This window comes from Schistocerca gregaria, chromosome 6 (genome assembly GCF_023897955.1).
Source record: "Schistocerca gregaria isolate iqSchGreg1 chromosome 6, iqSchGreg1.2, whole genome shotgun sequence".
NCBI lineage: Eukaryota > Metazoa > Arthropoda > Insecta > Orthoptera > Acrididae > Schistocerca > Schistocerca gregaria.
The window spans coordinates 524,050,457-524,338,814 of record NC_064925.1 but is presented as its reverse complement, the minus strand read 5'-3'; the positions used below and the strand labels follow the sequence as shown (position 1 = coordinate 524,338,814).

Here is a 288,358-nt window from a genome sequence, read left to right as displayed (position 1 = left end):
TTTTATTATACCGAAGCAAATATATGTACTGTTTTGCATGCGGCCACAAACTGATCACAAAGAGCTTCCCAAAACAAAGATATTATTGGTCAATAGTCACCACATACTTATACATTTTGCAGTACAATTTATATTCACAATTATCTGATCCAAGGCAGTAGCAGTAGTTTTTGTGATTCTTGTTGGGATTGTTATAGTCTGTTTTAAGTTGAAAGTATCTGTGAGGTTGAGCATAGTTCTTTTCTTTTGCTGGTTCCAAGAAAATCAATGTTGAAGTCCCCACAAAGCACTATTGATTTTTTTGTCTAGATAAAGCCTGTTTAGTACATATTGGAGCTTATTTAGAAATCAGTCAAAATTTCCATTTGGGAAGCGATAAATACATGCTACAACTGTAGTTGCCTCACTGTCTTAAATGAGTGCCAGCTCCAAGTCTCTTTCTGCACTGAGATGTTGAAACTTATTGATTGATTTATATCTTAAGCCATGCTTGATGAAAATTGTGGTACCTCCATTTTTATAGCTGTTTCTACAGAAATAATTTGCTAGTGTGTATCCTGGTATAGCAAAAGAGCCAATTTGGTCAGTATTTAGCCACTGTTCTGTAATGCCCAGAACATTAATAAAGTTAAGTTCTGTACTTAGTAAGATCTCTACATTTAAAACTTTTTTGTTATTGACTGAATATTTTGATGGCAAACAGAAATATGTTTGTTGCTGTAATTGATTTGATTACCAGTACCAGGATTTACATTTACATTTGAGATTTCTATGGATATTTTTATTGTATCACTGACATTCTTGCTTGGTAAGGATCTGTCCATAAAAAACCATCAGTGTGGGAGCCTGCAGTCTTCTTCTGCATTGATGGAGTCTGCTTTTTTTCTTCCAGTGTGCTGTTCTCCACTTCTGCATAACAGGGAGATTATTGCAGTTTTGGCAAACAGAGAAGGTATGATGATGTATCTGTTTTCTCTGATGCTGTATGTCTTATCTCCGATTTCTTGACAACACATGTGTTTATTTTTTCCACAACAAGCTGCTTCCCTATCACATTTAAGTGTAGTCCATGTCTAGTGAGGAATCTACGCCCTATACCACTCTCATCAATGGCTTCTACATTTTCATATTGTGTGCTTATTTTTGAGAGTAACACGTTTTTAGCACTTCTCCCTCTTTTTACACACAAGTGGTGGTAGGTTGTATGGGTATGGAATAGTCATTAACAGGACATTTGTATGAGTCAAGTATCCTAAACATTTGTTTAATTCATCAGTAGTTTTTGGAGTTTCATTTTTAAATACGTCACTTGCTTCTCCAAACAAGACGATAAAATTATTATGAGTAAATTTGCCAACTTCAGGCAGGTGGACAAGATTTCCTGTTCCAGACATGGGAGCACCAGGCTTAACAATTGCTGTTGTTTTTTCAGATATTCTGTCACTGATTCGATGGTGACCAAAACAATGAGGTTGGCATCACACTATCAAAAAATGATGACACTGGTAATATAACTAATCTTGATTTCACTTTTATGAAGCTCGATGAGACAATTTCTCAGTTCTCACTGGGAAACGTTTTTTCAAATAGTGAACCTAAAGAGCACAGCAGAGAAAATTCCTTTGATTACTTGCTCATGACATCTTGAATGCAAGAACAGGAAAAAGTTCGTAAAAGCAATGTAAGTACGAGCGAGACACACAATTTGAAATAACGCATGTAACAAATAACACAACAGTTTACAAAACAACAGGAGTTTCAGGAAAGTATAACACAAGAACTCAAGGGTATAGGACAACAGTTTACACAGCAAAATCAGGCACTTAATGATTTCAAGAATAATATTAGTCAACAGTTCAGTGAGGTGAGCAAAACTATACGCACCGAATTATCTGACAAATTGTCTGGGAAACTGAAAGGGCTATGTAAACAACTAAGACAAGAAATAAATACTGACATATCTTGCAATATAAATACATCAACAGAAAGAGTATCATCCAGAGATGATGAACAGGAACAACTTGCAGATGAGTTACAGAACCTTGTTATTGTTGTTGTTGTTGTGGTCTTCAGTCCTGAGACTGGTTTGATGCAGCTCTCCACGCTACTCTATCCTGTGCAAGCTTCTTCATCTCCCAGTACCTTCTGAATCTGCTTAGTGTATTCATCTCTTGGTCTCTCTCTACAACTTTTACCCTCCACGCTGCCCTCCAATACTAAATTGGTGATCCCTTGATGTCTCAGAACATGTCCTACCAACCGATCCCTTCTTCTAGTCAAGTTGTGCCACAAGCTCCTCTTCTCCCCAATTCTATTCATTACCTCCTCATTAATTATGTGATCTGCCCATCTAATCTCCAGCATTCTTCTGTAGCACCACATTTTGAAAGCTTCTATTCTCTTCTTGTCTAAACTATTTATCGTCCATGTTTCACTTCCATACATGGCTACACTCCATACAAATACTTTCATAAACGACTTCCTGCCACTTAAATCTATACTCAATGTTAACAAAGTTCTCTTCTTCAGAAACACTTTCCTTGCCATTGCCAGTCTACATTTTATATCCTCTACTTCGACCATCATCAGTTATTTTACCCCCTAAATAGCAAAACTCTTTTATTATTTTAAGTGTCTCATTTCCTAATCTAATTCCCTCAGCATCACCCGACTTAACTCGACTACATTCCATTATCCTCGTTTTGCTTTTGTTGATGTTCATCTTATATCCTCCTTTCAAGACATGATCCATTCCGTTCAACTGCTCTTGCAAGACCTTTGCTGTCTCTGACGGAATTACAATGTCAGAGGCGAACCTCAAGGTTTTTATTTCTTCTCCGTGGATTTTAATACCTACTCCGAACTTTTCTTTTGTTTACTTTATTGCTTGCTCAATATACAGATTGAATTACATCGGGGACAGGCTACAACCCTGTCTCACTCCCTTCCCAACCACTGCTTCCCTTTCATGTCCCTCGACTCTTATAACTGCCATCTGGTTTTTGTACAAATTGTAAATAACCTTTCACTACCTGTATTTTACCCCTACCACCTTCAGAATTAGAAAGAGAGTATTCCAGGCAAAATTTTCAAAAGCTTTCTCTGAGTCAACAAATGCTAGAAATGTAGGTTTGCCTTTCCTTAGTCTTTCTTCTAAGAGAAGTCGTAGGTTCAGTATTGCCTCACTTGTTCCAATATTTCTGCGGATCCAAACTGATCTTCCCCGAGGTCGGTTTCTATCAGTTTTTCCATTCGTCTGTAAAGAATTCACATTAGTGTTTTGCAGCTGACTTATTAAACTGATAGTTCAGTAATTTCACATCTGTCAACATCTGCTTTCTTTGGGTTTGGAATTATTATATTCTTCTTGAAGTCTGAGGGTATTTCGCCTGTCTCATACATCTTGCTCACCAGATGGTAGAGTTTTGTCAGGACTGGCTCTCCCAAGGCTGTCAGTAGTTCTAATGGAATGTTGTCTACTCCGGGGGCCTTGTTTCGACTCAGGTCTTTCAGTGCTCTGTCAAATTCTTCACGCAGTATCATATCTCCCACTTCATCTACATCCTCTTCTATTTCCATAATATTGTCCTCAAGTACATCACCCTTGTATAGACCCTCTATATACTCCTTCCACCTTTCTGTTATCCCATCTTTGCTTAGAACTGGGTTTCCATCACAGCTCTAGATATTCATGCAAGTGGTTCTCCTTTCTCCAAAGGTCTCTTTAATTTTCATGTAGGCAATATGTCCTCTAGCCATCCCTGCTTAGTCATTTTGCACTTCCTGTCAATATCCTTTTTGAGACGTCTGTATTCCTGTTTGCCTGCTTCATTTACTGTATTTTTATATTTTCTCCTTTCATCAATTAAATTCAACATTTCTTCTGTTACCCAAGGATTTCTACTAGCCCTTGTCTTTTTACCTATTTGATCCTCTGCTGCCTTCACTATTTCAACCCTCAAAGCTACCCATTCTTCTTCTACTGTATTCCTCCCCCCCCCCCCCCCCTCCTTGTCAATTGTTCCCTTATGCTCTCCCTGAAACTCTGTACAACCTCCACTTCTTTCAGTTTATCCAGGTCCCATCTCCTTAAATTCCCACCTTTTTGCAGTTTCCTCAGTTTTTATCTACAGTTCATAACCAATAGGTTGTGGTCAGAGTCCACATCTGCTCCTGGAAATGTCTTACAATTTAAAACCTGGTTCCTAAATCTCTGTCTTACCATTATATAGTCTATTTGATACCTTTTAGTATCTCCAGGGTGTGTCGATGTATACAACCTTCTTTCATGATAATTGAACCAAGTGTTTGCTATGATTAAGTTGCTCTGCACAAAATTCTACCAGGCAGCTTCCTCTTTCATTTCTCTCCCCCAATCCATATTCACCTATGCTTCCTTCTCTCCTTTTTCCTACTATCGAATTCCAGTCACCCGTGACTATTAAATTTTCATCTCCCTTCACTACCTGAATAATTTCTTTTATCTCATCATACATTTCATCAATTTCTTTGTCATCTGCAGAACTAGTTGGCATATAAACTTGCACTACTGTAGTAGGCATGGGCTTCATGTCTATCTTGGCCACAATAATGTGTTCACTATGCTGTTTGTAGTAGCTTACCCGTACTCCTATTTTTTTTATTCGTTATTATACCTACTCCTTCATTACCCCTATTTGATTTTGTATTTATAACCCTGTATTCACTTGACCAAAAGTCTTGTTCCTCCTGCCACGAACTTCACTAATTCACTAACCTATCCATTTCCCTTTTTAAATTTTCTAACCTACGTGCCCAATTAAGGGATCTGACATTCCACACTCCGATCCATAGAACACCAGTTTTCTTTCTCCTGATAACGACGTCCTCTTGAGTAGTCCCCGCCCAGAGATCTGAATGGGGGACTATTTTACCTCCGGAATATTTTACCCAAGAGGATGCCATCATCATTTAATCATACAGTAAAGCTGCATGTCCTCGGGAAAAATTACGGCTGTAGTTTCCCCTTGCTTTCAGCCATTCACAGTACCAGAACAGCAGCAAGGCCATTTTGGTTAGTGTTACAAGAGGACGCTATCATCATTTAATAATATGGTAAAGCTGCATACCCTCGGGAAAAATTACGGCTGTAGTTTCTCCTTGCTTTCAGCCATTCACAGTACCAGAACAGCAGCAAGGCCATTTTGGTTAGTGTTACAAGGCCAGATCAGTCAGTCATCCAGACTGTTGCCCCTCCAACTACTGAAAAGACTGCTGCCCCTCTTCAGGAACCACACGTATGTCTGGCCTCTCAACAGATACCATTGTGTTGTGGTTGTACCTTTGTACGGCTATCTGTATCATTGAGGCACGCAAGCCTCCCCACGAACAGCAAGGTCCATGGTTCATGGGAACCTTTGTGAAGCATATTCTCAAATTCGGGAGATTCAATCCCAAGTGGATGTTTCAATAAAAAATGTGATGAATGCAGTCAATGAGCTGCAAGGTGTGTGCAAAAACTTACCTACATAAGTACTAAAGTTAAATCTAAGAGTGGACCAGTTAAGTGTAGAGTCAACATGTTCCAAAACAAAAAATAACCAGAGAGGTAAGATATGTGCATATGTGAAGGAAATAACTGAAAAAGCTGAAGCCGGTATGTTGGATAAGAGCAGCACCGTTGCTGAAAAGGTAGTGTCAGAGTGCAAAAATTATGTAGATACAGCAGAAGAAGTTCTAAAAGAGAAAGAAAGTCAATTTCTATCTAAAATATATTCAGATTTAAAGGAAGCAGATGAAAGGTTATGAGGCAGTATTGCTAAAACTAATAACATTCCAAGACAGCATTTGACAGGAAACAAACCCATAGAAACTTTCTCCGGATAACGACAATATGTGGCAAGCTCGTTGAAGGAAAATAGCGAAGGTTACAGAATGCAGCAAGTGTTGCTGCAGCTGTACCTGTTGAGCAAGTGCAGTTGCTGTGTGCTATGCCTCAAGTGAACATAAATATGCCTGTTATTGACAGTGCAGCATGTTAGTCAATATTACTGGCAGATAAGGGATTACTTAGGCATCGAAAATTTCCGGGATTTACCCCTGAAGGGGAAAGAACAAACCCTGTAGTTTTTATGAGAGCATTTCGAAATGTTTTACCTTGTACCTGAACAGAAGCCCAGAAAATTAGATTTGTTGTTGGATACACACAGGACGATGTTCTGCTATGGGATACAGACAGGGTGGAACATTATCACTACTATGAACAGTTTGAGAGAGCCTTTCTAAATAAATATCGGTCTGAGGCCATACGAGGCTCAGATGTAAAATATTCAACCCAGCTCCATTCAGGAGTAAACATGGAAGCTTAAGAGACTATTTTGAAAAATATTTGAATAAAACCATACACTAGAAGAACCCGGTATCTCAAGTAGATGTGCTGAAAATTTTAAAGATCATCTTCCTGCCCACGTTAGGGAAAAACTCATTATCATTCCAGAACACGACACTGAATACTTTCTATCTGTACAAATACGCCTGTTATTGACAGCGCAGCATGTTAGTCAACATTACTGGCAGATGAGGGATTACTTAGGCATCGACAATTTCCAGGATTTACCTCTGAAGGAGAAAGAACAAACCCTGTAGTTTTTGTGAGAGCATTTCGAAATGTTTTACCTTGTACCTGAACAGAAGCCCAAAAACTTAGATTTGTTGTTGTATACACACAGGATGATGTTCTGCTATGGGCTACAGACATGGTGGAACATTATCACTACTATGAACAGTTTGAGAGAGCCTTTCTAAATAAATATCGGTCTAAGGCCATACAAGAGAGGCTCAGACGTAAAATATTCAACCCAGCTCCATTCAGGAGTAAACATGGAAGCTTAAGAGACTATTTTGAAAAATGTTTGAATAAAACCATACACTAGAAGAACCAGGTATCTCAAGTAGATGTGCTGAAAATTTTAAAGATCATCTTCCTGCCCACATTAGGGAAAAACTCATTACCATTCCAGAACACGACACTGAATACTTTCTATCTGTACTGGACACAATAGATTTGATATACGAATAGAGACCAGTACAACCCAAGCCTTTTAATATGCAGACAGTGCCACAGAGATTTACGGATCAACAAGTGAACAACGGATTCGTAGTACAACACAGTGGCAAGCTTACCCCATACAGACCTATGGCTATGGTAACAGTAATCACAACGGCAATGGCAAAAGTCGTAAATTCAAGGGCGGATATAAAGAAATGGGAAAAAATTTAACTAAAACAACTACAATGGCAAGTAGAGTATAGCCAGCCTGTGCAATATGTACAGACACAAGCTACCGGCAGTAATCAGCTGATTGCTTGGCAAACACAAAACAATACCAGACATTTGAGTAATCCGCAGACAGTGGAATTCGGCCAGCAAGGTAATGCACATACGCTGAATAACATGCAAAGGCAAAGACAATTTCAGTCGAGAGCCTCACAGGATACTAATTGACAGAATCAATCACCAACAGTCCATATAATAGAGGTTACGTTTAACCCAGAGGCCGATGCCTCCGTGACACAGAGAAATGAACTGGTAACAGTAGGCCCCCGTTCTGTGATCTGGAAGGGGAGTGGGGGCATCAGCTTGACTGACACTTGCTTCATCAGATACAATCCAGGTAGTGATATGAAAGTAATGAGGGTACACCGGAAAACTTGACAGAGGGAAAAATACAGGCTACTATTAAAGCCAAAATATTTGATCTTGATGTACCCATTGTGCCTGACACAGGTGCTACGACTAATTTGATTCTTTCAAGAACTGAAAAAACATGGGGGTATACCCACATTGCCAGTGCAAAATTGCAACGTACAAACTGTGACTGGTCAGAAATCAAAAGGAGTCAAAATACAAGCCTGAATTCCCATCCAATTAGGACAGTTTTCTGTAGGACGCAATTGTTTGATAGTAGAGAGATTAATAGTTGATTGTTTAATTGGTATAGATGCACTTAGGACAAACTACATAAAAATTGATATAGGAAAGGGCCAATGTCATTTCACTCTAGATAACAAATTATTTGCAATAGACCTAATCAGGGAAAGCATTGATAGACATAAAACTGAAGCTCCTCACGACTTTGAGGTTCCATTGGTAAATCCCATAGTTGTGTTTGTCAGCACATACAGTAACGAACAGTTAGCAGCAGAAGAGGCACACATCGACACAATAAACACAAAGGTAAGTGAACCAAAGTGCTTGTCTCAAGAACAGCAACATCTAGGGAACTGATATTTGTATATATACATGTATTTGAAAAAAAGACCAGGTATCATTAAGGATTTTGTGTACAAAAATGGAAGTATATCCTCACGAGACCTCTTGTTCTAATCCATCCCTATACCACGGACAAAGAGGGAAGCAGTAAGAGGAGAAGAAAAAAAAAATGGATGCTAGAATGGGGCATAATACAACCATTATTTTCCCCTTATTGTATTCCTATTTAGGCCATGAGTAAGCCAGTTGGCAAGGTGTGCTTGGTCCTCAACGCATGTAATGGTCCTCATATTGGCAAATAAAGCTAAATGAATAAAGTCGGAAGTATACTGTCTTCGTATGTGGGGGCAGGAACTTCGGATTTCAAGTATTACCACTTGGATTGAACGTGACTAAGGTAACAGTATACATGGACAACCTTTTAGTCGCCACACTCACTTGGGCAGAATGCTTAAGATTAATTGTAAAAGTGTTCAGCCACTTTTCTGAACATGGAGTAACAGCAAATCTCAAGAAATCTCTTTTCGGACAAGAAAAGGTAAAATTTTCAGGACACATAATCTCTGGATCTGTTCTGTTCCTCAAAATAGGAGGCAATTAACGTCATACTATACCTAGTCTCATTCTTCAGAAAATTCATCCCTGACCAACTTATGAACAGTGATGCTTTACTCAATCTTCTCTGGAAAAAACCGGCCTTGGTTATGGGAAAAGCAATGTCAAACTGATTTTGAGAACATCAAGCAAGCCTTATTAAATGCTAATATTTTAGCTCAACCAGACATGAAGGATTTTTGTTTACACACCAACGTATCTTCTCAAAGTCTGTGCGCATGCCTTTTTTCAAATGGCAGAAGAAGAGGGGAAAAATCATCCTTAAAGTAATTAGCTTCACCAGCCACACCTTATCTGAAGCGAACAGTCATATTCAGTTATGGAGTTGGTGAGTTTGGCTGTAATTTGGTCCTTTAAAAAGTTTGAACACTTCCTTTGGAGTAAACACAAGGAAGTATTCGATTTTGAAATAGTCTACATAAAAGGAAACCAGGACATAATGCTGATGCTCTTTCTCAATTACCACAATGCAGAGAGGAATTTAACAATCTTTTAGAGTAGGAAGACGAAATAAGAGCTATGTTGATGCAAGACACTCTGACCATTCTATGCCCACATGTATAAACACATGGAGAAATTACAGCAGGAGGACACACACTGCAGTAAGGTAAGAGCAAAACGTGTGCAAAATGGTCATGAAAAGTTAAAAAGGTTTTTCATTATTCACAAAGGTGTTCTGTTCCGTAGGAACCATCCCAAACAAGAACAATGGTGCATGTGTTTGACGGAAGAATATGTGGATTTTATCTTATACACAATACTTGGGGCCATTATGGCACTGAAAATAACACTGACAAAATAGGTAGATATTTTTATTTCCCCAACCTTAGATGAAGAGTACCACAGGTGGTAAGAAAGTGTATTATCTGCCAGAAAGCAAAACATTCTAACATCTCCTGACAGATTGAACTACATCTCATTGTGCTAAAAAAACCTCTAGAACAGGTATCGTTGGATGTGACTGGACCCTATCCCAGAGGTAAGTGGGGAGTAAAGTATATAGCAAGTCTGAATGATATTTTCACCAATATGTAAAAGTGTATGCTGTACGGAACATTACAGCCAGTTCAATTATAAGTCAAATCAAAGAGGATTATTGTGCAAGAGTAGGAAAACCAGAAGTCATGTTAACAGATAATGCCTCATATTTTATTGTATGTAAATGAAAAGAGTTTGTAGATTCCAACCAAATCAAACACATTTCATTATCCAAATTTCTTTCCGAAGCATCCCCCATAGAAAGGGTGTTCAAGGAATTAAACAGGTTTGTGAGGACCTATACACCTTGTAAACACACCATGTTCATTGAATATGTCACTCCCTTCTTACAAGTTGTTAACAACCTTCCCCATACATCAACTGGATTTACACCAAATGAGCTGATGTTCAATTGCAAACAAGTAGACATGTGCGGGGAAATCTTTACCCAAGATACCGATACAGGAATTGTCACTGGAGGATAAAATGTGACAAGCGGTCATCAACCTTGAAACCTGGGCTAAATTTAGGAAAGGAATTTATGGCAGAAAGCTGAAACGTACAACACAATTTTATATAGGACAAAAGATGTTACTTAGAACACATCCCAAATCCACAAAATCTGTAAAACTGAACCATAAGTGGCAACTACTATACACCAGACCATACATAATTACTAAAATCCTCTACCCATGAGCATACAGGTTGTTACACACAAATACAGGGAAAGACAAGAGCCTTGGAAAATTTTTGTTTGTGTTTTTTCTTATATATGAAATGTCTAAACGATAAGATGAGTGGTTGTAATAAGGAAGAATTTAACTTTTATGTGTCTAGAGATGATGATACTCTGAATATAATGCTTTGCCTTGCACATAGCCCAGTTGTAACCAAATAAACGAACTTGTGAAATGCCTGGTAGTGTGTAATCCAATACACAACTCACCGCAACGCATGTGGTATCAGAGCAACACAGTGCATGTACATTGAGGAGCAAACTAGTCCACAAATTGGACACCAGACACACACAGATGGATGTGTTGGAGCACCCAAAACAAACAAACCTGATGAGCTACAGCCCACACTAGCATTTGTAAACCATACTGAATAGAAAGAGATATAGAAAATTCAGAGTGAGTCTGTAGTACAACTACGACATCTACATAATACACACACACAAAGATAAGTTAAGGGATTATATACAAAGGTAAGAGACACTAACTACAAGATATTTTCTTAAGCTGTGCTGCTATATACATAGTATCTATAGATGCACAATACTTACAAATTTAAGTATTAAAGTGCACATGCTAATTATACTTGATGGATGAGAAAAGTCTTGGTGCAGGTGAACAAGTGAGTACAGTGTAAGTGGCACTCCGAATAACAGGTCGCACCATGCCTTTAATACATGTATCTTTAAGATTTATAAGGTAAGTCGAGATGCACACATGACATTAAATAAGTGTTGTGAAAGCACGGCTGCACGCTGAAGTGACTGAATATGTGGTTCAATATATGAAGAAAGTATTAATAGCAATCGAGCCACTATACATATACATATGAAGATTTAATTTTAAATTAATATTAAGTTTCTTCTTCCTGGGAACGATGCACTGACATGCCCTACAGTGAAGAAAGATAAATGTTTGTAGAGAGTTACGTACCTTGTAAACATAAGAAATACAGTTGCAAGTTTATGATATGTATGAATGTGACAGTGTAAAAGTCTGTGAGGAAGAAAACAGTTGCAGTGTGTCACGGATCACAATGTTGAACTAAGGGTAAGAACTACCAAATAATCAAGGAGTTGAAACCTAATTAATGTGAGCGTCGACTACCCATGAAAGCATTAAACATCTGAATTACATTGAATTTCTTTTTATTATTATTATTATTTTACGTATGTAAACATCATTTTACGCTCATTATACATAACTTATCATATTGATGATACAACTCTGTATGCCTTAACATATGAAATGGTTAATACAATGAACATAAGTAAATATTGAGGTGCACTTTTAAACATCAGATTTGAGATGTGTTTATAAACAAAAACTTATTTTGTTCTCGGAATCACAGTTAAGTGTATTAACCAAGATGTAACTGAGTACATAAATGCCTTTCCGTGGAATTTTCTTAACCCTCTAGTATGTAGGTACTTCGTGAAGAAAGCTAGAGAGGCGAAGCCATGCTTAGTTATCTGAGTGGTGCGTAGTATCTGTTGTAGTGACTATTGTTTACTTTGATTTTTTTTTTTTTTAGTTGGTGTAAATATGCTCTGACAAGAAATTGTAAATTGAAATGAAATGTATGAAAATTTATGCTGTAAATGAAAACAGAATCTATAAGCGCATGAATCTTATATGAAGCATATATAACCAAATGAGAGTAAAATGTGTACTCATATATTTGAAATCAAATAATGTAATGAAAATGAAAAAAAATGACAAGCAATGACACAATATGTAAAAAGGGGAGAGGATATGTTACAGGCTAGAATGTATGTGAGCAACAATAATGGCATGTCAGCAAGTGAATAGGATAAGCGTACGTTGTAATTGATTTTTATGTTATGTGTACAGTATGCGGAAAGGGCACGACAGGAAGTTCATATAATGCAACTATATGAAAGACGCTCAAAAACAGAGCACAAAGACATGAAACCTGGCTGCAAAGTGTTAAGTGTATGTGTGTTAAAACAATACATGGATGAGCACGTGGTAAACTAAAAATGGCAATACCTTGTGTAACATGAATTTTCTGTGCTCGACAATGTTGTAAAAGCAGCACAGAACTTACCTTGTCAACGGATGCCAGATGAACTGCTCCTCTCCTCACTGAACAAGTGAGAGCGAAGACGTAAATTCTTTGGTCCACTGATATGGAAACCCGTTGTCACCGCATCAAAGATTTCACAAAGGATCACACTGCTGAACACAAGCCTCATCTGTGCAGTGAAAGCTACTGTAAAAGTATAACATGGACACACTGGCCTCATACTCAACATGGGAGCACCAACTGTGACGATAATGGATGTTGGGCTGTGTGTGTGTGTATGTTGTAAGCTAAACACTGTGCAGATGCTGACTGACAACAATGGGACTATGTGATTACAGCAAGCACTCTGTTAGGAAAGAAAACTTATAGATGTATGTGTTAAAAGAAGCTGACATGTCCTTATAAATTGTAAATCATTCAGGATAGCACCAATGGCCAAAAATAAAGGCTATGTCCATACCTACCAGGATTATCAAACCAAAAAAGGGAAATAAGCTCAACCACTGTGCACCTCCATATGGCGTCAGTGCAGAGTGGGGGGCAATTGTATTGAATCACGTTATTTTTTCATTCTTGTCTTTTCTTAAATATAAGGTATATGTAAACTAAATGAGTTATAGACACCGCTAAAGGTAAATTAACAAGTGGTTTTGTAGCAAGGATAATGTTTTGATACATCATCAAATATCCGTATCAAACAAAGTAAGAAATATGCGCTTCAATTTATTAATTTATGTACCTTCACCCCTTTGTTTTGAGAGGTGGGTAGCATATGGATGTATGCTTGGATCTGTTGTACCAGCATTGTTAAAAATACATGTTTCAGCCATTCACTAAAAGTGTGATAAAAAAGTATTGGAAAGCAATATTTATTCGGCTGGGTAAGAGCTCAACTCCTATCTGTTCATCATTTCACTTGCTGCCGAGGTCCTGCATCAAGAGGTTTCGTGCAGACAACTAAACACAAGGGAATTAATGTGAATCAGTACATATTGCAAACAATGTTTATTGATCTTGATTGTACTTCTTTATTTATTTAGTGTATGGATAGTACAAACATAACATGAAATTAAAGTACACATACATATGTACATATTGACACACAAGAAACTTAAGTCTGTCTTTACAACTGAATATCCAGTCCTTAAATCCAGTGCACTACATCTGGAGTTACTAGCAGGAAGTCCTCTTTGGCGCGGTGGTAGGCTCGAATCCTGCATTCACTGGCAATGTGGTGAACAGTCTGGTATGGAGCCCCGCAGTCACATCCTGGATCAGGCAGCTTCTTCCACTTAAAGAGGTTCAAGGTCTGTTGATACTGGTATCAATTAAAGTTCACCCAGGATTGTGCACAGATTCATTAACTACCTTCAAATTTCTATCAACTATTCTTTCCAATCAATTTTTACAATTATTCATAAATTTCTGTTTCCTCATACCTATTCACTTTCCGTAACTGAAAGGGCAATAATGTGGATGAGTGAATTATATGGCTTTGTAACATTAGGTAACATGGCCTTACGATGGTAGGATTATGAATGGCTGAATATAAAATGTTGTATTTCCCCCAGGACATGGAGCTATACTGTATGGCCTGATGACTTCCTCTTGAGTAAAATATTCTGGAGGTAGAACAGTCCCACATTTGTATCTCCAAGTGGCACCAAACAAGGAGGATGGTAACATCAGAAAAAACAAAGCTGGTGTTCTAAATGTCTGTGCATGAAATGATAGACTCATTAATATAGTAGTAAGTTAAAGACTTTGAGAGGAGAAACTAATATTTCCGAGTTAGCTGTAATAGGATTTAATGAAGTGTGATGGCAGAAAGTACAGAATTTTTGGTCAGGTGAGTTAAGGTGGTTATCAACACAAAACTGAATAGGGGTAATGCAGGAGTAGGAGTAATAATGAAAAAGAAAATAGGAATGCAGGTGAGCTACTATGAAAGGGAACATGAAATTGCTGTATTTACCACACATTCAGCAGCCTCAGAGAGGATCACAGTCCAGCAGCAGCAGCTTATTGATTGTACAAAGTTTTTTGCAACATTTAGTGGCATTCTTACTTACTTCCCAGTAGAAGTTAACACTAGCTGATTATTCCGCTGTTTTTAGTAGTGATATTTATTTTTGTTGCAAGAGTTTGTTCATTTCTCAATTGTTTGTGTTCAATGAGTTCAATTTCGTGGATTAGGTTCCATTGCCTGTGGCTCAGACAATAATTAATTAAAGATGGATAGGGACTGCACCTGTTGTGTATGAACGCTGTGGGGGAATTGGCCACTTCCCGTAAACAGTTGGAAGCTGTGTTAGCAATGGTCGACAGGCTTCAGGCTGCTGCCCTGGTTGTAGTGCCATTGAAACATCAGACACAAATGCTGTGCCACCTCTGGAGCCTATAGATTTGCCTGGCATCCCTGATGCCATTGTGTCTTTGATCCTTATCTGATTGGTGCATGGTGGACTGTGGCAGATTTGCAAATCTCCGGGCAGAAGGCAACAGTGGTAACTAGCCACATGGCTGTCTCCTCACATCTTCAAACCAGGTTTGAGGCGTTGCCTGCTGCTGATAGTACATCTGAGGCGACACTGGATGCCACACCTGTTTGCACTGTGACTGGTCTTCCTGAGAAGTCCAGATAAGTGCAGAATATGGGATTGCTTGTCATTGGGAGCTCTAATGTTAGGTGTGTGATGGAACCCCTCAGGAAAATAGCAGGTAATATTGGAAAGAAAGCCAGTGTCCACTCTGTTTGAGAGGTGGAGGAGGCTTTGCTGGCAATGACTGGGTGCACCAAGCTGCAAATCGTTGCTCATATAGGCACAAATGATCCCTGCAGCCTGGGTTCAGGGGCCATCATTGGTTCCTACAGATAGCTGGTTGATTTGGTGAAGACAGGTAGCCTCGCCTGCAGGGTGGAAGCAAAGCTATCGTTTTGCAACATCATTCACAGAACCGATCATGGTCCTCTTAGATGATTCTGTGATAGTATCGGATGCATATTTCTTGACCTCCACTACTTGGCAAAGAATTCTATGGTTCCCCTTAATAGGTCAGGTGTGCCCCACACACATTGAGTACTAATGTAGAAGAGTTCGTGTGGTGTGCACATGTGGATTTTTTAGGATACAGAAATCCCTCCACAAGCCAAATAAGAGAAAGAAAATGTTAATGTAGTATTACTTAACTGCAGGAGTGTCAACAGAGAGGTCCCAGAACTAATCTCTCTTATAAACAGTACAAAAGCCAACATATTATTAGGGACAGAAAGTTGGCTGAAATCAGAAATAAATAGCAAGAAAATTCTAAGTTCCAAGTGGAATTAAATAGCAAAGATAGGAAGAATACTGGTGGTGGAGGGAAGTTTATAGTCAAAAAAATATGATATTGTCTAGTGAGATCAGTACGGATTCTGAAAATGAAATAGTGTGGGTGAAGAGAAGTGTTAAAGGTGAATCAAACACGGTCATCAGATGCTTCTATAGACCCCTTGCCTTAGCAGCAGTAGTGCCACAACAGTTTAAGGGAATATTTTACGCATATTTCCTGATCATCTTATAGGTTTAGATGGAGATTTTAACTAACCAGCTATAGACTAGGAGACTCAAGTGATCAGGGCAGACAGTAGGCACAAAGAATCATATGAAACTGTTCTAACTGCCTTGTCCAAAAATTATCTTGAGCAGTTAATCAGAAAACTAACTCATGAAGATAACATCTTAGACCTGCCAAATGAAACTTTTTGACTCAATAATCATAGAACAAGGAATCTGTGATCACAAGGACATTACAGCATAACTAAATATGGCTGTAAATAGCAATACAAAGAAAGGCAGGAAGATCTTACTGCTTAGCAACAGCAACAAGATTTCAGATTACCTGAGTGGTCAGCACAAAAATTTCATATTCAGCACTAAAACTGTTGAGTATAAGTGGACAAAGTTCAAGAGCATTGCTCAATATGCTTTAGGCAGCTATGTGCCAAGCAAAGCTGTGAGGGATGTTTGAAAACTGCTACAAAAGAAAAGACAGCTTCACTACAAATGTAAACAGACACGCCAAAGTTAAACAAAGGCAAAATTAGTGCAAGGGAGCCATGTGTAAAGCATTCAACAAACACAAAACTATATGTGTTCTTACTTGATAGATAATCAAAAGAAATTTTGGTCTTATGTTAATCAGTAAATGGATCAAAGACATCCAGACACTCTGCGACCATAATGGCACTGAAATGGATGACAGCACAAAAAAGGCCAAAATACCAAATGTCTTTTTCCCCAAAGCATTTCACCAAGGAAGAATGCACGTAGTGCGTGCCTCTTTTAAATCATAACACACATGACAGAATGGCTAATATTAAAAGAAGTGACCATGGGTCAGATAAGCATCTGAAATTGCTCAGAGGGAATGCCACTGGACCTAATGGTATACCAATATGACTCAACATAGAGTATGTGAAAGAACTTGCACTCTTCTAGTAGCACTGTACCATAGGTCTTTGGAGGAGCAATCTACATCCATACTCCTCAAGCCACCTGGCGGTGTGTGGCGGAGGGCACTGTTGCCTAATGAACAAAATGTGAGTGTCCAGAATATCAGATTATCTGTGTGACTGGACTGAAGAGTTTCTAGCAAAGAGAACACAGCATGTCATTCTGAACAGAGAGGAGCCTTCAGATATGAAAGTAATTTCATGTGCGCCCCATGGGAGTGTTATAGGAACATTAATTTTCATGATCTAGTTGGCAACTATGAAATAAACTTAAAAAATACTGTAATGTTGCTCAAAATTATTCATTGGTTTTTGTGAATTTTTTTTATTGTTTCTTGTCATGAGACGTTTTGGGATTGCCTCATCATGTGATGACCATGGAGTACACAAGTACAACACAACTTTGCCATACCAGTCATGTATCATCAGTTAAAGCTTAAGCTTCATCAATTACAAACTTAATGCCACCAAGAAACCTAACATGAATAAGGCAAAGACTTATCTCTGTTAAGTTTCTTGATGATATTAAGTTTTTAACTGATGAAGCTTAAGCTTCAATTGACAATACATTACTGGTATGCCAAATTCATGTACAAAGATACTCTATGCTCAGAGTTGATGGAAAATTGCAAAACACATCAAGGAAAAACAAAAAAAAACAAAGAAATTCACAATAAACAATGACTATTTCTGAAGAAGAAAAATTTGTTGACAACGAGTATAGATTTAAATGTCAGGAAGTTGTTTCTGAAAGTATTTGTATGGAGTGTAGCCATGTATGGAAGTGAAATGTGGACGATAAATAGTTTAGACAAGAAGAGAATAGAAGCTTTCAAAATGTGGTGCTACAGAAGAATGCTGAAGATTAGATGGGTAGAGCACATAACTAATGAGGAGGTAATGAATAGAATTTGGGAGAAGAGGAGCTTGTGGCACAACTTGACTAGAAGAAGGGATCAGTTGGTAGGACATGTTATGAGACATCGAGGGATCACAAATTTAGTATTGGAGGGCAGCGTGGAGGGTAAAAATTGAAGAGGGAGACCAAGAGATGAATACACTAAGCAGATTCAGACGGATGTAGGCTGCAGTAGGTACTGGGAGATGAAGAAGCTTGCACACGATAAAGTAACATGGAGAGCTGCATCAAACCAGTCTCAATACTGAAGACAACAACAACAACATTTTTGAAAAACTGATAAAATTTTTAAAACCTGTTTCACAATTACTGTGATAATGGTTGCATTACTCTTTAAGGATTTTCAGTCCAGTTTTTATTTCTAGTTCAGAAGTTCAATAAGGGTTTTCACTGATGTTGCTGCAGTATACAGAGAAGTTGCAACAGTGGAAATTGTATAAAAATGTAGAAAGACTTTGCAGATGAGTGATGCTTGGTGCAAGAGTGGCAGTTGACTCTCAACATAAGCAAATGTAATGTACTGCGAATATATAGACAGAAAGACCCTTTACTGTGTGATTACAAAATCACAGAACAGTCCCTGGAAGCAATTACCTCCATAAAATATCCAGGAGTATTTGTGTTGAGCAATTTGAAATGGAACACATACATAAAATTAATTGCGACTAAGGCAGACACCAGACTGTGATTCATTGGAAGAATCCTTACGAAATGTAGTCCACCAGTAAAGGAACTGGATTACAAAACATTCATTTCACCAATACTTGAATATTGCCCATCATTTTGGGATCCATACCACACCGGACTGACAGAGGAAACAGAGAAGACACCAAGGAGACTGGCATGTTTCACTGCAGGATCATTCAGCAGGTACAAAAGCATCGCAAAGATAATCAAGCAACTCCAGTGACAGACACTGGCATTCTGCATCACGGTATGGTTTATTGTTAAATAGTGCACATTCCTAAAAGAGTCAACAGATATACTGCTTCCTCTATGTATATTTTGTGAAGAGACCATGAAGATAAAATCAGAGAGATCTGAAACACCCCCCCCCCCCTTTTTCCCTGGAGGCTTACTGGCCAGCAGATGTTCCACAAGGCTTCCCACAAACCATTTATGACGGACAGGAAGTGGGAAGTAACAGTGGAACACAAAGTACTCTCTGCCACACACCATTTAAAGTGGCTTGTGGAGTGTAGATGTATACATATGTATTAACTGTATGCAAGATAGACACATTGCCAAGACTCACCACAGTATGTCAAGTGTTTATATCCACTAGCTCTATAGGTGAAGAAAATCCAAATGTATGAAAAGGAAGAGAGAGAAAAATAGTAGAACTTGGACCGTGGGAAGGGATGAAAGATCAACTTGGTGGGCTTAATTTTGCATGAGAACAGACTAATCATTGTAAACACTTTGTCTAAGAATCATGAAAGAATGTAACATGAAAGTGACCTGCATACACCACATGGTTACAGGCAGATTATACAATGGTAAAACGGGCTTAGGAAGGAAAATTGGGTTTAATGTCCGGCTAAAGTTTAGGTCATTACAGATGGAGCACACAAGCTCAGATTTGTTCAAGGATAGGGAAGGAAATTGACCATGCCCATGCAAAACATTTCCAGGGGCAGGTGAGGACTTTGACCATAGTGTATTGCAAAAAAAAAAAACTGAATAAAGTGCAGCAAGGGAAGAAGTTGAAATTGGACCTGTAAAAGTTGAAAGAACTAGAAATTGTCCAGAGTTTCAAAGAGAGCATTAGGCAACTACATTATTGACCAAAACAGAAGGAAGGAATATAACAGAAGACTAGATAGTAAAGGCAGCAAAGTATCAACCAGGCGAAAAGTCAAGGCTCAGTAGAAATCCTCACATAATATAGGAGATACTTAAATTAATTAATGAAACAAGAAAAAACAAAAAGGGCAGAAGAGGAGTAAGCCAAAACGGAGTACATACTTCTAAATAATGAGATCAACAGAAAATCTAAATGGCTACTGGAGAAATGCACAGCTGTTGGAGGGCATGTGACTATGGGAAATAATCAGTGCCACATACAGGAAAACATTGGGTCACAATCAGAAAAACACAGGAACATAGGAGAAAAGATAGCAGCTGTACGATAATCAAGAGAAGTTGAAATTCTTCCAATCCATATGTGGCATACAGCAAACCAGTGCTTAACAGTCTTGGTTGCAATTTTAGTTTTTTATTTTTCAGTGATGTGTTTTGCCTTATTTAGGCATCTTTAGGTTATCTATATAGAATTTCTATGTAGATAGCCTGAAGATGCCTAAACAAGGTGAAACATGTCATTGAAAAAAAAATATAAAATTGCAAACAAGACTGTTTTAAACCAATACTCAAGAGAAGTTGAGAGAAGATGGTCACTGCTTTCATAGGACGCATGCCCTATACAAGAAAAAAGCACTATACCATAGTGATCCTCCCCCCATGAACCATGGACCTTGCCGTTGGTGGGGAGGCTTGCGTGCCTCAGCGATACAGATGGCCGTACCGTAGGTGCAACCACAACGGAGGGGTATCTGTTGAGAGGCCAGACAAACGTGTGGTTCCTGAAGAGGGGCAGCAGCCTTTTCAGTAGTTGCAGGGGCAACAGTCTGGATGATTGACTGATCTGGCCTTGCAACACTAACCAAAACGGCCTTGCTGTGCTGGTACTGCGAACGGCTGAAAGCAAGGGGAAACTACAGCCGTAATTTTTCCCGAGGACATGCAGCTTTACTGTATGATTAAATGATGATGGCATCCTCTTGGGTAAAATATTCCGGAGGCAAAATAGTCCACCATTCGGATCTCCGGGCGGGGACTACTCAGGAGGATGTCGTTACCAGGAGAAAGAAAAATGGCGTTCTACGGATCGGAGCATGGAATGTCAGATCCCTTAATCGGGCAGGTAGGTTAGAAAATTTAAAAAGGGAAATGGATAGGTTAAAGTTAGATATAGTGGGAATTAGTGAAGTTCGGTGGCAGGAGGAACAAGACTTCTGGTCAGGTGACTACAGGGTTATAAACACAAAATCAAATAGGGGTAATGCAGGAGTAGGTTTAATAATGAATAGGAAAATAGGAATGTGGGTAAGCTACTACAAACAGCATAGTGAACGCATTATTGTGGCCAAGATAGATACGAAGCCCACACCTACTACAGTAGTACAAGTTTATATGCCAACTAGCTCTGCAGATGATGAAGAAATTGAAGAAATGTACGATGAAATAAAAGAAATTATTCAGATAGTGAAGGGAGACGAAAATTTAATAGTAATGGGTGACTGGAATTTGAGTGTAGGAAAAGGGAGAGAAGGAAAAATAGTAGGTGAATATGGATTGGGGCTAAGAAATGAAAGAGGAAGCCGCCTAGTAGAATTTTGCACAGAGCACAACTTAATCATAGCTAACACTTGGTTTAAGAATCATGAAAGAAGGTTGTATACGTGGAAGAACCCTGGAGATACTAAAAGGTATCAGATAGATTATATAATGGTAAGACAGAGATTTAGGAACCAGGTTTTAAGTTGTAAGACATTTCCAGGGGCAGATGTGGACTCTGACCACAATCTATTGGTTATGACTTGTAGATTAAAACTGAAGAAACTGCAAAAATGTGGGAAATTAAGGAGATGGGACCTGGATAAACTGAAAGAACCAGAGGTTGTACAGAGTTTCAGAGAGAGCATAAGGGAACAATTGACAGGAATAGGGGAAAGAAATACAGTAGAAGAAGAATGGGTAGCTCTGAGGGATGTAGTAGTGAAGGCAGCAGAGGATAAAGTAGGTACAAAGACGAGGGCTGCTAGAAATCCTTGGGTAACAGAAGAAATATTGAATTTAATTGATGAAAGGAGAAAATATAAAAATGTAGTAAATGAAGCAGGCAAAAAGGAATACAAACGTCTCAAAAATGAGATCGACAGGAAGTGCAAAATGGCTAAACAGGGATGGCTAGAGGGCAAATGTAAGGATGTAGAAGCTTATCTCACTAGGGGTAAGATAGATACTGCCTACAGGAAAATTAAAGAGACCTTTGGAGAGAAGAGAACCACGTGTACGAATATCAAGAGCTCAGATGGCAGCCCAGTTCTAAGCAAAGAAGGGAAGGCAGAAAGGTGGAAGGAGTATATAGAAGGTTTATATAAGGGCGATGTACTTGAGGACAATATTATGGAAATAGAAGAGGATGTAGATGAAGACGAAATGGGAGATACGATACTGCGTGTAGAGTTTGACAGAGCACTGAAAGACCTGAGTCGAAACAAGGCCCCCGGAGTAGACAACATTCCATTAGAACTACTGACGGCCTTGGGAGAGCCAGTCATGACAAAACTCTACCAGCTGGTGAGCAAGATGTATGAGACAGGCGAAATACCCTCAGACTTCAAGAAGAATATAATAATTCCAATCCCAAAGAAAGCAGGTGCTGACAGATGTGAAAATTACCGAACTATCAGTTTAATAAGCTACGGCTGCAAAATACTAACGCGAATTCTTTACAGACGAATGGAAAAACTGGTAGATGCAGACCTCGGGGAGGATCAGTTTGGATTCCGTCGAAATGTTGGAACACGTGAGGCAATACTGACCTTACGACTTATCTTAGAAGAAAGATTAAGAAAAGGCAAACCTACGTTTCTAGCATTTGTAGACTTAGAGAAAGCTTTTGACACTGTTGACTGGAATACTCTTTTTCAAATTCTAAAGGTGGCAGGGGTAAAATACAGGGAGCGAAAGGCTATTTATAATTTGTACAGAAACCAGATGGCAGTAATAAGAGTCGAGGGGCATGAAAAGGAAGCAGTGGTTGGGAAAGGAGTGAGACAGGGTTGTAGCCTCTCCCCGATGTTATTCAATCTGTATATTGAGCAAGCAGTAAAGGAAACAAAACAAAAATTTGGAGTAGGTATTAAAATTCATGGAGACGAAGTAAAAACTTTGAGGTTCGCCGATGACATTGTAATTCTGTCAGAGACGGCAAAGGACTTGGAAGAGCAGTTGAACGGAATGGACAGTGTCTTGAAAGGAGGATATAAGATGAACATTAACAAAAGCAAAACGAGGATAATGGAATGTAGTCAAATTAAATCGGGTGATGCTGAGGGAATTAGATTAGGAAATGAGACACTTAAATTAGTAAAGGAGTTTTGCTATTTAGGAAGTAAAATAACTGATGATGGTCGAAGTAGAGAGGATATAAAATGTAGACTGGCAATGGCAAGGAAAGCATTTCTGAAGAAGAGAAATTTGTTAACATCGAATATAGATTTATGTATCAGGAAGTCGTTTCTGAAAGTATTTGTTTGGAGTGTAGCCATGTATGGAAGTGAAACATGGACGATAACTAGTTTGGACAAGAAGAGAATAGAAGCTTTCGAAATGTGGTGCTACAGAAGAATACTGAAGATAAGGTGGATAGATCACGTAACTAATGAGGAGGTATTGAATAGGATTGGGGAGAAGAGAAGTTTGTGGCACAACTTGACTAGAAGAAGGGATCGGTTGGTAGGACATGTTCTGAGACATCAAGGGATCACAAATTTAGCATTGGAGGGCAGCGTGGAGGGTAAAAATCGTAGAGGGAGACCGAGAGATGAGTACACTAAGCAGATTCAGAAGGATGTAGGTTGCAGTAGGTACTGGGAGATGAAGCAGCTTGCACAGGATAGAGTAGCATGGAGAGCTGCATCAAACCAGTCTCAGGACTGAAGACAACAACAACAACAACAACAACAACCATAGTGATCGAAACCAAATGTCTGTACACAAGTGAATGCCCCAGAATGATGAGAAAAGCTGGACCTAGAGAAGGTCAGAAGTTTGATCGCAAAATTCTTCACGAAATAAAGGGTTCTAGAATAACAAATGGACAATACAGACTTGGAGGAAGAAAAGAGCTGTAGAGCAATAATGAATGGCTGATTGAGTCAATAAGGAAATGACGACTGAAGTTATGTGGACTTCTATTCAGAATGGGTGTAACCCGAAAAAACAAGGTTTTTAATGTACTGGACAACAGACCTAAAGTCTCTGATAAATAGTTCAACAAATTAAGGAGGGACTTAAAGAGTACTGAAGTGAATCAGGAGGTCAGCAGGACATCTCTAACCAACTGAAGTACAGATCATTGATCGACAACTTTAAGGGCTTTCACGACGTGCAAAAGCAAAACAGCAGTCAGATGGAAGACAGAACATAGGTGGCAAGAGAGAGAATGCAACATTTTTGGTCGCAAAAAAGGGTTGCAGAAATGTCACTTCTTGATATGGTCTCTAATCACTCTAAACAAGAGCAAGAGAGATAAACAAGAGGGTTTTTTACTTCATCTTTTTAATGTCAATGAACCATTCTGTACAATGGTATTGGACAAGTTTACGTGAAATCTGAAAAATTACAAGTTTGAGTAATACATAGCTAATGCATAGGCCTGTAAAATGACTGATTTCTTCAAAAATAGTCTCTAAAATACAAGCATCTTTTTAAAAAAGCTGATGTGCATACATAACAACAAAAGAATTGCTTTCTGAAAATTTTTTACACATTTGAACAGTTACAATTGAAACTTTACATTAATTTTTTGCTTCAAGGTATTCTTTAACTCTGTATGGAAAAGTTTTAATAAAGTAACATTTTAGTTTATTTTTGAAAACAGACATGTTTTCTGTTATCTTTGTGTAGTTTGGCACACAGTTGTATGAAAGGCATCCTGCTTTTACAGGATCTTTGTCAGTTAAAGTTAGCTGATTTCCTTCAATATGATAATCATTTTTATTTCTTGTGTAATAGTTGTGGATATCTCTGTTTAACAATGCAGCAGGGTTACTCTTAACATAAATAATTGTTTTGTATATGTATAGTGATGCTACTATTAATATTAGTTCCCTGAAATTATTTCTAAACGAATCTCTAGGAGATAATTTTGTTATGCATCTTACAGCCTTCTTTTGTATGTGTACATTTGCAGAATTTCCAAACACCAGGATGCCATATGAAATTTGTGAGTGAATTGCCCACAGAACACTGTTGGCAGCATTTGTGTATTTATTGGCTTTGACATTTTTCTTATTAGAAATATATGTGAACTCACCTTACGACAAATATTATTTATGTGCTTCTCCCTTACCAAGTATCTATCCACTGTCACCCCCAGGGATTTATAAGTTGTTTGGTAATTTCCTGGCTCTTCTTTGCTTTCTTCTTTGAAAATAGGGATCACTTTACTCTTTTTTAGTATGTCGGGAATACTCCTTTTTCCCTGGCTACGTTTATGAGAAAAGTAACAGGTTTTACCACTAGTGCAGTAGATATACCATTTAGTCTCACAGATTTTTGTTTTGTTCTTAATTGGTGTATTATTTTTACTAATTCATGTTCATTTGTTGGAAGAAGGATCAAACTTTTTATCACATGAAGAGTACTTTGTATGCATTTTGTGCCTGGAGAGTTTTGCTTTATTAATTTGTGTACTACCTCAACATAATGTTGATTTAAAATATTTCTGACTTTTTTAGGGTACCCGATTTCCTTCCCATCTTTCTTTATAGTTATGTTCCCATTGTTTCTCATGTCTACATTTTTCCTCTTCAGATGGCCATCCAATAACAAGAAAAAAAGGAAAACTGAAAGGTGAAAAGATTTTATAGAAGGGCTATACAATAGAAGTGAGGAATTATGATACTGTGAGAAGAATTTGACAAAGCACTGGAAGATGTAAGTCAAAACAACGCATCTGGAGTAGAGAATAGAATTACTGAAACCTCAGAGAGAACATTCTGTAATAAAACTATTCCACCCAGTGAGCAAAATGTATTATGCAGGAAGTATCCTCATACTACAAAAAGTGTAATAATTTCAGTTCCAAAGAAAGCAGGTGTTAAAATGTGTGAATAATACATCAGTTCAATTTATCATGGTTGCAAAATACTGGCACAAATTATTGAGAGAAGAGTGGAATAACAGGTAGAAGCTGACTTTGTGGAAGATTAGTTTACAGTCTAGAGAAATGTAGAGACATGGGAGCAGTACTTACACAACAATTTATCTTAGAAGATAGATCGAAGGAAAGCAGACCTATGTTCACAGTAGTTCAAAAGAGAGGGAGAAGGGTTTTAGCCAATATCCTATGTTATTCAATCTGTACATTGAGCAAGCAGTAAAGTAAATCAAAGAGAAATTTGGAAAGGGAACTAAAAGTTCAGGGAAAGAAACAAAAACTTTTAAGGTTCAGAAATGACATTGTAGTTCTGAAACAGGCAGCAGAGGGCTAGGAAGAACAGCTGAATGCAGTAGAAAATATCTTGAGAACTGGTTGTAAGATGAATATCATCAAAAGTAAAACAAGGGTAATGAAGTGTAGATAAATTAAATCAAGAGGATGTTGAATGAGTCAAATTAAGAAAATAACCACTAAAAGGATGTGAAGGGGATATAAATTTTGGACTGGTAATAACAAGTAGTGTGTTTCTGGAAACGAGAAATAATTTAACATCTAATATAAATTTCATGGTGTGGGTTCCTGTAGTCATGTCCTAGTTCATGAACCATGGGCAACGTATGAGTGGCCAAGTAAGTGGTCCCGACAGTCGGGATACCAGTTACTTTGGCATCTGGGACAGATTCTAAGTCATGCTTACCTTTGTGCTCATATGGCAAAGACTACCAAATCCACCGGTTAGTTCCACAACCGTTAGGGGTAAAACTCAATGGGACTCGGGGCAAGTAAGGCTAGCAACCTGCTTCCTTGGCACTTTAAATATGATGCTGGCAACAATCAGAGCAAAATGCCTCGGACCTTTGGAAGTGACGGAGTCCCACCTCTAACTGACAAACCAGGTACTCCTAAGATACGACTTAGCAAACAAATGGTAATGAGATGGGGAGCTATTAATATCAATGGGGGCTACTCTGGGAAGAAGGTAGAGCTGGCAGAGGCTGCAAGTAAGATGGGGCTGGAGGTTTTAGCTGTTAGTGACATTCGGGTAAGGGGTGAGAAAGAAGAGGAAGTGGGAGAATACAAGGTCTACCTGACAGGAGTCAAAGCAGGAATAGCACAATGGGTTGTAGGGCTTTACATCAGGAGAGAAATGGAACCTAGCGTAGTTGCAATAGCGTATGTAAACAAACGACTGATGTGGATAGATTTGACAGTGTCTAGCAAGAAAATTAGGATTGTGCCAGTATATTCGCATTGTGTACGAACAGATCAAGATAAGATGGATAGTTTTTATGAGGCACTCAGTGTTAGAGTAAAGGACAAGGGCAGTGTTCTGCTCATGGGTGGTTTTAATGCCAGGATTGGAAATCGAACAGAAGGGTATGAAAAGATTATGGGTAAATTTGGAGAGGATATGGAGGCCAACAGGAACGGGAGACAACTCTTGGATTTCTGTGCCAGTAGGGGCTTAGTAATCACAAACTCATTTTTTAAACATCATTCACCGGTATACTTGGGAAGGCAGGGGAACCAGATCTGTCATTGACTATATAACAACGTATCAGGAATTCAGGAAGGCTGTGAGGGTCACACCTGTATTCAGGGGATTCCTTGATGACACTGATCATTATTTAATCTGCAGTGAAATTGGGATTGTGAGGCCGAAAGTGCAGGAGGTGAGGTCCATATGTAGGAGGATAAGAGCGGAGAAACTTCAGGATAAGGAAATCAGGCACAAATACATAACAGCGATCTCAGGAAGGTACCAGTTAGTTGAATGTAGTCAATTGCAGTCATTGGAAAAGGAATGGAAAAGGTACAGGGACACAGTACTAGAAGTGGCTAATGAATGTCTTGGAACAGTAGTGTGTAAAAGTAGGATGAAGCAAACAGCTTTGTGGAAAATGGCTACATACTAGAACTCAGGTAGACAGAGAAAGTTATCTTGAAGAAAGAAACAAAGCCAAACAGATAATTGCAGCATGGTTCAAGCTGCTGGAAAACCATTCTGGAGTGTAATTAGCAGTCTTCGAAAGGGAGGCGAGAAGGAAATGACAAGTATTTTGGACAGGTCAGAAAAACTGCTGGTGAACCCTGTGGATGCCTTGGGCAGATGGAGGGAATATTTTGAAGAGTTGCTCAATGTAGGTGAAAATACAATCAGTAACGTTTCAGATTTCGAGGTAGACTGGGATAGGAATGATGATGGAAATAGAATCACATTTGAGGAAGTGGAGAAAATGGTCAATAGATTGCAGTGCAATAAAACAGCTAGGGTGGATAAAAATAAGTCGAAACTCATCAAATACAGTGGAATGTCAGGTCTTAAATGGTTACACAGGATAACTGAAGTGGCTTGGGAGTCGGGACAGGTTCCATCAGACTGGACAAAAGCAGTATCACACCAATCTTTAAACATGGAAACAGACAATATTGTAACAACTACAGAGGTATCTCTTTAATCAGCGTTATGGGTAAAATCTTCTCAGGCATTGTTGAAAGGAAGGTGCAAGTATTAGTTGAGGACCAACTGGATGAAAATCAGTGTGGGTTTAGGCTTCTTAGAGGTTGTCAGGACCAGATCTTTAGCTTGTGGCAAATAATGGAGAAGTATTATGAGTGGAACAGGGAATTGTACCTATGCTTTATAGATCTAGAAAAGGCATATGACCGGGTTCCTAGGAGGAAGTTATTGTCTGTTCTACGAGATTATGGAATAGGAGGCAAACTTTTGCAAGCAATTTAAGCTCTTTACATGGATAGTCAGGCAGCAGTTAGAGTTGATGGTAAATTGAGTTCATGGTCCAGAGTAGTTTCAGGGGTAAGACAAGGCTGCAACCTGTCTCCACTGTTGTTCATATTATTTATGGATCATATGTTGAAAACAATAGACTGGCTGGGTGAGATTAAGATATGTAAACACAAAATAAGCAGTCTTGCATATGCAGATGACTTAGTTGTGATGGCAGATTCAATTGAAAGTTTGCAAAGTAATATTTCAGAGCTAGATCAGAAATGTAAGGACTATGGTATGAAGATTAGGATCTCCAAAACGAAAGTAATGTCAGTGGGTAAGAAATATAAACGGATTGAGTGCCAAATAGGAGGAACAAAGTTAGAACAGGTGGATGGTTTCAAAGTACTTAGGACGCATATTCTCACAGGATGGCAACATAGTGAAAGAACTGGAAGCGAGGTGTAGCAAAGCTAATGCAGTGAGCGCTCAGCTACGATCTATTCTCTTCTGCAAGAAGGAAGTCAGTACCAAGACTAAGCTATCTGTGCACCGTTCAATCTTTTGACCATCTTTGTTGTATGGGAGCGAAAGCTGGGTGGATTCAGGTTACCTTATCAACAAGGTTGAGGTTACAGATATGAAAGTAGCTAGGATGATTGCAGGTACTAGTAGATGGGAACAATGGCAGGAGGGTGACCACAATGAGGAAATCAAAGAAAAACTGGGAATGAGCTCTATAGATGTAGCAGTCAGGGCAAACAGGCTTATATGGTGGGGTCATGTTACACGCATGGGAGAAGCAAGGTTACCCAAGAGACTCATGGGCTCAGCAGTAGAGGGTAGGAGGAGTCGGGGCAGACAAAGGAGAAGGTACCTGGATTTGGTTAAGAATGATTTTGAAGTAATAGGTTTAACATCAGAAGAGACACCAATCTTAGCACTGAATAGGGGATCATGGAGGAATTTTATAAGGGGGCTATGCTCCAGACTGAATGCTGAAAGGCATAATCAGTCTTAAATGATGATGATATAAATTTAAAGGTCAGGGTGCTTCTTTGCCTGGAGTGCAGCCTTTATGCAAGCAAAATGTCAGCAATATGTAGTACAGACAAGATGAGAGCTTCTGAAATGTGGTTTACTGAAATTCCGAAGAACAGATGAGTACATTGAATGACTAATGAAGAGATACTGAACAGAAATGGGGAGAAAAGTGCAGCACAGATTCACTAAAAGAAGACACTGTTTGATAGAGCATATTCTGTGGCATCTAAGGATATTCGGCCTGGTTATGGAGGGCAAAGAGAGAGAGAGAGAGAGAGAGAGAGAGAGAGAGAGAGAGAGAGAGAGAGAGAGAGAGAGAATTTATGGGGAGGGAATGGTAGACCAAGACTTGACTACAGTACACAGGTTCAAGTGACTGTACCATATTTGCACGAATATAGGCTGCAATTTTTTCCTCAAATTCTGGCTAAAAACTAATGGTGTGGGCCATAATTAAGAGTTTTCCTTCGAATTATAAATCATCAATTTCAAAGGGATATGTGCACATATCTTGTGGGTCAAAATTAATACCATTACAAGTTAATGCAGATGCATTTTTAAATCATCAAAGCATTGAGAAAAAAATAGCATATCACTTTATTTGAAGGCTTTTTACATGTTTTCCATATCTTTCATTGCATTCTAAGATGATGTACATTTACAGTGAATAATGCAGTGTTTGAGGTTGACAGGAAAGAACTAACAATCAAATTTGCAAACACTTTATTTTTAAAAAATGTATTCTTGGCATGCACTAATTTTTAAATGGGGGAAAAACAGACACCCACACACAATTCTTGTGGTGGCAAAACCAGATAAAAGTACAAGACAATAAAAGAAAATAATTACCAAAATCTAATCTACCAATTACAAAGATACAATGTGCTACTGAATGCTATGGCAAGTGTCTACTATGCTAGAGCCGGTGTTAAGTATTGGTCAGAGCTGTCCTAGCAGTCGGTCTGACTTTCTGGACTTGCTTATAACACTGTTTCGGTGGAGTGCTACATGTAGTCACATGAGTTCCAATTGGTGGAACACTGTCATGTCTTCTCGTGAAGTAGTTCCTTGTTTATTCGGAAAGCATGTTAGTTAGTTAGTGGTTGCTTGTTCCATTGATCAATCGCATGGTGCCAGTAGCAGTTATGATGTAGAACATGTCATGTGCAGAAGAAATGCACATATAAAAACAAAGATTCCATGACTTACCAAACAGGAAAGCGCTGATAGATAGACACAATAAAAAAAACACGAACACACACACAAGATTTCAAGCTTTCGTAACCAACGATTACTTCGTCACAAAAGAGGGAAGGAGAGGGAAAGACTAAAGGATGTGGGTTTTAAGGGAGAGGGTAAGGAGTCATTCCAATCTCGGAAGCGGAAAGAGTTACCTTAGGGGGAAAAAAGGACAGGTATACACTCGCACACACACATTTATACATCCACACATATAGAGGCACAAGCAGACATTTTTTGGATATGTGTGTGTGTGTGCGCGCGAGTGTATACCTGTCCTTTTTTTCCCCCTATGGTAAGTCTTTTCGCTCTCGAGACTGGAATTACTCCTTATCCTCTCCCTTAAAACCCACATCCTTTAGTCTTTCCCTCTTTCCTGACGAAGTAACCGTTGGTTGCGAAAGCTTGAAATTTTGTGTGTGTTTGTGTGTTTTTTTATTGTGTCTATCTACCAGCGCTTTCCCGTTTGGTAAGTCATGGAATCTTTGTTTTTAATATAGTTTTCCCATGTGGAATGTTTCTTGTGACTTACCAAATGGAAGTGCTGGCAGGTCGATAGACACACAAGCATAAACACAAAATTCAAGCTTTCGCAACCAACGGTTGCTTCTTCAGAAAAGAGGGAAGGAGAGGGAAAGACGAAAGGATGTGGGTTTTAAGGGAGAGGATAAGGAGTCATTCCAATCCCGGGAGCGGAAAGACTTACCTTAAGGGGAAAAAAGGGCAGGTATACACTCGCACACACACACACATTCCATCCGCACATACACAGACACAAGCAGACATTTGTAAAGGCAAAGAGTTTGGGCAGAGATGTCAGTCGAGGCGGAAGTACAGAGGCAAAGATGTTGTTGAAAGACAGGTGAGGTATGAGTGGTGGCAACTTGAAATTAGCGGAGGTTGAGGCCTGGTGGATAACGAGAAGAGACTATATACTGAAGGACAAGTTCCCATCTCCGGAGTTCTGACAGGTTGGTGTTAGTGGGAAGTATCCAGATAACCCAGACGGTGTAACACTGTGCCAAGATGTGCTGGCCGTGCACCAAGGCATGTTTAGCCTTAGGGTGATCCTTATTACCAACAAACACTGTCTGCCTGTGTCCATTCATGCGAATGGACAGTTTGTTGCTGGTCATTCCCACATAGAAAGCTTTGATCTTTTTGAGCACTGCTTGAATCTGCTGTAGAGTTTCCACTAAGGCCTGAAGAAGAAGTTCCTCTGAGGAGGCCATTTCATTCAAAAATGAAAGTTTTATCCTTGTCACTAATAACTGTAGTGTCCTGCGGTCGGCAGGAGAGAACTAACAAGTTTGAACACACTTAATTAAAATTCAAAAAATGCCTTCTTGGCATGCACTAATCTTTAAAAGCAAGAGCAACAAAAAACACAATTCTTGTGGTGGCAAAACCAGATAAAGAGTACAAGACAATGAAAGAAAATAGTAACCGAAATCTACTCTACCAATTACAAACATACAATATCCTACTGAATGCTATGCCGTTGACTTCATTGCACGAGAGGGTGGTCCGAATATGGGCCATGGAGACTCTGAATGGCGCTCAAAGAATCAGAGCAAAAGAATCAGAGCAGATGGCATGGGGAGAATGATGACTGTGGCGGATATACTGAACAGCCTGATACAGAGCAAAAAGCTCAGCTGTTAAGCTTGAACACTGGTCAAGGAGCTTGCATTGTAAGATATCATCCTCAACAACAAAGGCACATCCGACACCAGCAGTAGTCTTGGAGCCATGTGTGTACATAAAGACGTTATTAGGGAGCCTTTAATGGAAGTTCGACAAACCTCAAGTGGTACATCGAATCCGTGGTCCTCTCCTTTGGGAGCGAGTGGAAGGTGAACACGAACCTGAGCCTAGAGCCAAGGTGGCATTGGGCTCTCACCCACTCAAAAAGTCGTAGGGAGGGTAAAATCAAGTTGCTGAAGCAGTCGACGAAAGCGAACTCCAGGAGGTAACAGGGCAGAGACATACAGCCCGTATTGGCGGTCGAGAGAGTCATCAAAGAAGGAGAAATATGACAGGTGGTCGGGTATTGACATCAGTCGGCAGGCGTACCGACAAAGTAACATATCACACCGGTAGTTTAGTGGTAATTCAGCAGCTTCAGCATACAGACTTTTAACGTGGCTGGTGTAGAATGCTCCAGTCACCAGACGTAACCCCCGATGGTAGATAGAGTTTAGACGGCCTAAGATGAAAGGCCGGGCAGAAGAGAAGACAAAGCTCCCATAATCCAGCTTTGATCGGATAATGGACCAATATATGCAAAGCAGGACCATTCGATCTGCTCCCCATGACGTACCGCCAAGAACACGGAGGACATTTAGGGAATGGGTACAATGAACAGCCAAGTAAGACACATGTGGAGACCAGCAAAGTTTCCTGTCAAATGTAAGACCTAAAAATTTTGTTGTCTCCATGAACGGGGGAGCAATGTGACCAAGATGTAAGGATGGAGGAAGAAACTGTTTGTAGCGCCAGAAGTTCATACAGACCATTTTCTGACCAGAGAAACAAAAACCGTTAGCGACTCTTCAGGAATATAGATGGTCTAGACAACACTGAAGACAGCGCTCCAGGAGACGTGTTCTCTGATCGCCACTATAGATCATAAAGCCGTCCACGAAAAGGGAGCCTGAAACGTCAGCTGGAAGGCAATCCATTATTGGATTGATAGCTATGGCAAAAAGGGCCATGCTCAAAACGGAGTCCTGGGGCACCCCATTCTCCTGGCGAAAGACATCTGACAAAACAGAACCCACATGTACCCCGAACATTCGATCCATTAAAAATGCATTAATAAAAAGAGGGAGGCGACCGTGAAGGCCCCAAGTGTGCATGGTGCGGAGAATGCCTGCCCTCCAACAGGTGTCATAAGCCTTCTCCAAATCGAAGAACACAGCCAACGTCTGGCGCTTACGCAAAAAGTTGTTCATAATGAAGGTTGACAAGGTAACTAGGTGGTCAACAGCAGAGTGGTGCCTATGAGGCGTCGAGATTCAAGGACCAAAACCAAACGAGAATTTACCATGCACTCCATCACCTTACAGATGAAGCTGGTAAGGGAGGTGGGGCGATAACTGGAAGAAAGGTGTTTGTCCATTCCTGGTTTGGGTATGGGAACAACAATTGCTTCACGCCAGCATGTGGGAACATGACCTTCAGTCCAGATGTGATTATAGGCGTGAAGAAGAAAGCCATTACCTGCAGGAGAAAGGTTCTTCAGCATCTGAATATGGATACCATCGGGCCCTGGAGCAGAGGATCGGGACAGGGCGAGTGCACTTGTGAGTTCCCGCACGGTGAAGGTTGCATTGCAACTTTCACCATTCAAAGACTGGAAAGAAGGTGGCCGTACCTCCTCTGCTCATTTTCAGGGGAGGAAGGAAGGAAGGGTGGTAATGGGCAGAGCTCAAGACCTCTGCGAAGAAGCAGCCGTAGGCATTTGAGACATCCTCAGGATCCACAAGGACTTCATTCGCTACAGTCAGGCCATAAATCGGGGAGTGGACCTTGGTGCCAGATAGCTGGTGCAGGCCACCCCAGACAACTGACGAAGGAGTAAAACTGTGGAATAAACTGGCAAAAGCCACCCAGCAAGCCTTTTTGCACGACGACATTGTGCATGGAGTCATTTGTAACTGATACAGTTCGCCGTCGGGTGGCATTGGAAGGTGTGTCAAGCACGTCACCGAGCACGAATAGCATCGCTGCATGCTGTAGTCCACCAGGGGACTGGGTCTCAATGTGGAGAAGAGGAAGTACAAGGGATGGAATATTCAGCAGCAGTGAGAATAATATCCGTGAGGTATGCGACCTGACTATCGCAGCTGGAGAAGTTTTGATCATGGAAGGTCGCCAGGGAGGTGAAAAGCTCCCAGTCGGCTTTGGAGATGTTCCAGCTAGTGGAACATGGAGAAGGGGTGTGATGCAGGAGATGGATTACGCAGGGGAAATGGTCGCTCGAGTATGTGTCAGACAGAGCATACCACTCGAACCAACGTGCAAGTTGGATAGTGGATATGGAGAGGCCCAAGTGGGAATAGGTATGCGTTGTGTCCGAAAGGAAGGAAGGTGCACCGGTATTTAAGCAGACCAGATTGAGGTGGTTGAAAAGGTCTGCCAAGAGGGAGCCTCTCGGGCAGGATGCGGGAGAGCCCCAAAGGGGATGGTGGCATTAAAGTCTCCAATCAACAAAAATAGTGTAGGAAGCTGAGCAATCAGTTTCATCATGTTTGCCCTACTAAAGGCAGACGATGATGGAGTGTAAAAAGTACAAATGGAAAATGTGAAAGTGGGGAGAGTAATTCGGATGTCAACTGCCTGCAGATCTGTGTGCAATGTGATTGGGTCATAGTAGACATCATCCCAAACCAGCAACATGACCCCTCCATAAGCCGGAATACATGCCACAGGGGATAGGTCAAAATGCACAAACGTATAGTGTGCCAGGTCAGTACGATTGCATGGGCATAACTTCGTTTCTTGGAGACCTATGTCAAGTGGGCAGTGTGCATTCAAAGGAGCAATTTTAGTTCCTCTCGGTTGGACCGAATGCTGCGAATATTCCATTAAAGAAATTCCATTAGGAAAATAAAATGGAAAAGAAGAAACAAGAAAGGGTCGCCTTGATGGCCGCTGAGGGCCTGGCTTCGAGGGCGCACTGCTGCTGCAATTGATAGGTGGTGAGTCATGGTCCATCAACTCGACAGTTGCATCTGCCACCTTCCTGAGCTGGTCAGGAGGGTCAGCTTCCTCCACCAGTGAAAGGCCAGACGATCGGCTACCAGCGGTGCGGCCTGGCGAAACTGAAGATGGCTGGAGACGGCAACCACTGGGTGGCGCAGGAGAAGAAACGCACCTCGGCGGAGATGGAGAACTCTTTTTTCTAGGAGCCTTCTTTGAAGAATTATGTTTTGTCAAAAGAACAGTTGATGGCTGTGAAGTTTGTGTATGCAAGAAATCTTCGCGTGTCAGTTCGTTTTTGAAGGTCCGAGCATTTGATTTAGAGGTCCTCATCTTAGCAGTAGCATATGATGATGTTTGAGCCGTAGGGTTGGTGGGAGGAAGAAGAGACGTTGATCAGGCGATCTTAGCACTGGCCGATCTGCTGATCAAATCGCTAAATGTTAGATCGCATGTCTGTGTAGCTACCTCCCTGGTAGGCCGAGGAGAGGCGAGAACGGTACTTATTTACCTGCCGGAAGCACAGTGGGCTTTCTACTAGTGAATAACTTGTGAGCAGAGGTCAACACCTTCTCTTTCACTCGAATTTCCTATATACTTTACTCAACTTTGTAGATGGCGCAGTCACGAAAGGAGGCAGCATGGTCGCCCATACAGTTGGTGCAATGATGGGACGGAGGTGGACAGTCACTCTCAAGGGCGTCCCTGCCACAGGTAATGCATTTAGCCACACTTGAACAAGACTTCCGTGTATGGTTAAACCGCTGACATTGGTAACACCTTGTACGGCTGGGTACGTAAGGCCAAACAGAAATGATCACATAACCCACTAATTCGTGACGGCAATTGCACATTGTTGAATGTCAGGAATATGGTCCGGGTCGGTATGAGGTCCTTGTCAACCCCTTTTCACGACCCGATGGACGGCTGTCACTTCCTGATCAGAGAGAAAAGACAGGATCTCCTCATCAGTTAGTTCATCGAGTGACCTGGTATACACCACGCCACATGACTAATTCAAGGTGCAGTGGGCCTCCACCCATACAGGAAAAGTGTGTAAGAGAGTGGCTCGAAGTAATTTTTGGGCCTGGAAGGCGCTCTCTGTCTCCAACAGCAAGGTACCGTTGCGCAAACGTGTACAAGATTTCACTGGTCCTGCAATTGCATCTACCCTTCTGGATGACGAAAGGGTTGACTGCTGAGAAATCGTGACTGTCAGATCTTGTGACAAACAGAAACTTCAGTGCTGGTGGTAGAATTTTTAGAACAGGAGTTTCATCTAGCTTTCTTTTTTGGGCAGAAGACAGGGAAGAAGAAGAAGAAGAAGAAGAAGAAGAGAAATCCATTGCAGATGAATCCCCCATGATTGCCAGCATCTCTGATGGTGTGCTCCTTCCTTGTGGGGGCCCTCTCAGAGGGCACGCATCCTTAGGTGATTGTTCACACCTCCCGAGAAACGGACGGAGGGACCAATTGGCATGTTCAGAAGGTAACAGCTCAGGCAATCACCCCTCCCTGGGCCTGGCCTTTACTAGGGGGTACGCGTGTGCCTTACTTGTCTACACAGGGCGGGGAATTACGCGTTACCCGGCCACCGGCTATGCATGCGAACGCGTGGGTCAGCCTTCAGACACACACAGGGAGGAATGAAGAGAGGAAAGAGAGAGAGGGATAGAAGAAAGAATCTCAAATGCCGAAGCGGAGAATAAGACGGAACAGAAGACAGGGAGAATAGGGCAGGGAGAATGAGGCAGAGATAGAAGTAAGGGCATGAAAGCAAGGAGAATAGTGAACGTAGGGAAAGACCAATAGAGGAAGAAAGCATGAGGATGGAGAGAAACAAAGGAAATAGGATCCTGGAGTTTTCAAACATCTGTCTCCGGACGAAGGCTCAATGCATTACTCCCAAGAAGAGGGAGTGTGAAGGGAGGTAAGGGAGGGGGAGGGAGAAGGATTGGGGATGAGGAGGGGTTAGGAAGGGGGGTAGGGCAGCCCGGAAAGGATGGAGAACTGCACTAGCTCGGGGCCCTGTGGTCGCCACGCACGTATCCACAAAACAGTTGTGGATCCCCTGGGGGGGGATCCACAAGCACGACACAAGGATAATGGTGCCAGCAATGTGGGAAGGAGTCAGCACTGCCTCTCTTCACCTCTCCTTTCCCCTTGGCAGTTATAACTTGGCATTAAATTCTGAGTTTTCTGAGAGTTGCAGCTCGTGACTTCACACCAAGCAGTACATGGCACTGCCAGCAAATGTCACACTCAGCTAGTCATTTTTATCCTGACTTTTGAAAATAACTGCCATGTATCTGAGTTATTATCGCATTTGTTACACACTTTTGTATTGTTTGCACTTAGACTAGACAGCAGCTTGTATAGGTTTTATGACAATGAGTGTGTATGTAAGCTTTTATCTGACAAGGGTACCTTATGGACTTGGTCTGTTTGATTGTCTACACACACTTTTGTGGAGCTGGATAAGTCTGTGCCCTGGAATCACTTTCCCTAATGTAGCGCAACACAATTACAAAAAAAAAAAGGTAGAGTTGGATAAGTAGCCTCTAAAAATGAGAAGACTTCTGAGCGCTATTAAGTATTAAACTAATTGTACAAATTAAGCAGATGCCTGTAGCTGAATGAGTAGTGTGTGACTCTGGTAACTGAATAATCTCAAGGTTCAACACTCCCATATAGCAAACTTTTTTTTGCTCTTATTTAAATTTTATATTTTTGGTCAAGTGGGAATGATAGTAAATAAATACTTAATAATAATTATCTAGTGAAAATAACATCATTTTACTTTCAATTATGGATGACATGAAACAAATTAAAATTTGAAACAAGAGTATCAGGAAAAAATAGACTGCTACTCACCCTAAGGATGATCCATTGAGTTGCAGACAGGTACAACGAAAAGATTATTACACATTTGATACAGGCATGTGAAATGACTTATATACATCAATAATAATCCAGAACGAATTTTCACTCAACAGAGTAATTGAATGAAACTTCCTCCCATTTTAAAAACAGATTAATCTGCTAGGAAGTTTCATCAATAAAAATGGTGCATTTTGTATGCTCATTTCTTCAGAAAATGAAGAAATTAGTAGACATTACCAGTAAATAGAGGAGATGTAGATACGGAGGAAGAAATGCATTTGCAGCTGACCAGCAGATCTTTCTGTAAATACAATCCAGCCTTTTCAATTTTACTTACTAGAATCTAGTAGATGACTACTGTTCCCCCAACCCCCACGTTTGTATTGGTTACTCCGGCACTGTTTACTGTATATAAGCACTTACATGAAGATAATTTGCTGAACAAATTGGACTGAAAACACTTTAGGCTACAAAGTCTGTAGTCTCATGACAGAGTACACACGCAGATTTACTGTCAAAATTCAGACATTAATATTTATTGTGGGGTTTTATCTAACGTAATGCATGTTTCATGTTTAATTTCTTGCACTTGACACAAGAAGGTAATCATAAAACACACAAATTTGTAGTCTATGTTCTTGTTAGCTCAGTGATTTGCCTCCTGAACAAGTTTCAAAGCTGAAATATGTAGATGCATAAATAACATTTACACTTAGGTGACAAAAGTCATGGTGAAGCGACATGCACATATACAGATGGCGGTGGTATCGTGTACAGAAGGTATAAAAAAGCAGTGCATTGGTGGAGATGTAATTTGTACTGAGGTGAATCATGTGAAAAGGTATCCAACGTGATTATGACCACACAACAGGAATTAACAGACTTTGAATGTAGAATGATAGGTGGAGCCACGAATGTATTTGTTAGCACTGTGTACAGGGTGTATAAGTGGACAAGGAAAAAAAATTCTCGGATTTTCCAGTTAAAAATACACATTCTCCCGGGTGACACTATATTTTTCGTTATCAATCCTTTGAATGGTTATGGTTTTATATACGGGCGCACAATTTCCCGGCACTTTAGAAAACGAAACTCAGGGAAAAAAGACATGTTTTTGAAATACTTTGATGTGCAGCAACATGTACGCTGCATATTTTCATATTACGAAAGTATACATTGGAATTCCACCAAACACCGCACGTTACTTTCCGAATCATTGAAATCTAGATTTTGATGCGCTTTTGTAAGCCGTTCATAGCTCTTGTCACGTGATCTCGCCAGCCGATGACAGCGGCTATTCAGAGTATAGGACACATGATGAACACACAAAGAGGGAACGTTAATAGTTTAAATTGATATACATAGTGTTGCTGCAAGAAAAGAAAAGCTTTCACATATAATACTGGCCTCAAGCTGCAAGAGAAGCTAAGCTTTCGCATATACTGTTGATCTTTTTTGCGCGTAACAGTGGAATAATAAAAATCAAAAACGGACGATAATGTAAAGTGTATCTTGAAAATCATGTAAACAGCTGTCTGATGATGAACTTGCCAGTTCAAAACCGGTAACAGCGCTATTTACCTAAATAAATAGCAGTATTAATAGTGGCTGATTGCTGATTTCTTCTCTGTAAGAATTAACCTACATTAATTGTATACAGCCACAGTCTCACCATGTCAGTTTTAGACAAAATAGCATTTTTTGTGTGTTACATTTTAAGATATATCACACAAATGTGCAGGTAAAATTTTTAATTATGACATAAATGTCTGTTCTTCAGAGTTTGAAATTCTTCTAAATAGCTCGTCATCAAAGAGTTGATTTTTAAACGAGAGTCAAAAGCTCTGTGGTTTAATAAATTCATGGTACATTCTTGCACATAGTTCAACTTTGGTAAAAGGATATTTACTTTGAAAGAAACGCTTTTCAAACCACTATTCGCAATATTTTCCCGCGACCTGTTAGAAATAGGTTCGTCTCAGCAGTTGCCAGAGAGTGCAGGTAACAGGCGACACCGCGCGTGGGTAGCTATCATGACGTAGGAAAGGTGGAAAGGTATCTCAATACTGACAAGAGATAAGCAAGAAATCACACATTTCTTCAAACCTTAGCTCCTAGCATTATTTCTGTCTAATCTTGCTACAGCTTTACACGGTGTGCTTTCCTTTCTGCCAAAGAATCTATCAATTCATCAAAGTTCGTCAAACGATTTGCTACATGAAAAATTGAAATGTCGTTATCTAATACTGAAAAAGCTGTTAATACAAATAATATCCAAGACTGGTGTGGTTTCTCGGTCTGATTACGTCTATTTTGTCACTGTCTGTTAGATAAAACAAAATAGGCCTTTCTAATGTGGCAGCAATTTTGTAACACACCAAATAAACAAGACTGTTTTGGCACAAATGGCCATTTTTATAACACGACAGAATATAATTCATGAAGTACCAATATCAAATGCCTATTATGCCTACTACAAGCAAAAAGTTTTATGTTAGGAAATAGTTTCACATTTCATTCATACACACCAGCTTCTCAAGCATGAGATCGGAAAGTAGTAACGGTATTACGAAATTTTTATATAAATCGTCTTATTGTTCCATACTTTGTGTGATGTACCCATTTCTTTTCCTTCCTCGTTCTAACAAACAATCTTGTCATCAGCAATTCTGTAGCGATTGGTGCCACTGTCAAAATTTGTTCGCCGATCAACTTCACTAACCCTGCCAGAATCACAGGTTTAGTTATCCCGCGATTATTTTCCAGTTAGGCGTTATTACGTGTTCGAACAACATTTTCCGCATTACTTCCAGAATAGAACTTATCGGCTGCTAGCCGGGGACTGTACTACTGGTCCTTACTAGTGTAGCGATCTGGCCAAAAATTTCCTGTCAAAATTTCATTTTCTTGGATACACCGAGAATATAATATGTAATCTTTCTCACCTGTTATTCCTGTCAGTCATTTATTTCCATTCCGGTAGTCTGAATCTATGGATTTTGCTAGTAATTATAACTATGCTGATCATTCACAAACCCAATCAACCACATAATCAGACAGCAATTGGCATTCATCCGCTCGGCTTTACTCCCTCAGCTCGTATAGTCCTGTCCTTTTTTGTCTGCGAAAGTTTATTCCTAGATACGACGAGGATTCTTCTGACAGAGACATCACGTACAGAATGCATGCATTCAAAAGTCAACTTATGATTCATTCAGAAATCAACTTATAATGTATTCAAAAATGTTCAAAAACCAACAGGGAAGCGTTTCAAAATCATATGAATAATCGATAGACAAACGTGCGCTGGATGCTAGGCGCTTTGTGAAACAAGTTGTTTTCCTCAAGAATATGAATTTGGCACCCCCTTTTCCCGGCAGCATCTAGCTGCTTGCTGCGGCTGCTTGCACAGCCAACAGGCACATTCCTGTAGCCAGAAGCGGGAAAATCCGCTAGTCAAATGTAAGTCAACTGCGCATGCGCATGAGCCCGCTCGTAACTCTCAAACGAATCCAATGTAAACAGTTGTGACTTCACACTCATTGGAGACAATTTGTTGTTATGAAGCACTGCATAGTCTTCCTAAAGCCTTTGACACATTTTCAATTGGCAGACGCTTGCATGAGCACTGTGTGTCGTCGTCGTATATGGCGCATTTCCTATGCAATATAAGTTATTTTCGTTTTTCTCTCTCGTTTATGTTTTATTGTTGAAGTATTATTCTGCAGTATCGGGATGCAGTAATATCCTTTGTTATAGATTTGGTTCTTACCAGTCAATATTACAAAAATTTAACTGTAAACTAAAACAATGAAAACTTCTCGGATTTTTAAAAATATATCGGGTTTTTCCCGGTTTTCTCCCGGATGAAAAAATTCCCGGGTTCTTCCCAGATCTCCCGGTTGTCCCGGGTCGTATACACCCCGGTGTAGCAAAATTTGGCATCAATGGCCTATGCAGCAGAAGACTGACGCAATTGCCTTCGCTAACAGCATGATATCACCTGCAACACCTCTCTTGGGCTCGTGGCCATATCAGTTGGACATTAGATTGGCCTTGTCAGTTGAGTCCCAATTTCAGTTGGTAAGAGCTGATAGTAGGGTTGATTGTGGTATAGACGCAGTAAAGCCATGAACCCTGTTCCTCAACAAGACACTATGCAAGGTGGTGGTGGCTCTACAATGGTGTGGGCTTCATCTTCCCAAACAACGATAGAATTTTTACGTATGAAAATGCACCATGTCACTGTGCCACAATTGATCATGATTGGTTTGAAGAACATTCTAGACAATTTGAGTGAATGATTTGGCCACCCATACTGCCCGATATGAATATCATTGAACAGTTATGGTACATAATCAAGAGACCAGTTCATGCACGAAATCCTGCACTGGCAATACCTTCACAATTATGGAAAACTATAGAGGCAGGATGTCTCAATATTTCTGCAGGGGACTTCCAATAACTTGCTATGTTCATGCCATGTCCAGTTGCTGCACTACATCCAGCAAAAGGAGGTCTGACATGGTACTGGGAGATATCCCATCACTTTTGTCACCTCAGTGTACATTCACTGTACTGAACTCCACATACTATTAGTGTAACTAGTGCTAAGGAGACGTATTATTGGTTCAGTAAGCATACAACAATTGAGAACATGTTTATTAGTGTATTTTCCATGATTTCATGTTACAAGGGAAACTCCCCATTGCACATTTAGTGGCAAGAGGGCCCCATGGAAAAATGAACACAGATCAAGCATGAAAACAGTGAGAATGTATACTGAATTGTGTAGGAAAACCAAAATACAAACAGTGAATGGTCCACAGACAAGATCTGAAATATAGAGCAGCTTGAAACAGCAATGATGATGTGGACAAGTGGATGAGCTAAGTTCAAATCTCTCTCACGTCAGTTATTTATTACCTTTTCTCCAATGTTCACTGTACCAAATGTGTGTGTGTGTTACGGTGTAATGTCCATTTGCAACAGCAAGGTATCAGGAAGGTACTTATAATGACAGCTGGCTCTGCACATCTACTCTATTAGTAGTGGCTTTCGAATAGGAACCACAAAAGTTTGGTGACAAGGCGACAAGTCAACTGAATCCTCCACCAGAAAATGCGTCTGATGTGTCATACGTGGAATTAGTGATAGTACGTGTGTCATACGATAGGAATCTCTTACTGACGCATCTAATTCGTACACCTGGTGAGTGAGTGGGATATCCCTCCTTGCCTGATTTACATGTTCATATGAATGTGAATCACTCCCAAAAAAACGATGAAAATATAATAGTTTGTCACATAAGCTCCAACAAATTAACACAACAGTTTCACAATCACACAGTCTCTCTGTGCTCTGTCACAAATACATTTTTAATGTTCTTGAAGTTGAAGTTGCATTCCATTTTGGAGGTTTTGAACCTTGAGTTCTTTTTTGTAACATAGTTCACACCTGTTTATTTGTTGTTTTCATTTCTGCCAGAAGTCTATGTTGTATCTCATCTGCACTCACTATTCATCACATTTATTTGTAACGGTAACGATTCTTAACACATGACTCTTACTTGCCAAGACTACAAAAAGAGAACAAACATTTCAATGAGTGGATGGACATTTCATAATATTGTGAATAAATAAATAATACGAATATAATAGAGGGAAACATTCCAAGTGGGAAAAATATACCTAAAAACAAAGATGATGTGACTTACCAAACAAAAGTGCTGGCACGTCGATAGACACACAAACATACACACAAAATTCTAGCTTTCGCAACCAACGGTTGTTTCTTCAGGAAAAAGGGAAGGAGAGGGAAAGACGAGAGGATGTGGGTTTTCAGGGAGAGGGTAAGGAGTCATTCCAATCCTGGGAGCGTAAAGACTTACCTTAAGGGAAAAAAAGGACAGGTATACACTCGCACACACACACATATCCATCTGCACATACACAGACACAAGCAGACATTTGTAAAGGCAAAGACTTTGGGCAGAGATGTCAGTCGAGGCGGAAGAACACAGGCAAAGATGTTGAAAAAAGACAGGTGAGGTATTAGTGGTGGCAACTTGAAATTAGCAGAGGTTGAGGCCTGGTGGATAACGAGAAGAGAGGATATATTGAAGGGCAAGTTCCCATCTCTGGAGTTCGGATAGGTTGGTGTTGGTGGGAAGTATCCAGATAACTCGGACGGTGTAACACTGTGCCAAGATGTGCTGGCCATGCACCAAGGTATTTTTAGCCACAGGGTGATCCTCATTACCAACAAACACTGTCTGCCTGTGTCCATTCATGCGAATGGACAATTTGTTGCTGGTCATTCCCACATAGAAAGCGTCACAGTGTAGGCAGGTTAGTTGGTAAATCACGTGGGTGCTTTCACACGTGGCTCTGCCTTTGATCGTGTACACCTTCCGGGTTACAGGATTGTAGTAGGTGGTGGTGGGAGGGTGCATGGGACAGGTTTTACACCGGGGGCGGTTACAAGGGTAGGAGCCAGAGGGTAGGGAAGGTGGTTTGGGGATTTCATAGGGATGAACTAAGAGGTTACGAAGGTTAGGTGGACGGCGAAAAGACACACTCGGTGGAGTGGGGAGGATTTCATGAAGGATGGATCTCATTTCAGGGCAGGATTTTTGGAAGTCGTACCCCTGCTGGAGAGCCACATTCAGAGTCTGATCCAGTCCCAGAAAGTATCCTGTCACAAGAGGGGCACTTTTGTGGTTCTTCTGTGGGAGGTTCTGGGTTTGAGGGGATGAGGAAGTGGCTCTGGTTATTTGCTTCTGTACCAGGTCGGAAGGGTAGTTGCGGGATGCGAAAGCTGTTTTCAGGTTGTTGGTATAATGGTTCAACGATTTCGGACTGGAGCAGATTTGTTTGCCACGAAGACCTAGGCTGTAGGGAAGGGACCATTTGATATGGAATGGGTGGCAGCTATCATAATGGAGGTACTGTTGCTTATTGGTGGGTTTGATGTGGACGGATGTGTGAAGCTGGCCATTGGACAGATGGAGGTCAACGTCAAGGAAAGCGGCATGGGTTTTGGAGTAGGACCAGGTGAATCTGAGGGAACCAAAGGAGTTGAGGTTGGAGAGGAAATTCTGGAGTTCTTCTTCACTGTGAATCCAGATCATGAAGATGTCATCAATAAATCTGTACCAAACTTTGGGTTGGCAGGCCTGGGTAACCAAGAAGGCTTCCTCTAAGCGACCCCAAAATAGGTTGGTGTACGAGGGGGCCATCCTGGTACCCATGGCTGTTCCCTTTAATTGTTGGTATGTCCGGCCTTCAAAAGTGAAGAAGTTGTGGGTCAGGATGAAGCTGGCTAAGGTGATGAGGAAAGACGTTTTAGGTAGGGTGGCAGGTGATCGGCATGAAAGGAAGTGCTCCATTGCAGCGAGGCCCTGGACGTGTGGAATATTTGTGTATAAGGAAGTGGCATCAATGGTAACAAGGATGGTTTCTGGGGTCCTTGTTACCATTGATGCCACTTCCTTATACACATATATTCCGCACGTCCAGTGTAGCAATGCAGTACGTCGACACAGACGACAATAAATGAAGAAATAAAGCAGGGAAGCGCTGTCACAATTGGCTCATCTTACCACTAAATCTGAGGGGGGGGGGGGGGGGGGGGGGGAGTGCAATGGGGAGTTTCCCTTGTCTATGGCAGAGATAACAGCACAGTTTGCACACAGCTTCCATCTGCTTCTCTTGTAGTTAGGCAGAAACATGGCTGTGGTGCAGTAGCAGTACTACGTACCAGTGGTGTGATGTCATGAGCCATAACCCCAGAAATCTCAGGATTTAACAATGAGTCAGTAACAATGTGAGGCCAAGTCATGCCCTCCTGCCATTCTCAACATCCATGTCAACTTACCTTGGCAAAACTGTATACAGAGGGCTATAGATTTTATTCTGATGGTGTTGTTGTGGTCTTCAGTCCTGAGACTGGTTTGATGCAGCTCTCCATGCTACTCTGTCCTGTGCAAGCTTCTTCATCTCCCAGTACGAACTTGCAGCCTACATCCGTCTGAATCTGCTTGGTGTATTCTTCATCTCTTGGTCTCCCTCTACGATTTTTACCCTCCATGCTGCCCTCCAATACTAAATTTGTGATCCCTTGGTGCCTCAGAATATGTCCTACCAACTGATTCCTTCTTCTAGTCAAGTTGTGCCACAAACTCCTCTTCTCCCCAATCCCACTCAGTACCTCCTCATTAGTTATGTGATCCGCTCATCTAATCTTCAGCATTCTTCTGTAGCACCACATTTCGGAAGCTTCTATTCTCTTCCTGACCAAACTATTTATTGTCCATGTTACACTTCCATAAATGGCTGCACTCCATACAAATCCTTTCAGAAACGACTTCCTGACACTTAAATCTATACTCAATGTTAACGAATGTCTCTTCCTCAGAAACGCTTTCCTTGCCATTGCCAGTCTACATTTTATATCCTCTCTACTTCGACCATCATCAGCTAATTTGCTCCCCAAATAGCAAAATTCCGTTACTACTTTAAGTGTCTCATTTCCTAATCAATTCCCTCGGCATCACCTGACTTAATTCGACTACATTCCATTATCGTCGTTTTGCTTTTGTTGATGTTCATGTTATATCCTCTTTTCAAGACACTGTCCATTCCGTTCAACTGCTCTTCCAAGTCCTTTGCTGTCTCTGATAGAATTACAATGTCATCGGCGAACCTCAAAGTTTTTATTTCTTTTCCATGGATTTTAATACCTACTCCGAATTTTTCTTTTTTTTCCTTTACTGCTTGCTCAATATACAGATTGAATAACATCGGGGAGAGACTACAACCCTGTCTCACTCCCTTTCCAACCACTGCTTCCCTTTCATGCCCCTCGACTCTTATAACTGCCATCTGGTTTCTGTACAAATTGTAAATAGCCTTTCGCTCCCTGTATTTTAACCTTGCCTGCCACCTTCAGAGTTTGAAAGAGAGTATTCCAGTCAACATTGTCAAAAGCTTTCTCTAAGTCTACAAATGCTAGAAACGTAGGTTTGCCTTCTAATGGTATATATAAAATATAAGATGTGTGTTGTTGTAATACTGAATACTAGCATTTGCAGACAAAGAACAGTTTTCGCTAGACCCATGGTGATCGAAATTTTATAATAGTGCGTGGCCAGCACTAGTATACATTGTTTGCAAATACAGTAGCTGTTCTCGAAAAAAGATAAGAAACTTGAAACTTCCTGGCAGATTAAAACTGTGTGCCTGACCGAGACTAACTCGGGACCTTTGCCTTTCGCGGGCAAGTGCTCTACCATCTGAGCTACTGAAGCACGACTCACGCCCGGTACTCACAGCTTTACTTCTGTCAGTATCTCGTCTCCTACCTTCCAAACTTTACAGAAGCTCTTCTGCGAACCTTGCAGAACTAGCACTCCTGAAAAAAAGAATATAGCGGAGACATGGCTTAGCCACAGCCTGGCTGTGCCTAGTTCTGCAAGGTTCGCAGAAGAGCTTCTGTAAAGTTTGGAAGGTAGGAGACGAGATACTGACAGAAGTAAAGCTGTGAGTACCGGGCGTGAGTCGTGCTTCGGTAGCTCAGATGGTAGAGCACTTGCCCGCGAAAGGCAAAGGTCCCGAGTTCGAGTCTCGGTCGGGCACACAGTTTTAATCTGCCAGGAAGTTTCATATCAGCGCACACTCCGCTGCAGAGTGAAAATCTCTTTCTGGATAAGAAACTTTGTTCCACAAAACTGTATCAGCTTGTTTGTACCCACCGGTACTCAAATCAAGCATAGTCACTTCACACCATCTCAGCATCTGATTCTTCACCCTAGATGGACAATCCAGAATGCTGCTCGCAGTCAGTATCACAAAGAAGGTTGTATTCAGCTCCATCTAGATTGTTGATAAATTCCATTTTTTTTCTTTTCATGATCAGTTCTTCTAACCTTGACTGTCAAGCAGCAAAATTCCAATGGCATGCTTCTAACAAAGATGCATGTTGCAAATGGCCTACTGGCATCAAAGTTGCTTTGTTCATGTTGTAATTTTGTATAGAATTGCCTTACAGGAGCTCTGACTGGATGATTGATACACTTATCCAAAGAATGTAACACACTTGTCATTGCACCAGGGATAATTACTAGGTCACTGTTTCTTTCTGTTGGTTTTTGTTTCACTCAATCACTATTGAAAATTATGCAACAGAAGCACTGATTTTTGGCAAAGAAGATCTCCTGGTTGCTTATTCCACACTGCTGAAATCCAGTCTAGGACCAGTTCCTCTTTCATCCACATACTGTCATGAGCTCTTACAATAATACCAGCTGAGAAGCTTTCTCCCTTGGGGGAGGGGTTAGAAATGACATATGGTGGCAATTTTTATCCATCAGACATAACATTCAGCATCATTGTGCACCCTTCCTTTTCAACATTTCGTGTACATATTTGTACACTATGTTCCCCAACATTACTTACTGAAGTGTAGTTCAGCATATCAAAACAGGCCAGCGTTTGGTCTGCATTCCCTATATGGGAAATCAAATAAAAATTTTGCATCACCACTGGATCGCATAATACTGAAAAGATATGACAGTTTTGTAGGCTTGAGACAATTTTTGCACAATTGTAGTTCTGCAACCAACAGATAGATTATTTTGTTGCACAAATCACTGAACCAACCCATGCAAAACATTAAGTTCCATGGGAAAAATGTGTCTTTTATGTGCTAATTTGCGGCCTTCAATCTGCTTTGAACTACAAAATCAAGTAAATCTCTTTCCAGATCTGGATATCTGCAATTTTGCCCTCAAAATGAACATCGACTTTTTGATCTAAAAGGCATGTCCAGAAAGTAAGTACCGTTTCATTCTACCACCACTGCAAAGAATGATAAGCCAGCTGAAATTCATTGTCAAATGTAATGACTGATAGAATGGTGAAAAAGTGGGTGAGACAGTTCAATGCTGGACAAATCAGTGTTCATGATGAAGCACAGAGTGGTTGGCCTTCTGCTGGCAAAGAGTGAATGAAAAAATTCATGAAAAGACAGTTCACAATAAAAATTCTTTCCATAACTTTCAAAAACTGTTTTGCATAAGGCAAATTATTGAGTTCCAAAAATTCTTACCAATGTCAACAAAATGAAGCAACTTCATATTTCTTATTTATACAGGAATGATGGAGATTGTGAGGGTACAACATTTTCCAGATTTTTGTAGCTAAAGTTTGGAAATAAATAATTTCATTGAGTGGAAGTGAAATCTCATACCACTTTTGAATATAAATGAACAACTTTCATTGGTAGAATTACATGCATTTTTGTTCTCGGGAATAATTTTTCAGAATATAAAGTTTTAATTATTATGTAAAAATATTAATAGGGGACAAATCCTGTTTTGTTTATTTTATTATTTGCATAAGGTATTCTGTCTGGTTGTATTTAAAGGCACAATAAAAGCCTCAAAAGACTGGAATTGCCAAGTCCTGTTTTTAGTAAAAATTAAGTTATTCTACAGATAAGAAGAATATTTAACTAATCAGCGATTTACAGACTACTCTGAGTTGAAGATCACAATGAGGTGACAGAATATAAATGAACCTTCACATGTGTCAGCCTTGGTGTGAAACAAACTGGAAGATGATTAAGTAATATCAGTACATCAACTCAAAAACTGGGTAGCAAGAATCAGTACAGCCAAACGCACAAAAAGTGAAATTCAACAAATTGGAACAATATAACTGATTTTTCCATATATTGGAATTTTGGTTCATGATTGAATATATAACATCACAATTGGAATCCAGTTGCTAAGCAACTCCACATACACAGAATTACAACTACATCGACAACATCTACCAATATAGGGACAATTGGAGCTCCAACGACAAATGGTCCTACAAGTTGTTCACTGCATGGAAGGTTGGAAACAGCCATCTGGTTGCAGTAGTGAGACAGCACACTAATAACAACTGTAGCAGATGATGCCAAACAGCAACCACCTTTGCAGCCATCCACGAGTCACAAAACACTGTAACTCCGTAGGTTCTGACTTTTTTTTCATTCTTCTTTTCAATGTGTAGTGGTGAGATTGCATGAAAGTAGAGATTAAAACAAAGTACTAGTACAGTAATTTGTTTGTGATAAATTCTGTGAATACAGCTGCTTACTGTCAGGTCACTGTGACATTCAAACAGTCTACTACTACATATAATAAATAAAAAATCAGACCATTACAGCGAATTTATCTACACCCATTCCACGAGTAAGACATCTAATGTTGCACCAAATAAACTGATGTAGGCATGTGTATTCAAATACAGAGACATGTAAACAGTCAGAATATGGCCCTGCAGTCGGCAACGCCTATGTAAGACAAAAAGTGTCTGGCGCAGTTGTTAGATTGGTTACTGCTGCTACAATGGCAGGTGAGTTTGAACGTGGAGTTATAGCTGGTGCATGAGTGATGGGACACAGCAACTCCAAGATAGTGATGAAGTGGGGATTTTCCCAACGACCATTTTACGAGTATACCACCAATATCAGGAATCCAGTAAAACATCAAATCTCCGACATCGCTCCAGCCGGAAAAATACCCTGCAAGTACGGGTCCAATGATGACTGAAGAGAATTGCTCATTGTGACAGAAGTACAACCCTTCTGCAAATTGCTGCAGATTTCAATGCTGAATCAGTTTGTGAACCATTCATTGAAACCTCATTGATATGGGCTTTCAGAGCCAAAGGGCGACTTCTGTACCCTTGGTGACTGCACGACACAAAGCTTTATGCCTCATCTGGGCCTGTCAACACCAACATTGGACTGTTGATGACTGGAAATATGGTCGCACGAGTCTCGCTTCAAATTGTATTGAGTGGATGGACATGTACAGATATGGAGACAACCTCATGAATACATGGACCCTTCATGTCAGCAGGGGACTATTCAAGTTAGTAGAGGTTCTGTGACGGTATGGGGCATGTGCAGCTGCAATGATATTGGACTCCTGATACTCTGACAGGTGACATGTATGTAAGCATCCTGTCTGATCACCTGCATCCATTCATGTCCATTGTGCATTCTGACAGACTTGGGCAATTGCAGCAGGACAATGTGATGCCTCACACATCCAAAACTGCTACAGAGTGGCTCCAGGATCCCTCTTCTAAGTTTAAACACTTCCGCTGGTCCCATAGCTCACCAAACATGAACATTATTGAGCATGTCTGCGATCCCTTGCAACGCTGTTCAGAAGAGATCTCCACACCCTAGTACTGTTACAGATTTATGGACAGCCCTGCAGGATTTTGTGGCATTTGCCTGCTTCAATTCTTAGTTGATTGTTCTTGGTGCTGATGTACTGCATTGCTACACTGGCTGAAACATGGGGTTTGTAATTTTGACACTGACTATTGTAAATAATGGAGCTGACAGGTGCACAGTTAAAATTTCAGATTTGTTTACTTTCACTGTTCACAACCCTCAAGAACACAATGTTATATATGGCCAGTGCTCTATTGTTTAACTTTCGATAAGCCTCATTAATAGGCTGAAGACGAACATCCACATACTGCTACAATAGTTTACTATTGAACATCTATGAGCAGTAAAAAAACTCGGCCACGGACTGATTGCTTCGGAACAAAAAATCGGGCCATCATATATTCTTACAATAATAGGTGCTGAAACTAGACATTGTTTGAAGTTAAATTTATAGAAATTATAATTAGCACTTAACTCATTCGATTTACTGAATACATCGAAAAATTGGTTATTTTCAATGGTTTCTTCTGCTACAAGGGTTAAGCCAAGTTATTTGTTTAAATAGTGAAATTAACATACATAGATATGCAAACAATACTTCTGACAAAACTGTTAATTACTTTGGAATAATTAAGGGCTGGCTTTGCAAATGTTTATAATTAGTACAGAATTTATATTTGTTTATACTTCAACAATAGAATTTAAATTATGAAACAATTATTGTTTCAAACGAAAGATACTAACTAGGAACAGTAAAAATAAATTAGAAAATCAATTACATACATAAAACTAAGCACAAAACTAGATCTGGTGTTGTTGTTGTTGTTGTTGTTGTTGTTGTGGTCTTCAGTCCAGAGACTGGTTTCATGAGCTCTCCATGTAACTCTATCCTGTGTAAGTTTCTTCATCTCCCAGTACCTACTGCAACCTACATCCTTCTGAATCTGTTTAGTGTACTCATCTCTTAGTCTCCTTCTACGATTTTTATCCTTCGCGCTGCATTCCAATGCTAAATTTGTGACCACTTGATGCCTCAGAATATGTCCTACCAACCGATCCCTTCTCCTAGTCAAGTTGTGCCACAAATTTCTCTTCTCTCCAATTCTATTCAATATGTCCTCATTAGTTATGTGATCTACCCATCTAACCTTCAGCATTCTTCTGTAGCACCACATTTCGGAAGCTTCTATTCTCTTCTGGTCTAAACTATTTATCATCCACATTTCGCTTCCATACATGGCTACACTCCATACAAATACTTTCAGAAACGACTTCCTGACACTTAAATCTATACTCAATGTTAACAAATTTCTCTTCGTCAGAAACACTTTCCTTGCCATTGCCAGTCTACATTTTATACCCTCTCTACTTTGACCATTATCAGTTATTTTGTTCCCCAAATAGCAAAATTCCGTTACTACTTTAAGTGTCTCATTTCCTAATCTACTTCCCTCAGCATTACTTGACTTAATCCGACTACATTCCATTATCCTCGTTTTGCTTTTGTTGACGTTCATCTTATACCCTCCTTTCAAGACACTGTCCATTCCATTCAGCTGCTCTTCCAGGTCCTTTGCTGTCTCTGACAGACTTACAATGTCATCAGGAAACCTCAAAGTTTTAATGTCTTCTCCGTGGATTTTAATTCCTACTCCAAATTTTTCTTTTGTTTGCTATACTCCTTGCTCAATATACAGATTGAATAACATCAGGGTTAGGCTACAACCCTGTCTCACTCCCTTTCCAACCACTGCTTCCCTTTCATTTCCCTCGACTCTTATAACTGCCATCTGGTGTCTGTACAAATTGTAAATAGTCTTTTGCTCCCTGTATTTTACCCATGCCACATTCAGAATTTGAAACAGAGTATTCCAGTCAACATTGTCAAAAGCTTTCTCTAAGTCTACACAAATCTAGAAACGTAGGTTTGCCCTTCCTTAATCTAGCTTCTAAGGTAAGTCGTAGGGGAAGCATTGCCTCACGTGTGCCAAAATTTCTACGGAATCCAAACTGATCTTCCCCGATGTCGGCTTCTACCAGTTTTTCCATTCATTTGTAAAGAATTCATGATAGTATTTTGCAGCCGTAGCTTATGAAACTGATATTTCAGTAATGTTCACATCTGTCAACCCCTGCTTTCTTCGGGATTGGAAATATTATATTCTTTTTGAAGTCTCAGGGCATTTTGCCTGTCTCACAGTCTGAAACATTTTGCTCACCAGATAATAGAGTTTTGTCAGGGCTGGCTCTTCCAAGGCTATCAGTAGTTCTAATGGAATGCTGTCTACTCCCGGGGCCTTGGTTCGGCTTAGGTCTTTCAGTGCTCTGTCAAATTCTTCATGCAGTATTATAACTCCCATTTCATCTTCATCTACATCCTCTTCCATTTCCATAATATTGTCCTTAATAGCATCGCCCTTTTGTAGACCCTCTATATAGTCCTTCCACCTTTCTGCTATCCCTTCTTTGCTTAGAACTGGGTTTCCATCTGAGCTCTTGATATTTATGCAAGCGGTTCTCTTTTCTCCAAAGGTCTTTTTAATTTTCCTGTAGGCAGCATATATCTTACCCCTAGTGATATACGCCTTTACATCCTTACATTTCTCCTCTAGCCATCCCTGCTTAGCTATTTTGCACTTCTTGTCAATCTCATTTTTGACACGTTTGCATTCCTTTTTGCCTGCTTCAGTTACTGCAGTTTTGTATTTTCTCCTTTCATCAATTACATTCAGTATCTTGTCTGTTACCCAAGGATTTATATTAGCCCTGATCTTTTTACCTACTTGATCCTCTACTGCCTTCACTATTTCATGTCTCAAAGCTACCCATTCTTCTTCTACTGCATTTCTTTCCCCCATTCTTGTCAATCGTTCCCTAATGCTCTCTCTGAAACTCTCTACAACCTCTGGTTCTGTCAGTTTATCCAGTCAGTTTCTTCAGTTTTAATCTACAGTTCATAACCAATAGATTTTGGTCAGAGTCCACATCTGCCCCTGGAAATGTCTTACAATATAAAACCTGGTTCCTAAATCTCTGTCTGACCATTATATAATCTATTTGAAACCTGACAGTATCTCTGGGCTTCTTCCATGTATACAACCTTCTTTTCTGATTCTTGAACCAAGTGGTAGCTACGATTAAGTTATGCTCTGTGCAAAATTCTAGCAGGTGCCTTCCTCTTTCATTCCTCACGCCCATTCCATATTCACCTACTACGTTTCCTTCTCTTCCTTTTCCTACTATCGAATTCCAGTCACCCATGGCTATTAAATTTTCGTCTCCCCTCATCTCACCATATACACTCCTGGAAATTGAAATAAGAACACCGTGAATTCATTGTCCCAGGAAGGGGAAACTTTATTGACACATTCCTGGGGTCAGATACATCACATGATCACACTGACAACACCACAGGCACATAGACACAGGCAACAGAGCATGCACAATGTCGGCACTAGTACAGTGTATATCCACCTTTCGCAGCAATGCAGGCTGCTATTCTCCCATGGAGACGATCGTAGAGATGCTGGATGTAGTCCTGTGGAACGGCTTGCCATGGCATTTCCATCTGGCGCCTCAGTTGGATCAGCGTTCGTGCTGGACGTGCAGACCGCGTGAGACGACGCTTCATCCAGTCCGAAACATGCTCAATGGGGGACAGATCCAGAGATCTTGATGGCCAGGGTAGTTGACTTACGCCTTCTAGAGCACGTTGGGTGGCACGGGATATATGCGGACGTGCATTGTCCTGTTGGAACAGCAAATGCCCTTGCCGGTCTAGGAATGGTAGAACGATGGGTTCGATGACGGTTTGGATGTACCGTGCACTATTCAGTGTTAGCTCGACGATCACCAGAGATGTACGGCCAGTGTAGGAGATCGCTCTCCACACCATGATGCCAGGTGTTGGCCCTGTGTGCCTCAGTCGTATGCAGTCCTGATTGTGGCGCTCTCCTCCAAGGCGCCAAACACGCATACGAGCATCATTGGCACCAAGGCAGAAGCGACTCTCATCGCTGAAGACGACACGTTTCCATTCGTCCCTCCATTCACGCATGTCGCGACACCACTGGAGGCGGGCTGCACGATGTTGGGGCGTGAGCGGAAGACGGCCTAACGGTGTGCGTGACCGTAGCCCAGCTTCATGGAGACGGTTGTGAATGGTCCTCGCCGATACCCCAGTAGCAGTTGTGTCCCTAATTTGCCGGGAAGTGGCGGTGCGGTCCCCTGCGGCACTGCGTAGGATCCTACGGTCTTGCCGTGCATCCGTGCGTCGCTGCGGTCCGGTCCCAGGTCGACGGGCACGTGCACCTTCCGCCGACCACTGGCGACAACATCGATGTACTGTGGAGACCTCACGCCCCACATGTTGAGCAATTCGGCGGTACGTCCACCCGGCCTCACGCATGCCCACTATACGCCCTCGCTCAAAGTCCGTCAACTGCACATACGGTTCACGTCCACGCTGTCGCTGCATGCTACCAGTGTTAAAGACTGCGATGGAGCTCCGTACGCCACGGCAAACTGGCTGACACTGACGGCGGCGGTGCACAAATGTTGCGCAGCTACCGCCATTCGACGGCCAACACCGCGGTTCCAGGTGTGTCTGCTGTGCCGTGCATGTGATCATTGCTTGTACAGCCCTCTCGCAGTGTCCAGAGCAAGTATGGTGGGTCTGACACACCGGTGTCAATGTGTTCTTTCTTTTTCCAGGAGTGTATTTCATCAATATCTTCATCTTCTGTGGAGCTAGTCGCCATATAAACTTGTACTACTGTGGTAGGCGTGGGTTTTGTATCTATCTTGGCCACAATAAAGTGTTCACTACGCTGTCTATAGTAGCTTACCTGAATTCCTATTATTTTTTATTCATTATTAAACCTACTACTGCATTACCACTATTTGATTTTGTATTTATAATCCTGTATTCACCTGACCAAAAGTCTTGTTCCTCCTGCCACTGAACTTCACTAATTCCCACTATATCTAACTTTAACCTATCCATCTCCCTTTTTAAATTTTCTAACCTACCTCCCTGATTAAGGGATCTGACATTCCACGCTCCGAACCGTAGAACGTGTAGTGGTTAATAAAAAAGAAAAGGAGAAGAAAAGAAAAGGTGAGATTGAAAATGTGGGAAGAAATGGTGAATAAGAAGGGGTTTTTTTAATCGTTAATGACCGTGAAAAAAGGGAAAGAATGAAATGCAAGTCGGACTTCGTATTACAGAAAATTTATCAGACTTTGTTATCGGACGAGCTATTGTTGGGGTGGTCCTTGTGGCGTTTCTGAGCATAAGTCAAACCAATTTCCGCTACAAATGTTATTTGAAAAAGAGCAGAGAATAATAAAATGTGATTAACAGGGGGAAATGGCATAGGTAAGGCTTCATCCTTTACCATGTTAACATGTCTTCTTTCGTGCAGCGTCCAGGTCTTCAAAAATCTCCTACTTCGTTTCTGCATGAAAAGTAGTAGCTGCTCCGAAATCTTGCAATCATCCAGGAATCACTAATTTATACAAATCAAAATCGTCTTGAGATTAAATGCAATGTATTTTATGTTGCTGCTTCCATCCTCCTGAATTTCATGCAAATTTCCACAATACGTCTGCACATCAATACCTTGTTTTTTGTCTTAATCAGACCGAGAGTAGCTAATAAGTTTTTACGTCTGCATTAAGCTTCCGCTCTAGAGAGACAAAAGATGGATAGAAAACAAAAAGAGTTACATTTTTAGTACTTTCCTTTCCTCATACAGCTGCGACAGTATAATTTATATCTGAGGGAATGAGTGTAGTGTGGCGAAATTCAAAGTCCCGTTATAAATGCCAGTTGTCTTTCTCCTGATAACAACGTCCGCCTGAGTAGTCCCCTCCTGGAGATCCAAAAGGGAGACTATTCTACCTCGGAATATTTTACCAAAGACGACACCATCGTCATTTAACCATACAGTAAAGCTGCATGCCCTCGGGAAGAAGTACACCACTGGAGGCGGGCTGCACGATGTTGGGGCGTGAGCGGAAGACGGCCTAACGGTGTGCGTGACCGTAGCCCAGCTTCATGGAGACGGTTGTGAATGGTCCTCGCCGATACCCCAGTAGCAGTTGTGTCCCTAATTTGCCGGGAAGTGGCGGTGCGGTCCCCTGCGGCACTGCGTAGGATCCTACGGTCTTGCCGTGCATCCGTGCGTCGCTGCGGTCCGGTCCCAGGTCGACGGGCACGTGCACCTTCCGCCGACCACTGGCGACAACATCGATGTACTGTGGAGACCTCACGCCCCACATGTTGAGCAATTCGGCGGTACGTCCACCCGGCCTCACGCATGCCCACTATACGCCCTCGCTCAAAGTCCGTCAACTGCACATACGGTTCACGTCCACGCTGTCGCTGCATGCTACCAGTGTTAAAGACTGCGATGGAGCTCCGTATGCCACGGCAAACTGGCTGACACTGACGGCGGCGGTGCACAAATGTTGCGCAGCTACCGCCATTCGACGGCCAACACCGCGGTTCCAGGTGTGTCCGCTGTGCCGTGCATGTGATCATTGCTTGTACAGCCCTCTCGCAGTGTCCAGAGCAAGTATGGTGGGTCTGACACACCGGTGTCAATGTGTTCTTTCTTTTTCCAGGAGTGTATTTCATCAATATCTTCATCTTCTGTGGAGCTAGTCGCCATATAAACTTGTACTACTGTGGTAGGCGTGGGTTTTGTATCTATCTTGGCCACAATAAAGTGTTCACTACGCTGTCTATAGTAGCTTACCTGAATTCCTATTATTTTTTATTCATTATTAAACCTACTACTGCATTAACACTATTTGATTTTGTATTTATAATCCTGTATTCACCTGACCAAAAGTCTTGTTCCTCCTGCCACTGAACTTCACTAATTCCCACTATATCTAACTTTAACCTATCCATCTCCCTTTTTAAATTTTCTAACCTACCTCCCTGATTAAGGGATCTGACATTCCACGCTCCGAACCGTAGAACGTGTAGTGGTTAATAAAAAAGAAAAGGAGAAGAAAAGAAAAGGTGAGATTGAAAATGTGGGAAGAAATGGTGAATAAGAAGGGGTTTTTTTAATCGTTAATGACCGTGAAAAAAGGGAAAGAATGAAATGCAAGTCGGACTTCGTATTACAGAAAATTTATCAGACTTTGTTATCGGACGAGCTATTGTTGGGGTGGTCCTTGTGGCGTTTCTGAGCATAAGTCAAACCAATTTCCGCTACAAATGTTATTTGAAAAAGAGCAGAGAATAATAAAATGTGATTAACAGGGGGAAATGGCATAGGTAAGGCTTCATCCTTTACCATGTTAACATGTCTTCTTTCGTGCAGCGTCCAGGTCTTCAAAAATCTCCTACTTCGTTTCTGCATGAAAAGTAGTAGCTGCTCCGAAATCTTGCAATCATCCAGGAATCACTAATTTATACAAATCAAAATCGTCTTGAGATTAAATGCAATGTATTTTATGTTGCTGCTTCCATCCTCCTGAATTTCATGCAAATTTCCACAATACGTCTGCACATCAATACCTTGTTTTTTGTCTTAATCAGACCGAGAGTAGCTAATAAGTTTTTACGTCTGCATTAAGCTTCCGCTCTAGAGAGACAAAAGATGGATAGAAAACAAAAAGAGTTACATTTTTAGTACTTTCCTTTCCTCATACAGCTGCGACAGTATAATTTATATCTGAGGGAATGAGTGTAGTGTGGCGAAATTCAAAGTCCCGTTATAAATGCCAGTTGTCTTTCTCCTGATAACAACGTCCGCCTGAGTAGTCCCCTCCTGGAGATCCAAAAGGGAGACTATTCTACCTCGGAATATTTTACCAAAGACGACACCATCGTCATTTAACCATACAGTAAAGCTGCATGCCCTCGGGAAGAAGTACACCACTGGAGGCGGGCTGCACGATGTTGGGGCGTGAGCGGAAGACGGCCTAACGGTGTGCGTGACCGTAGCCCAGCTTCATGGAGACGGTTGTGAATGGTCCTCGCCGATACCCCAGTAGCAGTTGTGTCCCTAATTTGCCGGGAAGTGGCGGTGCGGTCCCCTGCGGCACTGCGTAGGATCCTACGGTCTTGCCGTGCATCCGTGCGTCGCTGCGGTCCGGTCCCAGGTCGACGGGCACGTGCACCTTCCGCCGACCACTGGCGACAACATCGATGTACTGTGGAGACCTCACGCCCCACATGTTGAGCAATTCGGCGGTACGTCCACCCGGCCTCACGCATGCCCACTATACGCCCTCGCTCAAAGTCCGTCAACTGCACATACGGTTCACGTCCACGCTGTCGCTGCATGCTACCAGTGTTAAAGACTGCGATGGAGCTCCGTATGCCACGGCAAACTGGCTGACACTGACGGCGGCGGTGCACAAATGTTGCGCAGCTACCGCCATTCGACGGCCAACACCGCGGTTCCAGGTGTGTCCGCTGTGCCGTGCATGTGATCATTGCTTGTACAGCCCTCTCGCAGTGTCCAGAGCAAGTATGGTGGGTCTGACACACCGGTGTCAATGTGTTCTTTCTTTTTCCAGGAGTGTATTTCATCAATATCTTCATCTTCTGTGGAGCTAGTCGCCATATAAACTTGTACTACTGTGGTAGGCGTGGGTTTTGTATCTATCTTGGCCACAATAAAGTGTTCACTACGCTGTCTATAGTAGCTTACCTGAATTCCTATTATTTTTTATTCATTATTAAACCTACTACTGCATTAACACTATTTGATTTTGTATTTATAATCCTGTATTCACCTGACCAAAAGTCTTGTTCCTCCTGCCACTGAACTTCACTAATTCCCACTATATCTAACTTTAACCTATCCATCTCCCTTTTTAAATTTTCTAACCTACCTCCCTGATTAAGGGATCTGACATTCCACGCTCCGAACCGTAGAACGTGTAGTGGTTAATAAAAAAGAAAAGGAGAAGAAAAGAAAAGGTGAGATTGAAAATGTGGGAAGAAATGGTGAATAAGAAGGGGTTTTTTTAATCGTTAATGACCGTGAAAAAAGGGAAAGAATGAAATGCAAGTCGGACTTCGTATTACAGAAAATTTATCAGACTTTGTTATCGGACGAGCTATTGTTGGGGTGGTCCTTGTGGCGTTTCTGAGCATAAGTCAAACCAATTTCCGCTACAAATGTTATTTGAAAAAGAGCAGAGAATAATAAAATGTGATTAACAGGGGGAAATGGCATAGGTAAGGCTTCATCCTTTACCATGTTAACATGTCTTCTTTCGTGCAGCGTCCAGGTCTTCAAAAATCTCCTACTTCGTTTCTGCATGAAAAGTAGTAGCTGCTCCGAAATCTTGCAATCATCCAGGAATCACTAATTTATACAAATCAAAATCGTCTTGAGATTAAATGCAATGTATTTTATGTTGCTGCTTCCATCCTCCTGAATTTCATGCAAATTTCCACAATACGTCTGCACATCAATACCTTGTTTTTTGTCTTAATCAGACCGAGAGTAGCTAATAAGTTTTTACGTCTGCATTAAGCTTCCGCTCTAGAGAGACAAAAGATGGATAGAAAACAAAAAGAGTTACATTTTTAGTACTTTCCTTTCCTCATACAGCTGCGACAGTATAATTTATATCTGAGGGAATGAGTGTAGTGTGGCGAAATTCAAAGTCCCGTTATAAATGCCAGTTGTCTTTCTCCTGATAACAACGTCCGCCTGAGTAGTCCCCTCCTGGAGATCCAAAAGGGAGACTATTCTACCTCGGAATATTTTACCAAAGACGACACCATCGTCATTTAACCATACAGTAAAGCTGCATGCCCTCGGGAAGAAGTACAGCTGTTCGCAGTACCAGCACAGCAAGGCCATTTTGGTTAATGTTACAAGGCCAGATCAGTCAATCATCCAGACTGCTGCCCCTGCAACTACTGAAAAGGCTGCAGCCCCTCTTCAGGAATCACACGTTTGTCTGGCCTCTCAACAGATACCCCTCCGTTGTGGTTGCACCTACAGTACGGCTATCTGTATCATTGAGGCACACAAGCCTCCCCACCAATGTGGTGTTATATTCTTTAAAACTGAGGGCCAACCATTCTCTTATATGCAAATGCAGATTATATTCACATATGTAAATAGTAATTAGTCCAAAATATAAAAATGAATTTATGGATGCAGATGACAAAAGAAGAGGGGAAGTAAAAATATCCCAGCTTTGTTCATCACATCATTCCTCATTGGATTGACCAGACAGATATTGCAAATAACTAACTTGGCAATTCAATGACACAAGTTATCCGAGAAAGTGGCTTAAAATTCTACACACACACACACACACACACACAAAAATTACAGATGCGAAATCTTATCAAACCTAAAGTACATATGTTTTTTCAAATTTATACTTATACGAACTGGGCACATGGAAATCCCCATATAAAATATTTACATATTGTCTATTGTACATTTGCACAAAATATCCACAAGTTATACTTTTAATAAAAATTAGGCATCTTCATCGTAAGTGATGTCCTTATTTGGTAAACAGAGATTATATTCTAAGATATATATCATCTGATACTAGTCCTGTCTTGCTTCTGATTATAAATCCTCATCATGGGTTGCAAAAAGTTAAATTACACTGCGCATTGCAGTTCATTTGTAGACAGAAAATTTCACTTGCTCAATGTTTAGTAATTTTCACAAGCACTTACATTTTTTCAACAAGCTTTTACAGATTTTATCACCAAATTGTCCACACCTTCAACAGGTCCAAGTCGCAGTTAGTAAGGAAATGCACTACTATCAGTTCCCTTGGAGGTGGTTCTCCTCCACCACAGTGCATGAAAAAATTACTTTTACTTCTAACTTAAGTCTAAGGAAAACATGTTTCGCACTAAAATAGTCTGAAAGGTGGTGACTACAAATAATTTTAAAATCAAGTACACCTTACACTACAAAACATTACTCTAGGTCATAAGTCTGTCAAACTGGTTAAACTTGAAAGGCTTTTGTTTCTTTTCCACTTGCAAAATAGCAAAAAATTCAAGAGGTGCAATAGCATAGATTTACTAATCATAACTATATGAAAAAACTTAACTGCTATTCAAATCAAAATTGCGGGGATGGAAGTTGTACCAAGTCATTGCCCCATTTCTCCTTACCAAATAGTTGCCCTGTCAGAATATTCACATCACCTTAGCACTACACTTACCAGTTAATCAGCGAACTTATTGTCCTTCATTCCAGTATTACCACTTTAAGCTCAAAATTCCTCAGAACACAAATAGAAGTTTTCAGATAACCTATAGATCCAATGATGCAGTATTATATGACTTGTAAATATTGTTCTTTCTGTTAATCTCTCATTTCAGCTGCAGTGTCATGAATTGCCCTAGATAAACAGTACCCAATGTTGCCTAGTTCACAATTGGATCATCAATACTGTCACACCACATTTGTTTGTATACAGTTATCTTTTGCATTACTCAAGCATGTCTGTCAGTTCCATTATTTTACTTACCTTTCTTACCTCATTACCTAGTGGAGGGCGTTCTCAAAAAATATCCCTACTGCAGAGACAGGCTCCCTAACCATTAAGAGCCTAACATTATTCATTATTTTATTATTTCATTATTGCTTCACTATCTAATAAATAAAAACATGTTATGCTTGTCTAATACAAAATTGATTCTACTGAAAATCACTCTGTAGTAACAGATCCTTATGCTATGGCTAAAATAACTCTCATTACTGATCAGACAAAACTATCACTTGCAAAAACAATTATTTCACTGTATTCCATCCAATTGCTTGAGATTGTAGCCTGAAAGGCAATATACATACAAATCTTGCTTATTCTTTCCACACACATTACACCAGGCAACTATGTTTTAAGTTGGAATTCCTTAATGTTAGAAAAAGCTGTACCATGACACACTTTTATATGTAGATTGTTATCTTTCAATATACTGACTGCACTGAACACAAACACTTCTACTATACCATAATTATTATTAAGATCTGGTATCCAAGATGGTTTATATTGCATATTGCCCCTCTGTTGCTGCACCAAATCACACTAATTTCACACATGAGCTGATTACTTCAGATGATTTCAGATAAGCTGCACCTTCTCCTCTACATATGCTTACACCTTTTATTTTCTGTTTACCTTACCTCTTTGTTTGACAGAAATTCTTCAATCATGGTACCAATTTACTTTCTTCCATTTTCTTATGATTACATTACTTATCACTAACACAACATAATAAAATATATACATAGATTTGAGAATCTTTTTCTAACATATCCCTATACTAAAGTATCCTGCTGTTGTACCAAATCATGTGACAGTCAAAGAACGAATGTTTTTGACTCACTTATAAACTACAGATAGGATAGGAGAAGAGTTTGACTGCCTCAGGAGACATGGAAAATGAGGCAAATAGCTGGGGTAAGCATTATCGCCACATAATGAATCCAACATAGAATATTTACACAAGAAATTAGTCCCAAATATTACATCAATGCCAAGATTTTGAAGCACCAAGAAAATGCACTCCAACAGCTGTCGTGCCAATTCAACAGTTAATAGTACCTCTAGTTTCACACTCTTTGATAGTTTACCAGTAGCACCAATAATTTTTATTCCAGAAACATGCATCACTACTATATGCTCTATGTTCTTAATAGATTCAAAAAATGCTTGTGAAATGCCACTCAGATAAGTACCACTGTCCAGTAAACACTTAACATGTATACCTTTTACACTTGCTGTTATTAAAGAGTGCCACACTTCCTTTTTACTTAACATACAATCTTCTTCATACAACAAATTCGCATTATTCGTTTCCCTGGAAAAACTATCATCCTGGCTCCCAAAATGATTATCAGACACAGTCAAATCACAGATAGCAGGGTCCTCTTTCTCAGTACCACTCTCAAACTCTAACTCTTCATTAGGCCCAGCATTATCCTCCTTTATTATTTCTTTACTTAACACATTGCCATCATTATCAATTATAAATTCAAACACCTCATCCTCATCACTCCTGGATTCATAATTTCTATCATCATTACAACTGCTGTCAGAATCAGACCCACTTTCACTTTCTCTGTGCTTTAGATTTTGTACCTCTTCCACCTTTTTCACCATTTCAGTCAATTTTGAATCTACATTTTCATTTACTTTTAACAGTTTTTCCTCTACCACTATTGCACACTTGGTTTCTACCTCAGTTTCTGAATAATTTTTAAAGTGATTGATTTGGTACTAAAGTTTAACCCAGTTTTCAGCACAAAATTTCCTGGCAGCTTTGACTTCATCTTTACACTGTTTGTAAGAAGCCCCCACCCTCGTACTATTGTCATCACAAAGTTTTTCAGTCTCTTCTACACATTTAATACTCAATGTTAATTTCTCATTAGTATTATGTTCTACTTTCTTTACATTATTTTCTAAGCTATTAATGTCTTCTTTAGCTGTAATTCTCTTGGCAAGGCATCTTGTTTATCTTGGGTCAGGTGTGTCGACCTGCATGCTTGCTGACTGGCTGCTCCTGTACTCAATGGTTGCTTCCATAGAACCCACTCACTGATTGGTTGCTGTTATACTGTGGCCATGAAACCCATGTGCTGATTGGCTGTTGCACCATTGCACTGTTTAAGTTCACAGGGAGTCCTAGTTTATTGTGCCCACATACAATAGTCCTCATGTCGGGGCAACAAATGTGACGTTCGCCTGCTTTATTTCTTTATTGATTGTCCTCGGTGTCGACGTACTGTGTTGCTACCCTGGCTGACATATGACACTGTAGCCAACAGATGCACAGTTGCATTTCACATTTGTTTACTTTCACTGTTCACAACCCCCCAATGAAATACAGTTATATATGGCCAGTGCTGTATTGTTTAGCTTTCGATAAGCCTCATTAATAGTTTGCATGTGAACATCCACATACTGTTACAATAGTTTACTACTGAACATCTAAAATTAGTAAAAACCAACCTACCCACACAGTTCTTGAAGAATATCAAGCTACTTATGGAACAGACACTGTCATTGTTTTAACACATGGCCTCATTGTGTTACACGGATGCTTTGTTGCTGATCTAACCAATACCGTTCCTCGTCTGAAACTCTACTGTGGACTGACTATCTCAGCACCAAAACTCAGGCCCTTATATATCCTGACAATAATAGGTGCTGAAAGTACACATTGTTTGAAGTTAAATTTATAGAAATTACAATTAAAACTTAACTCATTCAAAACTGAATACATCGAAAAACTGGTTCTTTTTACCATTTTCTTCTGGTACATAGGTTAAGCCGAACTAATCGTTTAAATCATGAAATTAATATATATAGTAACACAAGCAATACTTTTGACAAAACTGTTAATTACTTTGGAATTAATTAAGGGCTGGCTTTGCTAATATGTTTTGCAATAGGAGCAAATAGATACTTCAAGAATATTATTAGTTGTTCCTCCAAATGTTTATAATTAGACAGAATTTATATTTGTTTATACTTCAACAATAGAATTTAAGTTATGAAACAATTACTGTTTCACCCTATAACAAAAGATACTAACTAGGAATAGTTGAAATAAATTAAAAAATCAATTACATACATAAAACTAAGCACAAAATTAGATCTGGTGTTATATTCTTTAAAACTGAGAGCCAACCTTTCTATTTTATGGAAATGCAGATTATACTCATGCCTGTTAATAGTAAATAGTGCAAAATAAAAAAAATTAAGGTTGCATATGGCATAACAACTGGGGAAGTAAAAATATCCCAGCTTGCTTCGTCACAATTCACGGTGTTGATTCTCTCCAGCACTATTTCAGGCATTAGTCGAGTCCACACCATGTCGTGTTGTGACACTTCTGTGTGCTCACGAGGGTCCTGTACCATATTAGGCAGGTGTACCAGTTTCTTTGGCTCTTCAGTGTAGTTCAGTATAGCTATATTAATATGTGAGATAGGTATAAATTTGCTTTAGTTTGGAAGTAATATGATGGCACACATAGATAACAGCATGACCGTGCAAGAGTTAATGCAGTCAGCTTTACAACAGTTAGCTCACTTGAATACTATAGTTATGGATATAAATGCATTTTCACATAGGTAGAAAACAGATTGATGCAAATTAACAACAGACTCATGAATTTGGGAACATTATTTGATGCATTCATTACCCAACTTAACAGCGAGAGATATGTGTTGGAAACAACATTGAACATGGGTTTCGATCATGTTTCCAAAATAGATAGGCATTTCGAAATAATGGAAACAAAACAAGATGGACCTTAGAGCATGTACGCACTATCAAAGCAGTAAATGACAAATTAGCAAGGAGATTTGAGAAATTAGAAAAGGAAGTGACGAATACGAAACACTGTTATAAACTTACACTAAGTAAAATATTGAAGTTTTGTCTGTAAGTCATGTGACAGGTGATGCTGCACAGTGGGGTATGTTAAGCTAGAAGAATTCACAGCCTACAGTGATATCAAAACAACATTTAAGTCAAGGTACAGGAGTGAGGTAGCCCAAGAAGAAATTGAGATTAGAACTTTTAGCATCGAAACCATAAAATAGTAGTTCACGGAATGGGTAAAGAGATTTTGTGAAATAGCATCTTAGCAAAGCAAAATATCTAGACAATACCATAAGAGAGGAACATTTATTATAAGTCATTATTAGCAGATTATATGGTGTGTAAGGGACAAAGTGTTAGGGAAGGATTGGGAAAAAGTGAAAAACTTATTGGAATATCTAGAACAAGTGCAACAGTGAAAGGCAATCAGAAAAATGGCACACGAGCAGCAATACTAACACTAAAAATCAACAGAGTAATGTTAACAGAGGATGGCGATCCACTAGTGCTAGGAATGGAGGAAAGAGGGTACAAAATGGACATGATTGTAACCATACAGGGAACAGATACACAAATGGGAACAACAACAGATTTAACAGCACAAATATGACAGAGAGGGAAAATTAATACACTTCCAGGCAGATGCTCAGTCCTCTGAAACAGCTGAAAACCAGCCACAAAAAATCTATTCTAGCTTCATTAGGTATGATTACAAGCAGAGTTTCACAGATGTGTTACTACATGAAGAAAATACACAACTATTATAGCTTCATAGGTATGATTATAAGCAGAGTTTCACAGAAATGTTGTTCTTGTTGTTGTGGTCTTCAGTCCTGAGACTGGTTTGATGCAGCTCTCCATGCTACTCTATCCTGTGCAAGCTTCTTCATCTCCCAGTACTTACTGCAACCTACATCGTTCTGAATCTGCTTAGTGTATTCATCTCTTGGTCTCCCTCTACGATTTTTACCCTCCATGCTGCCCTCCAATACTAAATTTGTGATCCCTTGATGCCTCAGAACATGTCCTACCAACTGATCCCTTCTTCTAGTCAAGTTGTGCCACAAGCTCCTCTTCCCCCCAATTCTATTCAATACCCCCTCATTAGTTATGTAATCTAACGAACCAATCTTCAGCATTATTCTGTAGCACCACATTTCGAAAGCTTCTATTCTCTTCTTGTTTAAACTATTTATCGTCCACGTTTCACTTCCATACATGGCTACACTCCATACAAATACTTTCAGAAACGACTTCCTGACATTTAAATCTATACTCGATGTTAACAAATTTTTCTTCTTCAGAAACGCTTTCCTTACCATTGCCAGTCTACATTTTATATCCTCTCTACTTCGACCATCATCAGTTATTTTGATCCCTAAATAGCAAAACTCCTTTACTACTTTAAGTATCTCATTTCCTAATCTAATTCGACTACATTCCATTATCCACAGTTTGCTTTTGTTGATGTTCATCTTATACCCTAATTTCAAGAGATTGTCCATTCCGTTCAACTGTTCTTCTAAGTCCTTTGCTGACCCCGCAGAATTACAATGTCATCGGTGAACCTCAAAGTCTTTATTTCTTCTCCACGGATTTTAATACTTACTCCGAACTTTTCTTTTGTTTCCTTTATTGCTTGCTCAATATACAGATTGAATAACATCGGGAAGAGGCTACAACCCTGTCTCACTCCCTTCCCAACCACTCCTTCCCTTTCATGCCCCTCGACTCTTATAACTGCCATCTGGTTTCTGTACAAATTGTAAATAGCCTTTTGCTCCCTGTATTTTACCCATGCCACTTTCAAAATTTGAAACAGTGTATTGCAGTCGACATTGTCAAAAGCTTTCTCTAAGTCTACAAATGCTAGAAACATAGGTTTGCCTTTGCTTAATCTTTCTTCTAAGATAAAGCGTAAGGTCAGTATAGCCTCACATGTTCCAACATTTCTACGGAATCCAAACTGATCTTCCCCGAGGTTGGCTTCTATCAGTTTTTCCATTCGTCTGTAAAGAATTCATGTTAGTATTTTGCAGCTGTGACTTATTAAACTCATAGATCGGTAATTTTAACATCTGCCAACACCTGTTTATTTTGGGATTGGAATTATTATATTCTCACTAGATGGTGGAGTTTTGTCAGGACTGGCTCTCCCAAGGACGTCAGTAGTTCTAATGGAATGTTGTGTTCTCCCAGGTCCTTGTTTCGACTCAGGTCTTTCAGTGCTCTGTCAAACTCCTCATACAGTATCATATCTCCCATTTCATCTTCATCTACCTCCTCTTCCATTTCCATAATATTGTCCTCAAGTACATCGCCCCCTATATACTCCTTCCACCTCTCTGCTTTCCCTTCTTTGCTTAGAACTGGGTTTCCATCTGAGCTCTTGATATTCATACAAGTGGTTCTCTTTTCTCCAAAGGTCTCTTTAATTTTCCTGTAGGCAGTATCTATCTTACCCCTAGTGAAATAAGCCTCTACATTCTTACATTTGTTCTCTAGCCATCCCTGTTTAGCAGTTTTGCACTTCCTGTCTATCTCGTTTTTGAGATGTTTGTATTCCTTTTTGCCTGCTTCATTTATTGCATTTTTATATTTTCTCCTTTCATCAATTAAATTCAATATTTCTTATGTTACCCAAGGGTTTATACTAGCCCTCGTCTTTTTACCTATTAGATCCTCTGCTGCCTTCACTATTTCATCCCTCAAAGCTACCCATTCTTCTTCTACTGTATTTCTTTCCCCCATTCCTGTCAATTGTTCCCTTATGCTCTCCCTGAAACTCTGTACAACCTCTGGTTCTTTCAGTTTATCCAGGTCCCATCTCCTTAAATTCCCACCTTTTTGCAATTTCTTCAGTTGTAATCTACGGTTCATAACCAATAGATTGTGGTCAGAGTCCACATCTGCCCCTGGAAATGTCTTACAATTTAAAACCTGGTTCCTAAATCTCTGTATTGCAATTATGTAATCTATCTCCAGGCTTCTTCGATGTATACAACCTTCTTTTATGATTCTTGAACCAAGTGTTAGCTATGATTAAGTTATGCTCTGTGCAAAATTCAACCAGGCAGCTTCCTCTTTAATTTTTTAGCTCGAATCCATATTCACCTACTTTGTTTCCTTCTCTCCCTTTTCCTGCTACCAAATTCCAGTCACCCATGACTACTAAATTTTTATCTCCCTTCACTACCTGAATAATTTCTTTCATCTCATCATACATTTCATCAATTTCTTCATCATCTGCAGAGCTTCCAACGGGTTAGCAAACTTCCCATGCGGGGTACAAGATGACTTGGCTGTCATTTATTTTGAGCAAAGCAACACAAGGAGATTAGGACTCGCTTTATAGATAAAAACTTCATTAGAACAGAATGACAGGCACCAATGATACAAGGGAATGAAGCAGACATAATTAATAACATAAATAAATCACAGAATCTACACATTAAAGAAAAGGAAGATACAATTTCTTTATTATGTAGACATATAAAGTATTTTCAACATGCCCAGATGTTATTAAAGACTTCATTTGTAGATTGAAGATTAAACCACATAATCCTTTTTTTGTGAGACCCTACTCCATACCAATACTGATGATGCCACTAGTGCAAAAAAGTGAAAGAATGTTACAATGGAATATTATAGAAATGTCTGACAGCTGTTATAACAATCCATTAGTTGTTGTTACAAAACCAGATGGTACTGTATGTATAGTGTTGGATGCACAAACTGTAAATAGAAAATAGAGCCAGAGAGAGACAGACCCCCTATAGTAGAGAAACTGCAAGTTTGAAAGAGTAAAATACATCATCACTATGGATCTGATGTTAAGTTATTGGCAGATTGCCCTCTACAAAGATTCACAGAAGTATATAGCTTTCCTGTTTGAAGAAAGGTCATATAAACTCCAAGTGCTACCATTTTGCCTAAATGTATCAGTCTCAGTTTTGGATAGAGCATTGGGATACCAGCTTAGAAGTAAAGTATTGTTATATGTTGATGACAAGTTGTAATATAAATACTAACAAAGAGATAGAGAGGCTGGCCAGCACTTACCTCAGCTCAGTACAGCCGATACATACACAAAACAGAAAATTTTTATCCTAGCTTTCGGAACTTTGTTCCTTCATCAGGGAGGAGAGAGGGGAAAAAGGGAGAAGAAGGGAAAGTGGATTCAGTTACTCACAACCCACGTTATGAAGCAACAGGGGAAAGGTAAACAGGGAGGGTAGCAAAGAAGGAGGCATTGGTGTCAGAGGGAAGCAAAAGATATTCTATTGTAAGTACTGTGTCAGCATCAAACCAAAGAGGATGCATACAGAAGTGAAGAGGTATATAGTATAAAGATAAACACAACTATGTAAGATGAAAAGATGCGTGAATGGCTGAAGACGAAAGGGAAAGAGGAGAAGACTGAAGAGTAAATGGGAGTGAGGTTGGTTAACATAGGTTCAGTCCAGGGGGATAGCGGGATGGAAGGATGTGTTGGAGTACAAGTTCCCATCTCTGCAGTACCGAGGGACTAGTGTTGGGATGGGAGAAGCCAAATGGCATGTACGATGTAGTAGGCTCCTAGGTCCCTAGAATTATGCTGGAGGGCATGCTCTGCTACTGGGTATTGGACATCTCCTAGGCGGACAGTTCGTCTGTGCCCATTCATGCACTTAACCAGTTTAGTTGTCGTCATACCAATGTAAAAGGCTGTGCAGTGCAGGCATGTCAGCTGATAAATGACGTGATGTTTCACATGTGGCCATGCCTTGAATTGTGTATGTGTAGGTATGTGTAGGTTCGTGAACTGACACCACTTATTGCCCAAACGTTTCTGAGCCAAAAATATCCTTATAGAATGGGAAGAGTTACCCCAAAATATAATACCAAATGACATAAGCGAATGAAAATAAGCAAGGTAGACTGATTTTTGTGTCGAATGATCACTCGCTTCTGATGCCGTTCGAATACTAAAAATGGCAATATTAAGTCTTTGAACAAGATCCCGAACGTGGGCTTTCCACGACAGCTTACTATCTATCTAAACACCTAGAAATTTGAACTGTTCAGTTTCACTAGTCATATGCCCTTTCTGTGAAATTAAAATGTCAGGTTTTGTTGAATTATGTGTTAGAAACTGTAAAAACTGAGTCTTACTGTGATTTAGTGTTAGTTTATTTTCTACAAGCCACGAACTTACGTTATGTACTGCACTATTTGAAACGGAGCCAACATTGCACATAACATCCTTTACTACAAGCTAGTGTCATCAGCAAACAGAAATATTTTTTTGTTTCCAGTAATACTAGAGGGCATATCATTTATATAAATAAGGAACAGGAGTGGCCCTAACACTGATCCCTGGCCACCTCTCGCACTTGACAGTACCCCACTTAGACCCTACATCACAGCCATTATCAACAGTGTGAATAATGACCTTTTGCTGCCTGTTGTTAAAGTAACCAATTGTGAGCTACTCACTGTATTCCATAATGGTCCAACTTCTGGGGCAACATTTTGTTATCAACACAATCAAATGCCTTAGTTAACTAAAAAAAATATGCCAAGCATTCAAAACCTTTTGTTTAGCCCATCCCGTACCTCAGAGAGAAAAGAAGATCTAGCATTTTCAGTAGTTAAACGACTTGTGTAAAGCCAAATTGTACATTTGATAGCAAATCATGTGATATGAAATGATCAATTATCCTTACATACACAGCCTTTTGAATAACTTTTGCAAACACTGATGGCATAGAAATAGGTCTAAAATTATCTACATTATCCCTTCGGCTTTACTATTCAGGAAACTCACCATTCTTAAAGGAAAAATGACAATTATGGCTAAACACAGGGCTAACATGTACAGCACAGTACTTTAATATTCTGCTAGACACTCCATCATAACCGTGAGAGTCCTTAGTCTTCAGTGATTTAATTATTGACTCAATCTCCCTCTTGTCTGTATCACAGAGGAGTATTTCAGACATCAATCTCGAAAAGGCATTTGCTAAGAAAGTTATATGATTTCCTGATGAAACTAAATTTTTATTATTTCACCAGCAATGCTCAGAAAATGATTGTTACATACTGTACATATATCTGATTTATTAGTAACAGAAATATTTTTACTTCGAAGTGCCTTTATATTGTCGACCTTGTGCTTCTGATCAGACACTTCCTTCACAACTGACCATATGGTTTTAATTTTATCCTGTGAATTAGCTATCCTATTTGTATACCACATACTCTTTACCTTCGTAATAACATTTTTAAGCACCATACTGTTTGTAATGGGCTACTATAGCTTGATTGTGACTACTTCTAAAATTTTATATAATTCTTGCTTTGTTCTACAAGATACCCTTATCCCACCAGTCAGCCACCCAGGCTGCCTATTACTGCTAGTACCTTGTTTAGAACATTCTAATGGAAAGCAACTCTCAAAGAGCATGAGAAATGTGTTAAGGAAAGCATTGTATTTATCATCTATGTTATCAACACTATAATCATCCTGCCACTCATGTTCCTTGACAAGGTTTAAAAAACTCTCTATTACTGTTGGATTAATAGTTTGCAATTAAATATGACATTAGTTTGAGGACAAAAGCCTTTTAGTGTTCAAATTTGTGCATCATGGTCTGAAAGGCCAGTCACACTTTTACTAACAGGATGCCCATCTAGTAATGAAGAATGGATAAAAATACTATGGCTGTGCTACTGTTCCCCTGCACCCTAGATGGAAAAAACACAGTCTGCCTCAGATCATATGAATTTAGGAGCTCTACCAACATCCTTTTTCTTGCACCATCATATACAAAATTAATATTGAAGTCACCACATAGAACTAATTTCTGGTACTTCCTACAAAGTAAATCAAGAATCCTCTCAAGCTTGAGCAGAAATGCTTTGAAGTCACATTTAGGGGACCTGTAAACAACAACAATCAGAAGTTTAGTTTCACTAAATTCAGCTGCACCTGCACAACATTCAAATATCTCTTCAGTGCAGCGTCATGATACATCTATGGATTCAAGTGGAATACTGTTTTTTATGTACATAGCCATTCCACCACCTTGCAAGGAACTCCTTGAGAAACAGCCAGCTAATCTGTATCCTGGTAATGAAAGCCTCGGAATTGTCACATTATTTAAGTGGTGCTCTGATATACCAACAATTTCAGTGTCAACATCTATAAGCAGTATACTAACTTTATCTCTAATACCTCTTATATTTTGATGAAATATGCTAATTCCCTCTCTACTTGGAAACATTACATCCTCAGAAGGTGAGCCCTTAGTTAGAAGGACTTCCTTTAACCAGGTATACCTATCAGCTGACTTTAATCTAAAAAAGGTGTAACTCTAACACCAATTACTACAGGAATTTTTCCATGACTGACCCCACTACCACCACCACCACCACCACCACCCACTACACTGTCTCCTATAAGCTTAGCCAGCCTCCCCTTACCAAACCTGTTAAGGTGCAGGCCATGCCTAGTGAAACCCATGACTGGGTGTTGTGTGATGTCCTTAGGTTAGTTAGGTTTAAGTAGTTCTAAGTTCTAGGGGACTGATGACCATATATAATAAGCCCCATAGTGCTCAGAGCCATTTGAACCTAGTGAAACCCGATGTACTGATAGACCCAACTGGCACTACTGAGATGTGACCCATGCACTCTGCCATTAGTGCCCTCCCCAGTCCCACATTAAAGCGCCTAACAGCCGCATTAAGGTGAGGCCGATAATGATGCTGAAACAGTTGCATGAGATGCACATTAGTACCACCAGTTTGAGTAGCTATCTTTACCAGGACACCGCCTACACCATATTCCCCGTCCCTATCAAGACTGTTCCCTGCTCCACCCACAATCACTACCTGACCCTCTTTCATAAAATTCCTGCATAACTCCCCTATGCCCTCAGTCACTTAAAACAATCCTGCACTAGGCTTCACAATGCTGGTGACCTGGTACTCACTCCCTAACACTTCCTGCAACTGCTGGCCCACACCTCTACCTTGAGAACTACCTAGGAGCAGAACCTTCTTCTTTCTGCTAGACTTTGCAACTAACTTAGGCCTCCTAGTTGCTCAGGACTGCTGCATGTTCCCTACTTCTACAGCTACACAAGGCTCCTCTCCACTCAACTCTGACAGTTGATCAAATCTATTGCATATATGCAAAGTAAAACTGTCTGAATACCTCCTGTTACTAGCTGCCTTCCTGCCAACTGACAGTTCCCATTCCCCACCACTCTTGACTGTCCTCAACCTATCTAGTTCCTCCTTTGCGCATTGTAACTGCAACTGAAGAGCCAGATCTTACGCTCCCACTCCTCTATCAACTTATTTCTACTACAGATTCTGCATGCCCCGGAGAGGATCTCACTAAAATGACCACTGGCTTTCCCACTGCATTCCCCCCAGTGCAAATACTTTGAACAAATCCCACACCGTAATCCACTACTCACAAACCTATGACAGAGCCCACCCTTCTCACTCATGGTAAAATTTTACAGTTACTGAGAAATACTATACGTCTATCTTACCAAAGTTCAGTTAGACCAGTAGAACTATTTATAGAACTAACAATAATGGTCTCGTAATTCTCTGCGTACTAAGAAAGCAACTACTGGTATTAATACTACTACACCACGGCTCTTAACAATACCAACAAAACTTCACAAAATTATTAGCTAAAGCCAAAAACTTTAAATGGCCACTGGAACACTAAACGAAGTTAAAACACTGAACGAAAATTTTACTTTAGTATTTCACTAGAAATAATAAGAAATATCAGCCAAAAACTAAAGTATGGAATTTACTAAACGACTTCAACGCACAGGAAACTCTAAAAAACACAGCGAGCAAACGTTTCCTAAAGTTTATTAAATTATTATTTCACCTCAAACGGCACAAAACACCAATGAAAACTGTATAACAGTGCACAAATAAGTTCGTCAGTACTTAGCTTTACAACCGCTACAGTTGCTGTGCATGCTGCAAAATGTAACACACTACTGTGGTGTGAGGCTTAGACAAATGGCGTAAGCATCTGCTAACAAAACAGAGTCTTCGGTTTGCCTTCCCCACAAAATTTTCTATGTATTTTTTCAAATTTAAGTTGTTCATAATTGTAATTCCTAGGCATTTATTTGAATTTACGGCCTTTAGATTTGACTGATTTATAGTATAACCACAGTTTAATGGATTCCTTTTAGCACTCATCTGGATGACCTCACACATTTCATTATTTAGGGTCAATTGCCAATTTTGCACAATATACATATCTTTTCTAAATCATTTTGCAATTTATATTCATCTTCTGATGATTTTACTAGACAATAAATGACAGCATCATCTGCAAACAACCTAAGATGGCTGCTCAGACTGTCTCCTAAATCACTTATAACAGCAGAGGGCCTATAACACTACCTTGGGGAATGCCAGCAGTCACTTCTGTTTTACTCAATGACTTTCCGTCAGTTTTTAGGAACTGTGACCTGTCTGACAACAAATCACAAATCCAGTCACACATCTGAGATAATATTCCATAAGCTCGCAATTTCACTACAAGCCACTTGTCGACTTGTGCAGTACAATGTCAAAAGCCTCCAGGAAATCTAGAAATATGGAATCAATTTGAAATCCCTTGTCAATAGCACTCAACACTTCGTGTGAGCAAAGAGCCAGTTGTATGTCGCAAGAACAACGTTTTCTAAATCTGTGTTGACTGTGTATTGATAGACCATTTTCTTTGAGGTATTTGGAGTAGGTATTAAAATTCATGGAGACGAAGTAAAAACTTTGAGGTTCGCCGATGACATTGTAATTCTGTCAGAGACGGCAAAGGACTTGGAAGAGCAGTTGAAGGGAATGGACAGTGTCTTGAAAGGAGGATATAAGATGAACATCAACAGAAGCAAAACGAGGATAATGGAATGTAGTCCAATTAAATCGGGTGATGCTGAGGGAATTAGATTAGGAAATGAGACACTTAAAGTAGTAAAGGAGTTTTGCTATTTAGGAAGTAAAATAACTGATGATGGTCGAAGTAGAGAGGATATAAAATGTAGACTGGCAATGGCAAGGAAAGCGTTTCTGAAGAAGTGAAATTTGTTAACATCAAATATAGATTTAAGTGTCAGGAAGTCATTTCTGAAAATATTTGTTTGGAGTGTAGCCATGTATGGAAGTGAAACATGGACGATAACTAGTTTGGACAAGAAGAGAATAGAAGCTTTCGAAATGTGGTGCTACAGAAGAATACTGAAGATAAGGTGGATAGATCACGTAACTAATGAGGAGGTATTGAATAGGATTGGGGAGAAGAGAAGTTTGTGGCACAACTTGATTAGAAGAAGGGATCGGTTGGTAGGACATGTTTTGAGGCATCAAGGGATCACAAATTTAGCATTGGAGGGCAGTGTGGAGGGTAAAAATCGTAGAGGGAGACCGAGAGATGAGTACACTAAGCAGATTCAGAAGGATGTAGGTTGCAGTAGGTACTGGGAGATGAAGAAGCTTGCACAGGATAGAGTAGCATGGAGAGCTGCATCAAACCAGTCTCAGGACTGAAGACCACAACAACAACAACAAATTCACACTGGTTTATTATAAGTGGAAACTACTTAGTACCCAAACACTTGTTCATTTATAAGGGGCATCAGGTATGAGGGTATGAGATTTTCCAAATATTTTGTAGCCAAAGTTTGGAAATAAATAATTTCGCTGAGTGGAAGTGAAATCTCATACTAATTTTGAACATAAATGAACGAGCTTTTTTAGCAGAATTATATGTATTTTTGTCATCCAGAATAATCATCAGAATATGGAATTCTAATCACTTTGTAAGAAGATTTATTAGGGGACAAGTCATGTTTTGTGTATTTTATTATTTGAATGAGGTATTCCACTGGTCTTTGTGCCACTCCAAGAGTGTTAAAGATGTACTTGGACTCTTGACTGGCAAAACAGTCAAAGGCAGCAAAGAGTCTTCTGCCGAAATACCGATGACCAGAAGTTTATATCAACAATGTATATATGTATGTTATCAAAAAACATCTGTTATTCATAATCCAGAAGGTCTACTGCAACAAAATACTTATCATATAATACTGGAGTTACCAAGTCTTGGTTTTTAGTAAAAAATAAGTTATGCCACAGTTAAGAAGAATATTTAATAAGTTTCCAGATTACTCCTGGCTGAAGATCACAACAAGGTACCTTAAAATATAAATGAACCCTCACAAGATAAATTCTTAAACAGAATTAAGACCAGCGATGAAACTTGGGTTTGTCATGTCACTCCAAAATAAGAACAACAGTGGATGGAATGCAAACAGCACTCTCACAATCCCCCAAAAACAAAAAAATTAAAGCAACATTGTTAGCACACAAAATCATGTGCATAGTGTTCTGGGACAGACAGAGCATTCTGCTTGTTGAGTTCCTTTTCAAAGATGAAATCATCAAAGTGGTAAGATACTGTGAAACACTGATAAAACGTCAGTGCACAATTCAAAACAAAAGACATGGAATTCCCAGTCAAGGCATTGTGTTGTTTCAAGTAACACTGTGCCCATTCTGTTGACATCACTCAAAACCCTATTCAGTTGGGAGCAATTTGATCGTCCACCATATACAGCCCTGATCTCACACCTTCTGACTGCCACTTGCTCTTGAACTTTAAGCAAGATTCTGGAGGAAGGCACTTGGACACAATGACAATGCAAAAAACAGTGTTCAGCAGAGAAGACGACATAGAAAAGTTGGTCTCCTACTATGACAAATATCTGAAGAATGGTGGCAACTGCGTAGAAAAATATTTTAAGAAATGCTCTTCTTGTAAAAATAAATTTTGGTTTGGAAACTCTTTCAATGAGTTTTTTCCCCATAAAAACACTTAGTGTCCCAACATGCCCAATATTCAACAGTTTCTCTTCATTTTCACACCACCTATGACCCTTTTTTTCTATCAACATCAAATATGCAATTTCCCCGTTCCCTTGCATAGCTGATAATTTGAAGTTTAAATTTCACTGTGTAACAAGTATGCTCCTTTCCCATTGTCACAAACCAAATGATCAAATTTGGGCACTTATTCTTCAGAAGATACCATGGCATAATATTGTTGCTCTGCATTGCTCAATTGTTATGTATGGTTGCCAACATTATTCAGTGATTTCCTGTTGCAGAGCATACTCTACAATATGACAGTCGAGATCTTGGTGCCTGTTTTACCATAAGTGCCACCTGGATTTTTCATACAGACACCAGATTCTCACAACTTCGCAGGTGAGAACTGGCATTACAACATGTCCTTGGTTCTTGCCACTCATGTGGCCTTAATTTACATTAATTTCTTAGGCCTCAGCATTTCTTCACAGTAACTACCCTTTTTTTCACTCCCTTTTAGTTTTCTATGTCTTTCATTTTCTGACTTTTCTATTGCCCCCTCCCACCTCTATCACATATAATGCACTTAGCTTTTTGCTCTTATTAACTCATGCACAATGTTTTGGCAGTAATCTCTGTCTTGTGTACTATCCTATCTTCCACCATTAAGCTCTCAGGTTTTCAGATCTCATCTGGTGCAGTCGTCAACACTTCCGTCTTCTTTACCTCTTCTGCCAGAAGGAGGAACCACTGGATCCAAAAGCTTGCAATAAATAACTTTATATGTGTTCTCCTGCTGTCGTTTGGTGAGTAGATTTTTTTACCTATACAATTACATTTCACTTTAATTTAGTGTCTGCATCATGTACTGTTTGTCCCAGATAAGTTGACAATTCGCACAGTGGCTGTTGGCAATGGCAGGAGGGGCTTTTTGACTGCCTAGGGGAAAGGAGCGATGAGAGGAAGGCAGCACTGGCTGCTTGCCATAGCCCTGGCACCATTACCTTTAACAATCTGCAGCTTTCGAGACTAGGGGCAGCTTAATGTTGGCAGAGCTCTGAGATAAATGAGTGTCACATATATGTGTCCACGTGATAAGTCAACCTTAGTTATGAAGAATTTGATGAAAGGGGGGAAAAACATGGAACTAAAAGCACTATCTAAGTGCACTTTTTCATAAATTTAGTAGTGCAACATATATTCAAGATTCACTTTTTACTATAATCTCATAACAAAAGTTTAGATTCAGCCTATAACTTGATGGGGCCCATATTCATTCAAATATGGTACGCTGCCAGTTACACAAAGATAAATAGCTCGCACAGAACAGGCTAGCATGGAGAGCTGCATTAAACCAGTCTTTGGAATGAAAACCACAATGCCACCACTTAAGAGTCATGTATTACATACAGTATTATGACGACATGCCAAGAGATTACTCCTCATCTTTGTTAGAAACAGACTAACAATTTAATTATGTGCGTAGGTGGTTAAGTTATTTTACAACTGTAGATTTCTTATTTCATTTTTTAGTCCCAAAATAACTGGATCATCTTCAGTATAGTTTCCTGTACTGAGAAGTGTGTCCATCTCTTCTATTAGTCTTGAAGCATCACGCTGCACATCTTCGTGACAATTTATAAAGGTTGTAGGTGACTTCTGGTGCTGTGGAGTAAAGATGTACATATTACTTTCAAATTACACATAAGATAAGACATAATGGTTACAAATGGGGATGCAAAACATCTATTTTCTGTCTAGCAATGAAATGCAGCATGTGGTGATTTACTTAGATGCTGTTTGCATATATTCCTTGTATCAGTTATATTAATTTAGTCAATTCAGTTAGTTGTATTTGTATATTCTGTGAGTTTCTTAATTATTTAGTTAGGCTAAGTGATAGGTAAGCTTAGGCAAAGTGTAGCTAAGCTCACAACATCATAAGAAAATGTGCATGTCATAGTGAAAACATAAACCTTCTGAGACACATACAAGAAAATGTCATTAAAAAAGTCAATGTTTTATCAGTATCTACACAACCTACACCAACAGTAATAACATGACAATTTCACAACAAATTTCATTATGTTTATCAATAGAATATGTTTCCATAGTGTAAAACCTTTGCTAATTATGGAACATGGAGAAAAAGATCCCAGGAGCTGTGAAAAAAGATACTTTGAGACTGAGATTAAATATTTACCTCCATTACCTGTCAGCCAGTTCTATAATAAATCAAGCTTAAAGCTTTGTGCAGTAGCTATGCTATACAATGCGAAATTTCTGTTGAAATTCATGTACCGATTCTTGAACTATATGTGAAATTGTTTGAGATGTACAACTGGTACTTTCCAAAGCATCTTGTGAAAGAAAATATCTGTCTCTCACTAATAACACACCAAAACTTTTTTTAATTAAGAAAAGGCCTTAATTTATTTGGGGTAGCTGCTCTATATTGTGCTGGAAATCTTACTGACATCCAGCAATCCATCCATTTACGAATAGATAGTGGATGTTAATGCATTTAGACATTCTGGTTGATAGGCATTTCATTTCATTGTTGAAATTAATTTCCTGACTGCGGATTACTTGACATCAGCTGTTATACAGATCTACTACCCCAATGCCGACATATGAAAATTTGTGCCAGACTGGGACTCAAACCTAGATTTCCCACTTTTTGTGAGTGTTCATCTTAACCAGATCAACTATCCATGCACATTCCCCAGACTGATAGAAACTTTCATATCACACTGCCTACATCCTCATATTGTAGTCTACTAAATTCATCATCTAGGTTAGCACATCTATACCTAATACAGCTGATGTCAAGAAATTCACAGAAAGTGAATTACGAGGGTCGTCCACAAAGTAAGTCCTGTTTCTGTTTCTATCCGTGACAGCACTACGATTGCAGTTCCGAGCATGCGCGACAGTTACTCTGACTCAAGGAGAAGACATGTGCGCCATTTTCAGACCACTGCTGCCAATGTGTGCTTTTTAATGCTTCTTATAATGTCACCCATAATTGAAAATGCCGCCGCATGTGAAAGATGGTTAAACAAAGTCTGTTAATTATTGTTCACTGCTGTATTAAGTAGAATGTTGTGTTGCACAGTTTGCAAACATTGAAATAGCAAAGTTAGAGGAGCAATGCATCTGCATTCAGTTTTGCATGAAACTCAAGAAAACTTTTACAGAGACACACCAGATGATGAACGAAGCCTACAGTGATGAGTGCTGAAGCCCTACTCAGTGTCGGATGGTTCACATGGTTTAAAACTGACCAGACAAAAGTTAAAGATGACCCTCATTCAGGATACCCTTCGACATCTACTGACTATGCTCATGACAGGAACATCAACGAAATTTTGCATGCCAATTGAAGACTGACTGTCTGAGATATTGTAGAAGAATGTAACATTTCAGTTGCAGCATGTCATGAAATCCTGACACAGCATCTTGGAATGCATTATATTGCCGCCAAGTTCGTCATGGCTCATGAACCAAGACCAGAAAGACCTTCGCCTCGCAATCTGTGAAAAGCAAATTATATGTTCTTTAAGAGAATCATAATTGGTGATGAGACATGGGTCTATAGTTATAATGTTGAGGCCAAGGTTCAATCTTCACAATGGGTTGGAAAGGTTCTCCACAACTAAAAATGTTCGTCAGGTCAGGTCAAATGTCAAAGTCATGCTGAGTTTTATTTGGCTTTGAAAGATTAGTTCATCACGAATTCATGCCACAGGGACAACTGTTCATCGATGGTACTATTGGGACATCTTGGGACTCCTGCAAGAATATGTGAAAAGGAAACAGCCTGAAATGTGGTGAGACAATTCATGGTTCTTGCATCACAATATCGAACCCGCACATTCAGCCCTTTTGGTGAGCAACTATTACACAAAAAACGAAATCACTGTGGAGCCTCATCCTCCACACTCACCAGACCTGGCCCCTACAGACTTTTCTTTATTTCCAACATTTGGAACCACATTGAAAAGACGAGGATTTGCAATGATAGAAGAGAGAAAAGAAAATCTGCAGACTCTGCTTCATGTGATTCAGCAAGAGGCATTTCAAGACTACTTCCAGAAGTGAAAATTGCACTGGGAGCAGTGTATCAATTGTGGAGAAGAGTATTTCGAAGGAGACCATGCTCAATAACGAAAAAGTAAGCACAGAAAATTTTTTGAACAAAGTTCCGGAATTTTTTCAACATACTTTGTACAATGCAATTCTCATGATAGCCCCTCAAAACTTAGAGGCATATGGTCATTGTAGGTTATAGCTGCTCACATTATGCTGCCCATAGTGTCTCTGTATGTTCCTGCCTGACACCCTTGGATGTTCCTGCCTGACACCCTTCAGTTAATAATTCTCTACCAACATCAAGCTAGATTCTGCTCTAGCTGTGAAACATAAGTACTCCCTTTGTCACAACAGTTCCAGGACAGTTTTTTTTTTTTTGCGATACTGAAAAGGAACAGGTGTTGTTATGTTACCTGGTATGTTTGCCTCCACAAAATTACCTCGGCTATGGTTCGATGTAAACTCACTTGATGGCAGGGCTATGCTTAGCAACACACTGTTTGGGATTTCAGTACATTAGTTACGTTGACACAATGGATGCTGATTGTGAGCACAGACATAACATCAAGTTCTGTTTTAAGCTCAGGAAAACCCCTAGTAAAATGTAGACAATGAAAAAGTGAGAAAAAACAGGCGAGGTACTTTCAAGAAGTCATGTTTTTGAGCGAAACAAAAGATTTCATGAAGGTAGAGATTTAATGAAATGTGATCCCAGAGCAGGTCAAACATCTACAGCACATACAGATGCAAACACAGAGCATATAAAGCAGTTATCGGAAGAAGACCATCATGTAACTTAAATAGAATTGTGATGTGTGTCTTAAGAATATACGCAAAGACTTACAGAAACAGTAACTTAAGGCAAAACTCCTCCCCTACACATTAAAAGACAACAGGAAGAGGAGAGACAAAGAAATTCTGCACAACTACTGGATAGAGTCAGACAGACATTATCCCACATTTCTGGCAAAGATTATTGCTGGAGATGAAAGCTGGTGCTACCAGCATGACCCTCACTCGAAGCATCAATGTACTGAATGGCAGAGCCACGGATCACAAGCCTCGAAAAATGTCTAATGAAAACCTTTGCGAACAAAGACAATGTTGACTGCATTCTTTGATAACAAAGAATTAGTTCACCATGAGTATGATCCTCCAGGTTATACAGTGAACCAAACTCTTTACATCGAAGTCTTGAAACATTTGCGACACGCAATTCTACATCGCCGTGCTGATTTGTGGCATTCTCAGGACTGGTTCTTACTGCACGAAAATGCAAGAACCCATGCTGCTTTATATGTTACCAAGTATCTGGCCAGACATTCTGATATTACCATCCCACATCTGATGTATTAGCCCAACCCTATTGCCTGACAATTTTCTCATGTTTCTGCAAGTGAAAATGCAACTGAAAAGAAAGCTCCATCAAGATATTGCAGATAGCCAACACACTGTGACAAACGAGCTTACAAACATTACAGTAGAAAATTTCCCTGCTTGCTTCCAATACCTCTAGAAATGTTGGAAAATGTGTACAGATGGCCAAGGGGACTACTTTGATAGGAGCTAGCATCATTACTTGGTAAGTGCTATTTCCTTTTTTTTAAAAAAAAAAAAAAAAAAAATGTCTGCCCTGGAACTTTTCTGACAAAGGAAGTATTTGTCATTCATCTCTTCAGCCATGCATATCAGTTCACCAAAGGAGGCACATTCTGTGGTGAAAAGATTCAAGAGGAAGCCTGGGCAGTGGCACCCTTGTATGTAGCCCTGGATCCTGATAGTCCTATTTTGTGCTGCAATTGACATGTGACCCACAGGTATCTGATTTGCTGGTTCACGTGTGCTCTAGTATACTTTTGTCATCCGGAGCCAGGATGGCAAGCAATTATACATTCCCTTGACCACAGCTCCATCATTGATTATTGACTGACCTCTTGCATCCAGTATGCTGATAAATTCGTAGGACAGATCATTTTACATCTAACTAGCTCATGCTGAAGTTAAATTACCCACACGAACTGAGGTTGTCGACACTTCTCTGGTGTGTCTGCAAAGTTTATTAACCCGGTATAATCTCTAAAATAGATCAGCTTTTCAGCAAGTTGCATATAAATGTCATGGGCACAGTGTTTTAATACTCAGTATTAAGGTTCTAGCACAGTTCACAGAATGATATTTGTTCTTGGAAAATATATCAGATACAGGGAACAGAATGTAATGCAAAAGTTCAACATAGACTCTGTTCCAGCAAAAATGATAGTTGTTTAGTTGCATTAAACTTACAGTTACAACTACTGTTTGAATACTCACAACAGGAATGGAAAGTCGTGGTGCAACTGCAATGAAATCTTGATCCTTTTGCAAATCTTGCATTTCCCGATGTAACAGTTGCTCCAAGCTGAAACAAGTGGAATATTACAAGAAACACATATGATTATGACACCAAAACTTGGTAAAGAACTGATGCATTAAGAGACAAAGTAACCAGTAAACTGAAATAATTGCAAGGTAATGGTGTAATTGCCCCCATTCAAGCTAATCAATGGGCAAGTCCTCTTGTTTTGTTGCCTAAGCCTTCTGATTGCATTTGCGTTTGTGTTGACTTCAAGTGTCCTGTCAACCAACTGACAATAGTTGAGACTTATCTGTTAGCTCACTCTGAGGAACTCAGGGACAGGCTTGGTGCAGGATGTTGCTTCTGTAAGATAGATTTGCAGGATGCCTACTTGCAAATTCCATTGGCTGAAGAATCACAGAAAGTGTTTGTTGTAAATATACACTTAGGACTGTTGAAGTATTTGCATTTGCCCTTTGGCAGTGCTTCCACACAAACCATTTTTCATAGTTACTTGGAACAGCTGACTGCAAAAGTACCATTTTGTTCAAACTACCTTGATGATATTGTCGCCTCAGGTTGTACACCACAGGAGCACATTGCCAATTTGCGTACCGTTTTTCAAGTGTTGTCAGAAGCAGGACTCTTGTGTCATCTTGAAAAGTGTGACTATTTTCATCATGTGATAAATAGTCAGGGCATGCACCCCCTCTAATCCCATTTGCTTGCAATCCGTGACCAGCCTGTCCCTCGCAATGTGTCTGAACTGCAGTCAGTATTAGGCAAAATAATATACTGTAAGGGTCTATGGGTTACACGCAGCTGTATGGTATGGACACGCACTTGCCAGCCAGTCTGTCTGGAATGCTGACAATTTCCTTGGTCAGTAGACGCGTGTCCGGCCGCACTGCGATGGAGAGTACGCGACTGGCCGCAGTCCGCAGTGCGGCCTCGGGTGTGAGTATGTCTCTTTTCTTAGCTCACCATGGAGCCTTTCGATACGACCATAATTAGCCGGTGTTAGGATATCAGACAGAGTGATAATGGGTGCACATAGCGTGCGTGTTTTATAATCTGACTTTGTTAATAAAACAGTTTAGACTTACTTCTCATGTTCGCATATTGCTGTAACTCAAGGACCCACCGCTTACAAATCCTGACAAAAAATTCATGTAATCATTATCTGGGGCAACAACACACACAAACTACCACCTTACAGAAGTGGTGTCAGCATGGGGATAATTATGGAAAAATCTAAAGTCCTGAAGAGGTGCAGTACAACGTGAACTTCGAGCAGCAGCAGCGTGAACATCTTCCGAGTATGCGGGGACATCCAACACTGGAATTCAGGTTGGTCTACTCCAATTTGGCTAGAATACGAAAGGCAGTGATGAATTTTTATTTTAAATTTGAGTGACTGATAGGTGTTAAATTAGACAAAATGTTGCAATCCAGTCAGAGTAATGTTGTCGATCTACAAACTCTTATTAATGAACTGCAAGAAGATATTTGGCAGTTAAAAGCAGAAAGAAGTGAGCGTAACATTCTGAGAGACTTGTCAATTGATAGTTCATGCACTACAACTACAATAAAGAATTTTTCATTATTGCCATCAGTACCAGTGTTTAGGGGAAACCCAAAGATGATGTGAAAGTGTTTTCATAAACTTATAGGTGCTGCCCTGTTAGGATCATGGGCAGATTCCGATAAGCTAGTGGTTGCCAAATTAAGAATTCAGCGAGCCGCACAAGATTTCATTTGCGTGGAGCCTACTTGCATGAAAACAGAAAATTACAATGAGTTTAGAACGACTGTTGTTCAGAGATTTAAACGTAAAAATATGATCAGATTTTACAGAGAGCAGCTTAACAGTTTGTGAATGCGACGAGATGAATCTATCAAGCCGTTTGCCGAGATAATTCGAGACATCAATGCTCAAACATATGAGTTAGTTGAAGATGAAAATGCAAATCGCATTCAGTTGTACGAAGCCAACCAGAGAGTCTTGGACACATTCATTCATGGGTTGCACAGAGAGGAAGTAAGCAAAGCTGTTCAGTTGGCGCAATGTAAAACATTTCAGGAAGAAGTAGAATCAGCTGTTGGTTTCATTGAAGCACTAAGACGACCTAATGAGACGCAGAAACAAGAACACAGAGTTTTCAACAAAACAGTAACAATGCTACATATGCAATAAGCTGGGTCACAAGTGTAAGGATTGTAAAGAGAATCGAATATCCTATCATTGTGGGATGCAGGGTCATGTTTCAAGAGATTGTCACAACAACAAGAAAGGTAATGCGAACAACAGACAATCTGCCAGATCTTTAAACGAGTATGGGGATGTATGGGCCACCACTCCATCTGCCCCTTGCCAGAGACAGTGATTCCTGTTAGTTCCAGCGAAAATCAGACCGAACATGACTTTCTGATAGGTGCTGTATATTATGGGAGAAACATCAAACTAGTTATTGACACAGGAGCACAGACCTCATTAATGTGGTGTTGCATAGATAAACAGGATAAACTGAAACTACTGTTAATAAAAGTGCGAAGGTTAGACGGAGGAAGGCTAAATAACTATGGAGAAGTTGACGTAGAATTAATTCTTGGCTAAGGCCAAGATGAAGGTGAAAATAAAGATAAATACACAGCAAGGGTGCAAGTAATTTCAAATAACGAAACGCGTTATGATGGTGTACTTGGATTTGATTTCTTGTTCGCTAACGAGGCGTACTATGGATTGGAGCGTGGAAAGTCAGATCCCTTAATCGGGCAGGGAGGTTAGAAAATTTAAAAAGGGAAATGGATAGGCTAAAGTTAGATATAGTGGGAATTAGTGAAGTTCGGTGGCAGAAGGAACAAGACTTCTGGTCAGGTGAATACAGGGTTATAAATACAAAATCAAATAGGGGTAATGCAGGAGTAGGTTTAATAATGAATAGGAAAATAGGAATGCGGGTAAGCTACTACAAACAGCATAGTGAACGCATTATTGTGGCCAAGATAGATACGAAGCCCACACCTACTACAGTAGTACAAGTTTATATGCCAACTAGCTGTGCAGATGATGAAGAAATTGATGAAATGTATGATCAAATAAAAGAAATTATTCAGATAGTGAAGGGAGACGAAAATTTAATAGTCATGGGTGACTGGAATTCAGTAGTAGGAAAAGGGAGACAAGGAAATGTAGTAGGTAAATATGGATTGGGACTAAGAAATGAAAGAGGAAGCCGCCTTGGCTTGGTTCAAGAATCATAAACGTACGTTGTATACATGGAAGAAGCCTGGAGATACTGACAGGTTTCAGATAGATTACATAATGGTAAGACAGAGATTTAGGAACAAGGTTTTAAATTGTAAGACATTTAAAGGGGCAGATGTGGACTCTGATCACAATCTATTGGTTATGAACTGTAGATTAAAACTGAAGAAACTGCAAAATGGTGGGAATTTAAGGAGATGAGACCTGGATAAACTGAAAGAACCAGAGGTTGTACGGAGTTTCAGGGAGAGCATAAGGGAACAATTGACAGGAATGGGGGAGACAATACAGTAGAAGAAGAATGGATAGCTTTAAGAGATGAAGTAGTGAAGGCAGCACAGGACCTAGTAGGTAAAAAGACGAGGGTGAAAGGAGAAAATATAAAAATACAGTAAATGAAGCAGGCAAAAAGCAATACAAACGTCTCAAAAACAAGATTGACAGGAAGTGCAAAATGGCTAAGAAGGGATGACTAGAGGACAAATGTAAGGATGTAGAGGATTATCTCACTAGGGGTAAGATAGATACTGCCTACAGGAAAATTAAAGAGACCTATGGAGAACGGAGAACCACTTGTATGAATATCAAGAGCTCAGATGGAAACCCAGTTCTAAGCAAAGCAGGGAAAGCAGAAAGGTGGAGGGAGTATATAGAGGGCCTATAAAAGGGCAATGTACTTGAGAACAATATTATGGAAGTGGAAGAGGATGTAGATGAAGATGAAATTGGAGACACGATACTGCGTGAAGAGTTTGACACAGCACTGAAAGACCTGAGTAGAAACAAGTCCCCGGTAGTAGACAACATTCCATTAGAACTACTGACGACTTTGGGAGAGCCAGTCCTGACAAAATTCTACCATCTGGTGAGCAAGATGTATGAGACAGGAAAAGACTTCAGGAAGAATATAATAATTCCGATCCCAAAGAAAGCAGGTGCTGACAGATGTGAAAATTACCTAACAGTCAGTTTAATCAGTCACGGATGCAAAATACTAACGCGTATTCTCTACAGATGAATGGAAAAACTGGTAGAAGCTCAACTCGGGGAAGATCAGTTCGGATTCCGTATAAATGTTGGAATAAGTGAGGCAATACTTCCCCTATGACTTACCTTAGAAGCTAGATTAAGGAAGGGCAAACCTACGTTTCTAGGATTTGTAGACTTAGAGAAAGCTTTTGACAATGTTGACTGGAATACTCTCTTTCAAATTCTGAAGGTGGCAGGGGTAAAATACAGGGAGCGTAAGGCTATTTACAATTTGTACAAAAACCAGATGGCAGTTATAAGAGTCGAGGGGCATGAAAGGGAAGCAGTGGTTGAGAAGGGAGTGAGACAGGGTTGTAGCCTCTCCCCGATGTTATTCAATCTGTATATTGAGCAAGCAATGAAGGAAACAAAAGAAAAATTCAGAGTAGGTATTAAAATCCATGGAGAAGAAATAAAAACTTTGAGGTTTGCCAATGACATTGTAATTTTGTCAGAGACAGCAAAGGACTTGGAAGAGCAGTTGAACGGAATGGACAGTGTCATGAAAGGAGGGTATAAGATGAACATCAACAAAAGCAAAATGACGATAATGGAATGTAGTCGAATTAAGTCGGGTGATGCTGAGGGAATTAGATTAGGAAATGACACACTTAATGTAGTAAAGGAGTTTTGCTATTTGGGGAGCAAAATAACTGATGATGTTCGAATTAGAGAGGACATCAAATGTAGACTGGCAATGGCAAGGAAAGCGTTTCTGACGAAGAGAAATTTGTTAAGATCGAGTATTGATTTAAGTGTCAGGAAGTCGTTTCTGAAAGTATTTGTAAGGAGCGTAGCCATGTATGGAAGTGAAATGTGGACGATAAATAGTTTGGATAACAAGAGAATAGAAGTTTTTGAAATGTGGTGCTACAGAAGAATGCTGAAGATTAGATGGGTAGATCACATAACTAATGAGGAGGTGTTGAAGAGGATTGGGGAGAAGAGAAGTTTGTGGCACAACTTAACTAGAAGAAGTGATCAGGTGGTAGGACATGTTCTGAGGCATCAAGGCATCACCAATTTAGTACTGGAGGGCAGTGTGGAGGGTAAAAATCGTAGAGGGAGACCAAGAGATGAATACACTACACAGATTCAGAAGGTACTGGGAGATGAAGAAGCTTGCACAGGATAGAGTAGCATGGAGAGCTGCATCAAACCAGTCTCAGGACTGAAGACCACAACAACAACAACAACAACGAGGCAGAGACATTTGTCGCAGAACGAAGGATCAGACTAGGCTGTAGCAACTACAACCTAGGAAATCGTTCTTCAGATCATACTCAAAGGAGCAGCAATACTGACGTCATGGAAATTGACCACCCAAATGATGGATCAGTTCAAACCACCTGAGTCAATGTTGAAATTGATCAGCCTCAGCAAATTCCCAAGGGAGCAGGAAAGACAATCTACGTTGAAGTTAAGTCACCTCGATGCAAGGAAGGAACTTTGTTATTAATTGAGATATCCCAGAAAAGTGAGTTATTGGATGCAATGCATTGTTATGTTGCTAGACGTGTAGATGTCACTACAATGGTGAGACAGAATGTCGCAAAAGTCCTGGTTACAATAACAAATAACAGCAATGAGGAAGTTGTCAATCACACAGAAACCTTACCAAATACCATTCAGTCAAAGATTTAGTAGAAGACATGGTTAAAGAACAATTAGAAGCCGGAATTATGAAACCAAGAGATCCTTCAGACCCACCATGTCGTTCGCCTCTTGTAATTGTAAAGAAGAAATCAATTTCTGGAGAACCACAGTTCTGTTTTTGTGTTGATTACCGATCTTTGAATGCTGTGACCACACCCGAAATTTACCCCTCACCAAATTTAGTGGAAACCTTGGATTATTTGGGCAGATGTCGAATTTTTTCAGTATGTGATTTAACAAGTGGTTATCACCAGTTAACAGTGCATCCAGATGCATCAAGCAAAAACTTCATTTGTATCCGCAACAGGAGTATACAAGTATCTACATTTCAACGCCTTCAATTTTACGAGGGCTCATCCCAACACAAGCACTTGTTTACCTTGATGATGTAATAATTTTTGGTGAAAATATGAAGCAGCATGCTGAGAGACTACAAGCTGTTTTTGAGCATATAAGGAGCACAAACCTGTCTTTATCAATAAATGAATGTCATTTTGCACAAAGTAAGAATTTTCCTGAGCCACAGAATTTGAAAGAACGACAATCATTCTTGGGATTGTCAAAATTCTACAGACGATTTATAGCTGGTTATGCGAATATAGCACGTCCAATGACACAGCTACTGAAGAAAGGAGCCACATTTAATTGGTCAACAGAATCCAAAAAGGTAATGGAAGAACTTAAAAACTACTCTAACCACAGCCCCAGTGTTAGGCTATCTTGACCAATCTGGTAAACAACATGTGAGTGCTGATGCAATGAGTCGAAAAGTCAATGTTTGTGTTACAGTAAGTCGAGAAGAAGAGTTAAAGGCAGCTCAAGAAGAAGACCCACAATGCAAATTATGGAAAAATGATCAATGTTTTGTCGAAATAGTTGGATTATTGTGCAAAATCACTAGTATAGGAAACAGCCTAGTTATTACAGAAAGCATGAAAGAGCAAATCATGGGAGAGCAACATGATTCTTTATTATCAGGACATTGCAGTAAAAAAGCAACAAATATTCAAACAGCTCAAATGTTTTGGTGACCGAGCTGACGTTTTTGAGTTTGTTTTGCAATGTGATTCCTGTAACAGATGGAATAATGTAGAAAAAATAGAGCACCATTGCAAGAACTGCCAGAAGAAAGTGAACCATTTGAACGAGTAGGACTAGATGTCGTAGGACAGTTGCCTAAGACTAAAGATGGGAACAAATACATATTGACAATGTTAGATCATTTCTCTAGATACCTTCTCGTGATACCAATACCTGATCAGAGCACTGAGACTACAGCTAAAGATTTTGTAAAAGAATGGATTCTTAAGTCTGGATCACCATTAAGTATAATTAGTGATCAAGGAACAATTTTTAAGAGTGAATTGCTTAAACAGACTTGTAAGCTCATGTAAATAACCCAGTTAAGGATTACACCAGCTCACCCTGAAGGAAATGGAAGAGTTGAGCGAGTCTACAGAACAATTATTAAAATGATTAGCCATTATGTGAGCAGCAAACATGACAATTGGGATGTTTGTTTACCGTACTTGGTAAGTTGTTACAATGCCAAAATGCACATCTCCACAGGCCTCAGTCCATATGAGATTGTCTACGGAAGAAGAATACATTCACCCTTGGACTTTGCATGATCAACTGCTGGAATCAGCAATAGACACGTAAGGGATCTAGCACGCAAGCTAAAGGAAGCACGGAGGGGAGTGAACAGTGGAATCATCAGTCCTTTCTTCAACAATCAAGACAACATGACCACCAAGCAGCAGTGCCACAGTATTGAGTTGGAGAGCTTGTGTATCTGAGCAACGTGATGTTAAAAAAGAGTCAAGTCAAAAAGTCTAAGAAGTTTTGAAAAGAACCATATCCAATCTTGGAGGTGTTATCGCCAGTCACTCTTAAGCTCCAACTGCCCTTTAGTTTGATTGTCATTCTTGTCAATCGTCTAAAGCCATTTCTGGGTAGATTTCCTGTAGTATCACAAGACGACAAGGACTGACAGAGAGGCATACCAGCTGTTCTCAAACTCAGGAAGCGAGAATCGCAAGGTCGCAGTCCAGACTTCGAGGCTGAGGGAGGAGCGACCGAGAAGCAGACCAACTGTTCTCAAACCCAGGAAGCGAGAATCGCAAGGTCGCAGTCCAGATTTCGAGGCCGAGGCATCGCCACGTTCCAAGCAATCCTGTTCCAGACACCCATACAATCTGCATAAACATCTGTAGTGTGTGAGAGTGCAATGCGTGTGTTTATTTCAGCCATGTGCTTATGTGAATGTGTTGTGAAAATTTAGTATGGAAGCTATTGCATGAGTGCACAAATGAAACTAAATCTTTTATTCCACAGGTTACCACAAGAAACTCATTTATTTTATGTTCATTATTAACTCTAGTATATAGAACTAATTAACCATGTTCATTTTTATTCTATTGCTTGCTTTGATAGCTCATTCTACTAATGCTGTAGTAATAGTACCACAGAATACAGATGTTTTGTTTGAACCATGATCAGACATGGTAGTTTCAACAACTAATACAAAACTTGTCCTCAAGTACAATCTGAGTGAACTCCAGCAACAGTTCCATTCTGTAAAGAAGCAAATTAACCTAATTTGTTCTGTTAAGGGTAATGATAAAATTTTGGAAATGGGTACATCTTGGAACAATAACTGGATCACAGCCAAAATGCATAGAGTCTACATTTGCTAATTATGAACAAGAGATTTACTGTTTTTTAAAGCTTTTCCCATACAAAACTTTAATTATGCATAAACATGCCTGGTTTGATTTTGGAGGGAGTATCCTTCGTACTGTATTTGGTACTTTAACTAGTCAAGATCTACTGGAAGTTAAAGGCAAAATATTAGCTCCTGAACAACAATCCAGTACAGATTCAACTAACCTCTCTAATTAAATTATTGTATTAAAGAATATGAAAAGAACCATTACTAACCACACAGTTTTCACTGAACAGATTGTAAAGCAATTTATCTCACATTTCCACGTACTTTGTAATGAAACGAATGCAAATATCTAAGAACTATTCTAGGGATTAAATGCTATGAGTACACACTTAGATTTAAACACTCTTTTGTTAAGGATTACTGATAGTTTACCAAATGCTAGAATTGATGCCCTTAACTTAAGAACGGTCTTAAAAAGTAGTTCAAATGATTGTTTGAGCAGTGTACTACTACATCCAGAACAACTTTTACAGGTCCTAGAATCAATTGAACGAAAGCTAGATGCAACATATACTGTGATTTATCCCGTTAACTCTTACAATTTATAGGCTTACTATAAGTTAACCACCACACACTCCTTAATGATTGAAGATGAATTTACTGTCATTGTTTCTATTCCTATTGCTAGATCAAAGCACAATTTTGAAATGTATAAGATTTATCCTCCCCCCATGAACCATGGACCTTGCCGTTGGTGGGGAGGCTTGCGTGCTTCAGCAATACAGATAGCCATACCGTAGGTTCCACCACAACGGACGGGTATCTATTGAGAGGCCAGACAAACGTGTGGTTCCTGAAGAGGGGCAGCAGCCTTTTCAGTAGTTGCAGGGCCAACAGTCTGGATGATTGACTGATCTGGCCTTGTAACAATAACCAAAACGGCCTTGCTGTGCTGGTACTGCCAACGGCTGAAAGCAAGGGGAAACTACAGCCGTAATTTTTCCTGAGGGCATGCAGCTTTACTGTATGGTTAAATGATGATGGCGTCCTCTTGGGTAAAATATTCCGGAGGTAAAATAGTCCCCCCATTCGGATCTCTGGGCGGGGACTACTCAAGAGGATGTTGTTATCAGGAGAAAGAAAACTGGCGTTCTACGGATAGGAGCGTGGAATGTCAGATCCCTTAATCGGGCAGGTAGGTTAGAAAATTTAAAAATGGAAATGGATAGGTTAAAGTTAGATATAGTGGGAATTAGTGAAGTTCGGTGGCAGGAAGAACAAGACTTCTGGTCAGGCGACTACAGGGTTATAAACACAAAATCAAATAGGGGTAATGCAGGAGTAGATTTAATAATGAATAGGAAAATAGGAATGTGGGTAAGCTACTACAAACAGCATAGTGAACGCATTATTGTGGCCAAGATAGATACGAAGCCCACACCTACTACAGTAGTACAAGTTTATATGCCAACTAGCTCTGCAGATGATGAAGAAATTGATGAAATGTAGATCAAATGAAAGAAATTATTCAGATAGTGAAGGGAGACGAAAATTTAATAGTTATGGGTGACTGGAATTCGGTAGTAGGAAAAGGGACAGAAGGAAACACAGTAGCTGAACATGGACTGGGGCAAAGAAATGAAAGAGGAAGCCGCCTGGTAGAATTTTGCACAGAGCACAACTTAATCATAGCTAACACTTGGTTTAAGAATCATGAAAGAAGGTTGTATACGTGGAAGAACCCTGGAGATACTAAAAGGTATCAGATAGATTATATAATGGTAAGACAGAGATTTAGGAACCAGGTTTTAAGTTGTAAGACATTTCCAGGGGCAGATGTGGACTCTGACCACAATCTATTGGTTATGACCTGTAGATTAAAACTGAAGAAACTGCAAAAAGGTGGGAATTTAAGTATATGGGACATGGATAAACTAAAAGAACCAGAGGACGTACAGAGTTTCGGGGAGAGCATATGGGAGCAATTGACAGGAATGGAGGAAAGTAATACTGTAGAAGAAGAATGGGTAGCTTTGAGGGATGAAGTAGTGAAGGCAGCAGAGGATCAAGTAGGTAAAAAGACAAGCAGGCAAAAAGGAATACAAACGTCTCAAAAATCAGATCGACAGGAAGTGCAAAATGGCTAAGCAGGGATGGCTAGAGGACAAATGTAAGGATGTAGAGGCTTAACTCACTAGGGGTAAGGTAGATACTGCCTACAGGAAAAATTAAAGAGACCTTTGGAGAAAAGAGCACAACTTGTATGAATATCAAGAGCTCAGATGGAAACCCAGTTCTAAGCAAAGAAGGGAAAGCAGAGAGGTGGAAGGAGTATATAGAGGATCAATACAAGGGCGATGTACTTGTGGACAATATTCTGGAAATGGAAGAGAATGTAGATTAAGATGAAATGGGAGATACAATACTGCGTGAAGAGTTTGATAGAGCAGTGAAAGACCTGAGTCGAAACAAGGCCCCAGGAGTAGACAACATTCCATTAGAACTACTGACGACCTTGGGAGAGCCAGTCCTGACAAAACTCTACCATCTGGTGAGAAAGATGTATGGGACAGGCGAAATACCCTCAGACTTCAAGAAGAATGTAATAATTCCAATCCCAAAGAAAGCAGGTGTTGACAGATGTGAAAATTACTGAACAATCAGTTTAATAAGCCACAGCTGAAAAATACTAACGCAAATTCTTTACAGACGAATGGAAAAACTAGTAAAAGCCAATCTTGGGGAAGATCAGTTTGGATTCCGTAGAAATATTGGAACATGTGAGGCAATACTGACCTTAAGACTTATGTTAGAAGGAAGATTAAGGAAAGGCAAACCTACGTTTCTAGCATTTGTAGACTTGGAGAAAGCTTTTGACAATGTTGACTGGAATACTCTCTTTCAAATTCTGAAGGTGGCAGGTGTAAAATAAAGGGAGCGAAAGGCTATTTACAATTTGTACTGAAACCAGATGGCAGTCATAAAGGTCGAAGGCATGGAAGGGAAGCAGTGGTTGGGAAAGGAGTTAGACAGGGTTGTAGCCTCTCCTTGATGTTATTCAATCTGTATATTGAGCAAGAAGTAAAGGGAACAAAAGAAAAATTCGGAGTAGGTATTAAAATCCATGGAGAAGAAATAAAAACTTTGAGGTTTGCCGATGACATTGAAATTTTGTCAGAAACAGCAAAGGACTTGGAAGAGCAGTTGAACGGAATGAACAGTGTCTGAAAGTAGAGTATAAGATGAACATCAATAAAAGCAAACTGAGGATAATGGAATGTAGTCGAAATAAGTCGGGTGATGCTCAGCGAATTAGATTAGGAAATGAGACACTTAACGTAGTAAAGGAGTTTTGCTGTTTGGGGAGCAAAATAACTAATGATGTTCGAAGTAGAGAGGATATAAAATGCAGAATGGCAATGGCAAGGAAAGCGTTTCTGACGAAGAGAAATTTGTTAACATCGAGTCTAGATTTAAGTGTCAGGAAGTTGTTTCTGAAAGTATTTGTATGGAATGTAGCTATGTATGGAAGTGAAACATGGACAATACATAGTTTGGACAAGAAGAGAATAGAAGCTTTCGAAATGTGGTGCTACAGAAGAATGCTGAAGATTAGATGGGTAGATCACATAACTAATGAGGAGGTATTGAACAGAATTGGGTAGAAGAGGAGTTTGTGGCACAACTTGTCAAGAAGAAGGGACCGGTTGGTAGGACATGTTCTGAGGCATCAAGGCATCACAAATTTAGCATTGGAGAGCAATGTGGAGGGTAAAAATCATAGAGGGAGATCAAGATATGAATACACTAAGCAGATTCAGAAGGACGTAGGTTCCAGTAAGTACTTGGAGACGAAGAAGCTTGCACAGGATAGAGTATCATGGAGAGCTGTCTCAGGACTGAACACCACAACAACAACAACAAGTTCTATTTAGTGACAGGACACAAGCTTTTGCAGTCTTTGTTTCATCTGCCAAAGATGGTTCCTACATGTGCTGTTCAAGAATTGCAATGTTGTGCTTTGTTGTATCAGTATGAAATTGTGTACATACCTACAGCAAAGCATGACAATGTAGATGCACTACCTTGGCCCAGGCTCTGATTTTGATGAATCTGCTGCACCTTGTTGCCACATCGATGCGCAGGCCTCTGAATTGCTGGAATCTTTTCCCTTGCACTACAGAGAAACTGCACAGGTCACGGAAGCAGACCCAGATCTCAAGATTTTGTTGCATTACATTTACACATTTGGGCTCATTCATTGAACAGTATCCAGAACTCAGCTGTGTGCTGATATTTTGCTCTTCAGCATAACCTTACAATTCAACAGGGTGTAATTCTAGTTCAAAATGACAGTGGACAGTCACGTGTGCTCACTCCCAAAGTGCTCCCAAAGGATGTGTTGTGATTGCTCCACCAAGGACATTGGGGAATTGTTTGCACTATTAGCGTGATGGCTCTGTACCTGGCAGGGCATGGACGCCCACGCTGAACAGATGACGTCACAGTGCCGCGCATGCGAGGAAAACAAATCCACTCCACCACAGACATTCACAGCTTGGCCTAAGACTCAATCACTATGGCAACGAGTGCACACTGACTTTGCAGGAACATTTTGGAATGCTTGTTGGTTCATAGTGGTAGACTCTTTTAGCAAGTTTCCACTTGCGGCGCCACTGAACTCTACCACTTTCAAGTGTTGTCCTCCTTGTTTCGCATAGAAGGTTTGCCAGAAGTAGTTGTGTTGGACAACAGGCCACAGTTTATGTCGCATGATTTTGAATAGTTTTGTGAACGAAATAGCATTTGTCATCTAACAATTGCTTGTTCCTCCCACAGTCCAATGGAAAAGCAGAACGCTTTGTACGTACTTTTAAGCAAAGATGGCCAAGTTTCACACCACCCACACACGGGAACAAGTCCTGCAACTCTTTCTCACCACTTATCTCTCTCACCCATGAGACGGACCATCACTGGCAGAATTTCTGCATGGCTGCTGCCACTGGACGCTGCTACACTTGCTACACCCATCACAGCATCCGGTGCTGCCAATGGTCCACAGATATTGCTTTGCACCGTGTGATCTTGTTATTTTCAGGGTTTATGGCAACTGAGTGCACAAAGAAAGAGGTGTGATCCAGGAATGCATTGGCTCTTCTACGTATCTGATTGCAAGTCCTGATGGTTTGCAGTGTCCCCCCCCCCCCCCCCCTGATTCTGCTGCTTTTCTTTCCCCCAGATTCATGGCCTCATGGGACTGCACAGCATTTGCACCAGGGCACCCAAGGAGGAGTGGATGGACAATGTGCCCTCACTCCCACTGTCCTCACTTGCAGACCCGATGGACCTGGACCCACCATCGCTGTTGCCGTCATCACCCAACAACACTCCCTCAGGATGATATTAACATCAGGAAAAGCAAAATGCATTCCACAGATCAGAGTGTGGAATGTCACATCCCTTAATCAGGTAGGAAGGCAAGAGAATTTAAAAGGGGAAATGGATAGGCTGAAATTGCCCTGGCAGCAGTTTTCTGGAAAATCTTCCTGTTGTCTCGCAAGCCAGATGGCGAGGTGCAGTTAGGAGTATGCCATCCTCCTCAGTCACAGAGTATGCCATCCTCCTCAGTCACAGCTCCCGGCTCATCTCTAAGTCCATCGTCCTGCCTCCCTCCACGTTGTCATTCAGAGTCTCCCTACACGACAATGGTGCGATATTTCCAGGGGGAGGAATGTGCTGGCGTAAGCTGTTGCAGCACACTGGTTGGCAAAGAAGTTGTGAGATCGATCGTAAGCACTGGATCAAGCATGCCTATCACCAGAGGGGTCAAAGACAGACGCGCAAACAATGCGCTGCTACCGCCCTCTTGACCACAAGTATTTAGATTGCTGCCACGGACCACAGGGCCCACTCACCCAGTCTGAGTCAAACAGTCTCAATAGCCAAATCAGTCTCAGTTAGTAGCTCAGTCACTATTCTAGTCGGTATCTGTCAGTTCAAGTCAACGGCTAAGAGAGTGTAGTGTTTATAGCGGGACTTGTACTTTACCAGCAGTGAGGCCAACGTGGACTATTACGGAAGAGCTTGTACCACAACACCTGGACTAGCTTAAAGATAAGTAGCTTTCTGTTCTGGTACATAAAGAACACTATAAACACATGTGTTGTAGAAAGAGAATACCAGCCACCAAACAACGTCCTCTCCCTCGCTTCCCCTGGTACAAGACTGTACAGTGGCAACGGCGACACAAAAAATAGATTATTTTGTCTTTTGCCTTTTAACTGATACATCAATATTTTCAAGTATTTACACTGTATGATAGATAAATAAAAAGTAATTTAAATCCCATGTGTAAAAATGAGAATGATAGGACAAAAAAATTAGAGCAATTATAAAAGTTAATGCAATGATTGAAATGATGTGGAAAGGATTACAAATATCAAAAACTGCATTTACACCAATTAACTAAATAAAAGTAATGATTAATGTTTTTTTTATAAAAAGTGGAAAAAATAATAATCTCAAAGCACCTGACAGGATTCAAATCCATGATCTTAAGTATGTCAGAAATATATCTTAACCACTACACTGTGCCACTAACCTGGATAACTCTATAATTTTTAAGGCTCTAGAGCATCACGTGAAATCCTTTTTCATCCATTACTCACAAATGAGGGCCCACTTGGGTGAATGGCTGGGGCTCTGACAACCACCACCACCATATAGATTGTTTCAAAAAGTCAGTCCAATCCAGTCATGAAAGTTATGTTGAGTACCCACCTCAACAATGAACTAAAAACTGTATGTAATATTTACATGCAAATGAATCACTACTCTTCAAATACAGGAAGCAGTGTGTAATTGACTGACAAATCGAAAAGAGGAAAAAAATGTGCCAGTGGACTTGTTTATTTTCACACAGTTTTCAAGATGAAGACTTTACCTTTCTGCAAGTGATATTTATATTCTGTGGTGAATCTTTCTGGACAGTGGAGCAGCACCACTGAGGAATTTTAATGTTAAAGTATATGTGGGACTTGGATATTGGTTCTGCTTTCACAGTAGCTGATGAAACTGAGGAAATGTCTATGTTTATTCAGTATTCAGGCAATCGTAACTGCACTAAGCTATGTTTAGTCCACCCAGCTAGCCGCGCGGTCTAATGCACTGCTTCCCAAGCAGGAAGGTGTGCCCCCAGCACGAATCTGCCCAGTTGATTAGTGTCGAAATCCAGTTTGCTAGCCAGCCTGTGGATGGTTTTTAAGGTGGTTTTCCATCTACCTCGGTGAATTCAGGTTGTTTCCCCTTATTCCGTTTCACTAACACTGTGTTGGTGGTTGCTGCGCAAACACCATTTCCACGTGTGCGTACACCATAATTGTTCTACCACGCAAACATTTGGAGTTACACTTGTCTCGTATAAGAAGTTCCCGGGCCAGGGGGTTCCACTGGGGGCCAAACTGCACAATAACCCTCGGTTCACTGTGGGGTGGTAATGGGTTGGGTGGACTGCTGTGGCCTGTTGTGGGGTTGTGAACCACTAAGGGCTATGGTGGGACGAGCCTCTGTGTTGTTTCTAGGTTCCCAGTTTTATACAATACAAGCTATGTTTTAATTTCTCTAACTTTCGATTAGATGATTAAGGCCATCATATATTGTGTGTTTCAAGTTGAACAGCATATAAAATTTTAATTTTAATTAAAATTATGTGTGGCCATAATATTTTGTGTGTTTCAAGCTAAACAATACATAGAATATACATTTAAATTTGCCACGGTAACAACTACATTTATTTATTTGTTTACACCAACTTATTTATTCACTTATTTTTGCAGTATATACCAGATTTTATGTGTGTAATTGGAGCTTTCCAATAAAGACTATTTTAGACAGCCCATGCTGCAAAAGTATAGCAGTTTAAGATCCACCCCTAAGACTGTAGAGCCACGTATTGTCATCAGGGTCATCCACTAGCCTGAACTGCAATAAATTTCTATAATCAATTTCAGAACATTGACATATATTTCTCAAAACACAGGGGTAAGCTTGCAGTTTGTCACGACATGAAGGTTTCAGTGCTAGACAGCAGTTTACAGATTACTTCGCAAGTGAGGGTTTGCTCTTCTGGAAATACAATCTACACTTACACATATACTCTGCAAACCACTGTGAAGGACATGGCTGTCATGCATAGAGTGGTGCTACATTAGTGATTGTTCCAGTTCCAATCATGTATGTAGCACAAGAAGAAGGACTGCTTAATTATCTCTACATTCTTCACTTAATACTGGAACTTGATAAGGAGCCTTTCGCTAGATAACAGGCACCTCTTCACAAGTTTGACAATTTGGGGTTTTCAACATTTCCGTAATGCTCTCCCATGGTTTGCTGGTTGGTTGATTTGGGAGGAGGGGACCAAAAAGTGAGGTCATCGGTCCCACTGGGTTAGGGAAGGGTGGGGAAGCAAGTTGGCCACGTCCTTCCAAAGGAACCATTGTGGCATTTGCCTGAAGCAATTTAGGGAAATCATGGAAAACCAAAATCAGGATGGCCAGACATGGGTTTGAACCGTCGTCCTCCCAAATGTGAATCCAGTGTGCTAACCAATGCACCACCTCATTTGGTATGCTCTTCCATGAGTCAAACATATGGCCATATGTGTTGGCCTTCTTTGTCCAATTTTAATATTATCCTTTAGTCTTATCTGTTATGGGTTGCACAAACTTGAGAATTATTCTATGATGGGATGCACAAGTAATTTTATCAACAGTCTCATTTGTGGACAGACTGCATTTTTACAGAATCCTTCCAATGTCCCAGAATGTGCCACCTACTTTATACATGACAGATCCTGTGTGATTATTTCATTTAATATCCCCCATGGACCAAGGACCTTGCTGAGGTGGGGTGCCACGAGAGCCTCTGCAACACAGATAGTCATATCGCAGGTGCAACCACAATGGAGGAATATCTGTGGAGAGGCCAGACAAACATGTGGTTCCTGAAGTGGAGCAGCAGCCTTTTCAGTAGTTGCAGGGGCAACAGTCTGGACAATTGACTGATCCGGTCTTGTAACATTAGCCAATGTGGCCTTGCTGTGCTGGTTGTGCGATCAGCTGAAAGCAATAGGAAACCAAAGCCATGATTTCTCCTGAGGGCATGCAGCTCTTCCGTACAGTTAGATGATGATGGCATCCTCTTCGGTAAAGTATTTCAGAGATAAAATAGTATCCCACTCAGATCTCCAGATGGGGGCTACTCAGGATGATATTAATATCAGGAAAAGCAAAATGCATTCCACAGATCAGAGTGTGGAATGTCACATCCCTTAATCAGGTAGAAAGGCAAGAGAATTTAAAAGGGGAAATGGATAGGCTGAAGTTAAATGTAGTGGGAATTAGTAAACCACAGTGTCAGAAAGAGCAGGACTTCTGCTCAGGTGAGTACAGGGTCATAAATACAAAATCAAATATTGGTACTATAAGAGTTCCCAAAGTTAACGAATAAGAAAGTAGGAATACAGGTAAGATACTGTGAACAGCAGAGTGAACATATAGACACAAAGCCAAAACTCACCACAGCAGTACAACGTTACTACTCTATGAAAACTAGCTCCATAGATGTGGAGATATTGAAAGACTGATTATGAAATACAAGAAATCATTCAGATAGTTATGGAAGATGAAAATTTAAGGTAATGCACGAGTGGAGTGTGACACTGGGCAAAGGAAGGGAAGGAAATGTAGTAACAGAACATGGACTGAGGGAAAGGAATGAAAGGGGGAGCTTCCTGGTAGCATTTTGCACAGCACATGAATTAACCACTGCTAACACATGGTTTAAGAATCATAAAAGATGGTTCTGTAAATGCAAAAGACCTGTTGTTGTTGTTGTTGTTGTTCTTGTTCTTATTGTGGTCTTCAGTCCTGACACTGGTTTGATGCAGCTCTCCATGATACTCTATCCTGTGCAAGCTTCTTCATCTCCCAGTATCTACTGCAGCCTACATCCTTCTGAATCTGCTTAGTGTATTCATCTCTTGGTCTCCCTCTACGATTTTTACCCTCCATGCTGCCCACCAATACTAAATTGGTGATCCCTTGATGCCTCAGAACATGTCCTACCAACCGATCCCTTCTTCTAGTCAAGTTGTGCCACAAATTTCTCTTCTCTCCAATTCTATTCAATACGTCCTCATTAGTTATGTGATCTACCCATTTAACCTTCAGCATTCTCCTGTAGCACCACATTTCGAAAGCTTCTATTCTCTTCTTGTCTAAGCTATTTATCGTCCTCGTTTCACTTCCACACATGGCTAAACTCCATACAAATACTTTCAGAAACAGCTTCCTGACATTTAAATCTATACTCGGTGTGAACAAATTTTTCTTCTTCAGAAACACTTTCCTTGCCATTGCCAGTCTACATTTTACATCCTCTCTACTTCGACCATCATCAGTTATTTTGCTCCCCAAATAGCAAAACTTCTTTACTACTTTAAGTGTCTCATTTCCTAATCTACTTCCCTCAGCATTACTTGACTTAATCCGACTACATTCCATTATCCTCGTTTTGCTTTTGTTGACGTTCATCTTATACCCTCCTTTCAAGACACTGTCCATTCCGTTCAACTGCTCTTCCAAGTCCTTTGCTGTCTCTGACAGAATTATAATGTCATCAGCAAACCTCAAAGTTTTTATTTCTTCTCCATGGATTTTAATACCTACTCCGAACTTTTCTTTTGTTTCCTTTACTTCTTGCTCAATATACAGATTGAATAACATCGGGGTTAGGCTACAACCCTGTCTCACTCCCTTCTCAACCACTGCTTCCCTTTCATGCCCCTCGACTCTTATAACTGCCATCTGGTTTCTGTACAAATTGTGAATAGCCTTTCGCTCTCTGTATTTTACCCCTGCCACCTACAGAATTTGAAAGAGAGTATTCCAGTCAACATTTTCAAAAGCTTTCTCTAAGTCTAAAAGTGCTAGAAACGTAGCTTGGCTCTCCCAAGGCTGTCAATAGTTCTAATGGAATGTTGTCTACTCCAGGGGCTTTGTTTCGACTCAGGTCTTTCAGTGCTGTGTCAAACTCTTCACGCAGTATCGTGTCTCCAATTTCATGTTCATCTACATCCTCTTCCACTTCCATAATATTGTTCTCAAGTACATTGCCCTTGTGTAGGCCCTCTATATACTCCCTCCACCTTTCTGCTTTCCCTTCTTTGCTTAGAACTGGGTTTCCATCTGAGCTCTTGATATTCATGCAAGTGGTTCTCCTTTTTCCAAAGGTCTCTTTAATTTTCCTGTAGCAGTATCTATCTTACCCCTAGTGAGATAAGCCTCTACATCCTTACGTTTGTCCTCTAGGCAAGAGACCTAGGGATACTGAAAGGTTTCAGACTGAGTAACAGTAGACAGCGATTTCATAACCAGATTTTGAACTGTCACATTTCCAGTGGCAGATATGCACTCTGACCCTAATTTACTGGTTATGAACTGTAAGTTAAAACTTAAGAAACTGCAAACAGGAAGGAAATTAAGGAGATGGGACTTAGATGAAAGAACCCAAGATTGCAGAGAGTTTGAGATAGAGCATTAGGCAATGCTTGACTGAAGCACAGGAATGGAGTACAGTAGAAGACTAATGGGTAACTTTGGCACATGAAATAGCAAAAGCCATGAAGGTTCAAACAGGTAAAAGGAAATGGAAACGTGCGTATGGCATCATTGGCTGGGAGGCCCCATTCGGGGAAGTTCGTCCGCCAAGTGCAAGTCTTATTTCACTCGGCGCCACATTGGGTGACTTGCCACCGGTGAGGAGGATGAAATGATGATGAGGACAGCACAACACCCAGTCCACAAGCGGATAAAATCTCCAACCCGACCGGGAATCGAACCCAGGCCTGCTTGCATGGGAGGCAAGCACGTTACCACACAACTAACTAGGCAGACAGGTAAAAGGAGAAGACCTAGTATAAATCCTTGAATGATACAGGAGATATTTGATTTAAATAGTGAAAGGGAAAAAATATTAAAATGCAGCAAATGAAAAAGGCAAAGGAGAAAACAGTCATCTAAGAAAATGAGATTGACAGAAAGTGCAAGCTGGCTATGCATGAATGGCTAGAGGACAAATAAAGAACTTTAGAAGCATATACAGTTAGGGGAAAGACAGATGCCATCAACATGAAGATTAAACAGACCTTCAGAGGAAAGAGAAGCAACTGTTTGATAAACAAGGGCTCAGATGGAAAGTGAGTACTAAACAACTGTGGTGTCGATAGGTCATATCGACCACGATTAACACCATGTTTGGACTCTGATTGCTCTGTCGAGCCTCCATGTTAGTTGTTAGTTCTGTTCTGTATCTCAAGCTGTGTACACATATATGACTTACTGTGAAATATATCTCAATATATCTCTATGTGGAATTTAAGTGGGATAATTATTGCATTCAACCGATAATTGTATCCTGTTCCCATACAATGAAAGAAAAGCTCCTGAAAAGTGGAATGGATATATGCAAGTGTCTACAAGTGAAATGAACTTGAAGCCAGTATTAAAGAAAGGGAAGAGGAAGATGAGATAGGAGTTATGATACTGCTAGAAGGATCTGACAAAGCACTGATACATCTAAGTCGAAACAAGGCCCCTGGAACAGACAACATTCTCTAAGAGTTATTGAGATCGTTGGGAGAGCCAGACACATGGTGTGCAAGATGTATGAGACAGGCAAAATATATCCAGACTTCAAGAACTATGTAAGCATTATAATTCCAATTCCAAAGAGAGCAGGTGTGAGTATTAACAAATTATCAGTTTAACAACTCATGGCTGAAAATAATGACATGAATTATTTACAGAAGAATACACAAACTGGTAGAAGTCAACTTCAGAGAAGATCACTTTGGGGTCCCGGAGAAATGTAGGAACATGTGAGGCAACACAGACCCAACTACTTATCTTAGGACAGGTTAAAGAAAGACAAATGTACATTTACAGCATTTGTAGACTTAAAGAAAGCTCATTTGTAGACTTAAAGAAAGCTTTTGACAATGTTGACTGGAATACTCTCTTTGAAATTCTAAAGGTATCACAGATAAAAACTGGGTGTAAGAGGCTATTTACAACTTGTACAGGAACTAGATGGCAGTTATAAGAGTCGAGAGGCATGAAAGGAAAGCAGTGGTTGAGACAGGACTTAGGAAGTTTGCACCCATCTGCAACGTTATTCAGCCTGTATATTGAGCAAGCAGTAAAGGAATCGAAAGAAAAATTTGGAGAAGCAATTAAAGCTCAGTGAGGATAAATAAATACTTTGAGGCTTGCTCGTGACATTGCAATTCTGTCAGAGACAGCAAAGGACCTGGAAGAGCAGTTGAATAGAATGAGTAGTACAGATGAGTTTTCCTATTTGGTAGTAAAATTGATGATGCTCAAACTAAAGAGTAAACAAAATGCAGAAAAGTTAAGCCTTGAATTCATTTCTAGAAAGAGGAATTAGTTAACTCTGTACATAAATTTAAATGTAAAGTATTATTATTATTATTATTATTATTATTATTATTATTAGTGGTAGCTTTATTCCTCCGTAGATCTCTTTTTACAAGGATATAGGACATGTCAAAGTATTTACAAATATCTAAAAACAAAGTTGTTAAGCGGGTAAGTGCCAGTAGATAGGCACAATAAATGAAACGCACAAACACACACACACACAGAATTTCGAGCTTTCGCAACTGGCGGCTGCTTCATCAGGAAAGAGGGAAGGAAAAGGAAAGATGAAAGGATGTGGGTTTTAATATATTTTTCCCATGTGGAAGTTTCTTTCTATTTTATGAAAACAAAGTTGATGTGACTTACCAAACAAAAGCTGCTGGCAGGTCAATAGATACATAAACAAACACAAACATACACACAAAATTCAAGCTTTCCTGAAGAAGCAACTGTTGGTTGCAAAAGCTTGAATTTTGTATGTATGTTTGTGTTTCCTTATGTATCTATTGACCTGCCAGCACTTTTGTTTGGCAAGTCACATCAACTATGTTTTCAGATATATTTTTCCCACGTGGAATGTTTCCCTCTATTACATTTACAAATTTAGATCAATTTAAAATAAGCCAATTCATATACACATATATTTACAGACTTCTAGTTTGAGATAATCATTAGATTTACTCCTGTTATACAATACTTTTTTTTACAAATAACTTATTAGATAATGTAATGAAACACTGTTCACCCATATCTCACTATCACTATCAGTCACTGCACATTCTATACAGATTGTTTCATAACACTTCACTCACTATACACACACACACACACACACACACACACACACACACACACACACACACACATTGGTGATCTCTGGGCCATTTTCTGTACTGCACCTTCCCATTTGCTATCCTGAAAAACTGATTTAGCATCATTTTGGGCTCAGAAAGAGGAAGAGGTGTTAGTATTATACTATGCATAGTTTGGTGGTAAGTACTTCTAGAAAGGAAAAAAGAAGGGAAACATAAAGTGAAGGTGTTATGTTGAATGTTGGATATTTTATAATAATAATAATAATTATTATTATTATTTATTTATTTATTTATTTATTTATTTATTTATTTATTTGTATAACACTTTTTTTTCAAGCACCTACTCTGTTTTATCTAAGTAATCCTTCAATGTATAAAATGTATTGCATAACAGGTACTTTTTAGCTGCCTTTTTAAATAAGTGTATTTTTGCAATTTCTTTAATCTCTTTTGGTAATTTATTGTACAGTTTTATTCCTTGGTAAAAAAAATGCTGTTTTGAGTTTTATGTTTATTTTTTCTTGGTAAATGTAAGTCGAGTCTCTCTCTTGTCACATGGTCATGGACAGAGCTGTTTATGCAGTAATTACCAACACTATTTTTGATATGTACAACTGACTGGTAAATGTATTCACACAGAGCAGTTAAAATCCCCAGTGTTTTGAACAGATCTTTACAATGGGCTCGACTAGTATTTTTGGTTATTATTCTTATGGCTCTTTTCTGGAGTTTGAAAATTGTGTTCATATTTTGTGCATTTGTTCACCAAAAAAGAATGCCATAGCTAAGAATTGAGAGTACATATGAATAATATGTAACTAAAAGACACTGCATTTTACACACTGATTTGATAGGATTCTAAGGGAATAACATGCTAATGACATTCTGTTTGCAAACACCTGTGCGTGTTCACACCACTTCAACTAAGAATCACTATTCACTGCTAAAAATTTTGCATTTGTTACATAGTCTATAGAGGTGCCATGTACATTTAATTTAACATTGTCATTTTTCCTCTTCAAACTGAAATTCATGTCATTAGTTTTCTTTATGTTCAATGTCACTTTATTGCTCATTGACCAATCATAAACTTCCTTTTGAGTTTCATTTGCCTTCTCAGCAAGGAGTTCTTTTGTTTCCTCTGTGACTATAACACTGCTGTCATCAGTGAAGAGAATTTTTTCACCATGAGTAACACTACTGGGAAAGTCATTGATGTATATCAGGAACAGTATTGGTCCTAATATGCTACCTTGCAGAACCCCTATATTAATGTATTTTGGTTCTAAAAGTGTTTTACTAAATGTTTAGATCTATTTGAAGTACGTGTTATCTCTGCACTTTGTAGGTTATTAGGTATGATCGAAACCAGTCAGTAGCTACCCCTCTTATTTCTAATGCTTCTAATTTATTTCTTAGAATCTTGTGGTCGACTGTATCAAATGCATTAGAAAGATCCAAAAATATGCCTGTGACACGCTCATCTTTATCAAGAGCATCAAGTGCAACTTTTATGAATTCTACTATGGCTGACTCCGTATTTTTGCCACTTCGAAAATCAAACTGTGATTCACATAAAAGATTGTATTTATTCAGGTAATTCATTAATCTGTCTTTCATAATTGCTTCTACTATTTTTGAGAATGGTGACAGCAGGGAAATGGGCCGGTAATTTTCTATGTCTTCTGCATTACCTTTCTTAAGCAAAGCACAACTCTTGCCTGTTTTAACTGCTCTGGAAATGTCCCTGATGTGAAGGATTCATTTATCATATTTGTTAAGGGGCCTTGTATAATCCCTATGCATTGTTTCAGTACACACATTGGTACTTCATCTAAGTCTACTGACTTTTTACTTTTTAATTTTTGAACAGTGCCATTGACTTTGTTCTCTGTAGTTGGAAATAACATCATTGTATTTAGTGCAACATTATTTACAGGTGTTATATTAGTTTGGGGGAATTTTTGCTCTGTAACTTCTCTGTAATACTTGAAGAATGCTCATCTCATAGTCTGCTAAGTGTTGTGGATCATTTATTACCTTATCCTTCTCCCTTAGCAGTATGTTATTCTTCGTTTGTTTGCCTCTCCCCATTTCCTTTTTTATAACATCCGAGACTGCTTTGCTTTTATTCTCTAAATGAATGTTTTGCAGCAATCAGCACCTTCCTATCAATATTTTTGTATCTACGACAGAAATTTAAGAATTCTGGATCATTGCAAATCTTTTTCATGGAACTGAGGCATTTAAGTGTTTGGGAGGACTTCTTAATAGCTGCTGTTATCCATATGTTTTTGTGAGATGTTGATACAGACATGCATACTTTTGGAAACGCCCTTTCAAAGTTCAATTTAAATAATGTGGAGAATTTAGAGAATTTTGTATTCACGTTGGTTTCCTTATACACTTCATCCCAACTTTGTTTTGCTAGTTCTTTTGAAAAATCTTTTATTCTGATTTCTGATAGATGTCGTTTCTAGGCTTGTAGTTTAGGGAATGATTTGATGCCTGATTTTACTGTTGTTATTTGACAGAGATGGCCAGATAGTCCAAGATCTTTTACAGCTACAACCCCTTTTTTCCTATCCATATTTGTGGCCACATGGTCAATCACTGATGAAGTCATCGTAGTAACCCTTGTTGCCCTATTGACCAATAGGGACAAGCCAAAACTTTGAAGGATGTTTATGAAGGTGCTGCTGGATTCATTTATGATATTAGTCTACATCTACATCTACATCTGCATCCATACTCCGCAAGCCACCTGATGGTGTGTGTTGATGTTAACGTCCCCACACAGAATTATGCTGACCTTTGTACTTGAGACTTCATTTAGAACTTCTGTTAACTTATTGAAAAAAGCGTCCACACTGCCACTGAAAGATCTATACACAGACAAAATGATTAATTTCTTGGTGATATCAAGCCCTGTTACTTCAATAGCTGATTTTTCAGAGTGTTTGTCTTCACTTACTGTACTGATGTCATGTCTTGATTTGAACTGTATTCCTTTTCTGATATAAATGCATGATCCTTCACCTCTTGAAGTAGTTCTGCAGTAAGAGTTTGCCTTTTCATACAATGATAATACTACATGTTGGATTTCTGTGTCTCTACACCAGTGCTCTGTAATACAAACTATTGTGCAGTTCAACATCTTTATTTTTTATTGATTGCAGTTTTGATGGAGGATTGTTAAGTGTGTGAAATGCCCCATGTTACTCTTTCCAATGGTTTGTTTTTCTTTGTGACATCTGGTATATGTGATATTTGAAGTGTTAAAATCTGTCTTGTGAGTGATTGTTTCAGTATTTTTTAAAGCGCTGGAGATACTATTTAGGCACGGGAACCTGTTGTCTGGATTTATCCTAAAAAAGACCTACTTTTCCTAGCTACAACAACAGGTATTTGACCATGTGTGGCTCGGGATCCACCTCCTATATTTTCATGAATCAGCTGTACCAATCTTCCCTTCCCAGTCCTCTTTAGGTGTAGGCCATGCCTAGTGAAACCCCATCTGTTGATATTCCCAACGGGCACCAGAGAAACATTGATTCACCTCACAGGTCCATCAAGGTGAGGTCAATCATGATGCTGGAACAGCTTAACAAAGTGTATGTTGGTGTCATGAGTCAGGGAAGCTATCTTGTCCAGGTCACAACCTATGTCAATTGCCGCATTCCTGTCCAAACTGTTTCCCGCCCCACCCACTATCATTACATGGTCCTCTTTTGTAAAGTCCTTACATAAAGCCTGTAGGTCCTCTATCACATGACTTAGCCCTGCACTTGGCTTGAAGATACTGGTGGCCTGGTACACTGCCCATAAACTTTCCTGTAACTGAAGGCCTACACCTCGCCCATGGCTACTACCTAGCAGCACACTTTCTTCTTCCTAAGACTTTGTACATTTCTAGGCTTCTTGGCCTTGGTTGTAGTGTGCTACACATTTCCTGCTCCTCGTTCTACCTGAGGTTCTTCTCCACTTAACTCTGGCAGTGGTAGATACCTGTTTTTGATGTTGATGACAAAACTGTCAGATCACATTCTCTTTCTTCCTTTCCTCCTCCCAGCTGCCAGTTCCCAACCACCTTCCTCGCCCTATCTCCCTTGATCTTTATCAGTTCCTTCCCTGCTTCCTCCAACTGTGCCTGAAGAGCACAGATTTTCCTTTCATGTTCCCCAATCAAAATGTTCCTACTGCGTACTCTGCAGTTCCAGGAGAGAGCCTCTTCTGTTCTCCCAACATGCTCTCCACTGCAGCCCCCCCCCCCCCCCCCACTCCCCGCAGTGAAAATATTTCCTACAAGATTGGCAACAAATCCCTCTACTCACTACCCTGTAACAGCTCCCACATTTCTCACTTACAGTCAGTTTCGAAAGAATAATTAAGTTTAAAGAATGTTTTAAATTTGTCAAGGATGCAAGATTGGCTGTGTGTAAACAAAAAATGACACAAAAGTCTTATGTGTGATGGTTGTTGTTTTTGTACTGATTTAGAGATACAATGACAGAAGAATGAATTTGTAATTAATTTGCTTTTAGAGAATTTAGTTATCAGGCATGTTTGGTCAGGTTTTTAAATGTTTTTAACTTAGAAAATTTAGGCCTAGATTGCGTCTATCTAACTAGTAAACAATACAAAATGTGTTAGTTAAATACGATTTAGAAATGTTAGCCTTTTTTGAAGGTATTTGTCGGTAGTGAAGTGTGGAGAATAAGCAGTTTAGACACAAAGACAACAGAAGCTTTTAAAATGTGGTGTTACAGAAGAATGCTGAAGATTATATGGATAGGCCGTGTAACTAATTAGGAGGCACTGAACTGTGCACAGAAAAGAAATTTATGGCACAACTTATTTAAAAGATTGGTCAGTTGGTGGGACATATCCTGAGGCATGAAGGAATAGCCAATTTGGCAATGCAGGAAAGTGTGGGGGGTAAACGTTGTAGAGGAAGACCAAGGGATGAATACAGTATGCAAGTTGAAACTGACGCAGACAGTAGTTGTTAAGCAGATATGAAGACATTTTCACATGATAAACTAGCATGGAGAACTGTATCAAACCAGTCATCAGAGTGCAGACCACAACAACAACATCCTTATAAACTGTTACCCGTAGGTATTTGTATCGGTTGGCTGCCTTCAATCACAACTCAACAATACTGCAATCATGTCTGCATTTTGTGAAGAGTATAGTTTTAGATTTCTGAACATTTAAAATTAAGTTGCCAATTTATGAACCACTTGGAAATCTTATCAACCTCTGACTGGATATTTCACATCTTTTTTTCAGATAGTATGTTAAAACAACAGCTGATTCCTCAAACTGGGGTGCTATCAAGCACGGGGTCCCACAGGGTTCGGTCTTAGGTCCTTTACTGTTCTTGATATACATTAATGACTTACCATTCCACATTGATGAAGATGCAAAGTTAGTTCTTTTTGCTGATGATACAAGTATAGTAATAACATCCAAAAACCAAGAACTAAGTGATGTAATTGTAAATGATGTTTTTCACAAAATTATTAAGTGGTTCTCAGCAAACGGACTCTCTTTAAATTTTGATAAAACACAGTATTTACAGTTCCGTACAGTAAATGGCACAACTCCAGTAATAAATATAGAATTTGAACAGAAGTCTGTAGCTAAGGTAGAATTCTCAAAATTTTTAGGTGTGTCCATTGATGAGAGGTTAAACTGGAAGCAACACATTGATGGTCTGCTGAAACGTCTGAGTTCAGCTACGTATGCTATTACGGTTATTGCAAATTTTGGTGATAAGAATCTCAGTAAATTAGCTTACTATGCCTACTTTCATTCACTGCTTTCGTATGGCATCATATTCTGGGGTAATTCATCGTTGAGTAGAAAAGTATTCATTGCACAAAAACGTGTAATGAGAATAATTGCTGGAGCCCACCCACGGTCATCCTGCAGACATCTATTTAAGGATCTAGGGATCCTCACAGTAACTTCACAGTATATATATTCCCTTATGAAATTTGTTGATAATAATCCAACCCAATTCAAAAGTAATAGCAGTGTGCATACCTATAACACCAGGAGAAAGGATGATCTTCACTATGCAGGGTTAAATCTGACTTTGGCACAGAAAGGGGTAAATTATGCTGCCACAAAAGTCTTTGGGCACCTACCAAACAGCATCAAAAGCCTGACAGATAGCCAACTAACATTTAAAAATAAATTAAAAGAATTTCTAGATGACAACTCCTTCTACTCATTGGCTGAATTTTTAGATATAAATTAAGTAAAAAAAAAAAAACCTTAATCATTAGTGTCATGCAATATTTTGTGTAATGTAATTTCTCGTACAGACATCTTTTATTAACCTGACACGTTCCACATCATTACGAAGTGTCGTATTCATGATCTATAGAACAAGTATTAATCTAATCTAATCTAATCTAATCTGTCATTTTAGATAATTGAATCATCTGCAAAATGTCTGAAGTTACCATTAATATTGTCTGGCAAGTCATTTATATACAATGTGAACAATAAGGTCCTACAAACTTCTCTGGGGCACTACTAAAGTTACTTCTATACCTACAACTCTCCAGCGAGACAACATACTGCATCCTCACTACTAAGAAATCCACAATCTAGTCATTAATTTTGTTTGATATCCCACATAATTATCATTTGTATGGCAAAAGGTCAAATGCTTTCTGGAAGTCAAGAAACACTTCATCCATCTGATTCCTTTAATCTATGGCCTTCAGTAGGTTGTCTGATAAGAGATGAGTTTTCATGACCCAAGGTTTCAGAATCAATCTTGGTTGGCATGGAGGAGGCCACTCTGTTTGATATATCTCAGTATGTTTGATCTCACAATATGTTATGATATCCTAAAACAGAATGACAATGAAACAGGATAGTAGTTTGTTTCACAAGGTGTACAGTTTGGAAACCATTAAGTAAAAGTGTGCGGTTATTCAACCTGGTATCTACAGAGCAATTCAGAGAAAGCTCAAGAAATGTTAATTGGGGAGATGTATATAATGAGCCAAATGCTAATGATAAATGCAACATGTTTCTTGATACAGTTATATCCCTTTTTGAAAATTGTTTCCCAAAGAAAATTACTCAATTTAACATTACACATTTTTCGAAGAAACCTTGGATTACAACAGGTATTAAAGTGTCTTCAGAAAGAAAAAGAAAACTGTATGAGACAGCAAGAACTAGCAATGACCCAGAAGTAGTTTTACACTATAAAAATTATTGTAATATACTGAGAAAAGTTGTAAAGAAATCAAGAATTATATGTATGTCAGAGAAGAAATTAACAGCTCTGGCAGTAAAATCAAATCAATATAGAATGTTGTTAGAAGGGAGACAGGAAAAGTAACCACTGGGGTAGGTAGTATTACTATTAATGAGAATGAGACTATCCTAACCAACAGTACACAAGTTACTAATGTATTTAATAACCATTTCTTAACTATATGAGAAACAATTGGTGAGAAAAGTTCAAAAGAAAAAGCCAGGCAGTACATGGAAGAGTCTTCTTTGAAAAAAATTAGTCTGATTAAGTTTCACCTAACAACCTCTTGTGAAATAAATAAAATTATTAAATCTTTGAAAAATAAATGTTTTGTTGGAGTAGATGACATCTCTAATAAGATATTAAAACAATGTGGAGCAATTATAGCTGATGTTCTGAGTCACATATGTAATGCATTACTAACTCAAGGTATTTTCCCAGACAGGTTAAAATGTGCAATTGTCAGGCCTCTCTACAAAAAGGGAGACACCACAGATGTCAATAATTATCAGCCAGTATCCTTGCTTACAGTATTTTCAAAAATCTCCAAGAAAGTAGTGTACTCAAGAGTGGTTAGCCATCTCAACAGTAATGGGATACTTAGTAAATCACAGTGCAGATTTCAAAAATGCTGTTCCACTGATACAGCAATCTACAATTTCACTGTCCACATAATAGGGTATTTAAATAGTAAAACTTCACCAGTAGGAATATTCTGTGACTTGTTCAAAGCATTTGATTGTGTGAATCATGACGTTATGTTACAGAAATTACAATTCTATGGTATCAATGGAATATCATATGACTGGTTTAAGTCATACCTAAAGAACCAGGAGCAAAAAGTTTACTTATATGGGTCAAGTAATTTAAATAAGTTTGCCACTTCATCTAAATGGGGTGAAATTACATTAGGAGTTCCACAGGGTTCAACCATTGGTCCCATTTTGTTCTTGATATACACTCCTGGAAATGGAAAAAAGAACACATTGACACCGGTGTGTCAGACCCACCGTACTTGCTCCGGACACTGCGAGAGGGCTGTACAAGCAATGATCACACACACGGCACAGCGGACGCACCAGGAACCGCGGTGTTGGCCGTCGAATGGCGCTAGCTGCGCAGCATTTGTGCACTGCCGCCGTCAGTGTCAGCCAGTTTGCCGTGGCATACGGAGCTCCATCGCAGTCTTTAACACTGGTAGCATGCCGCGACAGCGTGGACGTGAACCGTATGTGCAGTTGACGGACTTTGAGCGAGGGCGTATAGTGGGCATGCGGAAGGCCGGGTGGACGTACCGCCGAATTGTTCAACACGTGGGGCGTGATGTCTCCACAGTACATCGATGTTGTCGCCAGTGGTCGGCGGAAGGTGCACATGCCCGTCGACCAGGGGACCGGACCGCAGCGACACACGGATGCACGCCAAGACCGTAGGATCCTACGCAGTGCCGTAGGGGACCGCACCGCCACTTCCCAGCAAATTAGGGACACTGTTGCTGCTGGGGTATCGGCGAGGACCATTCGCAACCGTCTCCTTGAAGCTGGGCTACAGTCCCGCACACCGTTAGGCCGTCTTCCACTCACGCCCCAACATTGTGCAGCCTGCCTCCAGTGGTGTCGCGACAGGCGTGAATGGAGGGACGAATGGAGACGTGTCGTCTTCAGCGATGAGAGTCGCTTCTGCCTTGGTGCCAATGATGGTCGTATGCGTGTTTGGCGCCGTGCAGGTGAGCGCCACAATCAGGACTGCATACGACCGAAGCACACAGGGCCAACACCCGGCATCATGGTGTGGGGAGCGATCTCCTACACTGGCCGTACACCTCTGGTGATCGTCGAGGGGACACTGAATAGTGCACGGTACATCCAAACCGTCATCGAACCCATCGTTCTACCATTCCTAGACCGGCAAGGGAACTTGCTGTTCCAACAGGACAATGCACGTCCGCATGTATCCCGTGCCACCCAACGTGCTCTAGAAGGTGTAAGTCAACTACCCTGGCCAGCAAGATCTCCGGATCTGTCCCCCATTGAGCATGTTTGGGACTGGATGAAGCGTCGTCTCACGCGGTCTGCACGTCCAGCACGAACGCTGGTCCAACTGAGGCGCCAGGTGGAAATGGCATGGCAAGCCGTTCCACAGGACTACATCCAGCATCTCTACGATCGTCTCCATGGGAGAATAGCAGCCAGCATTGCTGCGAAAGGTGGATATACACTGTACTAGTGCCGACATTGTGCATGCTCTGTTGCCTGTGTCTATGTGCCTGTGGTTCTGTCAGTGTGATCATGTGATGTATCTGACCCCAGGAATGTGTCAATAAAGTTTCCCCTTCCTGGGACAATGAATTCACGGTGTTCTTATTTCAATAGAGTGACTGTTTACCATGGAGGTTCCCTCCCAATTGAATTGTTCTACTAGGTATATATCTGTCCAGTGCTTGGCCAACTATTCTTTTCAACGTGAGCCAAAGAGTTCCCCTACATGCTCGTGCCCTGTGCTGAAAGTTTTGAGTTCCTCATTGAGATATGGCACTACTGACTTTTTTATATCGTTTACTGAACATATATATATCTTTCTGCTTGTTTAGGTTGTCCTTCTCACTTTGGTGATCATTGTTGCCACAACTGCGCCATGGTTACTGATACCAGTTTTTATGTAGACATCCTCAAAGACGTCAGGTCTATTTGTCGCCATTAGATCCAATATATTTACATCATGAGTGGGGTTCATAACTATCTTGTTGGATGATTAAAGTCTCAACAATGATTACAGTATGATTGGGGAACTTAGACACAGCTGAACTGAGATTTTCCCTAAAGTTTTCGGTTACATCAGGATATGAATCTGTTGGGTGACAGAAGGACTCAATTATCATTTTATGCCCACCCCTGATACTGAGTTTTACCCAAACAATCTCAGATGCACCTTGAGTTTCTGTCTGGGTGGATTTGAGTTTCTTGCTTACTGTGACAAATACATCACCTCCATTTCCCATTTGCCTATCCTTCAGATATACATTTAAATTTCCCCAGAAATCTCACTGCTATCAATTTCAGGTTTCAGCAAGCTTATGTGAGCTTCATTGCTTTTCATGAGTACTTCAAATTCTGACATTTTGTTGCGAGTGCTTTGGCAGATTACATTAGAATTTTAATACTCTCACTTGTGGGAGGCATTTCGTTTCTTACACTGATACTTCTGGGTTTCCTACAGTTATTGTTATCTGGATTGGATGAGGAGTCACCTAATCTAAGAAAAATCCTTGCGTGCACCCCACACACAGTCAGCTACCCAAGTAGCAGCCTCAGATATGTAGTGTATATCTGACCAGCTTAGGAGGACCCTACAATTATCAACTCTATGGCACAAGTCCAGGAAGTTTCAGTCTAGCTTGTCACAGAACCTCCGAAGTCTTTGGTTCAGTCTTTCCACTCGACTCAGAACCAAAGGGCCACAATCATTTCTGGGGATAATGTTGTAAATTGTGAGTTTTGTTGAAACTCCATGCGCAAGGCTGCTCATCTCGACCTTCTCTGCCAGTCACTGGAATGAGCCAAGAATGACCTCGGAGCCCAGACAACAGGCATCATTTGTTCCAATGTGCACACAAATCTGCAGTTGATTGCACCCTGTTTCCTCAAAGGCTACTGGAATAGCTTCTTCAACATGCTGAATGAGGCCCCCAGGCATACACACTTTGTGCACCTGGTGTCCTTTCCTACCCCTTGCTGCCATTTCCCTAAGGGTACCATCATTCACCGTACATTTGAACTGCCAACAATTAATAGACCCCTACCCTTTTACATTTGCCTCCTCCTGACACTGGACAAAACAGGTTTCCCCAAAACAGGTGAAGTGAGTCCCACTGGCTCAGTTTCTGTCAAAGACAGCACCTCAGACTTGTTGGTTTGGGGATCAGTACAACACCCTGAGTCCTTCTTCGTCCCCATCCACTCTTTGCAGGATGCCTAGATCTGCCACTGAAATGCCACTTGCAGTCAAGCAGATGTACAATGACAAATCCAGTACTTTCTGCAAAGGAGACAGGATCCACAAGAAAGGATAGTACTTGAGGTACCTCTGGTACAGCTAACACAATTACACGACACTTGGGAGGTCTTCCAACACACCAGCAGCATCTGCCAACCATTTGACAGTAGCCAGGGTGATTTCCAGCTGCTTATGAACATCAGTCATCTCATGCCATGTTCAAGAACAGCATTCACAATGGGGCTGCAATTTGGCTGGTGCGATGTCTTATAAGGCAGTGAACAAAGAACTTTAAATTAAGCTCACTGGTTATCTTTTATTCTGAAACTTCCTGGCAGATTAAAACTGTGTGCCCGACCGAGACTCAAACTCGGGACCGAGTTCGAGTCTCGGTCGGGCACACAGTTTTAATCTGCCAGGAAGTTTCATATCAGTGCACACTCTGCTGCAGAGTGAAAATCTCATTCTGGAAACATCCCCCAGGCTGTGGCTAAGCCATGTCTCCGCTATATCCTTTCTTTCAGGAGTGCTAGTTCTGCAAGGTTCGCAGGAGAGCTTCTGTAAAGTTTGGAAGGTAGGAGACGAGATACTGGCAGAAGTAAAGCTGTGAGTACCGAGCGTGAGTCGTGCTTCGGTAGCTCAGATGGTAGAGCACTTGCCCGCGAAAGGCAAAGGTCCCGAGTTCGAGTCTCGGTCGGGCACACAGTTTTAATCTGCCAGGAAGTTTCATATCAGCGCACACTCCCTGCAGAGTGAAAATCTCATTCTGGATCTTTTATTCTGTTGAGCTAAAACGTTCTCTATAAGAATTGAAGCAAATATACCAAACAAGATTTCTATTAATGCAACACAAAAACCTGTGGTGAAAACTATCAGTGTCATAAAAATTTTGATATTAATTATAGTTATTTGCAAACTCGAAAACAGAGTTAATTTATGATAAATGCAGATAATACAAAGGGCTACTCCTCTTTAGGGAAAAACTAGATGTAACACAATATGTTAGTTAGAAAATCTGCTACAGTAATTAAATCATAATCTCTGATTTGCTACAAATTGCTTGTAGTTTATGCAAAGGACAATGTTAGCTTGCAAAAATTCTCAAAAACACATATTTACTTGTGTCAATATACAATAAAATTTAGGTGTGATGCATTCTTTGGGAGAACTGTGAACCACAATCGCTGATTTGCTATGAAATAAATTACATATCCAAAACTCTCAGACCGATGACTTACAATAATATAATTTTGTAAAAATCCAAAAAGTCTCAAGATAACCTGCTTTTCACATAACTGTACAATGAAATGAGAGAACAATTATTTTGAATGAGGATATGCCTACTGTTCTCAAAAATTTTAAAAGAGCACAGTTAAGTTTAAGCCTACAGTTAATGATAACAGTATGAGTTTATCACGCACTCAAGACTGTTTGATATTTTACAATACATCACAGTACAAATGGGTACTGATACAATCAATGGACGATATGCAAAAACAATGTGAACAGTAAAATATGCAAATATAGATCCTGTAAATGCAGTCTTACTAAAAAGGAAAATTACTAAGTTAATATTGCATAGATTTTTCACTTAACTGATTCTGTAACACTTCTCCACTGGCATGCCAAAGACAAACACTGCCGCTTGAGTTCATCTCAACCAAAATTACTAAAATCTGCAGCACCAACAAAGCACATCTTCTGCCTGTTGCAGCTAAGAATTGATTTATGAGTGCACCAAGCACATTCACAGTGCTACGGCCTGGACAACTGGCCAACTTACAGATGGAAATACCCACATTTCAGTGGCACCACTGACTTGACACACAATGTTTTACCATTATCATCCACTGATATGAAACAGATGAATGGGGAACTGTGCTAAAATAATGATTATAAAGTGTGTGATCTTACTCTGTTCCGAATGATAAAACAGATACTCTAAAGCAGTGGTAGCTAACCCAGTCCCTACTACCCACTAATGGGCATCCTAGCTTTCATGTTGGTTACTATGGGTTAAAAAAAATTTACATTACTTTGTCATAAAATTTTGAAACAAAGTATTTGGTAAGTAACTGTTATATGCTGTAACCTGATGTAACTCTTCATTATAAATGTTATAAAGTAAAGTTAATTCCCTACTTTATAAACAGTCCTGTCACATTAATGTGACCACCACCTATGTTTGACATCAACATGCAATAATCATTCAAAGACAGCAGATGGCAGAACTAGCAGTGGAAGGTATATAAAGGGTGTCATGTGCGAGGCAGATGCAGAGCATATGGGTGAACAGACTTGCAACTGCTGAGTAGCTGATCACCCAGATGAACAAAGGGGCTACCAACAGTGTCTCCTCCATGTCCGTTTAGAGAATGTTGTTCCATATGAGCCTCTACAGCAGGTGCCTATTTCACGAATCGATGTGACCACTGTTCAGTGGTAATGAAGGCTGGAATTTGCATGCCAATACCACAAATGGGTGTCCACAGAGAAGCAACAGGTGAATTTTTCTGATGAATTACATTTTATGTTCCATTGAAATGAAACATCTGAAAGCAAGCACCCTGCAACAATCACTGGATGGGTCCAGGCCAGAGCAAGGAGTGTTATGGTCTGGAGTATGTTTTTGTGGCATTCAATGTGTGATCGTAATGTCATGCAGCTCACAGTGTGTATGTGTGGTTTGAAGAGCACCAGAATGAGTTTATCATACACCTCTGACCACCAAACACCTCAGATTTAAACCAAATCGAGAATTTGTGGGACCACCTCAATTGGGATCTTCGCACCATGAGTTCTCAACAGAGAAATGTAGTGCAGCTGGCCATGGCACTGGAGTCGGGATGGTTCCACATCCCTGTTGAACCTTAAAGAACCTCACTCTCTCTCTTCCTGCACTGCAAAAGGTTTTTTCTCAGACTTTTGGCAGATAGTCACATTAATGTGACTGGACATTGTATATCACCATTACTGTGGAACCAGTGGGCAGTTAGAAAATTTTTCTACTAACAGACATTATAAAATGGTTGGCAGGCAGCAAAGGTTGACACCCTTGCTACAAACTCTTTTCAAGTTGAAACTTAGACAGAATGATGAAAACTGATTTATTTGTACACAGAAATACCAGAAACATACAATACCACTGAAGATTCATTGAAAACATGTGTTAAATATGGTAACAACTTGTAATATGAAAACCACAATATATGTATTGTTTCTTTGTGATCTACAACTGATCTATGATTGTGTCCAAATGAGTAACACATAAAGTGATAATTTAAATGCAGGAAAAAATGTTAATTCATAGAAAACTGCTTCTTTTAAGTCAACATATTGTGAGCATTCTACAGCTGATGCCACTTCTTGCTTCCCACATTCCACAGTCCCTGATCATGCCAATCTCCTCCTTGTAGTCCTCATGCTTGCGTTGTGTCCCATTCATCTCAACCCTAGCTCTTCTAGGTTGCCCACACTTCCGTCTTTCTGCTGGGGCACAAGGCCACACTTTCTTTGGCTACTGGCTACTGTCCATTCTTTCAAGATGTCCAGTCATTTTAGACATTCCACCTCTATAGAGTCTATTACTGATTTATCAACACTCATAGCCACTCTTATGTTAGTATCTGGCGCATAGTCCAGCTTGGAAATGCCACAACTTTGCCTCTAAAAGTCAATATCTAGTGCAAGCAACTTGTTTCTCTGGAGATTATTTATTACCGATGTTTATGCTCTGTTCATAGTGATGTTTTCAACAACTGAACAATACATCACTTTTAGGTACATAGTTAATATGTCCACTAAAAAGTTTATTCCAGTCGCAACTGATATCACATTAACACGGCTGGTACATTTATATAGTTGTGAAACCTGTACAACTTCAGCAAGAACTGAAGACGCAACTTGTGCCTTCGAGAGGAAGATAACTCAAAAGATCTATGGATCTATCTACAATACCATTAAAGGTAAATGGGAACAAAAAATGAATGAAGACCTATATCAGTAGTTTGAAATCCTACACACTGACCGAATATTAGAGCACAAGAGGCTACAGTGGTTTCATCCATCAAACTGTTAGATCACTCCTATACCAAGTCCTTGAATCTCAACCTGCTGGAAAATGCCCAAGGGGACGGAAGGATTGAGTACTAACAAGTGGAACCAAAGGCAGTGGAAGATGAAGCCAGAGTCCAGCAATGATGGACTACCATCTGTAGTAGGTAATTCCTCTGTTGCAACAGACTGACCTCCTTTTTTTTGTGCTTTTTATGATGTGTTCTTTTATTATTTTTGATAGTGTGCTGCTTTCTTTTTCTTTTTGAAGTGTGGTTATTTCTTTTGTTTTTCATCTGTAGGCCTTAAAGGTGCATTAATGCCATAAATGATAATGATGGTGATGAATGAAAAATACAAAGTGCAATAAAAAGCAAATGATACTGCTTCATTACTAAGGTACTATCTGCCTGTGTAATAGTAAAACTGGATTTTAATCTTGAACTGTATGCTTAGGCTGTGACAACTTTCACTGAAACAGATCATCTCACTGGCTTTAAATGAATGATTTACTACATAAGTATTCTTGAATTCTTCAAGGAAAAAGTACAGCACTAAAACAAATTTCCCTGAAAAACGCCATTCTCTCACAAATATTGACCAAAAAATACACAATTCATTTAAAATCTGAAAAACAATGCAGCGACGGAAGCTTTCTATATAATAGCGAGATAACCACAAAACCCCCAATTGTATATCTGCTGTAGGCTGTTATACCACCAGATAGTTGTTATAACCTTTAATCACAATAATTGCGTGGATTTTCACACTCTCTCTTAGAAACAATAGCTGATCACATGATTACAACTCAGTCTCTCGTATTCGACTGCTGTGCCGTGACATGCGGCCGGTGCCGTTCGTAGCTAGGTGGCGCTCCCGCGCTCATCTGATTTGCGGAGCGCCTCTATCGCCGTTTGTGCGTACTGTCGTGGTGGCACTGTTAAATGTCGTGGCACTATCACAACACTTTTCCCCCCTTGAAAAAAATAAACACTCACTTCCTTGGAGACATGGACAGCGCAGAGACATCCATGGCCTCTTGTGAGGCCCCGAGGAGATCCCGCGCAGAGACACGGGAGTATGGTCGAAAATGTCCAGGACGGAAGCTCGTGCGAGGAACGTGCCTCCTGGATGAGATGATGGGTGAAAACTCCGGAGCAGCATCCATAGGTGTCATTGACCTGGGAGTGTGCTCCAGCGAGATGGGTCCCGGAGAAGGCGGCGTCGCGACTGGGGCCGGTTCCGGAGTACTTGGAAGCGGCAGCGACGGCGGCTGCATCAACACGGACGGTAGATCGGCAGCAGCGACAGGACTGGCGTCTCGAGCTGGTGGAGGCGAAGGATGGGGCGGTGGCACAAGCGTGGCCACCACTCGTGGGCGCATCTGGTCGTAATGGCGAACAACCGTGCCGTCGCCCGTACGGATTTCACAAAGCCGGCGGCCACGAAGAGCCTTGAGCACCCCTGGAATCCATTTAGGGCGAGATCCATACCCTCGTGCCCACACGTCGGCGCCCACCGAGTATTTTCCCGCACTAGGGGACACAGTACAAGGCCTGACAGGGTGAAGCAGGTGCAGTAGAGTGCGCGGTTGGCGGCCATGCAAGAGTTCAGCAGGGCTGCGATCACCCAGAGGCGTGAAGCGATAAGAACTCAGAAATTGCAGCAGGGCGTCATCTGTGGAAAAATCACTAAGGAATTTTTTCATCTAGCATTTGAAAGTGCGGACAAGGCGCTCGACCTCCCCATTCGATTGCGGATGGAAGGGAGGTGCGGTAACATGATGAATCCCTTGTCCAGTACAAAAATCACGGAAGGCCTGCGAAGAGAACTGAGGGCCATTGTCCGTGACGATCGTGGATGGAAGACCTTCTAGCGCAAAGATTTTGGACAAAGCCAGCGTCGTCGCCGCAGTGGTGGGCGACGGACATCTAACAACAAATGGAAACTTCGAGAAGGCGTCAATCAACAGTAGCCAATAAGTACCGAGGAAGGGGCCAGCAAAGTCGGTGCACCCGTTCCCATGGCTGAGCTGGATCAGGCCACGGAGAGGGCATTGTACGAGGTGCCGCCAGTTGTTGAGCACACTGGCCACATGCAGCAACCATATGGGCGATGTCCGAATCAATGCCGGGCCAATAAACGTGCCTGCGGGCCAGGGACTTAGTCCGAGAAATACCCCAATGGCCTCCGTGCAACAGTTTGAGAACATCTTTGCGAAGAGAGGCTGGCACCACGACCCGTGGAGATGCGCCATCCGTGGCCAGAAGAACAACACCATCACGAACAGACAGACGAAGGCGCAAGGCATGGTAGTTGCGAAGGGGATCCGATGCCCGGCCCCCGGTCCTGTCTGGCCAACCTCGTTGAACAAAACCGATCACCCAACGCAGGACCGGGTCCCGCGCAGTAGCTGACGCGACCTGCGAACCTGTAAGTGGAAAGCCCTTGACTGCACGACGTTCTTCCTCATCAATGTGGAAACAGAGGAGTTCATCGCGATCGAAAACAGGGTCGGGGCCCATCGGCAATCGCGACAATGCATCCGCGTTTGCGTGCTGGGCCGTGGGGCGATAGTGAATCTCATAATGAAAACGAGACAAGTATAAGGCCCAACGTTGCAGGCGGTGAGCTGCCTTATCCGGAAGTGACGCCGAGGGGCTGAACAGAGAGACCAGCGGTTTGTGGTCGGTGATGAGGTGAAACTTAGAACCATACAAAAAAACGCTGAACTTTTTTAGAGCATAAATGATAGCGAGCGCCTCCTTTTCGATTTGAGAGTAACGCCGTTGCGCCTCGTTGAGGGTCTTGGAAGCATAGGCAATGGGTCGTTCCGACCCATCCTCATACCGATGGGCGAGAACAGCCCCTAGGCCATACTGTGACGCGTCAGTCGCCAGAACCAAGTGCTGACCCGGACGGAATGTGGCAAGACAAGGCGCCGACTGCAAATGAGCCTTCAGGCGGACAAAAGCCTGCTCACACCCGTCGGACCAACAGAAGGGGACGTTTTTGCGTAACAGCTGATGCAGAGGATAAGCTACCGCTGCTGCGGATGGAATGAATTTGTGATAATAAGCAATCTTGCCTAGAAACGCCTGAAGTTCTTTGACCGTAGACGGCCGGGGTAGAGCGTTAATGGCCGCAACGTGCTCACGGAGAGGGCGTATGCCCTCACGGGACAACTGGAAACCAAGATACTCAATGGAGGGTTGGAAGAACTGTGACTTGTCCAGATTGCACCTCGACCCAGCCGAATGCAAAACCCGAAACAGTGAACGTAAATTACGAAGGTGCTCCGCAGTGGAGGCTCCCGTGACAACAATGTCATCCAGATAGTTTATGCAGCCGGGAACGGAAGCCGTGAGCTGTTCCAAAAACCGCTGAAAAATGGCCGGTGCGCTAGCGACGCCAAATGGTAATCGCTGGTACTGATACAACCCACAAGGAGTGTTGATAACGAGAAATTCCTTGGAAGGAGCGTCCAACGGCAACTGATGGTACGCCTCCGATAAGTCAAGTTTGGAAAAGAACTGGCCCCCAGCGAGCTTGGTAAACAACTCCTCAGGACGAGGAAGAGGATAAGTGTCAATGACGCTCTGAGCATTGACAGTGGCTTTAAAGTCACCACACAATCGCAGACTCCTGTTTGGTTTAGAAACCACCACGATCGGCAATGCCCATTCGCTGGAGGTAACCGGAAGGAGAATCCCTGAAGCTGTTAACTTGTCTAGCTCAGCCTTGACAGGTGCACGCAACGCCACTGGAATAGGGCGTGCCCGGAAAAACTTAGGGCGAGCCGTAGGTTTAAGAGTAATGTGGGCTGCAAAATCCTTGGCACAACCCAGACCAGCAGAGAACACGGACGAAAATTCACAACACAATTCATCAAGCTGTTGATACGGAATGTCCTCAGATATGAGGTGCACATCATCATCAATGGAGAACACAAACAACTGGAAAGCATCATAACCGAACAGGTTTTCAGTGCCCGCATGATCCACCACATAAAACGTGAGGGGCCGAACAACAGACTTGTAGGCAGTGGAAGCATCAAACTGGCCCATGATAGGAATTTTCTGCTGATTATAAGTCCTCAGATTGCGCGTAACTGGAGACAAAGGAGGGGAGCCCAACGCCAAATACGTGCGAGAATTAATGAGAGTTACTGCAGAGCCAGTGTCCACTTGCATGCGGATGTCTTTATTCAGAACACGAACAGTAACAAACAACTTATTTGTTTGAGAAAGCACACAGTGAACATCCATGTCCGACGCCTCGTCCTCGTCGACAGGAACTTTATGGGACTGACACACAGAAGCAATGTGGCCTTTTTTCCTACATGAATTACACGTGGCCCAACGTTTTGGACACGCTGCCCTGTCGTGCTGTACGAAACAACGGGGGCAAGAAGGAAGCGCGGAACGAACCGGCTTCTGTGGTTGCTGGTTTCGCTGCGAGCGTTGCGGCCCAACGCGACGTTGTTTACGCGAGTGAACCGCCGCCACATCTTCGTTCTCCTGTGCAACAGGCAAATTGTCCTTGTCGAGAGTTGACTGTACAGCGCCTACATCACACCACGCGTCTATTTGCGCGCCAGCAGTGTGAGACACTTCAAAGGATTGAGCGATGCTTAGAACTTCCGACAACGACGGGTTTGGCAGTTGTAGGGCACGTTGCCGAACTTCTTTATCAGGAGCAAGCCGTAGAATAGCATCCCTAACCATTGAATCCGCATAAGACTCGTGATGAGTGTCCGTGACAAACTGACATTTCCTACTCAGGCCATGTAGTTCTGCCGCCCAAGCCCGGTAAGATTGATGGGGCTGTTTACGACACCGGTAGAACGCCACGCGGGCGGCAACGACGTGGGTGTTTGTTCGATAATAGGCAGACAATAAGTCACACATTTCTTGGAAGGACAGGGAGGCTGGTTCCCGCAGAGGGGCTAACTGAGATAGCAGCTGATAGACCCGAGGGGAAATCCAAGATAGAAATAACGACTTACACATAGGAGCGTCGACAACGCCGAAAGCCAAGAAGTGTTGCCGCAAACGCTTCTCATAATTCTCCCAGTCTTCAGCGGCCTCGTCGTAAGGAGGGAATGGAGGCGGAGAAGAGGAAGACAGACGATGAGTAAGCGACGTTGACAACGCCTGAATCGCTGCCGTCAGCTGTGTTTGTTGTTCAATGAGCGCTTGCATAAGCTGTCCATGTCTGCCCCGTCACGAACACGCAAATCCACAACGCGGTGAAAATATCCCGACCTCGTCGCCAAAAAGTGTTATAACCTTTAATCACAATAATTGCGTGGATTTTCACACTCTCTCTTAGAAACAATAGCTGATCACATGATTACAACTCAGTCTCTCGTATTCGACTGCTGTGCCGTGACATGCGGCCGGTGCCGTTCGTAGCTAGGTGGCGCTCCCGCGCTCATCTGATTTGCGGAGCGCCTCTATCGCCGTTTGTGCGTACTGTCGTGGCGGCACTGTTAAATGTCGTGGCACTATCACAACAATAGTATAATAGAATTATTTAACATAAATAAATATGCCATTATACAAAAGCCTCCCATCTATCACCATCTAATGTAGAGCCAGTACATATCCCCAAGTCAAGAAAGTTATTAATCATTGTCCAGTGTGGGTTCAGGAGACATTACTCAACACTCGACAACCTAAGTCATAGTTTATTATGTACTCAGGTGTCTTCCCTGTACAGATGAAAAGAACAACATTATGAAATATTTGTGTGCTACGTGGCAGCCCTTCTTTGATTTTCAATAGGGAGGACAACTGGATAAAAAGTTCTCAGTTAACTTGCCACTTTAAATTCAGATAAAATCGCAAGCTTTTGATGACTGCCTCAGTAACCATCATCAGGGGCTAACTATAACTGTTGTGAAACTGGCAAAGATCCGACTTCTATTCCCAGAGATAGGATATATTAGATCATGATAACATTACAGAGAGTGCACATGCAGACATGGCACCCTACGCATCCACAGATAATGTTTTAGCTAACTGTCCAGTGTCACTTGCAGTGCTGCCAGTCATAACAACCGAGCGAGGTGGCGCAGTGGTTAGACACTGGACTCACATTCGGAAGGACAACGGTTCAATCCTGCATCCGGCCATCCTGATTTAGGTTTTCCGTGATTTCCCTAAATCACTCTAGGCAAATGCTGGGATGGTTTCTCTGAAATAGCACGGCCGCCTTCCTTCCCCACCCTTCCCTAATCCGATGATACCGATGACCACGCTGTCTGGTCTCCTTCCCCAAACCAACCAACCAACCAGTCATAACAGACAGCCATCCACTGTGATCTTTCATTAGCAAGTGCACAGTTCCATGTGTTGCTAAGCGTATGGTCAGTGACTCTATTGAAGTTGTTCTCACACACAGTTCAATTTCCACTGCTTCCCTAATCACAAAGTCCCAATTCGTAAACTGACATATGGCCAGGAGAATGGTGTGCTGACCCCATGCCCCTCCATATCCACATCGACATCCAGTGACGACTGTGAGCTGACGATGATATGGCGGCCAGTCGGTACTGTTGAGCCTTCGTGGCCTGTTTGGGTGGAGTTTAGTTTAGTTCCAGTAGTTCAAAGCGTGAACCAGAAATCTTGTATGATCAAATACAATCTCATGTTTATTTATTAGAGTGAGATCAGCCATTGCTGACTTTTCAGAATTTTTGTATTTTAGCTGTCGTTCAACACAGCAATCGACAATAGTCTGTACAGACTATCCAACGCAACTGCTGTCATAGTCAAAAAGAGTACAAGGAGTATTTGTAAAGTAATTTCTGATCAGCCGTGAAATGGAAACCACTGTGGAACTCAAAAATGTTTTATTTGAAACAGTTAGCTACAAGTTCCAGCATCTTATCTACATAGTCACCACTCCAACTTAGACATTAGTTGTAGCATTGTACCAGCTTTCCAATACTCTCATCGTAGAAGGCAGCCACTAGTGCTTTCTGCTACTTCTCTATACTGGTCTACAGTTCATTGTCTGTGCCAAAACGTTCTCTTCATAACCAGTGGTTCATGTGAGTATAGATGAAATTTACAGGGCTGTATTGTGGGTGGTCAAACACTTCCCATAAAAAAATGCTGCAGGAGCATCTTCACTGCCCTGCAGAATGCAGCTTAGAATTGTCTCAGAGAAGGAAACACATGACAGTTCCTTGCCCGCATCTCGTGGTCGTGCGGTAGCGTTCTCACTTCCCTCGCCAGGGTTCCGGGGTTCGATTCCCGGCGGGGTCAGGGATTTTCTCTGCCTCGTGATGGCTGGGTGTTGTGTGATGTCCTTAGGTTAGTTAGGTTTAAGTAGTTCTAAGTTCTAGGGGACTGATGCCCTAAGATGTTAAGTCCCATAGTGCTCAGAGCCATTTGAACATGACAGTTATGTTATGTGCGCTGCATAGCTTCAGGTAATATTTCTCACCTGGCTGTCATACCTGGTGGGAGACACTATTTTTTAGGCATCTTTATGTACTCACCGTGCGTTCAGAACTAAAAGAGCAATGTCATATATTCGATGGGTGTACTAGAGATGCTGACCAACAAACACGTGCAAAGCTTCATCAGATTTTCACAGTGGTTTCCATTTTGCAAACAAACAGAAACTTACTTTCTGAATAGCCCATGCATTATAAATCCCTGGTACTCTGAGGCCAAGATTGACTTTATCAAGTTACAATTGGCTTTCCTACAACTCTGTCATGATGAGGAAGTCATACCAAAGTTCACAGTGGTCAAACACCACATATAAACTACTGCAGTGAACCAGATTTTATAGAAGACAAGCTATGCTACAGTTAAGGAGAGGATATGTCATACAAGATAGGAATTGGATGCAAACACTCATTTGTTATTTAGATGTCCCCAATTTCTGTCAGCAGATCACTCATCATGGACTGGGAATGGCTACCACTAATGTTGTTTAAATTGCAGCCTACTGACACTAAGTGCCTGTTTAGACTGTAACATATTAATAGTGAGTTACACAACTCTTCAAAAGCCAAGCTGTCAGAACACTTCAGTAAAAACAGTCTTTGGTAAATCAAACAATACAGACCTAGTTCATGATAAGAAGTAAAAATTCCATTATTGGTGTTTAAAGGCTATTTAACTAGTCTCCAGTTTTCAAAATTTTTTTCATTCTTAAACTTACATTGGACCAAGCTCGTGTCAATCTCATGTAGGTGCAGGTCCTGATACAGTAAAAATCTGCTTGACAGTATCTTTAGGTTCACAGAGATCCACAACCGTTAGAACAAGCTCATTATTCTGAAAGTGGTAACTTTCAGAGTACACAAAATGAACTACAGAAACTATCTTGTAAAAATGCAATATACTTAACATTTTCTAATGAATATTTGCATTCCCCTAAAATTAAAATAAATTTAAAGGTAATTCAATTGAAGTTGACAGCAAATAAAAATGTCAAAATAGTTTTTCTTGTTGTTGTTGTTGTTGTCTTCAGTCCTGAGACTGGTTTGATGCAGCTCTCCATGCTACTCTATGCTGTGCAAGCTGCTTCATCTCCCAGTACCTACTGCAACCTAAGTTTTTCTTATGAAATATCAAAACTGTAGATTTATGGTGTGTTTAAGGAGGCATTTACCACCAATGGTTTTTGAACACCAAGAACTTCTCCTTGTGTAATAAATTAATTTCATTGAACAGGAGCTGACAGAGACAATATTCACATTAAAAACATGTATTTCAGTACAAATTCTCAGCCTGAAAACAACACATCGGATGGCTCTTACCCCAGGGCTTTAAGTTCCTCCTTATTGTGTTTCATCTGTGATTGGATTTCTTCCCTGTGTTCATGGAGCAGTAAGGCCAGCTCTTCTTTAAAAAACTTTTTTGCACGGAGGGCATCTTGATATTTGGCTTCCATTTCCTTCTGAAATGTGAACAAAACACGATATTTAAAAAAAACTTAATCTTTACCAATTTCTCATTCTGAATGTCATATGAATACAAACTTACAAGTTCTGCTACTATGTTTGAGGTTTCACCACTGGGATTAAATATTAAGATTGTGTCTTTTAATTTATTTAGTTCTTCCTCAAGACTTTGGTTTTTCTGTTTTAATGTGGCCTTTTCTTTCTCCCATTCCTGTCTTGCAAGATCGTGACTGGTTCGCTAAAAATCACACCAATCAGGGCATTGCAAGAATTTTATAAATATTCCTTTTTTTTATTTAAAAGAATTGAAAATAAAGTAGTTACCTCAATTTTCAGTTCATCTTGGGTTTTTCTGTACATTTCCTTTAATTCTTGCAACTGAAAAGAAAATCAGTGTTGGTAACATTAGCGCCAACTTACAAAAAAAAAACAGATTACACAAAAGCAGTTTTTGTCACTGGCCAAGAGAGTAGCACAGTTCCAGTTATTTTTAAAGATCGTTATGTCTAGCACCAAATTTACTTATAAAAGGGATGATGGATTACAGAATGCTGTAAAATAATAACACACGAAAAGTATTCTACGTATACAGATTCTACGTATACAGATCTTCTATCTGGAGATACTGTGCTACATTTTTTTCTGGTCCCAATGAAATGACCATACTAAAATGCTGCAGTTCTCTGTAACCTGTACAGGATAAGACACAGAATGTATAGTACATTATGCCCAACAATGCATACCAGGAAGACATGATGCTAGCCCTTGCATTTCATATGTTGTTTTATGAGATACCCAACATTTCAGTTTGTTTAGAATCTAATAGCTTTGTAGACCAGTCCATGCATGTGATTTCTCTTGCATGTTCCTCATATCAAGCAGTGGCTTAGCCCTATGGTCAGATGAATTGCCATTTGGAAGTCAAAGATTCTTAAGATCATACTAGCAGAAGCGTAGATATCCACAGTACCACCCATGTCAGACAGGCCTGAATGGAGGAGTCAGTCAAAGGATGTCTCACAACGATCTGTCCAATGCTAGACCAAGTCCTATTATCCTCACTGGGGTGTAATTTTGAGCCACGGTGAAGGCAACCATCTAAGCAACAGCCCCTTACAGAAAACAAACAGGTCAGATGGCTTCAAACTGGCAGTACCAACCTCTGACAACCTTAGCTAGGGCACTATGAATTAAGATAGATCACTATTCACTACATAGGTCATCAGGTCCCGCATTCAATTCCCATTTGGGAACGTTTTGAAACAGTTCTTTTAGTGGTACCCACACAAACATCTCCACAGCTGTTTCTAAATGTTTAGAAGAGCACAACAGCAATTGTAGAAGAGGAGAAACAGAATGATCAGCTATTGCAGAGCATGCTTTCCAGCCAGGTAACCAACATATTTCGAGGAGACACAAGTACTAGCGGCCACAAGCGGATATTACGAAAGGCTCTACAGGGAGGTAACTAAAATCGCCAAACACCCTAATAATTTCAAGCGAGAGGAGGAGGGCATGAAATTAAATGCTATATGGATGCTGATGTTGAAGAAGATGTGTACCACCCGTCCACTACTGGGTGATGGCAATGGCGATCGACGGCAGCGGACAGTGGCTAATCGCACTGACGTTTTCAAAACACGTGACGTCACAGGAGCGCGCGAACACAGAATTTAGCGGCAGTCCGTAGCGAGCCAGTGGGTGTGATGGACCTTCCATCGAGCTACATACTCCCTTGAAGATGTCCTCTGCAGACGGGGATGAAATGTTGGGAATTGATGCAGAATTCATCAACCGACCACAGCATAACAGCCCGGATAATTATAATGGACATGACATTTCTGGCCATGAAAGCCTACCTTTTAGTATCATGCTGCCTCTATAGCCATTCATAATTGCAAAAGCATTGCCAGTGCAAGATTCTGTGCATGAACTGACCTCTCAATTATATCCCATAAATGTTCTGAGGGAGTCTTTTCGGGTGATCTGGGTGGCCAAATCATTTACTTGTATTGTCCAGAGTGTTCTTCAAACCAATTGCTCACAATTGTGGCCTGGTGACATGGCACATTGTCATCCATAAAAATTTCACCATTGTATGGGAACAAAAAAAAAATCCATGAATGGCTGCAAATGGTCGCCTTGTAACCAAACATAACCATTTGCAGTCAATGATCAGTTTTTTTGGACCAGAAGACCCAGTGTGTTCCACGTAAATGCACCCCACATCATTATGGAGCCACCACCAGCTTGACAGTGCCTTGTTGGCAACTTGGATCCATGGTCATGGAGTCAATGGCACACTGAAACCCTACATCAGCTTTTATCAACTGAAATCAGGATTCATCTGATCAGGTCACAGTTTTCCCATTGTCTATGGTCCAACTGGTATGGTCACAATCCCAGGGGAGGCACTGCAGACGATGTTGTGCTGTTGGCAAAGACACTTGCATCGGTCATCTGCTACTATAGCCCGTTAATGCCAAATTTTGCTGCACTGGCCTAATAGATATGTTTACTGTATGTCCCACATCGATTTCTGAGGTAATCTCATGTAGTGTTGCTTGTTGTTAGCAAAAACAACTCTAGGCAAATGAAGCTGTCCTTGGTCATTAAGTGAAGGCCATCGACCATTGTGTTGCCTGTGGTGATAGGTAATGACTGAAATTTGGTGTTCTTGGCACACTCTTGATTCTGTGGATCTCAGAATACTGAATTGCCTAATGCTTTCCAAAATGGAATGTCCCATAGTGTGGCCATAATAACATCAGAAATCTTTTCACATGAATTACCTAAGTACAAATGACAGCTCTGCCAAGGCACTACCATTTTTTACCTTGCGTACATGATACTACTGCCACATGTAAATGAGTGTATTCCTACCCAATAACTCTTGTCACCTCAGTGAACCCCCCACCATAGCTGATTACTGTGTTCCAGCTGAAAGAACCTCCTCTCTAGTTGATAAACACTTCAAGTCAATTATTCATACCCCAGCCCCTCATATTAAAATTATGAAGCACATCCTACACTGAATCTCAACTATCCCCATCCAGTTACCACCTAGATCCCTACTTGTAAGTGTTGATATCACCTCCCTAAACACCAACATCCCCTATACCCATGGTCTTGCTGTTATCAAACACTACACCCCCCCCCCCCCCCCCCCCCCCAACATCCTTCCAACTCCAAAACTCACCACCTCATTCCTCAGACTTCTAATAACATCCTAATATGTAACTATCTCTCCTTTGAGGGGAAGATAACAGACAAATCCACAACAGAGCTATGGCCACCTGCATAGCACCCTCCTACACCAATATGCTAATGTTATATCTGGACCAAACCTTCCTTGCCTCCCAAAACCTCTTGTCTACTTCACTGATGATATGATATATACATTATATGAACCCAGGGCCAAGATACCCTACCCTCATCCCTCTCACATCAGTGTCTTATTTCCCATTTGCTTCATCTGGACCTCCTCAGCCCAGTCTGCCACCTTCCTGGACATTGACCTACCCTCTCTGACGGCTCCATCCACACTTCTGTCCATATCAAGTACCCTACCCATCACCAGTACCTGAATTTTTACTACTGTCATCCCTTCCACACGAAAAATCCACTCCCATATAGTGTTTTCCACCCACAGACAGTGTGTCCGCAATGACAAAACTTCCCTTGCCCAGTACGTTGACGGTCTCAGTAAGGCCTTTACTGACAGGCAATATCCTCCATATCTAGTAAGCAAACAGACTTCCTTCATCATATTCTCACACATCCACAATCCTCCCAGCACTAGCTGCAAAAGAGCAACCTCCTCTTCATCCAATATCATCTTGGCCTGGAACAATGGAACCATAGCCTTTTACTTGCTGTGTATATACAGTATAGTAGGAAGAATACATGATTAAATTTGTAGGGGATTAGGGGATGTACAAGGTGCAGAATTTAGTACACGAAGTTGAAACCTCTGGCAGCAACAATGACTCTAACCCAGCCAAAATGAGTTTGGATTCAGATATAGGTAGGCCATTTCATGCTCCTTCAACTCTATGCCAGAATTCATCAACTGCAGTGGCTGCCAAGTAATCACGTGCCAATCTCTTGGTAATCCGTGACCAGGAGTTTTCAATGGGTGACAGAAACAGAAAACAAACTGACAAGGACAACAGTGCAACACCCTCTGTATTGAGGCAGGTTAGGAGAAATATGTGGTCTTGTGTTATTTTGTTGGAAGATAATGTCACAGAGACCTGGAAGACAGTGCACAGTCATTGACCATAACAATCAGAAAAGTAACAGGTGGTGCCCAAAGGTCAGCACCAGAATGGTCACCTTGTGTACCCAGTTGCACCACATCACCACCATCCAAGTGCTGCACCTGTATGACAAATGGAATGTGACAGCATTTGTTTTCCTCAGATACATTAACTGTGATGCAGTATGCAGAACTAAGGTATCTGAAAAGATGAAATGGTGCCAATATTGTTGTTTGATGCACCACTCTTGGCACCTCAGTTCTTGGTGGTCTGTTGAGCGAAGTCACAACAACCACCCATACTACTCTGTCAGCACACTGACCATGTTGATACCTGTGTTGCTGCAAACAAGCCCATTTCTTGACCGAGGTATGTGCCATGTTTGCACAGCTGAGCAGACAAAAATACTTTGGTCCTCTCTAGTGCTAGTTGTGTAGGGCCATGGTCCTGTGACATTTGAATTCTAACACACATGCTGGTAGTCATTTCTCCTTTTTACACAAACAACTGACATCCAAATATCATTTCTGAATGACAAACCCACCGTGTAATCTTTCCTTAAGTACAGAATGTAGATGGTGTCACTCCTACCCGCTACGTGCAGCTGTGCAGAAATGCTGATGAACATTTGCTCCATGCCACCTTCACAATGTTGCAATTTTAATAGCCAGCAGCATAAATAAGAGTATCAATTATACAGAAGGATCTGATTTACACTGTGAGATTTAATATTTACAAGACTGCAAGAACTGTTTGTGACCACAAATTGTGAGGCTGGATTAGATATTTTTGAATAATTCTAATGAAATGAAAAATGGAATTCAAAGCAAGTTTATGATTATTAATTATTATAAAAAATGTAATTAGTACGCAGGTCTGTTTAAGAAAAATACTGAGTCACATTACCACAAGGCACACTGACATACACAACATCCTAACAAGTGAAGAGCAAATAATCCAATCATCATCATCATCATTTAAGACTGATTATGCCTTTCAGCATTCAGTCTGGAGCATAGCCCCCTTATAAAATTCCTCCACGATCCCCTATTCAGTGCTAACATTGGTGCCTCTTCTGATGTTAAACCTATTACTTCAAAATCATTCTTAACCGAATCCAGGTACCTTCTCCTTTGTCTGCCCCGACTCCTCCTACCCTCTACTGCTGAACCCATGAGTCTCTTGGGTAACCTTGCTTCTCCCATGCGTGTAACATGACCCCACCATCTAAGCTTTGTTCGCCCTGACTGCTACATCTATAGAGTTCATTCCCGGTTTTTCCTTGATTTCCTCATTGTGGACACCCTCCTGCCATTGTTCCCATCTACTAGTACCTGCAATCATCCTAGCTACTTTCATATCCGTAACCTCAACCTTGTTGAGAAGGTAACCTGAATAATCCAAATATGAAAAAATGATCTCATATTTGGTAAGCTATAAAGGGAATTTACATAACTCGAATGCACACCTGATACAACAAAATACAAACTGTGATGAAGATAAAATAAAGGAAAGTGCAAGAGAATGGAAATTTCAGAAAGATTACATCCTGTCATCTAGAATATGAGGGGATTTGCATCCAAAAAAGTGGAACTAAAAAGAAGAGCAATACTGAAGGAAGGGACCATATCACTCAGTCAATACAAAAACAAAGAAGAATCTTCAAAGAATGTATGAAATTTATAAGTACATAATGATTTATAGTGGTGTTACACAGAAAGCACACCCAAAAGCAGGAATTGCCACATCCATTCATTAAGGCTGAAACTGAGGATTCAAAATTACCACTTCCTTAAGCGGAGCCATATCTAGGACAGCGAGACTAAGTAGAGTTGCCAGAAAGAAATATTGACTCTTTAACAGAGTGAGTGCTGATATGAAACTTCCTGGAAGATTAAAACAGTGTGTCACACTGAGACTCAAAATAGAGTTACCTGCTCATATAAAAAATTTTCTCCTGAAGAAGGAAATAAAGAAAAAGTTGAAAAGTTTTATCAATAACTATATAACACACTGATGAAATTAATAAAAATAATCGTATGTGATAAGTTTAAAGCAAGAGTAAGTAACACAATAACACAATGAATTATCAGTTCATTTGGGGGATAAGACAGGAATAATAATTCAGACAAAGTAATTTACCTACAAGAACAAATTTCAAAAATTACAAAGTTTTTCTTTAAACATACACATTGTGTGCATAAGCCCCTTGTAAAACAATAATCTGATAAGAATAACAAATATCTTGGGACTGAGAGGGGAACAGTAAGAATAAATATGATATGTAAATAGAAACAAATGAAGCACTACAATGGCCTATGGTACCAACAAAGAGAATAGGAAGACTTGTCTGAAGAAGGAGATGAATTTCAGAGCCAAATTAGAACAAATAAGATTTCACCAGAGAGCCCTGTGTGTTAAAGCACACGCTTCTGGGATGAGGACACACAACTGCCTCAGTTTGAATCTGAACCACAGATGTGGTTGATGAGCCAGTCAGCCTGGATGTTGTTTTTAGTGTGTTTCCTCTCATCCAACTAGGTGACATACACAACCCATATCCAGCCTCAGATACATGCTAGGCAAACATTCAGAAAATTTCCTCATGCTTGCACATGGAATTTACTCTATTTGCAGACAAGTAGGATTCACTGATTCTATTCTGAGTGGGGGGAATAGGAAACTGATCTTAGATTCTTGATCTTGAACCCACAATCAGCAGCAGCAGCAACAATAAAAGAGCTTCAAAAATATGAAAAACCAATTATGTGAAATAAAGGAAAGGCAACCACTCACTTGCTGTTGACTGACATGTGGCGCATAGAAACATGCAACAGAAAACTTTACATTAGCTTTTCAGCTCTTGATTTTCTCTGTTAGAGGTACACATATTCACACACACACACAACCACACAGATACCCAAATGCCCACATATGTGAGCACAGCATGATTGACTACTTATCACTGATAACAGTTGCCTGGGCAGTTGGAGGTGAGGCAGGGATAGGGAAAGGATGCACGAGGCTTTGAGGGGGTAGTGGAATAGAGTGAGGCAAATGAGTCAATATGGCACAACAAGATGAAGGCAGTTCAGGAGTATGGGTGTATAAGTAAGAGGGAGAGAGGGGGGAGGGGAAAAGGGACGAGATGAACAGAGAAGAAGGTGGAGATGAAGAGGGAGGGAGGGAAGTGAGAAAGAAGGGAAAAGAGAAGGTGAGCCAGTGGGAAACAGTCAGGCAGGGATTTAGGCCAGGAGGATTGTGAGAGCTTAGGATATGCTAGAAATTCTCACTTGCTTACAAATAACATACTGGAATGCAGTTGGGTGATGTCGTCGACAACCACCGATACTTTGACAGGAACACACCCTACCATTTTCAAGGCAAAACAGCAGCGGGCAAGCACTGTGCAAATTTAAAACCTCGGTCCTCAGTGAAACTCTGTAAAGGTAACACACAGACACACTGTAAACAATAGTACCATCACAAACTGAAAATGGCCGACATCAGCAGTTACTGATAGCGACAGCAATAATTAATGGGTAAAGTAGCATAAACTCTGTCTCTCTGTTTTTTGACAAATGAGAGAGCATGATTCCACGCAGAAATCAAACAAAAACCACCTTCTCTGTTTATAAGGTTACTTGCTAATTTAATTTCAACAGCTTCCTTAATAACACTACCCCAATAGCTGTAAGTACATGCTAGAGTCTTCATGTTGTTATGTTCCATAGGATAACTGTTGCCAAGACAGTGTTCTGCAATGGCAGATTTGCCCAGCTACTGAAACCGTGTGCTGCTTATGCTTCGTACACAAGTTCTCCATGTTTCTGATAGTCTGACCGACACATGACATGCCACAACAGCAAAGAATATGGTAGACACCCACCTTACGCAAACTAGGATAATTCTTTACACAACCAAAAAGATGGTGGTTGAAAAACACCATTCACTTCATGTTTCTGCAAAATATGACCAATCCTGTTTGAAATGCTCCCCGTGTAAGGCAAAAAGGTCATAGACTTTGGTGCCACCTTGATATAATTGTCACTCACCCAGTGCACAACTGGTCAATAACGCAGCACACATCTACTCTGTCTTTCGTTATAACCATTCTGATGAAAGGTAACTTGAAAGGTAACTTTGTGATGGGCTAACTTGGCTGACAAGCTCTCAGGGCCCAGGACAACATTAGCCCTTTGAGCCAAGGTACAAAATACCCCTTCACGCTAAGCCGGACAGTGACAACTATCAGCCTGCAGATACAAGTCTGTGTGAGTAGGCTTCCTTTAAATGACATGCCTCAATGTACCATTCACTTTCATCCTGACCAGCACCTCGAGAAAGGGAAGACAGCCATCCTTTTCCACCTTCATCGTGAAACAAATATTCAGGTTGATTTAATTCAGATGTTCTAAAAAGCCATTCAAAGTCTCACTGCCATGACGCCAAACAACAAAACTATCTTCTACATATCTGAAAAAACATGCAGGTTTCAAAGCCACCAACTCACTGAGTCCAAGGCATGTTCCTAGAAATCTTCTGTAAACAAATTGGCAATAATATGTGACAATAGGCTTCCCATCGCAACTCTATCTGTCTGTTTGTAGTACTGGTCATTCAATGAAGTAAGTGGATGTCAACACCTGCTAAAACAAGTTCATTAATACCCTCAATCGACTTAATGAATCAGACAGAGAGATACAAGTGAAGAGAGAGACCACATCAAAAGTTACTAGAATATCAGAGTCATTCAAATGAATCCTCTCCAATTGACATAAGAAATCCACTGAGTTCTTAATATGATGCTCACGCCAACTTACTATAGGCCGCAACAGAGTAGCAAGGTGTTCTGCTACACAATACGTCAGAGCACCAATAGTTACTCACAATTGAAGGAAGAGGAACCCCTTGCTTGTGGACCTTAGGGAGGCCATGTAACCTAGGGGGAACAGTACAATAAGAACTGAGATTCTCAATAATCTTCTGCAATAAGGAACTTTTCTTCAGATAGCTGTTAGTTCTTCTCTCAATACTGTTTGTGCGGTCAGCACTGATCCTGTGATAATTGAATCACACAGTCAACACTGCATCTTTTGTCCAAAACAACGTCAGTGCCACTGTCCGTGCGTGCGCCTGTGTGTGTGTGTGTGTGTGTGTGTGTGTGTGTGTGTGTGTGTTTTTATCTTTACAGTTTCTCTGAAAACCGAGGTTTTAGATTTGCTTGCTCAGTGTTTATACTGCTTACTTTCCTTGAAAATGGCATGGTGTGCTCCTGTCAAAATATTGGTAGTTATTGATGACGTCGCCCGGTTGCAGTCCTATAAGTTATTTGAACACTGTATATGCCAGGAGAAATTAAGGTCCTCCTGCGTTCAGAGAAAGTAGTATCCAAATGTCGTGCACAGTGCAGCAGCTGTTGAAATCATTTGTGTAGCTCCAACATTTTGTTGGGGGAGGATCGGCAACCAAAGTTCGATAATTCTTTATTTAAATTTCTGTCAAAGTTGGGTAATTTTACTGGTGACTAGTTTTGAACATATCCATTCATTTTCAAACCAGTTAAAATAGGTAAAGAAGTCATTTGTGTTGTGATGTACAGCAAGTTCCGCAAATGAATGGTTAAGTTTATGATTTGCCACAGTTTGACGGTGGCCATTCATACGAATAGACAGCTGGTTACTTGTCCTGCATACATAGATGGCTGTGAAGTAATTGCAGCATAGCTGACTTATAACATGGCTGCTTTCACACATGGCCTTGCCTTTTATAGGGTAGTAAATGCCTGTGACTGGACTGTGATTGGAGGTGGTGTGTTGCTGTATGGGACAGGTCTTGGACATGGGTTGACTCACATTGGGTATAGGATTGGGAACAGGATTGGAACATCGATGAGCAAGGGCAGGTTGGGTGAGTGGTAGAACACAATTTTTGGTGGTATGGGTAGGATTTTGGGTAGGATATCCCTCATTCCAGGGCACGACAAGAGGTAACCGACGCCCTGGTGAAGGTTGTGTTTATGCTTTTCAAGGCCATGGTGATACTAGGTTATGAGAGGAATGCTGGTCAGTGGGCTGTTCACAGGGTTGAAGGAGGAACTCACACAGGATGTGTATAGGGATGAGCTGGATAGGACATAGTCTGTCAATAAAGGCTCTGGTAAGATATATATATTTCGAGAACTCCTGCTTTCAACTGCAGGTGCGGCAACCACAGGTGGTGAGGCTGTAACGAAGAGACTTTGGGCCATAAAACAGGTAACAGATGACAAAGTGCAGAACTGGTGGTAATTGTTTTGCCTGGCACAACGCGAGGAGCCATATTAGCATCGTCTTAGCAAGGAGGGGGGGGGGGGGGTGGTAGTAATCATACTAGATTGACCTTTCTCAAGATTTTCTTAATGGAAAAACCTTCTTTTCTTTCACTCTTTCTTCTACGTTCATTAACTGTGAACCATCAAGCACACCCTGGGCCAATTTTGTTGTGTTTAATTCTATGCTGCCTTGTTTTCTCCTAACATGTGTTTCAAAATGGAAAAGTTTCTCTGCACATTCACATTTCCATGGGACCACATAATAGAAGCCTTATCAAATTTTAAAATATTTGGACAACTGCTCTGACAGAAAGGAAAAAGAACACAACTACCTAAAGAGGCACAAGAAGAGCTTCTCTCACAAGCTTCAGCCAAACTGAAGAGAGCACTCATAAAAAAGGAAAGAAACATTAAACACAGAAAAACTGGTCCAGTGTATGCTTGATGGTTCACAATTCTTGAAAATAGAAGAAAGTGTGAAAGGAAGGGAAGTGTAAACCATTTAATAAATCTTGAAAAAGGACAATCTAGCATGATTACCTCACTTTTTTTATAATTCCTAAGAAAAAGCTGTCCAAATATATTCTCTTATCTTTTTCCAGTAATAATCTGTAGAATTTCATTAGTTGTAAAAATGTGATATATATTTTGTTTGTGGATGATAATACCAATACTGAATTACCAATATATGAGCATGCATTAATAAACTTGTATGACTGAAAAGAAGGCCATATTCCATCCATGATCACAATAGAAAAATTTATTACGGTCTACACTGGCCTTTTTGGAAGAACATTACCAAAAATAAAAACAATTCATTTGTGCCATATTTGTTTATTGAAGTAATTTGTCACCTTTTAATCAACTTTTAAAGATATTTTATCACCTTTCTCACCTTTTCAAGTGCCACTATGGCTCCTCACCCTGTATCATGCACCCATCTACCCACAGTACCTCTGCTTTGACAGCTGCACATGTTCCATGTCAGAAGCCTCTGCCTTACTGCTCCCAAGGACACTACATCTGTAGTGGAAAGCAGGAGCTATAGAAATATACCGATAACCTTGCAAGAGCCTTTATTGACATACAGTATCCTATCCAGCTCATCCATAAACAGATCTCCCCACCTCTGACACAAGGAACCCTGATAACCAGTCACCAACCAACATACCTCTGATAACCCAGTATCACCCTGACATTGAAAAACTCAACCACATCCTTTGCTAGGGCTTCAATTACCTCTCATCATGCCCTGAGATGAGGGATGTCCCCATCACCCAAAGTTGTATCCCATCACCAAAGTTGTCTTCTGCCACTCAGCCAACCTACAGAATACCCTTACACCCCCCTACTACAATCCTACTCCCAATCCTGCATACCATGTGTCATTACCTTTTGGTCGACCCAGCTGCAAGACCTGTCCCCTATACCAAACCACCATCTCCTTCCAAGGCCAGTATGATTCATTTCCTACTTTAGAAAAGGCAGGGCCAAATGTGAAAACCGTCACGTTATGTATTAGCTATGCTGCAATTACTCTTCCTCCCCCTATGTGGCCATTCTTCCTCTCCCTTTTGCTCTCCTCGCCCTCCCTCTTTTTCTTCTCTCCCCCCCTCTACCCCTCCCTTTCTTCTCCCCCCCCTTTCCTGTCACTCCCCTTTTTTTACCTATCTCCGTCTCTCCCTTTTCTATCCTCCCCTCTTCCCCCCACTTTCCCCTCCTCATTCCACCTTCTTCTCCTTTCCTCCCCTCCCCTCCATTTTCTCCTCTTACTCCCTCTCCCTACCTCTTATATGCTCCACCCTCTGAAATCCTTTCGTCTTGTTGTGCAGACGCTAGCTAAGTCATCTGTGGAAAGACCTTCCTCACACTATCTTATTACCCCCTTATTGCCTTTTGCGTCTTCTCTGCCTCCTCCCCACCTCCATCTGCCCAGGCAACCACTATTGATAATTCTGTGGCTATGGGTGTGTGCTTTTGGATGTATGTGTTGTTGTGTGTATGAATGTGTGAACTTCTACTAGAAAAAGAGAAAGAGCTTGAAAGCTATTATAAATAGTTTTCTGTTGTGTATTTCTATGTGAGACATAAGTCAACTATAGGTTAGTGGTTGTCTTTCCTTTATTAATGTATTTTTCCATCCAGGGATTTCCACTCTTGAAAAACAAATTAAGAAACAGAAAGTAATTGAAGCAGATGACATAAATGCAGAATATATAAATAATAGTTCAGGGTTTATTACAAATGCAAATTGTAGAGTTACAGTTCCTTAGTGGTCCTGCAAGTCTTTTTTGCAACACCTCTGGCAATGTTGTGCTACAGTGAAAAATGGAAAGTTGCACTATGGTTTGCATTCCTCTTAAGCTACACACCAGGCAATAAATGACTTTGATGACCAGTTTTCAAGTAAGAGGGTGGCAAGATTATACCATCTTGTGTCCACACAAGTTGTCATATTTATGAAAGCATTTTTTAAATTGATCTCATTTTAACTAATGAATTTACTTATGAAACAAAATTTATAAAATTATTTTGTAACATATACTATTCCAATTGAATGTAAAGTATATATTTAGATAAATGTTGTGGCTTACTTGAATTTCTTCTTCCTTGGCCCGTGTACACTGTACATAAAGTTCAGCAGCTGAGACTTCTAGTGACTGCGCTAAAGCACTAAATTTCTGTATGTTACTGTTAATAGCTTTTTCAAGTTCTTCCTTTTTAAATTCCCAGTTTGCTGATAAAACACTCAAATAATAATTTTCTTTCCTCTGTAGCTGAAAGTATATTAACTATATGAATATGAATAGTCAATAAGAAACGTAAATTTAAATACAATATATAAAGCTCAAACCTGCTCCCTAAAAATTTCTTTCTGTTTTGCTTTCCATTCTTCCAATTCCTTCACAGCTTTTGAGGTCAACTGGTTATTACACACCAATGGGCTCATACCCTGCTCTATAACATAAAGATTACAAAACTGTACATCGTCAATAGCCGTTGTCAATTTATGAAGTAAGATAATGTTTGTACATCTATTTGGTACATGAAACAGTCAATGCTTTTAATAAATTCCTCCACTCTTTACTTTTTTTAAAGTATGTATGATATATTTAAGACCATTTTCTTAGAGATTAAATAATACAATGTTGCTTTACATATACAAGAAACACGATAATCATTTGATAATACTTGCAGAATATTCCGTCAGTTCTTGGAGAAACATAGACATATTAAAAACGAAATGCACAGTATTGATATTCCATATACTATTAAATAGATGTTACTGTGGAACATTAAAACTATGTATTCAAGTTATTAATAAGAGAACCACATTTCTTTGTTAGTTTACAGCCATGGTTTGGATCTGGATGGGATGTGGTCCAGCAACACTGCAGCAAGACAGCCCAGCACAGTGTGCTTACAAACGGGTTAGGTGACAGCAAAAGACAGGTACAGCACACGAGTTAGGGGAGACTTTTGCACCAATGATACTTTCCAGCTATTTAATACAACTTGGAAATATATGAAAAATACTGAAACTGAGTCTAGTGGTGACTCAAAAAATATGAGGATATAAACTGTGGAGTGTGAGTCCACAAGTACATTGCAGCTTTGCACTTTCTCTATGTCCTCTAATTCACAGCATTTCATTAACTATGATTTAACAAACATTTTAAATTAAACTACTGACAAACCAATGTAGCTACATTCTTCATCTATATGTCAAATTGAAGCTCATGTATATGGCAAACAGAAAAAACCCCTTGCTTTATCGGAAACTCAAATGGTACTAGAGTAACAACAACAGTCATTAATACAATTCAATCAAATGAACCCAAACTCCTGGTAATCTGCAGAAACTCAAAGCATAATGTCACCATGTGCCCCTTATAGCATTAATCTCTCCCTTAATATGTTCAGCAATGTTAGTTATAAATAACTTTTATGTGGCATAATACCATGTGCAGGGAAATTATCCTAGAGAAACCAAACATTTTTAGCATGAGCAATTTGCAAGCTCTTTCGTACAATGCAACATGATTTCACTAGTGCTGTGTTTAATACAGAGTATTCTAGTGATCCAGGTGTGTTATCTCCATCTGTCACTTAATACCAGCTTAATATCCCACTTCCTGCATTGGTCGCCCCATGTCATCCGCAAATGCACACAAATTGGTCTCCAAACACAATTGTGTTTACTGCACAGTGACAATATGGCCATTGTACACCACAACACTAGCAATGTACCTACATCAATGGCCACAGCACATTGGAATGCCATGCAAGATCAGTGTGAATAGTGTGTGAATCCAACCGTGAAAACTGAGTGCGCGAATAATCTGTTTTCATTATCAGTAGCCAATAGTGGAACGCCACGCAAAAAATGGAGGCATATGATGAACCTGTTAACCGACTTAAATCCAACAAATTCCACAGACACCTTCTAGTGCCTTCTCGATTCTAATTATCTCTGCAGCTCTGCAGTGCCATGTTCAGGTCATCCCTGTCTTCCATACTCGACTACATATTAGCCATGCAACAACCAACTATGCATGAACGATCAGCAATCATCTTGCCTCACACACTTCACAGACATAGTGTGACCATTGGTAAACTGACATCTTCAGGTGCTGCTCAGCTCGAAGTACCACTTTTTGATGCCAAGCTTTTGGTTCAGGATCATCAAGTGCATTTTTCAGACAACCGGTATTTTTGATGCCCAACTGAAGTATATGCATCTGATCAGCCACCTGGCAGGCCACTGGGAATCTGTCGACAATATCATCAAATTGCCTCCAGCAGAAAATAGATACAAGACGGCCAAAGTGGTGCTGTTACCCCCAGTTCAACACAATCCACACGGTTAGTCCCAGCAGATTTACAATTTGTTAAAGTTGCAGTTAATTAACTCTTTCAGGCAGTATTTGTTTGCCTTTCAGACAATCCTTGGGCCTCCAGAATCAAGCAATCAAGCTCGATCCTAAGAAAGATGGCCCTACCAGATTTTGCGGTGATAACAGGGTCCTCAATTCTCGAATAGCACATGACAGCTACTCCAATCCCAACATACAAGACTTTGTGCACACCCTCAAAGGTGCTAAAATTAGCATCACAATTGACTGCAAGTGTGCCCACCTGCAAATACCAATGTACCCCAATCACATCCAAAAGACTGCCATTTTAACTCCATTCAGACTGTGAATATCTCTTTATGCCATAAGGGTCTAAAAATGCTGTGCATGATTGGCAGTGGTTCAGTGGCAGTCTCCTATTCCACTTCCCCTTCTGCTCTACATATCTTGATGGCACACTCATGTTCTGCTGATGAGCAGTCATGGCATATAGAACAGGTTCTAGCCACATTGCCTGAGAATCATTAACGAGATGAAATCACAACTTCAGCAGACGGAAGGCACTCTTAATACCCTGGCATCAAACTGACAACTGAATGTGTGCTGCTGGTGTGGGACCTTCCTCACTTAGAAACATTTCACTACATGTGACAATTCCTCAGGATTCTGAACTTTGACCGTCGACACCTCTCACAGACATCCAGGTTGCAGATTCTGCTAACAAATGCACTGAAAGGCAAAGACAAACTCAGGAAAAAGAAAATTATCCTGAGCCCAAGAAATGATTCAAGTGCATGCCATGCCAAAAATTACATGGTTCAAAGAGTTGTGTTGGCATACCCACAACCAGAAGTGCGACTGACACTTACAATGGACACAAGCAACACTACAAATGTAGAAATTCTTCACCAGATTGATAATGGTGTGCCACAACCACTTTGATTTTTCTCCAAGAAACTCTCGGACATGCAATACAAAAAGTTAGCACTCAACTGCAAGCTGCTCACAGTTTACTCCTCTGTGCATTATTTCAATGAAGACGTCAAAGGTTGTCATGTAACAATGTAATATGCTAAGCCCTTGGTCGACACCATTTGCAATCTGTCCATAGATGCTAGCCCCTAAATTTCCATCACTTGGATTTTATTGGCCAATACACAACCAACATCCGACATATGCACAGAGCCGATAATATCATCACCAATTATTTCCCACATATTTCTGAAATCTCCCTGTAATACAACTATGAACAAATGGCAAAAGCTGAAATCTCCCTGTAATACAACTATGAACGAATGGCACAAGAACAAACAAATGATCTCACCATCACACAACTAGTCACTGATGGATATATGAGCCTTCAGACTAAACTATGCAATTTGCCTTCAGTGACCACCACATTACTCTGTGATGTGTCAGGAGGAAAGCATGGCAACTGATACCCCTCAACATCTACATCTACATCTACATCCATACTCCGCAAGCCACCTGACGGTGTGTGGCGGAGGGTACCCTGAGTACCTCTATCGGTTCTCCCTTCTATTCCAGTCTCGTATTGTACGTGGAAAGAAGGATTGTCGGTATGCTTCTGTGTGGGCTCTAATCTCTCTGATTTTATCCTCATGGTCTCTTCGCGAGATATACGTAGGAGGGAGCAATATACTGCTTGACTCTTCGGTGAAGGTATGTTCTCGAAACTTTAACAAAAGCCCGTACCGAGCTACTGAGCGTCTCTCCTGCAGAGTCTTCCACTGGAGTTTATCTATCATCTCCGTAACGCTTTCGCAATTACTAAATGATCCTGTAACGAAGCGCGCTGCTCTCTGTTGGATCTTCTCTATCTATTCTATCAACCCTACCTGGTGCGGATCCCACACTGCTGAGCAGTATTCAAACATTGGGCGAACAAGCGTACTGTAACCTACTTCCTTTGTTGTCGGATTGCATTTCCTTAAGATTCTTCCAATGATCATTCCATTTTAAATCACTCCTAATGAGTACTCCCAGATAATTTATGGAATTAACTACTTCCAGTTGCTGACCTGCTATTTTGTAGCTAAATGATAAGGGACCTATCTTTCTATGTATTCGCATCACATTACACTTGTCTACATTGAGATTCAATTGCCATTCCGTGCACCATGCGTCAATTCGCTGCAGATCCTCCTGCATTTCAGTACAATTTTCCATTGTTGCAACCTCTCGATACACCACAGCATCATCTGCAAAAAGTCTCAGTGAACTTCAGATGTCATCCACCAGGTCATTTATGTAAATTGTGAATAGCAACGGTCCTATGACACTCCCCTGCGGCACACCTGAAATCACTCTTACTTCGGAAGACTTCTCTCCATTGAGAATGACATGCTGCGTTCTGTTATCTAGGAACTCCTCAATCCAATCACACAATTGATCTGATAGTCCGTATGCTCTTACTTTGTTCATTAAACGACTGTGGGGAACTGTGTCAAACGCCTTGCGGAAGTCAAGAAACACGGCATCTACCTGTGAACCCGTGTCTAAGGCCCTCTGAGTCTCGTGGACGAATAGCGAGAGCTGGGTTTCACACGACCGTCTTTTTCGAAACCCATGCTGATTCCTACAGAGTAGATTTCTAGTCTCCAGAAAATACATTATACTCGAACATAATACGTGTTCCAAAATTCTACAACTGATCGACGTTAGAGATATAGGTCTATAGTTCTGCACCTCTGTTTGACGTCCCTTCTTGAAAACGGGGATGACCTGTGCCCTTTTCCAATCCTTTGGAACGCTTCGCTCTTCTAGAGACCTACGGTACATCGCTGCAAGAAGGGGGGCAAGTTCCTTCGCGTACTCTGTGTAAAATCGAACTGGTATTCCATCAGGACCAGCGGCCTTTCCTCTTTTGAGCGATTTTAATTGTTTCTCTATCCCTCTGTCGTCTATTTCGATATCTACCATTTTGTCAACTGTGCGACAATCTAGAGAAGGAACTACAGTGCAGTCATCCTCTGTGAAACAGCTTTGGAAGAAGACATTTAGTAATTCGGCCTTTAGTCTGTCATCCTCTGTTTCAGTACCATTTTGGTCACAGAGTGTCTGGACATTTTGTTTTGATCCACCTACCGCTTTGACATAGGACCAAAATTTCTTAGGATTTTCTGCCAAGTCAGTACATAGAACTTTACTTTCGAATTCATTGAAAGCCTCTCGCATAGCCCTCCTCACACTGCATTTCGCTTCGCGTAATTTTTGTTTGTCTGCAAGGCTTTGGCTATGTTTATGTTTGCTGTGAAGTTCCCTTTGCTTCCGCAGCAGTTTTCTAACTCGGTTGTTGTACCACGGTGGCTCTTTCCCATCTCTTACGATCCTGCTTGGCACATACTCATCTAACGCATATTGTACCATGGTTTTGAACTTTGTCCACTGATCCTCAACACTGTCTGTACTTGAGACAAAACTTTTGTGTTGAGCCACCAAGTACTCTGAAATCTGCTTTTTGTCACTTTTGCTAAACAGAAAAATCTTCCTACCTTTTTTAATATTTCTATTTACGGCTGAAATCATCGATGCAGTAACCGCTTTATGATCGCTGATTCCCTGTTCTGCATTAACTGATTCAAATAGTTCGGGTCTGTTTGTCACCAGAAGGTCTAATATGTTATCGCCACGAGTCGGTTTTCTGTTTAACTGCTCAAGGTAGTTTTCAGATAAAGCACTTAAAAATATTTCACTAGATTCTTTGTCCCTGCCACCCGTTATGAACGTCTGAGTCTCCCAGTCTATATCCGGCAAATTAAAATCTCCACCCAGAACTATAACATGGTGGGGAAATCTACTCGAAATATTTTCCAAATTATTCTTCAGGTGCTGAGCCACAACAGCTGCTGAGCCCGGGGGCCTATAGAGACATCCAATTACCATGTCTGAGCCTGCTTTAACCGTGACCTTCACCCAAATCATTTCACAATTCGAATCTCCGTCAATTTCCTTCGATACTATTGCACTTCTTATCGCTATAAACACGCCTCCCCCTTCACTGTCCAGCCTATCTCTGCGGTATACATTCCAATCCGAGTTTAGCATTTCATTACTGTTTACGTCTGGTTTCAGCCAACTTTCTGTTCCTAGTACTATATGGGCGTTGTGACCGTTTATTAATGAGAGCAGTTCTGGGACCTTTCTATAGACGCTCCTGCAGTTTACTATAAGCACATTAATATTGTTATTCCTTGTTGCATTTTGCCTACTGCCTTGCCGCATCTCAGGAGGCGTCTTGTCGGGCCTAGGGAGGGAATTCTCTAACCTAAAAAAACCCCATGTGCACTCCACACGTACTCCGCTACCCTCGTAGCCGCTTCCGGCGTGTAGTGCACGCCTGACCTATTCAGGGGGACCCTACATTTCTCCACCCGATAGCGGAGGTCGAGAAATTTGCACCCCAGCTCTCCGCAGAATCGTCTGAGCCTCTGGTTTAAGCCTTCCACTCGGCTCCAAACCAGAGGACCGCGATCGGTTCTGGGAACGATACTACAAATAGTGAGCTCTGATTCCACCCCGCGAGTGAGGCTTTCCGCCTTCACCAACTCCGCCAGCCGCCTGTACGAACTGAGGATGACCTCTGAACCCAGACGGCAGGAGTCATTGGTGCCGACATGAGCAACAATTTGCAGTCGGGTGCACCCAGTGCTCTCTATCGCCGCCGGTAGGGCCTCCTCCACATCTCGGATGAGACCCCCCGGCAAGCAGACAGAGTGAACACTGGCCTTCTTCCCCGACCTTTCCGCTATTTCCCTAAGGGGCATGTGATGCAAAGTATTTGACAGACTTCACAACCTCAATCACCCTGATGCCAGGCAATGACACAGCTCATAACAGACCATTTTGTGTGGCCTAATGTAAAATATGACTCACCACCGGGCATGATGCTGTTTACCCTGAAACTTCCTGGGAGATTAAAACTGGGTGCCAGACAGAGACTTGAACTTGGGAGTCTCGGTCCGGCACACTGTTTTAAACTGGCAGGAATTTTCATATATATTCTCATTCTGTTTACTCTGCCAACAAAGCAAAACTGGGCATCACACTTCAACCTAAATTAGGTGACTTTCCCATCTCAATAGCATGTTTCAAAACATCCACACTGACATCACTGGGCCATTGCCTGAGTGCAAAGGATTTTGTTATATTCTCGCTGCCATTGACACTGGGTGGAGGCAGGCCCCTTCATGATATCACAGAAGACACCATCGCATGGGTTTTAGTAGAACTACAGATTGTGCACTTTGGCGTACCTGACCATATTAAGACCAACCAGGACAGACAGATTGAATCAGCCACTTTCAATGCTCATTGCTGCTTCTGTGGAACTGATGATATGTGCACCACTGCCTACCTCCCACAAAGCAGTGGTCTGGTGGAGAGGGAGCATAGAACAATGAAAGTGGTGCTCATGCGCCCCAATGGTTCATGGACTGAGGTACTTCCATGGGTCCTACTAGGCATACAGATTGCGTCTGAAGATGATACTTGCCAAAACAGTATATGCACAATCCCTTGCACTCCCTGCTGATTATACTCTGTCCGCAACCAACATCGAAGAGTTTGCTCTACCTCAATTGGTATGACATTTCAAAAATCACATCCACCACACACGGATCACTCTGCCACCATACTCCACATCAAAGGCATTCATAGAGATCTCGAACAATGCCACCAACTGATGTTCCATGATGACATCATATGTCCCACATTGCACCTTTATTATTCAGAACCCTACAAAGTGCTGAAACTTGGAACCCATACCTTCAACATTTTATTAATGACAAACCAACTCCTGTCTCCCTTAACCACCTCAAAGCAGCATGGATACTGCAAAACAGACCTCCTCCATTGTTGGTGAACTATGGCGATCCCCACCTCTGATATGATAACACCAACATACATAGCTCAACAATTCATCTGCCACGTGAACTACGCGACACTGCTGCATCTCCACATGAGCCAACCTGCCCACACCTCCAATGTCACTTGCCAGATATGGTCCAATGGAGTTACTCATTGTCACAACACTTTAGAGTATTATGTACTTGGATAGTACAACTGGGTTTGCTGAATTGCTGGGGACTCTGCCAAATAGTTCACTATTTTACACAACTTAACTGCACTTGCTACAGTTTTCATCATTCAGCTTGAGGGAGAACAGACATGCTCCTAATATACTCTTGTAAAGTCATCATCATATTTGTATGACCTTTGAATTTAAATCAGACTTGTCACTTAAATTACTATGTTATTCAGTCATCTTTTCCATTTATTTCACCCATTCTATTTAGAGGGTTTTATCAATTATTTATTTATTTACATTATTGCCTAACTATAGTTATGTATGATCGGTGCTTGCTGTAAAATCTTTTGATTAAACTGTGGGTGCTGTTAAGAAGATAAAAAGTGTAGCGCCATTCATTCCACCCATCAGTCCACTCAAACCTTATTGTAGTAAACTGATTTATATGCATCTAACATGAAAACTGAAAATTTCTGTCACAACCAGGGCTCAGCTACTGAACACTACCGATGTCACTCAATGTCTTATCTATGTTTACAATATATGTACATGTTAGTTCTTTGATCATGGGTATAACACCATGGCAAAGAAACAGTGGAAAAAGACTATGGATGACACCTCATCAGGGTATGTTATTATGTCTGTTGTGGTCTTCAGTCTAAAGACAGATGCTAGTCTAACCTGGAAGCCTCTTCAGTTATGCATATTACGGCAACCTAAATCAATTTGAACCTACTTACTGAGACTGGGAAAATGCCACCAGATTTCAAGAAGAAAGTGATAATTCCCATCCTGAGGACTATCCTAGTGGCAGGGGTGAATAATGCAGAACCATGAGATGGATATGTCTTTGTTGCAAAGTTGTCCTGTCTCCTCTTCCACTGCTGACACCATTTACCAATCCATTCCTCCACATCACCATCACTGTGCTCTACACAAATTAACTGCTTCTAGTGCCCGTGTTGCACTCCTATCCCATGCACCCACTGTCTCTCTTTCTCACACTCCTATCTTGTGCACTTCCTGCCTCGCTCCAAGCTGTTAGCACCTTTTCCCCTTCTCCACTGCTCTCTCCCACTTCTCACTTCTCACTCCCTCCCCCCATCCCCCTCCAAATGCACAATCACACTCCAGTCAAGCTGCAGAGCTAAGGTCCCAGCATTGTGTATCCAGCTGGCACAATATAACTGTAGAGGTGTGTGTGTGTGTGTGTGTGTGTGTGTGTGTGTGTGTGTGTTTTAACGGATTTTATATTTGTGTCAGTATAAAACCATAGTTGTTTACAGCTTGTAATACCCCTGGACTGAACCTTCACTAGACACTATCCTCCATCCACTGCCTTATCCCTTCTCTGCTCCCACTCCACACATTCTATTCCCCCCTCCCTCAATTCTCAATGCTGCATCCAGCAGTCCATCATCCTTTCCCTGCACACTCCCACACTATGGCATCTTCTCCCACTCCTACCAACCCAAGACAACATCACTACTCACCTCTGATGAAGGACTTTGTCAGACAGATTAACTACATCCAACAGTTTACTTTTAAATGTTCCTGTCCGCTGCTCAATGTCTCCACTAACATAGTTTATTCACTAGGACTGGGGTCTTAGCACTTTCATTTTGCATATTGAACTCCTTTTGTTTTACCAGTCTGTCAGTAGTATGAGACAAATTTTTATCACTTTAAGCTGATGATTTTCATGGTATTCTGATAAACTGCATATATTCACATGGCATCAGTGATTCACATTTTTAATCTTTTGGTGCCAATGTACACTATTTGTATACAACAAGATAAAGTGGTCATCAACCTGAAGGTTGATCTGAACACCACAATGCTTTAATAGGTATGTTCCTATAGGAGACAGTATGCCATAGCCTTCCTCTGACCTCTGAACTGGCTTAACCAGGCAGTTATAGGGGACCTATACTTTTAACATGGACTTAGAACCATGATGCAAACTCAGCATTTTTCAAATTAATAAACACTGCCAAAGGTGAAAGAAGTGATAAATGACAGATTAAAAATCCTAGGAGTGACCAGGGATCAAACTGGTGACCACTGAATTTGTAGTCTGCAACTTTAACACTGATCAGTTGAGACACCCACAGTTTGTATGTTGCACACTAAAGGATTCAACCAAGTAAAAAAAAAAAAAAATGCAGCTTTCCAAGTTTTTACCTAAGGAAGTATATTTAGCTTTCACATCCATGGGCAACTGAAGACCATAATCCTTGAGTGCCACTGAGACTGTCAAAATGCCAACAATTTCACCCTTGTTCAGTGCTGATATTAATGCAGATGACGTAGAGAGCTTCTGTAAAAAATTATCAACAATGTAGCATTATCATGAAGACAATAGAAACAAAATTAAAAGTTTACAGAATGAGATTTCTGGAACTACCTCTTTGTTTAAGAACAAGAGGGCCACATCTAATTGTGCTTCCGCAAATTTAATATTTTCTCCATTTATCTTATTGTAAATTGATATTGTTGGTGGTTCCGTCAGAAGCTGCTTATCAATCTCCTGAACAGGTGCTTCAAAATGCATTTTGCACCCAAAGCCTTGTAAATGTATATACTTGTTCACTTCATGTACACAGACTTCATCAAGAGCAGTCGTTAAAATTTGTGCCTTTGAATGGTTAAATCTGTAAAAACACACTCACAAATTTTTAACTTCAAGTGACAGCTTTCATCTCTAACTGTGGAATAAATACATAAGATATTTCCTGAATTCAGAGTTTTATCTAGTAGCAATGGCATATTCTGATTTAATCAAACTATATATTTATCAATGTCAATGGAAACTTACATAAAAAAGAAATTTTCCTGTGGTGGATACTTGTAAAAAATGATCTCTTGTAACTCTATTTGCAGGCAGTAGATATGATATGGATCAACATTATCACTTGTTTTGACAGACCAGCAGAAGCTTCCAGGTCCCACAGCTGTGTTCAGAGTGCCTGGAGTTGGTGTAATAAAATCATCATTAATTTCAGCAGACTTTTCCATGAGTGACAAATCCGGTATATTAACACTGGTTGCAACATCCTTGAGTTCAAGAGTTTCAACTGGTAGTTTTTTCAGTGGTGTTCTAGCTAGCTCTGTATCTTCAGTGTTCAGTAACAAAACTTCTCCACCTGTGCCAAGATATTTTAGTTTCACCAAAATATCAACAAATGGTTCATGTGCAACTTCCTGTGGCACTTCTGTGCCTGATGTACATAAAATGCAATGCTTCTTATGTTTTACACACTTGCTGAATGATTCATTATTAAATTCTAGTATTCTGTCAGCAGGAATGAGTGCAGAAAGATCGACATCTGAAGCAGCACATTCTTTTTCCCCTTTCATCAGGCATATTTTCATAACAGGTTTACTTAAAAAATACTTCTGTAATATTTTTAGAGAGCTTCTGATGCGAAAAACGCTTTTCTCTTTCATTGTAACAACTGGTTCAGATATGTTTACTAATGGATTTGTCCGTACTGTTACTCCCAACACATTAAAACTAAAGTGCATTTCTGCTGAATTATGATCTTCTGTATGAGTTATAAGCTGAAACAGATAAATAAAGTAACTTATATATACAAAATGACACAATTATCACCAAGAACAAAATTATATACTTTATCCACATGACAATAAACAAGCATCTGTCGTGTGCAATAGCAACAAGAAATCAATAAAATGTGATTCACTCAGTACCAACTACAATGAATGTGTGCCTGCAATGTAATTGAACAGAATATAAGTGACGCAGTTTTATGTGCAGAATGAATCTTTCAGTTTGTAGTGGAGTTAGGCAAAACTGGCACTCATATAAATCAATACTAAAATTGCACATAAGAGTCAAAATGAAGCATGATATACAATTGTCTGTAATAGATGGCTCACTTTTTTTAGTTATAACCACATAACATGGCTTTTCTAATTTTTGTCTTAGTTACAGTGAAACATTACAATCTACACATTTGCTGTCTTAATAGAAAATTTCGTGTTAAAAGAGTCTCAGCATAATTTGACTCAACAGCACTTTCTGCACTGAATATAGCTGTAACGAGTTTTCTTTATGATAAGTAATCTAGCAATGAGATGTCAGTTGTGGTAAATAATATCGCAAGTAAGTGACAGCAATTATCATCAACCCAAAGTATGAAAACAATCATTGTTGTTTCCAAAGCCATGCAGATTTTAATTTGTTTTATCATGATTTTCTATGCATTAGAAGGTCTTTTCATTCATATACTGCCAGTGGACTATTTTGATAGGAAGAAATAACACTTCTCACAACACCACGTCAGTTGATGGTCCAGTTTTGAGCTCTTCTGTACATCCACATACACTAACCATAAATAGCTAATGAGATTTAGTATCTTTCTGGGAACCTAGCCATGAGGAATGCTGTATCACAACAGTTGCTCTCTTCCACATTTCACCATAGCCACACTCACTGCACAACTGTTTTTTGACAGTGAAATGTGTTCTTATTTTGCAACAAGTGTCAATGAAACTGATTAGCTCTATGTTAAATTGATGAACAGTGAAAGGAATAAAACACATAACTTTTGTGTACTCAATAGGATCCTACTATGAAGTCTACCACCCCTACCTGAATATATTTGGTAAGTACACAAATCTGCAGCAATACTCATATGTGAGATTTTTATTCTCACAGATGACAAGAACATACCCTTAAACTGATCACTCACTTTCATCGAGCTAACTGATTTTAATTAAACTAGTCAAGTAGTATATAGACACACCTCTATGTTGAATGACACGTATGCGCAAACACTTTCATCGAGCTAACTGATTTTAATTGAACTAGTCAAGGAGTATATAGACACACCTCTATGTTGAATGACACGTATACACAAATACTGTATAGCACAACAAATAGTTCTTTAGTAACATGAACAGCCCCTCTTCTTTTGTTTTTAGATAGTCATTGTTCAGTCATGAAGGAAATGACGATTATGGTGATAGATCTGTTTCAGTGCATAGGGTCAAGATCTTCAGTGAAAATAGTGAAACCTGATGAGACTAATGTGGTTAAAAATGACTAAATGCATTGAAAAGTTTTACTGCAAGAAAAAAATTATTACCCTAAAACATCTTACACAACAACCACAAACAGAATCTCTCTGCTTTCCCCTCCCCTCCCACAAACAAACTAAACTTACCATATCTCCATATCTCAGTTCTTTAAACAAACTGAGATAAAACTAGGCTTACTATGTGTCTGGCCTAATACCAGTCAGTCCTTGTTTTTTAGTGTTGCCCAGGATTGTAAAAATGTCTGGTGTTTGGGAATTTTATGACTGGCAAGAATTTTTTTTTTTTTTTTTTTTAATTAGACCTATATATTCAACATCACATTTTTAAACAGTAACAGCAAAGACCATGCCTCTGCCAGTGAAACTTTGAGCAAGCGCTGATGTCAGTGGGGAGGTATAGCTATCAGTTCTGCCATAACTTTCCACTTACTGTTATCATCTGGTAACACAACGGCAGTAATTATGTTGTTTTCGTGTGTGAAGTAACTCATCCACCCTTTTTTTTATCACATTATCTCTGTTTGTTTTTTTGTTTTCTCTGCCTTTGATCGTGTACACCTTCTGGGTTACAGGACTGGAGTAGGTGGTGATGGGAGGGTGCATGGGATAGGCTTTACACCGGGGCAGTTACAAGGGTAGGAGCCAGAGGGTAGGGAAGGTGGTTTTGGGATTTCATAGGGATGAACTAAGAGGTTACGAAGGTTAGGTGGATGGCGGAAAGACACTCTTGGTGGAGTGGGAAGGATTTTATGAAGGATGGATGTCATTTCAGGGCAGGATTTGAGGAAGTCGTATCCCTGCTGGAGAGCCACATTCAGAGTCAGATCCAGTCCCGGGAAGTATTCTGTCACAAGTGGTGCACTTTTGTGGTTCTTCTGTGGGAGGTTCTGGGTTTGAGGGGATGAGGAAGTGGCTCTGGTTATTTGCTTCTGTACCAGGTCAGGAGGGTAGTTGCGGGATGCGAAAGCTGTTTTCAGGTTGTTGGTGTAATGGTTCAAGGATTCTGGACTGGAGCAGATTCGTTTGCCACGAAGACCTAGGCTGTAGGGAAGGGACCGTTTGATGTGGAATAGGTGACACTTGTCATAATGGAGGTACTGCTGCTTATTGGTGGGTTTGATGTGGACGGACGTGTGAAGCTGGCCATTAGACAGATGGAGGTCAACGTCAAGGAAAGTGGCATGGGTTTTGGAGTAGGACCAGGTGAATCTGATGGAACCAAAGGAGTTGAGGTTGGAGAGGAAATTCTGGAGTTGTTCTTCACTGTGAGTCCAGATCATGAAGATGTCATCAATAAATCTGTACCAAACTTTGGGTTGGCAGGCCTGGGTAACCAAGAAGGCTTCCTCTAAGCTTCCTCTAGCTCCTACCCTTGTAACCGCCCCCGGTGTAAAACCTGTCCCATGCACCCTCCCACCAGCACCTACTCCAGTCCTGTAACCCGGAAGGTGTACACGATCAAAGGCAGAGCCATGTGTGAAAGCACCCACGTGATTTACCAACTGACCTGACTACACTGTGAAGCTTTCTATGTGGGAATGACCAGCAATAAACTGTCCATTCGCATGAATGGACACAGGCAGACAGTGTTTGTTGGTAATGAGGATCACCCTGTGGCTAAACATGCCTTGGTGCACGGCCAGCACATCTTGGCACAGTGTTACACCGTCCGAGTTATCTGGATACTTCCCAATAACACCAACCTGTCATAACTCCGGAGATGGGAACTTGCCCTTCAGTATATCCTCTCTTCTTGATATCCGCTAGGCCTCAACCTCCGCTAATTTCAAGATGCCGCCGCTCGTACCTCACCTGTCTTTCAACAACTTCTTTGCCTCTGTACTTCCACCTCGACTGACATCACTGCCCGAACTCTTTGCCTTTACAAATGTCTGCTTGTGTCTCTGTATGTGCGGATGGATATGTGTGTGTGTGCGCGAGTGTGCACCTGTCCTTTTTTCCCCCTAAGGTAAGTCTTTCCGCTCCCGAGATTGGAACGACTCCTTACCATCTCCCTTAAAACCCACATCCTTTGGTCTTTCCCTCTCCTTCCCTCTTTCCTGAAGAAGCAACCATTGGTTGCAAAAGCTAGAATTTTGTGTTTATGTTTGTGTTTGTTTGTTTGTGTATCGACCTGCCAGCACTTTCGTTTGGTAAGTATCATCATCTTTGTTTTTAGATATAGATATATTACATATGTATTCATAATAATACCAGGGTATGAACAAGTTCAAATAATAATACTGGCCATAATCAACTATCAAAAGTTTATTAATGGACAAAAGGTTATTTTTAATGAAACAATTTGATTTTGAAACATAATAAAAATGTATAATTTAATTTACGGTAGGTCACATACGAGAAAGTCTTGTATGCTCTAAAACCAATGCTTTGTTATGAGTGCTCTTAAGATTTTTAAAAATTTTATTGATTCTTGAATAATTTCTACTTGGGAGATGGTTGTAGAGTTTGATTCCCATATGTTTGACACTGTTACTATACAGTTTGGTAGAATGGGGAGCTAGCCTTTACAATTTTTTTGACCTTGTGTCATGAAGGTGACTGTCCAGTCTCCTGTGCAATCTGTTGATGTTTTGTTTAATAAAACAGAGAAGTTCAAACATATATTGGCTGGGCAGAGGCAACATGTTTAATTTTTTAAAGGGCAGTTTACATTTTCTCTTTACTTTTCATACAGGATTATTCTGACTCCTTTTTCATCACCATCATCATCATCATCATCATCATCATATGTGTATACGAATTAGCTTATTGTAAATTGATCTAAGCTTGTAAATACTTTGACATGTCCTATATCCTTGTAAAAAGAGATCTACGGATGAATAAAACTACTACTACTACTACTACTACTACTATTATTCAACCTCGCTGAGTGGAGCATAAAGCATACTGTTTAGCCTGGAAACAATAATGTCAATGTGGCTTTTCCATGTGAATGTATCAGTGGTGTCAATCCCTAAGAATGTTATTTCACTGACAAATACTACATTGCTGCCACTTAGTGTTACTGTTGAACCTGGGGAGTTCTGATGTGAATGGTGTGGAATGTTGGGCATACCGTCCTTTTTGCATTGAGAAGTAGTCTATTTTATGCAAGCCATGAGTCTAGTTGGCTTGTATTTCTATTAACTGCTGACTGAAGAGATTCAATTCATTTTGATATAAGGATATTAGTATTAACATTGAAGAGAAATATCTTGCTAGTGGGTAAGTGGAAGGGAGGTCATTTATATAAAGTAGAAATATCAAAGGATCTAGAACACAACCCTGTGGCACACAATGTTTTATGACTTGTATACATGAGTGCACCCCATTTAGAATTCTGATTACTTGAACTTATTTGTATGAATGTACTGTGCTCGGCCTTTAATATAGTTGCTGAGCCAGCTGTGGATAGTTCCCCTTATCCCACACGAAGGCAAGTTTTGCCACAGTATGTTGTGATTTACCATGTCAGAAGCCTTTTTGAGGTCACCAAAGACACCTGTAGCTGGGAGTTTCTTGTCATCAAGATGTATAGTAGTATCAAGAAATCCCTAGAGTGCATCAGTAGTGCTTTTATTTTCTTGGAAACCATACTGAGCAGAAAAAACACTGTTATTTTTTCTAATAAAAGATTTTAGTCTGGCATCCACTGCATATTCAAATATACGGACAGCTCAAACAGAAGAGAAGTAAAACTTGTAGCCACTGTTGTAAGATATTTCAGCCTGGACAAGGAAATTTAAAAGTTAACCTTTTACATTTTGCCAAAGTGTCATGTGAAACTGCTTAGATTATGACTTAATAACTTTTGCAGTGTGTGAAAAAACACAAACTCGAAGAAAAGTTGCTTTGTTAAACCACTAATAATATTAACAGTCATTTTAGTGATGTGAAAAGAAAGGGGAATGAAAAAGTTTCCAGAAAAGTTCAAAGTGGTTTAAGTAATTTCAAAAATGTGCCTAGCATTGGACCTAAGAAAATATGGTATTATGTCCTGGGTTGAACCCAAAAGAAATATGGTAAGCCTACATAAAACAAAAGACAAAGCTCAAAGATAATGGTATTAAACTGTTACAGCAGATATAGATGACTTGCTGATTATGAAACTAAAAATGGATGAACAAGTCACTCTAGAACATACTAAACCCTCCAATCTAAGAGTTTGGGATAGAGTTTGAAAAATTTTAAAAATATTGAAACACATCCCACACACGGCTTGTCATCAGCTGAAATATACTCCTGCCCTTTCAAAAGAATATGAAATGTACTCTTTTAAAATGTGGCATATTTAAATAAGATCACCAGACATAATAGTAGCCACCTCCTTAAAAGAGCATGCTGGTCACTTTGCAGTGTAGGAATGGTGCAGAACTAGTACCAGGATGCCATGCAAAACTCCACCAGTGACATAGCTCATGGCAGTGGAGCGGTGTGTATGCAGTCATATGGAATCAGTGAAGTAAGATGGGTTGACACGAGGACGTGACAGAATGACACAAAGGAGCTGTCATGTTAGGCCATGTTCATGACCACATTGAGAATGAAATTACCTGATATGATGGCGTATCAATGTAGACAGTCCAACACAAATTTGAAGTAACGGCACTGTACAAACAAGTCATCTTAGTTGTGCCATCACATCAGGCACAAAATATCATTGGGATATGCACATTTCCATCTTCAGTGTTATGTTGTTTATTTTCCACATGCTCTCAAGATGTTTGGATCAAAAAGGACTCAGTTTCCTTTCTGTCTCCTGTAGGTATACTTTTACACATTTGTGTACTGAAGTCACAAATAAAGGTATAATTTAGATAGTTTACTGCATTAATCATACAAACTGGATAACAGAATAGCACAACAATACAATAATCGAATATTAACCCTTTCTCTGCTAAAGATGTGCTCTTTGCATTTCATGCTGAGATAGCTCTTGTTGTGGCTGTACTGTTCACCAAATCCTGGTGCCTGTGTTGAGAGATGGTGTTCCAGTCAATATGAAATACTTCTCATCCTATTTTTCAAAAACTACTACGTGAAAAAAAATGATTTTTGCACATCTTACGATTTGACATCTGCATGTCAATAAATAACTCAATTTATTTCCATTGCATCAAATTAAGTAAAACACCGCATGAAATTTTAAAGAGTTCACAGAGGTACAAACGCACTGACAAAACTTTTCATATGGTCAGTTTTGGCTCATGCAGTGCAGTGAATTAAATGTAGGTAAGCTATCAAAATATCACTTAAAATTTAGAGCAGAATGGTATCTCATTCTGTTCTTGAGTTATTGGGTTTGATAACGGATGGTCAGACACGACGCGCCCAATTCTATCCATGCGGACATGCCGGCTGCTATGAAATACTTATCATCCATTTCAAAGAAAACTGATTTTTCCCATCTTACAGTCTGATATCTCCACTTGATACAGGACTTAATTGCTTTTCATTACATGCTATAGTTACAGTGCTGCATCAAATTAAGTAAAACGTTACACTCGATTTTAAAAATCTTGTAGATGTAAAAATGCATTGTGTATGGTTGATCTACATCTACATATTTACATCTTCATATCTACATCTACATATATACTCTGCCAGCCACTAAGCAGTGTGTGACAGAGGACACAATTCATGCCAAAGTCATATTTTCCCCCCTCTGTTCCACTCGCGGATCGCGCGAGGGAAAAACGACTGTCTGAACGCCTCAGTATGAACTCTAATTTCCCTTATCTTTCAATGGTGATCATTGCACGATTTGAAAGTTGGTGGTAATAATATATGCTCTACATCCTCGGTGAAGATCAGCTTTCGGAATTTAGTGAGCAGCCCCTCCTGTTTAGTGTGCCGTCTACCTGAAAAAGTGTCCCACTTCAAACTTTCTACGACATTTGTAATGCTCTCGTGATGGCTAAATGTACCAGTCACAAATCTTGCCACTCTTCTTTGGACCTTCTCAATCTCTTGAATCAGACCCAACTGGTAAGGGCCCCATACAGACGAAAAATACTCTAAGACTGGACGAATTAATGTACAGTAAGCTATTTCCTTTTTTTGAAGGACTGCATCGCTTCAGGATTCTGCCAATAAACCGCAATCTAGAGTTTGCCTTACCTGTTACTTGTGTAATCTGATCATTCCATTTTAGATCAATTCGAAAAGTCGCACCGCTTCCAAAGACTTGGCATTTATTTTGTACTCGTACATTAATGGGGATTTTCGACTTGTTATATGCAGTAGGTAACACTAACTAATTTCTGCAAATCCTCGCTGATTTGATCACAACTTTCGTGTGATATTACTTTACTGTAGACTACAGCATCATCGGCAAACAGTCTAATGCCACTGTCAATACCATCAACCAGATCGTTCATGTAAAGCAGTGGACCGATTATACTGCCCTCGGACACACCTGAAGTTACTCTTGTTTCTGTTGAAGTCACCCCATTCAGGACGACATACTGCTCCCTGTCTGTTAGAAAACTTTCTATCCAACCGCGTATGTCATCGGATAGACCGTAAGCGTGTACTTTCTGGAGCAATCGACATTGCAGAACTGAGTCGAACGCCTTTCAAAAGTCGAGGAATATGGCATCAACCTGGGAGAGGGTATCTAGAGCCTGTTGTATATCATGCACAAAGAGGGTCAGAAGTGTCTCGCATGATCGCTGTTTCCTAAAATCGTGCTGGTTTTTGCAGATGAGCTTCTCACAAGGGAACCTCCCCATCGCACCCCCCCTCAGATTTAGTTATAAGATGGCACAGTGGATAGTCTTTTATAAACTGAACACAGATCACTCAAGAAAGCAGGAAGAAGTTGTGTTGAACTATGAAAAAAATACGCAAAACATACAAACTGAGTAGTCCATGCACAAGATAGGCAACATCAAGGATAGTGTGAGCTCAGGAGAGCCGTCATCTCATGGTTAGCATCTGCGGAATGAGAGGTCCTTGGTTCAAGTCTTCCCTTGAGTGAAAAGTTTACTTTCTTTATTTTCGCGAAGTTATGGTCTGTCCGTTCGTTCATTGACCTCTCTGTTCACTGTAACAAGTTTAGTGTCTGTGTTTTGCGACCGCACCGCAAAACTGTGCGATTAGGAGACGAAAGGACATGCCTCTCCAGTGGGAACCGAAAACATTTGATCGCAAGGTCATAGCTCAACCAATTCCAGCACAGGAAAACACGTCTGATATATTCTATATGACACTGGTGATGGCATGTGCGTCACATGACAGGAATATGTTGTCAAACCAACTAACTTGTACACTTGGGGAATGGGTAAAAAGATTCTATACCTTGCCCGATTTAGGTTTTCTTATGGATGTGATAATCACTCCCAAAAAAGTAAACTGCAACAAATGAATGCAACAGTTGCACAGTTTTCCCTGTGCTCCGTCAAAACATGTTTTTAACGTTTTCAAATTTTTCTGTGTGTAGACTGTCAAATCCTGCATATGTCCAAGCAAATCTGAACATGTCCTGGAATTTTGGAGAGTGAAGTTGATTATGTGTGAGTGCCTGAACTTTGATAATTGACACACGATCACGTAAACAATAGTGCTCTATGTACCTGTGCAGCTTCGCAAAATCATAGAATCTTTTCACAAAGTATTTCACTTGCCAAAAACCAAACACATCTAAGAGGTGTTCAACCTGGAGGAATGGTAATCACGTCTACTTCCACACTAAAATTGTACAATGCCTGATCCTTCTGTCCTGTATAGCTGTCAAAGAGTAAGGCAAAATCTTTGTCCGTGTAAGGAGCAATCACACGTTCATTAAAGTCTATGACTAGTCGTTTTTCCATTTTTCCTGACCCACTGCAATTCACAATGACATTCAGCCTTTGCACAAGTACCCTATTCACCTGTTGCTGAACTTGCAGTCCAAATACACCATTTTTTTCCGCAAACATAAATAAAATGTAGGTAAAAGAAATCCTGCTTTGTTCAGAGCATATTGTATGATATAACTATGTGAAGTGGCATGCAGCTGGTCTACAATACATTCCGTGTCGCCTTCCCCAACTAACGATAATGTGTGGATCGATTTCATTTCATAGTTAAAACCAGACTGATCTTTGTTGATAATATATGCATCTTCATCTTCATACTGTTGGAATCTGACGTTAGTTTCTGTAATAAACGTCTTGGAACACTCTAAAAGTTCTTCCAGTTTATTCGAGTAGTTCTTACTTATATGTTTTGTAATCTTCCTACTCGTAATTTTTTGAACGTGTCAAGCCAATGAGATGAAGCCTTGAAGTCCAGGCCGATTTGTTTAGCGTAATGCAATCCCCAAATCTGTAAGATTGTATCATGCTCTGAACTTAATTCATTTCTGGCTTTAATAAATTGTCAGTATACATGGTTTTCTAGTTCACTGAACTTCTATCTTCGAATTCCACCTCGTTCCACGACTTCTTTGCAATATTTAATTGTGTGCTTTTCTCCTCCATCCCTTTAAATTTCTTAAATTTATTTGTTACTTCACTCCATAATCTATATTTGCATCTTTAAATTGGTTTGGACAGTAACCTGTATTGGAGCATTTCCTTCATGTAACCCAAAGAAATACCATCAGATTTAAGTCGCAGTATTTCCTCTTCATGTTCTTCGTACAGATCATCAACAATCTCATCATCTGGTACATACAGTCCCGCAGCAATCAGCAAGGTATCATCATCACCACATGTACTGTTTATCAACAAATGTAGGAAATAATCATACAAATGTTCGACAATCATTCGATCCCTTAAGAAACTTTCCGACTCCTTACAGTTTGGAAAATATTCATTGACCTTGTTATTCAAGTCACGAGCTATATTTGCTGGATTCATATTGCCCACGGAATACATCTCACGTATTTAATGCACTCTAGTCCAAAGTAGCGAACAGTCAACTGCCAGCCAGGGAGCCTCGTTAGCAGGAATACTCTCTCTATCCTTGATGTTGCATATCTTGGGCATGGACTATTCAGTTTGTATATTTTGCTTATTTTTTTCATAGTTCCATACAACTTCTTCCCGTTTTCTCGAGCGATCTGTGTTCAGTTTTTCAAGGCCTATTCACTGTGCCAACTAATAACTAAATCTGAGGGGGCTGTGATGGGGAGGTTCCCTTGTCAGAGTCTAGGAAGGACACTATGTCTGAACACAAAATATGTTCCATGATGTCTATAGACCTATATCTCTAATGTCGATCAGTTGTAGAATATTGGAACACGTATTATGTTCGAGTATAATGTCTTTTCTGGAGACTAGAAATCTACTCTGTAGGAATCAGCATGGGTTTCGAAAAAGACGGTCGTGTGAAACCCAGCACGCGCTATTCGTCCACGAGACTCAGAGGGCCTTAGACACGGGTTCACAGATGCCGTGTTTCTTGACTTCCGCAAGGTGTTTGACACAGTTCCCCACAGTCGTTTAATGAACAAAGTAAGAGCATACGGACTATCAGATCAATTGTGTGATTGGATTGAGGAGTTCCTAGATAACAGAACGCAGCATGTTATTCTCAATGGAGAGAAGTCTTCCGAAGTAAGAGTGATTTCAGGTGTGCCGCAGGGGAGTGTCATAGGACTGTTGCTATTCACAATATACATAAATGACCTGGTGGATGACATCGGAAGTTCACTGAGGCTTTTTGCAGATGATGCTGTAGTGTATCGAGAGGTTGCAACAATGGAAAATTGTACTGAAATGCAGGAGGATCTGCAGCAAATGGTGCACGGAATGGCAATTGAATCTCAATGTAGACAAGTGTAATGTGATGCGAATACATAGAAAGATAGGTCCCTTATCATTTAGCTACAAAATAGCAGGTCAGCAACTGGAAGCAGTTAATTCCATAAATTATTTGGGAGTACGCATTAGGAATGATTTAAAATGGAATGATCATAAAAAGTTGATCGTCGGTACAGCAGATGCCAGACTGAGATTCATTGGAAGAATCCTAAGGAAATGCAATCCGACAACAAAGGAAGTAGGTGACAGTACGCTTGTTCGCCCAATGCTTGAATACTGCTCAGCAGTGTGGGATCCACACCAGATAGGGTTGATAGAAGAGATAGATAAGATCCAACGGAGAGCAGTGCGCTTCGTTACAGGATCATTTAGTAATCGCGAAAGTGTTACGGAGATGATAGATAAACTCCAGTGGAAGACTCTGCAGGAGAGACGCTCAGTAGCTCAGTACAGGCTTTTGTTAAAGCTCCGAGAACATACCTTCACCAAAGAGTCAAGCAGTATATTGCTCCCTCCTACGTATATCTCGCGAAGAGACCATGAGGATAAAATCAGAGAGATTAGAGCCCACACAGAAGCATACCGACAATCCTTCTTTCCACGTACAATATGAGACTGGAATAGAAGGGAGAACAGATAGAGGTACTCAGGGTACCCTCCGCCACACACTGTCAGGTAGCTTGCGGAGTATGTATGTAGATGTAGATGTAGAACAAATTGATGTCAGTGAAATTCGCCAGTAATTATGAGCATCCGATTTTCTACCCTTTTCATAGATTGCTATGACCTGGGCCTTCTTCCAGTCCCATGGAACTTTCCGCTGTTCAATGACCTCTGACAGATGATGGATAAGAATGGTGGTAGCATAGTCAACATATAATCTTACGGGGATACCATCTGGGCCAGATGCCTTCCTGGTGGCTAAGGATCTTAACTGCTTTACAATCCCAGATACACTAAACACTATGCCAGCCATCCTTGCATTTGTTCAATAATTGAAAGAGGGAATGGTGCTGCAGTCCTCTACAGTAAACAAGTTCTTGAAAGCTAGGTTTAGAATTTCGGCGTTCTGTTTGTCATCATCAGTTACATCACCCGTACTCTCAGCAAGAGAAGGTATTGAATTATTTGTAGCGTTCATAGATTTTACGTATGACCAAAATTGTTCTATGAATGAATAAATCAATCAATCAATCATAGGATCCGCAGACAAAATGTTGCTTTCAAATTCATTAAAAGAATCTCTCATTGTCCTTCTGACAGCTGCTTTCATTTCACATAATTCCTGTTTGTCAGTGGGGCAGTGACTATGTTTAAAATGACTGTGCAAAATTCTTTGCTTTCTCAGCAACTTCCTAATATGTTTGTTGTACCAAGGTGGATCCATTCCCTCCCCTATATTTTTGCTAGGCACATACGTCTCTAGCACATGGTGGACAATACCTTTAAATTCTGACCAAAGATGCTTTATATCTTTAACATTTGATGACATCCATGCTATGTATATTGTTCTATGGATGAATAAATAAATAAATCATAGGATCTGCAGACAAAATGTTGCTTTCAAATTCATTAAAAGAATCTCTCATTGTCCTTCTGACAGCTGCTTTCATTTCACATAATTTCTGTTTGTCAGCGGGGCAGTGACTATGTGTAAAACGACTGTGCAAAATTCTCTGCTTTCTCAGCAACTTCCTAATATGTTTGTTGTACCAAGGTGGATCCATTCCCTCCCCTATATTTTTGCTAGGCGCATACGTCTCTAGCACATGGTGGACAATACCTTTAAATTCTGACCAAAGATGCTTAATATCTTTCTGTTCCACAGTGAATGCTTGGAGGTGACGATGAAGATATTCATTAATGACACTTTTATTTGCTTTCCCAAACAAGAAAACTCTATGCTGTTGCTTTTTTTTCCCCAGGTACCACTGACATAGAAGCCACAATTACATTAAGGTCACTAATATCTTCTTCTAGATTAACTTCCTCAAAAAGATCAGGTCTGTTTGTCGCCAAGATATCTAATATGTTCCAATCTCGAGTTTGTTTTCTAACCAATTGCTCAAGGTTGTATGTTGAGAGTGTTCCTAGAATAACTTCACACGAATCTTTACTTCTGCCCCCTGTGATAAACGTGTAATTTTCCCCGTCAATGGATGCCAGATTAAAGTCTCCACCTATAACTAACGGATAATTTGGATATTATTTGCTATGTACTCAAGTCTTTCCCTGAAACGTTCTATAACATCTGTTGTGGATACTGGTGGTCTATAAAAACATCCTAATACAATGGTCAGTCCTTGTCTGATTGACAGCTTTATCCAGACTATTTCACAGTCCTACCCAGTATCAATCTCAACTGCATTTAAACAGCTTTTAATTGCAATGAACACACCACCTCCCATAGCATCAGTCCTATCCTTCCTAAACATTGACCAATCCAAGTTCAAAATTTCACTGCTTTTTATGTCTGGTTTCAACCAGCTTTCAGTAACTAATACAATATTGGCATCGTTACTGTTTATTTCGGAGAGTAACTCGGGGATCTTGCTACAGACACTTCGACAATTTACTAACATGAGATTAAGCATATTTAAATCCTTTGGAATGACCTGCTTAGGCGAAGTAACAATTTTTACAGTTGGCACACCCACATCAGTGACATGAACAGGTAAGTTTTCAGGTCAACGGTTTGCTCCCCGTGGGGAGGAACCTAATGTAAAAAACCATGTGCATGCCACAAGTACTGTGCTACCCATGTAGCTGCTTCCTGTGTTGATTTTAGTTCAAACAATGCTGTGAATGAAATGTAGATAAGATATAAAAATTTTATTTCAAAATGAGGAAAGAAGGCTATCTCATTTCTTCTTGAGTTATTGGGTTTTATGTCTGAAGGATGGTCATGGTCTGAAGGATGGTCATGCGCAACATGCCTATTCACATCCTTGCACATCACAAATCCTGTGATCATAACATCCTTCATATCTTGTAAATGATTCAAGATAATGAAACAAGGTTTTTTTCTGCAAATAAAAACATGCTATGGGGAACATGATGTTGTATGATAAAAACTTGGAACTTTTTTTATTCATAGAGATATGGAAGTGACTCATTTGCAGCAGTGAGAGGTTGCCAGCTCAGGATGCACTTAAGATGTCTGTAGTAGTTATGGAAACCCAAGCAGTGTGTGTTTACATGTCCACAACACCTGAGGATGGCTGTAGCAAGATGTGTATACATGTATACATGCCCACAGCAATGAAAGTGTTAAAATGATATGTGTCAAGTTGCAGACAACCACAGTTAAAAGATTCTCACATAAATCTTTTGGCCACAGCCTTCATCAGTAAAATACACACACACACACACACACACACACAAACAAACAAACAAGCACACCTCGACTCCAGCATCCCCGGCCTGAGATGCTGGAGTTGGTGGTCGTGTGTGTGCAAGGTGTGTTTGCTTGCTTGCTTGCTTGCGTGTGTGTGTGTGTGTGTGTGTGTGTGTGTGTGTGTGTGTGTGTGTGTGTGTGTGTGTTGTCTGCAACTTGACGTGTCTTCTATACAGCAAGTAGCAATCTGTCTTTTCCTGCATTGTTGATATTCCTATCTGGGGTTTCCATTGTTTGAAAATGATACATGTGTTGATTTTATTACCCTATGCCTAACCTTTACCAAAATTTTTTACATGTGTGTGTGTAAGATGTTCCTTGCAAGTGAATTTTTACACATAGCACAGTTCACTGAACTTTGTTATTAGTTTGTCCACATAGACAACATCTGCATCTCTTCTTACTCCTCGAATCATTTTCTTCCAGTGTGGATTGTGCATGTGCATACATAATTATTACATCATCATATACTATGCAGCATAGAATTATTTAAAATTTTGATTATCACATACCAACTGACACTTATGAGTCAGCTCTTTGAGATTCTATGCAGCATATGACTGATGCGACTTCTTGCAACAATGAAAAAAATGCAAGCCTAGCTGCTACAAAATGTGCTTGCTGCTTTAATGTTTAGAGAGCAAACTATGAATTTTGGACAAACCCAAGCACTCAAGTTTATCAAGAGGACGTAATTTTTGTAGAAGACACAATATTTGAGGCTTAGTAGCTATCAGAAAAGCACTCTGTTTAGCAATGTCGGTGTGCTACTCGCTTGGAAGTGGAGCTGTAGATGGCTGCAGTGTAAGTCCCAGTCTTTGACTTCTAGATGAAGTGGCATAAATGGTGGTGATGGTCGTGGGATGCTGTTCTAGCTTCATGATTTGCAGCAATACAAGCTGCTGCTGTTGCTCCAGAATTGCCTTTTGAAATTGCAGCTGTTACTTTCATTGTTCTTGTTGTGCCTGCTGTTGCATTAGAAGTTGCAGCTGTTACTCCATAGTTTCATGAGTTCAAGATTCATGATCACTGATACTCTGTTTTCCTCACACATGTGCTAAGTTTGAATCCCTGTCACCAATATTACACCTGCTATGGTGCAACACACTCTTTATTGCACATAAAATATTGGTACACTAAAAAGTAGAAACACTGTAATCACTGGATAGTACACAATTCTAGTCCACACTAGGTCATTGTAAACTGTCAAATACACCAAAAAAATAAACCAGATTGTCCACAGCAAACAAATCTGTCAATAATCTGTAGTATAGCAATAAAAAACATAGTCCAGCTGAAATCCACCATACAACCAAGTCATGAAAGAATGGTGCAAGTGAATTGAAGACTTTAGCACAGTGGAATTTGATGTGCCTTGCAGCCAACTGGGAGCAGGATTTTATCTCTGGCTGGATGTCAGCAACCAGGTCCTTGTGACATCCTGGCACCATGCACTGGATGCTAATAGTGGACATAGCAGGGTACTAACCTGACTATCGAATAAAAGAGAAACAGTAACTATTGCAGACTGTATTAAAATGTAGTTCATGACCTAACTTTCCTCTATGACAACAGAAACGAAGCAACTCATTCCCTAAAAAAAATTCTTCAAATTGAAGTCAAAACTGGCATCCAAGTATCTTATATAAAGATTCAGCACATGGGAAATAGTTTTGCAGTATCTTGATGGACTACTCAATTTGCCAAAATATCCAAGGTAGCTCACTCAAATACCTAGGAGCAATTATCTAACCTTCAGGATTAAATCTTGAACCAAACAGAGAGATAACCTCTGCATTACAAAAATCGAGTGAGGTGGTGCAGTGGTTAGCGCACTGGATTCGCACTCGGGAGGACGACGGTTCAATCCCGCGTCCGGCTATCCTGATTTAGGTTTTCCGTGAGTTCCCTAAAATGCTCCTGGCAAATGCCGGGATGGTTCCTTTGAAAGGTCACGGCTGACTTCCTTCCCTGTCCTTCCCTCATCCAACGAGACCGATGACTTCGCTGTCTGGTCTCTTCCCCCAAACAATCCAATCCAAAAAAATTTGGATTATAAAACACCTACAAAATCATTTGAAACAGATAACAAAAATCGTTATCCGAGAATGCAAAACTAAGACATTACAACACATTAATCATGTCACAAGGAATACAAAAATGGGTAATCTTAATGAATAGAGGCTGATCAAGGCACAGAAAAGCAAGAAAGAAAAATTCCAATGAAAATATGAGGGTCATTTCAAAAACCATGGCAAATATTTTATGTCTCAAAATGGCAACAAATTAAAAAATTCCAAATATGTAAACGGAGGGTTGGCTTGTTTGGGAGAAGAGACCAAACAGTGAGGTCATTGATCTCATCGGATTAGGGAAGGACGGGGGAGGAAGTCAGCCGTGCCGTTTCAAAGGAACCGTCCCAGCACTTGCGTGGAGCAATGATGAAACAAGTTTGATCTTTTCAAATGTGTCTTACTGTCATTTGCAATGGTATACAATAGTACAGGGCAGGAACACGAACCTGTGACATCTCAGAGTCCCTCAAAATAATCTCCCAACAAATCCGTCACACACTGCCAATGCTGTAGAAGATGCTGAATACCCATGGCCTCACCACGAATGAATCATTGCATCTTACATGTCATTACTGTGGCAATGTTGTCATGTTTGAAAGTGTGTTCCACAGAATGGCTCTTTCAGTTTTGGTATGAGGTCATAATCACAAAGTGATAAATCTGGTGAATATGGTAGATTATCTAGCATTGTGTAGCCATTCAGGACATTTCTCCTGGATAGCCTGTCATAGGTTTCATTGCAGGGAAGTGCAGCAGTAGTACAGTGTCCACGTGGAACAAAATGGCACAAAACCACTCCTCTAATGTCACAAGCTATAATGACCATTAACTTCACAGAAGAGCACTGTGATGAAATTTCTGCCTGTGTGGTGAACCTGGATGACACCATTAAGGAACTGGTGTTTCAGTTCTGGCTCATAGGCTCTGGCCCAGAATTCATCCATGGTGATGATTCTTGCAAGCATATTGTCTCTCTCCTCCTCACAATGTGCTAGATGCACATGAGAAGTTTTGTAATGTTTTCACTTTTCTACTTCACATTGTGCATGAGACACCCACTTTATAGCAACTTTATGTATGTGTAGCCCATTCTGTAAATTCCTGTAGATTGTTATCATCTCAGTACCTGTACACAAGCACTGGATGATCTGCGTGAGCACAGCCAAATGCACACTGACAGTCTGCTTGGATTGGTGCATGTCGCCCATTGCACCTCTGCCAAGCTTGACAGCATCTACCCACTGAGCAACCATTCAGTACAGTACAGCAGCATTTCCTGCCACTTTCACAAGCTTCTTGTGTCTTTGTCATGCACTCATTCCATGGTGAACTCCAATCTTTACGTAAGAGCACTGTTCAAGTTGGGTAACATCCCTACTGAATAGCTGCTCAATTCACATTGTGGTCTCTTTTCATGCTTCATTCTCCTGGAAAGAACTACCATCTAGTATCACATTATGTTACTGTGGATTCTTGGGGAGACTCCTGATGCCATGGAATGCACGTAGTTTGTAATGTACTATGGTGTGTTGTTGCAACTGATGGTAAAATATGTTTGAAACGACAAAATTTGTTTCATCTTTCTTCTCATGTTATATCTTTATGCCAATATGTGTGCTCATCTATCTCCCTACATGTAATGTTTACATATGAACTAACTTTCAATCTGCATATTTCAGAAGTTTTTTATTTGTTACTATTTTTGAGACAGCAAATAGTTGCCATGACTTTTGCAATGACCCTCACTTTTGGCTGTGTCTGAATTGGTGAATTCAGATGTAAAGGCAATCTCAGGAATAATATCAGAATTTTGAGAAAATATCTCACACTTTCAGAAAAAGATGATTAAATTCTGAAGTTACATTCTAACAATGAGTAATATCAGGCTGATCAAAGGAATTCTAAGTCTTGCCATCACAATGAAAGGTGAGATTGATGAGCTGCTTGGAACACTGGCGTTACAGGTGACACAGCACATGATACATCTGCATTCAAAACACTTGTTGAGGATCATACATTTTCTGAATGAATTTTATCCCTGCAACCATTCAAGCATGACTCACAGCTTTGCATCTGCCAGTACATTTCTCCTATTTTCAAAAATCCACCTGCGTACCTTGCTGGACTAGCATTCCTGGAAGAAAAAATGTAGCGCAGAAATGGCATCGATAGTTAACTCAGTACAGCACTTGCCCCTGAAAGGGAAAAGTTTGCCTTTTCAAATCCCAGTCCTGGACAGTTTTGATCTGCCAGGAAGTTTCAAATTAACAGACATTCTGCAGCAGAGTGGAAATTCATCCTGGAAACAATGCTCTTCTTTCAAATTCAGATAGGAGAGAGCTACTGGTGGGATTTGAGGGAAACACGAGTCATGCTCGGATAGATCAGTCATTAGAGAACTTGTCCACAAAATGCAAAGGTAGAGGTTCAAGTTCTGATCCATCATGCAGTTTTATCTTCCAGAAAGTTTTAATTATACGTTTGCAGACAAAGCGAAAACTGGAACCAAAAGGACCTGGTCAGAGGAATGGAACACAAACTTCATCAAGGACATGAAAAGGTTGTGGGAGAAGAGGATAGCAAAGTTACATAAATTCAATCATGTTTCTCATTCTGGCAAAATGATGAAAACAAAAATATATGGAACATTCCTTTCTTTAATTCTTACATACTAACAAAACATTTCCATTTTTCAGTTCTCATATGCTATGAATATTTACAAATGGTATTACACAATAAATGTAAACACACAAATCAAGTGCACGAAAATCAAATTTCACAGTTGTTTAACCAATCTCTTTATAGTAAAATATGTTTGCCATACACACTTACTGAGCTCAAATGTCCAGAGTCACCAATAAATACTGTGAACAAAAATATATCTTTTGTTTCTCCTTGAGGACCAATCTGTATAAAACCTTCAGCCTCACACAATTCCGGAAAATATAGTTGGGAATTTTGACAAGTATATTCTGAATTAAACGATGTCTGGCTACCAGACTCTTGTAACAATGATTCACAACTCTGGAAGGAAAATAAGACATTTATGAATAACCAATTTAAAGTATCTAATTAAAAAAACTAAAAAAGCAAACTTCTTAATACAAATATATTGTTTAATTTTCAATTGCTTTATGGTTTCTGGTTTCCTTGGAGTAATAAAACACAATTCTGAAAAAATATGGGCTCAAAATAATAGAAGTCTATTTAAGAGGAGCAAAAGTACAAGACGTCATAAGAGGAATGTTTGCCATTGTAGGTGTGGTCATGAAAATATCACAACAGTGAAAAATTTGGAAATAAAGCACAATTTTTTTAAAAAAAAGTATCTTTAATGTTTCTTGAAAGACACTAAAATAACTTATGGATTTGTAGTTACCAATTTCCAGTCCCCACTTTCTAAATATTATCTTGTCTCAGATGAAGAAAGAAAGAAAATATCTGAAAGAGTGAAGAAATATTGGGCACACAGAAGAGCAAAACACCTTTCATATAAGAATAGACTCTAATAATTATATTACCTAAATATCATATTAAGTTATTGTTGAACCAAACTGTATCCCTATGTAACAACTTGTTTAGAACTTTGTATTTTTGACTAGAGTGGTCCAATGAAGGCCATAAAATAAATAATAATAAAAAAACTAGTAACAAATCACCAACAAAATGGCCACACTTTTTAAATTCATCTATTTAACGTTTACAATCATAAGCACCTGCAAATGGACAGTGGGTGTAAAACACAACGGGGCACTCTTTAATTGATCTAAGAGAGTAACTTGTCTCATCCATACTTCTAATGTTAATCTATGGCCTGGGATGAAATTCCAAAAAAATAATGAATTGTCACAAAATTTCACCCCATCTCTGCCACATAATAAATCAATAATTTCTTGCTTCCTTGACACAATGAAACATGCAGAAGTTCAACTTATACATAAAAGGGGGAGACAAGCTGAGATAGGATATTTCTGCCCAGTGGCAATACTACCAATTTTTAAATAAAATATCTGCACAAACAGCATCTAATCGATTAGAAAAGTGTAACAGAATTCATAAAATTATTCTGAACAATCAATATGGATTTAAGAAATGGTGAAGTACAGTGCACTTCAGTGTAGCAGAATATCGGAAGTTGTCATACTGATGTTCTTACTGTCTTAGTGAATACACATAAGAAGATGTTAATTAAATTAAAGCATTGATGTTTTAATTCAAAGAAAAAGAATCAAACTGTACTAGTAATAAAATTCTAATGATGTAAAGAGAAAGTCTATCAGCTGTTGTCTCCCTTTAAGAAGATAGGGAAAATATTTAGAATTGAATGTTGATTTTATGTCATATTTACTTCTGAAATAAAGAAGCTAATTTATGTTCAGACAAAAAATCATGATCTCATCTGTGATAACTGAATTTTGGTGCAATATTCACCAACATACTGCATATTTGACTGGTCAATATCGGAATAAAAAATTTTCAAGAGAACTAGTTGTAAAGCTCTGTCACTCCTTTCTTTACTAAATTTCTCTTCACGTTTTTGCTGATATCAGACTATCAGGCTCAAGTATGGGAGCTTTACATAAAGATCATGCTTCATTACAAAAATAACTTGACTATGTGTCTAATATGCAAATGTGTCTCTTTTACGTTGCACATCCTGAAGTTATTTAATTAAAGAATGAAAAATGTCGCTCTGAAATAATAACAGTACAATTTAAATCACTTCCTTTTATTGTCTGTTTTGCATGTGACGTACTTCCCTAACAATACTTACACTTACCCAGCCCCATTTAGCAATTATTGTTGTTTCATTTCACACTGAAGTGAGCATTACTATGTTATGTTTTCACATTAATTGAGCAGGTATTCACTGATCACAGAAAGCCTTTTAACCCGTTCACGGGCTGTGGGAGATAAACTTCTCACTAATGCTATTCCTTTACTGCATTCATGGAAATACGTGTTCCCACTTCCGCACGCTCCTGGCCCCTAGTGGTAGTCCGCTGCATTAGCTCTGGTTTCTGTTTGTAGCTAAACATAGCTTTTAGGACGATTGGAAGTATATATCCCACCAAATAATGGTGTTCCCAGGGTTCTTGGGAAGTATGCTTACCACCAAAAGTCATTTCTGAAAGGAGCTCGGGAAATTTATATACCACAATGTCTTTTGTGGTCCTTGGGAAGCATACTTACCACAAACGTCGAGGTACCACAATGCTTCTGGGAATATGTCTTACCACCACTGTATTTGCCTGACATCGTGTGGTAGTACATTGTACCAGGTATATGAAACTGCTACAACAATCAGTTTGTGTGTATCGTGGGATCACTACTGTTGTAGTGCTCATAGCTTTACTGTTTTCACATTGAGGTAAGTAAATTTTAATATTGGTGGCAATATAATTGGAATATCATATTATAACTTATTATTCGCCTCACAATCTTTCTTTGCTTTTCGTAGCAAAAATGTCAAAGAAGCACACCTATACTAAGAAATACACACCATAAAAAGCATTGTAGTTGCTATTTTCACTACCTGGTGATCCTGAGGATTCTGAAATAGAATGTAATGAAGCATCAGAAGATGAATTTGCTTCAGACGTTGATCTGTGTTTGCTTCCACAACCTAATATCAACAACAGTGCAAACAATTCTTGCCCCATGGACGTCAATATTTCTAGTGACAGTACCGTAAGTGCAGAAGAGCCATTGGCAGAAGAGGAATGGTCCGATGACACTGCTGTTTTCGACTTTCTTCGCGTTGATACAAAAGGAGAACCAGTTGTCAACCACCCATTGACAAAACACAGCACAGAGATTTATTTTTATTTATTTATTTATCTCATGTTCCGGTGCTCCATGTTGTGACACTATCACAGGATATGAAATGTGTCAATTTTACAAGCTTTTGGACAGAATTTATGGTAATACATAAAACAAAACAAAAACAGTAAACAGTAACTTAGGTCCCACTACAAAAAAATACATTTTAGATATAGATAGAGATTACACAACAAAAAACAGTAAACAGTTCCTTAGGTCCCACTACAAAAATACATTTTAGAGAGAGATAAAGATTACAAAATAATAAGTGTTACCGAGAAATAAATACTGCAAAATATATGTTTACAATCAAAATATTCAGTATTACAAATACAAATTTGGGCATACATTTGCAATTTACAATACAAGAGATGTTAAACACTGTGGTTCAGGAACTCTTCTAATGTATAAAATCGTCCTTGCAATAGAACCTGCCTTAAGGTTTTTTTAAACAAGAGATCATCATCTACTAAACACTTAAATCTTGAAGGGAGGGCATTAAAAATCTTACAGCCACTGAAATGGACTCCTTTCTGCACCATACTTAGATTTGGCTGTTTGTAGTGGATATCTTGTTTCTTTCTAGTATTGTGACTGTGATATGCACTATTTGGCTTAAAGATGGATTTTTCTTTTCTTATGAAGCACATCAACGAGAATATATACTGCGCAGTAGATGTAAGTATTTCAAGCTTCTTAAAAAAGATTCCTGCATGTGTCTCTAGGATGGACTCCACACATGATCCTTACGGCTCTTTTTTGTACACACAGTACTTTTTTAGCCAGTGGCTGATTTCCCCAAAATATAATTCCAAATGCCATAATTGCATGAAAGTAACCATAATATGCTGACTTCATGGTTTCCATATTTCTATAAGAAGAAGCAATGTGCAATGAGTATGTTGCTGAACGAGAGAGAGACTACTTTCTTTCTTCATTTACCAATGAGATGCTGGAGTATTTGGTTCAGCAGACAAATCTGTATGCAGAACAACACAAACAAAAATGGCAATCTGGTCAGACTGTATGTGAGTCAACAAATAACTGGACAAATTTATCTGTAGAGGAGTTACAGGCCTGGATTGGAATGAATATCTTGATGGGTGTGGTTGTGTTGCCAAGTGTAGTGCACTACTGGAGTTCAGAACCTGCCTTAGGTCAGCCTTACATATTGAAACCTATGACATGCACACGTTTCAAAAAGATATGTGAAACTATTCACATAAATGACAACAGGCTGAATCCTTCAGGAGGGCATCCAAACCACGATAAACTTCACAAGGTCAAACCTCTTATAACCTTTCTGAACAACACAATTCGTAAGCCATACACTGCTAGTAAGGTATTGGCTGTGGATGAAAGCATTATACCTTTCAAGGGACCTTCTTCACTCAAGCTGTACATGCCTCTGAAGCCGGTAAAACGAGGATACAAGGTATGGTGTTTAGCACATTCAAAGACTGGCTATGTCATAAAATTTGATATTTACACAGGAAAATCAGATGACGGATGTACAGAAAATTCCCTGGGAGAGGGTATGGTCATTAGCCTCACCCAAGAGCCGAAACATAGTAACAGTTTAGTAGCATTTGACAACTTCTTCACCACAGTGAATTTAATGCAAATGCTTTTGAACAATGGATTCTACTCTATAGGGACTGTAGGGGCAAACCGGAAAGGGCTTCCTTCATAGAAATATTGCTTAACACTCTGTTCACCGATAGAGCCACTGTAGTTGTGTGTGGTGACTTTAATATTAATCTTATGAGTGAAAGTAGGCTAAAGGCACAGAAGTTGAAGTAACAAATACTGATTTGGGATTATCAGACCACAATGCTCTTTTCCTCAAAATTCATTCAAGGCCACTGAAAGAGAAAAAACACACTTCAAGTATAAAAGAAATTTTTCTACAGAAAACTGTGTAGAATTCATAAATACGCTAACTAATGAGGCTTGGGCAGAAGTACTATCACTAACAAATACAAATGATGCATATAACACATTTTCTTCCATTTTCATGGGATATTTTGAAATGTGTTTTCCAAAAAGCTGTCAAAAATCAGGTCACATGGCAATACAAAGCCAAGTTCTTGGATCACAGCTGGCATCAAAACTTCCTGTGGAACTCTAAAGCGACTAATTTCTAAAATGAAAACATCCACAGACCCACAATTCATAGAATATGTCAGGAATTACAAGAGGGTATATAGAAAAGTAATTGCTAAAGCAAAATTCATGAGTAATGATAGTTTTATAAGACAGTCTGAAAACAAATCAAAAGCCATATGGGGTATTGTGAAGACTGAAACGGGAAAGAGTTGTGAAAACCAGGACATTAGCTTCAAAAATTTTTAAAATGTCATTATTAATAAACAAGATTTGCCATATTATATTAATAATTATTTCATAAATGAAACAACTTCATTAAGCTTAAAATTTACAAATGAAGAAAAACCTGAATATCCAAAAACAACTTGTAGGATGAGGGTACAGCCAACAAATGAGGGTGAAGTGTTGAAAGCGATACAAAGCTTGAAACCCAAAATGTCGGCTGGCATAGATGAGGTGCCCTGTGTCAATCATAACAAGGATAGCAACACAAATCGCAAAGCCCTTTGCACAGTTAGCCAATTTATCATTCAGTGAACGATCTTTTCCAGAAACGTTGAAAATTTCAAAAGTGAAGCCATTATTTAAAAATGGCAACAAGTATAAGGTAAAAAATTATTGCCCAATATCTCTCCTCCCAGGATTTTCAAAAATATTAGAAAAACTGATGAAGCACCGTATCAATAAATATCTAAATGACCATAATTTACTAAACAGAAATCAGCATGGCTTCCAAGCACGTAAAAATATCGAAACAGCACTAACGTGCTACACTGAACAAATAATCAAAAATCTAGAAAAAGATTATAGTGTAGTAGGAGTAAATTTAGACCTCTCCAAAGCTTTTGACACTGTGAACCAGGACATTCTTTTAGAAAAATTTGAAGCGTTGGGTATACATGGGATAGGAAAAAAATGGTTTGAATCATACCTAAAAAACAGAACACAGGTTGTAGGACTGACATCAACTTACTATAACCAACTCCAACCACAAAATAAATTCAGTATCAGAGGCAAAATATGTAGAAATAGGAGTACCACAAGGCACCATCCTAGGGCCGATACTGTTTCTTGTCTATATAAATGATTTTCACACCTCAGATGATGCAGCCAAAGCAATAATATTTGCAGATGATACTAGTGTGATAATAAGTGCACCAAAGCAATTGCTACCAACAACTGCTGATAAAGTACTAAATTACATCAACTCTTGGTTCAATGCAAACAGGATGACATTGAATGTAAATAAAACAAATTATATGCAGTTTGGGGAAAGATGTCAAAATGTAAATCTCAATCTGGTGTGGGGTGACAAAGCCTTATACAGAGTGACATCCACAAAATTGCTGGGGATTCATGTGGATGAAAAATTAAATTTTAATGACCACGTAATAAAACTTACACAGAAACTTAATTCAGCCTGTTTTGCCCTCAGAATTATTGCAAATGTTTGTACCTCAGAGGATGCCACAATGGCATATTTCAGCTATTTTCAATCTCTTGCCACATACGGAACAATATTTTGGGGTTCCACAACAGGGCACCTAAAGCAAATTTTTTTGTTGCAGAAGAGGGCCATCCAAATTATAACTCACAGTCATCTACAGACACACTGCAAACCCATATTCAAAAAGCTTAGAATGCTTACTATACCATCATTATACATATACAAATGTGTATTGTATGTCAGGACCCACATTGCAGATTTTCAGACAAATGCCGACTTTCATAACTACAATACCCATAATAGTGCAGCACTCCATACTCAGCGAACAAAAAGAACAAATACACAAAGGCATGTGAGCCATATCGGTGCAAAACTGTACAACGCACTGCCTGTCAACATCATCAGGTAGTTAGAAGATGATAACAAATTTAAAACAGAATTTAAAAAATTTCTAGTATAACAATGTTTTTATTCTGTAAATTACTACGTACGTCAATAAATTTTTACTGATCATATTTATAAAGGCAAATGGAAAATACTCTATCTGTGCCTAATCATTCGTTAACTAATCGTTCATTACATTTACATACTTAAAGGACAGCTGTTGTGTGATGTAAATATACACTTAAGCAGTGTTGTGTATTTAAGGACATCTACATCTACATCTACATCTACATCCATACTCCACAAGCCACCCTGACGGTGTGTGGCGGAGGGTACCCTGAGTACCTCTATCGGTTCTCCCTTCTATTCCAGTCTCGTATTGTACGTGGAAAGAAGGATTGTCGGTATGCTTCTGTGTGGGCTCTAATCTCTCTGATTTTATCCTCATGGTCTCTTCACGAGATATACGTAGGAGGGAGCAATATACTGCTTGACTCTTCGGTGAAGGTATGTTCTCGAAACTTTAACAAAAGCCCGTACCGAGCTACTGAGCGTCTCTCCTGCAGAGTCTTCCACTGGAGTTTATCTATCATCTCCGTAACGCTTTCGCAATTACTAAATGATCCTGTAGCGAAGCGCACTGCTCTCCGTTGGATCTTCTCTATCTCTTCAATCAACCCTATCTGGTGCGGATCCCACACTGCTGAGCAGTATTCAAGCATTGGGCGAACAAGCATACTGTAACCTACTTCCTTTGTTGTAGGATTGCATTTCCTTAGGATTCTTCCAATGAATCTCAGTCTGGCATCTGCTTTACCGATGACCAACTTTATATGATCATTCCATTTTAAATCACTCCTAATCCGTACTCATAGATAATTTATGGAATTAACTGCTTCCAGTTGCTTACCTGCTATTTTGTAGCTAAATGATAAGGGACCTATCTTTCTATGTATTCGCATCACATTACACTTGTCTACATTGAGATTCAATTGCCATTCCGTGCACCATGCGTCAATTCGCTGCAGATCCTCCTGCATTTCAGTACAATTTTCCATTGTTGCAACCTCTCGATACACCACAGCATCATCCGCAAAAAGCCTCAGTGAACTTCCGATGTCATACACCAGGTCATTTATGTATATTGTGAATAGCAACGGTCCTATGACACTCCCCTGCGGCACACCTGAAATCACTCTTTACTTCGGAAGACTTCTCTCCATTGAGAATGACATGCTGCGTTCTGTTATCTAGGAACTCCTCAATCCAATCACACAATTGATCTGATAGTCCGTATGCTCTTACTTTGTTCATTAAACGACTGTGGGGAACGGTGTCAAACGCCTTGCGGAAGTCAAGAAACATGGCATCTACCTGTGAACCCGTGTCTAAGGCCCTCTGAGTCTCGTGGATGAATAGGGCGAGCTGGGTTTCACACGACCGTCTTTTTCGAAACCCATGCTGATTCCTACAGAGTAGATTTCTAGTCTCCAGAAAATACATTATACTCGAACATAATACGTGTTCCAAAATTCTACAACTGATCGACGTTAGAGATATAGGTCTATAGTTCTGCACATCTGTTCGACGTCCCTTCTTGAAAACGGGGATGACCTGTGCCCTTTTCCAATCCTTTGGAACGCTTCGCTCTTCTAGAGACCTACGGTACACCGCTGCAAGAAGGGGGGCAAGTTCCTTCGCGTACTCTGTGTAAAATCGAACTGGTATCCCATCAGGACCAGCGGCCTTTCCTCTTTTGAGCAATTTTAATTGTTTCTCTATCCCTCTGTCGTCTACTTCGATATCTACCATTTTGTCAACTGTGCGACAATCTAGAGAAGGAAGCACAGTGCAGTCTTCCTCTGTGAAACAGCTTTGGAAGAAGACATTTAGTATTTCGGCCTTTAGTCTGTCATCCTCTGTTTCAGTACCATTTTGATCACAGAGTGTCTGGACATTTTGTTTTGATCCACCTACAGCTTTGACATAGGACCAAAATTTCTTAGGATTTTCTGCCAAGTCAGTACATAGAACTTTACTTTCGAATTCATTGAAAGCCTCTCGCATAGCCCTCCTCACACTGCATTTCGCTTCGCGTAATTTTTGTTTGTCTGCAAGGCTTTGGCTATGTTTATGTTTGCTGTGAAGTTCCCTTTGCTTCCGCAGCAGTTTTCTAACTCGGTTGTTGTACCACGGTGGCTCTTTCCCATCTCTTACGATCTTGCTTGGCACATACTCATCTAACGCATATTGTACCATGGTTTTGAACTTTGTCCACTGATCCTCAACACTATCTGCACTTGAGACAAAACTTTTGTATCGAGCCGTCAGGTACTCTGTAATCTGCTTTTTGTCACTTTTGCTAAACAGAAAAATCTTCCTACCTTTTTTAATATTTCTATTACGGATGAAATCATCGATGCAGTAACCGCTTTATGATCGCTGATTCCCTGTTCTGCATTAACTGATTCAAATAGTTCGGGTCTGTTTGTCACCAGAAGGTCTAATATGTTATCGCCACGAGTCGGTTTTCTGTTTAACTGCTCAAGGTAGTTTTCAGATAAAGCACTTAAAAATATTTCACTGGATTCTTTGTCCCTGCCACCCGTTATGAACGTTTGAGTCTCCCAGTCTATATCCGGCAAATTAAAATCTCCACCCAGAACTATAACATGGTGGGGAAATCTACTCGAAATATTTTCCAAATTATTCTTCAGGTGCTGAGCCACAACAGCTGCTGAGCCCGGGGGCCTATAGAGACAACCAATTACCATGTCTGAGCCTGCTTTAACCGTGACCGTGACCTTCACCCAAATCATTTCACAATTCGACTTGCCGTTTAGAGAGGACAAAACTAAAGCCTTATGAAAAACAGACTATGCACTTAAAATAACAAACAGGGATGTATATAGACTATATTAATTTCATTGTATTATTATTAACTTCATTGTATTATTTTGTTTTGTACTTTTTACGTATATTGTTTGTGTCCCATTTCTTTCAAATGGCTTACATGTACCCTTGACAACATCCATAAAATATTTATTGTCAACAGATGGATAAATAAAATAACTGATGAAAGATAAATGTACCTTGAAAAGAGGAGAATTTCAGTTTCAATACAAACGTTGCATTGCAGCTATCAAATGTATGGACAACAAACCTGTCACTATTTTGAAAACTTCAGACCATCCTAGAGATACCACACTTGTCTCAAGAAAGAATAACGATGGCACAACCAGCACGGTTATGTGTCCCACAGCTGTGGCAACATACAATACCATAATGGGAAGGGTAGATCACTTTGATGAACTTAGAGAACGTTATGCAATAGGTCGACGTTCTCGTAAGTGGTGGCATCCGATTCTCTATTTCCTATTAGATATGGCAGTTGTAAATGCCTTTATATTGTACAAAACTAATAAAGGACAAGAGGGATATGACGACATGCAGTAACCATTCTAACCAAGAAGAACACCGTACCAGATCATGTTCGACTGGCAAAAGTAGGCGATCATATGCCTGTTTTAGAAACAACCTACAGACGGTGCCGAAAGTGTTCAACAATAGCTCGAGACAAGAGAACAAAATATGTATGTTGCTCCTGCAACATACCCCTGTGTATTGAACTATGCTTCTGTCAGTTTCATGGAAAATAAAAAGAAAATGTAACAATCATTTGAACATTTTGTTGAAAAAGAATTATTACTTGTAAATGAATCATTTGAACAGTTTGTTGAAAAAGAATTATTACTTGTAAATTTGTAATGTAAATGTTTTGAAATAAAGTGAAATAAAATGAAATCACCATCTTCTTAAAATTTTTTTACATGTAATGCCAACATGTTACAGCTTATAAAATGGAAATTGTATATCTTCTTCCCACCAAAGAGTAAAGCTCACAAGAGGGAAATCGGTTTACCACCAAAAATGTAAGGCTTAAAAAAGTGCTGTAATGATATATTTACCACCATAATTTTTAGATCTAATCACAAAAATAAAATTATCAAAAAATAAAATATAATAAATTGATCAAAATTCTAATTCAATGAAAAAAAAAAAAAAAAAAAAATTTGGCTTCGCTGAGTCGCCACACAAAATGCGCCCGTTAAAGGGTTAATTTATGTTCTGGTATCAATATGTGTCTCTACGGCAATTATTAATTCTCAAACATAAAACTGTATCAACTTTTCTCCATGACAATTATTGATTTTTCTACATGACACTGTACCAGCCACAAATCTTAACAAATACAGAATGCCTTTCCCTGAAATACTTTTCTTCTACTAACCGACATAACACTTTTCAACTATTAATTCCACTGTCTATCAAATTCTGCACATTACTGATTAGTGGTGACATGTGATCACTCCTCACAGTAGCCCATTGCTGACTCTTCTCCCTCCCAAGTCAGCAATTATTAAGGAGTACAATATCAACACATTATAACATCACAGACAGCAGTACTCCTTACAAGGTGAATGAATTATTTTTCAAGTCACGTCTCTTTCACATACAACAGATCTCCAGGTTTATTAAAAAAAATCTTTCATTACTGTAGTTCAAAACTTTCATGTGGCCTAGACTCTGGTTAAATGAAACTAGAGCATGATTAAACTAAAGTCAACTATGCTAACATAGTTCTTCAGACCAGAAGCATAACACTGCACTTGGTGACATGCTCGCAGGACAGCAGAGAGACTAAAAGAGATAGGTGAATCCACTGAAGAGGGCTCAACTGAGCTGATGGAGAGTGGGTGCACAAGAGTATCGTGTCACTGCTGATAACTTTGGAAAGATATGAGGATGAATGGAGCTGATACTGCTGTTCCAAGGACAAGTGGATCTGGACACTGTTATTCCAAGGACCAGCCAGCTGATGACGTGTGCTGCTGACGACCATGATGCAGATGCCAATAAAAGATCACAGATGGTTTGGCAGCTGTGTGCAGTTTTCTGTGGCAGTCTGCATCATGTTCAAACCCACAGTCTACAATTAATTTATCCAGTGAACTCAATTCTCATTCACAATCAAAGAACTGTGCAGTGTGGTGTGTCAGAGATCGAAATGGCCGAGAAAGACAATCAGACGTCTACAAAAGGGTAACATATTAAAAAGTTTATTTACAATATGTACACTTAAATATTGAAATATATGTAATTTTAATAGGTGTGAGTTGTTCTTGGTGCTGAGTTATATAAAGGAGAGTAATGTTCTTGACAGAGACAAACTAATGCAACCCAGGAGTCTCTAAGTGGTAGTAACACTTCATAGCACTGAACTACATCAACATATTTTCTCACTGTTGTATTTCATACTATGGTTAGTAATAGTATGAAGAGTCACTGAATCTGGGTCAAAACTCTGAGTGTGGCTGTTTAAAAAATCAGAGTCACAGGCAGTGATGTCTTGTGAATTCAGTACCCTCTGGTGGCACATATATGTGGTGCCCCCCACAGGAGACAGCGAGCAATGAAAGAGTGAGTTTGCTGGTGGAAGGTGTACATACACTGTCTCCCTTGTAGCTGCATGCGATCAATGAAGATGATGATACCATTCTATACTGAAAAATGCATCTCCTGCCTATCACCAATCACCGCACCAAAATTGCGTCCATTCATTGCATAGTGGGATTGTCAACAATGACGAGGGGGAGGTTTGTGTCTGTGCTGTGGTGTTGCTGATGGGGTTGGCTGTGGCGTTGTGGCGAATGGTGTCAATCAACCTGCATCCCAACTTTCATATTGCTAGCCACCATGAACATTTCCCAAAAAACAGAAGGTAGGACTGCAGAAAGGCTCGTTATCTGTGACTGCCATCACTACAAACAGCAAAGGGTGCAGCAGTGGCTGCAGCAATGTCTGTGGAGGTATCACTAGCTGCATACACAGGCAGGGATCAATCATGACAGGGCCATCGGAAGACCCATGTACCCTGATTAGGAATCAGCAAAGGTTGCTTCATCGCAGCAGACTGGACTGGAGGCAGGGTGTCTGAAAAATGAAAATCTGCAGCAGGATCACTACAATCACAGAAACAATGTAGGCTCTGGTGCCAATTATGGGTGCCCAATGCACTGTCAATAATGCTATGAGCACAGCTAAATCTCCGAGTGATGACCCCAGACTCTCAGTTGTGAAGCTAGTTATGGACATTACAGAAAACTTTGTCATTCATGCAGAAGTTCATTGGAAGTTAATGACAAAGGTGAAAGAGACACAGCAGAGTGTGGTGGCAATGAACATCTGCAGCCGTGTCTACATGATTAATCTTCAATTCACAATTAAGTGCCTGACAGAGGGTTCATCGAAACATCCTACAAAAGTTATGATGGGGAAGCATTCTGCGCAGGCATAATGCAATAGGTGTAACACTGACTGTTAATACTTGCCATACACTTCCGTACTTCCTGCCTCTTTTTTCTCTTTTGATTGTTTGTCCCATCAGTAACCTCAGTAACCATTTCCCTTTGGTCTCTTGACTCCCTTCCCGCCGGCCGTAATGGCTGAGCGGTTCTAGGCACTACAGTCTGGAACCGCGCGACCGCTACGGTCGCAGGTTCGAATCCTGCCTCAGGCATGGATGTGTGTGATGTCCTCAGGTTAGTTAGGTTTAAGTAGATCTAAGTTCTAGGGGACTATTGACCTCAGCAGTTAGGTCCCATAGTGCTCAGAGCCATTTGAACCATTTGCTCAGAAAAAACAACAAAGCATCATCCCTCGAGTTCAAAGCATGACGTTAGGACATCTGGGCATTCAAAGTGTGAAAGAAATGTTCAACTTCACTGTTCAATTGAGGAGAGAATAGTATCATTAGGATATGTTGAATTCCATTTTGTTCGCAAAATTGTGGAAATTCCAGAGAAGAAAACTGCAGACTATTGTCCGATACCATTGCCTGTGACAACCTTCTAGGCAAAAGACAGAACTGAGTGCTCCGATAGTGACAGTGCAAGCACTAGTTGCCAAATGCACTGAAATGACAAAAGGATGTTTGTTTAATGCACTGACTATAATGAGCCCTCTTATATTCCAGAAAGGATCAGTAAAATCAATATGAATATTAAAAAGAAAAAATAATTCTTGGTGCAGCACTGGCTAGTTATTACGGCAGTCATATCTTCTATCTGTTTATCTAGTCTGAGGTACGAACAATGCTGGCACACTAGCTGCTTCATTCTAATGATTCCCCAATACCCTCTATGCAATAGTTTCAGCATATGTTGTTGCAGAAATGTGAGAATTGGGTCTCATGTTTGTTCATTACAAGAATGCAATAAAATTACCTCATTCTGAAGAGAAAGGCTGTTGCAAAGAGGTTGGTATTTGCTAACTACTGCATCTGAGATTGATTTCTGATAATGAGTCTACCTCATCCAAATGAAGTACTTGAGCAAGCGATGGACCATGTTCAGTAGCCTGTGCAATCTGCCAAGGATCAATAGGAAAAGCTTGCAGTGCTTGTGATTCAGAATGAGGAATCTGAAGACAAGAAATGTCTGATGTGTCAAAATTAGAATCATTTCCCATAGGCAAATGAGACAGAATGTCTAAGTTCGCACTGCTGTGCCATAGGGCAATAAAAAATCTTTCATACTGATAATTGGAAAGATGTAGTGACCAACATGGTAGCCTCTGTGCTGTATGATCAGGAACATCATTTGCCGTACAAAAATCAGCACTCAGCAGCTTATGATAAGTCAAAAGAAAATATTTTCTACCATGTAGATATTGAGGAAATTTTGTGACAGCATAAATTGTGACTAAAGCTTCCTTTTCCAGCTGACTGTAGTTGACTTGAGCCTTGTTCAGTGTCTTAAGACACGAATGCTACAAGGTGTTCCATATTGCCAGCCTATTGAGACAAAACTTCCCCTATTCCATGTAATGAGGCATCATCTACAAACACTTCTAGCTTTACTCGGTGTTGAGACCACACAGTGTTTCAAGTAAATATTTGTTCGTTTAGGCAGATATCATTTGACCCTGCTATTCATAAAATGCACTGGACATACAGAGCACTGATGGAGCAGTTACATTACTTGTTTCATGCTAGTATCCATTTCTATAAATACTTTATTCTTTTCATTTGCTTTTATTTTAGCTCTTTCCGTAACTGAGTGGCACATTTTGATTTTGAAGTCTCCCCAGTATTGAAGGTTTTGCACTGATATGTCTTCTCTGTAGTCTTCAAATTTACACAATTTAAATCGGAACCATCGTGTGTTTTCTTTTGTAGGGTGAACACAGATACTTTCAGTCTTTAGACCTCTGTACTTAAAAATCAGTTATCCTTGATCATTGTATCAAATTTGTCTTTTAAGTATCTCATCAAGCAACTGAGAAAAAGTTCACTTGCATAGGACTGTAGACGCAATTCTTTTTCGTGGCAATTATGACACAACCAGATGTTTTGGCTTGGGCTGGTGTGGGTACAACTGCAAAGGTGTATCTTTTGCATTGTAGACACATTACACCTTTTGCAATTTGGTTTTTGCAATAGCAGTGGTTGAAGTTTACTATTTCTGGCAAAAGCAGAAATATTGGCAAGAGACGTTGTGAACCACACATTGTCATCAGAGTGACATACATCTGAGAGACATATACTACTACTACTACTACTACTACTACGTGAACAGGCCCAGTGGATCGCACGCATCTACAAGTTTCCTCCTCCACTGTATTCTGTCCATTGCTGCTATCCACCGTCCGTTCACATCTATTGAAACTTGGTTTAAATCTTCATGGAGTCCATTCCTCCAACGCTTCTTGGGTCTTCCTGGCGGTCTCTTTCCTGTAGGTGTGAAATCCAGGAGCTTCCGAGGCCATCTGTGATCCTCCATCCGGGCCACATGGCCGGCCCACTGCATTCGTTTGGCTTTGACAGTTCCTGCTATGTTGGGCTGCTGGTATAGTTCCTCATGCTCTTGGTTGTATCTGATCCTCCATTCCCCTGTACCTGCATCCAGAACTGGACCGAAGATCTTCCGAAGCACTTTTTTCTCAAAAAAAGGAGCTTATGGAAGTCCTGCTCCCAGATACTTCATGTCTCACAGCCATATAGAACAACAGGCTGGATCAGGGTTTTGTACAGTCAAATCTTGAACTGTCTGGAGAGATATTTGGAGCGAAGCAGTTGTGATAGGCTATGGTAAGATCGGTTTCCTGCTTGTATTCTGGCATTGATCTCTGCTTCGCATGACGAGTTCTCAGTGAAAAGTGCCCCTAGGTATTTGAATTCTTGCACTCTCTTGTAGGAATGGTCCCCAACCTGCTGTGATTGTAGATGATCAGCAGTCTGACAATGACCACGCATCATAGCGAGGTACTCGGTCTTGCATTCATTTATGTTTAGCCCAAATTTGCTGGCAGCCTCCTTTAGTGCTTTGGTCATTTGCTCCAACTCCTCTTCCGACCTAGAGAATAAACAGATGTCGTCTGCATAGGCTAAGTATGCCAGTCTCTTTCCTTCGATTTCAATCCCTTCGCTCTCTTGGAAAGTCTCGCGCACGATCTTGTGGAGGGCAAAGTTGAACAGGATAGGGGACAACCCATCTCCTTGCCTGAGTCCTGTCACAATTTGAAACTCCTCAGTTACGCGATTCCCCATCTTCACCTTTGCAGGTGTTTCGTTCAGACAGATCTTTATCAGATTTATGAGTTTCTCTGCTATGCCAAACTCCCTTAAACAGTTGAGCAGGCTATTGTGATGTATGCAGTCATAGGCCTTCTTAAAATCAACGAATAAAATATGTGAATCTTCACCATATTCACCCAGTTTCTCAGTGAGCTGCCGAAGACTGAAGATGTGATCTACTGTTGACCGTCCTGGCTGGAAACCTCTCTGGTACTCCCCAATCACCGAGTCTGCCACTGGCTGAATTCTATGTATGAGGCAATTGGACAGGATCTTATAGCAGACGTTAAGCAGGGAGATTCCTCGATAGTTGTCACATTTCAGTTTGTCACCCTTCTTATGTATTGGACAAATCAGAGCTGTTTTCCATTCTCCTGGTAGTTCTTCTGTGGTCCATATTGTCTGTATCAGTCGGTGTATTTTTTCTGCAAGTTTCTCTCCTCCTGCCAGGATCATTTCAGCCTGTATTCCATCTTCGCCTGGACTCTTATTCTGTTTAAGGTGTCTGAGTCTGGTTTTTATCTCATCCAGGGTAGGTGGGGGATAGTCTGCATCGGCTGTAATTGGGTACTGGAAATCAAACTGCAGTTCGGGTTCATCACAATTTAGCAGCTGTCGAAAGTACTCTTTCCATCTCTCAGCTATGTCCCTATCGTTCATCAGGATCTTATCACGGGAATCTTTGACAAATTTCTGCTTGGCCTGCTGACCTTTGCAGAGGTACTTCACCTTCAGAAACATTTCCTTAGCCTTTTGTCCTCTAAAGTCTGTTTCTGCTTCAATGATGATATTCCTTATGTATTTCCTCTTTGCTCTTCTCAGAATTGCTTGTGTAGTCTTTCAGACATCCTCAAATTGTGCTTTGGCCTGTGCCAGATTTGTCCCCTTCAGCCACTTGTTCCTGGCTTCCTTTCTCCTTTCCAGGGCATCTGCACATTCCTTTCCAAACCAGATCTTCTTGCCCACTGGGTTTCCCATGAGTGTTTCCTTTGCTGTATCCCTAACTGAGCTCTGGATGTTTCCTCACATTAGTTCAAGGTCCTGATTTGTGTCCATTTCACTGAGTGCTTCAAAGCGGTTACTAAGTTGCAACTGGTATCCGGTCTTCGTTGCCTCATCTTTCAGTTTCTCCACATGGTACCTTTCCACTCTTTTTAACTTAGGCCCCGTTCTTCCTTTACACTGTATGTTTAAACAGCCTCTGGCCAGGAAATGATCATGAGAGACATATATGGAAATTAATTATGAAAGCATGGAGCAATGAATGTGTACTGTAAAATAACGCTGAACAGCTTGTTATTTCACTAAATTCAGATAATGGGTCTCACGGGCACACAAGTTGACTGCGGAAGTGAGTCTGATATGAAGACCTTGGCTGTAAACTAAGGTAAGGCACAGATGATGACGAGAAACAGAGTTATTGCTCATAAAATATGGTATATGATGATTAGATATTAATATTAGTCGATAATTCCACAATAAACTGAGAAAAGGCAGCCCTATCTCTAATTTACTATTCTCACTAATGACTACTTTTCAGGATATGTCCATGTAAACAGTTTTAACTGCCATTACCATGGGAGACAGTAGTAGTAATGTGTGTAGTGTTTGTCCAGGAAAATCATTTTGAGAGATGATTTGCACAAATGTGAGGAAGATGTGATAACTCCAATTCACATAAACATCCTGAATATGTTTATGAATGCGAATGCACTTCAAAAGTTGTTGATAATCAGGTAATTGCAAATAATTATTTAAGCAAGCAAACAACATAAAGTTTTGTCCCTTGCCTTTATTCAGGTGAAACTACATAACAGTGTAATGGCAGAAATGCTAAGGGCCATCCTTAACGTTGTTTACATGGTGTTGTAAGGTAGCAATAAAATTTATGTTATAGTGTGATGAACCACAGAGAAATTTTTGCAGTAGCTTTGCTTTATTCTCACATGAATTGGTACTGACAATCTTGGTATTGTAAACCGAAACAATTATGATATTTTGTATTTATTTTGTGAAGCTTCTCAGTAGTGTTTTGTTAACTCACTCAGCATGTAAACAGTGGTAAGTCACTGCTAACCCACGTTAACTGCACCCAGTTCACCAGTAAACAATGTTATGTGGACATTATGTATTTTTAAGATTTAATTTTTGGGTGGTCTTTCAAATTTTAAAAATATATCACTACTTCAAAATATATCTGAAAACAATGACTTATCTGAATAACAAAATTGCAATGGGTGAACTTGAAATACCTTCCTTATGAGATTCCATTGACATTTTACTGTGTAATTTCTCAAAACAACCAACACACCCTTTACCATTGTTTCCAGGGAGATTTTTAGACAGCAAGTATCCAGAAGTGTGTTTTACCAAATACCACTTGTGTTCATATCTAACAATTTTTTCGGTTAAATTGAGTAATTACTTACTTTGCAACATTTATAATGTATGGCTGAACAATCTTATTGCTACCATACACCTTCCAAAGTGTAATTAAGTCGCTTGTCCACATGCAACTAAAGGGATGCTACAGCAAGTGGCATGATGACTCAAACTGTGGCAGCACCCTGAGTTGCCATTTCAAAATGCTGTATTAATAATTACAGTGACATAGCTTTCAGTATGGCTTCAATTGAAATCATATGAGTGAGAATGAATATCGCTGTGCAGGTTATGGCAGTAAAGCTCTATCAAAGGAATGCACAATAGACATAAGAAATATAAATGTCGGGTTCAAATGTGGGTAACATACGGGTATGAAATACACTGATCCATACAGAGATTCATGTATATCCTGTAGCAAATTTTAAGCTACCAAGCTTTATGAAAAATAGTAAAAATTGAATTTCACTTATTAAGTCTGTCACTAAGCACCTAGTATCAATTACAGTTGGTGTTTCGACTTTCATGTCCAACAACATGATAATTACATGCAGGTCATATCCACCAGAAGGGAGAAACAGTGCGAAGCATTTCCAAAAAATATAATCTACTCTGCATGCACGAAATGAGCTTTACAGTATCATCAATTTGCACAGTAGTTCCTGTAGCATGCACCACCACTCTCCCCAATACCAACAAAGCCAGCAACAATGACACCAGTTAGCCATATGGGCACTGCTCCCCACTACTAACATCTAATTCTCACAAAGTAACTTTATTCAGTCCTTGGAGAAAATGTTGTACAGATCTTGCTCAAGCACAGTGCATCCTTTTTTTGTAATTTGGTTTAGCAAGACTGTGAGGGGAAAGCAAACAAGCTTGGTGCTACACTCAATACGGGACATGGAGAGTGTTGTAGAACCTGTTCTCTGCCTACAAACGTACTATTGCCAAGACTATCATCTATGAGAATAGTAACCTGCAACTGTAACAAATCCTTAAATATTCTGCACAACTGAGGATGTATGGGTGCGGGATGTTAAAAAGAAAAGATATGAAACAAGACTGTGGGTGTAATTGAAGTCGTTATTCAAAAGTAATTACCAGATGCCTGAGCACACAACTATCCCACTGTTTCATGAGTTGAAGGAGACCCTATTCCCAGAATTCCTGTGGCAGTGATGTGTGCCAGTGCTCCACTATGGCCTTCAGTTCATTGTCTCATTTGAAGCACTTTCCTTTGAGATTTATTTTTGCAGGCAAACATATGGAAGACACAGAGTAACATGTACTTGCTGTAGGCCACATGTTCAAGCTTCTCCCACTTGAACTTGGCCATTTCACTTTGTGTTACCTTGGAGACATGTGAACACACATTATCAGGGATTAGTAACACTTGTCTGTGAGCAGCCCAAGCTGTTTGCTCTCTATGGACTTCCATAGGCTACGGAGTGTCTGACATTACATGTCACTGTTAATGGTTTCATCAGGCTCATGGAATTCGATGAGTGTTGGACCTCAGGCATTGAAAAAGACAGAGCATTGCTTTGCCTGCTGAGGGCAAAGCTTTAAACTTTTTGGGGAAGGTAACGACACTACATTTTCATCCATAGATGTCCCACTACTTTATCTGAAAGCATATATGCCAATTTTGATCAATTTGGTTGTTACGATATTTCGTACCTTCCCATTTGAGCACTCCTTACAATTACTTTATAAAGAGGTGTGTAATGGTAAATTGTATATTACTACATCATGAATATCAACTTTCACAAAAATATATAGGTTTAACAATAACTTGTCCAATCTGCTAAGAAATTTCAAATCAGAACAAACTCCACTTTAGAGTGAAAATTCATTCTGGAAACATTCCTCCTGGTTGTAGCTAAGCAATATCCTTTCTTCCATGAATGCTAGTCCCCCGAAGTATTCAGGAGAATTCTCCAAAGTTTGGAAACCAGGATTTGAGGTACAGGAGGAAGGAAGTAAAGCTGTGAGGACAGTGGTGAGTCATTCTTGGATAACTCGGATGATAGAGCACTTGTCTGCAAAAGGCAAAGATTCCAGGTTCAAGTTCCAGTTTTGCACGCGGTTTTAATTTGTAGGTTTCTGGACCTGTGTTATCAGGTCAAGAACTGTAGGACTCCAATTGGTAGGATGGGAGTGCATTACAAAAAGGAAGCAGTTAGTCAGATACCAGAGTACTTGTGGAGTGCTCATGGAGGTTTTTTAGGCTAGGCAGTAGTCGGAGATATTCTAATGAACACTCACAAGATGACACACAGATACCGAACTCTGACCATGTTCAGACACACTGACTGTCAAAATTTTATTAGTAAACTGTCAAAGTATTCGTAACAAAGTTCTCGAATTTACTGGCCTCCAGGAAATTTTTCACACTCAAATTATTCTCAAGACTAAGAACAAGCTGAAACCTGAAGTAGAAAGCTCTAACATTCAGCGAGTCATGGAGCATTAACTCAGAAAGACAGATTAGATGCCATTGGAGGGGGAGTGTTCATTGCAATCAACAAAAATATTGCCTCTAATGAAGTCAATTTTGAGTGTGACTATGAAGTTATCTGTATGGGTATAACAGGACTAGGTGAAATCAAGGTAATTGTTGGATGTTTTTACTGGCCACTCAATTCCACAGTGACAGTTTCTGAATCACTTAAAGATATTCTATGCTCAGTAGTGTGAAAACAACCAGATCATGTAATATTAGTTGGAGGCAACTTTAACCTACCAAGTATAGACTGGAATATCTATGGATTCATTGCAGGCAGTAGAGATAGGCAGTCTTGCAAAGTACTGTTTTCTGAAAACTGTCTTGAGCAGCTAGTTTGAGCACCCACACACAGTGGAAATATTTTAGACCTCACAACTACAGACAGACCCAACCTTATTTATGGTGTCAGTATGAAGACATGGATTATTGATCATAACGTCAACACTGTAGCAATGGTTACTTTACTTAATCAAAATGGTTACATAAATATTTTTGCGAGAAAGAGCAGATAACAAGTTGGTAGCATCTGACTTAGACAATGAAAGGAGATCATTTAGTTTCAAAATGATGGATGTAGAGGAATTATGCGCAAAGTTTAAATGGATTGTAAATCATGCTCTGGAGAAGTATGTGCGAGTAAGTGGATTAAGGACCAAAAAGACCCACCGTGGTTTAATAACAAAATTCGGATAGTGCTGAGGAAGCAAACACTGAGGCATTCTCGGTACAAAAGAGAACATACAAAAGACAACAGGCAAAACTTTGTAGAGATTCATGTGCCTGTGAAAAGATTGACTTGCAAAATGTACAACTACCACAGTCATACCCTAGCAAAGAATCTAGCTGAGAACTCAAGAAAATTCTGGTCCTACATAAAATTGCTAAGCAGGTCAAAGGCTTCTATCCAACCACTCATTGACCAATTTGTTACGGCAACAGAAGACAGCAAAAAGAAAGATGAAGTTTTAGATTAAGTTTTAAATTTCACATTTAAGAAATCATTCATATGGGAGGAGCACACAGACACATCATTCTTTGGCCACTGTATGTATTCACATATGTAGGACATAGTAAGAGGCATCCCTGACGTAGAGTAGCAACTGAAAGAGTTGAAAACAATTTAAGTTCCAGGGTCTATGACACTGTCCATACCCAAATATGGGATAGTCAGTTTGGTTCTGTAATTTCTCAGTACGGATAAGTCATGAAGAGAGCTGTTAATAAGCCATCAAATGTCTTTTTCCATTACTTGTTACATGAATGGAAATGAATTGTCAGCAGGAAGGAGTCACATAAAAATCATCATCACGAGATTTCTGGGAGACTCTAATCTAATTACCACCTGTAAAGAGACATCGTCCTCTAGAATTACTTTTCCTTAACAGTATTAATCGATACCGGTAATATTATTTGAATTTAAGGCAGGTCAATATTATATCAGCTGTTTTTCTGAGAAATTTCATATAATTTTATACACAATATATTATATTTCAAGCTTAAATCTATGAAAAAGGCATTACTTTATTTTCGATATGACAATCGATAACTACTAGCATTGAATGTACAGTCAATTTTTTTTTTTTTTTTTTTTTTTTTATGGAAACAACTGAAATTACAAATTATTTGGTACACTTAAAATTTCTATTATCATGTATGCAATCTAGTACTGTACTGTTTATATGTTTATTTCTGGATTCATTTATGAAATAATAATCGACACTAATAAAAATTCATTTGTCAAGAAAAATTGTAAATCCTTTGGAATATTATTATTACTGCAGAGTGAAGTAGTTGTAAGCATGCCTATGATGTGATCGGATGTATTTTTGTATTTTGGGCAAACAATGTAATTTTAGCTTTGTTAATGTGAAAATTCATTAGACTGTGTGTTACACAAAAATGTGACAAAATAAATTAATGTAAAAACAAAAATATTCCAACGACAATCTTCATAATTATTTAGAATGATGAGAACCTAAAATGTGAGAATTTCAGCTTCAAGAATCAGACCCCTAGACAAGAACAACTGGAGCCAATTCTACAAGAAAAGATAAGTAAACTAAAAAGCTTATTATAATGTTACTCCTGTCAAATCTTCAGAAAAGACTTTTGCACACTGGTGAACAATAGCAGCAACTGGGCAGGAGGGGGTAGATTACACACTGACTACTTATTTTATTAATTGTCATCAAGGTTTTAGTTATGATGGTATGCACTTAAATAGGATTGCTGGATCTGGGGACAAGACTGCTACAAGATCAACATCATTTCATGCATCTGCTAAGAAAGCTTGCAGCTTCAGCTTCATTATCTGGGCACGAATTGCATACTGCGGAGTCCCTCCGTCTGTTCACTAACCTTTGATGAGAGGAACTGCTACCTCACTTCGACCATCTGTATAGACTTTTGAACTAAATCATAAGCTAATTCTGAAAATTCAACTTAAACATCTAACCTCACTAATAATAATAACAACAAAAAATATCATAAGGAGTAAGTCATCATGAATATAAGAAGGCTAAAATAAATGACCTGCAAAGTCACAGATCAATAATCTTAATGTGGTTTGCTGCAGAATTCTTGAACATATTCTCAGTTCAAATATAATAAAGTTTCTTGAGACAGAAAAGCTTCTGTCCACAAATCAGCACAGGTTTGGAAATCATTGTTTGTGCAAAACTCAGCAAGTCAATTTTTCACTCAATGTTCTGTGGGCTATGGATAAATGACAACAGGCAGATTCCATATTCCCAGATTTCCAAAAAACATTTCACATGGTGCCCCATTGCAGATTGTTAACAAAGGTACGAGAATATGAAATAAACTCCCAGATACGTGAGTGGTCCTGTGACGAAGCACAACAGCTTTCATCATTAGTACACTCCTATATCAAACAGTAAGGTCCATACAAAATTTTCAAAAGTCGCAGGTTTAAGTTTGTACATTAAGTATATGTTATGTAAATTATCAAAACTGTAAAAAGAAATCCCCACACACACGCACAAAATTTTATTACTCACTTCATTCAGTTTGTTATTCTGGTTGCAATCAGCTAATTAGTTTTATGACAAATGAAAGCAATGAAAAGTTAATGCAATTATAAAACTTTGTAGATCTAGCAATATGGAAAATCTTATATGCTAAAAGGTAGATTTAGAAAGACAACTTTCAAATTAAAGAACTATTTTTCCTCTTTTCAGTGACGCACTTACATTAGCACTAACTTAATTAATTGAAAAGATATTCAAAATTTAAGATTTCACCTGATCCAAATTTTCAGTGCTACTTATAGCAAAAACCACTGTAAGTTCCTGAGATCTATTAATATAGTTTCACTGCCCGATTTTTCTGAGTCAAGAGTTGCTAATTAAAAATTTCTAAGTTTTCAATAAGCAAACTTTAACATAACAAGATGAATCGCACCATCATAAACCCAGAATTCCTATTGCATAAGTATAAATTAGTACTGCATACTTTATTAGCTGCTGCTCATGGTGTATAATATACACTCCTGGAAATTGAAATAAGAACACCATGAATTCATTGTCCCAGGAAGGGGAAACTTTATTGACACATTCCTGGGGTCAGATACATCACATGATCACATTGACAGAACCACAGGCACATTGACACAGGCAGCAGAGCATGCACAATGTCGGAACTAGTACAGTGTATATCCACCTTTCGCAGCAATGCAGGCTGCTATTCTCCCATGGAGACGATCGTAGAGATGCTGGATGTAGTCCTGTGGAATGGCTTGCCATGCCATTTCCACCTGGCGCCTCAGTTGGACCAGCATTCGTGCTGGACGTGCAGACCACGTGAGACGACGCTTCATCCAGTCCCAAACATGCTCAATGGGGGACAGATCTGGAGATCTTGCTGGCCAGGGTAGTTGACTTACACCTTCTAGTGCACGTTGGGTGGCACGAGATACATGCGGACGTGCATTGTCCTGTTGGAACAGCAAGTTCCCTTGCCGGTCTAGGAATGGTAGAATGATGGGTTCGATGACGGTTTGGATGTACCGTGCACTATTCAGTGTCCCCTCGACGATCACCAGAGGTGTACGGCCAGTGTAGGAGATCGCTCCCCACACCATGATGCCGGGTGTTGGCCCTGTGTGCCACGGTCGTATGCAGTCCTGATTGTGGCACTCACCTGCATGGCGCCAAACACGCATACGACCATCATTGGCACCAAGGCAGAAGCGACTCTCATCGCTGAAGACGACACGTCTCCATTCATCCCTCCATTCATGCCTGTCGCGACACCACTGGAGGCGGGCTGCACGATGTTGGGGCGTGAGCGGAAGACGGCCTAACGGTGTGCGGGACCATAGCCCAGCTTCATGGAGACGGTTGCGAATGGTCCTCGCCGATACCCCAGGAGCAACAGTGTCCCTAATTTGCTGGGAAGTGGCGGTGCGGTCCCCTACGGCACTGCGTAGGATCCTACGGTCTTGGCGTGCATCCGTGCGTCGCTGCGGTCCGGTCCCAGGTCGACGGGCACGTGCACCTTCCGCCGACCACTAGCGACAACATCGATGTACTGTGGAGACCTCACGGCCCACGAGTTGAGCAATTCGGCGGTATGTCCACCCAGCCTCCCGCATGCCCACTATACGCCCTCGCTCAAAGTCCGTCAACTGCACATACGGTTCACGTCCACGCTGTCGCGGCGTGCTACCAGTGTTAAAGACTGCGATGGAGCTCCGTATGCCGTGGCAAACTGGCTGACACTGACGGCGGTGGTGCACAAATGCTGCGCAGCTAGCGCCATTCGATGGCCAACACCGCGGTTCCTAGTGTGTCCGCTGCGCCGTGCGTGTGATCATTGCTTGTACAGCCCTCTCGTAGTGTCCGGAGCAAGTGTGGTGGGTCTGACACACTGTTGTCAATGTGTTCTTTTTTCCGTTTCCAGGAGTGTACAATCAAAATAAACTGACAGATGCAATAGCCAATGTTAGATGAACTCTGAACTATACTCTTTAAAAACTATTATAAATTAATAAAGTTCAGTAATATCATGGAGCAAATCTTCATGAGGCCAACGCTCAAGCTATTTCAGTCAGTCTGTTTTAGTCTTCATTTTGCTCGCTTGTCGGACTAACAGCCTAATCTTGGGTTACGTTTGTGCAACTTGTGTTTTGTTTAAATCAGGCTGACACAGCATATTTTGTTGTTATGAGCAGTAGACTTTAAAATGTGTGCATTTGGGTTCAGTTGAATAATATTTGTGACTGTAGTAACAATCTGTGACTTCTTAACTTAACCACGTGTGAAGCAACTTCTGATCACTTCATTTGTACTGTGCGCACTTTTACTTTATGTAGAGATTAGAACTAACTACCTGTTTGTAAACGCTATTAGAGACTGTAAGAGACCTGGTCATCACCAGCAGGATCTCAGTGAAGCAATTAAAGACTGGTGAACTATCAATTTGAACTTTTAAAGGAGGCTTTTGGCTCTCCATTTAGGTGTAGATCCTATATCATTTTATTTCAGGTCATAATTCAGTGAAACAGTGCAGATACCAGAGGCCTGTAAAACAGCACATAGGTCTACTAATGTGACAGCTGAAGGACTTCTCAAGTAATAGAACCCAGTACGTTGTCCTCAACTAGTGTGCATACATCCAAAACAGAGTATCATTAGTAGTGCCCCGAGGACGTATGATAGGACTGCTCTTATTCTCTAGGTACATATATGATCTGATTGACAGGGTGAGCAGCAATCTTTGGTTGTTTGATGATGATACTGAGGTGTATGGGAAAGTGTCATTATTGAGTCACTGTAGGAGGATATAATATAACTTCCACAAAATTTCTAGTTCTTGTGATGAATGGCAGCTAGCTCTATATGTAGTCTTCTTAAATTTCCTTTTCCCAGAAATTGCTATATCAGAAAACATCTAGTTGTAGACCCACAAATTCATCTTTTATCTGCCACTGTCTTTATTCTTATTAATGTCACAATTGTTGTCATTATTATCATCATCATAACCATCATCATCATTATTATCAATACTACTGTCACTTTTAGTGGCTGCAGCTGCAGTAGTACAATTAAGGCCATTGTTAACTTTGTCAGTTCACAGTCAGTATAATTTACCCACATTGCCACTTTAGACTCTCACATCATTGTAACACTAGTTGTCATATTAAAATTACAATTTTCTTAGGTAAATATGATGCAGTCGATACTGTATGTGGGGAACCCTGGTCCAATGTAAGAGAGGACCTGGTGGCAAAACAATCCTGTTATGTTTGAATACAACATTAATAGTATGCTACTTGACACATTAAGCGTGACCAAATATCTAGACATAATGTTGCAGAGCGATGTAAAATGGAATGTGCATGTACGGATTGTAGTGTGGAAGGCGAATGTTCGACTTCAATTTATTGGAAGAGTTTCGGGAAAGTGTGGCTCTTCTGTGAAGAAACACTAGAGCGACCAATTCTTGAGTACTGCTTGAGTGTTTGGGATCCACACCAGGTCAGATTAAAGGAAGACATTGAAGCAATTCAGAGGCAGGTTTCTACGTTTGTTACCAGTAAGTTTAATCAACATGCATTTATTAACAGAGATGCTTTGGGAACTCAAATGGGGATCCCTAGAGGGAAGGGGACATTCTTTTCCAGGAACACTACTGAGAAAATTCAGAGAACAGGCTTTAAGCTGACTGCAGAACGATCCTCCTGCCGCCAACGTACATTTTACTTAAGGACCACGAACCTAAAATAAGAGATATAGGTCTCTTTGGAGGCATAAAGACAGTCGTTTTTCCCTCTCTATTTACGAGTGGAATGAGAAGTGATATGAATAGTGGCAATGCAACATACCCTCCACCATGCACTCTATGGTGGCCTGTGGAGTACATATGCAGATGTAGAAGTTTTGAATTCATTCACACTCTGCTGCTGAGTGGAAATTCGTTCTGGAAACAATCCTCCATGCTGTGGCTAAGCCATGTCTCTGTCATACCCTTTCTTCCACAAGTGCTAGTCCATCACAAGGTATACAAGAGGACTTCAGTGAAGTTTGGAAGGTAGGAGCTAAAGTACTGGAGGAAGTAAAGGCATAAGGATGTGTAGTAAGTCACACTTGGACTGCTCAGTTGGTAGAGCACTTGCCCCTGAAAAGCACAGGTCCCATATTTGAGTCTCAATCTGTCACACAGGTTTAATCTGCTAGGATGTTTCATGTGTCTACACAAGTACTGAAGCATTGTCCCACCACAAAATTGGTGGTTGCTAAGAAACATTACCATTTTCCTGAAGTTAAGTGAATTCTGACACTGATTAGCTGGGAGTCATGGTGTCAAGGAACACTGCACAAGCTCTATTTCAGAGTGAATAACAGCACATATCCCCAAGATACACAAAATTCTTACCTCTATGTTGGTTTCAGACTGAGATATTTCTGAGTCCACTTGTATTCTCTCTCGTTCTTCAATTCGTAAGCTTATTAAAAGTTCTGGTTTATGTGGTTTACAAAACCCTGCATCGATTAGCTTGTACCATTTGTCTTCAACCTATAAGGATTTTTGTGAGTTTCAGAAAATAATTCACCATGCAATCATGTGTAATACATACATCAAATAAGTAGCAGAGACACTTCAGACCAGTCTATTTTTAACACAAAATATAAAAAAGCTATTTTATAAAATCTTATTGCAGTATCAATTTTTGTCAATTTGCATTTACATTATCACATTCATTCATTGTGTTCCATAAGTCCCACTGAGAAGGAGAAGCTTTAGGATCATGGTACAAGTCAAGAAATACACTAACAAAACAAGTGACTCACGCAAAATTAAATTGTATATTGTATCTGCAGAATATAATTCATGTACTGCTTAATTTTCTAAGCTTACACCAGCTAAATTTAACCAAGTAAAATAGTATGAAAGAAAATCCATTATTCTGAAAAACATGCTACTTTCTCTGCCATATTAAATATCTGCTATAAGCGGCTATTAAAAAGTTTCCATTTCAAAGCATTGCTACAGCATATATGCAACATAGGATGACTCTGATGAGGGTATATATTATCACCATAATGTGCAATCCCTGAGTAATAAGATCGATGAAATTAATGTACTATTAACACATGAACTTAATGATATCTCAGTGTTATGTATTTCTGAGCACTGACTAAGCCCAGAATTAATCCAGAATACGAAAATAAACAAATTTGTCTTGGCTGCTTACTACTGCAGGAAAAACAGCAAGCAGGATGGGGTAGCAATTTACACAAAGGATAATGTAGATTTTATTACACTACCTGACTTAACTAAGGCAAATGTCGAAAAAGATTATGAAATTGTAGCTATAAAAATTACTCAGGTCAACCTGGTTATTGCTACAGTTTACCGATCACCATCCGGGAATTTTGAACTTTTCTTAAACAAAATGGAGTCATTGCTAAATAAAGTAAATAAAATGGATTGTGAATTGATAATCTGTGGTGACTTCAATATTGACTTCCTCACGAATAGTGGAAATAGGGAGACCATTTTGAACCTTGCAACGTCCTACAATTTAAAGGCTGAAGTAAAAGCAGCTACCCGAGTATCAGAAACTTGCCAAACAGCTCTTAATCAGTTTCTAGTCAAGAAGAGTTTACACAACACTTCACTAAAAATTTTCAATGCAGGTTTTAGTGATCATCTTGCTCAAATATTAAGCATAAAAGTACAAGGCAGTATTATTTACAACATGTCTTTCAGAACAGCGTATTGTAGTTATAATCAGCATAATGTAAACTACTTCAACAACTTATTACAGAAAGAAAAATGGCTAGGAGTGTACAAAATGAACGATATAAATGAAAAATTCAACACTTTCATTTTGAACTTGCATTCCCACTGAAAACATTAACCATACAGGGGAACTCTAGAACAAACAGCTGGATGACAAAGGGAATAAGGGTTTCCTGCCAGAAGAAAAGACTACTTCATGAAATATGTAACTCAAAAAGTTCCTCACCTGTAGTATGCACATTTTATAAAAAAATACTCCAAAATATTAAGAAAAGTAATAAAAGCAGCAAAAATAATGCATAATGATGAAATCATTTATAATTCAGCTAATAAGTCAAAGGCTATGTGGAGTGTTATAAAAAAAGAATGTGGAGAATACAGACAACCTTGCAAAAATATAACACTATCACATAAAAATAAAAAAGTAACAAACCACTTAGAAGTAGCCAACACATTTAACAACTTTTTCACAGGTGTTGCTGAAAATATGTTACAATCAAACTTTAAGAGCCCCCAGGCAAGTGAATATAAAATAAGTGCAGGTAGAGGATCAATGTACATCAGTTCTGCTTCACAAGATGAAGTAGCTAAAGCAATAAAAGGACTAAAAAATTCCAGATCAGCAGGTATTGATGGTATACCTGCAACAATGTTAAAGAAGAGCACATCAAACCTAATTGAAGTACTCACACATTTATGCAACTGCTCATTTCAGGCAGGCACTTTCCCTGATGTGTTGAAAACATCAAAAGTTATTCCTGTATATAAAAAAGGGGATAAAGACAATGTAAATAACTACAGACCCATCACAATTTCCTCCTGTATCTCTAAAGTACTGGAAAAAGTTATGTATGAGAAACTTATGAAATTTATAAATAAAAACAGCATACTATGTAATGAACAATATGGATTCAGAAATAAGAGGTCAACAACAACTGCTGTCTATGAGTGCATCAATTCCATCCTAAACCTGATGGACAAAAAACAGTAAACAATAGGAGTCTTTATTGACTTGTCAAAAGCTTTTGACATGGTGGACCATAAAATTCTGCTATCAAAGCTAGAAAGATATGGTATTCGAGGTCTGTCCAACAAGTGGATTAGTTCCTTCCTGACTAATCGTATGCAGGCAGTGTGCATCAAGCACACAGATATTGAACTAAAAACTGTATCTAATCACTTATCTGACTATAAACAAATTAAATGTGGTGTACGCCAAGGATCAGTATTGGGACCCCTTCTGTTTCTTCTGTACATAAATGATCTAAGCTTAAATGTTGATGCACACAAAACAATCACATTTGCAGATGACGCCATGATTCTACTTAAAGGAGACGACAATGAACAGTTACAGCAGACAGTAAACACGGTCATGATACAACTTAGCAGCTGGGCACCGAGTAATCAACTTGTAATAAACAGTAAGGAAACCATTGCTCTAAAATTCCACAATGTTCCTAACAAGGACATGTTTATCCCATCAGTCTCTATCAATGACGAACCAGTTGGTAACAATACTGAAACCAAATTCTTAGGACTTTCGCTGCAGAGTAACATCAGATGGAATAAGCATATTGAATATCTCAATGCAGAACTGAGCAAAACATGTTACCTTCTTCGTTCATTAAAATCATTCATCAGTATTGAATGTATATCATGCGTACTTTCATTCTCGTCTTAGATATGGGGTCGCCTTCTGGGGAAACTCTAAAACAGCTAATAGCACTTTTAAACCACAAAAAAGGGCCATTAGAATCTTGTTTGGGTGCAAGCCTAGAGACTCTTGTAAACCCCTGTTTAAGAATTCTGGTATTCCTCCATTACCATGTGTATACATTATGGAAACCTTTTTTTTTAAAAAAAAATTAAATGTAATAGGCAAGGACCAGAGACAGTAAAAAAAACTGTGATATACATGAGAACTTTACCAGACAAAACAGAAACTTACATATGACTAATCAGCACAGCACTGTGCCAAAAATGTACTTTTCACATGGGAGTTAAGCTTTATAACAAACTTCCTGAAAACATAAAAGCTATCACTGAGGTCAATAAATTTGGAAAATCTCTAAGTCATATTTACAGCATCACTGCTTTTACTCCACTGAAGAATATTTAAATTTATGAAATGTGTTATATAAATACTTACGTGTAAAGTGTATTATTGTAACTTTAAATATGTATGCCTTGAAATGGCTTTCAGCCTGTATATTTATAACTTGACTTGTCCAATGTTTTATGCATAAGCTGCTATGTAGACAACAGGACCAATAAATAAATAACAATAACAATAACCAACATGCAGGCAACGGATCAGTGTGCCATTTGTATCTTTCCAACATGCTTGAGGTACATGCAGACATGGGAACTATGACGATGTTATTATCAAATGCATCCAGACAGGACCAACATGCTGTTATTCTTTTCTTGGCTGCCAAAGGATAAACACCAGTAGACAACTATTGGAGAATGAAGAATGTTGCACCAAGATAAAGGCAACGCATTCCTTGGGCGTGTTATTGCAGGCGATGAAAGCTGGTGCCACCACTGGAAGTGGAGTCAAAAGTGTTGACAATGAAGTGGTGTCATACATCATTTCTTCGTCCCAAGAAGTTCAAGAGCTAACCATCTGCTGGAAAGGTGATGCTCACCTTCTTCTTTCATTACTGGGACCTATTGCCTAATTTCAAAGAAACTGGTGTCTCCATCATTGGAGAACAGTACTACACAATGCTGGAGAAATTACTGCATGTAATTAAGGTGAAACACCTGGAAAATTGTGACAGGAGTAGCTGCTGCTTCATGATAATCTAAATCCCCATATTGCATATGTCATAGTGCAGAAGTTGCGCCAACTGAAGTGGGAAAGACTTGAGCACCTGCCCTATAGTCCTGATCTCAACCCATGCAATTATCATTTAATGAGCCTTGAAGGATTGATGATTCTAGCCAGATGAAGATGAGTGGCAAGCAGTTATGGACTTTCTCATGTGGCAGGACAAGGTGTTCTATCAAACTGGTATCTTCAACCTAGTGCATTGGTGGGATGATTGACTCAAATGCTCACAGTAATTTTGCCTAGTTGGCATACCAATTCTGGACTGTATGGACTGTACAGCCTTGTAACAGAAACTGTTTGATCACCCCTTACATTTATCTTCTAATGATGTCTTAATAATAACATGATTAGATTTCTACTTTTCAAAAAATAGTTACTTACATTTGCACCAACAAAATACTGTTTATAGCAAACTGCTCCTTGTTGTGCAGCTTTATAATGTACATGCTCTTTGCCTTCTAGCTGAAAGGTTCTTGAATCTGGATATTCAGAAAGTTTTAAGGAATGGCTGAAACATGTATAATTTTCTTTTGAACTGATGGGCAATTCCAATTTCTTACTTTATGCTAGGTGGGACTTTTATGAATACCTTTGCATCAGGGCAAATACCTGTGAATCCTACACAAGGAGGCAAAGTCTATGTGAAAATTATTTTTGCGTCTTGTATTGTGATTGTGCAAACCAAAGTTCAACTGAAACTGGCTTCTATTATCAGCGACAAAAACCAGTAAGAAGTAAATGTATTGGGAAGTGAATGTGAACTTTCCTAGATCCTTAAAATGCCTCCTTCAAGAAATGTTATCTGCTTGCTGTTTTAGTGCTTGCTTCCAGTGAATAAGCTCAGTATTTAGTTTAGGTGCACTGTCCAGGAAAAAGTCCAGAAGATAACTCCTTGAGACAGCATGAAGTGAAATTATACAAAATAAGCCACCACACCTGTCTTTCAGACAACAGAATGAGAGATATATCTAAAGGCAAAACATAGAAAACAGAGCTTCTTGATCAAATTATCTCTATGTTGACTTCAGTTTAACTTGTTATCCTGTTGGGCCACAAGAAATTTTACACAGTGTCTTCATTTAATATACCACCACTAAAAATATATACTTTTTAAATAGTGTTGTAAACTTTTTCACACAGTGTCTATATTTTGTACATTGACTGTTGACCAAAAACTAACTTCATACATTTGTGTATAAAATAACAATAAAATAGTAACAAGCCACTTCTGTGATTAAACCACATCTATTACTTTTCGTGCTGCACTTACAGTACTTGTAATACCATATTAAGAGTTCCTGTATGATAGGATGAAGCCACAGAGCCTCCAGAAAAAAAGTATGTCTGCTGCATAACACATTACAGCAGCACAATGACCCCATGTCATATGTCCAAAGTGTTAGGAGAGGATCATGTGATCAACACTCATCAGAATAATGGACAGACAACGAGAGCAGCAACTCACAACTCACTTGGGTATGAGAGCTAAATGTAATTTGGATGCTCAGTGAATTTGGTAACAATGTAGAGTTGCAGATATTGAATGAGCTTGATTGTTTCTTGTTCAATATTTGACATTGCTTACAACAACCCAGTGGGACTAGAAGTCTTCTGTCTTATTGTACAACAGAACTATATCTGTATGTATATCACACATAATATATATGCACTGGGAACATGTCTCAAAAGTGGCAACAAGGATTTATTTGGTTTTTGACGATGTGGCCAAGTCCACATTGGTCAGGCAACATGCAAAGTACATGAAAGGTGCATTGAACATGGTCCCCACACTCACATTGAACAGCCTAGTAAGTCAAACATAGCTGAGCATTGGATCTACACAGGACATTCTATGGATTTTTCTGCAACGGATATCTTGGTCCCAAGGAGATCCAGCTAGGATTAAATTATTAAGGAATCTATAGAAATATGTTTGGCAGCAGATCTTATTAACATGTTGGAGCTTAATGCATCAGCAGTCCAGTTAATACCTGGAGCCTGAGGAAATTTGTTAAAATTTGCAATTTTTTAATAAATTTACTAATCCACTTATCTCTTTAGGCAGTACATCAGCTTAACCTTCCATCCTTCCTCTTTATGAATATGTATATGTTCAACACAAATAAATTATAGAGGGATTTATAGGTATTACTCTAAAGATACTGTTTTTCAGCATTTTTATTTTTCCCCATGGTTGACAAAATATTCATAATTTGCAGGAAATGGAAGGCTATTGATTTAAAATCACTTGTCAGCGGTAAATACTGAATGCTTCATTTATAGGTGAAGTGTTTTATTGTGAAATGTTTGTTTCTCATTTTTACAAATTAGAGAACTTCAGTCATGTATGAAATCTTTGAAAAAACTTGGGAACACAAAGGTATGTGTCACATGACCTACAGCAGTATCTGGTCTCTTTCCTCAGTACCTTTCCTGTAGCTTTCCCTTGTTCCCAACAGACCTTGCATCTTCTAGGTGGGTTTGTTTTATTTTCTGTTAGTGGCAGTTTCTCAGGAAAATTATGTGCTGTGTTTGCACTTGCAACTCCAGATGCTTCTTTCCCATAGTTCGTCAAGGACTGCAGGATTTGTATAAAATCTGTCCATGTATATCACATGTCCTTTTCCCCAGTAAGAGGAACATAGTCTCAGCAGCAGGGATTTGACAGAATTGTCAACATTTCCTTTTCCTCCAGTATAAACCTCAGCATTGCACATGTAACCTGTTTGAGCATTATTAATAACATAAGTTTTATCTGATATTTCTCTGGTTTGTCTTTCATATAAACACGGAATCCAATTCTTCCTCAAAAAGGACATGTTGCTTCATCCACAGTCAGATTTCATGATGGATAAAAGACTTTTCTGCATCTTTCTGTGAAAAAGTCCCAAACAGGTTTTATTTTATGCAGAGGGTCATGACCTGGTTCTTATTGGGGTATCCATAGCGCATTATTGTTCACATGCCGCATACTGAATATGCCAAAAAATCTGTCTCATGACATTAGCTGAGAAGCAAATCATGAAGCAAGCACAGGGTCTTCAGACCAATAATCCCTAAGTTTAGGTTTCTTTACAACACACATATGCAAAACAATTTTAAAAAATGATATACTGTGTGCATCCTCACTGCTCTCCATTTCTTGCATAAAGATTTTGGTTTAGTTCTGTTCTGGCGTCAAAGTTCGGAAATAGTATCAGTAGCATATATATTTCTCTTACTTTACTTTTAGAAACAGGGTACGAACAAAAAATTGCAACAAACAGTCTAGTTCTGTTGATTATGTATCAACAGATACCGGAATTCCACTTGTTCCTTCAAATAGAGGTAATTCGGGGAATGCATCAAAAACGACACCATTCATTATGAAGGGCAGACTGTTGAACTGAATGACAAATCTGACTAATAGAAACTTGGGCTTTAGCTTCTTCATACTCACTACCATCATTCCTATCAGCAGCACAGGTTTCATTCTCCAGCTCATGTGAGTCATCGCTGTCTTCTGAAAAACCACCAATGTCATCTGAAAAATCGTGAAGCTCTGTGTCATTGTTGAAGAGCTCTTCAATCTCTAAGTTTGACAAGTGATGTCTGTTAGCCATATTCACTATTTATATGTTTTTACACGTGGGAAGGATGCACACAATAGCACAACATGGCAGCCGAAATAGAACAAAACAATCTTCAACAATATTCTGAGCGCGCACACAGTTCATATAGCACTGGTACCATTCACGAGAGACTGGCGCGCATTACGCATCAACAATGCACTTATGACAGCCAAACAATTACTTTCACCACTTATAAATGTAAAACATGTGTTTAAATCACAAACAAATAAGTCAGAAGTGAAGAACTTATGACCTCCATTCACAGGATTTTATGGTTAAAACATAGTGAACGTATCTAGTATGTCCGTCAGCTCCAATGCGTTAATCACGATGGTGGCTTTCAAATGGGCAAGCCACAGGATCTGGTGATTTCTTTAATATCTTCAGAAAGAAAACATTTCATGACTAATGACACATCTAGTGACAATTACTTTTATTAATTTTACATCTAAATTATAACTCTGCAGACCTGAATACCGACAGATGGCACGCAGGTAGGATTGTTATTATAAATGCATCTGTGTGCCATACATCTACATCTACATCTACATTTATACTCTGCAAGCCACCCAACGGTGTGTGGTGGAGGGTACTTTATTTGCCACTGCAATTACCTCTCTTTCCTGTTCCAGTCGCGTATGGTTTGCGGGAAGAATGACTGCCGGAAAGCCTCCGTGCACGCTCGAATCTCTCTAATTTTACATTTGTGAGCTCCTCGGCAGGTATAAGTAGGGAGAAGCAATATATTCGATACCTCATCCAGAAATGTACCCTCTCGAAACCTGGACAGCAAGCTACACCACGATGCAAAGCGCCTCTCTTACAGAGTCTGCCACTTGAGTTTGCTAAACAGCTCTGTAACACTATCACACTTACCAAATAACACTGCGCCACTCTTCTTTGGATCTTCTCTATCTCCTCTGTCAACCTGACCTGGTACGGATCCCACGCTGATGAGTAATACTCAAGTATAGGTCAAACGAGTGTTTTGTAAGCCACCTCCTTTGTTGACGGACTACATTATCTATGGACTCTCCCAATGAATCTCAACCTGGCACCCACCTTACCAACAATGAATTTTATATGATCATTCCACTTCAAATTGTTCTGTATGCATACTCCCAGACATTTTACAGAAGTAACTAGTACCAATGTTTGTTCCCCTATCATATAATCATACAATAAAGGATCCTTCTTTCTATGTATTCGCAATACATTACATTTGTCTATGTTAAGGGTCAGTTGCCACTCCCTACACCAAGTGCCTATCCGCTGCAGATTTTCCTGTATTTTGCTGCAATTTTCTAATGCTGTAACTTCTCTGTATACTACAGCATCATCCGCAAAAAGCCGCATGGAACTTCCGACACTATCTACTAGGTCATTTATATATATTGTGAAAAGAAATGGTCCCATAACACTCCCCTGTGCCACACTAGGGGTTACTTTAATGTCTGTAGGCGTCTCTCCTTTGAGAACAACACACTGTGTTCTGTTTGCTAAAAACTCTTCAATCCAGCCACACAGCTGGTCTGATATTCCGTAGGCTCTTACTTTGTTTATCAGGCGACAGTGCGGAACTGTATCGAACACCTTCCGGAAGTCAAGGAAAATGGCATCTACCTGGGAGCCTGTATCTAACATTTTCTGGGTCTCATGTACAAATAAAGTGAGTTGGGTCTCAGACGATCGCTGTTTCCAGAATCCATGTTGATTCCTACAGAGTAGATTCTGGGTTTCCAGAAATGACATGATACGCGAGCAAAAAACATGTTCTAAAATTCTACAAGAGATCGACGTCAGAGATATAGGCCTATAGTTTTGCGCAACCGTTCGACGACCCTTCTTGAAAACTGGGACTACCTGTGTTCTTTTCCAATCATTTAGAACCTTCCACTCCTCTAGAGACTTGCAGTACACAGCAGTTAGAAGGGGGGCAAATTCTTTTGTGTACTCTGTGTAGAATTGAATTGGTATCACGCCAGGTCCATAGATGGAACAATAATCGAAGAGGATGCTAAACTCAACAAACGGGTGCTAATATAGCAGCTATCTTTGCTCACGCACCTCCTGGCCAATTTTTGGTATAAAATTAACGACTTGCATCAGCAATGTTAAGCGTAAAACATTCATCTGAAGATGAAGGTCAGCTAAAATATCATGGCAAAACATTAGCATCGTCTGGCTGCAATGCCGAAACTTCATGGAATAAGGATTTATGTATTCTACATACTGTCGATAACCTGAAAAGGATTGTGCACTTCTTGACCTCTGATAGCAACAATTGTGCCAATTTCAACTGATGATGGCTAAATGGCTGTCAGCCAAATCATCATGGCAAGACGTGGATGATGTCCAGCTGCAATCCTGAAACTTCATGGAATGTATCCAACATATTGTTGACAACCTGAGATGGCTGTGCACTTCTTCAGTTCCAACTACACCCACCATGCCATCCTGCCATCTGGAGCCACCATGCCATACAACATACTGTTGACAACCTGAGATGGCTGTGCACTTCTTCAGTTCCAACTGCAGCCACCATGCCAACTGTAGCTACTGCAACTTCAGCTGTTGCAGAAACTGTGGCATCACGCCAATGTATGCCACAACCACAACCACTACATTCATGTTCAGTGCTGCTGCAAGAAGGCAATACCAGGGCGCATGCTTCAGTCAATGGCAGCACCACTGCCAGACGAGCATTGCTGGCGGCACATCACCAATGCGGCCTTGTTCTCCTGCGCATCACCTATGGGAGGTGAAGTTTTAACTCACAGTCTTGAGCATTTATGTGTCATAATAGAATGACATAGCATGTGATCAGATTCTACCTGCACTTGTGTTCTTTCCAATTGTTCTCTCATGCACGTGTAATTTCAATGCTCGGCTCACCACCATTGACATAATTGTATGTTGTTGGTGATTTTTTTTTTTTTTTTTTTTTTTTTTTTTTTGCTGTCATTAAGGAACTAAAGAAATATCACACACCAGTAACACTACCTCCATCAATGTTGGTAAATGTTCCAATTTTGAAATATTGAGCCATGCTGCCTCTATAACCACACATGATTGCAAAAGTGTTGCTGCTATAGAACTGTGTGCACGAATTGACCTCCCAATTATGTCCCATAAATGTTCAATAGAATTCATATTGGGTTATCTGGGTCACCAAACAATTCACCCAAATTGTCCAGAATGTTCTTCAAATGAAACACAAATGATTGTGGCACAGTGACATGGCGCAGTCTCATCTATAAAAATCCATTGTTGTTTGGCAAAATGATGTCCATGAATGACGACAAATGGTCTCCAAGTAGCTGAACATCCAAAGGACATAAACCATTCCATGTAAACACAGCCCATACTATTAGGGAGCCACCACCATCTGGAACCGTGACTTGTTGACAGCTTGGATCCATGGCTTTGTGGGTCTGTCCCGCACTCAAACCCTAACACCAGCTCTTACCAACTGAAATCTACATCTACATCTACATCTACATGTACATCCATACTCTGCAAGCCACCTGATGGTGTGTGGTGGAGGGTACCTTGAGTATCTCTATCGGTTCTCCCTTCTATTCCAGTCTCGTATTGTTCATGGAAAGAAGGATTGTCGGTATATACTGCTTGACTCTTCGGTGAAGGTATGTTCTTGAAACTTTAACAAAAGCCCATACCGAGCTACTGAGCGTCTCTCCTGCAGAGTCTTCCACTGGAGTTTATCTATCATCTCCGTAACGCTTTCGTGATTACTAAATGATCCTGTAACGAAGCGCGCTGCTCTCTGTTGGATCTTCTCTCTCTCTTCTATCAACACTATCTGGTACGGATCCCACACTGCTGAGCATTATTCAAGCAGTGGGCGAACAAGCGTACTGTAACCTACTTCCTTTGTTTTCGGATTGCATTTCCTTAGGATTCTTCCAATGAATCTCAGTCTGGCATCTGCTTTACCAACGATCAACTTTATATGATCATTCCATTTTAAATCACTCCTAATGCGTACTCCCAGATAATTTATGGAATTAACTGCTTCCAGTTGCTGACCTGCTAATTTGTAGCTAAACGATAAGGGATCTATCTTTCTATGTATTCACAGCACATTACACTTGTCTACATTGAGATTCAATTGCCATTCCCTGCACCATGCATCAATTCGCTGCAGATCCTCCTGCATTTCAGTATAATTTTCCATTGTTACAAACTCTCGATACACCACAGCATCATCTGCAAAAAGCCTCAGTGAACTTCCGACGTCATCCACAAGGTCATTTTTGTATATTGTGAAATGCAACAGTTCTATGAGACTCCCCTGTGGCACACCTGAAATCACTCTTACTCCGGAAGACTTCTCTCCATTGAGAATGACATGCTGTGTTCTGCTATCTAGGAACTCTTCAATCCAATCACACATTTGGTCTGATAGACCATATGCTCTTACTTTGTTCACTAAACGACTGTGGGGAACTGTATCGAACTCCTTGCGGAAGTCAAGAAACACGGCATCTACCTGTGAACCCGTGTTTATGGTCCTCTTGAGTCTCGTAGATGAATAGCGCAAGCTGGGTTTCACATGACCATCTTTCTCAAAACCCATGCCGATTCCTACAGAGTAGATTTCTAGTCTCCAGAAAAGTCATTATACTCGAACATAATGCGTGTTCCCAAATTCTACAACTGATCGATGTTAGAGATATAGGTCTATAGTTCTGCACATCTGTTCGACGTCCCTTCTTGAAAACGGGATGACCTGTGCCCTTTTCCAATCCTTTGGAACACTACGCTCTTCTAGAGACCTACGGTACACCGCTGCAAGAAGGGGGGCAAGTTCCTTCGCGTACTCTGTGTAAAATCGAACTGGTATCCCATCAGGACCAGCGGCCTTTCCTCTTTTGAGCAATTTTAATTGTTTCTCTATCCCTCTGTCGTCTACTTCGATATCTACCATTTTGTCAACTGTGCGACAATCTAGAGAAGGAAGCACAGTGCAGTCTTCCTCTGTGAAACAGCTTTGGAAAAAGACATTTAGTATTTCGGCCTTTAGTCTGTCATCTTCTGTTTCAGTACCATTTTGGTCACAGAGTGTCTGGACATTTTGTTTTGATCCACCTACTGCTTTGACATAGGACCAAAATTTCTTAGGATTTTCTGCCAAGTCAGTACGTAGAACTTTACTTTCGAATTCATTGAACACCTCTCGCATAGCCCTCCTCACACTACAGTTCGCTTCGCCTAATTTTTGTTTGTCTGCAAGGCTTTGGCTATGTTTATGTTTCCTGTGAAGTTCCCTTTGCTTCTGCAGTAATTTTCTAACTCGGTCGTTGTACCACGGTGGCTCTTTTCCATCTCTTACAATCTCGCTTGGCACATACTCATCTAACGCATATTGTACGATGGTTTTGAACTTTGTCCTCTGATTCTCAACACTATCTGTACATGAGAAAAAACTTTTGTGTTGAGTCATCAGGTACTCCGTAATCTGCTTTTTGTCACTTTTGCTAAACAGAAAAATCTTCCTGCCTTTTTTAATATTTCTATTTATGGCTGAAATCATCGATGCAGTAACCGCTTTATGATCGCTGATTCCCTGTTCTGCATTGACTGTTTCAACTAGTACGGGTCTGTTAGTCAACAGAAGGGCTAATATGTTATCGCCACGAGTCGGCTCTCTGTTTAACTGCTCAAGGTAGTTTTCAGACAAAGTGCTGGATTCTTTGTCCCTGCCAACTGTTATGAACCTTTGAGTCTCCCAGTCTATATCTGGCAAACTAAAATCTCCACCCAGAACTATAACATGGTGGAGAAATCTACTCAAAATATTTTCCAAATTATCCTTCAGGTGCTCAGCTACAACAGCTGCTGAGCCAGGGGGCCTATAGAGACACCCAATTACCATGTCTGAGCCTGCTTTAACCATGACCTTCACTCAAATTATTTCACATTTCGGATCTCCGTTAATTTCCTTCAATACTATTGCACTTCTTATCGCTATAAACACACCTCCCCCTTCACTGTCCAGCCTGTCTCTGCGGTATACATTCCAATGTGAGTTTAGGATTTCATTACTGTTTATGTCTGGTTTCAGCCAACTTTCTGTCCCTAGTACTATATGGGCATTGTGACCGTTTATTAATGAGAGCAGTTCCGGGACCTTTCTATAGACGCTCCTGCAGTTTACTATTAGCACATTAATATTGTTATTCCCTGTTGCATTTTGCCTACTCCTACCTTGCCGCGTCTCAGGAGGCATCTTGTCGGGCCTAGGGAGGGAATTCTCTAACCTAAAAAACCCACATGTGCACTCCACAAGTACTCTGCTACTCTTGTAGCTGCTTCCAGCGTGTAGTGCACGCCTGACCTATTCAGGGGGACCCTACATTTCTCCACCCGATAGCGGAGATCGAGAAATTTGCACCCCAGATCTCCGCAGAATTCTGGAAACGATACCACAAATAGTTAGCTCAGATTCCACCCCGCAAGCGAGGCTTTCCGCTTTCACCAATTCCGCCAACGGCCTGTATGAACTGAGGATGACCTCTGAACCCAGACGGCACGAGTCATTGGTGCCGACATGAGCAACAATTTGCAGTCGGGTGCACCCATTGCTCTCTATTGCCGCTGGCAGGGCCTCCTCCACATCTCGGATGAGACCCCCCAACAAGCAGACAGAGTGAACACTGGCCTTCTTCCCCCGACCTTTCTGCTATTTCCCTAAGGGGCTCCATCACCCGCCTAATGTTGGAGCTCCCAATAACTAATAAACCTCTCCCCCCTGTACGCCTGCTCGGACCTTGCTGAAGGAGCAGCCACATGTCCATTCAAAGGCAGAGTGGGCGATGCCACACGGCCTCCACATTGACCCTCCGCCTTGTGCGCCGCAAGCACCGCTGAACCCGCCATTCCCCTTGGGGAGAGGGTGGCCCAACCACGCCCGGTACCCGCGAAGATGTCTCGACAGCAAGGACAGTGGGTGAAGCATGTAACACCTGGTGAGTACCATGCGACGCACGAGACTCCCCACTGCCGCTACACTCCGAGGCAGCAGCCTGAAGATGGGACTCATCTGACCAGGACACAGTTTTCCAGTTGTCTATGGGGCAACCAATACGGTCACGAGCCCAGGAGAAGTGCTGCACGTGATGTTGTGCTGTTAGCAAAGGCACTCCCATCAGTTATCTGCTGCCACAGCCCGTTAACACCAAATTTCGCCTCACTGTCTTAACGGATAAGTTCATCGCACGTCCCACATTGATTTCTGTGGTTATTTTGTGCAGTGTTTCTTGTCTCTTAGCACTGAAAACTCTTCACCAACATCGTGCTCTCAGTCATTAAGTGGAGGCTGACAGACACTGCATTGTCTGTGGTCAGATGTAATACCTGAGATATGGTATTCTCAGTATGCTCTTGACACTGTAGATAACAGAAAGCTAAATTCCCTAATGATCTCAAACTGTAATGTCCCATGCATTGAGTTCCATACAACTTTGCATTCAAAAGTCTATTGATTTCCATAGTGCAGACATAATCATGCTGGAAACCTTTTCAAATTAATCACCTGAGTAAAAATGACAGCTCTGTCAATGCACTGCACCTTTTATATCATTTGCACACTGTACTACCACCATCTGTGCGTGTACATATCACTATCCCAAAGCTTTTGTCACCTCAGTGTACATATCAAAGGGCACAGTGGGCACCAGGAGTCAAACTCTGCTATAAATAGCTGCGTGACATTAATGATGTTTCACAATACAGTTGGTGTGAAGATAACAAGCAAGCATAACAACAAAACTCACTGCAAATAGTAAAGATGACTGGGTTGGTTGTCAAAATATAGTGCAGGATACCAAAAAGCACGCTATTAATCCAACATAATCGTAATTTCAATATTATGAAATGGATAGAGTGCTTAACACAGCAATAAGAAAACAAAATAAGTCAATAACATAGATTAATAAGACTGTACTTAAAGTTGAATGCATAAGCATTCATTCAGCAGCCAACCTGAGTAGACGAGGGCCACACTACCTGGTAAAACCACCAACCACACTCATGCAGCGGACCTGTCAGCATGGGACCAGGGACAGACCAAGTAGAACGCCACACAAACACCAACTCAGAAAAGCCACAAACCAAATTACAGTTGAACTCTACAAAACACACACACACACACACACACACACACACACACACACACACACACACACACACACACACATATCACATCACCAGTTAGTTTCTATGTGGATCATAATAAGGATGATTCACCGCACAGGTGAATGCATAATCAACTGACACACCATAACCTGCACGTACATAAGGGGTAGCCTACAAGAATTTGCTAGCAATAAAGCAGCCTGCTCATATATACATATGTATAGATCTCCACAAATAAGGAGAAAACTATTTTGAAACGCTACGCTTATAAGTAAATGATAACTTGGTTACACTCATTTTAAAACTATCTGTGAGAATAACAATAAATATGCCGAAGTAACGTTTAGACAGTAGAGAGAATTTATAGCTCTTTGGAAGAAGTGAGGAGAAACAATCGTGCAGCTTACTGATTAAAACAACGTTCTGATCACAGCTCAACTAAAAATAGACTAGCCTATAACACAAAATATTCCCCTTAAGTAAGAAAGGGTACAGACCACAGTTTTAACTGATAATAACTTGAAACTTAAACTTTATAAAAGTGGCTTAGCATTAACACAGAGATTAAGCCAGTACTGGATCACCAAAGCAACAAGTCTGATGCAAAACATAGAACTAGCAAGCTTAACTGCTAATTGATTTCAAACAGTCAGAACTGCCAAAGATGGCTTCGAACACCAATACAATACCAGTGAGCTGTTGTGGACATAATCACTCTGTCAATATACCAAGTAACAGCTTTATGTCCGTAGCTTATAACAGCAGGAGACCACTTCGAGTCAGGTTAGCAATCCCTGCCAAGTTGTGCAGAACTGCTTGTCCTCCAAGATAAGGCAGCCAAATAATGCAACACAGCTGCAGCTCAGTTTGGAAAGCCAGCAAGCACCCACATGCGACAATCAATGGCTACCAATTCAGTACCTCTTTACATGCCCACTGACACAAACACACTCACTGCCCATCATTCAAGTGCTCTCTCCTCTCTCCTTCCCTTGCCGTTTTCAAAACCAAAACTGGCCAAGGAGGTAAGACTGTGAAGATAACACAACACTAAAGATATCAAAATAACAATCAACTGCAACATCCAAGTCGCACTGGGCTCAACCCATCTCCCCACCCCCAACTCCACCCCACAAACTGGACTCCGGGGAGGGGAGACACTAAGTTAAACAGTCCTTACCCCATATTGCCATCCTTGACCTGGCTGATATGCACCCTGTGCATAGCATCCGAGACCTCATCTCGCACCCACAGCATGACCAGGGAGGGCACCTCGATCACACACCATGGTCCCACAAAACATGTGGTAAACATAACTTGTTGGGGTTCCTGCCCTTCCCCCTTCACTTCATGCCCCATGACATAATGCAAATAAACAAGTTTACCAACCTTAAAACTCACCACTTGGAGTTTCTGGTTATAATGGAGTGCCTCCTTATGATGAGCCCTAGAAATAATAGCTTTAGCCTGTCGCCAGTTCTCCTGAATAATATCCGGACTAATCACCTTGGGCACAATTTGGATACCTCTCACATGTTAGCGAATGGGGAGTTAACTGGATGCACAAACATCAATGAAACTGCAGTAACTTGGTGCAGCCCATGTCTTGCCATATTAAATGCAAAGTTCAACCATGGCAAATACTGGTCCCATTTTGCCATACTATCAGTGTGAAAAGCAATAAGCGTGGCCTTCAAATTCCTATTCATCCTCTCTGCAAAGAAAGGCTGCAAGTAATGAAGTGTTGTAGTCATGTGCTAAATGCCTTTTTTAACAAAACCCATGAAATTCCTGGGGCATTTTCAGTCACCAAGATAACAGGAGGACCAAGCCATGAAATGATTTTACTTAGGAAGTTTGCACTAGCTCTCGCCTTTATACCAGTACTGGGCATCAACCACATGAACCTAGTAAATGCATAAACAGCAATGAAAATGTACCTATAACCACACTTTAAGTGGAAAAGAGGGTCAATGTAGCCAACAAAAAGTAGCTGCATAGGAAATTCTGCTTATGTGGAGTTAAGAAGGCTGCACTTACATCCCGAACCCGGTTTGGATCTTTTGCATTCCTGACACTAACTAATAGCTTAACTTCTTTATATAGGGAAGGCCAGGTGATGTGCTTCCTGATCTTATTAAGTATCTTGTTAAGGTAAAAAGGCCAAGGTGCTCACTACCCTCCCCCCCCCCCCCCCCCCTTCGCCCAACACTGAATGATGGTAAAAGGGTTTCTGTGCAGATATTGCGTTTCCTAACCTGGTTCCCAATACATCTCCAGACTGCGTTCACAACTTACTCTTTCCTAAATTAGGGTCTGAATCTTGACATAGCCCCAGACCCGAAAGAGTTCAGGCACTTCACCCAGAACCACAGCCACTGAGGTCTCTTTCTGGACCGCCTGTTTTCTAAGGCTCCTGCCAGCATCAGCTTCAAACATTCAGCTGAAGGCATCAGTGATCACATTGTCAGAATCTCTGATGTGACTGACCTTAAACTGAAATGCAGATATCCTGATGGTCCACCTTGCAATCCCACCAATCTTGCGGCTTGGTTGTCTGTGTCCAACACAAAGGACTGATGCTTGAGATAGAACTAAAATTTTTTGCTACCAATGAGGACCACGAGCACCTTGAACTCATAGGTGAAACCTTTGGCCCCAGTACTGGTAAGAGCAAGTGACACATAAGCTGCAAGATGTCGCTGACTATCCTGCTCTTGCAGCAACATTGCTGCGACCCCAGAGTTTGATGCATCAGTTTGAAAGATGAAGGTCAAGTCAGAATTAGGGACCGTTAAAACTGGAGTGTCCCTCAACACGCGCTTAAGGGCATCAGAGGCCACCTGTTGGGTATCAGTCAACATAAATTCCTGATTTTTCCACCACAGCGTGTTCAGAGGAGCTGCTATTTCAACAAATTTGGGGATATAATTCCTAAAAAAATTAATCATTTCCACACACCAGGCTATATCCTTCTTACTCTCTGAAGGAAAGAAATTCAAAATGGCTTGTGTGCAGGAATTATCTATTTGTACCCTGTCCACTGATGTTAAATATTCTGAAAACGAAATTTCTGGATGGACCAAATCAACCTTGGATGGTTTTACAGTTAAAACTGCCTCCCCCAACCTCGTCAAAACCTAGCGGAGGTGTTCCAGGTGTTTGGATACGGTTTTACTGTATATGAGGACATCATCTAAATAGTTGTATAAGAACTAAAGTTTCATGTCACCCAAGATGGTATCTAATAGATGTGAAAGGACTGCAACTCCCATAGATAAACAAAAGGGGCCTGGTTGAATTTGTATAAATTTCAGTCCATAGCAAAGGCAGTAAGAGCCTTAGAAGTCTCTGCCAGGGGAATCTGATAGTAGACTAGTTGGAGATCCAGGACAATGAAGCAACTCGCACCAGCGAGCCAAGTAAAACAGTGGTGGAGGTCTGGGAAAGGAACAGATTCTAACACCAACTTCTTTTTTAACAAACATTGATCCACCATAGGTCTAAGCCCTGATCCATTGCGTTTCTTAACTAAAAATATTGGAGACACGTAGGGCAAGTTGAAATGCCGGATAACACCCCTGCCCAACATCTTCTCAAAGGCCCAACATCTTCTCAATCTTGGCATACATGGCCTTCATTTTCGGGGGAGAGGGGGAGGGAGGCAATGATATGGTGACTGTCTAACAGGAATATCATTGATAAGTTGAATATGGTATTCCACCTTTTGCCCCAGGTTTATTAGTCCACAAGTGAGGAAACTGTTTTAATATTCTCCACAAACCTATCATGGCTCCACCTCCGACAGGTGCTGCAAATTAAACTCCCCATAACTAGAGGGTGTCAAATGTATCCTTTGATTGTGCCTACAGTGACAAAATACCAACTTAGTTGCGGGCGCAAATTTGAAATGGAATGACCTTCCCCTATGATCCAATACTAATCCAGTTCTATCCATAAAGCCACAGCCCAAAATTAATTCAAGACGGAAATCCTTAATGGCAATGATCCAAAGTGCCCAAGAAAATTTACCAATACTGCAATGGACTTGCAGGACTCCGACAGTAACCAGTTGCTGACCATTGGCAGTGTGATAACTTACAGGGGTCGGGAGCAACTGCCCAAAACTACAAATATGTTGATGTCTAGTATACCAGTCATAACTGAGTGGTGGTGTGGAGCTTCCCAAATCCACTAAATCTCCCTCCTGCGGCATGGCGTCACTGACAAATTTGAGCAGTGAACCTTTGCACTACCTGCAAAAAAATTTTAAAAATCCTGTTTCTCCAAATCAACTGAAAACCACAGGAATTTTACAAGACACTCCACACTGTGAAGCATACTTAAAAATGAGTTGGGTAACATAGCAAAACTGTAGAAACATCCATCTAAACCTTGTGTATTATCAATCAAAACTTGCTGTACTCTTCCCCCGCCTGCGCTTCTCCATCAACCTCACACAACACTCATCCCATTCCACAGAACTCAATTTTCTTTGTGCAGTCATTGAAGCAAATATTACTTCATCTACCTTTCCTTTATTAACCCCATTGTCGACCACCACCTTCAGGTCCTCTACTCTATGTAACCAGTGTGAGATCTAGGCTCTCATTCAATGTATCTGAGTGTAGGTAGGAGTCACTCTGGAAAGAAACTCAACACTCTTGTCTATTTTGGCTAATACACTGGCACACAAAGCTTTGGCAGGTCCTATCTGTCCATCACATTCCACTATGGGCTGGACGGGAAGAGCCAAGGACACACACAACTATGCACACAATTCGTTAACATCACCCTCTTCACTGAGTCCCCATATTCTTAACTCGTATTTCAACTCTTCCTTATAAAAGTGCCGACACCAATTATGCCACGGGATGCTGTTGCATGCAAGACACCTTAAACATCGCAAACAAAGATAAACATGTGGCTCAGCAAGAGGCCTTGGTGGAAGTGGTTATGAGTGGAGTGCTTGAACTCTTTGGGGATCTGGAACAACATCAGGTTTCATACCCTGATTTAGGAAAGATTAAGCAGTGAATCCAGTCCAGAGAAAATGTACTGGGTACCAGGTTAGGAAAGGCATTCTGTGCACAGAAATCCAAGGTGGTGGGGTTTGGAAACTGTGTCTTCCTAGGGAGCTAAATCCTGCTATCTTAAATATTACTATCATTCGATGTTGGGGACAGGGGGGCACCTTGGCCTTTACAAGATGCATCTTAACATTAGACATTCCCTGTATAAAGATGTTAAGTAGTTAGGGTTAGACAGTGCCTGAATGAAAAAGGTCCAAACCTAGTTCGGGACATCAGTGCGGCCTTCTTAACTACACACATACAGAACTTCCCAAGCAGATACTTGTCGGCTATGTTGGTCCTCTTTCCCACAAAGGCTGTGGTTATAGGTTGATGCATTTACTAGTTTCATATCATTGATGCCCAGTACTGGTATCACAGCAGGAGCTAGTTAAAATCTCCTAAGTAAAATCATTTCATGGTTTGGTCCTCCTGTTACCTTGTTGAGCGATAATGCCCCAGCTTTTGTTTCCCAGGAATTTCATGGGTTTTGTTTTAAGAATGGCTTTAAGCACATGACTATGACATCTTATTACCTACAGCAGCACTTTGCGAAGAGGATGAATAGGAATTTGAAGGCTGCACTTATTGCCTTTCGAACTAATTGTCCAACAGAGTGGGACCAGTCTTTGACACTTTGAATTTCGTATTTAACATGACAAGACACAAGTCGCACCAATCTACCCTGGTTTAGATGATGTTTACTTATCAGGTTAACTCCCCACCTGCTAACGTGTGGGGGGTGTCTGAATTGTTGGCCAAGGTGGTTAGTCTGGATATAATTCAGGAGAACTGGCAACATGCTAAAGTTCATATTTCTAGGGCAATCCATTATAACTAGGGGTGCCGAACAGTGAGTTACAAGTGCATTATGTCGCAGAGTGTGACAGGATATCGCAGTGTGTGACAGGAAGGGTAGGAACCCCAACAAGTTTACCCTACCCTTTGTGGAACGATGGAGTGTCATCGAGGTGCCCTCCCCAGTCACGCTGTGGGTGCGCGATGAGGTCTCGGATGCTGTGCACAGAGTGCATATCAGCCAGGTCAAGAACGGCAATATGGGGTAAGGTCTGTTTAACCTACTGTCTGTCCTCCCTGGGGTCCAGTTTGTGGCAGGGAGGCTAAGCCGGTGGGCTCAGATGTTGCTCTCGATTCTTATTTTGATATCTTTTGTGTTGTCCTATCTTCATGGTCTTGCATCCTTGGCCAGTTTTGGTTTTGAAATCGGTGAGGGAAGGAGTGAGAGAAAGCGCTTGTACAGCAGGCAGTATATGTGTTCGTGGCAGCAAATGTTTAAAGAGTATACAGAGTTGGCGGCCACTGAGTGCCGCACATGGAAGCTTGCTGACTTTCTGGACCAAGTTGTGACTGTGTGGCACTAGTTGGCTGCCTTATGTTGGAATGATCAGTTCCACATGACTCGGCGAGGACTGCTGTCTCAACCGGAATGGTCTTCAACTGTTATCAGCTGCAGACATAAAGCTGCAACTAAGGATATAGACAGAGTGTTTCCGTCTACAGCAACTCAGTGGTATTGTGTTGCTACATACAGCTATCTTTGGCATTTCTGAATGTCTGAAATCAATCAGCAGTTAAGCTTGCTAGTTCTATGTTTTGCATCAGACTTGTTGCTTTGGTGATCCAGTACTGGCTTAATCTCTCAGTGTTAATGCTAAGCCACTTTTATAAAGTTTGAGTTTCAAGTTATTATCAGTTAAAACTGTGGTCTGTACCCTTTCTTGCTTAAGGGGAATATTTTGTGTTATAGGCTAGTCTATTTTTAGTTGAGCTGTGATCAGAACTTTGTTTTAATCAGTAAGCTGCACGATTGTTTCTCCTCACTTCTTCCAAGGAGCTATAAATTCTCTCTACTGTCTAAAAGTTACTTCGGCATATTTATTGTTATTCTCACAGATAGTTTTAAAATGAGTGTAACCAAGTTATCATTTACTTATAAGCGTAGCATTTCAAAATAGTTTTCTCCTTATTTGTGGAGATCTATACATATGTATATATGAGCAGGCTGCTTTATTGCTAGCAAATTCTTGTAGGCTACCCCTTATGTACGTGCAGGTTATGGTGTGTCAGTTGATTATGCATTCACCTGTGCGGTGAATCATCCTTATTATGATCCACATAGAAACTAACTGGTGATGTGATATGTGTGTGTGTGTGTGTGTGTGTGTGTGTGTGTGTGTGTGTGTGTGTGTGTGTGTGTGTTGTGTTCAACTGTAATTTGGTTTGTGGCTTTTCTGACTTGGTGTTTGTGTGCGGTCCTACTTGGCCTGTCCCTGGTCCCATGCTGGCAGGTTTGCTGCATGAGTGTGGTTGGTGGTTGTACCAGCTAGTGTGGCCCTCATCTACTCAGGTTGGCTATTGAATGAATGCTTGTGGATGCACCTTTAAGTGCAGCCTTATTAATCTTTGTTATTCATTTGTATTGTTTTCTTATTGCAGTGTTATGGTTTTACTTGGGTATTAACTCCTGTAACAACTGCAATTTTGTTGTTCTGATTTCAGCGGGTGCCAGATTTTATGTTTTCACTTCATCTACTGCCTTGCCCCGAAGGTAAAGGTGTCTCCGATCAACAGAAAACAATTATCTAGTTCCTGCTCTGTGTATGGATTTGTATTACTGTTTTAATTTAAACTATTTCCTTATTGTTTTTTCTGTTTAACATTTACTGTTGTTAAAACAAGAATTGTACTGCACTTGAATGTTCAGTATAGTTATATCAATTTACAATACTCGTGTTAATAAAATGTCATGGTAAATGATTTTCAATTAAAACATCTCAGCTAATCCTTCCATGATTTCTGCATCTCAGACACAACCACTGCTGGTTACTGGTGAGGTGTTAAATCACTACTGTTTTCGTTTTCATGCCTCTCTAAGAAAGTGGTACCATTGCAGTATCAGTTTCATAACTCATTTGGAATTGGGATTACATCACTTATAGTTATGCTCAATACTCTAGCAACCTTCATAGCTCATGGTAATACAACCTCTAATTTGCTCATGTTCATTATTTTTGTTGGCATTCTTTCTGCATTCAGCCTCACCATTGTAGCCACACCCACACTTCTGGCGATATAACAATGTACCTCACATGGTAATTCACATTTAGGTGATTGGTCAGCCAATATAAGTTCTTTCTTTGCATCAGAGTGACATGACTACAATGTATATTGTTTTTCCTGTTCCCTGTGGAATTTTCTGGGACTGATCAGTTTGCACATTGTCTCTGTAGGTTAGAACTGATACATCACCGAGGTGGTCCAACAGCACAATGTCTGTGTCGCTAATCTTTTGAGTACGATTTGAAGAATGATGTGCTCAGTTACAGTTAATGTGGTCTAGTCAAATCTTTCTATGTGCTACAAATATTCTGTCCTATTACCAAACAAGAAATTAAATCCGTATACACTGTCATATTACATTATGGTAGCCTATGCATCCACATACTCTTAACGATCTGCAAAATTATCTACTGCCAACATTACTTTTAATTTTATTGTGGCAACCTCGCAAAACATTACCTGTATCCCACAATTGTAGCACATTCGTTTTTCTTTACAGTCCTTACATTTGTGGCCACACTTCTTATATCTGTTAATGTACTGCAGCTGTGTTGAATAAGCGACAGCTCCCTCTACTGCTTCCTGACAGGCTTTATATCATGCCAATCTTGACTGCTTTTCTTACTTTCTGTCCATATAACCCATGGATGAATGTGCCCAAAGCTCACTGACCAGACTTGAAAAGCTAAATGCCATTCTCAGCATCATCTTCTACCAGTTCATTTGAGCATTAATTTTTCAAATTCTGTCAGAAAATTGCTTAATGCATTCATCCTGCTGCAAAAGCAGGGCATAAAACTATTCCAACTAGAATTTGATTGCATTTTTGCATTTAAACCTTTGAACAACTACCATTTTGAACTAATTCAGAGTGTATGCAACCAAGACAACCACAAAATCTGGGAAACCCATGATTTTTCCATCTGAAAAAAACCCAGAAATTTTTTTAGAATTCTGGGAATTTTTTAGAATTCTGGGAATTTTTCATTGTTTTGGTTTTCACTTAAACTTTTGTTATTTTGACTAAAGAATTGATACTCTTAACAAAGAAATTTTTACTTTAGGCCACTACTGCAGAACAATACTGAAGCAATAAAACATAAACTAGAGAATAAAACCAAAATAAAACTACGGTTAAAAGAAAATTTGCCATTTACAACAAAACAAAGTGCACACACAAGCGTCTACCAACAACAAAATGTGTAAAAGGCTTTAGGACAAAGATACTTCATAACAACAAGCTGCTTTCGATGAGCCCGACGTCACAACTGTTTACATTTCTAGCAGCCCACAGGTAAATAATGCGAATGGTGGTTTGAGAAGTGTTACTTCCAAAGCAAATTTACTTTTACGCAAGGTGAATTATGTTATGTGTGATATTATGTGATGTACTTCTTAAATCATGGAGCGTTTGAATTTCATTCAAAACTTAACATTTAGAAAAAATATCAGGCCCAGGAGAAAAGCTATTTATGTAATTATTTAAAATTTTACTGGCACATTTTTGTTTAATATACCTTGAAGGGTAACATAAGCTAAAAAAGATCAAGCATCAAGGTTAGTTTTTCATATTTACTTTAGTTCCTTCATAGATTACAAAATGTGAAATAACAATGGCAAAAACATCATTATCCTCCAACAAGAGTGCAAAGAGAGTTCTTGAGCAATTTCACAGATATGGAAAAGTCAAAGTGCTTGACAGAGCATTTATTCAGCCAGGTAACCCACAAAATATTCAGTGCACAGCAGTGAAATTTATAACCATGCTTGCCAGAAATATTTCAGCTGCTGCAATTTAAGCTGTGCTCTTAGGATCTTGCATAACCACACCCTTGGGAGAAAAAAATTTGACAACAAATATTATATGTAAAAACTAAGCTTTTCTTGTGGCTATACTGGATGAATATTAATTTAAACCATTAATTTTTTTTTATTTGTGTGTTCGCACTACTTAATAGTGATGCTGCTATTGGCTCACATCACATATCCTGAATATCTGCTGTCATTGGCTAGCACATCATGTAGCATGATCTATGATTGGCTGACAGAAGCACATCACAATCTTGATTCCAAGGCTTCGGAAACTACTGTCCTGTATCTGGTGGAATTTGCATTCATACTTTCATAATACAAAAATATGCATTGTACATGCTACCACTCATCACACATTTCCAAAATGCATCATTTTTTGCTGGGTTTCATTCACTAAAATGCCAATAAGTTCTACACTGGTGTATAAAACCATTAAAAGGATTTGTAAGTGTTACGGCTCCAAGGGAAAGTATATTGTCACTTAACATGGAAAAAATATACTTTTATCTGAGATATAGTGCATTTTCATCCGGAAAAAATATATTTTCATCTCAGAAAAAGTATTTTAACCAGGAAATCTGGGAAGAACCCAGGACTACTACTTTGTTTTTTGTCCTTGTGTAGTCCCTGTAATTATAATTTTCCGATTTCATATAAGAGAGCTTAGCACTAATGAATTCTTGTACAGCTCCCTGTATTCTTAATTTCACATGAATTCTTAAAAACATCATGGTCTTCAGTCCACAGACTGGTTTGATGCAGCTCTCCATGCTACTCTATCCTGTGCAAGCTTCTTCATCTCCAAGTATCTACTGCAACTGACATCCTTCTGAATCTGCTTAGTTTATTCATCTTTTGGTCTCCCTCTATGATTTTTACCCTCCACGCTGCCCTCTAATACTAAATTGGTGATCCCTTGATGCCTCAGAACATGTTGCACCAACCAATCCCTTCTTCTAGTCAAATTGTGCTACAAATTTCTCTTCTCCCCAATTCTATTTAATACCTCCTCATTAGTTACATGATCTACCCATCTAATCTTCAGCATTCTTCTGTAGCACCACATTTTGAAAGCTTCTATTCTCATCTTGTCTAAACTATTTATCCATGTTTCACTTCCATACCGTGCTACACTACATACACAAATACTATCAGAAAAGACTACCTAACCATTAAATCTATACTCGATATTAACAAACTTCTCTTCTTCAGAAATGCTTTCCTTGACATTGCAAGTCTACATTTTATATCTTCTCTACTTCGACCATCATCAGTTACTTTGCTCCCCAAATAGCAAAACTCATCTACTACTTTAAGTGTCTCATTTCCTAATCCAATTCCCTCAGCATCACCTGATTTTATTTGACTACACTGCATTATCCTAGTTTTGCTTTTGTTTATATTCATCTTATATCCTCCTTTCAAGACACTGTTCATTCCGTTCAACTGCTCTTCCAGGTCCTTTGCTGTCTCTGACAGAATTACAATGTCATCAGGAAACCTCAAAGTTTTTATTTCTTCTCCGTGGATTTTAATTCTTACTCCAAATTTTTCTTTTGTTTCCTTTACTGCAAGCTCAGATTGAATAACATCAGGGATAGGCTACAACCCTGTCTCATTCCCTTCCCCACCACTGCTTCCTTTTCATGCCCCTAGACTCTTATAACCACCATCTGGTTATTGTACAAATTGTAAATAGCCTTCCCTCCCTGTATTTGACTCCTCCCACTTTCCTCTCAGTTACTCATTCCATTTCCCTGTACTATACTGCCCACGTACTTGAAGACTTCACTATTCTCAGCTGCTTTGCTTCCAGTGTCATGTTTACTGTAGGTCTATCTTTTTTCCTTATTGTGGTCACACACTCACAGTTCATTAGATTAAATTTCAGTCCAAACTCTTGCACAACTTCTTCTCAAACATCTGCTTCTGTACTTCATCCTCTTTGTTCCCTCACACCATCAAATCATTAGTAACCAACACTGTTGTCATCCTGCATTCTATCTCCCTTGCCACTTGTATCCCATTATGAAAAGTCATGGAGATAATGTACTTCCTCGTTTCAGACTGCTTCTCTGCATCAGCCATCATGTTCTCCTTCTCGCCACTCTCAAACGATTTACACTCACCATTACAGTCTGCTGTTATAACCATTTCCTTCTTAGTGTTTCACACACTTTACTTCTGTATATAGTGTTGTATGTTTTCTCTAAACCCAGGAATACCATCAGCAGATCTCTCCCAAACTATAGTGGTGTTCCTGCAACTGTCTCCCTGCAAATATGAGATCTACTGCAGACCTTGCTGGCCTGAAGGTGTATTGTTGTTCTCTCAGCAGTTTTTCCACTGTCCCTTGAATTCTTCCCATAAATTTTTGTAGTGGCACGTAAGGATGATGTCCCAACAGCATTGTTACATCCTTTCAGCTTCCCTTCTTGATGGCAAGTACAGTTATTCCATTCTAATCTTCTGGATTTCTCAGTTTCCTTCCATACAGCACTCATAACTCTGTATCACCACAGCACCCACAACTCTTCTGATCCTCTGATCATTTTTACACCTAATCCAGCCAACCCCAGTGCCTCTCTACTTCTCAAGTTCTTTAGTGCCACCTCCATATCTATCCATGTTAGATGTTTTTTCCACACCCAGCTCGCCATCTACCTTCTCGACATCTCTATCTACCTCCAATGCTCTGTCTAGATTAAGCAATTCATCAAATATGTCCTCCACAGCTCTTTTAGGTACTCTTATCAGCCACTTTTATGTTACCTGACATTCCTCTTAAAGTGAACAGAATCTGATAAGATCAGGAAGAACTTGCCAACCTTCTGAGTCTGGCCAGCTGGCCAAGGACATTGACAGTAAGCCACTGAAAGCAAACAGGACAGCAACAAAAAAGGACAAACAACAGTGGCAATACAGCAGAAGAAAAAGTCCAGTAAGTAAACCATGATCAAAACCTAAGACTTGGTGAATTCAGAACCAACCAATGATGTGTAGCAAGATCAATACTATAGCACAGTGAAATAGGAATTGACTGACTGAGCGACTGTGCTGCTCGCTTTAAAAGGTAGCCGCGAGCACCGATTGGCCGGCAGGACGAGTGTGTCTCCATGTTGCAACAGCACGTAGGGCCAGAAGTGCCCAGGAAGATGCATGGGAACATGAACTGGCAGCACAGCAAGAGCCCTGGCACTGAAGCCTGTCGGCTGGCTGGGACAACCGGGGCATCTGGCAACACACTGGGTCCTGTGCTGCGGACAACAACAACTGAGGGGGATGGAGGCTGCAGCGAGGATTCAACCTCCGTGATTGCATCCATGGGAAGCACCACAGGAGCCCTAGAGTGCAAGTTGTACCAGGGCAAGTGGGAGATCGGTAAGGGTGGGTGTTCCAGGTCTGACTGAGCCATGGATGCTAGGACAGTCAGTAGGTATGGATGGAGTTGACTGGTATCATGGCATTACAATCACCTCACAGTGTCAACCACAGTAAGGCACTGCCCATGGCCAGCAACCACAGTAGCTAGCATCCATGATGGTTTTTGCCTCATACAATACAGCTGAGCTCAACAGGTAGTGTCCACATTGCCAGGACTGGGGCCTCTGGGCCAGGACATTGAGGTGGGTAAGCAGCTGCCACTCATGGACAAGCTCTGCTGGGCTATAGATGTGGACATGGTTGGTCCTGTAGTTGCTCAGAAACATTGTGAGCACAGAAGTGGTGGTGGAAGTGCACAGCACCTTTATCATTCATTGTTTAAACCTCCACACCATACACTCTGCTATGGCATTGGAGGATGAATGAAATGGCAGACTAAACAGGTGTTTGATGCCACTGGAGGTGTAGGACTGTTAGAAAGCTGTCACCAAGAATTGGGGTCCATTGTCTGACATGATGGAGCAGGGAAGCCCTTCAATGGGTAGAAACTGGATGAAAACATTGAGTGTAGCATCATTGGTGGTGGTCACAATGCTGACACAAAGGAGTAGTTACAATAAGCATCCATGACAGTGAGCCACATGGAGGCCAGAAAGGGACCAACAAAGTCCAGATGAATTTGATGCCAGGGGTGACAGGGAGCAGGACAGGATGTGGAAAATGTTTGAGTAGGAGCCTGGTTCTGGGCACAAGAAGAACAGCTGTGCACCATGGCCTCCACATCTCCGTTCAGTCCTGGCCAGTAGGTATGTGACCTCCCGAGGGATTTCATCTGTACATTTCTCAATGTCCACAATGGAGCAGTTGCAAAATATGAGGGTGCAGGGATGATAACAGAGAGATTCTGTCTCTGTGTCAAGCAAGAGAAAATCGGAGACAATGGACATATGCTGCGAGAGGTGAGCCCAGGCATGCAGTTCTGGATCGGCAGACTTCGAAAAATAAGTGAGCCGTCCATGGAGCACAAACTGCATGATACACTGTAAGACAGGGCCACAGTGTGTGTCTGCAGTGATGCGAGAAGCTCTAATGGGAAACCTGTCCGAGGTCTGCTGTCATTCCATGTTAACATAGAAACAAGATTTCCTGTTGGTCAAATGATGAGTCAAGCTCCAAGCACAGATGAGAGAAGGTAGCTGCATTTATGTGTGGCTCCATGGGCTTGTAATTAATGACATAACTGTACAAGCTGAGGAAAAGTGCCCAATGCTGGAACCATTGTGCCGCCCACTCTGGAAGCCAAGAGTGGGGCCCAAAGAGTGCTACCAATGGTTTATGATCCGTAATGAAGGTAAACTTGTTCCCAAACAGACAACCATGGATCTTCTTAGTGGCAAAAATGATCACCAAAGTTTCTTTTTCATTCCACTAACAGTTCTTTCGAGCATGTGTCAGTGTCTTTGATGCATATGCAATTGGTTGCTCAGTACTATCATCATTTCTATGTGCCAGCACTGCACTTATGCCATAGGGAGAAGCATCAGCAGCCAAACCATTGGACATTCTGGAGAAAAGGGTGTGAGGCAGGGTGCCAAGCACAGCAGATGCTTCAGCTGTGTGAGAACATGCTCACACACAGCTGTCTGCCTCTACTGAGTGTCCTCCTTTTGGGAGTGGTTCAGCAGGTGCATAATGTGGGCTGCTTGTAGAAGGAACTTAGAATAATAATTCACATTTCTCAAAAAAGCCTGCAGCTTCTGTAGGTTTAGGGAGTGGGGCAGAGAGCCAATGGTAAAAATGTTGCGATCAGTGGGTTGAATCCCATCTTTGCTGAGCAAGTTCTGAGATATTCCACTTGCTCCTAAGAAGTGGCAATGTATTATCAGCACTTGTGATGTGCATCTCATAACGTTGTGAAGAGGATACAAAGGTTGCACAGGTGGTTGTGACAAGTAGTGCCTGTGATACTTAAGCCATCAAGACAGTACAAACATGGATGGACATGGTTAACTATTGCAGATATCTCTGGAAGATTGCCAGAGCAGAAGAGATCCCAAAGGGCAAGTGCTTGTATTTGTATAATCCAAAGGGAGTGCTGATGATCATAATTCATTGTGATTCCAGTGGGGTCTGCAAATGTGTGTCGGCAAGGTCAATCTAAGAAAAATATTCACCTCCAACATGTTTCTTGAGGAAAAAGGAAGGAAGAATGACTGGGATTAATGTCCCATCAACATCGAGGTCATTAGAGATGGAGTACAAGCTCGGACTGAAGCAAGGCAAGGACAGGGAAGGAAATCGGGTTGTGCCCTTTCAAAGGAACTATAACAGCATTTACCTGGAACAATTTAGGGAAATCACAGAAAACCTAAGTCTGGTGGCCACCATCATCTTGACTTTAAGTCCAGTGTGCTAACTACAGTGCCACCTCGCTCTGTGCTTTGTGAGGAGGTCCTCTGGATGTAATATGGTGTTAGGGTTTCACCTGTGTCTGAGCACTGGTTGTTGATTTAAATCTCCACATAGCTGGAGGAAGCCATTAGACTTCTTGACCACTGCCACAGTTGTGGCCCAAGCACTTGTTTTAACAGGTTCATTTGCCCCAGTGATAGCGTTATTGCTTAATGGCTGCCCAGAAGGACACAGGAATAGGGCACGCCTGGCAGAAATGGGACACTGCATCTGTAACTAAGGAGAATTGAGCCTGGAAATCTGTGGCACAACCCAGGCCAGGTTCAAATGAGGGACAATGTAACCGTGTGGAATAATTATGAATAATAACTGGACAACAACACACACATCTCCTCAAACATGAGAGCCTCAGGACTTGGGAGTGAAGCCAACTTCTTAAGTAAGAAAAATGTCTCTGGGAATCACAAGAAAGAAAGAGTGATCACTGGAGAGTGTCATTCGTAATTGCTATTCCAGTCGCTGCACATATGTGTCCCAATCCTCTTTGGTACTGTTAAATGGAGGAAGCACAGTTAGGTGGCTCTCTGCCTGGGAGATGACCAAAGCCTAGATGCTTTGGGAGCTCTGAACCAGTAAGTGATCCAACAAATCTGAATTTCCTGATGAAACAATTCAGTCTTTTGAAACTGCTGTTGCAATTGCTGCTGCAGGAACAGCTGTTGCTGTCCCATGAGCCGCACGAGCTTTGCGTTCATGGGACGCCACTATCCTTTTACCTCGATATAGTGACCGGAGTCTGACAAGACCAGGAATGACTTGCAAAACTTCTGAGTCTGGCCATTTGGGTGAGGGCGCCAAGAGCGAGCCACCAAAAGCAAATAGAAGGGCAACAACGAAGAAGGACAAACAATAGTGAAGATACAGCAGAGGAACAAGTCCAGCAAGTAAATCAAGATCAAAATCTAAAATGCAGCAAATTCGGAACCAATCAATGATGTGTTTGAGATAAATACTATAGTATCATGTAATCATGACTGACACTGTGCATCTGTGCTTCTGGCTTTAATGGGCAGCCACGAGCACTGATATGGCAGGAGGACAAGCATTTCTCGACTGCAGCAGAGAGAGCTGTGCATGAAGATTATGGCACAACCTTCCAGCAGTCATCATCGAGATCCAGGCCTTCCGGCAAGCTTTCAAACTTGCTAGGCTGGGATACCAGACTTCTCCCCCAGTATTTTATTATTTCTTTTTCTATTCTGTCCATCATCGTAGTCCACCTGTGTATTCACTTCTTTTCCTTTTCCTCTACAACCACGTTTACGTGCCTCCATCTCACATTCTTCTGTTGCTTCTGTTTTCTTTTGTTGAAATCACACTTTAAACAACTTATTCTTCTCCAAAATTCCTTATTCAACTTTAGAATTCCACTGAAGTGTTCCTCACATGTCCTACTAGCAGTTGTTCCACACATCTCCACTTCCTCTGTAGCTTCTACCAGTGTGCTCTTGAAACACATCCATTGTTTCTCTACTGCTTGTAGCACACACACGTAAGTTTTAGTTCTTACTCTCCTGTGATGGTGTTCATATCAGCTGATGGTCATTTTCTCTGGCCTCTTGATGGTATTATTTTGATATCTGCTATGCTTGTCAACATTCATCATCTACTAACATATAATCAACCTCTGACTTTTAGACCAATCTCTGCTATACTACATTAACCTTATGACGTTCTCTCCTATCAGTACATGAGTTCCCAACTTTCAATTGACCCCTTTTGCAAAAGCTGAATAAAATTTCACCTTCCTTGTTTCTGCTTCCCAAGCCATTTGTTCCAAGTACATTTTTATATCCATATTTCTCTACACTAACAAATGCACTCACATCTCACTAGAACTGTTTTCTCCTTAGTCATCTGCTTCTGTAATTCTCCTCAAATCTCCTCTTTTTGCTCCGATGTGCATTACATCTGTAATACCACCCACAATGATATTTTGGTCTTTATCATTCTCTCATTCATTCCAATTACTTCCTCTGTTAGTCAAACCCTCATAACTATGCCCATTCCACTTTTGGTACCCTCATTGTTCTTCCTGGACAGTCTAGACCAGTTACTCAGTTTACATCTTCCTTAACCCATCCACCACCCTTAAGCTGTACTCACACAGAGTGAGTTAGCTAATGATGACATGGAAATGTAAGAGTTTTATAAAGTCGTTTCCTGTTATTTCATGTTGAGGAGTAACTGCTGTGCATCCAACACAAAATAAATTTTGCAATATCTCAGTAATGTGTCACAAATCATTGAACCAAAACACAGGCAAGAATACTCTCTATGTCACAAGCAGAACTTGGGAGACGCCATATTGATTTCATTGTTTACAGTTTAAGCCCATATTTGGTGGGTTTTATAATACTGGGTGTACATAACATCCGAGAGCACTTTCAATTATTTATTGCACAAGAACCAATCATTGTACAGGTATCATACATATGTCATTTTGAAGAAAAACCCTGAAAGTTTTTCTTCGTGTATACCGCCACAGCGTAGTTTGATAATTTGTCGATAGTCAGTGTTAGTCGCAAACTTGGCGAGTTCAGGTGCGGAGCAAGCTTTCTGTGTGTTGGAGTCCGACAAAAACAAGTGTGCTACAGCTGTTCAACAGCTGTTTAGAACCAAGTACGATATGAAGTCACCAACAAGGAAGGCCATTTACCACTGGCTCAACAAATTTGTTATGACGGGTTGCCTATGCCCAGCAAAGAGAAGCAAAAACTGTCACGTTGAAAACTGTACAGGCCATTCTTCTTCAACGAGAGCACTGTCACTGGATATTCCTACTTAGACATGTTGCAACAATGGCTGCCTCAAATGCAATCGGGCTCTCTGTTCTTATTTCAGCAGGATGGAGCTCCAACCCATTTTCATCGTGAAGTTCGTGGGTACTTGAAAACAGAGCTGCCGCATCGATGGATTGGCCGTGCTACAGAAGGAGACAGCTGTTTCATGAAATGGCCTCCCCAATCACCAGATCTCACTCCGTGTGACTTTTTTTTGTGGGGACACTTCAAATATCTGGTGGATGTACCATCACTAACATGTGATGTAACAGAGCTCCAGGAGAGAATACAGAAAGCAACTGCTACAGTCAACGATGCCATGCTGGGACCGGTATGGCAAGAATTTGATTACCATATTGACATCTGCCGGGTCACTCATGTTTCGCATGTGTTTGTAAAAAAAATTTCAGAATTTCTCATCAAAATGCGATATGTTTGACATCTGTACAATGTTTAGTTCTTGTGCAATAAATAATTGAAAGCGTTCCCAGACTTCATGTATACCCTGTATAACTTACATCCTGTGAATAAACACTATTTTAAAGAGTCAGATCATTGAGCATCTCTCAAAAATGCACCATTATTAGTATGGTTTGTTGTATACAGTGACAGGATTTCATATTTGGTTATTTTCAAATTATAAATCACATGTTACGAAAGTATGTCGTTTTACAGCAACAGCACACTGAACATCCATTAAAAACACTTTCTCTTTAGGATTTGTTATAATTAAAAGAAAGCTAATAACATAAAAGAACTTAGATTAGATTAGTTTTTCATTCCATAGATCCGTGCTGAGGAGATCCTCGTGCTTGTGGAACATGTCAATTTTTTGTTTAATATAAAAAGCTGAAATAACAATACTAGTAGTATGAATATATATACAATACATCATTTGTTTCTGTTAAAAAATTCGTCAATGGAGTAGAATAGTATGAATAAATATACAATACATCATTCGTTTCTATTAAAAAATTTGTCAATGGAGTAGAAGGAGTTTGCCACTAGTAAATCTTTCAGCCTCCTTTTAAACTGATCTTTATTTGTAACTGAATTTTTTATGTTTGCTGGCAAATTTTGAACTAAAGTAAGTGCTTTTAAGTGCTTGTGCGGATCATTTTTGTTCCTGGAATTGTACATATGAACTGAGCTGTTTGTTGGAAAAAGAGATATATTATTTAGGACAAATTTCATTAAGGAGTAAATATACTGAGAGGCAGTAGTTAGTATACCCAGTTCTTTGAAGAGGTTTCTACAGGACGTCCGTGAGTTTACTCCACAAATAATACGTACTACAAGCTTTTGGACTCTGAAAACTTTTGTTTGACTTGAAGAGTTACCCCAAAATATTATACCATATGACATTATAGAATGAAAGTAGGCAAAGTATGCAAGCTTTTTCATTTTTATGTCACCTATGTCAGCTAACACTCGAATTGCAAATACAGATTTGTTAAGGTGTTTCTGCAGTTCTGTGGTGTGCTCCTCCCAACTGAATTTGTTATCAAGTTGTAATCCCAGGAATTTAAGACTGTCAACCTCTTCTATCTGCTCTTCTTCATTCTTTATGCATATGCTGGGTGGAAACCTCTTACAGGTTCTGAATTCCATATAGTGAGTCTTTTCAAAGTTTAATGTCAGTGAGTTGGCTTTAAACCATTTATTAATATCCATGAAAATATCATTAGCAGATCTTTCTAGAACTACACTCGACATACTATTTATTGCAATACTTGTGTCATCTGCAAACAAAACAAACTCTGCTTCTGGCAGTGTAAATGATGAGAGATCATTAACGCACACAAGAAAAAGCAATGGCCCTAAGATGGATCCTTGTGGGGCACCACATGTAATTTCTTCCCATTCTGATGTTGACCGATGACTTAATTCACTGGTCCCTGCACTGACACCCTTTGTTTCCTGTTAGCGAGGTATGACTTGAACCATTTTGCAGCACTGCCCGTGACACCATAGAATTCTAATTTTTTTAAAAGGATGTTGTGGTTCACACAATCGAATGTACACAGAAAATACCTGCTGCTTGTAACTTGTTATTTAATGAATTAAGTACATTTTTGCTGTAGGTGTAAATAACCTTCTCGATATCAGAAACCTTCAGAAATCCAAACTGTGTTCTTGATAATATGTTATTTGTGGTCAGATGGTTGAGAAGCTGCTTGTACATTACTTTTCTCTAAATTTTTTGAGAATGCTGGCAAAAGTTAAAGGCTTCTGGAGATTTATCATAAAACATATGTTTGTATGTTACACAAAGATAGTGTAGGATATCAGATAAAGATGCTGAGTTATTAAGTTATGTGTAGCCACAGCAAGTTTAGGTTTTGCTGCATCCATTTATTTTAAATTAACATACACATTTTCTTAAAGGCTTTGGAAATTTCTTGGTAATTTAATATATATATATTTTCTGCAACAACTGATATTATGTTAACTTTTATAAGCTGACGTCCTTACTGATTGGTCACTGAACTTTACTTTTTGTCTTATAGTATGTTCCCGGATATTGAAGTTTTTATTTATGGATACTACAGACAGAACAACATTACTAGGATATAACAAGGGAGGAAATGTGAGCTCCTGTAGGAAGTTTTACACGTGACCATTTTTGTAAACAAACTGTGTGGCTTGTGAGCCAGACACAACCAACAGATGTCACTGGAGAGTTTTCAGTCACAAATCTTGTTAACTAGCATGTCCCATGTTTCACAAACAACGCGTCTTGTGTGGCTGGACTACCCATCCATCTCTATGACTGCTTTAGTAATTATCAAAATAGATAATGGTGTCCTCCACTTGTGCAGTCACTTTTAAGTAATGATAAACATCCATACACAAATAGATAGGTTCAAGTATTTTTAAACCTTGATGCAAACACAAGGCTGTTATAAGTTTAAAATATGTATCTGTGTATCTGTCTGAAGCATCATAGCTCACAAATGAAAGGTCCAGTTTTAATACAGTTCTTTTACTTGAAAGCCGGTTTAATCAGGATGGTTCTTAGCTATGTTCCATGGAAGTCTGTTCAGGCAGGTTTTTGAATAGAGTCAAATAGATCCTTTAAGAATACAATTCGTTGTTCCTCCAAATGTTTATAATTATTATAGAATTTATATTTGTTTATACATCAACAACAGAATTTAAGTTACAAAACAATTACTAATTTCACCCTATAATGAAAGATACTAGTAGTATTACCTTTATTCATCCGTAGATCTCTTTTTACAAGGATATAGGACATGTTAAGTATTTACAAGTTTAGACCAATTTAAAATATACTAATTCGTATACACATACATTTACAGACTTCTAGTTAGAGACAATCATTAGATTTACTATTGTGTGCGCGCCCGTGCACACACACACACACACACACACACACACACACACACACACACACACACACACACACACGAAGATCTGTAGGCCTTTTTCTATACCACAACTTCCCATTTAATACCCTGAAAAACTGAGTCAACATCCCTCTATAATGAGTGAGATGTTGAGCTTAGAAAAGGAAGAGGTGTTAGTTTTTGTGATATGCATAGCTTGGGGATAAGTATTTATAGAAAAGGGAAAAAAGGAAAGAAACATAGTTGAAGGTGTTGTGTGGAATGTTGGATGTTTTATAATCATCGTCAGTATTATTATTATTATTATTATTATTATTACTATTATTTCTTTCTTATCTCAGACGTTATGTCTGGTCAGAAGTAGAAAGTGACGCGGACTTTGATCAAGCGTGACTTCCTTTTAATTGTACGGTATATGTTACATTGCATTTAGAAACTTTCGGGTAATTGAACATGTATCAATAATTACATATTTCTGTAGTTGTATATATAAGTTTGGATGTAGCTGTATTGCATTGATATACTGGTGGATATTGTGTGGTATGACTCTTGTAGTTGATAGTATAATTGGTATGATGTCAACTTTATCCTGATGCCACATGTCTTTGACTTCCTCAGGCAGTTGGATGTATTTTTCAATTTTTTCTCCTGTTTTCTTTTGTATATTTGTTGTATTGGATATGGATATTTCGATTTGTTGTGTTAATTTCTTCTTTTTATTGGTGAGTATGATGTCAGGTGTGATATGTGGTGTTATCTTATCTGTTATAATGGCTCTGTTCCAGTATAATTTGTATTCATCATTCTCCAGTACATTTTGTGGTGCATACTTCTATGTGGGAACATGTTGTTTTATTAGTTTATGTTGTATGGCAAGTTGTTGATGTATTATTTTTGCTACATTGTCATGTCTTCCGGGGTATTCTGTATTTGCTAGTATTGTACATCCACTTGTGATGTGATCTAGTGTTTCTATTTGTTGTTTGCAAAGTCTGCATTTATCTGTTGTGGTATTGGGATCTTTAATGATATGCTTGCTGTAATATCTGGTGTTTATTGTTTGATCCTGTATTGCAATCATGAATCCTTCCGTCTCACTGTATATATTGCCTTTTCTTAGCCATGTGTTGGATGCGTCTTGATTGATGTGTGGCTGTGTTAGATGACATGGGTGCTTGCCATGTAGTATTTTCTTTTTCCAATTTACTTTCTTCGTATTTGTTGATGTTATGTGATCTCAAGGATTGTAGAGGTGGTTATGAAATTGTAGTGGTGTAGCCAATGTACTTATATGAGTGATTGTTTTGTGTATTTTGCTAGTTTCTGCTCGTTCTATAAAGAATTTTCTTAAATTATCTACCTGTCCGTAATGTAGGTTTTTTTGTCGATAAATCCCCTTCCTCCTTCCTTTCTGCTTAATGTGAATCTTTCTGTTGCTGAATGGATGTGATGTATTCTATATTTGTGGCATTGTGATCGTGTAAGTGTATTGAGTGCTTCTAGGTCTGTGTTACTCCATTTCACTACTCCAAATGAGTAGGTCAATATTGGTATAGCATAACTATTTATAGTTTTTGTCTTATTTCTTGCTGTCAATCCTGTTTTCAGTGTTTTTGTTAGTCTTTGTCTATATTATTCTTTTACTTCTTCTTTAATATTTGAATTATCTATTCCTATTTTTTATCTGTATCCTAGATATTTATAGGCATCTAATTTTCCATCGCTTCGATGCAGTCCCTGTGGTTATCCAATATGTAATCTTCTTGTTTAGTGTGTTTTCCCTTGACTATGCTATTTTTCTCACATTTGTCTGTTCCAAAACCCATTTTTATATCATTGCTGAATACTTCTGTTATCTTTAATAATTGGTTAAGTTGTTGATTTCCAGAATGAAACTGTCACTCTGCAGCGGAGTGTCCGCTGATATGAAACTTCCTGGCAGGTAAAACTGTGTGCCCGACCGAGACTCCAGCTCTGGACCTTTGCCTTTCACAGGCAAGTGCTCTACCATCTACGCTACCGATGCACCACTCACGCCCGGTCCTCACAGCATTACTTCTGCCAGTATCTCGCCTCCTACCTTCCAAACTTTACAGAAGCTCTCCTGCGAACCTTCCAGAACTAGCACTCCTGCAAGAAAGGATACTGCGGGGACACGGCTTAGCCACAGGCTGGGAGATGTCTCCAGAATGAGATTTTCACTCAGCTTCGGTATCTCAGATGGTAGAGCACTTGCACGTGAAAGGCAAAGGTCCTGAGTTCGAGTCTTGGTCGAGCACACTGTTTTAATCTGCCAGAAAGTTTCATATCAGTGCATACTTCACTGCAGAGTGAGAATCTCATTCTGGAAACATCCCCAAGGCTGTGTGCAAGCCATGTCTCTGCAGTATCCTTTCTTTCAGGAGTGCTAGTTCTGCAAGGTTCGCAGGAGAGCTTCTATAAAGTTTGGAAGGTAGAAGGCGAGATACTGGCAGAAGTAAAGCTGTGATGACCGGGCGTGACTTGTGCTTTGGTAGCTCAGATGGTAGAGCACTTGCCCGCGAAAGTCAAAAGGGCCCGAGTTCGAGTCTCGGGTGAACACACTGTTTTAATCTGCCAGGAAGTTTCATATCTGCGCACACTCCACTGCAGAGTGAAAATCTCATTCTGGAAACATCCCTCAATCTGTGACTAAGCCGTGTCTCAGCAGTATCCTGTCTTTCAGGTTTAAAGGAGAGCTTGTGTAAAGTTTGGAAGGTAGGAGTTGCGATACTGGCAGAAGTAAAGCTGTGGGGCCCTAGCATGGGCTGTGCTTCAGTAGCTCAGATACTGGAGCACTTGCCCGTGAAAGGCAAAGGTCCGGAGTTTGAGTCTCGGTCGGGCACACTGTTTTAATCTGCCAAGAAGTTTCAGATCAGCGCACACTCCGCTGCAGAGTGAGAATCTCATTCTGGAAACATCCCCCAGGCTGTGGCGTGAGTGGTGGTTCGGTAGCTCAGATGGTAGAGCACTTGACCACGGATGGCAAAGGGCCTGAGTTCGAGTCTCGGTCAGGCACACAGTTTTAATCTGCCAGGAAGTTTCGAACGAGTTGTAGATTTGTCGCTGCCAGTAATTTTAGATCATCCATGTATAGCGAATGTGTAATTTTGTGCTGGTATGTTCCAGTAATATTGTTTCCATTACTTGTATTATTTAGCATGTTGGATAGTGGGTTCAGAGCTAAGCAGAACCAGAAAGGACTTAATGAGTCTCCTTGGTATATTCCAAGCTTAATCTGTATTGGCTGTGATGTGATAGTATTTGAATTTGTTTGGATATTAAGTGTGGTTTTCTAATTTTACATTACTGTGTTTAGGAACTGTATCAATTTAGGATCCACTTTGTATATTTCCAATATTTGTAGTAACCATGAGTGGGGTACACTATCAAAAGCTTTTTGTAATCAATGCATGCATAGTGTAGCGACCTTTGTTTAGTTTAGCTTGGTATGTCACCTCTGCATCTATTATCAGTAGCTCTTTACATCCTCATGCTCCTTTGCAACAGCCTTTTTGTTCTTCATTTATAATTTTGTTCTGTTTTGTATGTGTCATTAATTTCTGTGTAATGACTAAAGTTAATATTTTGTATATTGTTGGTAGGCATGTTATGGGGCGATATTTAGCTGGGTTTGCTGTGTCTGCTTGATCTTTAGGTTTCAGGTAAGTTCTTCCATGTGTATCAGGAAATGTGTATGGGTCTGCAATGTAACTGTTAAATAATTTAGTTGGATGTGAATGTGTTGAGGTGAACTTCTTTAGCCAGAAATTTGTTATTTTATCATTTCCAGGGGATTTCCAATTGTGCATAGAATTAATTGCTCGGGTGACTTCATGTTGCAAAATTATCACTTCAGGCATTTGTGGTATCATCTTGTATGTGTCCGTTTCTGCTTGTATCCACCGTGCATGCCTGTTATGTTGTACCGGGTTTGACCATATGTTGCTCCAGAAGTGTTCCATGTCTGTTATGTTTGGTGCATTGTCTATTTTAATGTGTGTATTATCTATTGTCTGGTAAAATTTATTTTGGTTTGTGTTGAATTTTTTTTATCTTCTAGGTCGTTTGGCCAATGCTTGTTATTTCTGCTTCTTTTCATCTAACCGCTCTATCGCTTCTTGTTATGAGATTTTACCTAACCTTTTTCGTTTTTTGTCTGATATTTCATTTCTTGTAAATTGTGTTAGCTGTCCAATGTCTTTTCTCAGTTTTTCTATTCTGATCTGTAGCCTGTGTTGCCATGCTGGTTTTGTAGGTTTCTTCTGTGTGTTGGTTGGTTCTGATCTCTGCCTAGTGTGTATATTTAGTGTAGTGAGTGCTCCTATATAAACCAGTAGTTGTAACTTTTCCATAGTTGTATTTTCATTTATTTTGTTGTTTATGATTGTGTTGATAGTTGTTATTGTTGTTTTGACTTGTAGGTTATTTGGTGGTCTACGCAAGAATGGTCTAATGTCTGTATTTGTGTCTTTGTATTCTATATATGGCAGCTGAAATTTGTCTTCTATATGTAATATGTTTGTCAGTTCGTGTTCTATTTGTGCTTGTTCTGGTGACAGTCTTAAGATTTCGTTTTCCCCTGATTGTTTAATTGATGCGTGTTGTTCTTTGTTTGTTTGCTCTGGGATGTTTGAATCCATTACTGCATTTTCTTCTTCTTCTGATTGCACATTATTTTGTTCTAGTATTTGTTGTACTTGTTGTTTGATGTTTTCTAATTCTGACTGGGGTATCCTGTTATTTTTTAGGCAATGTAGTGGGTGGCAATAACATATTCCGAACATTACACAAGTTCTAGTTTATTCATAAGGAATACAGATCACCCAAGCTTCATTGGTGATTGTACCTACGGAATGGCCAAGTCTTTCACAGAGACGGTGACTAACTACCACCATTGCGACTGCATGATAGAAGCTCTTCAGTGAAAGTGCGACCCACACTACCGCCCTACATCAGAGTCCCACAGCTACTGCCTAAATGCTCATCAGCGACTATCTCCAGCGGCCTGCCCACAGCCCGTTCCTCAGTGGTGTGCTCCCGAGTTTTGTTAGCTTTTGCCCTTCGACCCCGCCAGCACTTGGCATGACGTAGCATCGAGTGCAACGTGTTCTTATTTGGAATTGTTTAAGTATTACTTTCATTATTTTCCTTCAGAAGCTGACATAGTGCTGCCCCCACCAAGGGCCCCTCTTTCTTTCTCTCTCCGCTCCCAGACTTCTCTCTCTAACCAGAAGTGCTCTCAGTTGATACTCCTAATTGACTGCTTACCACAGGTCCCTACAAAGAGCTTCTTTTGTCTCTTTACAACTTGGTGGCTGTTTACTTTCTTATCACACGCAGCTGCCCGATAGTTTGGACTTCTGCCACAGCTATCCAGCTGCTTCGTGTTTCTTTATGACCCCTCTGCCACACCCTGCATCCAGCTTTACATTTTAACTCACCTAATGTTTATGTACTATTTCCGACAGTAATTAGACTTGGTTTTTTCCTGCGGTTACAACAACAGTAGTATTCACAAAAGTTGTACTTGATGATCTTGATGAAGATGAGTGTGTCATAGGCATATTTATGGATCTTTCTAAGGCCTTCGATACAGTCAACCACAAGATTCTATTAAATAAATTAGAAGCATTAGGAATAAGAGGAGCAGCTAATGACTTGCTTTGATCATACCTAGCAGATAGGGCACAAAGAGCAGAGATAACACATACTTCAAATAGATCCAAACATTTAGGAAAACACTTATCATAACCAAAATACATTAATATAGGGGTTCCGCAAGGTAGCATAATAGGACCAATACTGTTCCTGATATACATCAATGACTTTCCCAGTAGTGTTACTCATGGTGAAAAAATTCTCTTTGCTGAAGACAGCAATATTATAGTCACTGAGAAAAGAAGAGAATTCCTGGCAGAGAAAGCAAACGAAACTCTCAAGGAAGTTTATGACTGGTCAATACGCAACAAAGTGACATTGAACATAAAGAAAACTAATGCCATGAATTTCAGTTTGAATAGGAAAAAAGACAATGTTTAATTAAATATAGATGGCACCTCTATAGCCTGTATAACAAATGCAAAATTTCTAGGAATGAATATTGACCCTCAGTTGAAGTGGTGTGAACACAGAAAGGTACTTGCAAACAGAATGTCATCAGCATGTTATGCCCTTAGAATCCAATCATCAGTGTGTAACATGCAGTGTCTTTTAGTTACATACTGTTCATATCTACACTCAATTCTTAGCTATAGCATTCTGTTTTGGGGAACAAATGTACAAAATATGAACTCAATTTTCAAACTTCAGCAAAGAGCCATAAGAATAATAACCAAAAATACTAGTTGAGCTCACTGTAAGGATCTGTTCAAAACAATGGGGATTTTAACTGCACCATGTGAATACATTTACCAATCAGCTGTACACATTAAAAGTAACAATGGTAATTACTGCACAAACAGCTCTGTCCATGACCACAGAACAAGAGCTAGACTCAACTTAAATTTACTAAGATAAAATAAACATTAAACTCAAAACAGCATTTTCTACCAAGGAATAAAACTGTAAAATAAATTACCAAAAGAGACTAAAGAAATTTCAAAAATACACTTATTTTAAAAGGCAGCTAAAAAGTACCTGTTATGCAATACATTTTATACATTGAAGGATTACTTAGATAACACAGAGTAGGAGGTTTGGTAAAAAAATGTTATACAAATAAATAAATAAATAATAATAATAATAATAATAATAATAATAATAGTAATAATAAGATACAAAAAATGTGAAAATAGAAAGAAACAAAACCAAAAATTCAACACAAACCAAAAGAAATTTTACCAGACAATAGATAACACACACATTAAAATAGACAATGCACCAAACATAACAGACATGGAACACTTCTGGAGCAACATATGGTCAAACCCAGTACAACATAACAGGCATGCACGGTGGATACAAGCAGAAACAGACACATACAAGATGATACCACAAATGCCTGAAGTGATAATTTTGCAACATGAAGTCACCCGAGCAATTAATTCTACTCACAATTTAAAAGCCCCTGGAAAAGATAAAATAGCAAATTTCTGGCTAAAGAAGTTCACCTCAACACATTCACATCTAACTACATTATTTAACAGTTACATTGCAGACCCATACACATTCCCTGATACACTTACACATGGAATAACTTATATGAAACCTAAAGATCAAGCAGACACAGCAAACCCAGCTAAATATCACCTCATAACATGCCTACCAACAATATACAAAATATTAACTTTAGTCATTACACAGAAATTAATGACACATACAACACAGAACAAAATTATAAATGAAGAACAAAAAGGCTGTTGCAAAGGAGCACGAGGATGTAAAAAGCAACTGATTATAGATGCAGAGGTGACATATCATGCTAAAACTAAACAAAGGTCACTACACTACGCATACATTGATTACCGAAAAGCTTTTGATAGTGTACCCCACTCATGGTTACTACAAATATTGGAAATACACAAAGTAGATCCTAAATTGATACAGTTCCTAAACATAGTAATCAAAAATTGGAAACCCAAACTTAATATCCAAACAAATTCAAATAATATCACATAACAGACAATTCAGATTAAGCGTGGAATATACCAAGGAGACTCATTAAGTCTTTCCTCGTTCTGCCTTGCCCTGAAACCACTATCCAACATGCTAAATAATACAAATTATGGATACAATATTGCTGGAACATACCCACACAAATTCACACATCTGCTATACATGGATGATCTAAAACTACTGGCAGCAACAACTCAACCAATTACTAAAGATAACACAAGTATTCAGCAATGATATAAATATGGCTTTTGGAACAGACAAATGTAAGAAAAATAACATAGTCAAGGGAAAACACACTAAACAAGAAGATTACATATTGGATAACCACAGCGACTCCATAGAAGCGATGGAAAAAACAGATGCCTATAAATATCTAAGATTCAGACAAAAAATAGGAATAGATAATACAAATATTAAAGAAGAACTAAAAGAAAAATATAGACAAACACTAACAAAAATACTGAAAACAGAATTGACAGCAAGAAACAAAACAAAAGCTATAAATACTTATTCTGTACCAATATTGAGCTACTCATTTGGAGTAGTGAAATGGAGTAACACAGACCTAGAAGCACTCAATACACTTACACGATCACAATGCCACAAATATAGAATACATCACATCCATTCAGCAACAGAAAGATTCACATTAAGCAGAAAGGAAGGAGGAAGGGGATTTATCGACAAAAAAACCTACATTACGGACAGGTAGATAATTTAAGAAAATTCTTTATAGAACGAGCAGAAACTAGCAAAATACACAAAACAATCACTCATATAAGTACATTGGCTACACCACTACAATTTCATAACCACCTCTACAATCCTTGAGATCACATAACATCAACAAATACGAAGAAAGTAAATTGGAAAAAGAAAATACTACATGGCAAGCACCCATGTCATCTAACACAGCCACACATCAATCAAGACGCATCCAACACATGGCTAAGAAAAGGCAATATATACAGTGAGACGGAAGGATTCATGATTGCAATACAGGATCAAACAATAAACACCAGATATTACAGCAAGCATATCATTAAAGATCCCAATACCACAACAGATAAATGCAGACTTTGCAAACAACAAATAGAAACACTAGATCACATCACAAGTGGATGTACAATACTAGCAAATACAGAATACCCCGGAAGACATGACAATGTAGCAAAAATAATACATCAACAACTTGCCATACAACATAAACTAATAAAACAACATGTTCCCACATAGAAGTATGCACCACAAAATGTACTGGAGAATGATGAATACAAATTATACTGGAACAGAGCCATTATAACAGATAAGATAACACCACATATCACACCTGACATCATACTCACCAATAAAAAGAAGAAATTAACACAACAAATCGAAATATCCATATCCAATACAACAAATATACAAAAGAAAACAGGAGAAAAAATTGAAAAATACATCCAACTGCCTGAGGAAGTCAAAGACATGTGGCATCAGGATAAAGTTGACATCATACCAATTATACTATCAACTACAAGAGTCATACCACACAATATCCACCAGTATATCAATGCAATACAGCTACATCCAAACTTATATATACAACTACAGAAATATGTAATTATTGATACATGTTCAATTACCCGAAAGTTTCTAAATGCAATGTAACATATACCGTACAGTTAAAAGGAAGTCACGCTTGATCAAAGTCCGCGTCACTTTCTACTTCTGACCAGACATAACGTCTGAGATAAGAAAGAAATAATAGTAATAATAATAATAATAATAATAATACTGACGATGATTATAAAACATCCAACATTCCACACAACACCTTCAACTATGTTTCTTTCCTTTTTTCCCTTTTCTATAAATACTTATCCCCAAGCTATGCATATCACAAAAACTAACACCTCTTCCTTTTCTAAGCTCAACATCTCACTCATTATAGAGGGATGTTGACTCAGTTTTTCAGGATATTAAATGGGAAGTTGTGGTGTAGAAAATGGCCTACAGATCTCAGTGTGTGTGTGTGTGTGTGTGTGTGTTGAGTGAAGAGTTATGAAACAATGTATGTATAGTGTGTGTAATGACTCATAGTGAGATATGAGTGAACAGTGTGGCATTACATTATTTAATAAGTTATTTGTAAAAAAACAGATTGTATAACAGGAGCAAATCTAATGATTGTCTCTAACTACAAGTCTGTAAATGTATGTGTATACGAATTAGAATATTTTAAATTGGTCTAAGCTTGTAAATACATTGACATATCCTATATCCTTGTAAGAAGAGATCTACGGATGAATAAAGCTAATACTACTAGTATCTTTCATTATAGGGTGAAATTAGTAATTGTTTTGTAACTTAAATTCTGTTGTTGATTTATAAACAAATATAAATTCTATAATAATTATAAACATTTGGAGGAACAACTAATTGTATTCTTAAAGGATCTATTTGACTCTATTCAAAAACATGTTAGCAAAGTCAGCCCTTAATTAATTCTAAAGTGATTAACAGTTTTTTAAAAACTATTGTTTCCATAACAATATACGTTAATTTCATCACTTAAACAAATAAATCGGCCTAAACCTTGTAGTAGAAGAAATTGTTAAAAAGAATGAAGTTTTTGATGTATTCAGTTAACTTAATGAGTTAAGTTTTAATTGTAATTTCTTAGTCTTGCGGTAACGTTCTCACTTCCGGCGCGCTGGGTCACGGGTTCAATTCCTGGCGGGGTCAAGGATTTTCTCTGCCTCGTGATGACTGGGTGTTGTGTGTTCTTCATCATTATTTCATCATCATTGACTCGCAAGTTGCTGAAGTAGCGTCAATTAAAAAGGACTTGCAATACAGCAGCCGAACTTCTCCGCATGGGGCCTCCTGGCCAACAATGCTATACAATCATTTCATTTTTTTCATTTGTAATTTCTGTAAATTTATCTTTGAACAATGTGTAGTTTCGGCCCCTATTATCGTGAGGATATATAAGGGCTCGGTAGTCAGTCCACGGCAGACTTTCAGAGGAGGAACATGTGTAGGTTAGAATGACAACAAGGCATCAACTTAACAGTGAAATAAGTGTTATACAATTAGGCCGTGTGATAAAACATTGACAGTGTTGTTCCATATGTACCCGAATACTCCGAAAGAACTGTGTATTATGTGGTTATGTTTTACTGCTCGTAGATGTTCAACAGTAAACTATTGTAGCAGTATGTGGATGTTCACCTGCAAACTATTAATGACGATTATGGGAAATTAGAACAATAGTACACTGGCCATATATAACAGTGTATTAGTGGGGTGTTGTGAAAAGTGAAAGTAAAAGACTGTGAAACGCAACTGTGCATCAGTCGCCTACGTGATTTACAGTAGACAGTGCTGCACGTCCACCCCCCCCCCCCCCCTTTTTTTTTCTGCCAGTACGCCGACACCGAGGACAACAAATGAAGAAACAAAGTAGGCAAACTGCTACGTTCTGTTGCATTTACCTCTGTCTTATCACTACAGTGATGGCTAAGACAGCTAATTCACGATGTGGAAGATGGGATTAGTTGTACCTGCTGTGTGAAATGGCCTTCCTGGATTCAAAGATTCAAATTTTCTGACTCATTCCCTACCTTAAGCAAGGATCATTCTGAAAATTTAATCAAAATTATACGAAAAACATAACCTGCTACTGGAGTTCATTTAACACTCAACAACCACCCTGTGATGTCATCACAAATAGCAGCAAAGAGCACCTGACCTGCTAACAAGGTGAAAATAGGCATTAATGGCTTGCTCTTGCCAAATGTGCTTGGAGATACTAACCAACCTATAGACATAATACTCCCGACAGCTATCATTATTACTCTGAAACTGACATAAATGCTGACGTAATGTTGTTCAGTAAACCAGACCCATTCACTAATAGAAATATCTGTACTTATACCCTTTACACCATGTATAATCTGATAATCTAGTACCAAAGACTGCAGATTCCCATTCACTTTACAAACAAATCAATGTTCATTTAAATAGCTTATTTCATTTTGTATATCTATAACACTTTTAATCTCTGCCAAACATTATACATTATTTAATTTGCTTTTAATGATGTAAACATTAGTTTCCTCTACCTTTACATCCTCTCCATGCTTTATAATCCATGCAGTTGTGAGAGGTACCAGAAAATAACCAATACGTTTGTGTGATTGTGTCAAACATTCCAGCCTTAACTGAGTTCTTAGTGTTCGTAACCTGAAAAAAGAAATGCATTTTGAAAACTAAAGTAAAAACTGTAAGCATGCAATGCAAAAATGAGAAAAATCCATAATTACTCTGAATATTTTTATCCAAAATCTACATAGCCATCTGGAAACAACGTCAGGGTATACCGCAAGTTTGTGGCTCCCTGAAAATACATTAATCCCTTTGTATCAAAATATGGGCTTGGACCTGAGAGCAATCTTCATAAAGCACTAGCATTTGTCAGTTTACTTGTTGTTTTGCAATTTACTTTATAACAACAACTCTTAGGAATAGTTTCCATCACTGCAGTTTGTATGTAGTTTTCCCAAGCAGCTTCAAACATGAGTCAGACAAAACCTGTCACTAAGTGGAACTTCCAGAACATATACAAAAATGTGGAATTTCTCAAGTCCAAAAATTTTTGCTAAAGTCAGTCTGTCTGCCTCTCAATTTGGAGATAGCTTGTTTGGGGCACATTTGATATTTTCAAGATATAAGCTATCAGTTGTTCAGTCATGTTCATTTTTCTCTGAAAAGTACTGCGTCAATCCAGATTTGAGAGGTGTCAACAGTTAAGAATAAATGAGTCACTGATAAACTTGGTGGTCAACACAAATTATACTTTAAATGCAAAACACAGCAGTCTTGCTGAACATTACAATTTAAAGATTTGCATTAGGAATTTATTTCTCATAATAGTTTGCTTTTCCCCACAAATGCTAACAGTTCCTTACAGTTACCAAGTGAAGAAAATTTGGTAGCCTCTACAGGCTTCTTCCTAGTCCTTAACCTGTCTACTTAGTAACTGAAATAAAACCAAAGTTTATGTAAACTGCTACTTACACTCTGTATGACAAGTGCATAAGTGAAATTCCAGCAACAATCATTTATTTAATTTATTTGAAAACATAAAGTAAAATAATTTCGTCTCTGGATTGATAATGCATATATCCTTACGTGCATGCATACAACAGGTAAATGGTGACAAGTGATTGAAACACAAGCTCAGACTGAGAAAAGATAGGGTAGAAAACCTGACATGTCCTTATCAATGAATCATTCTTGTGCTTAGCTTACACAATTTGAGGAACTCACAGCAAACTTAAGTCTGGGTGGCTGGGCCATGTGAGCACTACAAATTGCAAGCAGTGATCTGCAGAAGCTAACGAACTGAAAATGCCAAAAACAATCCAAAGGAAAGAAGACATTCACTTTCCAGAGTCTGCATGCTTAGTGTTTATCATGATGTGCTAACAGATTTAAAAAGTATAATTTTAGCTAGGGAGCTGTTGGTGCTGTTGGGTGACAATTATCTTTTGAGACCTCAGTTCTACTAAGTAAAGATCAATAAATTTACCTGATTTGTCATTGTGTGAATTTTTTATCCGACTTGCAGTAAATAGTTCGTGTCAGAAAACATTATGAAATGTTGCAAGAAACTTGGACATGTACTAAATTGTATTAAATAGAAGATTCCATGATTGGCTTTGGGGTGTGTGGGCGGAGGGGGGGGGGGGGGGGGTGTAAAGTCCCTTACTTTTGTCATATAGAATTACAGACTACAGTTGCGCAGACTGCAGTTGTGTGTGTGAGTTGCGTGTGTGTGTGTGTGTGTGTGTGTGTGTGTGTGTGTGTGTGTGTGTCTGTCATCTATTTTTGATGGAGGCCTTGCTGGCCAAAAGCTTACTTGTGACTGTGGTGCTTATCTATGGCACATCATCTCCTCTACATGAAGAGTAGCATTTTTTCTCTTCATAACAGAATTACAGGGGCATCCACTTATATGCTACTGTGATGACTTCATGACTTTTAAGGAGTTCTCCGATAAGGTATTCAGAGTTCTTTAAGCATGGTGAAAACACATAGCATCCACATTTCCCAAATGTGATACATAACTGTTAAGTTCTCATTCAGACAATCCTGAGTTCTGATTTCTGACCAATGTATGCTCTAATGTTCTTTATACTTGTAACATCAGAAATGTTGTAAGTTTCTTTCAAATGAAATGTTTGTAATGGAAACACAAACTTGTATCATATCCTCAAATGCTAGCTTTTAATTAATGAAGGGGGGTGAATTTATCCACACATAGTTTTGGCCACTTTTTTTTCAGGTTAAAAGTCATTTCTGAATATGATCTAATTTCATACATACCTAATATATCCTTTTGAAACTACAATTGTGGTATTGTTACTCTCCTCATTTCTCCAAAGTTTATCTATTTTTGCTTGTTTTTAGAAAACAATATGTAACCAGACTTCTGCGGGTCCAAAATCAATCAAAATGGAATACAAAAACTTGTCTGTGATTTAATAATGTGGTGATACTTTTCTTGTTCATAACTAAAGTTTGTTGTACTTTAATAGAAGACACGACTTCAATTTCATGATAGCGTTAGAGTGTTACAAAGGTATTCAAATTACCTCTTAACCACCTTCTTTTCCGTGTCCCAGTGTAACTCAACATCCAGAATAGGTTCTTCTGACGGCTGACATAATTCTGTCTCGTGTACAGTTCCAGCTAATGATGCTCTAATGAGGATTGGCTCTTCCAGGAAACCAAATCCAGATCCTGAAACAAAATAACTACAATAATACTGAATATAAGGATGCTTATTACACTTCCATAATCATGCATTCATAAAGTGTTCTGCAGAATCCATCATCCAGAAGATGCTTTAGAAATATACAATGAATTACGACATAAAGAAAGAATCTGTCATAAATTATTTCTGTAGGCTGTGTTAACTATCAGCTATCATTTACACTGCCCGAGAAACAATTCAAGCACCTAGAAAGGGCAGAGGAAACAAAATGAAACTTCATAGGTTGAGAGGATAAGTAATATTATTTCAATGATAACAAAATCAAGTCAAATTTACAAATAACTTCGCAGTATGAGTCCAGTTATCAGTATGGCATTCCTTCTAGCCTGGATACTGACACTAATGTGATTGGGAAGAGTGTCAAGAAGCTGTTGTATCCTCTCCTGAGGCAAGACGGCCCATAACTGTTGTTACCTGTGGTGTCACCACCAGACACCACACTTGCTAGGTGGTGGCCTTTAAATCGGCCGCGGTCCGGTAGTATACGTCGGACCCGCGTGTCACCACTATCAATGATTGCAGACCGAGCGCCGCCACACGGCAGGTCTAGAGAGACTTCCTAGCACTCGCCCCAGTTGTACAGCCGACTTTGCTAGCGATGGTTCACTGACTTCTACGCTCTCATTTGCCGAGACGATAGTTAGCATAGCCTTCAGCTACGTTATTTGCTATGACCTAGCAAGGCGCCACTATCCGTACTATTGATATTGTAAATCATGTACCATAAAGAGCGACGTTCTCCATTAATGGATTAAAGTTAATTATTCCGCCAGCTACATCCGTTTTTCTCCATTCTAATTCCCTTGTCATGTTCCAGACCTCACGCCAGACTGCATGATCTAAAACGCGTGCTTTTCAGCCTCCTTTAGCAATACAGGGTTGGCTCTCCTGCCAACCACAACATTGGCGACGAGAGTAAAAGTGTTCGTCCAGGGTCACCGTGCGATGCAAAACGATGCGGCAGCAGCCGCTTCACCGCTACCGCAGCCACAACACGCTGTTGCACCCGCTTTTCGACCTTTTGATGCTGCACTGGAAAGCTGGACGGAGTGGTCACGCCAATTTGGATTCCATCTCGCCGCCTACAGAATTCAAGGTAACGAGTGGCAGCCTTATTTATTGTCTTCTGTTGGCATGACCACGTACCGTGTGATAGTCAAATTATTTTCCTGATGCGACGTAGCAACTCTGTCCTACGAAGAAATTTCGTCTGCATTAGATGCATATTTCAAAGAATCAGTCAATGTAGTTGCCAAATGGTATACCTTCCTTCGTACAAAACGTATGGCAGGTCAGACTAATCGGGAGTGGGTTGCAACCTTGCAAGGCCTTACTAGGGATTGTGCTTTTGAGTGTCAATGTGGACTCCCTTATTCAGATACTATGGTACGTGATGCAATTGCACAGAATGTTTCTGATGTTCGTGTAAGGGAACAGATTTTGAAACTAGCAAATCCCTCCCTTCAACAAGTGATGGACATATTGGATTGGCAGGACACACTTGACTTTGCTCAGGAATCATTTCAAACTTCGCCAGCAGTGTGTCAGGTTCACCGCCCTGCCGGGCAAGCTGCACGGAGCAGTAAACAGCCCTCGCACCCGGCCGCGCCGCTGCTACCAGACTCTCGGCCACGTGTACCGCGCAGGCAAGCAAATGCAGTGATCAAATCATGCCCGCGGTGTGCTACTAAACATTCGCGTGAGAATTGCCCGTCACGCCAAGCTATTTGCTTTTATTGTAATAAAAAAGGGCATGTTCAGAGTGTTTTCCAGAAAAAGCTCAGATCGGAAGCTCAAAACCGTTCCAGGCCCTTTGTTTCACGCCGGAATCGAAATCGAACCAAGGATACTCCGGCTCGCGAAACTTCGTCCATGGAAATTCATGTAGTTCATTCCACTCCGCGCCGTGCCACTCTCTAACAGTGACTGTGTTCGTCCCAAAAATAGTGTGCGTCGACATCGCCGGAACTCCCGTCAAGTCGCAAGTGATTATGTAGCAGTGTCCGTTCATGTTGCACGAGACAGTCGCTATTGTTGTCAGCAGGACAATAAACTTTTTGTAGACTTGGACATTAACGGCAAAGTGATACCATTCCAGCCCGATACCGGAACTGCAGTTTCACTGATCAATCAAGACACTTACAAATTGCTTGGCACACCTCCGTTGCGTGCCACAAATGTTAAGCTCAGCAGCTATTCAGGTCAACAGATCCCTGTGTTAGGACAGTGCAGCCTTCTTGCAACATACAAAGGACAAACAAAACTTGTGTCATTTTACGTCCTTCGTTCTTCTTCTGCAGTGAACTTGTTTGGTTTCGATTTATTTCAGTTGTTCAACTTGCGTATAGTAAATCAGGTCCTATCAGTGAACCAGACTGTGCCTTCAGACAGTGTTTCTCGTCTATGTGAAGAATTTGAAGACATTTTTGCACCGGGCCTTGGTTGCGCTAAGAACTATAAAGCACACTTGGAACTGAAAGTAAACGCGCAACCGAAATTTTTCAGAGCGGGCAATGTTCCCCACGCATTGCATGATGAGGTCGCAAAAACATTACATGATTTGGAATCACAAGGTGTAATTGAACGTGTGCAGGCTTCTCTCTGGGCATCACCCTTAGTAATTTTGCCAAAACCTCCCAGAAAATTGAGACTTTGTGTGGAGTTCAAGGCAACAGTGAATCCACAACTAGTGATTGCAACTTTTCCTTTACCCCGCCCGGCCCGGAAGATCTTTTTGACAAACTGTGCCCGGGTAAATATTTTTCAAAGTTGGACCTAGCAGATGCGTACTTGCAAATACCGGTGGATGAAGAATCCCAGCGCTTTTTGGTGGTTAACATGCGTCTTGGTTTGTATCGATTCAAACGACTGCCATTCGGTTGTGCATCCGCCCCTGCATTGTTTCAGTAATATCTACAAACTGTTTGTGCGCCGGTCCCTACTGCAGCTAATTATCTGGACGATAATGTGATCTCCGGAAAGACGGAAGAAGAACATTTGGCCAATCTCAGAACATTATTTCAGGTCTTGCGACAAAATGGTCTTCGCTTGTGTGTTTTTTGCTCAGCACTTGCCATACCTGGGACATGTAATCAATGCGCAAGGCATACATCCCAGTCCCACACACCTTCGTGCCATACACGACTTGCCTTCACCGCAGAATTTGAAGCAGCTACAGAGTGTCCTGGGAAAAATTAATTATTATCGACGTTATATACCACACGCCTCTTCCATTTCAGCTCCGCTTCATCGCTTATGCCATAAAGGTGTTCCGTTCGTCTGGACGACGGAATGCGATTGCGCCTTTCGCCAGTTGAAATCGGCGTTGCTTTCCAATACTTGCCTTACGCCATTCGATCCCCAGAAGCCCCTTTTGTTGATGGTGGATGCATCGGATTTCGGGATCGGTGCTGTGCGTGCGCACAAAGATGGATCGCACGATCGCCCTATTGCCTTTGCGTCCAAATTACTCTCGTCTGCCCAAAGAAATTATTCAGAGATCAAGAAAGAAGCATTGGCTCTCGTCATCTGCCACCATCCAAGCGTTATCCACTATCTTTTGCATTGAAGGTCTTCCACAGACTATTGTTTCCGACAATGGCGCACAATTCATGTCCGCAGAATTTCAGTCATTCTGCAAGGCCAATGGTATTCAACATCTGACGTCCGCGCCGTTTTCGCCACAGTCAAACGGTGCCACTGAACGATTGGTCAGGACTTTCAAGTCACAGATGTTGAAGTTAAAAAGAGTTGCATTCTCGGGAGGACGCGTTATTGCCCTTTTTGTCCTCGTATCGCTCTCAGCCCCGAGAAGGTCGCTCACCGGCTGAGTTGCTCCACGGTCGCCCTCATCGAACCTTGATGTCTTTGCTGCATCCGCCGCATCAGGTTCCTGTGCAGCGGCAGACAGCTGCTTTTGCTCCAGGCGACGTTGTCTACTATCGCCATTATCGAGGTTCACGGCGTTGGCTCGAAGGGCGCATACTTCGCAGCCTTGTCCGCGCTATGTATCTGGTTTTGGGGGCCTCTGGTGAGGTGCGTTGGCATCTCAATCAGCTGCGCCTCTGTCGTCGCACGGGATCTGCCGCTCGCCGTCTGCTTTCAGCGACGGTGCCGTCCGGTCAGCGCCCTGGGGACCCATCTACTGGCTCGCCTCAGCCCCAGGTGTTACCGACGCTGCCTTCCATTTTGCCCCATGGCAACGCGCCGCCGCCACCGCCGCCGCCGCCACCTGTTCTCCAACATGGAACTCTTGCCCGCTCCGGACCATATGTCGTCTTCGCCCGTCGGGTGCCCCGGCCCGATGGAGGTCGACCCTTCGGCCCCTCCTGTCTCTCTACGGGCGAATACACCACATGTTGGCGTGCACCCTGGAGCAGGTTTTCAGGCGTTTCCTAGCTCCCCGGTCTAGAGAGACTTCCTAGCACTCGCCCCAGTTGTACAGCCGACTTTGCTAGCGATGGTTCACTGACTTCTACGCTCTCAGCATAGCCATCAGCTACGTTATTTGCTACGACCTAGCAATGCGCCAGTATCCCTACTATTGATATTGTGAATCATGTACCATAAAGAGCGACGTTCTCCATTAATGGAAAGTTAAGTATTCCACCAGATACGTCCGTTTTTCTCAATTCTAATTCCCTTGTCATGTTCCAGACCTCACACCATCCTGCGTGATCTAAAACGGGTGCTTTTCGGCCTCCTTTAGCAATACAGGGTTGGGTCTCCTGCCAACCACAACATTACCAGTCTTTGATATCATGGATACTGGATGTCTCTTAGAATGGGGCGTAAAGTTCTGTACTGGTCGCGATTTGACACAAGAATCCAGTTGATCTGGGAGGGCAACCGTACCCATTGGTTTCAATGAACCTGGTGACTCCGACACTGGGAAATGGTACTGTGCAATGCTCGAGAAACTACAGCATGCAATTAAGAGAAACATCTGGGAAAACTGTGACAATGGGTGCCACTGCTTCATGATATTGCATGTCGCCATATCGCACATGTCGTAACACAGAAGTTACGCCAACTCAAGTGGGAGACACTCTAGCACCTGCCCTATAGTCCTGATCTCTCCCCATGTGATTATTGTACCTTCAGTCCATTAAAAAGGTCTTGAAGTGCCGACAATTCCTATCAGACAAGGATGTGCAGCACATAGTTGCAAACTTCTTCATGCAGCAGGACACAGTGTTTTACCAAACAGGTATCTTCAACCTGACGTGTCAGTGGGATGATTGCCTCAACACTCATGGCATTTCTGCCTGATTGAAAAACCAATTCTGGAATGTATGGCCCTCAAACGGAAACTTTTTGATCACCCTTTATATAATACAATTAGCAATAGGGGTTCTACTATGAGAAAATCTACTGTTTTCTCTTATTCAGATGGATACTTGTTTGGTAGTCTCGTCTACATAAAAGAATGTGTAGAAGTGTCAAGAAAGTCGGCATTTGATATGACTGCTTTCACAGATAACCCTGCATCTGATAGGATAGCATATGGCGATGACAGGACTGGAATAAGATGTGCCTCGCACCTGGGTCTTTCACAGGAGTTTGACCCATGTAGCATGAATGAATCAACACTAATAAACTGTGACCCAGAGCAGAGTTGATCACCAGTCAGTGGCAGGACAAACTGCCGAATACAATATGCTTGACTTCAATAGCTGCTTCACAACCGATGCCATCTGGATTTCCCCCCTCCCTCAATATTAGGTTCTCTTAACTGCGTAAATGGGAACTGTTCATACAAAACATCCACGATACTGAAATCCTTTTAGTCTCGATCGCTATCCTCAGGCCCACGCCCACCTCTATAGCTGTTCCTATGGTCCTCAAGTTGCAGTATTTTTTCTGTCGTCTTGTTTATGTGCCTACTGATTGCTCTGTGCTATTTACAATTTGTACAGAAACCAGATGGCAGTTACAAGAGTCGAGGGACATGAAAGGGAAGCACTGGTTGGGAAGGGAGTGAGACAGGCCTGTAGTCTCTCCCTGATGTTATTCAATCTGTGTATTGAGCAAGCAGTGAAGGAAACAAAAGAAAAATTCGGATTAGGTATTAAAGTCCATGGAGAAGAAATAAAAACTTTGAGGTTCGCCAATGACATCGTAATTCTGTCAGAGATAGCAAAGGACTTGGAAGAGCAGTTGAACGGAATGAATAGTGTCTTGAAAGGAGGATATAAGATGACCATCAACGAAAGCAAAACGAGGATAATGGAATGTAGTCGAATTAAGTCGGGTGATGCTGAGGGAATTAAATTAGGAAGTGACACACTTAAAGCAGTAAAGGAGTTTTGCTATTTGGGGAGCAAAATAACTGATGATGGTCGAAGTAGAGAGGATATAAAATGTAGACTGGCAATGGCAACGAAAGCGTTTCTGAAGAAGAGAAGTTTGTTAACATTGAGTATAGATTTAAGTGTCAGGAAGTCGTTTCTGAAAGTATTTGTATGGAGTGTAGTCATGTATGGAAGTGAATCATGGACGATAAATAGTTTGGACAAGAAAAGAATAGAAGCTTTTGAAATGTGGTGCTACAGAAGACTGCTGAAGATTAGAGGGGTAGATCACATAACTTATGAGGAGGTACTGAATAGGATTGGGGAGAAGAGAAGTTTGTGGCACAACTTGACCAGAAGAAGGGAGGACATGTTCTGAGGCATCAAGGGATCAACAATTTCGTATTGGAGGGTAGTGTGGAGGGTAGAAAACGTAGAGGGAGACCAAGAAATGACTACACTAAGCAGATTCAGAAGGATGTAGGCTGCAGTACGTACTGGGAGATGAAGAAGCTTGCACAGGATAGAGTAGCATGGAGAGCTGCATCAAACCAGTCTCTGGACTGAAGACCACAACAACAACAACAATGGATGCTCTGTGGGAACAGGATACGATTATCAGTTGAATGTAAAAACTATCCCCATTAAATTCCACATGGAGATATATTTCGTAGTTAGTCATAAACGTATACAAAGCTTGAGATACAGAACAGAACTAAAAACTAACATCGAAGCCACACAGCCATCCCCCACCCCCTGCCCCACAGTATAGAGTACCACCTGTGAGGCTTGAGTGGAGGTCATTTGGGTGTCGGCATCGGTAGTCGTTGTGCGAGGTGGCAGGCGCACAACTGGGATTTCCATCTTGGTCAAGGCGGAGTGATTGGTGGCAGGTCCACCTCGTAGTCAGTCAACCAGTGGGGGCAGATGATGCGTCGTCCAGACCGAGAGCAGGTGTGTGGAACAGCCTGCAGTGCGGTGCAGGCGTGCCCACCCCGAATGCAGATCGAGCCATCCGAGGAAATGAACACGCGAATTTCTGATGGGTCAGACTCACAGGGAGAGGGACAGGCAATGCACTACACTGACATTTAACTGCCCACTGGAGGGGGAGGCCGCGGTGTCTGTTAGGAGCACGAGCACACGGTCATTGAAGGTGATGATTGACACATCGTCCACACAGTTTGGTGGCACATTGCACCATAGGTTGAATGAGGGAGAGCGAGTCTGCAGTCGGTGAAGTGGTGGCGAAACCCGCACATGGGGTGGATGGCGACATGCCTGGAAAACCTGCGAATGGCGACGATGAATCACGGGTTGGAGAAAACAGTGCCATGGGATAAGACAAAGTATTTTCAGACTATGCGGCAGAAAAGTCATCAGGAGGGTCCGAATGAGACTTAGAGGGGCATCGGAGACCATGGAAGCAGGTTTGAGCCTGTGTAATGAAACAGTTTGATGACAATCTTTAACCATAATGTCACCCTGCTGGTGTACTTTAAAGGGGCTGAGGTAGGATGATTGCAGGGGTTGTCTAATGGAATCATCCCTGAGCATAACGTGGGAGCAAGTGTTGAGTGCGGTTGGCACTTAAGTGTCCAGTGGGGAATGGCTGACAGGCAGGTGTAGCCGTGCATGTTTGAAGTGAGTGCGCATGCAACTAATGAAATATGGGGAGGGGGGAAAATCCTTGGGTGCTTGAGGCAGGATAAGTTCCCCTGGTAGGACTGGGTTCTCCCCAAAAACGAATTCAGAGATGGTTCCCTGTAAGTCTGGTTTAGAGATCAAATGGAGACTAATTAACACCCATGGAAGCACCTTGGACCAGAGGAAGTCATGGCACATGAGGGCAGTTTTGAGGGTGCGGTGCCACCATTCAACTGACCCGTTCCTTTGCGGGTGGAAGGCTGTTGTATGAAATGTTTTAATGTCACAGACATTACATAAAATGGTGAACAGGGCAGATTCAAGCTGCCGACCTTGGTCAGTGGTGATTGTGGTCAGGCAACTGAACCTGGCAATCCATGAGGAGACGAAACCCTTGGTCACGGTTTCAGCGGTGATGTTGGGTAAAGGAACAGCTTCCACCCAGCGAGACATGCGGTCGATTGTGGAGAGTATATATCTTCTGCCCGCCAATGAGCACCCAGGTCTGACAGTCCCGTTTAATATTTTTCCAGAGGAAATGCTCAGATAAGAGCCGTGTGGTGGTGCCGACGCCAGGGTGAGAGAGGTTATGCAATGCGTCGGAGGCTTGCCAGCACAATGTGGGTGGGAGCAACAGCCGCAGGGTACTGGTAGAAGAATCACACCACACTTCGTCCATAATGCCGGGGAACTTGGCTTTGGTAAACACAAGAGATGTTTGAGGATTTGCGAGGAGAGCTTCATATTCCTCATCAGAGGCCTGGAGAGTGGCCACGTTGAATAATTCAATGATGCGTGAGACAATATTGATCCTCAAGAAAAAATCAGCGGGGATGTGTTCTGTGCCTTTGATGTAGCGAACGTGTGTTGTGAATTGAGAGACTAAATCAAAGTGGCTGTGACGCCAAGGGGGTGGGTCCTCGGGAAGGATGCAGAAAGTGTCCACTAGTGGTTTGTGATAAGTAAGGATGTGGAACGAACAGCCCTCGACGTCAGGGTGAAAGTGTTTGATGGCTTCATACACCGCCAGAAGTTCCCTATCAAAAGCGAAATATTTCTTGAGCTGTAGACAGTTTCTTAGAGAAGAAATGAAGGGCAGAAACCATGTTGCCTTTGCTTTGCTGTAGTACTGCCCCCACCGTGATGTCGCTGGCATTTGTAGTGACGAACAACTTGGCCGATGGGTCAGGTTGGGTGAGTGTCACAGCGGAGCTAAGGAAGTTTTTAGAGCCTTGTAGGCCTCCAGCATAAGTTTATTCCAGCAAACTGAAGGCTGTTTGCCCGACAGCGAGTCTGTCAGTAGGACCTGCACAGCAGCGGCAGAAGGCAGATGCCGATGGTAGTAATTTATTGTACCCAAGAAACGTCAGAGTTCTTTGTAAGTAGCCAGAGGCAGCAGTGACGAGATGCCCTGCATGCGGAATTTGGGAGGCTGTATTCTGTCTGTGGAGATGGTGTAAGCCAAAAATGTGACAGAAGACTGGTGCAATTGGAATTTGTCCTTGTTGACCTCGACGCCATTGGAGTTCGCGGTCTGGAGGACCTTGGATAAATGACTTTCGTGTTCCTCCACCAAGTTGCTGAAAATATGTATGTCATCCAGATATGCAAAGCAAACTTGAACTGTCGTAAGATTGAGTCGGTGAAACGTTGCCATGTTTGCGCTGCATTTTTCAGGCCGAACGGCATGAAGTTGTATTGGAATAAACCGAGCGGCGTGATAATAGCTGTCTTTGGAATGTTTTCCGGTGCTACAGGAATCTGGTGATAGGCATGTTTTCAGTTAATAACACTGAAGATTGTGCGCACCCGATAACATTTGAGTGAAATCATTTATGTTTGGCACTGGGTAACCGTCCATGGCAGTACAAGTGTTTAAGCATCTGTAGTCACCGCACATTCGGAAAGAACCGTCATGTTTGGTGATGAACTGAATCAGTGAAGACCAGTTGCTGTCCGACGGTTGCAGGATACCTGCCTCCAGAAGTTCATTAATTTACTGCCGTGCTGTGGGCTACTTAATGGGGTTGAGGCGTCTAACCTTGTGCTAATAGGAGGGCTGGCAGTGGTAAGTATCTTGTGTGTTGTTCCGCCAGAGACAGAAGAAACCAAGAACTGCACACGAGACTGAGCAATGTCCTGACATGATGTTTTTGGAAGAGTGGGGCACAATGAGGCATAACCATTAGCGCGAGTGGGAAAAGACAGCACAAAAGTCACATGCCTATTACATGCGCATGGCGTGCGGCTGTTTGGAGAGGTCGGCTGCACACGCAGTGCGGAGTGGGTCGGGACATGCAGTGACTGTCTGTTGTCAGTCTTGCCTTGGGTAACAGGTGCGGGCGAGAGAGGCGTTGGCATCGCACAGAGAACAGCAATGGCTGCCGAGTCATGTGGCTGGCGTGCGGGAAAGAGGTGGTAACGTTTATCAACACGCGGGGCAGCTACCTGCATAGTGGGCGTGGTCATATTGTGCATGTGACTGTTATTAGCAGCACTATTTGAAACACATGGCACTGAATGAGGTGACCGTGTCGGGGGTGCGGTGTCTACTGGATGCAAATCTTTACACGCGATTAATGTTTTTGGAGTAATCTGCTAAGTGCCCAAGCTGGTGTCTGCTGGAGAAACTTGATTAGATGGTGGTAATGTGGGCTGCAGTTTCATTAGCAAGGTACAAGCCATGACGAGCTCATTGTAAGTGTGTGCTATTCGTTGTTTCAGCTTGTCATTTTCCTGGTGGAGTTGTGTGGCCGTGTCATATTCTGACAGTAAGTTAGTGACGGAGGTCACAATGTTGCCCACGAAGGCAGAGCACTCACGTACCTACTCACATGTCACAAGAGAAACAGAAAGAGGAACATAAGTGCGGGAGTGTGGTATCCGAGTGTTAGTGGGATGATGTAGCACTGAGCCCTGTACCACGTTCGGAGAGTGTATGTAATGTGACAAAAAAATCCATACTGAGAATTAGTTCATCGATGTCAGCAACGTAGAAAGTCCACGGAAACCACAGAGAAGGAGATAAGTGCACTGTAACTTTGACAGAGCCTGAGGTTTGTAACGTTGATGCGTTGTCAGCTTGTAGAAGTGACCTCGTCAGTGAAACGGCGGGAGGAGCCAACAATGTGGGTATGATAGGCACGACAGCACCTGAGTCAACTAGGAAGACAAGCCGTGACAAAACATCGGTCACGTATAAACGACCACTCGACCCGGTGGACAAGTGGACGGAGTGCAATGTGTGAGGATATCTGTGAGGTTCCCTGCAGGACTTGGTGTCTTCTAGATCCTGCCGTCGGCGTTTGGGTGCTGGCAAGGAAATCGACACTTCTTGGCATCATCATCAAAAAATGTTGTGGTACCAACAATACGGATGAGCCGGATGAGGTGGTGGCGGCGGTGACTGTGGGAGCAGAGGAGGCTTGTCCTCATTGATTGGTTCCAAGATGTGGCAGCAGAGGAGGCTTGTCCTCATTGATTGGTTCCAAGATATATACTGGCACATATGATGTGTGGGTGATTCTTGAGTGCTCCAACGGAGGAGAGAGCGAGTGGATACTGCCAGGTAGTGTAGACAGTGCAGAGGTGGAGAGAGCTCTGCCTCTGCCAGCAGACGGCCGGTAAACAGGAGCAGCTGTGCCAACCAGAGGCAAGTGGTGTGCTGGTTGGTTTATTGTAGCAGTGCATACAGCTGGTATGCAATGCGAAAACGAGAGCCAATTGACTCAAAGGAGCGCAGCAGCAGGTGAATCTGCCGGTCAGTAGGTAACTAGGCGGACCATACCGTGCACAGAGTAACGTCCGGCATCGTATGTTCACTCAGAAGTAATCGAAGGAGGTGCCAGAGTTATGATGGAGTTCGGTCCCTCAGGTGCTCCTTGTACAATATCTTGATGATTATTTCTTGTGGTGAGCAGGTGAGTCAGTCCAATATTGTTTTCTTTGTGAACCTGTACTTCAGTGGGGGCAGGGGCGAGAGGAGTAGATCACAAATTAAGTTCGAGTGATCATGGAGGCACGTGATGAGACATAGGAATGTAGAGTTGTTGTGGGACACATGATGTAACTTGAACAGATGCTCCACACAAGTGCAAACCACGATAGTGTTGCCCTCATATAAAGGGGGCAGCTTTGGCAGACAGCCGGAGGGGAGGGAAGGGGGGGGGGGGGGCACAAAGGCGGCTTCAGTGTTACTTGGAAGGCCTGCTGGTCCATGGTAGGAGGGGCCGTACTGCAGCCCGGCACCATAGGTGTAGGTGTGTTACCAGCAGGCACAACTGAAGCAACGGTGGGTTACATTGTCCTAGACATGTCGCGGAAACATGAAACGGCCACACGGTTGGTACCACGTGAAAGATCGGTTACGCAACAAGTGTGACAGTCCCGTGAACTGGACCGGTGGTTAAAACTACAGATTTGGAACTGTCCACCTCGGAAATGACATGGAAGGCTGGCGTGGCAGACACTGGCGGAACTGTGTGAGAAGCGAGCAGCTGAATGGTCGGAATCGGGGCGCCCTGTGCGTGTGGGAGGTTGTAGGGTGGGAGGGGGGGTTGGTACTTCATGCGACAACAGAATGAGTTTTCTCTGCACATCAGGAACACACCCCATGTGGTCAGACTATAAATTACCAGTGAAACTTGCTGAAGATCACATTGTTGTGGTAAAACGTTCCTGAAAGGTGAAGCACCATAAGATGTGCTCGAGCCCACTTGGTCGAAAAACTGAGCAACAGGTCTGGTGGGTGAGTAAGGGGAATTTGGTGCATGAAAATATCCATCTTTAGTTTGCGGTGAGGCAAAACTAGAATAGGTTGATAGCATGTGTGTTTTGCATTTTGCACAAATGGCGGCATTGCACACAGCACGACTGTAACCAACGTTGCAGCCTGTTGAGAGTCAAAGTACGTGTGCAAATGTAGATCACTTTGAACATTACACGATCAATCAGTAGTTACAGAGTTCTGAAAATTATACATTTTACATTTCACATTAACAAGCACAGTCTGATGACACAAAACCTTAGACCATTGTCTGAGTTAATGGTGTAGCACTCTACCGTTGTAGAACAACAAAGTTTGAGGTTAACTTGGTTGATGGAGATAGCGAATCACTATTGATTAGTGGAGAGCCGGCTGTCGGCAAAGAATTGGAGTGGCCTGGTTGTCGTAGTTGGGCCTTCAAATCTTTGAACCAAGTGTTGGGTGAGGTAGCCATGGCGTCGTGTGCATAACCTGTTGATTTACAACACCCGTTGCGGAAGACGTAGAAACTTCGGGGTCAACAGTATGGGAACGGGATATGATTATTGGTCAAATGCAATAACTATCCCCATTAAATTCCACATAGAGATATATTTCGTAGTTAGTCATAAACATGTACACAGTTTGAGATACAGAACAGAAGTAAAAACTAACATGGAGGCTCAGCAGCGCAATAAGAGTCCAAAGATGGTGTTAATCGTGGTTGATATGACCTGACGACGCCACAGCTCAATGCCTCAACTGTACAGTGACTAGTTAGTTTTACTCTTCCCATTATTTATAACCAAAGTAGTTGTAATTTATAAATTACATCTTCCTTAATATCTATGTGACTTCAATGAAAACTTCTTATACTCTGAGTTCTTTGTGGGGGCAAAACTGCATAAAACATCCTCTATTAGGAAACTGAGGACATTTTGGTCAACAATGAAAACTGTCAAAGAATGGCAGTTATTTACACTATAAAAAGTTGAGATTTACTGACAAGTACCTGAGAAACTCGGCATTGCTATTTATTTGTAGCTGCGCCAGACACATTGTACATGTGAAATTTATTTTTACATATAAAGCTTCTTGGTATTCAACATTTGAAGTAGTGTAAATTGGGGACATGAACAAAGACGTTGCTTGCTTCACTAACACAGAGAGAGTCATATAAAGCTGCCCATGCAAAAAGCAATTGACACTAAGGTCCACACCCACAACATATAAAAAGTGGGATGTATAAAGGAAGAGGAGAAGACTGAAATGACAGAGACAATGGCTTATAGAAAAGAACAAGATATAAGTACAGAATTCTGCTGACAAAGGATAAAGACAAGTTATGGGGGATGAGGACTGACAAGAATGAGCCGCACAGAATGTAGGAGAGATGGCTACATTGATACAAGATGGACCATTAATTGCCTTTTTATGTCTGGAAAGAATTTAATTTCTCTTATATTTTGTGGAAGATTGTTCCAACACTGGTTTCTGACACAGAAAATGATTTAGAGAAGATTACAATGTTAAGTCTGGTGCAGAGAGGATTTTACTTTGTTGGTAATGGGTATTTCTGTTATGGTATTGAGATAGTAGTGTAAGAGTTGAAGAGAGAGTGCAACAATTTGGAAAATGATGAAGCAGACAGAGTATGATAAGTCTCTATGCTTATTGATATGTAGGCATAACTGATAGTAGGCTGGTGTGATATGACTGAAAATGGTATGTCACAAATGCATTGTTCACAAGCATACATTTCCAGTTCCAGCCTGTGTGAGCTGTTGAATGGAAGTCCTTGGAGAATGGCATCGCCATAGTCAAATATGGGGAGTATTAGTGTCTCTACAAGCTTCTTTTTAAGCTCAAAAGGAAATAATTATAAAATAACACACAAACACACAGACAAAATTTCTAGCTTTCACAACCGATGGTTGCTTCTTCAGGAAAGAGGGAAGGAGAGGGAAAGACGAAAGGATGTGGGTTTTAAGGGAGAGGGTAAGGAGTCATTCCAATCCCGGGAGCGGAAAGACTTCCCTTAGGGGGAAAAAGGACAGGTGTACACTCGCGCACACACACACATATCCATCCGCACATACACAGACACAAGCAGACAGTGTACACCTGTCCTTTTTCCCCCTAAGGGAAGTCTTTCCGCTCCCGGGATTGGAATGACTCCTTACCCTCTCCCTTAAAACCCACATCCTTTAGTCTTTTAATCTCCTTCCCTCTTTCCTGAAGAAGCAACCATCGGTTGCGAAAGCTAGTAATTCTGTGTGTGTGTTTGTGTGTGTTGTGTTCATTGTGCCTGTCTGCCGGCGCTTTCCCGCTTGGTAACTCTTGGAAGCTTTGTTTTTATATAGAAAGAAACTTCCACATGGGAAAAATATATTAAAAACAAATATTCCAAGACTTACCAAGTGGGAAAGCGCCGGTAGACAGGCACAATAAAATAACACACAAACACAAAATTTCGAGCTTTCGCAACCGGCGGCTGCTTCATCAGGAAAGAGGGAAGGAAAAGGAAAGATGAAAGCGCGCGCGCGCGCGCGCGCGCACGCACACACACACACACACACACACACACACACACACACATCCATCCGTACATACACAGACACAAGCAGACATATTTACAGGCAAAGAGTTTGGACAGAGATGTCAGTCGAGGCAGAAGTGTGGAGGCAAAGACGATGATGAATGACAAGTGAGGTATGAGTGGCGGCAACTTGAAATTAGCAGAGATTGAGGCCTGGTGGATAACGAGAAGAGAGGATATATTGAAGGGCAAGTTCCCATCTCTGGAGTTCGGATAGGTTGGTGTTGGTGGGAAGTATCCAGATAACCTGGACGGTGTAACACTGTGCCAAGATGTGCTGGCCGTGTACCAAGGCATGTTTAGCCACAGGGTGATCCTCATTACCAACAAACACTGTCTGCCTGTGTCCATTCATGCGAATGGACAGTTTGTTGCTGGTCATTCCCACATAGAAAGCGTCACAGTGTAGGCTGGTCAGTTGGAAAATCACGTGGGTGCTTTCACACGTGGCTCTGCCTTTGATCGTGTACACCTTCCGGGTTACAGGATTGTAGTAGGTGGTGGTGGGAGGGTGCATGGGACAGGTTTTACACCGGGGGCGGTTACAAGGGTAGGAGCCAGAGGGTAGGGAAGGTGGTTTGGGGATTTCATAGGGATGAACCAGGAGGTTACGAAGGTTAGGTGGACGGCGGAAAGACACTCTTGGTGGAGTGGGGAGGATTTCATGAAGGATCCACACCGGCTGTTCATAGCATCCTCCTACAGGCCAACCGCAAATTAGAACAGCATGCCACCCTCCACCTCAAAAAACTATCCAATCTCCTGATTTCCCACTTCTGGAAAGGCAACTCACTCACCCTCCACAACCTTTCCAACAAACCTCAACCGCCTCTCATTGCACACAGACCCAGTCTCTCCCATCTACTCAATCTCTCACTTCCAGCTCCACTCCCCCCAACACCTCAAAATTCTAGTCTACACAATCTGGAACCACAACACCCCAATTCAGTAGTTAACCTTTCCTCCTAACCTCTCTCCCAATCCGAAACCTCTGTCCTATCCAAAGGCCTCACCTTCAGTCCCACTCCCAGATTCAACCAAACTGCCCTTGTCAAAGATTTACTGTCCTACACTCGTAGTCTCTGCTGGAAATATCACTTTGCCACGAAGAAAAACAATCCTGATCCCACTCCTAATGATCCAACTCCCCAAGACACTATCCAAATTGAACCCTGCCTGGAACAGTTCCGTCCTCCATCACAGCAGGACCCACCTCCTCTTCCTCAAAATCACCCTCTCCAAACCTTCCAGGAATTTCTCACTTCCAGCCTTGCCTCTCAATCTTTCTTGAAAAACCTTAATCCTACTCCCAACATCACCACAGCCGAAGCCCAGGCTATCCGTGATCTGAAAGCTGACCGATCCATCATCATTCTTCCGGCTGACAAGGGTTCCACAACCGTGGTACTTTATCGTCGGGAGTATGTGGCTGAGGGACTGCGTCAGCTTTCAGACAACTCTACATACAAAGTTTGCCAACGTAATCCCATTCCTGAAGTCCACGCAGAGCTTCAAGGAATCCTCAGAACCTTAGGCTCCCTACAAAACCTTTCACCTGACTCCATCAAACTCCTGACCCCACCAACACCTCGCACTCCTACCTTCTACCTACTTCCTAAAATTCACAAACCCAAACATCCTGGCCGCCCCATTGTAGCTGGTTACCAAGCCCCTACAGAATGTATCTCTGCCTATGTAGATCAACACCTTCAACCCATTACATGCAGTCTCCCATCCTTCATCAAAGACACCAACCACTTTCTCGAACGCCTGGAATCCGTACCCAGTCTGTTACCCCCGGAAACCATCCTTGTAACTATTGATGCCACTTCCCTATACACAAATATCCCGCACGTCCAGGGCCTTGCTGCAATGGAGCACTTCCTTTCATGCCGATCACCTGCCACCCTATCTAAAACGTCTTTCCTCATCACCTTAGCCAGCTTCATCCTGACCCACAACTTCTTCACTTTTGAAGGCCAGACATACCAACAATTAAAGGGAACAGCCCCCTCGTATGCCAACCTATTTATGGGTCGCTTAGAGGAAGCCTTCTTGGTTACCCAAGCCTGCCAACCCAAAGTTTGGTACAGATTTATTGATGACATCTTCATGATCTGGACTCACAGTGAAGAACAACTCCAGAATTTCCTCTCCAACCTCAACTCCTTTGGTTCCATCAGATTCACCTGGTCCTACTCCAAATCCCATGCCACTTTCCTTGACGTTGACGTCCATCTGTCCAATGGCCAGCTTCACACATCAGTCCACATCAAACCCAACAACAAGCAACAGTACCTCCATTATGATAGCTGCCACCCATTCCATATCAAACAGTCCCTTCCCTACAGCCTAGGCCTTCGTGGCAAACGAATCTGCTCCAGTCCTGAATCCCTGGACCATTACACCAACAACCTGAAAACAGCTTTCGCATCCCGCAACTACCCTCCCGACCTGGTACAGAAGCAAATAACCAGAGCCACTTCCTCATCCCCTCAAACCCAGAACCTCTCACAGAAGAACCCCAAAAGTGCCCCACTTGTGACAGGATACTTACCGGGACTGGATCAGACTCTGAATGTGGCTCTCCAGCAGGGATACGACTTCCTAAAATCCTGCCCCAAAATGAGATCCATCCTTCATGAAATCCTCCCCACTCCACCAAGAGTGTTTTTCCGCCGTCCACCTAACCTTCGTAACCTCCTGGTTCATCCCTATGAAATCCCCAAACCACCTTCCCTACCCTCTGGCTCCTACCCTTGTAACTGCCCCCGATGTAAAACCTGTCCTATGCACCCTCCCACTACCACCTACTCCAGTTCTGTAACCCGGAAGGTGTACACGATCAAAGGCAGAGCCACGTGTGAAAGCACACACGTGATTTACCAACTGACCCACCTACACTGTGATGCTTTCTATGTGGGAATGACCAGCAACAAACTGTCCATTCGCATGAATGGACACAGGCAGACAGTGTTTGTTGGTAATGAGGATCACCCTGTGGCTAAACATGCCTTGGTGCACGGCCAGCGCATCTTGGCACAGTGTTACACCGTCCGGGTTATCTGGGTACTTCCCACCAACACCAACCTATCCGAACTCCGGAGATAGGAACTTGTCCTTCAATATATCCTCTCTTCTCGTTATCCACCAGGCCTCAATCTCCGCTAATTTCAAGTTGCCGCCACTCATACCTCACCTGTCATTCATCCTCATCTTCTCCTCCACACTTCCGCCTCGACTGACATCTCTGCCCAAACTCTTTGCCTGTAAATATGTCTGCTTGTGTCTGTGTATGTATGGATGTGTGTGTGTGTGTGTGTGTGTGTGTGTGTGTGTGTGGGCGTGCGCGCGCGAGTATATACCTAACATTTTTCCCCCTAAGGTAAGTCTTTCCGCTCCCAGGATTGGAATGACTCCTTACCCTCTCCCTTAAAACCCACATCCTTTCATCATTCCTTTTCCTTCCCTCTTTCCTGACGAAGCAGCCGCCAGTTGCGAAAGCTCGAAATTTTGTGTGTGTGTGTGTGTGTGTGTGTGTGTGTGTGTGTGTTTGTGTGTTATTTTATTGTGCCTGTCTACCGGCGCTTTCCCGCTTGGTAAGTCTATTTACAAGTTTAGAACAATTTAAAATAAGCTAATTCGTACACACATATATTTACAGACTTCTAGTTAGAGACAATCATTAGATTTACTACTGGTATACAATAGTTTTTTTTTTTACAAATAACATATTAAATAATGTAATTCCACACCGTTCACTCATATTTCTGGACCACTTTCTGCACCGCAACTTCCCATTTGATATCCTGAAAAACTGAGTCAATGTCCCTCCATAATGAGTGAGATGTTGAGTTTAGAAAGAGGAAGAGGTGTTAGTGTTGTGTTATGCATAGCTTGGGGTAAATACTTATGGAAAACGAAAAAAGAAGGGAAAAAACATAGTGTGAAGGTGTTGTGTGGTATTTTGGATCATTATTACTATTATTATTTATTTGTTTAGCATTTTTTACCAAACTTCTACTCTGTTTTATCTAAGTAATCCTTCAATGTATAAAGTGTATTGCATAAAAGGTACTTTTAGCTGCCTTTTTAAATAAGTGTATTTCTGCAATTTCTTTAATCTCTTTTGGTAATTTATTGTACAGTTTTATTCCTTGGTAGAAAATTGTGTTTTGAGTTTTATGTTTATTTTTTCTTGGTAAATGTAAATTGAGTCTCTCTCTTGTTGCATGGTCATGGACAGAGCTGTTTAGCAGGAATTATCAACACTACATTTGATGTGTACAATTGACTGGTAAATGTATTCACATAGAGCAGTTAAAATCCCCAGTGTTTTGAACAGATCTTTACGATGATCTCAACTAGTATTTTTGGTTATTGTTCTTATGGCTCTCTTCTGGAATTTGAAAATTGTGTTCATATTTTGTGCATTTGTTCCCCAAAAATGAATGTCATAGCTAAGAACTGAGGGTATATATGAATAATATGTAACTAAAAGACACTGCATGTTACACACTGATGATTGGATTCTAAGGGCATAACATGCTGATGACATTCTGTTTGCAAGTGCCTTTGTGTGTTCACACCACTTCAACTGAGAATCAATATTCATTCCTAGAAATTTTGCATTTGTTACACAGGCTTTAGAGGTGCCATCTATATTTAATTTAACATTGTCATTTTTCCTCTTCAAACTCAACTTCATGGCATTAGTTTTCTTTATGTTCAATGTCTCTTTGTTGCGTATTGACCAGCCATAAACTTCCTTGAGCGTTTCGTTTGCTTTCTCTGCCAGGAGTTCTCTCGTTTTCTCAGCGACTATAATATTGCTATCTTGAGCAAAGAATTTTTTCAGCATGAGTAACACTACTGGGAAAGTCATTGATGTATATCAGGAATAGTATTGGTCCTAAAAAGTTACCTTGCGGAACCCCTATATTAATGCATTTGGTTCTGATAAGTGTTGTACTAGAAGTTTAGATCTATTTGAGTATGTGTTAACTCTACTCTTTGTACCCTATCTGCTAGGTATGATCGAAGCAAGTCATAAGCTACTCCTCTTATTCATAATGCTTCTAATTTATTTAATAGAATCTTGTGGTCGACTGTATCAAACGCCTCAGAAAGATCCAAAAGTATGCCTGTCACACATTCATCTTCATCAAGAGCATCATGTACAACTAGTGAATTCTACTATGGCTGACCACAAATTTTTGCCACTGCAGAAGCCAAGATTTTATGTATTCAGGTAATTCATTAATCTGTCTTTCATAATTGCTTCTATTATTTTTTAGAATGGCGACAGCAGGAAAATAGGAGAGTAATTTTCTATGTTTTCTTAATTGCATTTCTTAAGCAAAGGAACAACTCTTGTCTGTTTTACTGTTCTGGAAATGTCCCTGATGTGAAGGAATAATTTATTATATTTGTTAAGGAGCCTTGTATAATCCCAATGCATTGTTTCAGTACACACATTGGTACTTCATCTAAGCCTCCTAAATTTTTATTTTTTAGTTTTTGAACAGTTTTATTGACTTCATTCTCTTTGGTTGGAAGAAACATCATTGTATTTAGTGCAACATTACTTATAGGTGTTATATTTGTTTTGGGGGATTTTTGCTGTAACTTCTCTGCAATTCTTGAAAATTACCCATTTACCTAGTTTGCTAAGTGTTGTGGATCATTTACTACCTTACCCCCCTCCCTTAGAAGTAGGTCTATGTTATTCTACATTTGTATGCCTCTCCCTGTTTCCTTTTTATAACACCCCAGACTGCTTTGCTGTTATTCTCTGCATTATATATTATTTTGTCATTAAATTACTTTTTGCAGCAGTCAGCACTTTCCTATAGATCTTTTTGTATCTTAGATAAAAGTTTAAGAATTCTGGACCATTGCAAATATTTTTCATGGAACTGAGACGTTTAAGTGTTTGGGGGGACTTCTTAATAGCTGCTGTTATCCACCTGTTTTTGTGAGATTTTGATACAGACATGCATACTTTTGGAAATGCCATTTCAAAGTTCGATTTAAACAATGTGGAGAATTTAGAGAATTTCATAATCACATTGGTTTCCTTATACACTTCATCCCAGCTTTGTTTTTCTAGTTCTTCTGAAAAATCTTTTAAATTGATCTCTGATAGGTGTCATTTGTAGGCTTGTAGTTTTACTGTTGTTATTTGACAGAGATGGTCTGATAGTCCGAGCCCTTTTACAGCTACATCAAATTTTTCCCTGTCCATATTTGTGGCCACATGGTCAATTACTGATGCAGTCACTGTAGTAACCCTTGTTGCACTGTTGACCAATAGGGCCATACCAAAACTTTGAAAGGTTATTTATGAGGGTGCTGCTGGATTCATTTATGATATTAGTGTTGATGTTAAAGTCCCCACACAGGATTATGCTGAGCTTCATACATGAGACTTTATCTAGAACTTCTGTTAATTTATTGAAAAAAGTGTCCACACTACCACTGGGAGATCTATACACAGACAAAATGATTAATTTCTTGGTGATATCAAGCCCTGTTAATTCTATAGCTGATATTTCAAAGTGTTTGTCTTCACTTACTATACTGAGGAACATTTCTTGATTTGAACCGTGTTCCTTTCCTGCTGTAAATGCATGCTCCTCCACCCCTTGAAATAGTTCTGCAGTAAGAATTTGCCATTTCATACAATGATAATACTACATGTCTTGTGAGTGGTTGTTTCAGTATTTTTTAAACTGTTGGAGATACTCTTTAGGCAGGGGAACCTGCTGTCTGGATTTATTCTAAAAAATACCTACTTTTCCTACCTATGACAACAGGTATTTGACCATGTGTGGCCCGAGATCCACCCCCTACACTTTCATGAATCACCTGTACCAATCTTCCCTTCCCAGTCCTGTATAGGTGTAGGCCATGCCTAGTGAAACCACATCAGTTTATATCACAATAAATTTTTATTTTTACTTCCAGTTACCAGTATTAGTCTACGGAACCATTTTCGAACCAAGGCTTCTGATGACATGGTAAGCTGCTAAACAGTGCCACTGTACAGCCCTGCCCAATACCCATCACAAAGTAACTAAAGCTAAAAGCTTGAGTTTGTGACATGAATATTGATATAGATGTCGTTGATGAAATTAGTAATAATTTCCTAAACATTCTCACCACTTCTGGCATGGTATCAAAAAGTTCAGCATCAATCTTAGTTCATGTGCTGATATATAGTGACACGAACACTCGTAATCAAACAATGGAAAATCCAGGATGGAATGTAACAATACCAGACAAGGAAATTGCTACTCAACATATAGTGGAGATGCTGAGTCGCTATAGGCACAATAAAAAGATTCACACACTCAAAGCTTTCAGCCATTAAGGCCTTTGTCAGCAGTAGACACACATAAAATGTCTGACAGACAGCAATAATAGCTTCAAAAATAAACTGAAATAATATCTCCTTGACAACTCCTTCTATACCATAGATGAATTCTTGGATATGAATAAATAAATCTAGAAATATAGTATATCCATTTTGTGCCATTTAAGGGAATGGGGTAAATAATAGAAATATTAATCCTTAACTCTTTGCCTTTAAATATGTCTGCTTGTGTCTGTGTATGTGTGGATGGATGTGTGTGTGTGTGTGTGTGTGTGTGTGTGTGTGTGTGTGTGTGTGTGTGTGCGCGCGCGCGCGTGCGAGTGTACACCTGTCCTTTTTTTCCCCTAAGGGAAGTCTTTCCGCTACCGGGATTGGAATGACTCCTTACCCTCTCCCTTAAAACCCACATCCTTTCGTCTTTCCCTCTCCTTCCTGAAGAAGCAACCATCGGTTGCGAAAGCTAGTAATTCTGTGTGTGTGTTTGTGTGTTTTGTTCATGTGCCTGTCTGCCGGCGCTTTCCCGCTTGGTAAGTCTTGGAATCTTTGTTTTTAATATATTTTTCCCATGTGGAAGTTTCTATTTTATATATATATATATATATATATATATATATATATATATATATATATATATTTCTTTTTTCTGGTATTATTATCATGAATATCACTGTTGTTTTTAAACTGGTCCATGTCACTGAGAACAAATTTCATTAGTGAGTAAATGTACTGTGAGGCTGTTGTAAGAATTCCCTATCTTTTAAAAAGATCCCTACAAGATGTGCAACTATGAACATCACACATTATTCTAACCACTTTCTTTTGAGCATTGATTTTTTTTTTTTTTTTTTTTTTTTCTAAATGTTGAGTTACCTCAAAATATTATTCTGTATGATATCAGTGAGTGAAATGATGCAAAGTATGTTAGCTTACTAATTTCTATATCCTCAAGATTGGCAATTATTCTGATTGCAAAAGTTGCTGAACCTAGTCACTTTAGAAGATCCAAAATATGAATTTTCCAACTAAGATCCTCATCTATGTGTACACCCAAAAACTTATAAGCTCTGCCCTGTCTACTGACTACTGTTGATGTATTATATTTATTGAAGGAACTGTACTTTTTGCAGCAGAAAATTGGATGCACTGTTCCTCTTTTTTTCATTTACAGAAAACCAACTAATGGCTTTTCCAAAGACCTTATTTGTATCATTTTCAATTGGAGTTTCTTTTACTAGATTAATAATTATGCTTGTATCATCAGCAAACAGTGTCAGCTCAGACAAATCCTCTGCCAGGCACATAAATGTGATTTGCAGAGTATCCATATAGATGCAGATGTTGCACATATCAGGATAACAAATGGCTCTGAGCACTATGGGACTTAACATCTATGGTCATCAGTCCCCTCAGGATAACATTACTAAGTATTTCACAAATAGTTCTGTACATAATCAAGCTTGTAATTTCCAAAGAAAACAAACAACTCACTCCAAATAGGATTTTCTCTAAGAGAATAAAAAAGTATGATAAACTGTGAAAGAAAATGAAAAAATTAATAAAATGTGTGTCTGAAATGGCAGCTAAAACACACTTCAAAAGTGATGCATACTAAACAATTAAAGATCATTTAGATGACTCAGAGTAGTGGTTAACAATGGAAGGGGACGACATAACAACCTTGTCACATTATAATGGTTTTACGAGAAATTCATGTTCCAAGATCTACTATGCATAACAGCAACATTCCACTCATCACAGAAAGATGTCAACTCTGCTGGACTGACGAGAGAACATAAAAATGAGTTTGGGTAATTATGACATGTTTTGTGGGCTTGGTGTCAATTTTCCATAGAGACTGGAGTCTATGTAAGGGGTATAACAGCATGTTCATGGTCCACGAGTCACCAGCGTGTGCCCTTTACCATGTGCAGTGATGAAGAGCAAAACTATGTTTATATTAATGTTTGGTTTCTATCTTTAGGATAGTTGCATACCAGAAAATGGGCTCATAATCCGAAACACAGGCCGTACAGAAATGCTAAAGTCTGTGAAACATGGCTAAAAAATGTTTCGTTTACTTAATACTTTAGTTACATTATAAAATGTTGTACAACAGGGGCCAATCGGATGGGACAGTGTAGTTGTTAACACAATGACCTGATATTTGGTATTCTGGAGTTAGCTCTGTCCGTTATCGGGATAAAGTTTTCCTAACTAGTTTTACGCAAATACTGTGATGGTTCCTTTATCTAGGTCACAGCCCACCAGCTGTCCATCCTCATAAAAACATAATTATATTCTGTCTGTGTATATTTTTTGAACTACCAGTACAGTTTTTTTCATTATTATTACGATTAAAAAATTAATCCTATATCACTATGAGATGATTCCTGAATGAATAAATAAATTTAGATGCTTAACTTAAAACTAGATACTGCATCAAAACGTCTAAATGTCGGTACCTTTCCTTATACGCAAAATAACCGACGACTCCATTCTCAGTATTATAAACACACGCCGCAACTGCAATGCCTAGCTTGGCATCTTGTCACCTGTCACCATGGCAACAGCACAACAAGTGGCAGGTGTGCCATAATACGAACATTTTCTACATCTGATGTTTGTCTAGTTATACTCGTATTTTACCTTAACCACAGATGTATCTATAATCTAAGCATTTTACCATTGGCTTAGGTACTTAATTTTTTCGCATTGTAAATCATCAACATTTTGGCTATTTATAAAAGGACAATACACACTTGGTGGATGCGGGTTTCAAAACATAGCACAATTGGTTCGTTCAAGCAGCTGCCACAGAACTACCTTACAGCGCTAGAAACAGGAGTCACTACGCATGCGCAGCAACGATGACGTAAAACATTTTTCCTTTGCTTATACTTCGATGAAGTCATAGGAATTACGTCGAGATAGTAAAAACATTCAATAAAATTTGTTACGAGAGGTGCTAATGGAGGACGAAAATTACTTACGAATGGGTGAGAGTGTATTTCAGTATTTGCTCAGTAAAGTGGCTTCTGGTATTAAAAAAGAGAATACTCTTTTGAGAAATGATTTACGTGCAGAAGACACGCAAACTGTGACACTGGGATTTCTTGACACAGGAGAGAGCTACTCTAGTTTACAACACAGCACTCGAATATCACATTGCACATTAACCAAAATAATTCCCCATATGTGAATGTAAATAAATGTTTAGTACACTACATTATTTTTGAATAATGGAATTAGTGTTCCAACAACTACAAAATTGCTCGAACAGTCCACGGGTATACTGCTGGTTCATAGTGTCCAACGGGCACAATATTTCAGCGATCAGGCATGTCGCCATCGTCAGGTGCGCTGACGAACTGAGCTCCTGAGGGCGGGCGGCCAATTCAAATCCAATTCAACCGTCCGCGCCAGCGCGCTGGCAGTCGCGAAGTCTGTCGTAGCGTCGATGTGCTTCCTACGTCTGCCCTGGTTGTCAGTTCGTACTTCTTGCTGAGAGTCTTCTCAATTACATTCAATACCGGGTCCCAGGCCTTGCTAAGATTGTAGCCACATCTCGGTTGATAAGATCTTCCCTGGTGCTAATTCGATAGCCTCCATTATAACGCTGAACCAGGATCTTGGTTCGCTCATAATCCATCTCGTGTTTCTCGGACAAACAGTGCTCTGCTACTGCCGACTTATTTGGATATTTGAGTCGAATGTACCTTTGATGTTCTCGGCAACGATCTTCGATGGTGCGTACTGTTTCCCCGATATAAGTCTTCCCACACTCACAGAGAATTTGGTATATGCCGGCTTCCTCAAACCGAGGTCATCTTTCACACTTCCGAGTAATGCCCATGTTTTATTGGGTGGGCAGAAGACGGTTTTAACTCGGTGTTTCTTTAATATACGTCCGATTTTCCCCGTTAGTGGTTACCTCTTCTTCCGTGACTTCATCAGTCTCCACAGGTTGTGCTGTGGTGGTGGGATGGAAAGCGCGTCTAATCTTCCATTCCGAGTACCCGTTTTCGGAACACGGTTTTGAGGTGTTCCAATTCCTGGGGCAGATTCTCGGCGCCTGAGTTGCTGCGCGCCCTGTGTACTCCTCTGAGAAGGATGGTGGCAGCTGTCTTCATGCAGGTACAGGCCAGTGTCTGTTTTCTTCCTGTACACAACGAGGCTCAGTGGTACCATCAGCTCTTCTCTTGGCCGTGGCGTCCAGAAATGGTAATCTTCCTTCTGCTTCGGTCTCCATAGTGAATTTGATGTTTGGATGTATGGGGTTTAGGTGTGTAAGGAAATCCAGGAGCTTGTCCCTACCATGGGGCCAGATGACGAACGTGTCATCGACATAACGGAAGAAACAAGTAGGCTTCCAATTGGATGACGCCAAGGCTTCCTCCTCGAAGTGCTCCTTGTACAAATTCGCGGCAACCGACGAGAGTGGGATGTCCATTGCGACTCCATCCGTTTGCTCATAGTATTTCCCATTAAACAGAAAATACGTTGAGGTCAAGACATGCCTAAAGTGTTCGGTGGTCTTCTCGTCAAATTTCTGCCCAATAAGCTCGACTGACTCTTCGTAGAGGCACCCTGGTGAATAGTGAAACCACGTCGAAGCTCACTAGGACATCAGTGTCTTTCAGTCTGAAGTTGTCGAGACGTTTCACGAAATCCACGGAACTGCGAATATGGTGAGGGCATTTACCTACATAGGGGCTAAGTAATTCAGCCAGATATTCTGCCAGCAAGTAAGTAGGTGCCCTAATGTTGCTGACAATTGGGCGCGTAGGTACCCCCTCTTTGTGGACCTTAGGGAGTCCATAAAGTCTTGGTGGTACAGGTCCTTGAGGTGACAATTTCTTGGCGTCTCCCTCTGGTAGATCCGCGTCCTTGAGTAGAGCCCTGGTCTTGGTCCCCACCTTCTTCGTGGGGTCAGCGTTGATCTTCCTATAGGAGTCGTCATCTAGCAGGCACTGCATCTTCTCAATGCTGTCCTTATGGGAAAGAACAACAGTGGCATTACCTTTGTCAGCAGGTAAGATAACAATCTCAGAGCACTCTCTTTGGTCCCAAATTGCCGCCCTCTCTCTACTGGTAATGTACTTGCGTGGTTCGAATAGTATCGGGATGAGCTTACCATTCCACCCTAGCCACCAAACTCAGCAGGTTTCCCGACGCACTTCTTCTCCTGCTTCAGGTGGTAATAGCCCTGCAACCTGTTCCACTGCACTGACGATGTCCGCGACCGGCGTGAACCTAGGGTTGGGAGCAAAGTTGAGTCCCTTCTCCAGAACCGAAACTGCCTCATGAGTCAGCTCCATGGCAGTGAGATTGATGATCGTCTTGCATGGTGCCTCCAGCGATGGTTTATCCGAGAGACGTGAGAATTTTGAAAACTGACTTCCAGTGGCCTTTTTATGTGCAGAATCGGCTGTCGTCCAGGTAACACCATCCACCCAGTCCCAGGTCCTCGAATTAAACTGATTGGCCAGTTTCAGATGAAGTTTAAATAGTTCCTGGGAGTTGTATTCAAGGCTGCGGCGAGTAAAGTGCACCCTCTCACGTGCCAAGACAAGGCTGGCCCGTCTCTTAATTCTCTTGGCTGCTGCAGAATTGATGTGATGCGTGACCTTAGCAAAGTTCGGCACAATCTGCTCGGTACGACACCTCTTGAGGAATGCAAGAGCACTCAGCAAACGGCATCTTCGGTGGCGCAGCTTGCCGAGTTTCTTCATGCTGCGATACATCTCCTCCCCATAAAGGTATATGATGTGATTCTTCAGTTTCTCCCGGCGTATTTGTTGCTCGAACAGTCCACGAGTATACTGCCGGTTCATAGTGTCCAACGGGCACAATATTTCGGCGATCAGACATGTCTCCATTGTCAGGTGCGCTGACGAACTGAGCTCCTGAGGGCTGGCGGCTGATTTAAATCTCCTCCCCCAGCAGGCTGCTCTGATCGCCAGTTGGTACTTCTTGCTGAGAGTCTTTTTAATTACATTCAGTGCCGAGTCCCAAGCCTTGTTGAGATTGCAGCCACAATCTCGGTTGATAAGATCTTCCCTGGTGCTAATTTCGATAGCCTCCCTTATAACGCTGTCCCAATATTTAGAGGTCTGAGTCAGGATCATGGTATGCTCATAACCCATCTCGTGTTTCTCGGACAAACAGTGCTCTGCTACCGCCGACTTATTTGGATATTTCAGTCGAGTGTACCTTTGATGTTCTTGGCAACGATCTTCGATGGTGTTTCCTGTTTGTCCGATATAAGTCTTCCCACACTCACAGAGAATTTGGTATATGCCGGCTTCGTCAAACCGAGGTCATATTTCACACTTCCTAGTAGTGCCCGTGTTTTATTGGGCGGCCAGAAGACGGTTTTAACTCGGTGTTTCTTTAATATACGGCCGATTTTCCCCGATAGTGCCCCACTGTAAGGAGTAAAGGCAGTGGCTACATCTTCTTCCGTGACTTCATACTCGCAATGGCAGATTAGACGCACTCTCCATCCCACCACCACAGCACAACCTGTGGATACATTTGACAAAGTTCCCTATTACACCATCAAATTTCTTTGACATAAATATATGACACATCAAATTTAACAAGGAATTTTGATAGTGTAATACCAGCCTGAAACGTTTCTTGTCCTACTTCTGGTTTGGTTCCCGCACGTAGTGATGGCTGAACACCTGACATGTGTAATACCAGCAACTGTGTACTGTGTTGGGAAGTTGTGTTGGAAGATACGCAAACATTCCTCGGCAGATGGCCTCCTAACTAAACCACTAACGAAATAAGCCACTCTTTAATCTGTCTGCTAGGTCTCTAAAACTTGCTGCTTTGTGGTCGGCACACCACAGAAGATCCGAGTGTGCAGCAGCGGAAGCAGCTTCCCATTTCCCCCTACATGATACTTATAATGCGAGAATTCCTGAATTTTTCATTACGCTCTCCTGTCACATGACGCCGCACACGAAAATGTTCCATAAAGTCAGCGTCGCTGCACTGCGGTATCACATTTGAACGACTTAACACTACCAACTACTCATCACTTGGCAGAAAATCCG

General features: G+C 40.5%; 1 protein-coding gene across 3 annotated transcripts; it reads right to left on the bottom strand.

Annotated features, from left to right (window-relative positions):
• Positions 1–80,490: 80,490 nt before the first annotated feature.
• On the bottom strand, positions 80,491–284,107 carry LOC126278526 (centrosomal protein of 120 kDa-like). Of its 3 annotated transcripts, XM_049978700.1 has the most exons (16): positions 283,754–284,042; positions 258,449–258,596; positions 255,914–256,034; positions 213,863–213,946; positions 206,214–206,354; positions 177,354–177,545; positions 157,047–157,792; positions 156,636–156,882; positions 156,413–156,548; positions 146,178–146,281; positions 145,918–146,100; positions 133,073–133,126; positions 132,831–132,986; positions 132,605–132,744; positions 85,514–85,601; positions 80,491–80,773 (listed from the first exon to the last, which is right to left on the bottom strand). In XM_049978700.1, the coding sequence occupies exons 1-16, from the start codon at positions 283,785–283,787 to the stop codon at positions 80,609–80,611; spliced, it is 2,739 nt and encodes a 912-aa protein (XP_049834657.1). In that variant the 5' UTR covers positions 283,788–284,042; the 3' UTR covers positions 80,491–80,608. The 3 variants fall into 3 exon arrangements, with proteins under 3 accessions (XP_049834657.1, XP_049834658.1, XP_049834659.1); XM_049978701.1 differs by lacking the exon at positions 213,863–213,946 and having other exon boundaries at positions 283,754–284,107; XM_049978702.1 differs by lacking the exons at positions 206,214–206,354; positions 213,863–213,946.
• Positions 284,108–288,358: the final 4,251 nt, after the last annotated feature.

What these genes read in the sequence shown, in the direction of transcription:
- LOC126278526 (XM_049978700.1), bottom strand. Translation starts at nt 283,787, where the DNA reads ATGGAGTCGTCGGTTATTTTGCGTATAAGGAAAG. An exon ending in AGCTAAATATACTTCCTTAG is followed by an intron (nt 146,282 to 156,412) that starts GTAAAAACTTGG and finishes TTTATGTTATAG; the next exon opens with AGCAGGGTATGAGCCCATTG. An exon ending in AAGATGAACTGAAAATTGAG is followed by an intron (nt 132,987 to 133,072) that starts GTAACTACTTTA and finishes TGTGATTTTTAG; the next exon opens with CGAACCAGTCACGATCTTGC.